The sequence below is a fragment of the Ammospiza nelsoni genome, chromosome 26 (assembly GCF_027579445.1).
Source record: "Ammospiza nelsoni isolate bAmmNel1 chromosome 26, bAmmNel1.pri, whole genome shotgun sequence".
Lineage (NCBI taxonomy): Eukaryota > Metazoa > Chordata > Aves > Passeriformes > Passerellidae > Ammospiza > Ammospiza nelsoni.
This window is the reverse complement of record NC_080658.1, coordinates 1994024-2197500: the sequence shown is the minus strand read 5'-3', so window position 1 is coordinate 2197500 and position 203477 is coordinate 1994024. Positions and strand designations below refer to the sequence as shown.

Sequence of the window (203477 nt, the reverse complement as noted above, 5' to 3'; positions counted from 1 at the left end):
GGGTGAACACACCAGGTGACAAAGGAGTTTGGGGCACGGGGCACAAATCCTCAGTGTCCCCACCCCAAATCCCCGTGTCCCCACCCCAAATCCCCATGTCCCCACCCCAAATCCCCGTGTCCCCACCCCGTGATCATCTGTCCCCAGCCCCTGTGGAGCCGCAGGTTCCCGCTGGGCAATTCCCAGGTGTCACTTTCCTAATTAACAACGGGTGGCTTAAAAGGCACCTGGCAGGTCCTTGGTGTGTGTGTGACTGTGGGGGACAGGCTGGGGGGACACAGGTTGGGGACACAGGCTGGGGACACAGATTAAGGGCACATACTGGGGACACAGGTGGGGGATATGAGCAGGAATTTGGATGCCCTGGGAGCAGCGGGTGAAGCAGCCCCAGCTCAGCCCCAAGGCTGCCACAGCACCTCCTCATCCTCCTCTGGAGCAGATGAAGGAGTTCCCCAAAGCCTCCTGATGCCAGCCCAGCCAGAGCCCCCCTCTGTTTCCTCCTCCCCTGACCCCTGCACTGTCACCACTGCGGGGACATTTGGGGACACGGGGACAGGCAGGGCACCACCCACCCCTCCCCATCCCCTGCTCACCCTCGGCCTGGAATCTGCCCCAGTTTGGCTCCTCAGAGGGTGGAGCTGCTGCAGGGACCCGGGACAGGGATGGGGACAGGGATGGGGGACAGGGATGGGGATGGGGACAGGGATGGGGACAGGGATGGGGACAGAGATGGGGATGGGGACAGGGATGGGGACAGGGATGGGGACAGGGATGGGGACAGGGATGGGGACAGGGATAGGGACAGAGATGGGGACAGGAGCAGGGACAGGGATGGGGACAAGGCTGGGAACAGGGATGGGGACAGGAACAGGGACAGGGACGGGGACAGGGATGGGGGACAGGGACGGGCTCAGCTCCTGCTCTCCTCCCCTCAGTGACATTCCCGGCTCACGTTAGCGCATCCATCTCTCCCCAGCCTTCACCTCCCAGAAATATTGCAGCGCGGAGCCGGCTCCATCTGGCAGCGGCCCCCGCCTCCCCCCCGCCGCCGCTCGCGGGGAGATGCCGGAGCCGGATCCATCGCCCGGGCCTCGCCGAGGGCCGGCAGGGACCCTAGCGGTGACAGGGGACAGCTGGCATCACCCCCGGTGCCACACCGCCAGGGGACAGCGCGGCCCGGCCCGCGGTGACATCGGCACGCCGGGGCTGGGAACTCGCTCCGGGCGGGTCCCTCCGGAGCCACCCGGGCCCAGCTGGCACCCAGCCGTGTCCTGGCACCACCCAGCACCCGGCTGTGCCAGTGCCGACCTGCTCCTGTGTCCCCTCCCCGTGTCCCGTGTCCCCTGAGCCATCGCTGGGTCCCCCCCTGCAGCCAGCGCTGCCTGAGGGAGGGAGGGAAGGGACGTGGAGGGTGGAATTTGGGGAGGAAATAGCTTCGTGTTTCGGCCAAACTCCTCAGTGTGGCAGCGAGGCCGCATGTGGGGTCATTGTCACCAGCAGGGAGCAGAGGTGGCAGCGCTGGGACAGCGGGTCCCTGCACACGGGGACGTCAGTGGGGTGAGGAGCAGAGCCCTGGGGTCACTGCGCCATCCTTCCCAGCCTCCACACCCAAAACCACCCAAAATGCAGCACCAGCCCTGCCCCTGCTCCCCAAACCCTGCCTGGCCTGGGTTCAGCTCAGCCCCAGCTGCGCTCCCAGCCCGAACCCTGCGGGTGCACCCTGCTCACCCAGCCCCAAACCAGCCCCAAACCCTGCGGGTGCGCCCTGCTCACCCAGCCCCAAACCAGCCCCAAACCCTGCGGGTGCGCCCTGCTCACCCAGCCCCAAACCAGCCCCAAACCCCGAGGGTGCACCCTGCTCACCCAGCCCCAAACCAGCCCCAAACCCTGTCGGTGCACCCTGCTCACCCAGCCCCAAACCCTGCGGGTGCACCCTGCTCACCCAACCCCAAACCAGCCCCAAACCCTGCGGGTGTGCCCTGCTCACCCAGCCCCAAACCCTGTCTGTGCACCCTGCTCGGGTGAGCCTTGGCTGCCACATCCCTGCTCACCCCCGTGGGTGAATCCCCTCCCCAAAGCCTCCCCAGGAGCAGGATGGGGCTGGCCCTGCCACCACAGGCCACGGTGGAGGGGACAGCACGGGGACGGCGCTGGGATGCCACTGCTGCCCTCTGTGTGGCACAGTGCTGGCACTGCCCGCTGCACCCGCCGAGGCAGAGCTTTGGGTTTTCATCTCCCTGCTCCCCTTTCATCTCCTCTCCCCGTTTCATGTCGCCACTTTCTTCTCCCTCCCAGCACTGCGCATGCTGATGAGCCCACCCTGCCCTCACGGGCTGCTAATGAGGCTGTGATGGGCACCCTGGGCAGGGGCTTGTGCCACATCCTTGTCCCCATCATTGTCCCCACACTGGGCCAGGAGCGTGTGCCTCATCCGTGTCACCATCCCTGTCCCCGTCCTTGTCCCCACCCTGGGCAGGGGCTTGTGCCTCATCCCTGTCCTTACACGGACCGGGGGTTTGTGCCTCATCCCTGTCCCCACCCTTGTCCCCATCCCTGTCCCCATCCTGGGTCAAGGTTTTGTGCTCATCCCTGTCCCCATCCCTGTCCCCATCATTGTCCCCACCCTGGACCAGGGTTTTGTGCTCATCCCTGTCCCCATCCCTGTCCCCACCCTGGGCAGGGGCTTGTGCCACATCCCTGTCCCCATCCTTGTCCCCATCATTGTCCCCATCCTGGACCAGGGTTTTGTGCTCATCCCTGTCCCCATCCTTGTCCCCATCCCAGCCACCTCAGCCACTCACTCTGTGTCACCCCCTCGTCCCCATTTGTCCCCCCACGTGCCGTAATTCTGATGCCAGAAACCGGGGCACCGATGGCTTCCCTGCCCTGGCACCAGGGCTGTGCCACCCTCCGAGGGCTGGGGACCATGGCAGGGCAGAGGGGACACGCCCAGAGGTGGCTCTGCAGTGCCACAGGCGCCAGGTGAGGGCGGGCTCCCCGCAGGTCAGCACCGGGGGTGGCAGCAGCCCAGGGAGCGCATCGGTGCCACAGGAAAAGGATGCCTGGTGCCAGGAGGATGCCCGGGAGTCGGTGCCACGCCTGGCAGGGTGGGGTGGGCCCTGCCATCTGCTGGGCCACAGCCGTGAGTGACAATCAGAGGGCTCCTGCTGGGGGACACTGACCCCTCTGTCACATCCAGCCCTGGCACCTGCACCGGGGCAATGGGCACTGCTGATGGCCCTGGCGGCCGGGCACGGCCAGCCCTTTGTCTGGGTGTGGGCACTGCCATTGCTGTCGCCGTGTCCACGTCACGGCCGTGCCACCCTCGCCTGGCACGTGCTGGTGTGTGGCACCCTGTCCCTGTCCCCAGCCCTCAAACCAGGCAGGTCCTGACCCCCGAGTTTGTGGGCACAGAGGAGATCCAGGACATGGCATTGGCACCGGGTTTGTGGGCACAGAGGAGATCCAGGACATGGCATTGGCACTGGGTTTGTGGGCACAGAGGGGATCCAGGACACGGCATTGGCAGCGGGTTTGTGGGCACGGAGGGATCCAGGACATGGCATTGGCACTGGGTTTGTGGGCACAGAGGGATCCAGGACGTGGCATTGGCACCACGTTTGTGGGCACAGAGGAGATCCAGGACATGGCATCGGCACTGGGTTTGTGGGCACAGAGGAGATCCAGGACATGGCATTGGCACTGAGTTTGTGGGCACAGAGGGATCCAGGACATGGCATTGGCACCGGGTTTGTGGGCACGGAGGGATCCAGGACATGGCATTGGCACCGGGTTTGTGGGCACAGAGGGATCCAGGACATGGCATTGGCAGCGGGTTTGTGGGCACAGAGGAGATCCAGGACATGGCATTGGCACCGGGTTTGTGGGCACAGAGGAGATCCAGGACATGGCATTGGCACCGGGTTTGTGGGCACAGAGGGGATCCAGGGCACGGCATTGGCACCGGGTTTGTGGGCACAGAGGGATCCAGGACATGGCATTGGCAGCGGATTTGTGGGCACAGAGGAGATCCAGGACATGGCATTGGGCCACTGGGTGATGGGAGGTGGCTCTGGGGACACTGCAGTTCGTGGCCCTGCTGGTGCCTACCAAAAGGGCAGCAGCGATTTCTGGGTGCCCAGTGCCTGTGCCGGGGACAGATCTGGAGGCCGCAGGGTGGCACAGCAGTGAGGAGGTGCCAGGCAGACAAAGGCCTCGTTGGCAGCACCGTGGCATGGCCGGGCCTCGGCCTCCGGCACCGTGGGGTTGGCACCCATGAGGGCTCAGGCCAGGGTGTATCACTGAGTGTGTGAGCGTGCAAGGGCTGCGTGTGTGCCCAGACGGTGCCAAGGCCCGTGTGGGGCCGTGCCACAGGCTGGAGGGCCCTTGGCATGGCTGTGTGGCCATGGGGACACGCCTGCAGCCCCCTGGCAGCGCCGGCGCGGCCAAAGCGGGCACTGCCAGCACCTCTGCCGTGCCCAGCCCGTGCCAGGCCCTCGCCATCGCCTCTCGGCTGCCGGCTGAGGGTGGGGACGGACCCGGGCGGCCGCGGCAGCGTTCTGCAGGAGCCGCAGATGCCAGCTCGCAGCCAGGGTCCCCGTGGCATCGCCCCCCTCACCCCGGCGCCCGCCTGTGCCCGTGCCACGCTCGGCCCTGCCGGGATGGCCGCTTTTCCCGCCGGCTCCATTGTTCCTCCCGGCCCCGCCATCGCCTGCATCTCGCCCGGGTCCCATTTTCCCATTTTGCAGCGTGTAGGCAGAGCTGGAGATTTGGAAGAGGTTTTTTTTTTTTTTTTCTTTTTTTTTTTTTCTTTTTTTTTTTTTTTTTTTTTTTTTTTAGAGTACAGAGTGACAGATGGCGAGTCCTCCTTCCCCAGAGAGACAAATCTCCCTGAATGCAAGCGCATGTCAATCATTAGCTCTCATGTGATAGCTCTCGCGCATGACGTGCCAACCATATGGCACTGGCAGCAGAGCTGGTACCCCCTTTGCTGGGTAGAGATGCCACTCTCGCCTCCTTTTGGATAGAGGACTGCAGGAGGCTGGAGCACCTCAAGGAGCCGCGTCCCGCTCCCAGAAGATGCTGGGAACAATGAAATAAGAATTCCTGCGGTCCGCCCGAAGGTGAGTTATGTAAGAAGTGGAGGGTTGGGAGGGCAGCGGAGGAAACTTGAATGGAGAAAAGGCAACTTCCATGTTGATTTTGTTTCTCCGCCACGTCTCGCCCTTTTTTCCCCCCATCTTTCGTTGTCCCCCGGCCCTCGCTTCTCCCGCTCCCCGCGGGCCCCGCTGATGGGGTTTTCTCCCCCCGCCGAAGTCTCCCCCAAGGGGGGTTCTCGGGGTTTCGCCGCCCCCGTTCCCCCCTCCCCAAGCCTGGGCGCGCCCGGGGCTCCGCGGTCCCGGTGGGACGGAGCGGGCAGCGGCGGCCGAGCGGCATCAACGAAATCAGCGCGGAGCCGCCTCGCCGCCGCCCCGGGGGGGCCCGACCTGGCGGAGCCGCCCCCCCGCTGCCCCCCGGCGCCCCCGGCCCTCGCCCCGGGCGGCGCCCCCGCCCCGGCCCCGCCGCGCCCACCGGCCCCGGGGGCGCCCCCGGCAGCGCCGCCGCCCGCGGCCACCGCGCACCCCCGGGGGGGCCCGGCCGCCCCCGCCGCCCCCCGCCGCCCCCCGGTTGGTGCCGCCGCGTTTTACCGGGCCGCGCTCCGGCGGCCGCGGGGAGCCCCGGGGCGGGGAGGGGGAGGCGGGCGCGGCTGACCGGGCCGGAGCGGGTACGGGGGGTACCTGGGTATGGGGGGGGGGCGGCGGTGTCGCCTCGACCCCCCCCGGCCACGGGAAGGCGGTGGCGGAGCCGCCACCGGGGCCGCTCCGCGCCCGCGGCGGGGAAAAGTTGGAGGCGTCAAAGAGGGACCGGCGACACCGGGCCCGGCCCTCGGGGCATCGACGGGGGGACACCGGGCGGGCCGGGAGCGGGGGGGGGCGCGGGGCAGCGGGAGAGGGGCGCGGGCGGCGGCCGCGGGGACCCCGGCGGTGGGGCCGGCGGGGGTCGGGCCGGGGCGGAATCGCCGCGCCCCGAGAGAGCCCCGGTGGCCCCGGGGTCGGGCGGCGGGGGCGGGGGGCGGCGGTCGGAGGCCCCGCGCCCAATTCGTTTTCGCCGGTCCCTGCGGGTGGGAGCGGGGCGGGGAGGGGGCTGCGGGCGGCGGGGCCGCCGGTAACGCCTGGCTCTTTGCCCCCCGCTGCAGCCACCATGTTGACGCGACTTTTCAGCGAGCCCAGCCTGGTCCCCGAAGTCCCGAAATTCCCCGGTTGGGCCGAGGAGTGCGAGGAGGATGCCCGGAGCGAGAAGGAGGAGCGGGCGGCGAAGGGCTGCGCCCTCCCCGAGGAGCCGCCCGAGGGTTCGCTGGGAGAAAGCAAAGAGGAAGGGGAGCTAGGAGGGGACGAGGAGGAGGAGGAGGAGGAGGAGGAAGGCCTGGAGGAGGCGGAGGGCGAGCGGCCCAAGAAGCGCGGCCCCAAGAAGAGGAAGATGACGAAGGCGCGGCTGGAGCGCTCCAAGCTGCGGCGGCAGAAGGCGAACGCCCGCGAGAGGAACCGGATGCACGACCTGAACGCGGCCCTGGACAACCTGCGCAAGGTGGTGCCCTGCTACTCCAAAACGCAAAAACTCTCCAAAATCGAGACCCTCCGCTTGGCCAAGAACTACATCTGGGCTCTCTCCGAGATCCTGCGCTCGGGCAAGCGGCCCGACCTGGTCTCCTACGTGCAGACTCTGTGCAAGGGGCTGTCCCAGCCCACCACCAACCTGGTGGCCGGCTGCCTCCAGCTCAACTCCCGCAACTTCCTGACGGAGCAGGGCCAGGACGGGGGTCGTTTCCACGGCCCCAACGCCGCCTCCTTCGCCGTGCACCCCTACCCCTACCCCTGCTCGCGGCTGGCCGCGGCGCCCTGCCCGCCCGCCGCCGGCCCCGGGCCGCACGGGCTGAGGACACACGGCTACTGCGCCTCCGCCTACGAGAGCCTCTACGGCAACACCTCCCCCGACTACAACAGCTCGGAGTACGACGGGGGGCTCAGCCCCCCGCTCTGCATCAACGGCAACTTCTCCCTCAAGCAGGACTCTTCATCCCCCGACCACGAGAAAAGCTACCACTACTCTATGCACTACTCGGCGCTGCCCGGCTCCCGCCCCGCCGCTCACAACCTGGTCTTCGGGTCGGCGGGGATGCGCGGGGGGGTCCACTCCGAGAACATCTTCCCCTACGACATGCACCTCCCGCACGAGCGGGGCCCCATGTACGAGGAGCTCAACGCCTTCTTCCACAACTGACCCCCCTCCTTCCCCTCGCCGAGACCCCCTCCCCATCGCCGAGGTGGCGGGGAGGGGGGGGAGACTCCCCCAAACCCCCCCACCCCACCCGCGGACCGGCCCCCGGGGCTCCGCCGTGGGCTTTGGTGCAATATGGGGACCCGGCCCCGGCGGCGGGTCCCCGCGCCCCGTGGGGACAAAGTGCTTTTTTGGGAGGATTTTCCCTTTCCCTTAATTTTTTTATTCCGGTCGATTTCGTTGTTTTTAAAATTTTCGTTATTTATTGCTACTTCTTTATTATTTCACGTAGTTTATTGACTTATTTTATTATCATCGCTGTTAACGTCGCTGTTATTATAGTAACTATCACAGCTATGATAACTATTATTATTATTATTATTATTATTATTATTATTATTATTATTAATTTATTTTACAAGGGGAGACGCCCCACACGGGCCGACCCCCCCACCCATCCCACCGAAGCCCCCCCCGCTCCCCAGCCCGACCCTTTGGGTCGAGCCGCTTCGTTTCACTTTTAATTCGTTTTAATTCCATTTTCTACATTTCTTTTTTTGAATTTTTTTCCCCTACCTCCCACCCCCATTTTGGGCCGTTTCTCCCCCTCCCCAGCCCTGATCCCGACCCCCCCGGACCCCCCCGGCATTGGACACCCGCTGCCCCGGCCCGTGGGAGCGAGAGGAGCCCGCGCTCGGCGCGGAGCGAAACTTTCCGAAGCAATAAAGAGGCGCAGGGAGGAACGAACCCCAATTTCTATCTATGCAAGAGGCCCGGCCCGGCGGACGCTCCGAGATGCACTTTGCTTTGGGGGGGCCCCGGCCCCGCTCCCCGCCCCGGGAGCTCCTCGCAGCGCGTGTGTCAGGACGTTTTTTACCTGTTTTAAAAAAAAAAAAAAAACTTGAAACGGAAAAGAAAAGACAAAAAAAAAAAGAAAAAAAAAAAAAAAGGGGAAAAAAAAAGAAAAAAAAAAAAAAAAAGGAAAAAATAATGATAATAATTAAAAAAAAAAAAAAGACACCCCCCCACCTCCCCAGCGGAGCCGCCCCGGTTTTCCCGAGCTGGCGGAGCCCGCAGCTATGCAAGCGGGGCTCCGGGGGGGCTGGCGGGGCTGCGCCCGGCCCCGGGGGTCTCCGGCCCGGTTTGCCGCATTCCTTCAGCCGGGACACACCGGGAAGCCGATAATGCTTTTTTTTTTTTTTTTTTTTTTTTTTTTTTTTGGTTGGGTTTTCTTTGGTTTTTTTTGGGATTTTTTTTTTTTTTTTTTTTTTTTTTGTCGGAACCTGCCCGCACCACCTTCGAGAAACCAGCATTTTTAAGAGACCAGGGAGGAGGAGACGAGGAGGATTTCTGAGAAATGTTTTGAAAACGAAAAAAAAAAAAAAAAAAACCAAAAAGCAAAAAAAGGGAAAAAAAAAAAAAAAAAGAAAAAATGGGGGGGAAAATGAAAGAAAAAAGTTACGGGAAAAAAGAAAAAACTAAAACGGAAAAAAAAAAAAAAAAGGGAAAAAGAAACAAAAACCCACAAACCGTTGTAGCAAAGGGGACCCGCTGCCCGACACCAGAAGTGCTTTCGTGTTTCCGTTCCGTTTCATTTCGATTAATAAATATTTATGGCCAACGATATGCAAGACCCCCCCGCGCCGGGCGCCGATCCCGCTCCCCGGTCCCGGTTCCCGGTCCCCGTCGCCGCCGCCCGGAGCCCGCTCGGCGGCGGCGGCGCTCGGGGCGCGGGGCCGGGGGCCCGGCCGTTCTGCATGCACCGGCCCCCTCCCCTCCCTGCCGGGGCCGCCCCCCCCCGGCCCCGCCGGACGCTCCCGCCGCCCGGTCCCGGTCCCGGCCCCGCCAGGACTCGTCGGCCGTGACGAGCCGCCGCCGGTGCGATCGCGGCGAGGCTGTAATTACCGAGCGTCCTTCGACGGCGATTAATAAATATTCAATGTTGACTCCGCCGCCTTCGCCGCTTTCCTTCCGCCCCCGGGGGCACCGGGGGGCACCGGGCCGAGCCCCCCCCCGTCCCGCCCCCGGCGGTGCCGGCGCCGCTCCCGCCGCCCGAATGCGCGGCCCGCGGGGCGGCGGCGCTGATATAACGCGGCTGTGCCCCACGGGTGTCCCCCCCGGGACCGGGGAGGCGGTGTCCCCCCCTCACCAATAAAGGCACCGGGATCCGGTGCGGCGGGCCCGGCTCGGTCCACCGGCGGTGACACCGCTGCGCTCCCCTGGGAGCGGGAGCTCGGGGCTCGGTGCCCGGGGCTGGCACCGGGCCGCGGTGCCGGTGGGCTCGGCAAGGCTGCGAGGCGGCGGCGGCCAAGGCCGGTTCCTCGGCGGCGGCCCCGGGAAGCCGGTCAGCTCCCGGGACTGGTGCCGGTTCCCGGTGCTGCTTCCCGATGGAGCCTCGGCTCGGTGCCCGGTGCCAGCGCGGGTGCCAGCGCCGATGTTTGTGCCGGTTGCTGGCGCCCGTTGGAGCCCCGGAAGCTCCCGCACCGGTTGAAGGAGCCGGTGCCCATGGGAGCCCCGGGATCCGCGGTGTCCGGTGCCGTTCTCGGTACCCGGTGCCGGTAGCGCTGCCCGGTGCCCGGTGCAGCCCTGGCAGCGCGGTGCCCGTGCCCGGAGCGGAGCTGTCCGCTGCGGCGGTGCTGAACGGGCGCCCGGGCTTCTTAACGGCCGTCGGTCCATTTACCGACAGCACCACCGGGGCTCACCGCCGACCGACGGCCGCTGGCACCGGGCAGCACCGGGCACTGCGCTCCCGATCGTGCGGGCTGGTTCTCCCCGGGATCACCGAGCGCCGGGGCCGCACCGGGGCTGCGGGGACGGAGGCACCGGTTTCCTCCCGTTATGTGTGTCCGGTACCCGCGCCCCGCAGCCCCGCGGCTTTTGGGGATAAACCGGGCCGGTTTAGGGTCGGGCCGCGGCTGTAAACTGGGGCGGGATCCAGCGCTGCCCCGACGTGCTGGGCCCGGTGGCAGAGCCGCCGGTGTCGGGCCCGAGCGGGGGAACGGATCCGCAGCGGCCCCCGAGCCCCCGGTCGGGTCCCGGTGCTCGCCGCTCTCCCCAGAGCCGCGGATCCTCTTCCGACGGCTCCGGCCCCACCATCCTCCCGGGACTCGTTTCTCGGGGGGAAAAGCCCGGGAGGACCCGGGGACAACCGATGGGGCCGGGCGGAGGCTCCGCGGGGCCGAGGCCGGTGATGTGCGGCCCTTCCGCCGCCGTCCGCCACCGGCGGCACCGGGGCCGCGGCCGGAGCGGCGGCGGCGAAGGGCGGATGGCCCCGCGGAGGGGAGGAGGGGACGCGGGGCTGCGGGGGGGCCGCCGACATCTGCTCCGGGACCGGCTGTGCCGGGGGTGCCGGTCCCGGTGCCGGGGCTGCGCTTTCCGTTCAATTGTCGGGATTTTTGTTTCCCCGGTGCCCCGCCGAAAATGCGGGAACCGGCAAGGCCCGGCCCCGCAATGCGGCCCCGCACTCCCTGCACGGTCCCGGTGTAAAGCTCCGGAGAACGGCTCCGGTGCGAAGCTCCGGTGGAAGGTTTTGGTGCACGGTTCCCGTGAACGGTTTCGTTGCAATGCGCCGGTGCCCGGTCCCGGTACGAGGTTCCGGTGCCCGGTGCTTGTGCCAGGCTCTGAAACACAGGCGCGGTATAAGGCTCCGGTGCCCGGCCCGCTGCCCGGCGGCTCCCGGGGAAGGCAGCGGGAGGTCGGGAGCCGCCGCCCCGCCGGGCTCTGCGAGTGTTTCGTGCCACCGTGGCATCAAACCCACCTCGGGGGGTTTTGGGGGGTCCGGGGAGCCACCGGGACCCCGCGGCCGCCCGGGGCTCAGCGGAGTTCGGTCAGCACCGGGGGGACCGGCGGGGCGGCTCGCCGGGACTGAGCCCCGCTGTTTCAGAGCTGGGGGTGGGTGTCTGCCCCCCTGAGCACCCCCGGTGCCCGCGGTGCCCGCGGTGCCCCCGGGCCGGCCCCTCCCGGGCCCTGCGGAGCGCGGCGGGGGCGCGGGGCCAGCGCCAGCTCCGGGTCGCCGCTGCCACCGGCGAGTGCCAGCCGTGGGGGGGGGGGGAGGAGGAGTCATTGCTTCAGTTTAAATTTCATGGCATCTGTTCATTATTATACAGTGCGGATTTTTATATGGACAGCTAAATTAAAGACAGATTTCTGCCAAAATTGCAGATACCATAAAAAACCGGAGGCTCCCGGCGCCCTGCGCTCGCCGCGCTGCGGAGGCGGCCCCGCTCCGGGGGCTGCCCGGGGGTCGGGAGGGATGTGGGGGACACGGAGGGATGTGGGGGTCAGGCCGGGGGGGGCCGTCCCCGTTTTTGTGCCGTGGGGAGCCCAGGACGCCGAACCCCGTGGAGGAACGGGGGGTCCCGGCGGTCCCCGGAGCCGCGGCCGGGGCGGGCCGGGCTGGCAGCGATCCCCGGCGCCCCGGGGGCTGCAGAGCCGCCCCCTCCCCCGCCCGGTCTGCCAGGCTCCATCGCAGAGGAGTTAAAACAAGGACATCTGTGCCTGGAATCGCTGCGAAGCTCCGAACCTGCCAGCGCCTGCTGGCACCGGCCGCCGGCGGAGGCGGCTTCTCCGGAATGCGGCACCGCCGGCAGCTCCGCCCGGAGCCCCGGCCCGGCCCCGGGGGCTGCGGGGCCAGGAGGGCCTTGGCCCGGCTGGGCAGCGTCCCCGCCTGTGTCTGCCCCCTTCGTGGCGGTCGCAGCCCCGAGGGGGTCGCGTTTCCTCGTCCCCATTCAGCCCCTGCCCCACTGAGCCCTGTCCCCATCCCCACACTGGGTACGGGGGTGTTGGGGACAGCGAGGGGATGAGGAGGGAGCCCTGCCCTCCAATGGGGAGGGCACAGAGCAGTGGTGGTGCCAAGGGAAGGACAAAGCTGGGGGCACCTGGGGGCCGGGGCTGTGGGAGCAACCCGGGGTCTGCAGCCGAGGTTTGTGGGAAGGTGGGAACCTGCCCTCAGCCCTTCCTGGGATTGAAGGGGAGAAAATGAACAAAACCCCCAAGCAGGGGCAGAGCGAGAGGTTGGATCCAGCAGACACCAGGCCAGCTCTGGCTGGGAGCACTGGAGAGCAGGTGGTGCCCACCTGAGCACCCCCAGCAGCCCAGCCCCCTTCCCTTCCCTTCCCTTCCCTTCCCTTCCCTTCCCTTCCCTTCCCTTCCCTTCCCTTCCCTTCCCTTCCCTTCCCTTCCCTTCCCTTCCCTTCCCTTCCCTTCCCTTCCCTTCCCTTCCCTTCCCTTCCCTTCCCTTCCCTTCCCTTCCCTTCCCTTCCCTTCCCTTCCCTTCCCTTCCCTTCCCTTCCCTTCCCTTCCCTTCCCTTCCCTTCCCTTCCCTTCCCTTCCCTTCCCTTCCCCATTTTGGGCTCCAGCCCATCCCCACAGCCCCTCCGGACCCCCGGGCAGGGGTTCCCGCCCTGTCCCGGTGCCCCGGGGCCGGGGTCCTGCTCCCCGCTCCCGGTGGCAGCCGGTGCCTCATTTCATATGGGAAATGTCCATTTTGTTGCTACTTAAAAGCTGATTTACGGCGGCTGCATCCCAGCCCTGCCTTGGCCCGTGTTCCTCCCATAATCTGCCCATTTCTCTTGGCAGCTCCGGCTCACCAGAGTCAGTGCCGGGCTCCGGGAGCCCCCGGTCCCTTCCCGTGGCCCCCGAGCCCCGGCCACGCTCCCTGGTGCTGCTGGATCCCGCCTGGAGCACAGCCCGGTGCCCTCCAGATGGCAGCGCCAACACCCCCAAAATGCCATTCCTGGGGCTGCAGGGATGGAGGGGACACGGGAGGAGGTTGGGGACAGCACATGGGTGGTGTCACATCGCGCTGGACCCCCCTTCCATCCACCTGCGCTCTGGCAGCACGGACAGGGTGGGCACACCTGGGCACGGCGGCACAGCAGGGCCTGAGCCGAGCTCCTGCCCCCGGTGCTGAGCGCTGTCCCGCACGCTCCTAATTCACTTTTCCCCCATTAGGAACCTTTTTTTTTTGTTGTTGTTGTTAAATAGAATGGAAAAGCACACCTTTGGAATCATCACATTACCGCGGCACGGCGTTATCGGGGCGATTAAAGCCTCACCCGAATTCCAGGGCGGGCAGGATTGCGCCGTAATCCCGGCAAAGCAAACAACTTCTGAGCAAAACTAATTACATTTAGAGCAGCTGTGATAATAATCCTAATTCAACCCCATTCCGTGCCTAAAATCCGGCGATCCGGCAGCGAAAGCCGGGCCCGGGGAGGGGGTGGCTGCGGCCCAGGTTGTCCTTTCACCACAGAGGTGACAAAAAAAGGCGATTTTTGGAGGAGTCACGGCATCTTTTGACCCCTCGTGGCTCCGAGGGGACATCCCCGCCCTCGGCCACCAAACCGGCGCTGCCCATCACCCTGCGTGACCCCGCGGTGGCGGTGCCCCGGTGCCCGGGCGGTGGGCACGGTGCCCAAACCCCTCCTCGGCGTCCCCGGGGACGGGGGGATCGCAGCTGGCGCACGGAGCCGTAATGGCCACGGCTGGGCTGGCACGGCGGCCCCGCGCCTGCGGGCACACGGGCAGCAGCAGCTTGTGCTCCGATTGTCCTTGACGAGTCCCCCGCGCTGCCACCCCCGGCACAAAGCCCCCTGTCGCCATCGTCACCGTCACCGCGACCCCCGGTTCCTCACGGGGGTGGCACCGGCGGCAGCTCCCCGAGCCCCGTGCGTGGCTCCGGTTGGAAGCAAAACCTCTGTTGGCATCTGCGGTGGCACTGCCACCACCGTGGTCACCGCTGTGGCACGCAGTGACATCCCCACCCCGCCCGTTACCTTGGGGAACGCTCGCTACAAAAACTCTACCCTGGAGCTTTAATTCTTTCTCTTTTTTTTTTTTTTTTTTTTAATTTTTTTTTCTTTTTTTTTTATTAAAGTTGCCAAAAATTTGTGTTAGCTAATGGCTTCTTAATTCCGCCGAAACCCAGGGAAGGAAAATGATGCCATTCATCTTGTATTGGTTTGAAATCACGTCTGACAACTAATCGATCATACTGTGGGACATTAACTCCTTTGGATGGGGGCCCAAGCGCTCTCGCAGCTCCTCGCTCCCGCGCTGGATCCATTTAACTACTTTACTGCTGGTATTTTGGCACGTGGCTCCGCGGGCTGCTTCCTCTCCGGTTGGTGCCGCTGAATTATTTGCCTTTCTCCGGATACAGCTGGCACGGAGCTCCCGCAGCTTCCCCCGCCCCTTCCCCGCCGCCCTTCACCCGACCTTGGCCCCCCGAGGGCTCCACGCCCCCCCCTCGTCCATGGATCCCCCCCCCTTTTTGGGGTTTTTTCCCAGCTTGCGGGGTCCTAGGGGGTGGCTTTGTTCCCTCACCTTGTGGTGACCCCAGGTGACCCGTGCCTCAGTTTCCCCGTTTCTCCACGGGGGTGTCCCTCAGCGTGGTCGCAGGGACAGGCTGGTGGCACCTCGCAGCCATGAGCAAACTTGGGGTGGTGGCCCCATCCCTGATGTCCCCCCCCCCCCCCCACCCCAGTGTCAGGTGACCCACCAGCCCTGGTGACACCAGGGGGACAGGGATGGTGGCACTAGGCTGTGTCCCCCCGGGTTTGGGGACCCCGAGGCACAGCTGAGGGTGTTGGGGGCACCCCCAGGACAAGGGGGGTTGGATCCTGTCCCTGTCCATCCACTGCTGTGGGGCAGGAGGGATGTGGACATTGTCATGGGGAAGGTCCTGGAAGGACAACAAGGGACCCAGGGTGACCCAAAGGGACTCGGGACACCCTAAGGACCGCCAGGCACGGCAGTCTTTATATGGCCAGGGTGGGCGGGACCAAATCCAGGGCAGGCTGTGATTGGTCAGCAGCACCAGCCCTGGATGGGGATTGGCTGCCAGCAGAAACCCTGCATGGGGATTGGCTGAGGCCTGTGCCCATCCCAGGGGTCTGGGTGGTCCTTGGTGGCCCCCCCAGTGATGAGGGGACACATGGGTGTCCCACGGACCCCCCTCACTGTCCCACGGACCCCCCTCAGTGTCCCAGCGCTGTCCCAGGGACACACCTGAGCCAGGGTCACAGCCCCACGTCCCCCTCCAGGCCCTGGGTGCCACCAAGGGGTCACAGGAGGGGCTGTCCCCTCTCAGGGGGCAACACAGGGGCAGGGTCCCCTCACTGATGGCCCCTGCTTGAGGAAAGCCATCATGTCCGTCTGTCTGTCTGTCTGTCCAGGCCTGTATGCTGGTCTGTCCAGTCACCCTCTCCCCACCCAGTCACCTTTCTGTCTGTCCCCCTCCTGTATGCCACCTGTCCATTCATCTGCCCATCCCATGTGTCCATCCATCCATCCATCCATCATCCATCCATCCATCCATCCATCCATGGATTCCATCCATCCATCCATGGATCCATGGATCCATCCATGGATCCATCCATGGATCCATCCATCCATCCATCCATGGATCCATCCATCCATCCATCATCCATCCATCCATCCATCCATCCATCCATCCATCCATCCATCCATCCATCCATCCATCCATCATTCCTTTCATTGTCTTCATCCCTGTGACCTCCATCATCTGCTTCATCATCCCCTTTATCCTCATCCTCCCCACCTCCCTCTTCACTCCCACCCTCTCCATCACCCCTATCATCCCCTTCATCCCCATCACCCTTATCATCACCTTCAACCCCATCACCCCATCACAACCTTCACCCCACCATCACCTTCATCTTCATCCTCACCTTCAACTGTCACCACTTTCGTCTTCATCATTCCCATCTTCATCTTCATTGCCTCCACCACACCCATCACCCCCATCATCCTCACCATCCCCTTCATCCCCATCATCCCCTTCATCCCCATCATCCCCTTCATCCTCACCATCCCCTTCATCCCCATCATCCCCTTCATCCTCACCATCCCCATTTTCCCCACAACCCCCATCTCCATTATTCCCTTCATCCTCGTCACCTCCTCACTTCTGTCATCCCCTCCATCCCCACCCTCATCATCATCCCTATCATTCCTTTCACTCCACCACTGCAATCATCCACTTCATCCCCTTCATCCCCATCACTCCCATCAGCCCCATCCTCCTCCTCATCCCCTTCATCCCACACCTCCATCATTCCCATTGTCCCCTTCATCCCCATTCCCCCTCACTTCCACCATTCCTTTCATCCCCATCACTCCATCATCCCCGTCATCCTCATCACCCCCATCATCTCAATCATCCCGGTGACCCCCAACTCCTCAATCATCCCCCTCACCCCATCACCCCATCATCATCCTCATCACCCCATCATCATCCTCATCACCCCATCATCATCCTCATCACCCCCACTACCCCAATCATCCCCTTCATCCCCAACATCGCCTTCACCCCATCACTCCTATCATCCTCCCATCCATTCTCCTCCTCACCCCCATCATCCTCATCACTCCCATCACCCCATCATCCCCTTCATCCCCATCATCCTCATCATCCCCTTCATCCCTATCATCCCCATCACCCCAATCATCCCTGTCATTCCTACCATCCCCTTCATCCTCATCATCCCTATCATCCCCATCAACCCATCACACCCAACATTCCCATTATCCCCTTCATCCCAATTCCTCCCTCACTTCCACCATTCCCTTCATCCTCATCATCCTCATCACCCCCATAATCCCTGTTATTCCTATCATCCCAATCATCCCTGTCATTCCCATGATCCCCTTCACCCCATTCTGCCCTCACTTCCACCATTCCCTTCACCCTCATCACCCCCATCATCCCCATCACCCCATCATCATCCCCATCACCCCATCATCATCCCCATCACTCCCATCATCTCCATCGTCCCCATCATCCCCATCTTCCTCATCACCCCAATCATCCCTGTCACCCCCAACATCTCAACCATCCCTGTCACCACCACCACCCCAACCATCCCCATCATCTCCATCATCCCTGTCATTCCTACCATCCCCTTCATCCCCATCATCCCCATCACCCCATCCTCCTCCTCACCACCATCATCCTCATCATCCCCATCATCCTCATCAACCCTGTCATGCCTGTCATCCCCTTCACCCCATCACTCCCACCACCCCAACCATCCCTGTCATTCCCATTATCCCCTTCACTCCATTCTGCCCTTGCTTCCACCATTCCCCTCATCCCCATCACCCCATCATCATCCCCATCACCCCATCCTCCTCCTCACCCCCATCATCCCTGTCATTCCTACCATCGTCATCATCCCCATCATCCCCATTACCCCTTCCTCCTCCTCACTCCCATCATCCCCATCATCCTCATCATCCCCATCATCCTCATCATCCTCATCATCCCCATCACCCCATCATCTCCATCACCTCCATCATCACCATCATCTCCATCACCTCCATCATCCCCATCCTCCTCCTCACCCCCATCATCCCCATCACCCCATCATCATCCCAATCATCCCCATCCTCGTCCTCACCCCCATCATCCCTGTCATTCCTACCATCCCCATCATCTCCATCATCCCCATCATCTCCATCATCCCCATCACCCCCATCATCCCCATCCTCCTCCTCACCCCCATCATCCCTGTCATTCCTACCATTGTCATCATCCCCATCATCCCCATTACCCCTTCCTCCTCCTCACTCCCATCATCCCCATCATCCCCATCATCCTTATCATCCCCATCACCCCATCATCTCCATCACCTCCATCATCCCCATCCTCCTCCTCATCTCCATCATCCCCATCCTCCTCCTCACCCCCATCATCCCCATCACCCCATTATCATCCCCATCATCCCCATCCTCGTCCTCACCCCCATCATCCCTGTCATTCCTACCATCCCCATCATCCCCATCATCCCCATCATCTCCATCATCCCCATCACCCCCATCATCCCCATCCTCCTCCTCACCTCCATCACCCCCTTCACCCCCATCCTCCCCACCACCCCCACCCTCCCCAGCACCCTCCTCCCCCTCCCTCCTCCACTCTCCACCGATGAAGACGCAGACCCCGAGCGTATGTCAGGAATCAGAGCCTGTCGCAGGCGCCTAATCTGTTTTTCTAAGCCGCCCACGAGCAGCACGTTTGCCGAATTAGGCCGACAGCTGCTACGGGTCCTTCTCCCCCTCCGCGCCCGCTCCGCGCCGCCTGCCGCAGATGCCGGGGCCGGGAGCGGCGGGTACCGGCACGGCGGCCTCGCGCCTCCCTCCCGCCGCTCCCCGGCACGCGGACCCCGGCACACGAGGCCCGGAGCCTCCCCGGGACACACACCCCACCCACCAGCCCTCCCTCCCCCGGGAGCGCAGCACATCCTGTGCATCCTCCTCTTTTTTATTTTTTTATTTTTTTCCCCCTCTTTTTTTTTTTTTTTTTTTTTTTTTGGATAGCAGTAGAATGCAATATGCAAATGAGATGGTTATTACCGCAATGTTCGTCAAGCTGAGCTGAGAAGACATTAATAGCCTGATGAATATGCATGTGAATTTGTTAATTAAGTTAATTATTCTGCTGAAAATGCATTCGTCTTCCAAGGACATTTTCCCAATGATTTTTACATGCTTCAGTCATTAGTCATGCTGTATTTTATCAGGGAAATGAGTTTGCTTAAGTTGCACAAAAAAAAAAAAAAAAAAAAAAGCCAAAACAACAAAACGGGAAAAGGGGTGAAAGAATGCAGGAAAACAGGAAAAAAGGGGGGAAATGAAAAAGGAACAACAAATAAAGGGGGAAAATGGAAAAGAAAGAAAAAAGCAGGAAACAAAGCAGGAACTGCAGCTCTGGGGGAAACTTAGCAGGGCTGCAGGTGGGTGCAGGTGGGTGCATCCTCCCCATCTCCCCCTTCTCCCCCCCTCTGATGACAAACTTTTTTTTTTTTCTTTTCTCTCTCTCTCTTTTTTTTTTTTTCCAGTGCCAAATTTCCAACACATTAATTAATTGTTGTAGCCAATTAACTGTAGTTGTGCAAATGAGTTTAGCACTAATTACCATGCAGTGCCTGTAATCACATAAAAAACTTGCTGAGAGGTGGAGGGAGCGGAGCTGGGGGGGGAGCGGGCGCTGTGGCAGGGGGGACACGGCGGGGTCCCGGTGGCTCCCCCGGTGTCGCGGTGCTCGGCTGGGGGCAGGTGACGGCGACAGCGGTGTCACCGGGGCTGGCCGGGCACACGCGGGGGCAGATGGCAGCTCCTGCGCCGTTCCGTGCCGTGCCGTTCCGTGCCGTGCCGTTCCGTGCGGCGCGGCAGGAAGGGGGAGGGCACGGATGCCCTCAATGCCCCCCATCCCCCTGCTCAATGCCCCGGCTGTGCCACCTCTGCCCAGCCGGTGACACTCTGAGCGGGGCTGGCACGGCACGGCACTGCCCGGGACAGGGGGTAGCCGCGGCTGTGCCCTCTCCATCAGCCGGGCTGGCAGCCGGCGGGCACCGCGGACGGGCTGGCTCCGTGCCCGGCCGGAGGATTAGCCGTGCCATGGATACGGACTCCGCAGGGACCGCCGTGCTGCAGGCCTGGGGCTCCGCTGGCACGGCACGGCACGGCGCGGTGGCACGGCACGACAACGGTGTGACACGGCACGGTGCAGCCTGGCATGGCCCGGCGTGCCAGCCCCGGCCGTGCCCATCCCGGGGGGCTCCCGCGGCTCCCCCCGCCCGGGAGGCAGAGAGTTAACGCGGGACCCGCCGCGCTATAAATTTTGCATCGTGCGGGGCTGGGGGGAGCTGGGCGGGAGCCAGGGGCGTCTCTAGGTAACAATAAACACCCGGGCAGGAGCAGCTGGTGCCCCGACCGCCTCTGCATCACAATGCCGGAATCACGCTAATCAAGCGCCCGCACCGCGCCCGCACCGCCCGGGCACCGCTGGGGCACTGCCCGGGCACCACCGAGAGGCTCCGGCCGGGGAGGGGCCGGGCACGGGCAGGGCATGGCCGTGGTGAGGGCCCGGGTCCGGCCGTGGGGAGGGTTTGGGCATGGGGAGGGTGTGGGAGAGGGGAGGGTTTGGCCGTGGTGAGGGTCCAGCTGTGGCAAGGGGCTGGGCAGGGTGAGGGGCTGGGCAGGGTGAGGGGCTGGGCAGGGTGAGAGTCTGGTCTGGGCAGGGTGAGGGGCTGGGCAGGGTGAGGGTCTGGCCACAGTGAGGGTCCAGCCATGGTGAGGGTCTGGCTGTGGTGATGGTCCAGCCATGCTGAGGGCTCTGGCATGGCAAAGGTCTGGCCATGGTGAGGGTCTGGCCACGGTGAGGGTCTGGCCATGCTGAGGGCTCTGGTGTGGCAAAGGTCTGGCCATGGTGAGGGTCTGGGTAGGATGAGAGTCTGGTCTGGGCAGGGTGAGGGGCTGGCCATGGTGAGGGTCTGGCCACAGTGAGGGTCCAGCCATGCTGAGGGCTCTGGCATGGCAAAGGTTTGGCCATGGTGAGGGTCTGGCCATGCTGAGGGCTCTGGTGTGGCAAAGGTCTGGCTGTGGTGATGGTCCAGCCATGCTGAGGGCTCTGGTGTGGCAAAGATCTGGCCATGGTCAGGGTCTGACCACAGCGAGGGTCTGGCCATGGTGACGGCCACCCCAGGGCTCACATGCCACCACCATCCGTCACCAGGGAGAAGGGCCGGTGGCACAGACCCCTCCTGCTCCTGGCAGAGCATCCAGACAGGATGGGTCTGACCCCTCCAGCCATGGCCGCTGTCACCGGTGTCACAGGGCACAGGGCCAGGCTCTGGTGACACCTGACTATGTGCCACCATCACCCTGGCACCACGGTGGCACTGTGGCTGGTTGTGCCAGCACTGGGGAGCCAGCCCAGGACCCCCAACACCTTCCTCTCCCCAGCACCTTCCTCTCCCCCTGATGTCCCCGCTGGCTCCAAGGGCCTGGGGTTTGGCCACCACCTCTCCACCTCCCATGTGCCAAGAGTTGGGATCTGTGGGGGCTGTGCCCACCTTGTGATGTGCCCCCCGTTTCTCTGGGCAGGCTGGGGGTGCATGGGGCTGTGGGGACCATGGTGGCAGCAGCGGTGGCTGAGGTGGTGTGGTGGCAGCAGTGGCCAAGGAGGTGTGGTGGCAGTGGTGGCAGAGGGGATTTGGTGGCAGTGGTGGCTCAGGGGGTGTGGTGGCAGTGGTGGCTGGGGGGGTTTGGTGGCAGTGGTGGCAGTGGTGACAGTGGTGGCGGCAGAGGGGGTGTGGTGGCAGTGGTGGCAGAGGGGGTGTGGTGGCAGTGGTGGCAGTGGTGGCAGTGGTGGCAGAGGGGGTGTGGTGGCAGTGGTGGCAGTGGTGGCAGTGGTGGCAGAGGGGGTGTGGTGGCAGTGGTGGCCGCCGTCCCCGCTGGCTGCCGTCTGCATTCCAGCGCAGGAGGCAGCTGTGCCACCCCCCAGTGTCGCTAAATATTAATGCTGCCCTACATTGCGCCTCGGCACCTGCCACGGGCGAGCCCCGCCGGCCCTGGGGGCTGGGCAGCTGCCCCGGCACCACCGCCCGGCCGGGCCCCCCCGGGCTGTGCCAGAGGGTGCGGGGGACACGCCAGACCCAGCTGTGTCCCCTCCCCAGAGCCAGGAGGGACAAAACAACCATGGTGGCACTCGCGGCGGGGAGGGCAGAGAGGGGTTGGGAGCCCCCCGTGACCCCTCAGGGATGGTCCCAAGAGCAGATTTGGGGCAGGATTTGCTGGCAAAAGGGAAAAACATCCTCGGCTGAGGACGTGCCGCTCGTCACACGAGTGCCAGGCGGCAGCGGGGGTGGCCCCGGCGCCCGCCTTGAGCCCCAGCCAAAAGTCCAGAGCCGAAAGTAGGGGGTGATTGATGGCAGCGTTTGGCTCGTAAGGGCACCCGGCGGCCCAATCCTCCCGCGGCCCCAATTCCTCCCCTGCCCCTATTCAGAGATCATGTTGTCTCATGTTGGTCCCAGAGGCGCCATTAATTAAAAATACATCCAATTAAATGGCAGGTGAAAGCGTGCAGCCGCGGCCCCCCCGCGCCTTGGCTCAGCTGCGCCCGTGGCAGCGGGGAGGGCGATGTGCCCGCCCGGAGCGCGGTGCCAGCTCCTGCCAGGGCCCTGTCCCCATCCCGGTGCCCGCTGTCACCCCGCCTGTCCTCCCTCCCACAGGCCGGGCGTGGCAGGTGGCATCTGGTGGCAGGAATGTCCCCAAAATCGAGGCGCGCTCAGCGGCACAGGAGCGTTGGCACTGCGGGGACCGGGACAGGGGGTGGGCGATGCCCTCGGAGGTGGCACCGGGGGGCACCCGGGGCTGGGGACCCCCCCCGGGCCGCGGTGGCTCCGCGTTGTCGCTAATTGGAGCCGCTAATGGCGGGCGCTTCCCGCTCCGGGTGCTGCTGGCAGGAGGCACCAGCTGTGCCACCGCCCGCGCCGCCGCTTTAATCAAGCTACCGGTGCGAGGGGACAGGGCCAGGTGGCCCCGTGGCACGGGGACTGTGTCACCTCCCCCCTGTGCCCAAGGAATCTGCACCCCATTCGTGCCCACCAAACCCCATCTGTGCCCGACAAACCCCATCCGTGCCCACCAAACCCCATCCATACCCACCAAACTCCGTCCATGCCCATCAAAACTCATCTGTGCCCATCAAACCCCATCCGTGCCCGCCAAACCCCATCCGTGCCCGTCAAACTCCATCCATGCCCATCAAACCCCATCCGTGCCCACCAAACCCCATCCATACCCACCAAACTCCATCCATGCCCATCAAACTCCATCCATGCCCACCAAACTCCATCCATACCCACCAAACTCCATCCGTGCCCGTCAAACCCCATCCATGCCCATCAAACCCCATCCGTGCCCACCAAACCCCATCCATACCCACCAAACTCCATCCATACCCACCAAACCCCATCCATGCCCATCAAACTCCATCCACGCCCACCAAACTCCATCCGTGCCCGTCAAACCCCATCCATGCCACCAAACCTCATCCGTGCCCGCCAAACCCCATCCATACCCACCAAACCCCACCCGTGCCCATCAAACTCCATCCATGCCCACCAAACTCCATCCGTGCCCGCCAAACCCCATCCATACCCACCAAACCCCATCCATGCCCATCAAACTCCATCCATGCCCATCAAACCCCATCTGTGCCCACCAAACCCCATCTGTGCCCACCAAACTCCATCCATACCCACCAAACCCCATCCATGCCCATCAAACTACATCCATGCCCACCAAACTCCATCCGTGCCCACCAAACCCCATCCATGCCCACCAAACTCCATCCATGCTCACCAAACCCCATCCATGCCCCTGCTGCCACCCAAAATCCACCCGTGCACTCAAAATGTGGCATCTTGATGCCAAGGGATGGGAAATGCCAAGGGATGAGGGTGCCCCCATTCTTCCCCCCCAAACTGAACCCCAACACCTCATCCATCCCCCACCCGCGGCCTCCAACACCTCCAAGGGATTTTTGGTTTGTGTTTTTTTTTTTCTTTTTTTTTTTTTTTGGTGGTTTTATCCTTCTCAGTCCTTTTCTTCTCTCCCCTTTCCAAATGCCAGCGAAAGGTGTGAACGGGTTTTTGGAAGGAAACGTCTAAATTGGATGAAAAACCTTTAATGCCGACAGCCGGAGCAGCTGGAAGGACAAATATAGCCGGAGAGGAGGAGGAGGAGGAGGACGGGGACGCGGTGGGAGGTGGTGGCCGTGCCGAGAGCGACACCTGGTGACAGTCACCCCCCCCCTCACCCCGGACACACGTGTGAACACGCGTGTGCCAGCGCAGGTGTGCGCGCACCTTGTCACACGCGTGTGCCCGCCCGGGAGGTGCGAGGCCTTCTCCAGGTGGGAATCCCGCCAGGATCCCGTGGGATGCGGGTGGCCCGCGGGGATCTGCTCCATGGGAAGGCCCCATCTTCCTCCTCTTCCTCCTCTTCCTCCTCACATTCCATCTCCATCCCCGCTCCGAGGATGCTCCGGAATGCGATGGACGCTGCCACCACCGCAACCCCAGCGCCGTGAGGGCATGGCGAGGATGAGGAGGAAGAAGAGCGGTGCCAGATGCCACATTTCGATCCGACGGAGCCGGGAAGGGTGGGATGGAGCAGGCACGGGAATAATCCAAGCGGGGAAGAGCCGAACGCCGGAGAGATTTACAGCGGGCAGCCCCCCGGCCATTTGGCACGGCAGCTGCTGCCGAGGAAGTTCAATGCCAAAATAAATTAAACGGGATAAAACGGCCCTGGTCACCTTTGCATCGGGATGCCGCAGGAGCCGGGGCCACGTGGGGGCTTTGTCTGGCGCCAGCGGGAAGGGAAAGTGGGATCGGGATGGGATTGGGATGGGATGGAGCTCAGGGTGGCATCGCGTCCTTTCTGAGGCCTCGGAGCCCCGAGAAGCCACGGGCAGGGAGCAGGAGGGCTGGGTTAGGGATGCAGCCGAGTGCAGGGGCCCAGCTGCCCCTCCATAAATCAGGGGAGCCTCTGGGTGGGCGCCGGGGGCTCGCTCCTGCCTTGCCAGGCACCGGGGAGCGCCCGGCGCCGCCGCCGCCCCCCCGCCATCTGCACAGGGATTTTATTTTAAGACGTGTCAGCGCAGGGATCGGAAGCAGGCGAAAGGAGAGCGAGAAAGCCGGGGCTGGAACGGGAAAGGGGCGGCAAAGCCGGGGCTGGAACGGGAGAGGGCGGGGATGGAGGCACGGACACGGAGCCACGGCCCCTCCAGCTCCCCCCTCGCCTCGGAGGGGCTGTGCCACCCTCAAGCGAGCAGGAAGGAGATCCTAGGACGGCTCCCACCATCCCAAATTCCTGCTTGGCTCAGGAGGGATGGGAAAAACAGTCCTGAGTCCTCCAGGAGCCACGGTGGGGTTGGGAGCAGCACAGGGAAAGGGCATGGAGGGGGTGCTGTGGAGGAAGGCACAGCTCCCTCCTCCTGCCCTCAGAACAATCCATCCCCTCCAGGTGCCCTCTCCAGCACCCAGAGGCTGCCAGGAGCTGGGAGAGGGTTTGGGGCCAAATCTCACCCTCAATCCTTCCCTCTCCCACCAGGGCTGTCAGGAGTTGGGAAAGGGTTTGGGGCCAAATCTCAACATCAATCCTTCCCCTTCCCACCTCCCCACCAGCTCTGGGTTTCCTGTTCTCACCTGAACCAAACCATCCCCTGCTCCAGCTCGGGCATCTCCCTTTGAGCAGGAGGAAACCCTGGGCTAATGATGGCTCAGAGCTTAATTAGAGAGTGGAATTTGGGGGCTTGCAGAGGCTGGCAATGCCAAATCCCACCCCTCTCTCCAGGAGGGAATAAAAGGCTTTCCAAGGAAAACACAAGTTACCGTGGGATTCCAAAGGCTACGGGGGAAGCAACGGAGCAAAAGGCAACCAAGATATACAGTAACAGGAAATATTTAATTTTCCAATCTCCACTTCTCCATTTTTATAAACTGAAAAGAAAAAAAATTTTTTTTTAATATATTACAAAATATCTGTACAGAGACAAAGGTACAACCGAAAAAAGGCGCGCTCGGTCTCCGAAGGAAACTCGGGAGAGGTACAGCAAGAATCTGACCAGAGGCTTCTCTGCTGGGAACTGCTACAGGGGGGAGAATTTGGGATTGAACCCAGAGCCAGGATGGGGGGGAAGGAGGGGGGAGCTGCCCTCACTCCCTTGTCTGTAACTGCACCAGTTCAAATCCTCTCAAACGCACAAATCCCACCCGACACCGCGAATCCTTTTGTCTTCCTCGTGCAGAGCATCGGGGAAAAAGGTAAAATTAAACAAAAATAAAATAAAAGGGTGGGGGGAAATAGATGAAAAAAGGTGATGGAAGCCAGGAGCGGCCCCACAGGACCTGGCCAGGCTGGTTTCCCCCAGACCCCCTGGAAAGGCTCGTGCTGGGACCAGTTCGGAAAAGCCACTGGAAGCGGAATAAGGAGGGGGGCTCAGAGAAAGGAATGATGGAATCACCTTCCACAGGAGCCCCGGCCCTGGGGACAGCTGGCAGCTGCCACGGAGCAGGGAACAGATGCCCGGAATGTCCATCCCTGGCTGGGGCTGGGACAGGGGACAGGAGGCACCGCCAGCCCCTTCCCAGCCCTGCTGCAGGAGATGGAGCTGGGCCAGGGGGGGCTTGGGGACACCCAGCTGGGAAAGGCCACCCTAAACTGGGACTGATGACCCCCAAACTGGGATTGATGACCCCACACTGGGGCTCCAAAGCCACTGTGACACCAGCATGGGGAGCAGGAGGTCGAGAAGGGCTCGGCTCGTTCCCAGCAGCTTTGCTGGGAATGTGCCAGTTTGGAGAGACAATAAATAGGCAGCAGCTTCCTAAGAGGATTCAGCACAGGAACGAGACTTTTCCTTCCAAAGAGGATGGGATTGGGAAGAAAAAGCAAAAAAAAAAGCAGCAGCAGCTCCATGGCAGCCTGGAGCTGGTGCCAGGAAAATGGGAAATAGAGAAATTAAACCCCCCCTCCTAAAGTCCCTCGGTGGGTTTAGTGCACTCTGTGTCTCACAGAACTTCTCTTTTTTTCTCTCTGCACATCAGGCATGAGCTAAGTTAAAAAAAAAAAAAAAAAATCATCAAGCCAAAAAAAAAAAAATCCCAAACCCTACAAATTTCCAGTGGGAATTCTGCAAACAGCATCGCTCCTCAGTGCTGGGAGCCACCGGTCCCTGCATATCACCAGCAAATAAAAAATATATCTATATATTGAATTTCTCTCCCTTCCTTCCTCCCATGGCAAAGCTGGGTAAGGCAGGATCTCCCCAGGTGGAGAAGCATCACCTATTCAGATGCATTTATTTAAATTTATCTCTCTGTATAAAAAAGAAATTAAATCCTGTTAGTAGCAAGAAGGTCTCTTGGCCCACCCCAAAATTCCCCTCCCCTTTAACACTCCAGAACTGTCGGCTCTAAAATTAAATGTTTTCCATAGGAAAGGCCTATTTGGGGAAAAAAAAAAAAAAAGCTGATAAATAGGTACCTTTGTTTTATTCATCTCTTTTTAAGTCTCATTGAAATGAACAGCGCAAGGGTCTGTGGGAGGAGAAAATCTATCGTAAATACTTCCTTGACAACAACAAAAATAGAAATATGCTCACGGAAACGACACAGGAACACCTGGAAAACCTCAAAGGGCTGAGATGTGACCGACCTCGGCAGGATGGGCAGCACTGGCCCAGGATTCCGGGGACAAATCACTCCCATCTGCTGGCAAATCCCACCAGATGTTGGGATTTTTGCTTCCTCTTTTTTAATTCTTGAAGGGTTCTGAAAGTTACAAATGGCAGAAATCCCTGGTTTTCAGGGAGGTGTTCTCCTTGGTTCTTAAAAAAATAAAAATTAAAACAAAAGACACAAAAAAAAAAAAAAAGGAAAAAGACAATTCCCACTGCCAAGTTACAGCAGGAGGGATCCAACACCCAGAGACCCTTCCCAAAAATCAATGTACTAAGGCTGCTGTCCCAGAGGACAGGACTGGCCCTGGAGCAGAGGGAAAACTGGATGCTTTATGGAAAAAAAAAGCAACATCAGATAAATCAAACACAACCAGTGTCACATCCCAGGTCCCCATGCTGGGATAACCCATCCAGGTGCCTCTGCATCGATAAATTCCCCTTTTCACTTGTTCTTTCAATTTTTTTTTCTTAAGAAAACGGGGAAAACAAACAAAACAAAACAACAACAAAAATAAAACCGCTTTGGGGAGCAGCCTCTCCCCAGCCCTCCCTGACCCACTGGCAAACTCCAGTGCCCAGCTTGGGGTAACAGCATTTTTTAAATTCCTTCTTCCTTCCATTCCTACTTTTCCATCAATCCCCCCCTTCTCCTGGCTCAGTTTGCTGCAGGGTTGGGATTATTTTTGTCACTAACCAAGCAGGGGAGGCCAGTGGGGACCCTCTGGCATCTCCTGAGCGAGGGAGGGACGCAGCAGCTGAAATGCGGACGAGACCTTGCTCTGGCCAAAAAAAAAAAAAAAAAAAAAATTAAAAAATTAAAAATAAAAAACAAAAAAAATCAAGTCCTGTGGCTAAAGGAGAGGAGAGGCAAGGGGGGGATCCCAGGAATGTCAGTAGGGAACCCCCCGGCCCCGGCCTCCCCGTGGAGGCACTCGGCCAGGCCCTCGGAATGCCTTCCCGTAGGAAGACGGCGGCGCCTGGGTTGGGGCACCCCAGCTGTGCCCCGTTCCTGCCCCGCTGGCAGCGCCCGTGCCCGGCCCCAGCTCGCCGTAACTCTGCATTTTGGCCTCTGGATGTAGCAGCGCGGTGCTGTCGCTCCCCTCGGCTTTGCCGAAGGCGTGGATGCCGCTGACGGGCGCTCTGGCGAAGCGCAGGTCCTGGTCCCCGGGGAACTGCAGCGAGCCCGTGCCCTGGTAGCCGCTGCTCTCCCCGAGGTGGCTCACGGAGCCCAAGAAGGTCCTGCTCTTCCCCAGGGCTTGGGCAGGAGAAGGTTCTAGCAGAGTCTGGCCCGCGTTACTGAGCTCCTCGGCACCGAATCCCCCCTCGGAGCTGTCGGTGCTGTAAGTCCTGCCGGGCTGCGAGCGGCCGTAGTGCGGCGGCTCCTGCGGGGCGAGGCCGAGCGGCTCCGGGTCGGGCTGCGACAGGAGCTGGAGCAGCGCAGCCGTCACGGCCGGGTTCAACTCCTGGGCTGCTCCGGACAGATCCCCTTCGGCCACGGGAGGAGGCGGCGGCGGTCCGGGGGGCTCGGGGGGTCTCTTCTCTGCTGGGACAATGGCAGGAGGACACGCTGTGGAAGGGTGACTTCTTTTAAACACCGTTTCAAACAGACACAAAGACATTTTTCTAAGCAAATCAAAACCGAGCCCTGCCGTAGGCCGCCCGCTCGGGGATGCTCTGGGAAGAGGCGGAGGGAAGAGTTTGAACTGGCTGCCTGGGAGATCAACGTTCATTAACAATGTTCATTAACGCTTTCGCCCCGGCCCCCGCGCACCCAACAGCTGTCCTAACACCTGGGCAGCCGCGCAGGGAATTCCCTGCCGGATCAAAGGCTGATTCCGAGCAGGAGGCACATGTGGAGCCACACGCCAGCCCCGCGCTCCCCCCGGGCAGCGGCTCCGGCGCCAGGGGCAGCGAGGCCGGGATGTGCAGCCTGGCACAAACACAAACCCGAGCCCAGCACACAGCTGGCAGCTCCTGAGTGCCCCCTCGGCACCCGATCCTGACCCTCCCACGCACCCACGCCAGCCCTGCTGCCAACAGAGTCCAAAACAAGTTCATTCCCCGAATATTTCATGAGCACGAGAAAAGCCTTCTGCTTCCTCCCCCCTGCTCCTTCGCCCCTGATTTCCTCCCAAATCAGGGTTTGTTTCCCTCCTGCAAGAAGAAAGCTCCGTCACCCCCAGCCCACCCTGCTCTGTGAGGCCGAGGAAGCACAAAGGAGGTGGGAGATGGAGCAGAGCCCTACCCTGAGGCAGTGCCACCACGGCTGCAGGTGACACCAGGGCAGGTGACACCAGGGCAGGGAGGGGACACGATCTGCTCCACTCCCTGCCTCCTTCTGGAGCAACACACCTGAGCTGCCTCCTCTCCCTCGCCCACGGGGGAAGGAATTACTGGCGATGGCAGAGCCCACAGACACCTTTGTTGGAATCACATCCTCAAATCATTGGCAAAACTGGTTATTAAAAAGGTCAAACTTTATTGTGAAAACCAGTAGTCTTCCAGGACCACCCCTCCACCCGTATCCGTCAGTCCACTTTGAAAACTAGATTGTATTGAAATCCAGAAAAATAAAACAACAACTGGGGAAAAAAAAAAACAAAACGAAACAAAACAAAAAAATAAACAAACCCCAAAAACAATCTTCAGGTAAAATTTGTAAAGCCAAGCTGATCTGGGGGACAGCAAATCATTCCAAAGAATTATCAACAGAGAACAACGGCATCGAATTCCATCTGCTCTACAGTAACCTAGTTATCTTCCAGGACTAGGGCAACAACAACAACAACAACAAAAAAAAAAAAAAAAAAAAAAAAAAAAAAAAAAGAGGAGAAAAAAAAAAAGAAAAATAAAAAAGCACGATCACAACTGGCTCGTGGTGGGCGGGTGTTGAAGGCACGAGAACACAGCACGTTCAGCTACATTGCAGGAGGTGGGATCGGGCCAAAACAGGCTCCCCGGAGAGTCTGAGACAAACTCAGGAGGCGCTTCTACAATTTGGTGAGGTCGTCACAGGCTGTTGCTAATAAATTCAAAAAATCAACAGAAACAAAAAAAAAAAAAAGACATGGAGACATTTACACTCACCTTTGGAAAGGAAATCCGAGAGCTCACTGACACAAGCAGGGGGTTTTAAACTCGTTTGGTTCAGTTTCAGGGCTCAAAAATCAGCTCCAGGTAGAACCAGGCACTTGTGGATGCTCAGGTTTTACCCACACAGCTGCCACTATCCCTCCCTTCAGCACTCACCACTATTTCAGCTCTTTAAAATCATCTCTGCAGGTTTATTTATTTAAGAGGGCAAGGAGGGGATGGTGAAAAAGAGCTGGGAAAAATGCAGAGGTGCAGCAGCATCCTGTGCAAAAAACCTCCCTGGACGTGCAAACTGATTGCTAGGGGCGTTTGAGGAACAACTGACCCTCCAAACTTCCCTTGCACTTTTGGGCAAACCCCAAAACCTCCAATTCACCTGCACTGGCCCACTCCCAGTGGAGCACTCATGGATTTTGGGGTAATATTTGCCTGTTTGGGCTGTTTAGAGCTGTTCAACCTCCTGAGCTGTCCAGCACTTACCGCAGGGAGGGGAGTCAGGGTCTTTCCTCCTGATGTCCAACCACATCCTACCCCCTTCCCTCCTCCCATCCACACCCCTGCTGCCTCTCTCCCATCGCTCCAAGCCCTCATTCCTGGCTGCAGCACTCTCTGGGATGCTCCCACCAGGTGTGTTGCTTCTCATATTACCTGTGCTCTCCTCGGCGTGCCTCGTCGGGCTTTTCCTGGAGCCCCGCTGCTGCTCGCTGCTCTTCTCCCCGTTGCTCTCCTCCAGGGTTATCCCAGGCTCCTGGCTCTTCATCAGCTGACTCAGCAGAACTGCCAGCACGTTCTGCATGTCTCCCTGAGCGCTGGCTGCCTCCGGAGTCTGCTGCTCCTCCTGCACCTCTGCGGGCGGCTCCTCCGCCGCCTCCTCCGCTGCCGCCGCTGGGGGCTCGTGGTGCTGCGCCGTGGCCTCGGTCAGGGCCGTGATGGACTGGTTGAGAGCCTCCAGCTGCTGCTGCATCTCGGGGTTGGAGTGCACGTTGAGCAGCTGGGCCATCTGGGGCACGCTCAGGTCGGTCTGGCTCTGCAGCAGGTTCAGCAGCACGGCCAGCTCGCTCTGGTTCAGCTGCTGGGTGATGTCGCCCAGGCCTGCGGGACACACGGGGAGGGGGCGGTGGGGAGGTGAGGGGTGGGATTTTGGTATTGCACAAAGGTGATGAACAGCCCTTCCCCATAGCCAGGAATCGCCCTTCCCATATCCCCTAGCCAGGAACAGCTCTTACCCACATCCCATTGTCAGGAACAGCCCTTACCCAATCCCATTGTCAGGAACAGCCCTTACCCACATCCCATAGCCAGGAACAGCCCTTACCCACATCCCATAGCCAGGAACAGCCCTTACCCACATCCCATTGTCAGGAACAGCCCTTACCCACACCCCACAGCCAGGAAGAGCCCTTCCTCACATCCCAGGGCCATAATCCACATCCCACAGCCATGAAAAGCCTCTCCCCACGTCCCAGAGCCATGAACAGCCCTTACCCACACCCCACAGCCATGATCCACATCGCACAGCAATGAACAGCCCTTACCCACAGCCAGGAAGAGCCCTTCCTCACATCCCAGGGCCATAATCCACATGCCACAGCAATGAACAGCCTTTCCCCACATCCCAGAGCCTTGATATACATCCCTCAGCAATCAACACCCCTTCTGCATGTCCCACAGCAAGGAACATCCCTTTTCCACGTCCTACAGCACTGACCACCCCTTTTCCATGTCCCATAGCAAGGGACATGCCCTCTCCACACCCCACAGCACCGAACATGCCGCAGCACCCAATGCCTCTTTTCTACATCCCATAGTCCCGAACTTTCCTTCTCTCCACATCCCCCAGCACTGCAGACCCCTTCTCCACACCCCACAGCCCCTGACCAGCCCCTGTTTGTGTCCCCAGGCTGGGAGGGGAAGGCAGGGATGCTCCATGAGGAGGATTTTGGGATGCGGTGCCAGCCCCAGCTCCGGTGGCACGGCAGCAGCACCCCGTGGCACTGCACACACACTGCACCCACAGAGCTGCTGCTGCACGGCCCCCAGCCCTGCCCAGAACCTCAGCACATCTGGCTGCTGCTCAAAGCACCTCAGCCAGGCCTAACTGCCCCATTCCTGGCTTTGGGAAGTGAGGTATCCCAAGGATACCAGGCTATGGCAGGGGGGTGAGGATGGCAATGGAAGTCCAGACCCCACAGCAGGGCAATCACAGCCTGGCCCCTCCTGAGACCCCCACAGACCCAAATCACTCCCTCCCGCACTGGGAAGGCTTCCCAGGATGCAGCTGAGCTGCTCTTTGGGATGCAGGAAGGGCGTGTGCCCTGACACAGCACAAGGAATTAGGTCAAGCAGAAGGCAATGCCTTGCTGGGAGCTGGCCTGGGATCACAGGACTCTGTCCTGACCTGCAAGGATCCAGGTTATCCTAAAATACATCCTGGGAGTGGCATCACCTCCCTTCACAGCCCAATGACAAGTGACAAAGGTGTCCCTTCACGCTGACAGTGATGCTGGAACTTTCTGGGAATAAGGGTGGCAAGGCTTTGGTTTCAGCAGCTTAAAATGGAGCTTCTCTTGCTGGTAGGCAATGGAGAAGGGGACATTCTTCTCCCAGCTGTTTGTTAATCCAAGCACCACCTTTTGTCCATCTGCCATGTTTCACTGAACACATGGATTGTGCATTCCCTGGAGCAAGAACTGTCTTCCTCGTTACTTGTCAGCACAGCATTGGGCACAAAGGAAGCCTTAGCCCATATCTGGGTTTTTTCTAAGGCTTCTACAGAACAATCAGGGCAGCTTTGTGTAAATCCACATTCCTCCCCTCCAACTATTTGCTGGGCACAGGGGGTTTGGTCACTGTTTGGAACAGTGCACAAGTCCAGGTCCTGCCAGTCTAGGTGACCTTTTCTGCAGCAAAGTGCAATAATTTTCATTTTTGCCCATCGGCCTGACACTTCCCACCCCTAATCTTCACATAATTTATCAACAAGATCAAACTTCAGATCATTGCACACCCTGGACATGGCTCCACCTTCCAGCCTATGATTCCTATGATTTGTTTCTCCACTGGCTGAAGTGACTCAATGACTCCTTTCATCATGCAGCCTCTTTTAGAACTAATAACACAGCTCAGAACAAATTCACAGTCAGCTCATCAGTGACTTCTGAGGACCAGACAGAACCTTCTGCCTCTTCACAGCAGAGAGAGGAGAAAAAAAAAAACAAAACTAAAAGAAATGAGGACAGGAAGAGCCTGGAATGCCCTTTCTGCAGAGAGTTAGAGGTGAAAGAACCAAACTGGCTAAAAAACAAACCCAAACCTCCCACACCCATGGAAGGAACACACCAGGAGCCTTTCCCACACCCAGGTGGGCACTGACCTACTGCATCTGCAGCACCAGGCTCTGCTTTGAGCTGGGCAGGCTGGGGGGGCACAGGACTGCTGTTGTTTTTCACAGTGTCTGTGCTTGGAACAGAGGTAGTTTCTTTCCGAGAAACTTTTGATACCGGAGGCTCCTCCACGGCCATCCCGCTCTGCCGCTGCCGCCGCCGCTTCTTGCTCCACAGCTCGTGGCAATCCTGCCAGTGGGGGAGGCTGCAAGAGAGGGGGAAACATGGCAGGGAAAACAAGGCAATCCTCAGAACCTACAGAAGCCCCCAGCACAGATGGTGTTGCCCCTGGATCGCTGGAAGTAGCCAAGGGTAGCTTGGATGGGGTTTGGAGCCACCCTGGCATGGTGGGAGCTGTCCCTGCCCAAGGCCCCTTCCCACCTAAACCATTGCAGGATGGAATTTTGTAGATCCATGTAATGCTGTTCCATTTTTAGTGATGGAAAAATGTCCAGAAGCCAGCAGGGAAACCAAGGGAATCCTCAAAACCCACAGGAAGCCCTTAGTGCAGATGGTGTTGCCCCTATGGCTGCCCCTGGATGCCTGGAAGTGGCCAAGGGCAGCTTGGATGGGGTTTGGAGCCACCCTGGCATGGTGGGAGGTGTCCCTTCCCACCCAAACCATTGCAGGATGGAATTTTGTAGATGCATGTAATGTTGTTCCACTTTTACAGATGAAGAAATGGACTCAGGAAGGGATTTTAGGAAGAAATTCCTCCCTGTGAAGGTGCTGAAGGGCTGGAATGGATTTCCCAGAGAAGCCAGCAGGGAAACCAAGGGAATCCTCAAAACCCACAGGAAGCCCTTAGTGCAGATGGTGTTGCTCCTGGATCCCTGAAAGTGGCCAAGGGCAGCTTGGATGGGGTTTGGAGCCACGCTGGCATGGTGGGAGATGTCCCTGCCCATGGCAGGGGTGGCACTGGGTGGGATTTAAGGTCCCTTCCAACCAAACCACTGCAGGATGTAATTTTGTAGATCCATGTAATGTTGTTCTGCTTTTACAGATGGAGAAATGGATTGATGAAGGGATTTTGGGAAGAAATTCCTCCCTGGGATAGTGAAAGATGTCCCTGCCCATGGCAGGGGTGGCACTGGATGAGTTTTAAGGTCCCTTCCAACCAAACCATCCTGGGATTCCAGGATCCCTGACTGCAGCCAGACCTCCACAGGAAGGGGCAGGTCCTAGAGCCAGCAAAGGCAGCGTAAAAATAATTTAATTTGCACATCTCTGAATGTGCTGGGATCTCACAAACCCAGTGGTTGCACCAAGCTCTGGCAGGGTCAGGAAAGGCCCTTCCTTGAGAAGCACAGAAGGAAAGAGGGATCTCCAGAGCTGTGGCTGCATTTTCACACAAACCACTCACAGTTTTATCATCTGCTTCATTGGAATGGGAGAAAATTGAGTGATGCTGCTCAACCCTGGCAGTCAATTAACACACAGCCTTAATTAGGCCTGAGCAGCTCTCCATGGCAGAGACAGGGCTGTGCTACATCTCCTCCTGCACATCTTCCAGCACAGCTTTAGAGCATCTTACAAACATTAAACTGGGCTTTATAAACCCAGCCTGTCATCAGGCAGAAAATCAACAGCACAGGAAAAGCCATTTGCTCAACCACACGACCAAATACAAGGGCAGAGTTGAGAGAATAACCCAGAAATCATAATTTTGACTGAAAAGAACACCGTGTCTCCATCCCAAAGCTCATGGTGGGAGGGTAGGAACTGGCACTTACTCTGGAGGTGCCATTTTGCTGAGGTCAACGTCCTTCAGGAAGTCACTGTGCAGGGCCTGCTCTGCTGTGCAGCGTTTGCCAGGGTCCAGCGTCAGCATGTGGTCCAGCAGGTCCAGGGCAGAGGAGGGAATGCTGTGGGGAGATGGGAAACATGGATGAGATCATGGAAAATGTGTGGAAAAGCTCAGTGGAAGGAGGACACCTCAGGCCTGAGGGGAATCCACAGAGCCAGAGCAGCTCAAAGGCAGCAGCAGGGCAGGCATCAGGTGTGGGGAGGGGCTGGAGCTGTGCCTGAAGGTTCAGGCTGGGTTTGGGGAAAGGTTTTTGCCCCCAGAGGGTGCTCAGGGAATGGGGGTGGCCCTGAGGCTGCCAGAGCTCCAGGAGGGCTTGGACAGGGTGAGATTTTTGGGGTGTCTGTGCAAGGCCAGGAGCTGCACTAGATGATCCCTTTGGGTCCCCTCATAAATGGCTAAACACAGAGTGGAAATATCATGGAATATATGATAGAAAATATCATATTTCATATGATATGAAACATCATATATTTCCACTCTGTATTTTGCCATTTATGAGAAGCACCTCTGCCACAACTCCCACAGGATTATCCCACAGCCAGACCCTAGAGAACATCCCCCTGAAGCTGCCACAGTGCCAGCAGAGCTGTCCCCAGCCCCAGGGAAGCTCTCTGGAGGAGGATGAGGTGCTGGGACAGGGCACAGGGAGCCCAGGCCGACTCACAAGGAGAACTCCTCGCGCAGGCGCCGCCGGTATTGCTTCTTGGGCTTCATAGTGTTGAAGTAGGGCAGCTTGATCACATCTGGCCACACAGCTGGGCAGGGGCTCCCACAGAGCCGGCTGGGGAGCAGGGAAGCACAGTCAGCCAGGTGGGACTCACAGAATAACACAATTCACTGAGCCACAGGGTTGGAAGAGACTGCCAAGCATTGAGTCCAACCCAGCTCCAATACCTCAACTCAACCTTGGCACTCAGTGCCACATTCAGGCTTTTTTAAACACATCCAGAGATGGTGATTCCACCATCTTCCCAGTCCCAAAATTCCCAGAATTCACAGAATGACCAGGTTGGAAAAGACCTTCAAGATCATTGAGTCCAACCCAGCTCCAACATCTCAACTCAACCCTGGCACTCAGTGCCACATCCAGCCTGGTTTAAACACATCTAGGGATGGTTACTCCAATCCCAAAATTCACAGAATTCACAGAATGACCAGGTTGGAAAAGACCTTCAAGATCATCAAATCCAACCCAGCTCCAAGACCTCAACCAAACCCTGGCACCCAGTGCCAATCCAGCCTTGTTTAAACACACCCAGGGATGGCGACTCCACCACCTCCCCAGTCCCTGGTCCCAAAATTCCCAGAATTCAGAGTCACAGGGTTGGAAAAGACCCTCAAGATCAAGTCCAACCCAACCCAAACACCTCAACTCAGCCCTGGCACTCAGTGCCAATCCAGCCTTGTTTAAACACACCCAGGGCAGTGCCCACCTCCCTGGCAGCACATTCCAGTGCCCACTCCCTCTTTCTGTGAGGGATTTTTTCCTCATGTTCAGCCTAAACTCCCCCTGGCACAGCTGGAGGCTGTGTCCTCCTGTCCTGGTGACCACTCCAGACCTTGTGGGAATGGTGTGAGCACAAAGGACAGAACAGAATGACCAGGTTGGAAGAGACCTCCAAGATCATCGAGTCCAACCCAGATCCAAGCCCTCAACTCAACCTTGGCACCCAGTGCCAATCCAGGCTTTGTTAAACACCCCGAGGGATGGTGACTCCACCATCTCCCCAGTCCCAAAATTCCCAGAATTCCCAAAATTCCCAGAATGACCAGGTTAGAAGAGACCTCCAAGATCATCGAGTCCAACCCAGATCCAAGCCCTCAACTCAACCTTGGCACCCAGTGCCAATCCAGGCTTTGTTAAACACCCCCAGGGATGGCGACTCCACCACCTCCATTCCAGAACTTTATCACCTTTCTGTAAATCACTCTTCCCTGATATCCAACCCAAATTTCCCTTGGTGCAGCTCGAGGCTGTGTGCTCTGGCTGTGTCAGTGCCTGCAGACAGAGCCCAGCCCCAGCTGAGCACGGGCACCCTTCAGGAGCTGTGCAGGGTGATGGGGGCACCCCCGAGTCCCCTTTCTCCAGGCTGAGCACCCCCAGCTCCCTCAGGGCTTCCTCACAGGGTTTGTGCTCCAGACCCCTCACCAGCCTCGTTGCTTCATCTGGACACTCTCCAGCCCCTCCTAAATGGGGGGGTCAGAACTGGACACAGCACTGGAAGAACCCAGAGCTGGGCACAGCTCAGATGAGGTGTTGAAAAAGGAGGTGTCATGAAGAGGAAAATGTTGAGCTTGAGTTTATAAATCATTCAAAACACTGACAATTTATTTTTCTTACTAAAAATTTTAAAACCTTAATGTTTCTTACTTTAAACCTCCCAAACTCACTAAATTTTAGTATTTTTACAATGGTGAGGCTGTGGAAGAGGTTGTCTAGAGAAGCTGTGGACTTGATACCCCTGGAGGTGTCCAAGGCCAGGCTGGACAGGGCTTGGAGCACCCTGGGACAGGGGAAGGTGTCCCTGCCATGGCAGGGGTGGCACTGGGTGGGACTGAAGGTCTCTTCCACCCCAAACCATTTCAAGATTACAACTTCCAGTGTGAGAATTAATTCGGGTCGGTCATTTTTGCACTCAGCAAACAGCACGGTTTACTAAGGTTACATAAATCAGCAACCTCACACCTGATGTAGGTGTGGACACCTGATTATTCCCATTTTTTATTCCTGGCCTTGTTTTCCAGGCAGGTTAGAGAACAAGAGCTCCTCTAACTCACTGCCTGTGTGCACGAGCAGCACCTCCCCTCCCAGACATGAGTGTGCAAAGCTTTACCTGATTAATTCAAGCTGAGCCAGTTCCAGATTGGCTTGAAATATAGGCTTCTTTGTAAACAGTTCCCCGAGGATACAGCTGGAAGGAGGAAAAGCAAGAGGTCACGACAGCAAACCCTGGGGACGAGCGGCTGAACACGGCAGCGCTTGTGCCTTGCCTGAGGAGAGGGATTTGCATCAGGGCTTGTAGTGACAAAGTGACCTGTGTGTACAGAGTCCCCAGCTCTGGGCTCCTGGGAATCACCTCCTGCAAGTGGCTGCTCCTGCAGGAAGCCCCTGACACATTAACTCTTTGCAGGAAAGGAGGAGGTGTCAGTGTGACAAGAGAAAAGAGCCCGGAGCTCTCATCTCCTCCAGGTTCAGCTTTTGTTTGGATTTTCAATTTCTCTCTGCTGGTCCAAGCTATCAGGGCAAGCAGAGGAGATGGATTTGTGCACACAGAGCTCCTGTATAGCTGGAAGGGAACACAGAGGACAGAGGGAGCACCTCTGACTCCTGCAGCCCTCAGCATCTCTCCTTCAGTCAGGATTCAGTGCCAGAAGAAGCTGGGGGGATGCTGAAATGGGACCTGAGCAGCAACTGGGCCTCACAGTCAGCAATTATAATTAATTATTAGTTTTCTCTTGTAGTGACAAAGTGACCTGTGTGTACAGAGTCCCCAGCCCTGGGAATCACCTCCTGCAAGTGGCTGCTCCTGCAGGAAGCCCCTGACACGTTAACTCTTTGCAGGAAAGGAGGAGGTGTCAGTGTGACAAGAGAAAAGAGCCCAGAGCTCTCATCTCCTCCAGGTTCAGCTTTTGTTTTGGTTTTCAACTTCCCTCTGCTGGTCCAAGCTATCAGGGCAAGCAGAGGAGATGGATTTGTGCACACAGAGGACAGAGGCAGCACCTCTGACTCCTGCAGCCCTCAGCATCTCTCCTTCAGTCAGGATTCAGTGCCAGAAGAAGCTGGGGGGATGCTGAAATGGGACCTGAGCAGCAACTGGGCCTCACAGTCAGCAATTATAATTAATTATTAGTTTTCCCAAGATGTCTTTGTATTATAAACCATGCTGAAGTTTAGCTGGAACATCCCAGTGGGAAGTGCACACTGTGGGGAATCCAGCCTTGGTTCTGCTGGTGAATTCTCCAGTCTTTGCTACTGAATCATTTGGAAAAATGTTCCATCTTTGTGGCTGAACTGCCCAGAGTCCTGCTCCCCAGGCTTTCTGAAACTTCCTGAAACCTGAAATATCTACTTAAAACATTTTACCTGAAAAAAAAAATAGTGGCAAACTGCAATTTAAAGAGTTTAGAGAAAAATTCTCTAAAAAAACACAATGAAGGAGTGAGCAGCACAAATGTGTCACCCATCTTGATCTCAAGGGTATATCAATATCATTATAAATAGGGTTAAGAACAGAATTTTCACTTTCTCATTTCAAACCCAATGAGGAAAACCTCATTCCAGGAGTTTTTCCTAAGTGGTTTTAATGAAGGGACACAACCCTGTCCTACAGCACAGCACTGTGAAATATTCCTGTCTCATCTCATGGATGGGGCAGATCCAGCTATGGGAACTGGCACAAATCAAGGAGGAGCTGCCATGGATTTTAAATAGGGTAAAGAACAGAATTTTCACTTTCTCATTTCAAACCCAATGAGGAAAACCTCATTCCAGGAGTTTTTCCTAAGTGGTTTTAATGAGGAGGTACAACCCTGTCCCTCACTGTGAAATATTCCTGTCTCCTCCTAACACCCTGCAAGGATGGGACAGATCCAGCTGTGGGAACTGGCACAAATCAAGGAGGAGCTGCCATGGCTTTTAAATAGTGAAAATTCAGTTTTTTACCCTTCTCATTTCAAACCCAATGAGGAAAACCTAGTTCTAGGAGTTTTTCCTAAGCGGTTTTAATGAGGGGACACAACCCTGTCCCTCACAGCACTGTGAAATATTCCTGTCTCATCTCATGGATGGGACAGATCCAGCTGCAGGAACTGGCACAAATCAAGGAGGAGCTGCCATGGATTTTAAACAGTGAAAATTCAGTTTTTTACCCTTCTCATTTCAGACCCGATGAGGAAAACCTCATTCCAGGAGTTTTTCCTAAGTGGCTTTAACAACGACAGCCCGGTACTGTGAAATATTCCTGTCTCCTCCTAACACCCTGCATGGATGGGGCAGATCCAGCTGTGGGAACTGGCCCAAATGAAGGAGCAGCTGCCCTGGGAGTGCTCAGGAGCTGGCAGCAGAGGCAGCAGGACTCACCCACAGCTCCACACATCAATGGCAGGGGTGTAACGCTCCTCCCCGAGCAGCAGTTCTGGGGGTCGGTACCACAACGTGATGACTTTGTTGGTGTAGGGACGGCTGAAAAGCAAAAAAAAACACAAATAAAAACTCATCCCAAGAGCCACAAAAGCCTGAAAACTGCTTGATTTTACTTCCCAGCTGCACTGACACCTGTTGGTGGCAGCAGGGGGGTTTTAAGTGTCTGCACTTCTGAGTTAGAAACAGCTGAGGGAGGCCATGGATTTTACAGCAATCGGGACTTGTTGTAGGTACCCAAGACTGAAAATCCCTGACCCTCAGCAGGCTGCCATCACTGAATGGTGACTGAGCTTGGAGCAAAACTCACTCCAGGGTAGGTCAAAGCAAGCAGAGAAGAAGTTTTGGCTCCTTCTGAGCTGTTCTTCTAATGACAAGTTATTAACACCAGCCAGGAGTGTATCTGTCCAACAGCTGGAGCTGGATGCTTCCACCAAAAATGATTTCTCAGGACTTCCAAGTGAGGGATTGTGTGGATAACTGAGAAGGAAGAAGCTCATCCCACCCAGATAAACCCTTTCCCTTTCCTCACCTCTCCTCCGAGCTGTAGAGTCGGGCGAGCCCAAAATCTGCAAGTTTGATCTGCCCACTGAAAGACAAAAAAACCAGTCCCTGGTTTAAATCAAAGTTAAAACACAGAATTATGGAATGCATTGAGCTGTCAGGGACCCATCAGAACACAACTCCTACTTAAATCCCAGTTAAAGGGTGAGGAAACTCCCCAATGCAGCAGAAAAGCCTCACAAAGCCACATGTGCAGGAATTACTGCTGGACACGCCAGGCTTAATTCTCCACTTCAAAGAAATACAAATTAAAAAAAAAAACAAAAAAAAATCCACCAATAATTCAGTGTCATCTTATCACAAACAGGACAATGCCCCAGAGATTTTTTTAGGTGGATATTGAGACTTTTGGTTGTAATTATGGACAAGATCCTTGTACCTGTTGTTCAGTAAGATGTTGGAGCACTTGATGTCTCGATGAAGGAAATTCTTTTTGTGACAGTAATCCAGACCCTCCATTAACTGTTTCATGAAAGACTTGATATGGTCCTCTGAGAAATGTACCAAGCCAGATTCTAGCAGCCCCATTAGGTCATGGTCCATGTACTCAAACACAAGGTAAAAGGCACCTGGGAAAATAAACACAGAAATGAGTGAAAACAAAGGAGAGACACAAAAAAGAGGAGGAATGAAAGGAGATTAAATTATTGAATGAGTCTTTATTGTGTACAATTCTGATGAAGTTGGGTTTTTTTTAACAGTCCTTTGCTGTTTTGGACTTACTGGGTGTCCTGTTCCCTCAAGGGGTAAAAAAGCCCCAGAACAACAAAGCAGCCCCACCAAGCTGAGATCTGAAAGTAAACAACACTCCAAACAAATTCCTCTGAAGTTCTGGCCACATTTTCCTTCATCCTTTGGTTATTTTCTTACAAGAGTTTGCTGAAGGATTACCATGCATGGTTTGAACTTGTGTTTGGGTTGTTCCCTTCTCTCTCCTGGAAGAGAAGGTCCCAAACAAGAGCCAGGGGCATGCTAAAACTCTTTTTCCACAGTGACTGAGGACAAAGAACTTTTCATACTACTAGTAAGTTTGTTGCCACTAATCATTGTTAAAAGGCTTTTTTTTAAGGCTGCTCTCCTGTGACTCTGCAGGAATTCAATCAACTCCCTCCAACTGGAACCTGTCCTTTGAGGCGAGGCCAGAGCCAGATCCAACCTCGCTGGACCCGCAGGAGAAACACAAAGAAACAAACCCACCCCAGAGCAGAGTTAACACCACACCACGGAGCTGCATCACATCTGTGGTGAACAGAAACCACCCCAGCAGCCAGCTGTACCTTTGTCCTTCTTGAAATCCAGTGCATCTTGTTTGTCTGTGACGATCTCCTTCATGTTGACCACGCTGCGGTGGATGAGCTGCCGCAGGATTTTGATCTCGCGGATGGCCGTGATGGGGAACCCTTCCTTCTCGTTGTCCAGGCGCACCTTCTTCAGAGCCACCAGCTCACCTGCAGGCCAAGAGGGGCACAGCCTGCTCACCTGCAGCCCCAAGGGAGCTGGGAGCAGCTCCAAGCAGGGAAAATGCCCACCAAGAGACCTCCCTGCTCATTTTAGTTCAATCGCTCCTATAGGAGCTCTCACCTATAACAGAGCTGGGCTTCTCCTACAGAAATGGATTTGTAGAGCCTTATAAATAACCCTAGATACTTTGGAGAAACAGAACTATGAAAGATGCACTGTAGTAGGAGCCACAAAGAGTAATTTTAGATGATTGGCTTTAAGATATTTGCAGTATGGTGTGGAAAAGCTGATAAACCAAGAAACACTTATAATATATTGTAATACACTTCTACTACTAGGTTGCAATGCATTTCTACTAGTGGATTGTAATCCACATCTACTCCTGGATTGTAATCCACCTCTACTCCTGGATTGTAATCCACCTCTACTCCTGGACTGTAATCCACCTCTACTCCTGGACTGTAATCCACCTCTACTCCTGGACTGTAATCCACCTCTACTCCTGGACTGTAATCCACCTCTACTCCTGGACTGTAATCCACCTCTACTCCTGGACTGTAATCCACCTCTACTCCTGGATTGTAATCCACCTCTACTCCTGGATTGTAATCCACCTCTACTCCTGGACTGTAATCCACCTCTACTCCTGGACTGTAATCCACCTCTACTCCTGGACTGTAATCCACCTCTACTCCTGGACTGTAATCCACCTCTACTCCTGGACTGTAATCCACCTCTACTCCTGGACTGTAATCCACCTCTACTCCTGGACTGTAATCCACCTCTACTCCTGGACTGTAATCCACCTCTACTCCTGGACTGTAATCCACCTCTACTCCTGGATTGTAATCCACCTCTACTCCTAGACTGTAATCCACCTCTACTCCTGGACTGTAATCCACCTCTACTCCTGGATTGTAATCCACCTCTACTCCTGGATTGTAATCCACCTCTACTCCTGGATTGTAATCCACCTCTACTCCTGGACTGTAATCCACTTCTACTCCTAGACTGCAATCCACCACTACTATACTGTAATACACTTCTACTATACTGTAATTAAGAAATATCTGGCTTCTGATTGTGATGGTGTGAATCGTAACATGTGACTGAAAATAGAATAAAAGTTTTTAAAACACCTCTCAGTTGCTCCATCTCTGGGTCAGAAAATCCAACATTGCTCCACCACAAAGGAGGAACAGAAGTTTACACTAGAATTTCCCAATAAAATCTGACAATTTAAAAAGCAGGGGTTCAGCTGGCACCTGTGGGCACCACAATCATCAAACCACACCCCAGGGCACGGGATCTCACCAGCAGAGCAGGAACCTGGGCACTAAACTCAACATTCCAGAGCTGCTGCTCTCCTGAAAACACTCAATGGAAAAGTCACTCTTGGCCCAGCAGGAATTTCTCCCTGTGGAGCAGCCCTGCAGGGAGCTGGGCACAAACCCAGAGTGGGTTTAGCTGGAGCCACGCTCACCTGTGTCCTTGTCCTTGGCTTTGTAGACCTGCCCGTAGGTGCCCTCTCCGATGATGCCGATGATGTCGAACTTGTCCACGCAGCGCTTGCCCCAGTCGCTCTCCGTCTGCCTCCTCTCCCCATAGCGAGGACAACAGATTCTGCAGGGGGGAAGAGCTCTGTGAGACACCTGAGGGCTCCAGCTCAGTGCCACCCCACCAAAAAACACCTGCTTGATTGGGTTAATCCATAAAACACAACAGCAAAGCTCAGGCATGTTGGCGTCACATTCCTAAAATTAGAATTTCCATTTTAATGGATTTTTGGTGTATAATTCCAACTACACCCAATACAGAAATATTATCCTGGAGGGCTTCAGCTCAGTGCCACCCCACCAAAAAATCACTTGCTTGATTGGGTTAATCCATAAAATACAACAGCAAAGCTCAGTCATGTTGGTGTTGCACTCCCAGAATTGGAATTTTTATTTTAATGGATCTTTGGTGTATAATCCCAACTACACCCAATATAGAAATATCCTGGAGGGCTCCAGCTCAGTGCCATCCCACCAAAAAACACCTGCTTGATTGTGGCAATTTCTAAAATATGACAGCAAAGCTCAGGCATGTTGGCATTGCACTCCCTGAATTGGAATTTTTATTTTAATGGATTTTTGGTGTATAGTCCCAACTATACCCAATCCAAAAATATTATCCTGGAGGGCTCCAACTCAGTGCCATCCCACCAAAAAATCACTTGCTTGATTGGGTTAATCCATAAAATACAACAGCAAAGCTCAGGCATGTTGGCGTCGCATTCCTAAAATTGGAATTTTTATTTTAATGGATTTTTGGTGTATAATCCCAACTACACCCAATCCAGAATTATCCTGGAGGGCATTATCACACTACAGCAGGGCAAAAATGAATATCTGGGATATTTTGCAGGATGCTGGATGTTTGGTTTTTATTTAAAACACTCTGTATAAAACATCAGGGCATTTTGCTCTCTCAATAACTGATTACATTTGTGATCAGGGGAAGTTCTCTATGCCTTGAATGTGGAATTGTGGAATGGTTTGGGTTGGAAGGGACATGAAATATGATCCAGTCATGGGCAGGGACACTTTTCACCATCCCAGGGTGCTCCAAGCCCTGGCCTTGGACAATTCCAGGGATCCAGGAGCAGCCACAGCTCCTCTGGACACCAGTGAAAAATCCAAATTTCCCATTTGGAACAACCAACTTTTAAAAGCAACAAGAGTTTTTATACAGAAATGTTCACCCAGAGGTTTCTTCTGGCTAAATCAAAGAGAAAAGAGCTTTTGGGGTAGATGTGGCTGAAGATTTGGATGTGAACTTCGACCATTAATTCTCAAATAAATGGGACAAGCTGCATTTATCTGAGGGCTCAAATGTGAAACAACCCACAGGAAACAGAATAATTCAGAAACAGGAACCTGTTTTCTCACTTCCCTCAATAAAAACCTCCCAAATCTGTCAAGGAGACTTGAAACTCAAAAAGGATTAAAACTCAAAAAGATGAAATAAAAACAAAATAATAAAAACATCAGAAGTCAGCCTTACTTTGGTCTCTTTTTGAAGGGTTGCTGAGGTGGTGTGGCTGCCTTTGGTTCTGGGGAGTCAGGAGGAGAGGGGTCCCCCCCAGGGAGCTCTGGGGGGAGCGGGAGGTCCGTGAGTAAGTGTCGTGGTCTCTGCTCTCTGTCCTTCTTCACAGGTTTTGGAGGAAGAATCTCTTTTGGACTAAACTCCGAAAAGTTAATACGACACAAAAGTCAGACTCAACACACAAACAAACACAAAAAAAGAAGCTACTGCAGGGTAACAGCTCTGGTTGAGGTTAAAGTGTCAAAATCAGCACGTCAAAATGTAAAATAAACCAGCTTCAATTTATAATGTTAACACACCAGGAGAGAAAAGTGTCAGGGTGGAACACATCATGAAATGAACATACAGGTCTGCACTAGAACTTGCTCATTTTGCACAAATCAGTACCAGTAACTCAGAATTTCCTGTGTTAGCTCAGGGGATCAGCCAGCACCCATTTCTGACCTTTACTTCCTCTATTTTCTCCATTTATCACCATGAATTAACTGCTTGACTTGGTGAGGACCACTATAAACACAGAGCCAGGGCTAAACCTTCCTCCATGAGAAACTTTTAACCTTTTAGCAAGGACTGAAATGTGGCTTTAACTCCCAAATGCTGCAAGTTGATTTTTAAAATCCAATTATCAGGAGTTTGGTTTAGACTGGCAGGAGCAGAACCTGCTTTCTCTTTCATGTGAGGAGAATTCCTGGGTTTGAGTAGTCACAAATTCTCCATGCAAATCTCTGTTTCACCAGAAAAAGGAGAAAATTCAGAGATCCAAAGAGCCTTCCCAGGTCTGTTTTTAGGGCAGGGAGCAGATTTGGTGTTTGAACCACCAGGTCTAACACTTGAGAATAAATGAACTGATGGAAGTAGGTCGTTTTCCCAATTATTTTATTAGACACTGCCTAATAATCTGCACAAGAATCTCTTGTGAAATCTGTTTAAGGAAGGAGGAAGATAAAAAACCACCAGAAATGGGAGAGGTAGATGGGCTGAAACTCCCTTCATTGATAGCAAAATCCTTAAAAGCAGAATAATCATGTTCAAATAGCCACAGAGAATTGTTAAGGCTGGAGAAGATCAAGTGCAACCATGAACAGTCACATTCACCACTAAACCACAAAAAAACTCCGCTTTTGTCCAGAATTAAAAACAACTTTTTTGTAAGACCATGATGGGAAGGGTGAAGGTGTGTCTGGAGAGTGAACCTGCAGTGCCCAGGCTCCAAATGACCAATTACCACTTCTCAATTACCAAAAAAATTCCCATTTTCTTGCTTTTTATCTGTTCCCTTCTCTATTTGCATACCAGCACTTGGTTCCTCTAAGCTCAGTTCCCCCAGGACACCTGGGTTGGTCACCAGGGGGAGAAAACCAAACAGAGCCTTCAGAGCTGCCCAAGTAGAGGAAAAAACCAAGGATAAACACCAAGAACACAACAAAAGCTCCTTGGAGCTCCTTGCCTCTGAACCAGCAGGGATGGAACCCCAAAACCAGCAGGGAGAGCACCCAAAAATCAGCAGGGATTTCAGCAGCCAGGTGAGTTCTGTGTTCCCAAGAAGCTGCACAAGCTCTGCATCAAATCAGGACTAAATCTGTACCAATTCCTCCTTTCCTGGTGAACCAAACCTAAAAGGTAATTCTGGAGAGGTTAAAGAGTCTCCACCTCAAAAAATTCTGTCCTTGGGCACTGCAAAACTCAATTTTCAACCCTGGATTTGCCACTGAGCTTGGAGCTGGAACATTCCCCAGGCTCAGCAAGGACAAAAGTCCAGCTCAAAGAGTTTTGCTCATAAAAATGAAGGTCATTGGTGAAGGGTGAGATTCTGCACAGTCAGGGCCACATGGAACTGCCAGCAAAACAAGTGGGATTTCCCATCCTTTTATTGGGAAAAAGTCACACAGAGGCATTTAGTGAGCCCCAGCCCTGAGGTCAGGGGTAAAACACTTTTACAGAGCTAAGTCACACCTGGGTGGTAAAAAAAAACAGAGTTCTAGGTGTGAGGGGTTGAAAAAATAAAATAGAAATTTGCAGACAACTTGTGGGATTGGAAATGAGGGGAAATCAGCAGGAAGCTCAAAGCTCCTGCTCAGCACAGAATTTTAAAATCATTAATATTTACTGAACATCATCACACAGGGAGGCAAACAAACACACCCCAGCCTCACTTTTGGGTTGGAGGCAATGGGAACATTGCCCTGCTTATCAATACCAGAATCATCCATGAGAATAAATCCAATTATTCAGAGTATGTAACACTTCACCACAGTGATTGTATTGGGTTAGGACTGTGGGACAGCACACTGGTCACTGAAAATGTGCTTTACTCCCCAGTCCCAGCACATCTTTAGTGATGGGAGGATAGAGGAGGTTTTAGGAATTACAGGCTAAGCAGATCAAATAAAAAAATATATCACTGATGATATTAATGGCACTGCAACACACTAACAGCTAGAAAAGGAGAGAAAAAACAACTATTTGGGGTTTTTTTTGCCTTTTCCACTCCATTCTGGATATTCTGCTCCTTTCTTCCCAGCAAAAGAAACCCCCTGAGTGGGGTTTTCAGATAAATTCATCACAGAAGCCACAGCCACCCCCAGCCCAGCCAGAGGTGCAATCACAGGACAGAGCCAAGGCTGCATGTTTGGATCAGAAATAATCAGGAAATAAAGTTAAAGCAGGTGCAGTTTCACTCATTTTTAAACTTTTCAAACAAACCATACCTACTTCTCAAGCAATAAACTGCTTGCATCAATTACTCAAGAATTAAGACAACAGTCAAGTTAAACCAATGCTGGTTTTACACATGGGCATGGCCTGTGAATCTGGGACAGAAAAAGCTCTGCTTTGTGTATGTGTTAAGGATTTTTTAGCTTTTTCCTGTTCCTTGAGTACAAGTTTCTAAAGAATTAAACAAATAAAAAAAGGAATTTTCAAGTAAGTGTGCAAGAGAGAGGCAAATCCCCAGCTCCCTGTAATAACCATGAGCAAGGAGTGATGTGAAACCTTTACCAAACAGCAGCCAAACCTCTTGTTTCCCACAGAGATAAAGAGACAACAACCTGCAGGAGACCATAAAACCTGGGATAACTCCTTTAAACCAACACCACAGTTACACTCTGCAGGATACGCTCAAAACTGTAAAACCAACCCCAAAAAAAAAAACCCCAAAAGCCTTTTTTATGTAAGGCTTTGCTGTTAAATTCTGTTAAATTCTAAAGGGGATGCTCTGGTGTGACCTTACCTATCCAAGTCACATAAAACCTGGGATAACTCCTTTAAACCAACACCACAGTTACACTCTGCAGGATACGCTCAAAACCGTAAAACCAACCCCAAAAAAAAACCCCCAAAAGCCTTTTTAATGTAAGGCTTTGCTGTTAAATTCTGTTAAATTCTAAAGGGGATGCTCTGGTGTGACCTTACCTATCCAAGTCATCTTCCCCAACTAAAATAGGGGGGAGCGGAAGCGGAGGCAGGGTGGAAGTTTTCAGGTGTGGGATAGCAGCCGTCACAGACACTTGGGTTTTTGGAGCCACCTGCACAGAGGACTGGGAGTTCACCTGAGAGGATAAAGTAGACGTCCTTGGGTGGGAAGAAGATGGCAAAGACGTTGGGGCTGGAGGAGGAGGGGCCTGCACAGGAGTCACCGGAGGAAGAGGAGGGACAGCGGGCGATGGAGGCAGCGGCGGCAGCGGCGGCGTGGGAGGCGGAGGGGTGGTGGTGGGCAGAGGGGGAGGAGGGGATTTGATGGCGGGGAGGGGAGGTGGAATCTCCTTCTCTGCTGTTTCTGTCTCCTTTGGAGATACCAGGTCCTCTGCCACTGCTACAGGCTTCGTGTCCTTTGTTCCCGTGGCTTTGGAATCCCTCAGTGGAACCGGGTGTTTCCTCTCCGAGTTCTCCTCCGCCTTGGATTTTGTTGTCTCCGCAGGGGCTTTGGGCTCTGCGTTGGTGTACAGCGAATGAACCGAGTCTGTGTCGGGAGCTTTCTCAGATTTAACAGTTTTGGTGACCTTTTTAGCCTCTGTCCCAGCCTCCTTCAGCTCAGCCAAGCTGTTCTCCTTCCTAGCCAGGAAAACAGGGGAGCCTTTTGCATCCTTGCCATCCACCTTGGCTGCAGCTGCTGCAGCGGCCGCTCTCTCCTTCTTCTTCCTGCTGAGCTCTGCTCCCAGGCTGGAGTTGAGTGGGAGCCTGCTGGGGGAGATGCTGGAATGGCGACTGCGGGAGCCAGACCTCTGCTTCTTGCTGTGAGATGAGTGCCTGGAGTAGCCAGGGCTGCGGCTCCGGGATTTCACCGATTTCCTACGGAGAGAAAGGAAAACGGAGCTTCTCTCACCCTCTGAGCTGCTCACCAACGGCTGAGTGTGCTGTTGGTCAGCTCAGAGAGGCCACAACACCTGTGAGGAGAAGCTGGAAGGAGTTTTTGAGTCAATCAGGAGCAGTTTTGTACCATCATGATCCACCCTTCCTGTGCCAGACCCACCACGAGGGAAGGATCAAAGCTGGACAACCCCAAGGGAGAGAGGAGATCACAGCTCACACACCCAACAGAGACTCTTGAAACATTTCAAGAATATTTAGGAATATTGCACAGGAATTATGTGTAAATTTAAAGGAAACCATGGATAAAACACCACTGCCCTCATGGGAATGCTGCCTCAGGGAATCGGGCACCTCAAATGCTCCTTTCACCCTCTGAGCTGCTCACCAACAGCTGAGTGTGCTGTTGGTCAGCTCAGAGAGGCCACAACACCTGTGAGGAGGAAGCTGGAAGGAGTTTTTGAGTCAATCAGGAGTTTTGTACCATCAGCACCCACCCTTCCTGTGCCAGACCCACAGCCAAGCCCCAAGAGAAAGAGCTCACACACCCAACAGAGACTCTGGGAATATCCAAAGAATATTTGGGAATATTTCACTGGAATTATGTGTAACTTTAAAGGAAACCATGGATAAAACATGACTGCCCTCATGGGAATGCTGCCTCAGGAATTTGGGCAGGAGGAAGGAGTTTTGAGTCAATCAGGAGCAGTTTTGTACCATCATGATCCACCCTCCCTGTGCAGGACCCGCTGTCCAAAGCTGGACTATCCCAAGGGAGAGATCACAGCTCACACACCCAACAGGAGACTCTTGGAACATTCCAAGATTATTCAGGAATATTTCACAGGAATTATGTGCAACTTTAAAGAAATCATGGATAAAACACGACTGCCCTCATGGGAATGCTGCCTCAGGGAATCGGGCACCTCAAATGCTCCTTTCACCCTCTGAGCTGCTCACCAACAGCTGAGTGTGCTGTTGGTCAGCTCAGAGAGGCCACAACACCTGTGAGGAGAAGCTGGAAGGAGTTTTTGAGTCAATCAGGAGCAGTTTTGTACCATCAGCACCCACCCTTCCTGCACCAGACCCACAGCCAAGCCCCAAGAGAAAGAGCTCACACACCCAACAGAGACTCTGGGAATATCCAAAGAATATTTGGGAATATTTCACTGGAATTATGTGTAACTTTAAAGGAAACCATGGATAAAACATGACTGCCCTCATGGGAATGCTGCCTCAGGAATTTGGGCAGGAGGAAGGAGTTTTTGAGTTGATCAGGAGCAGTTTTATACCATCATGATCCACCCTCCCTGTGCCAGACCCACCATGAGGGAAGGATCAAAGCTGGACAACCCCAAGGGAGAGAGGAGATCACAGCTCACACACCCAACAGAGACTCTTGGAACACTCCAAGAATATTTAGGAATATTGCACAGGAACTATATGTAACTTTAAAGGAAATAATGGATAAAACACCACTGCCCTCATGGGAATGCTGCCTCAGGAATTTGGGCACTTCAAGCTCCTTTCACCCCTCTGGTTCTTTTGCTGCTATCAGAACTCAAATTCGCATAATGTGATTTGGAAGAAGGAAAAATAGACCCCAGGAATTTAAACTCTATTGGTCAAGGTCTTCCCATACAAAGTATGGGCTCTAAATCAGGTGTGTGTGCAGAAATAATCAGAGAAAATCTGTGGTGGGAGAGAAGCAAGGCAGGGAACACCTCACACCATCAGGGCTCTCCCCACTGAGGGGAAACTGATGGGAAACCAGATAAACACTAAAATGGAAGTGGAAACTGGAATTTCCAGTGCTTATATCAAATTCCTGATAAGCCAGAACTGTTTCCTCCACCCCAGGAGGAACAAGGATTGGGCAGGGTGAGGCAGGAGGCTCTAATGCTGTGGTGGGCTCTGATGCCAACAGGACAACCAAAAATTCTGAGTTCAAATACTGAACAACAGACACAGCACTCCACTTAGGACACATCTAACTTGGAAAACACAAAATTCTCCCAAAACAGTCCCACAGCAGTAATAAAACACATTTAACAGCAGCAGTTCAAACACAGGTGACACTAGCTCCATACCCAGAACATAATTAACAACGCCAATTAGTTTCATCCCCAGACAATAAACATTTGGAAAATAAACTGCAGCAGTGAGACAACAGGAAATTCCTGTCCCAACAGCAGCAGCACCTTGCAGGAGGGGCAGCTGTGAGTGTGGGAGGTGAAGGGGATCAGAATTCCTCTCTCCCACCTGGAAGCACAAGCCCAAGGCTGGTGCTGAACAGCAGGGCTGTAGGGGAGTCCTTACCTTTAAATTTGCAATAAATATAAATATACAACCAGAAGGAGAGAAAAGCAGGGTCTGCAGTGCCACAGGCGTTTCCCTCCTCTTTTCCCAAGGTTTCTGCTCAGGGACTGACAGTCTGGGCTGCTTTTGTCTGGCACCTTTCCAGCAGCTCCAAAACATTTGCAGGTTATGGAAAACATTCCTAAGGAATCCTGTAGGATGTCACTGACTGCAAGCACAAAGTTTTGGGGTTACCATTCCCTGCTGCAATTCATGCAGGATGGATTCAAGATGCTGCAGTGCCCCTTTTTCTGCTCCTTGTATTCCATCCTGCCCCATGAGAACCCCCAAGAGTTCCAATCCATGGAATTATGGAAAGGTTTGGGTTGGAAGAACCTCAAAGCTCATCCAGTGGGGCAGGGACAGCTTCCACTGTCCCAGGGTGCTCCCACAGCCTGGCACTGGGCACTGCCAGGGATGCAGGAGCTTCTCTGGGAACCTGTGCCATAGAACCTCCTCACCCTCACCAGAATTAACCCAGCTGGATGCACAGCAATCAAACCAGATCAAGTCACCAGATCCAAAATAAACATCTCCAAAAGTCCACTTTTACCTTTTTTATGGTGCCAATTTACAAACAGCCACCAGGGGCACCAGCCTGGAGCAGGAGAGGTGAGGGTGGGGAAGTCTGGAATGCTCAGAACCTCTCACAGAAGCAGCTGGAATGACTCCCTGACTTTCCAGCAGCAAACATCCACACTCCAGGAACAAATCCATCCATTCCCTCCCATTCCTCTTCACCCTTCACTAACAAGAATTCCCTCCAGTTACCACACAAATAATTGCTGTTTCCAAGCCTCTTTTCCAGGCTGGTGTTCACAGCTGCTTTGTGAGACCTGAAAAAGGCTCCACATGCAGCAAACCTCACCTCCCATCCTCAGAGCATCAGCAGCCCCCAAAATTCCAGCCCAGCACCTGCTGAGGGGCCTTTTATCACTGCAGATCTCAAAAAATAAACAGGCAATAAAGTGCAGAAGATGCACAGGCAGGTTTTGCTTCTGGAAGAAAATAATTTCCATCCTCTGGAATTATTTTTTTTGTAACTTTTACCCCTTTCTCCTTTAATTTGTGAAGCCTTGGTGTCACATTCCACACCCAGCTTGCTTTGTCAAGGTTATCCAGGATGGATGAGGGGCAATTCAGCCTCACATTCCTTCCTCCTTGTTTTGGGATTAAAACCCACCCTGCTGGAAAACAGAAATAAAAGATACCAACCATAACAGCTGTGAATTAAAGAAATGATGGCTTCATCTAAAAATCCAAATTAAAAAGGACTATGAAATTTATTTAATCACACAATCAGAAGATTGGGATGAGGGGAATGCCAGAACCTTCCATGCTGAGATGGCCAAGGTTAACATCCACATAACTCCATATCATCCACTCAAAATCACCTACAAATATTTCAATATTTAACTGCTCTAAACAACACAGAGTTAAGGATAAAGCAGAAAACACTACCTGGGAAGCCTGACTGCTCCAATTTCTCAGCTTTAATTCTTGTTTTTGACCAGCATGTGCACACCCCACCTCCAGCAAGCTGAGGGGCTCTGGAATTCCATCCCCTTGTTTAAGCTGCAGTTGCCACACAGAATGGCAAAGCACATCTGTTATTTTCCCCACTGACCAAACCATCCTGGTGGGGAAGTGAGTTGTTTTCCACAGCCCCTGGAAATGCAAACAGCTCTGGATTTTCTCCAACCAGCACAGCACATGGGTGCAGCTCCCTAATGATGTGTTTTGGACGTGGAGATGAAAGAAAACACTAAAAATAAAAACCAACCCAATATTGTCAGGCAGTGGAAATAATGGAGTGTCCCAGAAAAGCCTGAGGAACACAAACTGTGCTCAGGTGTTCCCTGCCTGAGTGTGCCAGTTAAAGAGGTTTTTTTCTCCCTCCAAAAAAAAGAGGTTTTCTCTCTTCCTGCCCCTCCACAGGAAGCACAGAAGGGATCAAAGTCAGCTGCCTCCTTTCACACTCATCTGCAGCACAGCAAGGTGAGGAAGGCTCTGCTCATCCTCTTCCTCAGGTGAGCCCTGAGCCCCCCCCTGAACACACCTGACCAAGAATTTCCCCCTTTCAGTCTCACCTCACAGCCTGGCAGCTCCACAAAGCAAAATTAACACAAGAATTACAACCTAAACTTCACCTGACACATGGGAAACAGGTGAAATTCCCTCTACAGCCACTGCAGGTGTTTTCCAAAGGGAATGGAACACCTCACACAGTCACAGAGTTATCTGCCCAGGAAAGAGAGAGGAGTAAGTAAACAGTGAGTAACCTTTGGAACTCATCTGGTTTGGGGTCCTGCATTTAGTCAAGAATCAAAAATATCCTCAGAAACCAGCTCTGGAAGTTTAAGGAAGCAGCACAAAGTGCTCTCAAGTTGCTGCCATAAATCAGGGAAATGGAACTTTCAGCTGATGGATTTCTCACCTTAGATAGAAGCTGCCAGCCACTCACACAGAGAGGTTCTGCTGGGAAGAAAACTCTCAAACTCTCAGGAAACCTCTGATGTTGCTTCTCCCTGCTCAGGGCTGGCCACTGCCCCAGTGCCACAGCTCAGAGCTGCACCACTCACTCTTCAAAGGTCAGTGAATGATGTGTCAGAGCAGCACCAACAGGCAAAAAGGATTGAAGGGAAGGAGGAGAAACCCACCCAGGCCTAGCCCTGAGAAGCTCCCAGGTGTACACAGAGAAAACAGGCCAGAGGAGGAGCAGCCTGCAGATTTGCACTGTAAAATCACAGTGGAATACAGAGATTTTATGTCAGAAAGCAACACAGAAATGCCAGCAAGGACAAAGGCAAGTTCTCCATGGCAGACAGAACTCCTCAAGTTCAAGGTTGTGGTAACAAAGACCAAATTCCAACAGGCCTGGGTGCTTTGGGAAGTGCTGAGCTGGAGGATGCAGCCCAGCATTCCTATGGCCATTGCATTCCAGGTCACATCTGAATTGCCATGGAGCTCCAAGCAAAGCTCCACAGCAGCCATGGAGACAGCTGGAAACTCACTGAATGCAAGGGAAAGAAAAGATCAACGTTAGGCTGTGTCACAGGGTGATTAATCAACACCTGAAATAAAACACACACAGCTACCTTGAAAGAATTGTTTCCTTCTGGAGAAAAGTTAGAGAGAAAGGGGAAAAGAGAGAAAATTAGAGGTAAGCCAAAATCCAGCTGGTTGCTCCTCATCTTTCCAGACTGCCCAGATTTCAGAAGGGAAGGGAAGAAAAGAAAGTTTAGGCTGAGAGATGGAGTTTGCACGTGGTTGTTGCTAATCCAAGGGGAAAGAAAAGACAAAACAGTTCAGAAAGAGCAAAATCCACCCCAAAGGAGCCCTCCTGAAAAGCAAGATCATGTTCCCACATGCAGCAAACAGATAAAAACATGAGAACCAGGTGAAAACTTTCCCCATGGCCGAACTTCCCAACTTGGACAACTCCAGGGATGGAGCATCCACAACTGTGCCAGGCCCTCAGCACCTCACAGGGATGAATTATTTTCTTAATTTAGTGAGAAGCAGGTGAAAACTTTCCCCATGGCTGAACTTCCCAACCTTGGACAACTCCAGGGATGGAGCATCCACAACTGTGCCAGGCCCTCAGCACCTCACAGGGATGAATTATTTTCTTAATTTAGTGAGAAGCAGGTGAAAACTTTCCCCATGGCTGAACTTCCCAACCTTGGACAACTCCAGGGATGGAGCATCCACAACTGTGCCAGGCCCTCAGCACCTCACAGGGATGAATTTTTTCTTAATTTAGTGAGAACCAGGTGAAAACATTCCCCATGGCTGAGCTTCCCACCAGGTAAGCACCTTAAATCCTGCTCAGGGAGCCTCCCCATGCAGGAGCCACTCCAGAGGTGGCTGGAATTAATCCCAGAGCTGCCCCAGCCTCCCTCCCAACATGGACGCTGCCTCCTGCCGCACACTGAGGCGTTTCCCAAAGTGTCAGCTCCACTTCCAAGGGAATTGTCAGGGCCCCGACCACAGCAACTCCACACAGATCACTGCAGGGCCAAACTGGGCACCAGTGGGGAGGAAAGGAACCACAGAATTGGGAATGGTTTGGGTTGGGAAGGTCCTCAACACCATTCACTATCCCAGCTTGCTCCAAGCCCTGTCCAACCTTGGACAATTCCTTGGACAACTGTGCCAGGCCCTCATCACCTCACAGGGAAGGATTTTTTCTTAATTTAGTGAGAACCAGGTGAAAACTTTCCCCACGGCTGAACTTCCCAACCTTGGACAACTCCAGGGATGGAGCATCCACAACTGTGCCAGGCCCTCAGCACCTCACAGGGATGAATTTTTTCTTAATTTAGTGAGAACCAGGTGAAAACTTTCCCCATGGCTGAGCTTCTCAACCCTGGACAACTCCAGGGATGGAGCATCCACAGCTGTGCCAGGCTCTCAGCACCCTCACAGGGATGAATTTTTTCTTAATTTAGTGAGAACCAGGTAAAAACATTCCCCATGGCTGAGCTTCCCACCAGGTAAGCACCTTAAATCCTGCTCAGGGAGCCTCCCCATGCAGGAGCCACTCCAGAGGTGGCTGGAATTAATCCCAGAGCTGCCCCAGCCTCCCTCCCAACATGGACGCTGCCTCCTGCCGCACACTGAGGCGTTTCCCAAAGTGTCAGCTCCACTTCCAAGGGAATTGTCAGGGCCCCGACCACAGCAACTCCACACAGATCACTGCAGGGCCAAACTGGGCACCGGTGGGGAGGAAAGGAACCACAGAATTGGGAATGGTTTGGGTTGGAAAGGTCCTCAACACCATTCACTATCCCAGCTTGCTCCAAGCCCTGTCCAACCTTGGACAATTCCTTGGACAACTGTGCCAGGCCCTCATCACCGCACAGGGAAGGATTTTTTCTTAATTTAGTGAGAAGCAGGTGAAAACTTTCCCCACGGCTGAACTTCCCAACCTTGGACAACTCCAGGGATGGAGCATCCACAACTGTGCCAGGCCCTCATCACCTCACAGGGATGAATTATTTTCTTAATTTAGTGAGAACCAGGTGAAAACTTTCCCCATGGCTGAGCTTCCCACCAGGTAAGCACCTTAAATCCTGCTCAGGGAGCCTCCCCATGCAGGAGCCACTCCAGAGGTGGCTGGAATTAATCCCAGAGCTAACACGGATATATCCCACCTAAACCCACTCCCCCTTTATCCCACCACTCCAAACCCTCCTAACCATCCTCCCAGCTCCACCCCAGCTCCCAGCACACGCACCTGGCGATGGGGCTCCGGCTCACGGAGCGCTTGGAGGCGAAGGGGCTGCTGGAGCGGCGGCGGCCGTAGGGGCTCGGGGATCTCCCGCTGTACGAGCCGCTGCCCCGCTCGTAGCTGGACGAGCGCCTCCGGCCGTAGGGGCTCACGGATCGCTGCCGCCGGCCGTAGGGGCTGGGCGAGCGGGCGTTCTGGTAAGCCACGGGTTCCTTGTAGGGTGGGCTGAGGGACTGGCGGCGTGAGGAGCCGCCGGGGCTCTTCCTGTAGGGGTCGTAGGTGCTGGAGGTGTGCGAGCGGGGCGGGCTGAGGTCGTACTCCTGCACGTAGGAGGCTCCCGAGGGGCTGTCGTCCAGTTTGGGGCTGTCCGACCATTTCCTGTGAGGGCTCCTGGATTTCCTCTTGGGGCTGTCGATGGTTTTGTAACTTTTGGGAGCGTCCCTTTTGCGATGGCTTTTGCTGCGCTCTTTGTGGCTGGATTTGAGCTCCCGCTCCTTCCTGGATTTCTCCTTGTGCGCCTTGGCCGAGCGCGATTCCTTGGTGCTGCTCTTGGACGAGGAGAGAGCCTTGGGGTGCTCGTCGCTCTCCAGGAGCCTCTTGGAGGATCCCGAGATCCTCTCCTTGGCGGACCTGCTGGAAGCATCCAGGCTCTTTTCCAGCTTCCTGTCCTTCTCCGCCTGTTTGCTCTTCATCAGCTCGCGGAGCCGCTTGTGCTGGTGGTGCCGGTGCTTCTGGGCCCTCTCGCTCCTCTCCGCCCTCCTCTCCTCGTTGTCCCTCCTGTCCAGCTTGAGGGCCACATCGTCCGAGAAGGTGTCCGAGTCCGAGCTGATGTCATCGTACTCCACCAGCGGCTTGATCACCGCTCCCAGGGGCGCCGCCGCTTCCTGGGCCGCCAGCGGGGACTCCTTGGAGTGCCTGGACTTGTGCCTCTTGTGCCTGGAGCCCGCCCGGTGCCTCTCCTTGCTGTTGGAGCTCCCGCTGCCCGGCTGCGAGGCCCCCCCGCTGCCGTCCTTCTTGCCCCCATGTCTCTCCGGATTTGGCATTCCTCCCCCGCTGCGCTCGGGAACGGCGAGGGGGGGACTCCGCGCAAGCCCCGAACTTCAAACTCCCTCCGCGCCCGCCCCTCGCACCATCCACGCCGGCCTCGGGGCTCCCTCCTACATGGGGAGCGGGGCGCGAGGCCCCGGAGGAGGCGGCAGGGACGGGGAGGGGAGGGGGGAAGGTGCCGGGAGGGGAGGGGGAAGCGCCGCGGCCTCACCGCCTCATCCGAGGGGCCCAGGCCCGGCGGGCAGCGCGGCCGCGGGGGCGCCCCGGGAAGGCGGGGCCCGGGCCCGGAGCGCTGCCCGCGGCCTCAGCGGCGGTGGCGGGGCCTGGGCGCGGAGGATCCCCGGCCGAAGGGGCCCCGGAGCCGCCGCCGCCCCCGGCCCGGCCCCCGCGCTCTGCCCGAACCGGAGCGGCGCCGTCCGGGGGCACCGCCAACTCTCGCGAGACCCGCCCGCAACTCTCGCGATAACAACGCCGCCGCCGCCACCCCTCCCTGGGCTCCGGCGCGAGTCCTCCTCGTCCGCGAGACCTCTCGGAGATGGGCGGGGCCGCGCGCTCGTCCTCTCGCGAGAGCCGCGAAATCGCGCGGCTGGCGGCGCCTTCCCGGCCAACTTTATTGGGGCGCGGGGCGGGGACAGCGCCCCCTAGCGCCCGGCCCGCAACAAAGCTCCATGGCGGCGTCGCCGCCGCCTCGGCCTCCCGCCGCTCTCCCGCTCCGCCGCGCTGCGCTCTAAAGCCGCCGGCGGGTCGCTGTGGAGCCTGCCCCGGCGCACCGCCGGCTAACGGGCGGTTAATGCTCCGTTAGGGCTGCACAGCGGCCGCCGCCGCGCTTCCAGCAGGCTGAGGGGGCGGGGCGTGCTGGCCCCCGAGCCACGCCCTCCCCTGCGGGCGCGGCGAAGTCTCGCGAGAGCGCGGGAGCGCGGCCGCGGGCGCAGCGATGGCGGCGGCCGCTGCCGTGTGAGGGCGAGGGCGGCCCGGCCCGGCCGCCGCCCCCGCTCCCCGCCCGCTCCCTCTCCCTCTCCGTTCCCTCTCCCTCTCTTCATCCCGGCCCCGGACCTGCAATATGAAGGCAGCGCCGGGCAGCGCCGAGGGTGAGTGCGGCGCGGGACGCGGGGGTTCCCGCTGGCCCCGTGAGGGAGCGAGGGGCTCCTGTGGGGGCTCCTGGGCTGGGGATGAGGTGGCGCCCAGGAAAGTGAAACGGGCGAGGGTTTCAAAGGTGATTTGAGGTCTGGGGCATCTCTGTGATGAGGAGGGAGCGAGGAGTCGGGCCTGGTTACCGTGGGGAAGAGAAGGTTGGGAGGGGATCCCATAAATCCCTACAGAAATCTCCAGGGGTGTCAGAGCTTGGTGCCACACTCTGTTCAGTCAGCGACAGGACGAGGAGCAATGGCCGGAAACTGAAACACAACAAATTCCACCTCGATATGAGGTTTCATTCCAGGAGGGTGAGGCTGCTTTCCAGGAGGGTGTCAGAGCCCTGGAGCAGCTGCCCAGGGAGGGTGTGGGGTCTCCCTGTCTGCAGAAATTCCACACCCAGCTGGCACATTCCAGGTGATCCTGCCTGGCCAGGGAGGTTGGGCTGGGATATTCCATAACATTTCCCTCACCCTGGCATATTCCATAACATTTCCCTCACCTCGAGGTCTGGTGTTAAACCAGCAGGAAGAAAATTCTTTGAAATCATCTCCAGCTTAAAGGTGGGATGTTTTCTGAACTGTAAAGCTTCCAAAAGTGGCTCATGGTGTTTCCTGAACATTCCTGTGTGCCAGAGGCAGAGAAGCTGAACAAGATGAGCTCCCTGCTGGAGAGGCTGCATGCCAAGTACAGCCAGAACCGGCCCTGGACAGAAACCATGAAGTTGGTGCGGCAGGTCATGGTGAGCACTGCTGGGCTCTGGGCAGGACCTGCCTGCAGCTTCTGCTCAGAGCTCTGGGTTGGGTTTTACATCTCTTCCAGCTGTCTTTGCTTTGCTTTGCTTTGCTTTGGTTTCACTCTCTCCTGAGGGATGTCCAAACCCTCCCTGCCTGATGTGCCATTCCCTCCCCTAATTCCAGCTCAGTGCCAGGAAAAGGCTCAAACTTGTATTTTCACCCTTCCAGGATATTGTTTTTTTGGAGCAATGACTTGCTTTATGAATATTGTTTTTGTTCAGTGACACTCAGCCCTGGCTTAGTCAAAAATGAGTTTAAAATACTGGCGTGGGTGAGGGAAGGAGGAGCAGGAGGCTGAGGGGATCTCAGCAAAGCCTCCTGCCCATACTCAAGGGTTAAAAGTTTGCCCAACTCTTTATTTTTCTGTCTTTTTTTCTAAAACTCTCAGCTCAGACCTATTTAGACCAAGTTGCTAAAAAGAAAAGAACTCAATTCCAGGCCTGCTTGCAAGAACTCAATTTGTAACCTGCTTGCAAAGAGCTACTGTTCACCTAGAGCAATCAGGATGTTGTAATTTGGGGATGAAGTCTAATCTGCTTTTAATTATCTAAATAAATCTCATTTGGCTGCCCAAAAGCTGCCATAATTCCCTCCTATTGAGGAACAAGGAAAAATGATATTTTTTTTCTTCTGTCTGCCCAAGGAAAAGCGTGTGGTGCTGAACTCAGGGGGACACCAGCACCTGGTGAGCTGCTTGGAGACCCTGCAGAAGGCCCTGAAAGGTTGGTGTGTTCTCCAAAGGGTGGAAAATCCCATGGAAATGCTCCATAAAAACCACACTGGGTGTTGCTGCTGTGTTCCTGGTGCTCAGGGGTTCATCACACACTCAGCTCAGTGCCAGGCAGGCTGTGCTGCTTTTATTGGGAAAATAAAATCATCTCTTTGTCCAGAGAAGCTGTGGCTGCTCCATCCCTGGAAATACCCAGAGTTGGACAGGATTTGGAGAACCTGGGATGGTGAGAAGTGTCCTGCTCATAGCAGGGGTGGCTTTAAGGTCCCTCCCAAACCATTCCAGGATTCTGTGAGTGCCCATACCTGGATTCCACTTGCAGAAATCCCATTCTCTCCGTGCAGTTTGGGAATATTTGGGTTTCTCTGTGCACACCCTCTGTATTTAAGGACAGATCCTGCGTAGTGCACATGGGACAGTGTGAGCAGACATGGGAGGGAGTACCCAGCTGAGATTTGGTTTATTTTTGGTGGGAATTCCTTAGGGGATGTTGGATCTTTTCCCTAAAAGTTTGGTTTTTGTTCCTCCCTCAGTGTCGTCTCTGCCTGCCATGACCGATCGCCTGGAGTCCATCGCCCGGCAGAGCGGGTGGGTCTGCTGCTCTGCATGGCACAGACTGCTCACCCCAGAGCCTTGTGGGGCTTGGATTTGTGGGGTTTTGTGTGTTGGATTGTGGGGTTTTGTGTGGGTTTTGTGTGCTTGGATTTGTGGGGTTTTGTGTGCTTGGATTGGGGTGATTCTGTGTGCTTGGATTGGGGAGTTTTGTGTGGGTTTTGTGTGCTTGGATTGTGGGGTTTTGTGTGTTGGATTGTGGGGTTTTGTGTGGGTTTTGTGTGCTTGGATTTGTGGGGTTTTGTGTGCTTGGGTTGTGGGGTTTTGTGTGCTTGGATTGTGGGGTTTGTGTGCTTGGATTGTGGGGTTTTGTGTGCTTGGATTGTGGGGTTTTGTGTGCTTGGATTGTGGGGTTTGTGTGCTTGGATTGTGGGGTTTTGTGTGCTTGGATTGTGGGGTTTTGTGTGGGTTTTGTGTGCTTGGATTTGTGGGGTTTTGTGTGATGGATTGTGGGGTTTGTGTGATGGATTGTGGGGTTTTGTGTGCTTGGATTGGGGGGTTTTATGTGGGTTTTGCGTGTTTGGATTGTGGGGTTTTGTGTGTTTGGATTGGGGGGTTTTGTGTGGGTTTTGTGTGCTTGGATTTGTGGGGTTTTGTGTGATGGATTGTGGGGTTTGTGTGATGGATTGTGGGGTTTTGTGTGCTTCGATTGTGGGGTTTTGTGTGCTTCGATTGTGGGGTTTTGTATGCTTGGAGTGGGGTGATTCTGTGTGCTTGGATTGGGGAGTTTTGTGTGGGTTTTGTGTGTTGGATTGTGGGGTTTTGTGTGCTTGTATTGGGGAGTTTTGTGTGCTTGGATTTGTGGGGTTTTGTGTGATGGATTGGGGGGTTTTGTGTGCTTGGATTGGGGGGTTTTATGTGGGGTTTGTGTGTTGGATTGTGGGGTTTTATGTGCTTGGATTTGTGGGGTTTGTGTGATGGATTAGGGGGTTTTGTGTGCTTGGAGTGGGGTGATTCTGTGTGCTTGGATTGGGGAGTTTTGTGTGGGTTTTTTGTGCTTGGATTTGTGGGGGTTGTGTGATGGATTGGGGGGTTTTGTGTGCTTGGATTTGGGGGGTTTTGTGTGGGTTTTGTGTGGGTTTTGTGTGGGTTTTGTGTGCTTGGATTGGGGGTTTTGTGTGTTCTTGGATTGGGGACTTTGTGTTGTAGGGTTTGTGTTGGATTGTGGGATTTTGCGTGCTTGAATTGGAGTGATTTTTTTGTGCTTGGATTGGAGGGTTTTGTGTGTTTGGATTGTGGGGTTTATGTGCTTGGACTGCGGGGATTTTGTGTGGGTTTGTGTGCTTGGATTGGGGGGTTTGTTTTGTGGGGTTTGTGTTGGATTGGGGGGTTTTGTGGGCTTGGATTTGGGGGTTTTGTGGGTTTTGTGTGGGTTTATATGCTTGGATTGGGGTGATTTTGTGTGCTTGGATTGTGGGGTTTTGTGTGCTTGGATTGGGGATTTTGTGAGCTTGGATTGGGGGGTTTGTGTTGGATTGTGGGATTTTGTGTGCTTGAATTGGAGTGATTTTGTGTACTTGGACTGGGGAGTTTGGTGTGCTTGGATTGGGGGCTTTTGGATGAGTTTTGAGTGAGTTTTGTGTGCTTGTATTGGGGGGTTTTGGGTGGGTTTTGTGTGCTTGGATTGGGGAGTTTTGTGGGGTTTTGTGTGCTCGGATTTGTGGGGTTTTGTGTGTTGGATTGGGGGGTTTTGTGTGCTTGGATTGGGGGGTTTTGTGTGCTTGGATTTGTGGGGTTTTGTGTGCTTGGATTTGTGGGGTTTTGTGTGCTTGGATTGGGGGGTTTTGTGTGGGTTTTGTGTGGGTTTGTGTGCTTGGATTGGGGTGATTGTGCTTGGATTGGGGGTTTTGTGTGTTCTTGGATTGGGGGCTTTGTGTTGTGGGGTTTGTGTTGGATTGTGGGATTTTGTGTGCTTGAATTGATTTTGTGTACTTGGACTGGGGAGTTTGGTGTGCTTGGATTGGGGGCTTTTGGATGAGTTTTGAGTGAGTTTTGTGTGCTTATATTAGGGGGTTTTGGGTGGGTTTTGTGTGCTTGGATTGGGGAGTTTTGTGGGGGTTTGTGTGCTTGGATTTGTGGGGTTTTGTGTGTTGGATTGTGGGGTTTTGTGTGCTTGGATTGGGGGGTTTTGTGTGCTTAGATTGGGGGGTTTTGTGTGCTTGGATTGTGGGGTTTTGTGTGCTTGGATTTGTGGGGTTTTGTGTGCTTGGATTGGGGAGTTTTGTGGGGTTTTGTGTGCTCGGATTTGTGGGGTTTTGTGTGTTGGATTGGGGGGTTTTGTGTGCTTGGATTGGGGGGTTTTGTGTGCTTGGATTGGGGGGTTTTGTGTGCTTGGATTGGGGGGTTTTGTGTGGGTTTTGTGTGGGTCTGTGTGCTTGGATTGGGGTGATTGTGCTTGGATTGGGGGTTTTGTGTGTTCTTGGATTGGGGGCTTTGTGTTGTGGGGTTTGTGTTGGATTGTGGGATTTTGTGTGCTTGAATTGATTTTGTGTACTTGGACTGGGGAGTTTGGTGTGCTTGGATTGGGGGCTTTTGGATGAGTTTTGAGTGAGTTTTGTGTGCTTATATTGGGGGGTTTTGGGTGGGTTTTGTGTGCTTGGATTGGGGAGTTTTGTGGGGGTTTGTGTGCTTGGATTTGTGGGGTTTTGTGTGTTGGATTGGGGGGTTTTGTGTGCTTGGATTGGGGGGTTTTGTGTGCTTGGATTGGGGGGTTTTGTGTGCTTGGATTGTGGGGTTTTGTGTGCTTGGATTGGGGAGTTTTGTGGGGTTTTGTGTGCTCGGATTTGTGGGGTTTTGTGTGTTGGATTGGGGGGTTTTGTGTGCTTGGATTGGGGGGTTTTGTGTGTTGGATTGGGGGGTTTTGTGTGTTGGATTGGGGGGTTTTGTGTGTTGGATTGTGGGGTTTTGTGTGCTTGGATTGGGGGGTTTTGTGTGCTTGGATTGGGGGGTTTTGTGTGCTTGGATTGTGGGGTTTTGTGTGCTTGGATTTGTGGGGTTTTGTGTGCTTGGATTGGGGAGTTTTGTGGGGTTTTGTGTGCTCGGATTTGTGGGGTTTTGTGTGTTGGATTGGGGGGTTTTGTGTGCTTGGATTGGGGGGTTTTGTGTGCTTGGATTGGGGGGTTTTGTGTGCTTGGATTGGGGGGTTTTGTGTGGGTTTTGTGTGGGTTTGTGTGCTTGGATTGGGGTGATTGTGCTTGGATTGGGGGTTTTGTGTGTTCTTGGATTGGGGGCTTTGTGTTGTGGGGTTTGTGTTGGATTGTGGGATTTTGTGTGCTTGAATTGATTTTGTGTACTTGGACTGGGGAGTTTGGTGTGCTTGGATTGGGGGCTTTTGGATGAGTTTTGGGTGAGTTTTGTGTGCTTGGATTGGGGGGTTCTGTGGGGTTTTTCTGTGCATCTCACAGCCATCCCTGTCCTGTTCCCTCCGGCAGCCTCGGCTCCCACCTGAGCGCCAACGGCACCGAGTGTTACATCACCTCTGACATGTTCTATGTGGAGGTGCAGCTGGACCCCACAGGGCTGCTCTGTGATGTCAAGGTGGCTCACCATGGAGAAAACCCTGTGGTGTGTATTCCTGGCAAAGAGGAACCCTTGTGCTTTTAGGATTCCCTTTATTTTCAGCAGAGAAAATGGGTTTATTTAACATTCCCTTAGACCCAGAGTTACACCCTTGCTGCTCATTCTAGTGGGAAGTAAAATCCTCCATGGAGTAGTTTGCTCCAGTGGGATTTGCTAATCAATGGAATCACAACTTGCAAAATCATTTGGGGAAATTACCTTAATTTTTCTGAGAATTTTATGGAAGTTTTTGCTGTGTTTCCAAGGGAAGTTATTCCCAAAGCTCAGATCTGGGAATGGAAAGTTAAATTGGGAGAAAATGCCTTTCTGCACGTGGAGGAGAGTTTGAGCTTAGTGTGTGTTTGGCCTCTCCTCAAAACAACCCATCTTTAATATCCCTTTGTAAGCTCATAAATTTTCAACCTAAATCTTGCCAGCTTGAGAAGTTTATTTCAAATTAATAATTTAATAAGAAATATTATTACCTGGACTTGAGGAGCAGAAGTAGAACCACAGCAAGTGGTTGTGAGCATTGTGAAGCTGATGTTTGGGAATTTCCCTGCTCTGATATTTCCCAGCTGCAGAGCTGCACAAAGCCTGGAGTGGCTGCATCCCACACTGACATCCTTGTGTGTTCCTTCCTTTTCAGAGCTGTCCAGAGCTGGTGCAACATCTCAGGTGAGTTACAGGGGTGGGTTGTTGTGTTTTCTCTTTGCTGTAATGATCTGATGCTATTTGAAGTCTGGAAACACAAAATTCTTCTCAATTGCTCTTTCCCCACAAAGTATCTTCACTTCTCCAGGGGATTTTCCTGGCTTTGGCTCAGATCTTGTGATTCTGGCTGTTGTGCAAGGTGTCTTCAAAGCCCACAGCACATTAAAGCTGGATCATGTAAAGAACACATTTCCATGTAGCAAAATTATTTTTTTTTTAAGTGACTCAGCATCTTTATTAATATCACTTAAAATGAAAGCTATCTGTTACTCATTTGAATGCTTGGTAATTTCCACCTTTTTCCTTTCAGAGAGAAAAATTTTGATGAGTTTTCAAAACATCTGAGGGGACTTGTGAACCTCTATAAGCTGCCAGGGGACAAGTAAGTCCAGGATATATTTATATCCACATATTTAAAATCAAATAACAAGTCTAGAATACATTTATTTGTACACACATATAAAATTAAAAACCCCCTCCAAGCTTGTAGGTTTGCACTGCACAGTTCTTTCAAGTTTTCTTATATTTTTTATTGTTTTTTGTTTTTTTTTCCCTAAGCAAACTTAAAACTAAAATGTACTTGGCTCTGCAGTCCTTGGAGTTGGATCTCCAAAAGATGGCTGGGATGTATTGGTAAGTGTTGTGGTGTCTGTGTGGTTTTCTAAATATCTATAAATGCTTAGAGCTCTGAGAAATTCCTTTTTAACTGCAGGATTTGATTGGAGGAGAGTCTAAAAGGCAAAATAAAAGTTTGTAACAGGTGGATTCAGTGATAATGTGGTTTAAATTCAGAAAGCTTTGGCCTTGTTTCACTGCTGTAGGTTCAGTGATACACCAGCCACGCTGCAGCTTTTGTTTTGCCTGTGCAGTTTGGATAAACTCCTCTTTGGGTCCCAGAAATGGGAATTTTGAGTTGAAATCAGTCTCAGCACATGAATTTTGGCCTCAGGTGTGGCTGTGGCTTGTTTCACACTGTGACTGCCTCTCTTGCAGGCAAGCCACCAATGCAAACCCCCTGGACAAGATCCTCCATGGCAGTGTTGGCTATCTCACCCCCAGGAGTGGAGGTACCTGTGATTCACCCTTAAAAAAATGAATTAATTTAAAGAAATTTTAAAAAATTATTTGTTCCTGGCCTCACGTATGCCTCACAGTTCCACATTAAGTGATGAAAAAGAACAAAATAAAAGAGGGACAAAGTCTTTGGGTGTTTGTGTGGCTTTGTGGGGTGGGGATGATCAGGATGACTTCTCAGGATGCCTCATGAGGAATTTCTCTCCCCAGGTCTCCTGATGAACCTCAAATATTACGTCTCCCCCTATGATTTATTTGAGGATGGCACTGGAGCCCCTGTGGTTTTACATGAGAACAATGGTAGGTGAGCTGGGGAGCTGCTGGGGCACAGAGCCTTTTTCCTTGCAGTGAATCTCATTTTAACATAGCATTTGTTTTGTTATCTGAATAAAAACATAAAATCCCAGAATGGTTTGAATTTAAACCAAGCTCATCCTCTTCCAACTCCCTGCCATGGCCAGGGACACCTTCCTCTATCCCCCATCCAGCCTTGTGCCTGTCCCATCATGAAAGTTTGTTTTTATGCATGGACATCTGGCTCTTGTTAAAATCCCAAAACCAAGCTCTAGTTGTTAAGGAAAAAAAAGAGAGGGAAATGATCCAAAATCATAATTTGTTTTGCTTTGCAAAGAGCAAAGTATGAACTCGCAAATGCATTTGGAAAATATTTTGAGGATGATGCAGTTGGTCCATCTGGCAAGAGGGAAATGGGGATTTGGGTAGAACTGTCAGTTTGGCTGTTATCCCTTTGGTCCTGAAGGTGAGCAGTGAGCTCTGTGCCTTGTGGGGAAAGCCAGAGTAATATTTTATGGAATCACAGAATATTTTGTGGTGGAAGAGAACCCAAGGCTCATCCAGTTCCATGGGCAGGGAAACCTTCCACTATCCCAGCTTGCTCCAAGCCCCAACTTGGCCTTGAGCACTTCCAGGGATGGAGAATATATTTAATTCATATTTAATCCACAAAACTTGCCACTGGTTGATTTTTTTTCCTATCTTCTCCTGCTTCCCCCTGCAGTTCCTCGCTCGCTGGGCATGAACGTGTCGGTGACAGTGGAGGGAACCATGGCAATGCACAAACTTCCAATTGCTCCTCTGATCATGGGCTCCCATCCTGTGGACAGCAAAGGGTAAGGGCAGGACAGCAGGCCAGCACTCAGCTGGGGGAGTGTCACAGCACTGCAGGCATTGCACAGGAAATGTCTGGTTCAATGTGGTGATTGCTGAGACCCCAGTGTTGGAAGGATGATGAGTCTGACTCCGTGTTCTTAGAAGGCTAATTTAATATCATAAGATATGATGTGATATAATATAATATGATAGTATATGACATCATGATATATGGTATGATATAACATAATGATATATTATATAATATAATATATTATATTATATCATGACATATGATATAACATCATGATATATGATATGATATAATACGATATTATATGATATCATGATATATGATATAACATGATATATGATATAATATAATATGATATTATGATATAATATAATATAATATAATATAATATAATATAATATAATATAATATAATATAATATAATATAATATAATATAATATAATATAATATAATATAATATAATATAATGGAATAGAATATGATGTAATATGACATGACATGATATAATATATAATATCATTATATATGTTATAATATAATATGGTATAACATAATAATATAACATAATATATTATATCATATTATATTGCATCATATTATATTATATCATAATGATATAACATAATGCATTATATTGCATTGCATTATATTGCAGTGCATTATATTGCAGTGCATTATATTGCATTATATTATATTGCATTATATTATATTGCATTATATTGTATTGCATTATATTGTATTGCATTATATTATATTGCATTATATTGTATTGCATTATATTGTATTGCATTATATTGTATTGCATTATATTATATTATATTATATTATATTATATTATATTATATTATATTATATTATATTATATTATATTATATTATATTATATTATATTATATTATATTATATTATATTATATTATATATGCTAGACTAAAATTATACTAAAAAAATACAGAAAGGTTACTTACAGAAGGCTCAACAAAATACTAATAAAAAACCAGTGACTCTCTCTTCCTGAGTCCTGACACAGCTGGCTGTGATTGGTCATTAAGTTAAAACAATTCACATTCTGGATTAACAATCTCCAACCACATTGCAAAGCAGCAAAACACAGGAGATGCAGATGAGATAATATTGCTTTCCTTTTTCTCTGGGGCTTCTCAACTTCCCAGGAGAAAATATTTCAGAAAATATGACAGTGACATTTCAGGGCTGTCAGGTGCTTCTGAGCAGTGCCTTCCTTTTTGAGGTGTATTTGAGCAAAGATAAATGTTGTGTCAGGTGAGAGCAGAAGCCCTGCAACTCACAGAAACTTTTGTCCCCCCATTCTTCCAGAACTCCATCTTTCTCCTCCATCACCAGTGCCAACAGTGTGGACTTACCTGCTTGTTTCTTCCTGAAGTTCCCACGTCCCATTCCAGTGTCTCGAGCTTTCATCCAGAAACTGCAGAGCTGCACAGGTGGGTTGCAGACCTGTCAGACACATCTCTGGGTTTAATTCATGTTCCCTTGTGTCTAGCAGTAAATGCTGCTGATTTTTAACACGTGCTCAGGGTTTTGTGCTGTTCTCAGTAACACCTGGACAGGTTTTCATTGTATTTGCTGGGTCCCCAGATGAAGGAAGGAATGATGAATCCGACTCCGTGTTCTCAGAAGGCTAATTTATTATTTTATGATAAAATATTTATTATTTTATTATATTTTTGATATTTTGTGATACTATATTATATTAAAGAATACTAAACTAAACTCTACTAAAGAATACAGAAAGGATACTTAAAGAAGGTTAAAAAAAATAATAATGAAAACTCATTACTCTTTCCAGAGTCACAGCTTGACCCTTGATTAGCCAGTAAGTCCAAACAATTCACAGAAACCCAATGAAACAACCACCTGTTGGTAAACAATCTCCAAACGCATTCCAAAGCAGCAAACCACAGGAGAAGCAAATCAGATAATTCTTGTTTTCATTTTTCTCTGAAGCTTCTCAGCTTCCCAGCAGCAAAATCTTAGGCGAAGTGATTTTTCCAGAAAATCTGACCAGGTTTTCCATTGGATTCAGCTGCCATCAGTCCCTGCTGTCTTTTCCTCTCAGGTATCCCCCTGTTTGACACAGCACCCACATTTGTGCCCCTGTATGAGCTGATCACCCAGTTTGAGCTGTCCAAGGAGGCCGATCCGCTGCCCCTGAACCACAACATGCGATTCTACGCCGTAAGTGTGCGCTGCCAGCCAGCCTGGGCCACCCCCAGCACCAGCTCAGGGCCTTCAGCTGCTCCAAGTGGGATAACAGAATGGGTTCCTTGTGCTCCCAGTCACACAGATGATTTTTGTGTTTATCCAGCGTTTCTGGAGCTGTTCTGTGATTGTTTGGAGGAAATAACTCAGAGCCGTGCTGAAAATTCAATTCCATATATTGAACTGTAGCTACTTTTTTTTGAGTTTATTGGTTACACAGGGCTTTTATCACCTCAGTCACGTTCAGAACAGAGCAGGACATTTATTCATGGACAAAACTTGTTCTTCAAGCATTAGGATTCATGTACAGGGTCCTGGCACAGGTTTCCCAGAGAAGCTGTGGCTGCCCCATCCTTGGCAGTGTCCAGTGCCAGGCTGGGCAGGGCTTGGGGTAATCTGGGATAGTAGGAAGTGTCACTGGATGGGATTTAAGGTCCTCATGATTCTGTGATGAGCATTTTAGGAAAATGAGGTATTGAAAGATGCTTTGCTGTTGGAGTGCAGCTGCAGGCAGGAGAACAGAGGGGCTGAGCCTGTCCCTTCCTTTTGTCCAGTGATGTGTGGCTGAATGAATTGCAGCATTTTGGGAGAGAAATCCTTAAATTTGTGGATGAGTGTTAACCCCAGAGGGGATGCCATTCAGTGTGAAACCGTTTTAGTGAGAACATTGAATGCTGTTGGCATTATTACTTCTGAGAGTGGAAGGAAAACATTAGTTCAGAGTGGAAGGAAAACATCCTCAGTGTTTGTCCAAAGGTGACACGGTGTCAGTGGCCTCTGAGCACTGCTGGGTGTCCATGGTCCCCTCCTGAAGCAGGGATTGTTGTCAGGCTCTTCCAGGACAGCAGCACTGTTACTTCCTGAACAAGGACGCTCCTCTCCCGGACGGACGGAGCCTCCAGGGGACTCTGCTCAGCAAAATCGCGTTCCAGCACCCTGGCAGGGTGCCCCTCATCCTCAGCCTCATCCGGCACCAGGTGGCCTACAACACCCTCATTGGCAGCTGTGTCAAGAGGACAGTCCTGAAGGAAGGTGGGTGCCACCTCCAGAGGGATATGAAATGAGAATGGTGAACTCTGGAGAGTTTTCCTCATTGGAAACGAGGCCTCTGCTGTTTATTGTATTTGTGGGGTCTCCCATTGCAGGAAGGAATGATGAATCTAACTCCATGTTTTCAGAAGGCTAATTTATTATTTTATGATAGTGTATTATATTAAGGAATACTATACTAAAGAATATAGAAAGGATACTTAGAGAAGGTTAGATCAGGCACCAGGTGGCCTACAACACCCTCATTGGCAGCTGTGTCAAGAGGACAGTCCTGAAGGAAGGTGGGTGCCACCTCCAGAGCAATATGAAATGAGAATGATGAACTCTGGAGAGTTTTCCTCATCAGAAATGAAGCTTCCCTTGGTTTTTTCCCCATCTCTGGGGGGGTTTCAAGGCTCTGGTTTATATTTGTGGCAGGAAGGAATGATGAATCTAACTCCATGTTTTCAGAAGGCTCATTTATTATTTTATGATAGTATATTATATTAAGGAATACTATACTAAAGAATACAGAAAGGATACTTAGAGAAGGTTAGATCAGGCACCAGGTGGCCTACAACACCCTCATTGGCATTATATTATATTATACTGTACTATATTATATTATACTATACTACTATAACTATACTATACTATTAATATATTATACTATATTATTAATATATTATACTATACTAATAATATATTATAATAAATTAACACTGTATTAATGATGTATTATAACATATTAATAATATATTAATGATATTAACATATTAATTAATATTAATGATATATTAATATATAATATATACAAGATATATTAATATATCAAGAATGCTGTACTAAACTATACTAAAGAGTACAGAAAGGATACTTACAGAAGGTTAAAAAGATAATAATGAAAACTTGGGCCCAACACAGCCTGGCCCCAATTGGCCAATGAGTGAAAAAACCTCACAGCAGAAACCAATGAAACAATCTCCAAACACATTCTAAATGAGTAAAACACAGGGGAAACAAATCAGATAATTCTTGTTTTCCTTTTTCTCTGAGGCTGCTCAGCTTCCCAGGAGAAAAATCCTGGGGGAAGAGATTTTTCTAGAAAATGTGAATGCCACACTGGTTCATCTCCACCATTCCCTCGGTTTAAAGTTCTTGTGTCTTTCAGATTCTCCTGGGATCCTGCAGTTTGAAGTTTGTCCTCTCTCTGACTCCTGTTTCAGTGTGTCCTTCCAGCACCCTGTGAACGACTCCCTGGTGTGTGGTAAGTGGCCTCAGGGGCAGCAGGAGCAGCATTTCTGGGAGGGCTGGCAGGATTTCCTCCCCCTGTGTGCAGGATTTTGATCTCTCCCTGCTCTCCTGCAGTGGTGATGGATGTGCAGGACTCCAGCCACGTGAACTGTAAGCTGTACAAAGGATTGTCTGATGCCCTCATCTGTACAGATGATTTCATTGCCAAGGTTGTTCAAAGGTAAGCTGGGATTTTGTCCCACCTTATGCTCCCAGTCACACAGATGAGCTCTGCTCCATCTTGTGTTTATCCAGCAGCTCTGGAGCTGTTCTGTGATTGTTTGCAGGAGAGAACAACTCAGAGCCATGCTGAAAATTCAGTGCCAGATATTGAACTAGCTACTTATTTTTGAGTTTGTTGTTTACACAGAGCTTTTATCACCTCAGTCACATTCAGAACAGAGCAGGACATTCCCAGGGTACAACACTCCTGTCACCTTTTGGGTGGGAACCACTGGTTTTGCTTCTAGCATGTTATAGACTCATTATCCCTGAGGAGAATGTGCTGTTATCTCTGATTTTTGAGCTCAAAAAGCTGCCCCTGCCCATGGCAGAGGGGATGAACTGGATGAGCTTTAAGCTCCTGGGATTTTTATAAGGTTTAGGAAATCAGGTTTACCAAGGTGTTCTCTGCCAGAATTGGAGGAACAACCCAGATTCCTTCATGAAGACAGGACAAGGGGAATGGCTTTAAACTGAAGCAATAGTTCTAGGTGGGATATTGGGAAGAAATCCCTCCCTGTGAGGGTGGGCAGGCCCTGGCACAGGGTGCCCAGAGCAGCTGGGGCTGCACCTGGATCCCTGGCAGTGCCCAAGGCCAGGCTGGACAGGGTTTGGAGCAGCCTGGGACAGTGGCAGGTGTCCCTGCATGGCAGAGAGTGGGACTGGATGGGCTTTAAGGCCCCTTCCAAACCAAAGCCTTCCATGATTCTGTGCTCTTTAACTAGCTGATAATGATCTGTCAACTATCAGTTATTAGAGATAATTGATTAATCCTCCCTCTGGGATTGCAAGTGCAGGTGTCTCTCTGAATTCAAGCAGAACAGCAGGACATGAACCTGGACCTGCTGCTCTCCTGTGCAAGCCCCTGAGTGCTCATTTTATACCTGCTGGAGGTGTAAAACCTCCCCAGTGAGCTTTGCTGAGGGCAGCCAGCCCCAGCTGAGCCTGTGCTGTGTCTTGCAGGTGCATGTCCATCCCTGTCACCATGAGAGCCATCCGTAGGAAAGCAGAAACCATCCAAGCTGACACGCCAGCCCTGTCCCTCATTGCAGAGACAGTTGAAGACATGGTGAAGAAAAACCTGCCCCCAGCCAGCAGCCCAGGGTATGGCATGACCACAGGCAGCAACCCAATGAGCGGGACCACCACCCCAACCAACACTTTTCCTGGGGGGCCCATCACTACTTTGTTTAACATGAGCATAAGCATGAAAGAGAGGCATGACTCGGTGGGCCATGGGGAGGACTTCAGCAAAGTGTCTCAGAACCCTATTCTCACTAGTTTGTTACAGATCACAGGCAATGTGGGCTCTACCATTGGCTCAAGTCCAACCCCTCCCCACCACACACCACCACCAGTATCCTCACCAGCCAGCAACACCAAGAACCACCCCATGCTCATGAACCTTCTTAAGGAGAATCCTCCTCAGGATTTCTCCACTCTTTATGGGAGCAGCCCTCTGGAAAGGCAGAACTCTTCCTCTGGCTCCCCCAGAATGGAAATGGGCCCTGGGGGGAATAAACAAAAGAAAAAAAAATCCCGCGTGCCGGCCGACAAGCCCAAGCACCAGACTGAGGACGATTTCCAGAGGGAGCTCTTTTCCATGGATGTTGACTCCCAGAACCCCATTTTTGATGTCAACATGACTGCAGACACCCTGGACACCCCTCATATTACTCCAGCACCCAGCCAGTGCAGCACTCCTCCTACCACGTACCCCCAGGCCCTGCCCCACGCCCAGCCCAGCATCCAGAGGATGGTTCGCCTGTCCAGCTCGGACAGCATCGGGGCCGATGTCACCGACATCCTCTCGGACATAGCTGAGGAGGCTTCCAAGCTGCCCACCAGTACTGAGGACTGCCCACCCATTGGGACTCCAGTCAGAGATTCTTCTAGTTCAGGACATTCACAAAGTGCCCTCTTTGACCCCGATGTTTTTCAGACCAACAGTAGTGAGAACCCCTACACAGACCCCGCGGACCTGATCGCGGACGCCGCTGTGAGCCCCAACAGCGACTCCTCCAACCATTTTTTTCCAGACGGGGTAGATTTCAACCCTGACTTGCTGAACAGTCAGAGCCAGAGTGGTTTTGGGGAGGAATACTTTGATGAGAGCAGTCAGAGTGGAGACACTGATGATTTCAAGGGCTATGCCCCCCAGGCTCTAACTAATTTGGGGGTGCAAGTCTTGGGGGGTGATGGGGGAGAAAATAAATTTAAGGGGAGCGCTCCGTCCGACACGGTGGATTTTAGTATTATTGCAGCTGCCAGCAAAGCACTGGGGTCCTCTGACATCATGGAGCACCACAGTGGAGGTCAGAGCCCTTTGCTGAACACGGGGGATTTAGGAAAAGAGAAGTCTCAGAAACGGGTAAAGGAAGGCAATGGGTCTGGAGGTGCCATGGCAGCTGCTGGCATGGATGGGAAGCCGGGGAAGCGCAGCCGGACGCCGTCCAGTGATGGCAAAAGCAAAGAGAAACTCCCAAAGAGGAAGAAGCAGGAGACAGATGGGAAATCTCCATCGCACAGTTCATCCAACAGGCCCTTCACGCCACCAGCAAGCACAGGTGGGTCCAAATCTCCGGGGAGTTCGGGCAGATCCCAGACTCCTCCCGGGGTAGCTACTCCTCCTATTCCAAAAATAACCATTCAGATCCCAAAAGGAACAGTGACTGTTGGCAAACCGTCTTCACACGGCCAGTACACGAGTAGTGGTTCTGTCACCTCCTCCAGCAGCAAAAGCCATCATAGCCATTCTTCCTCCTCCTCCTCTTCTTCCTCCTCTTCAACCTCAGGCAAAATTAAGAGCAAATCAGAAGGCTCTTCTGGCTCCAAGATGAGCGGCAGCCTCTACTCCAGCCAAGGTGGCTCCGGCTCGGGTCAGTCCAAGGGCTCGGCGCAGTCGGTGGGAAAGCCGGGATCCTCCCCCATCACCAAGCACGGCCTCAGCGCCGGCTCTGGCAGCACCAAGATGAAACCTCAAGGAAAGCCATCATCCCTCATGAACCCTTCCATGAGCAAACCAAACATCTCCCCGTCCCACTCGAGGCCCTCAGGGGGCTCTGACAAACTCGCCTCTCCCATGAAGCCTGTCCCGGGTACTCCCCCGTCATCTAAAGCGAAGTCACCCATCAGCTCAGGTTCTGGTGGGTCCCACATGTCTGGGACTGGGTCAAGCTCGAGCATGAAATCCTCTTCAGGAATGGGATCCTCCGGGTCTATGTCACAGAAACCGCCTCCCTCGTCCAATTCCTCCACGGCATCTTCATCTTCCTTTTCATCCAGCGGGTCTTCCATGTCTTCATCCCAGAACCAGCATGGAAGTTCCAAAGGGAAGTCCCCCAGCAGAAACAAGAAGCCATCTCTGACTGCAGTCATAGACAAGCTGAAGCACGGGGTGGTCACGAGCGGGCCTGGCGGAGACGACCCCATGGATGGGCAGATGGGGCCGAGTTCCAATTCCTCAAGCCATACGATGTCCTCCAAACACAACATGTCTGGAGGGGAGTTCCAGGGAAAGCGGGAGAAGAGCGACAAGGAGAAATCAAAGGTCTCCGTTTCTGGAGGATCCGTCGACTCTTCCAAGAAGAACTCGGATTCCAAAAACGTCGGAAGCACCGGAGTGGCCAAAATTATCATCAGCAAACACGACGGCGGCTCCCCCAGCATCAAAGCCAAAGTGACTCTGCAGAAACCTGGAGAAGGAGGCGGGGACGGGCTGAGACCTCAGATGGCTTCTTCCAAAAGCTACGGATCGCCCCTGATCAGCGGCTCCACCCCCAAACACGAGCGCTGCTCCCCCAGCCACAGCAAATCCCCGGCCTACACCCCCCAGAACATCGACAGCGAGAGCGAGTCGGGCTCGTCCATCGCCGAGAAATCCTACCAGAACAGCCCCAGCTCCGACGATGGCATCCGGCCCCTGCCCGAGTACAGCGCCGAGAAACACAAGAAGCACAAAAAGGAGAAGAAAAAAGTCAAGGACAAGGACAGGGACAGAGAGAGGGAGCGGGATAAGGACAGGGATAAGAAGAAATCCCATGGGATGAAGCCTGAGAGCTGGTCCAAGTCTCCCATCTCAGCAGATCAGTCTCTGGCCATGGCCAGCAACGCAATCCTCTCAGCTGAGCGGCCGAGCCGGGCCAGCCCCGAGTTCCTCATCGGGGAGGAAGATGATGATCTCATGGATGTTGCTCTAATTGGCAATTAATTCTCTCAGATGAGCTGTGTGCAAGTCCTGGAGGGAAGGAAGGAAGGATTCATCTCAAACCTGCCACACGGATCTGTTTGGAGAGGGGAAAATAAGTATTTCTAAAGTATTTCCAAGATTTTCAGACCAGCAAGGTCTGTGCAGAAGGATGTGAGTGCCAGCAGCCAGGTCCCTGCCTGTGGCCTTCATCCTGTGGGCACTTCCATTCTTCCTGAATTGATGAGTATTATCATCCCTGTGGGAATTCCAGGGATGGAGCAGAGTGTGGGAATGTGGCAGCAGCTCCCAAATGGGGCAAACAGACATAGGCTGGGCTGGGAGATCCCAGGCCCTCTGCCCTCTTCCCATTCAGGATAAGCTCCTTTTGGATGTAGGAAGTTTTCAAGTAATTATTTTAGGAAATGTTTTAAGGCTGGGTTTTAATTCTTTGGAAGAAGGAAAACCACGAGGTTTTTTAATTTATTTTATTCCCATGGCATTCCTTCATTCAATGCCCAGCTCAACTGGGCACTGTTTCCTCATGGAAATCAGGATTTTATCCCAGGTCACAGCTCTGAGGGATTGCTGCTGCCTTGGCTTTGCCTTCCCATTTATTTTAGCTATTTATTCACCTCCATGTGGCAACACCTCGTGCTCCTTGTTTCCCCCAGTGGGAATTTGGGTGGCTCTGCAGCTTTGGTGACATTGCAGCACAGTGAAATTCCAGCAAATCTCAATGGAAAAGGGATTCCTGCCTGCACCAACAAACTTCCCTGGAACCTCCTCATGCTGCTGTGCTGGGAATTGTGCTCACAATCCTGGGAAGGATTCTCCAGCTTGGAAAACAATCCCAGAGTGGCTCAGCTGGGATCGGAGCTGCAGCAGAAGTGTTGATTTCCTTCAAAGATGGATTTTCCCCTTTTGGCTGGAATTAGGAGCATGACTCAGGCATCCTCTCCGGGCTGATCCTGTGGTCCCTGAAAAGGAAAAGAGACTCAGGAGAGGGTTTTATTTTTAAAAGCAGTTTCATCTGATTCATTTAAGTGGAATGTGGGAAATCAGGAGCTCTGCAGACACATCTCCTGGGGAATTATGGACCGAGCAGGATCCTGCTCCCACTGGGTTTTGCTGGTGGTGTTGGTGGCCAGGATTTCCCTGTGGGAATCGAGGTTGTGCTTCACCTTTGGGGATGCAGCGCGAAAAGTTGGCAAAGATTTGAGTTTTTCTTTTAAACCACTGAAATTTCCCATCCTGGGCCGACCCCCAGGAAAGCTGTTTGGTTTCCAGCTTGTTTGGAAAGTGTTTTTAGCAGGTTCATTGTAGGGATTTTTCACCCCTTCCTCCTGCCTCCACAGGAGCCTGAATGTCTCCCAAACTTCCCCCAATTCTGGAGAACTTTTCCCTCCTTACATTTTCCAGTATTTATCCTTTGCTCCCGGTGTCCTGCACGCCACAACCAGAGCTTGAAATGATAGGAAAATGGGAATTAAATGGGAATTAAATGCAAACCTGGAGCAAATGCTGATACCTGGCACAGTGTTGGAATTTTGGGGTGCTGCAAAGAGGATGTCAGGAGCACAATCCCAGAGGAATTCAGCTGGACACCCTGCTCCATTCAGCTCAGCCTCTGGAGCCCCATCTCCTGCTTTTATTTAATCCATTTTTTTTGGACAAAATCCCTTGGATCCAAGTTGTGTGAGGGGGCACAAGCAGCCTTCCAAAAGAAGCACTTTCAAGTGGAATCCAGGCTGGGAATGCCCCAGGATGGATCCCTGGACTCATCCTCAGCCAGAGCCGTGTTTTCCTGCTGTGCTGCACACTAAAACTTGGAAAGGAAAGCAGCAAAATCGCCACAAAAACCTGTTTGAAAAGGAACAAGCTGCCCTCGTTTCCTCTCCCCTCACCCAGACCAAAGCTCAGTATCCAAAATTCCCCCTGTGGAAGGTGGGAACAGAGGGAACAACGTCTCCTCCAGCCCAAATTTTGAGCTTTTCACCCCATTTTGGTGCCCTGTCCCCTTCCAATGACATCAGTCCTGGGAGAGCTGAGGTGCATGACCACGCTGAGGTTTTGGGGTGTCAGTGCTCGGGCTCTGAGAAATGGTTTATTTTTGGAATATATTTGCTTATATTCTCAAGAATTTTACATCTTTCAGTATTCAGAAAGATAAAAATAAAGTGAAAATTAAATATAAGCCAAACCTTTTAATCTCAGGTGGTGAAGTGAACACGGAGATTAAAAGAAACTGGTTCTTTTCCTCGATTATCATGATGTACATAAATCCCTGGCTGGAAAACCGCTGGAATTTGTAAATATCCCGGCTGTTTTTTGGGGCGGAAAGCGGAATTTCAACTTTTTTGGAGATATCGCAGAGAACGTCTTTATTTACATGCAAATAAACCCCTTTGGTACAAACCGGGTGTCGCTGTTGCTGTGGGGAAGGATCACAAACCCGTCCGCGCCATGCTTGATTTTCCCGCCAGAATGACATCACCATGACGTCACCCCCACGCCGCGCGCTGATTGGTTGAACTCGCTGCTCCCGGAAGAGACCGGAGGGGCGGGGGATCCCCCCCCCCCCCCTCCCGGGACCCCCGATCCCCGCAGCCCCCCGGACACCGGGGGAGCGTCCTGCGGGCCGGGGGGGCCCCGGTACCGGGGGCAGGGGGCGGGCGGGCCCCGCGGCGGCGCGATGGGGGCGGCGGCTTGCGGGGTAGGTGGGGGGAGCCTCGGTGGTGTGTGTGTCCCCGGTCATGTATGTCCCCCCGGTCATGTATGTCCTCCCGGTCGTGTGTGTGTCCTCCCGGTCATGTATGTCCTCCCGGTCATGTGTGTGTGTCGGTCCCCCTCCTCATCCTTTCACCGTCCCCGGGGCAACCCCGGACTCGCATCCTCAGGGCAGCCCCGGTCTCGTCCCCCCGGCTCCGGGATCCCCTCCGCTGCCTCTCTTTTCCGCACCCCGCTTTTCTCCCCGGGGTTCTCCCGTCCTCTCCCAAAGCTCTCATTCCCCACCTCGCTGTTCGCCCCTCTCCCTTCCCTATCCTCTCCCTCTCCCCGTCCCCTTCTTTTCCGCACCCCCCTTTTCTCCCCGGGGCCGCTCCCGTTTTCCCCCCTTCTCTCCCAAAGCCCTCCTTCCTCACCTCGTTGTGCTCCTCTCTCCCGCTTCCGTCCCCCTCTTTTCCGCATCCCCCTTTTTCTCCCGCTTCCCCTCTCCTCTCCCAAACCCCCCATTCCCCACCCCGCTGTTCACCCCTCTCCCTTCTCTCCCTTCTCTCCCTTTCCCTCCCCCCGATCCCGTCCCCCCCACTCCGGGACCCTCTCCCTTTGCCAGCCCCGCTCCCGTCCCCCTCTTTTCCGCAGCCCCCTTTTCTCCTGCTTCAACCCCTCCTCTCCCAAAGCCTTCATTCCCCGCTGTGCGCCCTTCTCCCTTTTCCCTTCCCTTCCCTTCCCTTCCCTTCCCTTCCCTTCCCTTCCCTTCCCTTCCCTTCCCTTCCCTTCCCTTCCCTTCCCTTCCCTTCCCTTCCCTTCCCTTCCCTTCCCTTCCCTTCCTCTCCCGTTCCCGTCCTCCCCCCTCACGGCCGCGCTGTCCAATCAGCGCTGCCGTTGCTGGCAGGTGCGCAGTGTTTTTGTTTTGGGTCGAAGTTGAGCGGACGCGGCGGCGGCGCCGGGCGGAGGCCGCGGCTCCGGCACCCGCGATCGCCCCGGGCCCCGCGCCCCCCGCCGCCCCCGCGCCGGCCCCGCCATGCGCAGGGAGATGAACGGGGTCACTAAGAGCCGCTTTGAGGTGAGGCCCCGGCCGGTCCCGCGGGGAGAGGCCCGGCCTGGCCCGACCGAGGAGGAGCGGGGGGAGCCGGGCCGCGCTGTCAGCGACCCCCCCTGAGGGCTCTGGGGACAGCGCGGGCCTGGGGGGGCACGGGGGGAATGGGGCTGGGATGGGGGGTGGAGATTGAGGGCGGCCCGGGGGGCTCAGAGCTGTGCCCCCCGGGTTTGGGGTGCCTTTGGTGTGACATTTCTCCTCTCCACCTCCCCATTTTTGGGGGGATTTTCTGCTGACGGATGCGAACTCCCTGTGAATGGGTCTGGGATGGGGGGCTCAGGGCTGTACCCTCTCGGTTTGGGGGTTGGTTGGTGACATTTCTCCCTTGCACCCCCCATTTTTGGGGGGCGGGTGTTCTATTGACGGATATAAACTCCCTGTAAATGGGACTGGGGTGGGAGGCTCGGGATGAGGGGCTCAGGGCTGTGCCCCCCGGATTTGGGGGTTGGTTGGTGACATTTCTCCCCTGCACCCCCCATTTTTGAGGGATGTTCTGTTGACGGATATAAACTCCCTGTAAATGGGGCTGGGATGGGGAGGTGGTCGAGAGCTGTGTCCCCCGAGTTTGGGGGGTCATTGATGTGACATTTCTCCCCTGCACCCCCCATTTTCGGGGGGATTTTCTGCTGACGGATGTGAACTCCCGCGGGAGAGTCTTTGAAAGGGGCTGGGGGTCGGTGGGGTCGAGATGAGGGGCTCAGGATTGTGTCCCCCGGGTTTGGGGGGGGTCATTGATGTGACATTTTTCCCCTGCACCCCCCCCCACTTTCAGGGGGATATTCTGTTGATGGATGTGAACCCCCCCCCCCGGGGTTCTGTAAATGGGGCTGGGGGTGAATTTGGGGACACAGAGATGCTCAGGGCTGTGAACCCCAGGTTTGGGGGTGCTGGTGTTAAACTCCTCCCTGCCCAGTTTTTGGGGGGCTCAGTGTGAATGCGGCTGGGGAGGGTCTGTGGGTATAAAGGAGGTTGGGGAGCTCAGACCTGGCCTCCCCGATTTGGGGGGGCTCAGTGTGAAACCTCCTCCCCTTCCATCCATTTTGGGGAGGGGGGTTCCCCCATCTGATTCCCTGCTCTGAATGGGGCTGGGGAGAACAGGTGGGTGCGAGTTTGGGGGGTGAAACTTCTCTTCCACCCCATTCTGGGGGTCCCCCCGTCTGTTACAAAATCCCTGTGGGATTTTTGGGGGTCACAGCTGCTGCCAACGTGTTGCTGCGGGTTCGAGCGCTGCCAGCCAAGTTGAGCAGGAGCTGTGGGGAAAACGCGCCTGGAAAACACCACAGAACCTTTGGGGGAGGGAAAAAAAAGGAGCCCCCAGCGCCGCTTTTTTAAAATTTTATTTTATTTTATTTTATTTTTTTTTTTTATTTTTAGTTGGGGGGAAAAATAAAAAATTTGCTTACGGGGAGGTGGGGGATGGAGAGGACGGAAGGAGAGGAGGGTAAACAATGAGATCTATTCAAAAGCCGTGGCACAAAGCGGAGTGTGGAGCCAGGGCCATTCCAGCCGCATTGTTGTCCCAGCTGTCTTCCCGTGGGAGGAGGAGGAGGAGGAGGGCGTAGGGAGGAAGGGCAGCGGCGGGGATTGACTTCCCATCGCTGCCAGAGGAGGATGATGGAAATCCCTGCTCGCTGCTTCTCCGCACTGCCCGGCCCCTCTAGGGGACAAAAAAAGAGCCTGGAATGGTAAAAACGTGGCAGTAGGATGGCAGGGCAGGGAAAATTCTGGTTAGGGTGAGCTAGAGAGGCTCTGGGGAGATTCCTCAGGCCTGGAGGTGAGAAAGGAGCAGGGAAAATTCTGGTTAGTGATGAACTGGAGAGGCTCTGGGGAGGATTCTCAGCCCTGGAGGTGAGAAAGGAGCAGAGAAAATTCTGGTTAGTGATGAACTGGAGAGGCTCTGGGGAGATTCCTCAGGCCTGGAGGTGAGAAAGGAGCAGGGAAAATTCTGGTTAATGTGAACTGGAGAGGTTCTGAGGAGGATTCTCAGGCCTGGAGGTGATGAAAGGAGCAGGGAAAATTCTGGTTAGTGATGAACTGGAGAGGCTCTGGGGGAAATCTCAGGCCTGGAGGTGAGGAAGGGGCAGGGAAAATTCTGGTTAGGGTGAGCTGGAGAGGCTCTGGGGAGGATTCTCAGCCCTGGAGGTGAGAAAGGAGCAGAGAAAATTCTGGTTAGTGATGAACTGGAGAGGCTCTGGGGAGATTCCTCAGGCCTGGAGGTGAGAAAGGAGCAGAGAAAATTCTGGTTAATGTGAACTGGAGAGGCTCTGGGGAGGATTCTCAGGCCTGGAGGTGAGAAAGGAGCAGGGAAAATTCTGGTTAGTGATGAACTGGAGAGGTTCTGAGGAGGATTCTCAGGCCTGGAGGTGATGAAAGGAGCAGGGAAAATTCTGGTTAGTGATGAACTGGAGAGGCTCTGAGGGGATTCCTCAGCCCTGGAGGTGACAAAGGAGCAGGGAAAATTCTGGTTAGGGTGAGCTGGAGAGGCTCTGGGGGCATTCTCAGCCCTGGAGGTGAGAAAGGAGCAGGGAAAATTCTGGTTAGTGATGAACTGGAGAGGTTCTTAGGAGGATTCTCAGCCCTGGAGGTGAGAAAGGAGCAGGGAATGTTGGTGGTCCCACCCTGCACGTGGGGTTGTTTTCTTCCTCCTCCATCAGATCCGTGTGGGAGCTGCGAGTTTGGGGTGGGCTCAGGTGATTTAAATGTAATACTGTAATAATATCTATAATATAATGTGTAATAAAATGTAATTTTGGTGTTTCTGTGGCACTGAAAGCGCCGGGCTCACCCTGGGAGCTCCACAGAGGAGCCTGCACGTGCGCCCTGCATTATCCACACTTATTGTATTTACTCTTCTGGGCTCTTCTTGCCTGCACTGATTTTTTTAATTTATTTTTTTTTTAACCCCCTGAGAGCTTTATTTTATTATTTTGCACTGCTGCAGCGTGGCTGAATACAGAGTAAAATCAGGTTGGTGACACATTTTGGGGGGAAATGTCTCCTAGGGAATCAACAATCAACATCCTTTGCTTCCTCAGCCTCGCAGTGCTGGAGTTCATTCCAATTTTGGGAGGGTTTTCATCAGGGTTGCACCAGGACACGATGAACCCAATCCATTGGGGAAAAAGAGTGGGGAAAGGCTTTGTTTGGCCTCTTTTGGGTGGGGTTTATTTCTTCGCTGTGGAATGTTATTTTCTTCTCATAGTAAAAAAAAAAAAACCAGACAAGTTGAAAAAGCAGCAAAACGCTCGAGGAGCCTTTGAGGCCTAAAATTAATTTTTTTAAAACCTATATTTATACAGGAAGAGTTGGTGTGGTATAGAAAGGATTATTTTGGGCTGCAAGAAGTGCCTTTAAACGTCCTCCTGTTTCTTGGCTGTTTTGGTTGCTGTGTTCTGGAAGGGTTTGGAGAGGGACAATGTGGGACAGTGGGAAATGTCCCTGCCATGGCAGAGGTGGCACTGGATGAATTTGAAGGTTCCTTCCATCCCAAACCACTCCATAATTATAAATCCTTCATTTCCCCAGCATGGATTACCTCTGACCCACTCACCTGCATAACCTGGAAAGTTTTAGAGCTGTTTTCCCTTAAAATCTGTCATTTTCCACTGAGGTTAAGTTGGTCAGAAGAGTTTCCAAAATGCGTGTTCACACTTAGATTTATTTTCCAGAGGGGCAGAATGGCTGGAAATTCCTGTGTGCTTCCTAGAAACCAGTTAGTGATGGTTGTGGAGAGTTCACATTTCATGGGACAGGGGGAAAATGGGCAGAAATTTGGAATAAATACTGTAAGGTCATGGAGGCAGTGGGTGTTGAATTCTCCTCTTCCTCCTCACCTTTGGGTCCTGCCAGTTCCCCTGGCTGAGCAAGGGGAATCAAGAGTTTGCAATGTTATTTTGGGGTAAAAATAACCAAATTTGGGGCTGTGACTAAAATATTGTGTCTGTCTCAGGCTTGAAATAACGGGTGAGTTGCAGAGGGGGAGGCTGGGCTGGGTTTGCACTTCATTTATTGTCTTTTGTGGGGCCACGGCAACAAATTCCTGAGCTGTTGTTGTTGGGGAATTCACAAATCCACTGGTGAGGGGGGTTAGTAATAATAATAATAATAACAATAACAATAATAATAATTATTATTATTATTATTATTACAATAATACATTAATTATTATAATAATATTAATAATAACTATAATATAACTATAATATAATTATAACTATAATATAATGATAGTAATAATAATAGATTAATAAGAAAATTTTATTATATTGTAATAACATTATCAAAATCATTTTAATAATATTATTAATTATTATAACATAATGATAATAGTAATAATGGTAATAATAGTTATTTATTATATTATAATAATATTATCATAATGATTATAATAATATCAATAATAATTATAATATAATAATAGTAATGATATTAACAACAATAAAATGATTAATAACATTTTATTATATTGTAATAATATTATCCTAATAATTATAATAATATCAATAATAATTATAATATAATAATAGTAATGATAGTAACAACGATAAAATGTTTAATAATATTTTATTATATTGTAATAATACTATCCTAATAATTATAATAACATTAGTAACATTTATAATATAATAATAATGATAATAGTAATAATAGTAGTAATAGTGATAATAATAAAATAATAATAATAAAATAAACTAGTATAATAATAATAATGAACTACTACTACTACTACTACTACTAATAATAATAATAATAATAATAATAATTCCTTACTGTAGGAATAAAATATGGGCAAAGCTCCTTAAATTGGATTTGCATGTGGGTTTCTGATCCCAGGCAGAGTGGAATTCTCTTTTTCCTGGGAATGCCATGGAGCAGATTTGGATTAGTCCCTTTTACAGGAGGTGTGGCCACCACAGAGAAAATCAGCAGTTACAAAGCAAACAAAAAGGGAAAACATGACCCAGATTGACTCCTCATTCTCTGTGCTCTTGGTTTCATGTGGAACATGCCCCAGCAAATCCCAATCCTTCTTTTATTTGGGATTTCTCAGCTTCCTGCCTGATGAAGAGCAGCCAAATAACAGCAGAGAGGAGAGGAAACATCTCCTGGTGCTCTGGAGGACTCATCCACCAAACCCAAATTCTCTTCTCCATCTTCCCGTGCCCTGGGATGTCACCTGGAGCTCTCCTGGGTTTATTTATTTAATCCTTGTCGGGATTAAATAATTCCAGATTTATTTTTTTTCTTCCTCTGGCTGTGAACCATCCGTGCAGTCTCCTCCACATCCTCAAAACACAAAAAGCTCCATCCTCTCCAGCTTCCTCTGGGAGCTGCAAAGCCTGCAGTGAGCAGGAGCTGCTCCTGGGCTGTCCATGGAGCACTTTGTCCTGGTAAAAATGAAATTTTGGCCACTCCAGGGATGTCTCTGAGGAGTGAGAGTCTGTGGTGAGCTTTGGGAGCACCTTCAGCCTGAGAAATGGCATTTCTGTGCTGGATTCAGTCCTCAGGGTGAGGGAATCCTGACCTTTCTGGACCTCTGGGCTTCCCAGGTCTTGTTTGACTCTAAAAATGTGAAATGAGCTGAGCTGGATGCTAAATAAGAAACTCCAAATGCTCCAAAATCGAGTTGCCTTCTAATAATGAATCCTGTGTTCAGCAATTGAACAATCTCACTGCCCCTAATCCCATTTTGGAATCTGCTGCATTCCTGCCTCTGTTGTTGTATTTTCAGGGGGGTTTGGCTCTTTTAGGGCTGATCCTCTTGGGGTTTTCCTGGGCTGCTCCTTGTGCTCCTGGCTTTGCTGTTCCAAGGAATGGAGGTTGTGCAAACAGAGGGACACAAACAGGGCAGAACTTTGCTCTGACTCTCCTTGCAAAAACTGATGTAACACCATGGAATCTGATTTATATGGGAAGAGAAACTCCTGCTGACATAACCCAGGGAGCACCTGAGCTTGCACAGCTGAAACAGGTTTATTTTTTGATGCTATCTAACAACGTGGCTTATAGATAATGAGAAAAACTATAAAAAATAAAAATTTGGGAAAGGGAGATGTCCAAGCTGATGGATTTTCCTTATTCCTGTTCACTCCTCCACCCTCTTTTATTTTGAATTTTGCTGTCGTGCCACATCACACATAACACTTTTAAACCAGGGCTTCATTTGGGCAGGTGAATAATAAATAACAAACTGTTCATTTATTTGCTTCAAAGTGGTGCTTGGAACAATGAGATGGGGAGAGATGTAACCACAAGTTGTGTTTCACACCCCCATGTGCTGCTGCTGTAGAGAGAAGAGAGATTTGGGGAGATTTGGAGCAAAAATTGGTTGTGCAAAAGGGCCAGGGAGACTGGGGAGGGTCCAGCAAGAAAATGGCTTTTAACCTCAACCTGTGTGACCCCAGAGACAGCTCTGGTGTCCCAAATTTTTATTCCTATTTTTGCCCCAAATAAGATTCACTTCTTCCTTCTCCCTCTGCCAGGAGTTGTGTGAATGGGTTGGGTCACCCAGCTCTGGTGTCCCAATATTATTTTTATTTTTATTGCTATTTTTGCCCCAAATAGGATTCACTTCCTCCTCCCTCTGGCAGGGTCGGGTGACAATGGGAATGTTGGCCAAAGTGATTTTACAGAATCCCAGCACATTTTGGGTTGGAAGGGCCTTAAAAACTCATCCAGCTCCACCCCCACCAGGGGTACAGGACTTTTTCCACGGTAAGGAAAAATGAGAGGGTTTTAAACTAAAAAAAGGAGAGATTTGGATATTGGGAGGAAATTCCTCCCTGGCACAGGTTCCCAGAGCAGCTGTGGCTGCCCCTGGCAGGGGACAGGGGACAGTGGGAGGTGTCCCTGCCATGGCAGGGGTGGCACTGGGTGACCTTCAAAGTTCCCCCAACCCAAACCATGCCAGGATTTCGTGTCTGACCCCAGTGAGGATTTCCTGCCTGATTCTAGGGTTAAACAGCCCAGGGTGACTTCACAGCAGCTCCTCCAAGGGACATTTTGGGGGTCCCAGGTGGCCCTGGGGACAGGGGTTGTGCAGGAGAGGGACTCAGGGCTGGCACATCCCATTTCTTTGGGACACCAGCACTAATTGGGGCCTGGCACACTGGGAGGTGTCCCTGCCATGGCAGGGGTGGCACTGGGTGACCTTCAAAGTTCCCCCAACCCAAACCATGCCAGGATTTCATGTCTGACCCCAGTGAGGATTTCCTGGCATGAACAGCCCAGGGTGACTTCACAGCAGCTCCTACAGGGGACATTTTGGGGGTCCCAGGTGGCCCTGGGGACAGGGGCTGTGCAGGAGAGGGACTCAGGGCTGGCACATCCCATTTCTTTGGGACACCATCATTAATTGGGGCCTGGCACACTGGGAGGTGTCCCTGCCATGGCAGGGGTGGCACTGGGTGACCTTTAAGCTCCCCCCAACCCAAACCATGCCAGGATTTCGTGTCTGACCCCAGTGAGGATTTCCTGGCATGAACAGCCCAGGGTGACTTCACAGCAGCTCCTCCAGGGGACATTTTGGGGATCCCAGGTGGCCCTGGGGACAGGGGCTGTGCAGGAAAGGGACTCAGGGCTGGCCCATCCCATTTCTTTGGGACACCAGCACTAATTGGGGTCTGGCACACTGCACTAATTACTGTTTTCGCTGCCTGGGAGCTTCCTTTGAGTCACAGCATTGGGAAAGTCAGGCCTGGCAGGGTTTGATCCTCCCTGATTGGGGTGAAACCTGGATGTGCTCAGCCCTGAGGAGGAGCCAGCACCCCTTTATTGGGGTTTGGGCATCCACAGTTCTCCTTTGGGACAAACTGCCCTTCACACCTCAGCTCTGGTGGATTTTTTTTATTTAATTCACCATAATTCCCTTTATTTCCCAATATTTATGCCAATGATCCCAGCATCTTCTTACATAATAGCAGGATACAAAGGCAGCAGTGAAAAAAACACCTTATTACCAATAATAATCATAGTAATAATGACAATATTACCAGCAATAATAACAGAATTGCAGGTGTTGGGGAGGGGCAGAACTATAATTTATCAAAGCAGCTTATTTGAATTGTGCTGAGCCTCAGAGAGCTGGGTGAGTCTTGGGTTTAGGCTGAAAATTCTGAATCATGTCTCAGTTTTTGGATTTGATTTTTATTTTTTTAATCCATTCTAAGTGTATTTGTAGTAAATTGTTGCCCTGCTAAAATGAGCTCCTAAAAAAATAAAAATAAATGCTGGTAGTGGGTGTTTAATGGCCAGGGACCGTCCTGAGAAAGTCAGGAAGTTTTTGTCTTATTTATACTCTTCCTTTTTGGGTCTGGATGTTGTTCTTGTGGGCAGAGCTGTGAATTTAAAACCTTGGCAGGTGTGTGTGAGAAACCAGCACCATGAAAAAATCTTTTTCTATCAGAAATCAGTTCTGGGCCACCTCAGGTGTCACCTGTGGGCTTGGAGCAGCCTGGGCAGCAGGGACGGGGTTGGTGCTGCCCAACCTCTCCTTGGCTGTGTCTGGTGTTGGGGAGGGGTTTCCTCATTCAGCTGGTGAGGAATTAAAGCTGAATTAGAGCTGAATTAGAGCTGAATTAAAGCTGAATTAAAGTGAGAGCTGCTGCTGCTCCTGAGCTGCTCCAGGTCCTGCCAGGGCCGCCCGGAGGAGCCGCTCGGATGCCGCCGGTGACCCTCGGGTAACTCAGGCTGGGATTGGGATTGGGGCTGGAATTGGGATTGGGATTGGGATTGGGATTTTAAAACCTTGGGAATTTAAAACTTTGGCAGGTGTGTGTGAGAAACCAGCATCGTTTTCTATCAGAAATCTGTTCTAGGCCAGCTCAGGTGTCACCTGTGGCAGCAGGGACGGGGTTGGTGCTGCCCAACCTCTCCCTGCCTGTGTCTGATGCTGGGAGGGGTTTCCTCATTCAGCTGGTGAGGAATTAAAGCTGAATTAAAGCTGAATTAAAGCTGAATTAAAGCTGATTAAGTGCGAGCTGCTGCTGCTCCCTGAGCTGCTCCAGGTCCTGTCAGGGCCACCCAGGAGGAGCCGCTCGGATGCTGCCGGTGACCCTCGGGTAACTCAGGCTGGGATTGGGGCTGGGGCTGGGATTGGGATTGGGATTTTAAAACCTTGGGAATTTAAAACTTTAGCAGGTGTGTGTGAGAAACCAGCATCGTTTTCTATCAGAAATCTGTTCTGGGCCACCTCAGGTGTCACCTGTGGCAGCAGGGACGGGGTTGGTGCTGCCCAACCTCTCCCTGCCTGTGTCTGGTGTTGGGGAGGGGTTTCCTCATTCAGCTGGTGAGGAATTAAATCTGAATTAAAGCTGAATTAAAGCTGAATTAAAGCTGAATTAAAGCTGAATTAAAGTGAGAGCTGCTGCTGCTCCCTGAGCTGCTCCAGGTCCTGTCAGGGCCACCCGGAGGAGCCGCTCGGATGCCGCCGGTGACCCTCGGGTAACTCAGGCTGGGATTGGGGCTGGAATTGGGATTGAAATTGGGATTTCAGCTGGGCACAGCGAGGGGTCAGGGCTGTTTTTGGGAGAACTGTCTGGCAGCCAGGACTGGGGGAGGAGAACAAAACAGGTGAATAAAAGAGGCTGAATGTACCTGGCAGCAGGTTCTGGAGGGAAACCCTTTCAGTGGGATATGGACACGTGGGAGTTGTGTTTCACACCCTCACTGTGCTGCTGCTGTGGCCTGAGCAGAGGGAACAGGGATTTGGGGAGATTTGGAAGCAAAAATCAGTTGGGGCTTGGCCCAGGCCACCAGGAAAATGGGTTTTGGCCTCAGCCTGTGTGACCCCAGAGACAGCGCTGCTGTCCCAAAGTTTTATTGCTGTTTTTGCCCCAAATTCACTTCTTCTTGCTCCCTCTGCCAGGAGCTGTGTGAATGGGTTGTGTGACAGTGTTGGCCCTGGCAAGGTGCTTTTACAGAATCCCAGCATATTTTGGGTTGGGGTTTTGGTGTCTCACCTGTGCCTGTGGAGTTTTCCCTTCTGGAGGCAGCAGCACAACCTTGTCCCTTTGCCCATCCAGCCCTGAGGGATTTCCCTGAGGGGTGTGCAGCAGGAAAAGCTTCATCCTGGGCCCCATTCCTGTAGGGTTTAATCTGGATCATTGCTGCTTCAAAACACCTCAAAAAATGCTCTTTATTTAATGTATCCCAAATGCAGCCTGGGCTCAGGCAGCTCCTCCATCCCAGCAGCAATTTCAGCTTTCCCAAGCAAGCAGCCCATCCAGCCCCCTGCCTGTCCAGCTATTTTTAGGAATATTAAGCCTGTAATAAGCCCTTTGGGCTGGCCTCTATTTCTGTTTGTCCTGCTTAGTCAGGATTTGGCCTGACAGAGCTCTGGTTGGGAGCCAGAGGGGCAGGAGGGCAGCACCCACATTCCCATCCTGCTCCTGCTCCTGCTCCTGCTCCTGCTCCTGCTCCTGATCCTTTCAGAGCATCCCCACAGCCACTCTGACAGCCTGGCCTCACCCAGCAGCCAGCCATTCCCTTGGAGACTTCGTGCAGATTAAACTGGATGGGTTTTTAAATGAAATTCCCTGTGTAAGTACAGGCTGGAGGGAAAATTCCCTGCTCAGAGCTGCTTGTTGGATGTAAACAACTCCATTCTTTGCATGGAGCCCTTGCATTTCTGTGTCACTTCATTGGGACTTATCTCTGCAGTGCAATATTTGCTTTGCCTCCAGGAAGGCAGCTCAGTTTTTTAGGTTGGGGCAGGTGGGGGATCGAGCACTGATGGCAGAAATGAAGCATTACATCCACAGCCTGAATATTTTGGATTTACAGCCCACCCAGTCTGGATCAAGACACTTTGGAGATGAAACTTCCAAGCTCCAAAAGTCTTTTCTGTTCTGAAAGCTCTGGGTGAATCTTTGGAGTTTAAACTCCAAACCAGCTTTCTGTTCTGAAAGCTCTGTGTGAATTTTTGGATTTTAAACTCCAAACCAGTTTTCTGTTCTAAAAGCTCTGTGTGAATTTTTGGAGTTTAAACTCCATAAGTCTTTTCTGTTCTGAGAGCTCTGTGTGAATTTTTGGAGTTTAAACTCCAAACCAGTTTTCTGTTCTGAAAGCTCAGGTTGAATTTTTGGATTTTAAACTCCATAAGTCTTTTATGTTCTGAAAGCTCTGGGTGAATTTTTGGAGTTTAAACTCCAAACCAGCTTTCTGTTGTGAAAGCTCTGTGTGAATTTTTGGAGTTTAAACTCCAAAAGTCTTTTCTGTTCTAAAAGCTCTGTGTGAATTTTTGGAGTTTAAACTCCAAACCAGTTTTCTGTTCTGGAAGCTCTGGGTGAATTTTTGGAGTTTAAACTCCATAAGTCTTTTTTGTTCTAAAAGCTCTGGGTGAATTTTTGGAGTTTAAATTCCAAACCAGCTTTCTGTTCTGAAAGCTCTGGGTGAATTTTTGGAGTTTAAACTCCAAAAGTCTTTTCTGTTCTGAAAGCTCTGTGTGAATTTTTGGAGTTTAAACTCCAAACCAGTTTTCTGTTCTGAAAGCTCAGGTTGAATTTTTGGATTTTAAACTCCATAAGTCTTTTATGTTCTGAAAGCTCTGGGTGAATTTTTGGAGTTTAAACTCCAAAAGTCTTTTCTGTTCTAAAAGCTCTGTGTGAATTTTTGGAGTTTAAACTCCAAACCAGTTTTCTGTTCTGGAAGCTCTGGGTGAATTTTTGGAGTTTAAACTCCATAAGTCTTTTTTGTTCTGAAAGCTCTGTGTGAATTTTTGGATTTTAAACTCCAAACCAGCTTTCTGTTGTGAAAGCTCTGTGTGAATTTTTGGAGTTTAAACTCCAAAAGTCTTTTCTGTTCTAAAAGCTCTGTGTGAATTTTTGGAGTTTAAACTCCAAACCAGTTTTCTGTTCTGGAAGCTCTGGGTGAATTTTTGGAGTTTAAACTCTGCCTCTGAGATGCACTGGGAGGTTTCTCCAGCTGTAAGGCTGCTGGCTGCCAGCCCAAATCCCAGGATTTTCTGGTAGAATTTGTACCAATTTTATCTGTCATGCTCCACATGGAGATGAACAATCCCAGCACAGTCACTGACACAAGGCAAGAGTCACAGCAAAGCTCACCCAGTGAAAACAGCTGAGCAGGAAGCACAAAACAACAGGAAAAATGTGGAATTCCCTTCAGAAAAGCTCAGTGAAGCTCTTGTCCTGGGAATGGAGCTGATGTCTCTCATGTCTCTGTTGTTTGAATTTTCTCCCCAGATGAGCAGAACTCGAGGCAATGTGTCAGTCCATGTTGAACACGTTTGTAAGGAGTTGTCTCAAAGCTTCACTGAGCTTTTCTGAAGGGAATTCCACATTTTTCCTGTTGTTTTGTGCTTCATGCTCAGCTGTTTTCACTGGGTGAGCTTTGCTGTGACTCTTGCCTTGTGTCAGTGACTGTGCTGGGATTGTTCATCTCCATGTGGAGCATGACAGATAAAATTGGTACAAATTCTACCAGAAAATCCTGGGATTTGGGCTGGCAGCCAGCAGCCTTACAGCTGGAGGAACCTCCCAGTGCATCTCAGAGGCAGAGTTTAAACTCCAAAAATTCACCCAGAGCTTTCAGAACAGAAAACACTTACGGAGTTTAAACTCCAAAAATTCACACAGAGCTTTCAGAACAGAAAACACTTATGGAGTTTAAAATCCAAAAATTCATAAAGAGCTTTTAGAACAGAAAGCTGGTTTGGAGTTTAAACTCCAAAAATTCACCCAGAGCTTTCAGAACAGAAAAGACTTTTGGAGTTTAAACTCTGAAAATTCACCCAGAGCTTTCAGAACAGAAAACTGGTTTGGAGTTTAAACTCCAAAAATTCACACAGAGCTTTTAGAACAGAAAAGACTTTTGGAGTTTAAACTCCAAAAATTCACCCAGAGCTTTCACAACAGAAAGCTGGTTTGGAGTTTAAACTCCAAAATTTCACCCAGAGCTTTCAGAACAGAAAAGACTTTTGGAGCTTGGAAGTTTCATCTCCAAAGTGTCTTGATCCAGACTGGGTGGGCTGTAAATCCAAAATATTCAAGCTGTGGATGTAATGCTTCATTTCTGCCATCAGTGCTCGATCCCCCACCTGTCCCAACCTAAAACTCATTTCCAGAGCACATTATTTGCTCTCTAATAATTAATAATTGCAGCCTGTTTTCTGCCTGGGTTTGAATTGCTTCATTCCCTGTGCTTGTGTGCAGTTGTGGAGGGTCTGACCAGCATTTCCTGGTGGATCAGAGCTCCCAGAACCCTGGAATATCCTGAATTAGAGGGGCCCATGAGGGCAGGGAGCTCCAGGCCTCACAGCAGCTTCATCCTCATCATCACCCACAAATTTGTCACCTCACACAGTTTCTATCCCCAAAATAAACAAGTTAGAGCCGTTAAAAATCAAAATATTTACTAATATTGGTTTTAAATTCTGCATTGATTCCTTGGCATTAGCTTTGAGACATGACAGCATTTTATTGCTTGTGTTTTGGGGAATATTTTTTGCTTTTATTTCCTGCCCACCTCTTGGTGGGTTTTGTATAGAAATGGGTGTCACCTTGTCCCTTGGTGTCCTTCCCCTCTCTGTGGTGCCCTTGGTGCTGTGTTGGTGCTTCCCAGGCTCTCCAGAGGTTCCACATCTGGGTGGATAATTCTGGTTTTTTTCCCTGAATATCAGGGTGGATAATTCTGGTTCTTTTCCCCTGAACATCCAGGTGGATAGTTCTGGTTCTTTTTCCTTGGAGTGAACATCAGGATGGATAATTCTGGTTCTTTTCCCTGGAATGAACATCCAGGTGGATAATTCTGGTTCTTTTCCCTGGACATCAAGGTGGATAATTCTGGTTCTTTTCCCTGGAATGAACATCCAGGTGGATAATTCTGGTTCTTTTCCCTGGACATCAAGGTGGATAATTCTGGTTCTTTTCCCTGGAATGAACATCCAGGTGGATAATTCTGGTTCTTTTCCCTGAATATCAAGGTGGATAATTCTAGTTCTTTTTCCTGGAGTGAACATCCAGGTGGATAATTCTGGTTCTTTTCCCCTGAACATCCAGGTGGATAATTCTGGTTCTTTTCCCTGGACATCAAGGTGGATAATTTTGGTTCTTTTTCCTTGGATTGACCATCAAGGTGGATAATTCTGGTTCTTTTCCCTGGATATCAAGGTGGATAATTCTGGTTCTTTTTCCTTGGAGTGAACATCAGAGTGGATAATTCTGGTTCTTTTCCCTGAACATCCAGGTGGATAATTCTGGTTCTTTTCCCTGAACATCCAGGTGGATAATTCTGGTTCTTTTCCCTGAACATCCAGGTGGATAATTCTGTCTCTTGCTGACCCAGGTGCCTCCTGTAACCCTGCAGCCACTAATTCCCTAAAGCTCTGAATTATCTTCATCCCTTTTTCTCCACTGAGCTTTGAATTTTGTGCTTTCAGGTGTTTGGGGTCAGAGTGGGCATCAGGAGGAGTTTTTAAAGGAAATTAACAGTTTCAAGTTGTGCTGAGTGCGAGCTCTGCCTTGTGGTCACTTTTGCCCCATCTGTTTTCATAAATTTCCTTAATTCCATAGAATTTCAGCCTGGTTTGGGTTTGGGTTGGACCTTAAATCCCCTCCCACTGTCCCAGGGGGCTCCAAACCCTTCCAGCCTGGCCTTGGACACTGCCAGAGCTCCAGGGACAGCCCCAGCTGCTCTGGGAATTCCATCCCAGCCTCTCCCCACCCTCACAGGGAGGAATTTCTTCCCAAAATCCCCTGTGGCTTCACACTGCTGCTCCTTGGTGGAGGATTCTGTGTTTGGAACAGAACTGTAAATTTACACACAAGAAAAATGTGATTTTTTTAATGTCATTTCGATCATTTCTTCTTTTGGACAACACCAAAGAGATGTTAGAAGAAGAAAATTTGAAGCATTTCGTTTTTATCCCTTGAAGCATTTTGAAAGCCTGGCAGTCTAGAATAGCCACTGACATTTTTTCAGAGCTTTATTTTTGTATGGACTTGCCAGAAGGTCCCCATGGCCGTGGTATATTTAGCTGTACGTGCTGCCATGACTTAGCAAAATCCCAATTCCAGCCTGATTTCTGCTTTTTTCACTCAGGCTTTGAAGGAATTCTGGAGAAAACAGGTCTGGAGATGCATCCAGAGTTCCAGGGATGGGAATTCCATGCTGAGGTTCTCCCCTGGAGCCCATCCTGCCTGGGGCCCATCAGGGTTTAAGTCCAAGGACTATTTTTAGTGAGCCAAAAAACAAACATTCCTTTAGATTAGTGCTGGTCAAAGGGAAACTCCTGCAGAAAGCTCTGGGGATGGGATTTGTGCTGGGGCTGAGGGCTTTGATAGGCACAGGAGGTTCCTGGCTGCTTCTGAATCTCTGGTTTAACCCTCCCTGCCCTTGTGCTGTTCTGGTTCCTTTCTGGAGGTCTGATTGCTCCTGGTTCTTTTATTTTATTTGGTCTGATTGTTCTGGTTCCTTTCTGGAGTTCTGATTGCTCCTGGTTCCTTTATTTGATTTGGTCTGATTGTTCTGGTTCCTTTCTGGAGGTCTGATTGTTCTGGTCCCTTTCTGGAAGTCTGATTGCTCCTTTAATTTTTCTGATCCTTTTTTTTGGGGAGGAGAGTCCTGATTTAAGGTCTGGGCAGTGCTGGGAAAGGCAAAGTCCTGCAGAAAGCTCTGGGGATGGGATTTGTGCTGGGGCTGAGGTGAGATTTTCCTGCTGAGGGCTTTGATAGGCACAGGAGGTTCCTGGCTGCTTCTGAATCTCTGTTTTAACCCTCCCTGCCCTTGTGCTGTTCTGGTTCCTTTCTGGAATTCTGATTGCTCCTGGTTCTTTTATTTAATTTGGTCTGATTGTTCTGGTTCCTTTCTGGAATTCTGATTGCTCCTGGTTCTTTTATTTGATTTGGTCTGATTGTTCTGGTTCCTTTCTGGAGGTCTGTTCTTGCTCTCTGATTGCTCCTTTAATTTCTCTGATCCTTTTTTTTTTTTTTGGATCGGAGAATTTGATTGAATTCTCCTGATTCAAGGTCTGGGAAAAGGCTTTGGGTCTGGAACTGTGGGAAAAGGAATCACATCTCTTTTTTCCCCATAAATCATTCCTCTGTATTCCTCCTCCATCATTTCCTCCATCTCCTAATCAATCAATTAATCACTTTAATTAGCTGGTGCTGTCCCAAATGTGCGGGTGCTGCTCTCCCAGCCTTGGGAATGTCTGTCCCCACCCAGAGTCACCTGGAGATGGGAGGGGACAGCCCTGGGAGAGCTGGGAATGGCAAAAGCTCAGTTTAATTAGCAGCTAATTGGGCTGAGAGCTGCCAGGGGCTGCTTTCTGCTCAGGATTTGTGATATTCCTGCTGGGAAGTGATTAAAGGGTCTGGGGGGGAGCAGCACTTGTGTTGGATTTCATTTTGGGGTGGGAGTTTGAGAGTTGCCACCTCAGCACCCTGCTCTGGTGTCTGGGATAATTCAGAAGGAAACTGGGATTTGGGAGCACAGCCTGTGACTCTGAAATCCTTGGTGTTCCTCAATCCCCAGATTTCCATCAGCAAACGGAGCATTCAAAGGGACATTCAGTGGCAGCACATTGGATTTTCTCTCTGGATTTCATGTTAAGTTGTGGTGGGATTGGATTCATGCTCAGGGACAGGACATTTGGGGTGTGATGGATCCTTTCTCAGGTACAGGATATTTGGGATTGGGTCCATGCTCAGGGACAGGATATTTGGGATGTGATGGATCCATGCTCAGGTACAGGATATTTGGGATGTATTGGGGTTGGATCCATGCTCAGGGACAGGATATTTAGGATTGGATCCATGCTGAGGTACAGGACATTTGGGATGGGATTGGATCCATGCTCAGGTACAGGACATTTGGGATATTATGGGGTTGGATCCATGCTGACGGACAGGATATTTGGGATTGGATCCATGCTCAGGGACAGGATATTTGGGGTATCATGGATCCATGCTCAGGGACAGGATATTTGGGATATTATGGGGATGGATCCATGCTCAGGGACAGGACATTTGGGATGGGATTGGATCCATGCTCAGGTACAGGATATTTGGGATATTATGGGGTTGGATCCATGCTCAGGTACAGGATATTTGGGGTTTGATGGATCCATGCTCGGGGACAGGATATTTGGGATGGGATTGGATTCATACTCAAGGACAGGATATTTGGAATGTGGTGGGGTTGGATCCATGCTGAGGTACAGGATATTTGGGATGGGACTGGATCCTTGCTCAGGGACAGGATATTTGCGATGGGGTTGGATCCATGCTGAGGGACAGGATATTTGGGATATTATGGGGTTGGATCCATGCTCAGGTACAGGATATTTGGGATGAGATGGATTCATACTCAAGGACAGGATATTTGGGATGTGGTGGGGTTGGATCCATGCTCAGGTACAGGACATTTGGGGTGTGATGGATCCTTTCTCAGGTACAGGATATTTGGGATATTATGGGGTTGGATCCATGCTCAGGGACAGGATATTTGGGATGGGATTGGATTCATGCTCAGGTACAGGACATTTGGGATATTATGGGATTGAATCCATGCTCAGGTACAGGACATTTGGGATATCATGGATCCATGCTCAGGGACAGGTTATTTGGGAGGTGCTGGATTTTCCCCATGGCAAGACAATACTAAATCTGGCAAGACCATACCAAATCTTAGAGCTGTTTTTATTTCTATTTTTCATGTGAGCCTTTTCTCCCTGTTTGCCTTGGGACTCCTTGGTGCACCAGGTGTTGTCCCTGGATTTGGGGGGATCCCAGACCCAGCTCTGCCCTCATTGCTTGGCACAGCACTGAGCTTTCCCAGCATTATCCCTCCTCCCTGTGCAGCACCAAACATCTCAACTCCCTTTAATCCATTCTTGGTGGTTTAAAAATCAGCCCTGTTTGTCCCAGAGCTCCTGAGGGCTGGGAGAACATTCTGGGGCACCTTTTCCATCACAGCAACCAACCCTGCTGCACCTTCCAGCTCTGTTTGGTGAATATTTGGGCTTCTGGATCTTTCTGCCTCTCCTTGGCCAGATGTTTGGTCTGTGAAACCTCCCAGTTTTGATGTGTGCTGAGGGAGCCTCTCCAGTCAGTGCCAGCTCACAAGCACATCCTGATTATCATTTACTTCCCTGCAACAGCTGCAAATCTCAGTTTCTATTTCATCTCTCAATTTACAGACCATCCTCGCACCGTGCTCTAAAATATTTTGATTTTCTGTGATGCAGAAACTGGAAAGCTGCAGCACAAAGTTTATCAGCTAGGAATTTCCTGGGATATCTGGAAACATCCTCATGAACCAACCACTTTTTCCCTGAGGTAAATCAGGGTTTGTTGCCTTGATTTGGGGCTAAATTTTGCCTTTTTTTTTTTTTTGTGTTTGCAGATGTTCTCAAACAACGATGAAGCTGCAATCAACAAGAAACTGCCCAAAGAGCTGCTGCTTCGGTGAGTCCTCCCTGGACACCGGTGGGTTGGTATTTCCATCCAGGATTTTGCTGCTCTGCTCCCAAATCATGAGTTTGGATCAGGTCACTCCCAAAGCCAGAGCCAAACAGAGGCAGGTCAAAGGTCTGTGTCAGCAGTTTGGGCTAAATCTGGGAATTCTGGGTCCTTCTCTTGTCCTGATGGGAGGGAAAATTCCCAAATTAAACCCCTGGGGAGTGGTGGGGGGGAAAGGGTGAAAAGATCCAGGGAAGGTGGGAAAGTATGGAGGGAAAAATCTGGAGGATGGAGGGAAGGTGGGAAAGGATTTTGGGAAAAGGTGGGAAAGGATCCAGGGTAAATCCTGGAGGATGGAGGAAAAGGATTTTGGGAAAGGGTGGGAAAAGATTCAGGGTAAATCCTGGAGGATGGAGGAAAAGTGGGAAAGGATTTTGGGAAAAGATTGGAAAGGATCCAGGGAATGTGGGAAAGGATGGATGGAAAAATCTGGAGGATGAAGGGAAAGTGGGAAGGGATTTTGGGAAAAGGTGGGAAAGGATTCAGGGTAAATCCTGGAGGGTGGAGGGAAAGCAGGAGGAAATTTAAGGAAGTTGGTTGGAAGAGGATGTGGGAAAAACAGGAAAGGGTTTTGGGAAAGTGGGAAAAGATCCAGGGAATGTGGGAAAGGATGGAGGGAAAAATCTGGAGGATGGAGGGAAGGTGGGAAAGGATTTTGGGAAAAGATTGGAAAGGATCCAGGGAATGTGGGAAAGGATGGATGGAAAAATCTGGAGGATGGAGGGAAGGTGGGAAGGGATTTTGGGAAAAGGTGAGAAAAGATCCAAGCTAAATCCTGGAGGATGGAGGGAAAGCAGGAGAAAATTTAAGGAAGTTGGGAGAGGATGTGGAAAAAGTGGGAAAAGATCCAGGGAATGTGGGAAAAGCTTTAGGGAAATGGGAGAGGATGGTAAAAGGTGGGAATGATGGAGGGAAAGGGTTGGAAGAGGCAAGAAAAATGGGGAAAGGGTTTTGGGAAAGTGGGAAAAAATCCAGGAAATTCCAAGAGCTTTCCCCCATTCCTGAGAAAATTCAGTTGTGGGGTTTTCAATGCTGGGTTGATTTGCTTGGTTGTCTGTTTGGTGAATGGAGGAGTGAGGGATCCTCTCATAAATGCTCCTGGTGGGGATGGGCTGATGTGGAGAACAGGATTCTGCTTCTCTGAGGGCTTCAGTTGAAAATAAAAGTGAATCCCTCTGTTCCAGTTCCACTCAAGTGGAATTTGCCCTGTCCCTTGTCAACAGGAGCCACATGTTCAGCTCCTGGCAGGGTGGCAAACACCAAATAGATCAGACTTGGTGGGATTTTAGGGTTTGAAAATCCTTTAAGGTCTCTGTGGATGATTCTGCCCTGTGGGAAGCAGGAGGGGAGTGTGGGGTGATTGTCCCTCATTTTGGGCTCTGGAAGCAGAGCTGAGTTTCAGTGCTTTGAGCTCAGGTGTTGGGCTGGAAATGGGGAAAGCAGAGGCAGGAGAAGTTTGAATTATTAACAACAACAACATTTCTTACACTGCAAGAAGCTGGTTCTGTCAACACTCAGTGACAGTGAAGTGTGTGGGGAGGGGAGTGTGACCCAGGGAAATGCTGCTGGCTCACTTCTGCAATGAAAGGAGCAGGGAGAAGGGATGACTCTTTAATTTTCACTGCTTCACCTGGAAGGGCATTTCCCACCTGGTTCCATTGGCATTTCCCACCCGATCCCATTGGCATTTCCCACCTGGTTCCATTGGCATTTCCCACCTGGTTCCATGGGCATTTCCCACCCGATCCCATGGGCATTTCCCACCCGATCCCATGGGCATTTCCCACCTGATCCCATTGGCATTTCCCACCCGATCCCATGGGCATTTCCCATCTGGTTCCATGGACATTTCCCATCCAATCCCATGGGCATTTCCCACCTGGTTCCATGGGCATTTCCAACCTGGTTCCATTGGCATTTCCCACCTGATCCCATGGGTATTTCCCACCCGATCCCATGGGCATTTCCCACCTGGTTCCATGGGCATTTCCCACCCGATCCTGTGGGCATTTCCCACCTGGTTCCATGGGCATTTCCCACCCGATCCCATGGGCATTTCCCACCCAATCCCATGGGCATTTCCCACCCAATCCCATGGGCATTTCCCACCTGGTTCCATGGGCATTTCCAACCTGGTTCCATGGGCATTTCCCACTTGGTTCCATTGGCATTTCCCACCTGGTTCCATTGGCATTTCCCACCCAATCCCATGGGCATTTCCCACCTGGTTCCATGGGCATTTCCCACCTGGTTCCATGGGCATTTCCCACCCGATCCCATGGGCATTTCCCACCTGGTTCCATTGGCATTTCCCACCCAATCCCATGGGCATTTCCCACCTGGTTCCATTGGCATTTCCCACCTGGTTCCATGGGCATTTCCCACCTGGTTCCATGGGCATTTCCCACCTGGTTCCATTGGCATTTCCCACCTGGTTCCATTGGCATTTCCCACCCGATCCCATGGGCATTTCCCACCTGGTTCCATGGGCATTTCCCACCTGGTTCCATGGGCATTTCCCACCCGATCCCATGGGCATTTCCCACCTGGTTCCATGGGCATTTCCCACCCGATCCTGTGGGCATTTCCCACCTGATCCTGTGGGCATTTCCCACCCGATCCCACTGTGTCCTGGAAATGTCTGTGCCTGTTGTGTCCTGCTGTCCCTGGTCATCCCAACCTGCTGGAGAGCAGGGAATTGTTCAGGATGTGGTGGAACCAAGGGGAAATCAGGAGTTGATAAATGTTTAAAGCTCATAAGTGATGGTTTGGAGAGCTGCAATTCACTGTTAGCATACTGTGCTAATTAATTACTGTGCATTGACAGTGCAGCCTTTGAAAGAGAAGCTTGGATGGGTTTTGTGCAGGGATCTCCTGTAAATGGGTGGCACTGTGTGCAGGACAAAGGCTGGTGTGTTTGGGCACTGCTCTGAAGTGCTGTCCCTGCTCTGGCCACTCTCAGCCAGCCTCAGGGTCCCCTGGGTGTGGAGTGAAAGCTGCACTTAGGCACAATAAAGAGGAGGAGGATGTGAAAGAGGAGAAGAGCAGCTTTTGTTATCCCTAAAAATCAGGGGTGGACCAGGAGGGTGGTGCTCTGATGTGTCTGGGGTCAGCAGTGACCATCCTGTTGTGTCCCACCTGCAGTGGGGACATTGTCCTGCATGTTCAGAGAGCATGGCAGGATGGGCAGGTCACAGAATCCTGGGATGGTTTGGGTTGGAAGGGACCTTAGGGATTGTCTGGTTCCACCTGCCATGGGCAGGGACACCTCCCACTGTCCCAGGGTGCTCCAAACCCTGCCCAGCCTGGCACTGGGCACTGCCAGGGATGGGACAGCCCCAGCATGGTGACCAGTCCATGTCCTGGCACTGCTGCACCTGCAGTGGTGACACCTCTGGAAGTGGCTGGACCTTCACACACACACAGCAATGAGCCAAAGCAGCAAAAAGCAGAATTCCCTGGGAAATGAATCCGTGCTCCCTGCTGGCTCCAGCTGTGGATGTGTCCCCAGAGTGACATCCTGTGATGGTGTTCACAGGGGTCTGAGGATGAGGGAAGAGATGAGGATCTCACTCCATGTTTCAGAAGGTTTGATTTATTATTTTATCATACATATGATATTAAAACTGTAGTGAAACAATAGAAGAAAGGATTTCATCAGAAGGCTGGCTAAGAATAGAATAGGGAAGAATGATAACAAAGGTTTGTGGCTCAGACAGAGAGTCTGAGCCAGCTGACTGTGATTGGCCATTAATTAGAAACAACCACATGAGACCAATCCCAGATGCACCTGTTGCATCCCACAGCAGCAGATAATCAATGTTTGCATTTTGTTCCTGAGGCCTCTCAGCTTCTCAGGAGGAAAAATCCCAAGGAAAGGATTTTTCATAAAACATGTTTACGACAACATCCCGTCCCTTTTCCCTGCATTCCCACTGCTGTTGGAGAGCTGCTTTCCCTCCCTGAGCCTGGCAGCCACCCCCAGCCCCAATTTCCCTGGCACAGGTGTCTGTGCTGCCCTCCTGGAGCAGCTGGCACTGCCAGTGTGACATGGGGCTGCTGCCTGGCCCCAGCAGGATCATCCTGCAGGAATTCAGCTCTTCCTGCTGGCTCACAGGCAGGGCAGGCACTTTGCAGCTCTCTCCTGGCCTAAGCAGCTTTAACTCCGTGCCCAGCCCATGCCCAGGCCTGGCACTGCCATGCCCACATTCTGATTTATCCCTGGGGAGCTGCCCTTGTGCCCATGGGCAGCTCTGAGCTGGCAGCAGAGCCGTGGTGTCCGTGCCCCTGCCCAGCCCGCGGGAGCAGGGCTGAACTGGGAATGAACTGGGATTGAACTGGGATGGTGGGAGGGGTTTGCTGGCACAAATTGCTGCTGGTAATTTTAGAAAGCTGAAGGTCTAAGCTGGCTCACCTCAGAGCATGCAGGGATTTCAGGAGAGTCCTGACCCTAATCTAATTAGAGCAGCAGTGGGAAAGTGAGGAGTCCTAGAAACCCCTGAGTGGATTAAGAGGTTGAAACCTGCAGATTGCTCAAAGTGAGTGTGTTTTACCCAAATTGTGCAGAGCTGAGCTGTTCAGACAAAATCAAACACATAGGGAGTCCCTTTGCAGTGAGGCAGTTTAATCTGCTGCAATTCCAGATTTAATTCCTGTTTGGGAAGCTCAGTCTGCCTTCATCTGTGAGCAGTGTTTGGTGATAAAGTTAATTTTGGGGATTATTTTCTCCACTGTGGACTCTGAAGAATAAAAATATGTCAAAGGGCTCACCAGGCAGCTGTGAGCAGGACAGGAATCCTGTTTGGGTGGAAAAATAAATGTTCCAAACCTGCAAATTGCTCAAAGTGAGTGTTTTACCCAAATTGTGCAGAGCTGAGCTGTTCAGACAAAATCAAACATATAGGGAGTCCCTTTGTAGTGAGGCAGTTTAATTTGCTGCAATTCCAGATTTAATTCCTGTTTGGGAAGCTCAGTCTTTTCCCCCAATATTGGTGTTTCTGAAGGGTTTTTCCATCCCTGCTTCTCAGCATGCTCGTGGCTGGCATCATTTGTCTTCTCTTTTGGGTGGCCTTCAAGTTGAAAATATTAAATGAAAATATTCAAGCACATTGTGGTTGAACTCTTGTATTATCTTTGCAAAAACTCCAGATTTATAATTGTTCCTAAAGGGAACGAGACCTTGATGTCCTCCCACCCTCCCGTTGACCTCGTCTGTTTTGGGACACCATTGTTTGAATGACCAGAACCCATCAAAAGCCATTGAAACCCCATTGAATTTTATCCATTATTGATGGCTTGGTGCAGACTGGGAGCTCTCCATGGGCTGGAGTTTCCTGCATGCCCAGCTGTGGGGTGTGATGGACAACCCTGTGTCATTCCTTTGTCCCAAAAATAGCCCAGCAGTCCTGGGGTGTGCCCTGGCCCAGGGTGGCACTCAGGAGTGACCGCAGTGTCATTGTCATTGTCCCTCCTGGCTGAGCACAGCTGGCTCTGCCACTTGTGAGAGTGTAAAATGCCTTTAGCACCCATGTTCTCATAAATAATCTGCATTTACCCTCCATCCTTTTCCCTCAGTTTTGGTGTTTCTGAAGGGTTTTTCATACCTGCTTCTCAGGATTCTTGTGGCTGACATTTGCCTTCTCTTTCAGGTGGTCTTCGATTTGAAGATATTAAATTAAAATATTAAAGCCCAGTGTCATTGTCCCTCCTGGCCGAGCACAGCTGGCTCTGCCCTTGTGTGAGTGCTGTGGGGCAGAACCCACTCCATGCTGGGAGGTTTCTGTCCCATTGCTGTGGGGCAAAACCCACTCCAGGCTGGGGGGTTTCTGTCCCCATTGCTGTGGGGCAAAACCCACTCCAGGCTGGGGGGTTTCTGTCCCATTGCTGTGGGACAAAACCCACTCCAGGCTGGGGGGTTTCTGTCCCCAATGCTGTGGGACAAAACCCACTCCAGGCTGGGGGGTTTCTGTCCCCATTGCTGTGGGACAAAACCCACTCCAGGCTGGGGGGTTTTTGTCCCCAGTGCTGTGGGGCAGAACCCACTCCAGGCTGGGGGGTTTCTGTCCCCACTGCTGTGGGGCAGGAGCCACTCCAGGCTGGGACATTTCTGTCCCCAGTGCTGTGGGGCAGGAGCCACTCCAGGCTGGGGGGTTTCTGTCCCATTGCTGTGGGGCAGGAGCCACTCCAGGCTGGGGGGTTTCTGTCCCAGTGCTGTGGGGCAGGAGCCACTCCAGGCTGGGAGGTTTCTGTCCCCAGTGCCTCCATGGCCGTGTTTTGTTTCCATTTGGGAACTGCTGCCTCTGCACTTCCTTTCACAGTTCAGCTTTCAGCCAAATCACAAAGAACTTTTGCTGTCCCAGTCCTTTTTTTTTTTTTTTTTTTCCCTCTTTTGTTTTCCACGTCCCTTTATGTTTTAAATATCAATAACCTATAAAGTATCTCTTATTTCTATTCCAGAATTTTCTCTTTCCTGGATGTGGTCACTCTGTGTCGTTGTGCTCAAGTTTCCAGGGTAAGAACCTTCCTCCTTCCTGGTGGATTTTAACAGGATGTTGCATTTGGGTGACAATCCTCCCTGCCCAGGGAGCTTTGTGCCACTCAGCTGAGGTTATTTAGTGTCCCCTGGAAGTCCTGGAAAATTCCCATAGCACCAGTGAGGGGGAATTCCAAGCTGGAGCAGCATTTTCCAGTGTCCCAGGTACAAAGGGCAGGGCCTGATGTTTTGCCCAGAACTCTCCCCTCATTCTGGGTTTTACTCCCTGCAACATGGGATGAGCCCAAAATGCCATCCTGTGGGTTTTGGTGGAAATTTGAATTCACAGAGATGCTGCACAGTCAATGAAAGTTCATTTTCTCCTTGGATGTAGTTGGAGTAAGAATGGAAATAAAGTGAGGGGTTGGAATTGGATTAATCCAGCTTGGATTATTTGCTTGGGAGGGGAATTCCTCCAGCTGGACTGGAAGGTTCAATTTTCTGGAGCTGCCAGATTTATTCAGATTTATTTCTTTTCCCTGCCAGTGTCTGGTGACTGCCAGGGTGGTGATCCAGGGAAGGTGTTGGGGTGCTGTCACCATCCTGCCTGGGTGACACCTGCACAAACCCATCAGTCCTGGCTCCAAACCTCAGCCACCACTGATTTCATTCTCTAAGCACATTGGAATTAAAAAAAAAAAAAAAAAAAAAAGGCTTAAACATTGTTATTTGTATTTAAAAATTACTCTGCGTGGTGTCTGGGCATTGCAGTTGTCACTGGGTTGTGCAGGGAAGGAGCTCCCAGCTGAAACCCAGCAGAGCAGTGTTGGCAGAATGGGCTCTCAGGGATCCTTTGCCAATGTCAGGGTGTTCTCCTGGCCCGTCCCAGCCCCTGTTCCATGGCACAGCACGGGCAGTTCCTGCAGGGATGTGCAGGAAGGTTCTGGAACGTTCCCTGCACTGCCCATGGAATGATGCAGCCACTGGGGCATTCCCCCACTGCTTTTCTCTGGCCATACCCAGACCTTCAAACAAACATCAGCAGTGAGGTTTAAACCCCGAAAAAATCAATTTATGCTCAGTTTTGTCATCTGTTGTAACTCTGCACTAACTCCTGCCCAAAAACTGCTGCTGTGTGGGATTTGGGGTGGAAAATCCCCCCGTGTTTACCCCTGGCTCTTGCACAGTGCTGTCTCCTGGTTATTAAAAACTCCCCTTGTTTACCTTGGTGATGTAACTGAAACTTTAAATTCACCTGAGGACACAGCAACCAACTCTGAGTTCCTGCCTCTCCTTTGGAGCAGGAACCACGGGAGATTTTGGTGATTTAAACCAAACCCAAACCCTGTGGGGGGACTCACCTGTGCCCAGGTGTCCTCTGGAGGAAATTCCAGCCAGGAATGTGAAATTCCTGCACCTCCCAAGGGAATAGAAGCAGCCAGGGCACCTCTTCCCTGGCTGGGGGCTCAAAATTCTGAATTTTGAGGGCACCAAGCTCCAGGTGCCTGCAATTACCTGTAGCTTCCCCACCTGGGACAGAATGTTATTTCTCAAAGGAACAAATTGTGATTAGGTCCCCACTGACCTTTTTGAAATTTTTTTTCCATATTAACCACACATTTACATTTTTTTCCCCTGATAAAGGCATGGAATGTTCTGGCCCTGGATGGCAGTAACTGGCAGCGAATTGACCTGTTTGATTTCCAGAGGGATATTGAGGTATAATTAAGTGACAACAAAACTCATTTTTTTTCTTGTTCAAATGTAATTACACTCTAGAATGGATTAATACTCCCAGTGTAACCCTTTCTACCTTCCCTGGAGATAGAAATCATTAATTTCAGTTCTTCAGCTTGAGGGAGTTTTTCAAGTCTTGGCAATCTATTCAGCTTTTGAAAATGGACAGAATTCTGTACCCCTAGCAAGACTTAAGGGTTGTAATGGAAGGAAAGTCGTTTTTGTCTGTTCTGAAAACAGAAATTAGTATAAAATGTACTTTTTGGGGGGAAAACTTCTGCTTGTATGGAAGAGAATTTAAGCTCTTGCTCCTTGCACTATGAGGGCTGAATGTGGGTTGAATCATGGCCTAAAATATTTATATCTTTAATATCAAAAATGGAAATTGAAGTGAAGGTGATTTGGGAAGGAGTTTCTGGTGCAAATATTCTCCAGTGGTTTTGCCCTTTGGTCCCAGGGGAAAGGTAAATCCTGGCTGTAATGGGGTCTTTGGGTCCAGATTTGAAATTCAAAATGTGTTTTTAATTTCTGGATCTCTGGAGGCACAAATGGTTGAATCTCTTTTCCTGCAGGGGCAGAACTCACGGGCTGGTTCTGCTCAGAAACTGGAGTTTATCTGTTGGCTGTGCTTGGAAATGTGGGGTGCAGCTCCTCTCCCTTGGGGAGTCTGTGAGCTTGGAGAGTCTTTCCAGGAGCTCCAAAACGGAGAAAACTCCTCAAAACGCTTTATCTGGTTTGCTTTAGGTGATTTCCCCTTGTCTCTCCATCTTCAGAAGCTGAATCATTCTCCCTCCCTCCCTTAGCCCACGTTTTTCTCCCCTCAGCACCTTTTTTTCCCCTCAATAACAAATTGTTGTCGATCTGCAGAAGGTTCAGGGGGTTCTCAGGGGCTGCTGTGTGTCCCCAGGGCCGGGTGGTGGAGAACATCTCCAAGAGGTGTGGGGGATTCCTGCGGAAGCTGAGCCTGCGCGGCTGCCAGGGAGTGGGGGACAACGCCCTGAGGTACCGCTGAAAAATGGCAATTTCCACATTTCTCTCCCAGTTATTTTGAGTTCTCTCGAACGTAAAATAAGTTGAATTTATAAATATGGGAATTAAATATTTCTGTATAGATATATCAAGATGTCAATATATCAATATATCAATATATCAATATATCAATATATCAACATATCAATATATCAATATATAAATGCATCAATATATAAATATATTTATATATAAATATATAAATTTATAAATATATTAATTTATCATTTCTATATAGATATATAAATATATCAATATATCAATATATCAATATATCAACATATCAATATATCAATATATAAATGCATCAATATATAAATATATTTATATATAAATATATAAATTTATAAATATATCAATTTATCATTTCTATATAGATATATAAATATATCAATATATCAATATATCAACATCAACATATCAATATATCAATATATCAATATATCAATATATAAATGCATCAATATATCAATATATAAATGCATCAATATATAAATATATTCATATATAAATATATAAATTTATAAATATATCAATTTATCATTTCTATATAGATATATAAATATATCAATATATCAATATATCATCATATCAACATATCAACATATCAATATATCAGTATATAAATGCATCAATATATCAATATATCAACATCAACATATCAATATATCAATATATCAATATATCAATATATAAATGCATCAATATATCAATATATTCATATATAAATATATAAATTTATAAATATATCAATTTATCATTTCTATATAGATATATAAATATATCAATATATCAATATATCAATATACCAATATATAAATGCCTCAATATATAAATATATTTATATATAAATTTATAAATTTATAAATATATCAATTTAACATTTCTATATAGATATATCAATATATAAATATATCAATATATCAATATATCAATATATCAATATATCAATATATCAATATATCAATATATAAATGCATCAATACATAAATATATTTATATATAAATATATAAATTTATAAATATATCAATTTAACATTACTATACATCAATATATCAATATATAAATGCATCAATATATAAATATATTTATATATAAATTTATAAATTTATAAATATATAAATTTAACATTTCTATATAGATATATCAATATATAAATATATCAATATATAAATATATCAATATATCAATGCATCAATATATAAATATATTTATATATAAATTTATAAATATATAAATTTAACATTACTATACATCAATATATCAATATATAAATGCATCAATATATAAATAAATTTATATATAAATATATAAATTTATAAATATATAAATTTAACATTTCTATATATCAATATATCAATATATAAATGCATCAATATATAAATATATTTATATATAAATTTATAAATTTATAAATATATAAATGTAACATTTCTATATAGATATATCAATATATCAATATATCAGTATATCAATGGATCAATATATAAATATATTTATATATAAATATATAAATTTATAAATATATCAATTTAACATTACTATACATCAATATATCAATATATAAATGCATCAATATATAAATACATTTATATGTAAATATATAAATTTATAAATATATCAATTTAACATTTCTATATATCAATATATCAATATATCAATGCATCAATATATAAATATATTTATATATAAATATATAAATATGGGGCTGAAAATCCTATTCATTTCTCATTTAATTATTTTTTTATTATTTTATTAATATTTTTAGCATTTAATTTGTCATTTTTAAGCATTTAATTTGTTGGAGTTTTATCTAAAAGTTAAATTGTAAATATATAAAAATAAAATTAAATTAAGTTAAATTTATAAAAATATCACTACATTTCTATATAAATATATAAATATGTACATATATAAATATATAAATAAATATGAGCACATATAAATATATAAATATACCAATATATAAATATCCAAATATATAATATATAAATATACAAATATACAAATATACAAATATATAAACATTAACATAAAACTAGAATGAAATAATATATTGATATGTAAATATATCAACATTAATATAATAGAAATGAACTAGAATAAAATAATATATTGGATAATAAATATAATGAATTAATATAAATACTATAGATACCTCAAAATATAAATATATTAATTGCTGTAAGTATATAAGTATATATAAGTATATATAAATATATAAGTATATATTTTATATATGTAAAATATAAAAACTTTTATATAAGTATATATTTATATTTGTGTATATATAAATATATATTTATATAGGTATGCATAAATATAAATATTTTAATTACTATAAAGTAAATAAAAATAGACTACATGAATAAACTACCACATATAATTAAATAATAGAAATATTATAAATATTTCACTAATTTTAAATATATAAGTGTATACCTATAAATATATAAATATTTATTAATAAAGATAAACACTATTAGCATAAATTACTAAATTAAATAATGAATATAATTAATTAATAGAAATGTTATAAATATGTCGCAAAATTTGTTTTTAACATTTTCTGTCGCAAAATTTGTTTTTAACATTTTCTTCCAGATTTTCTTCTTTCTTGATTCTTTTCTTGATCTTAATTCTGATTTCCATCCTGATTTACTTCTTGATTTTCTTGATTCCTTTCATCTTCCTTGACTCTTTTGATTTCCTTGGTTTTCCTCTTGATTTCCTTCTTGATTTTCTGTGTCCTCCTTGAATCAGGTTTGTAAACCTTTATCCTGGCGTGTTACAAACCACCAGGAATTCCCAATATTCTCCCTTTCCCTCACCCCAGGACCTTTGCCCAGAACTGCAGGAACATTGAAGTGTTGAACCTCAACGGTTGCACCAAGATCACGGACGCGTGAGTCCAACTCTTCCTTGGCTGCCAAAATCCCAGGCCTGGCAGTGGGGCAGCTTTTCCATGGAATCATGGAATGGTTTGGGTTGGGAGGACCTTAAATCCCATTAATTCCCCTGTCAGGACCCCTGTCAGGGGGTCATTAATCCCATTAACGACCCCTGCCATGGCATGGACGCCTTCCACCATCCCAGGCTGCTCCAAACCCCTGTCAGGGGGTCATTAATCCCATTAACGACCCCTGCCATGGCATGGACACCTTCCACCATCCCAGGCTGCTCCAAACCCCTGTCAGGGGGTCATTAATCCCATTAACGACCCCTGCCATGGCATGGACGCCTTCCACCATCCCAGGCTGCTCCAAACCCCTGTCAGGGGGTCATTAATCCCATTAACGACCCCTGCCATGGCATGGACGCCTTCCACCATCCCAGGCTGCTCCAAACCCCTGTCAGGGGGTCATTAATCCCATTAATGAGCCCTGCCATGGCATGGACGCCTTCCACCATCCCAGGCTGCTCCAAACCCCTGTCAGGGGGTCATTAATCCCATTAACGACCCCTGCCATGGCATGGACGCCTTCCACCATCCCAGGCTGCTCCAAACCCCTGTCAGGGGGTCATTAATCCCATTAACGACCCCTGCCATGGCATGGACGCCTCCCACCATCCCAGGCTGCTCCAAACCCCTGTCAGGGGGTCATTAATCCCATTAACGACCCCTGCCATGGCATGGACGCCTTCCACCATCCCAGGCTGCTCCAAACCCCGTCCAGCCTGGCCTTGGCACTGCCAGGGATCCAGGGGCAGCCCCAGCTGCTCTGGGCACCTGTGCTGGGTTCCATCCTCACCCACCCTGCCCATCCCATGGGAATTCTGTGCCCTGGCATGAATCCATTGCAGGAGTTGTCCCCCTGTGTCTCTTCCAGCACCTGCACCAGCCTCAGCAAGTTCTGCTCCAAACTCAGGCACCTGGATTTGGCTTCTTGCACCTCCATCACCAACATGTCCCTGAAAGCACTCAGGTAGGAGCTGGCAGCAGGGATTTTTCCCATGGAATTTTGGAACCATTAAGGCTGGAAAAGACCTCGGAGATCCTCCAGCATTCCCTGCAGAGCCTCCCTGTGGAGCTGGGCTTTGCCTGGTGTCCCCTGCTGGCTCCCAGAAATGGGATCAGCAGAGCTTCTGGCTCGGAGCAGGATTTCTCCTGAGGCTTTCCCTGTGTGTCCCTGTGTCCCCAGCGAGGGATGCCCGCTGCTGGAACAGCTCATCATCTCCTGGTGTGACCAAGTGACCAAGGACGGGATCCAGGCGCTGGTGCGGGGCTGCGGGGGGCTCCGGGCCCTGTCCCTCAAGGGCTGCACCCAGGTACAGCTGGAAAGGTGACAATGGGCACAAATGGGGTGTCCTGCTGCTCCTCAGGGTGTGGGCATGGAAATTTAGGGGTTTGGGTTATTCCCTTCTCCAAAATCCCCGTGATGTTGGAGATCAGGTGCTGGGGTGGAAGTTTTTCAGTAGCCCTGAAGAGTGGGACAGGGAATAAATCACTTGTGGAGCTGGAGAATCTTTTTATCCCAATTTTCCTTTTGCCACTGATCCTTTGGAGGGGGTCACTGTGGTCCATGGGCAGATCTGGGCTCAGGGGGTTTCGTGGCAGTCCTTTGCTCTGGCTGCTCTGCTCCTCACGGGGTAAAAAGCAGGAGCACTCCTGGTGCTGCTGCTCCTGTGCTGCATTTCCCTCCTCCCCAGAGGAAATCCCCATTCCCTGCTGTCCCAGCTTTAATTCCTGGATCCCAGTGCTCCCAGTTCCCATCCCTGTGCTTTCTTTGCCAGCTGGAGGACGAGGCCCTCAAGTTCATTGGTGCCCACTGTCCTGAGCTGGTGACCCTGAACCTGCAGACCTGCCTGGTGAGTGGCACTGCCCAGGATTCCCTCATGGAATGTTCTCCATCCCCTGCCCACGGGGCACTGGGCACCAGCAGCTCCTCGCTGGCACTTCAGGGGCACTGAGCCCCACACCTTTGCTGTCTCAGGGGTGTTTCTCTCTTCCCTCTGAGCTTCTCTGTGGGATGTGCTGGAAAAATCCTTCCCATCAGGCTGGGCTGGTTCTGCCAGGCCTCTCCTCTGGTCCCTCTGCAGAGCTGAGCCTACAAAGGCACTTCTCCTGTGCACAGAATGGCCCTCAAGCAGCTCTGCAGTGCCAAAAATGTGTGTTTATGCCAAAAAATAGGTTTATTTTTTGTCATAAACACACATTTTCGGCGTGGGCTCTCTGTCTGTGCCGTTACAGTCCGACAGAGGGAGAGGCATGGATGGACTCACTGTGTCCAGGGGTGGGATTGAATGGATTCCCCATGTTCAGGGTGGGATTGAATGGACCCCCATGTCCAGGAGCACAGATGGACAGACCCCCTGTGCTCAGGGACAGGGATGTACAGACCCCCTGTATCTTTCCAAGCAGGAATTAGAAAGCCTTACAAGACTCCCAGCACCTTCCCCCATCCCTCACTGGCTCCAGCTCCAAATCATTTCCCTCCAAATCCCTTCCCTGAAATTCCCAAATCCAGCAAGGTTTATCCTCTTTCTGCTGTTTCTCCATAACAATTTTGGGGTCAAAACATTCCCATAACAATTTTGGGGCGAAACATTCCCATAACAATTTTGGGGTGAAAGATTTCCATAACATCTTTTGGGCCAAAACGAGCCGGAATTTGGAATTGGGAGAGGCAAATCCAACCTGGATTGAGGCAGCTGTGCTTTCCCTGGCAGCAAATCACAGATGATGGGCTCATCACCATCTGCAGGGGCTGCCACAAGCTGCAGTCCCTGTGTGCTTCTGGCTGCTCCAACATCACTGATGCCATCCTCAACGCCCTGGGACAGAACTGCCCACGCCTCCGGTGAGTTCTAACACCACTTCCCCCATGGAACACTCTCAGCAGAGGCTCCAGGTGGTCCCTGAGCCATTTCACCCCCAAAAGTTTTCCCATTCTGAGCTTTTTTCCATGTGGTTGTGATTTTTTGGGTTGTCCCCAAATTCTTGGGGTTTAAAAGAGCTCCCAGCGTGGTGCCCACAGGCTCCGTGTGTGTCCATGAAGGAAGTTTGGGATTGGGTGAAGCTTTCCAGGGGTGCAGAAACTCAACCAGGACAAATCCTACCCCAAATTCCAGAGGAGGAATTTCAGTTTTCAGCTTTTGTTTTCTACCGCTGCTGGTCAGGATTGAAGGCACTTGGGATGATATTTCAGGTTCAAACTCAGGTGTTTATTAATTATTATCAATGTCACAGTCTCACAGCAGTGAGTTCTGCAGTCTTTCATTAGCAAGGCACAAAATGGCCAACAATCTCTGGTTACAAGGCCTTTTAAGGCTAAAATATCCAATTAAGAAACACCTAAATTATTTTCCCTTTTAACCCAATAACTGATCACTCAAAGTCTGCAACGTGGAGTTTTCTCTCCGATTACAAAATACCACCCAAACCCATGGAGAGGAAGGAAGAAGAAGGTAAAGAGGAACAACCTGCCTCCTCCCTAAAACCTCCATCTTGCTTCATATTTATTTCAAATTAAGAACTGACACCTAGATTATTTTCCCTTTTAACCCAGTAACTGATCACTCAAAGTCTGCACTGTGGATTTTTCTGTCCACTTACAAAATACCGCCCAAACCCATGGAGAAGAAGGAAGAAGAACAACCTGTCTCCACCCTAAAACCTCCATCTTGCTTCATATTTATTACTATATTCTAAACTCCAAACTCTATTTTTACACCCTGTGCTGTTACACCCTTCTTACCAACTCCACACCACCATCCCAGTGCTATCAATGAATTTTGGCAGCTTCTCCACAACCTCAGGTCAAATGCAGTGTTCTGTGTGTTTGTCAGCACAGAAAACCTAAAATTCTCAGCATCCAGAACTCCAGAGCAGAGCTTCTGCCTTGGAGCAGGATTTCCCCTGAGGCAGATGAGCTTTCCATGTGTGTCCAGCATGGAGAGAGCTCCAACATCAGAATTCCTTCCCATGGAGGTGTCAGACCCCAGAGCAGCTCCATGGGGACGTGGGGTGTCCCTGACACATCCCTGTGTCCCCTGGGCATGGGGTGGGACTTGGGGGGGGTCTCCTGAGGTCATTCCCAGCCCTCTCCTGGCCTCTGGGGGCTCCCCCATGGTTCTTTCCTTGTGTCCTGCAGAATATTGGAAGTGGCGCGGTGTTCGCAGCTGACCGACGTGGGCTTCACCACCCTGGCCAGGGTAAGGGCCCTGCTCCTCCTCCTCCTCCTTCCCCTCCTGCTTTTCCTTCCTTTTCATGGCAAAAAAAAAAAACCACCCCAGCAGGTTTGGGGAAACTTTGAATTCAGTTGGAAGCTTAAGGTCCAAAAATTCAGTTTTACGGGATCTTTGGCTTCGTCCTGGCTCGCACGCCTGGGAGGGTTTGTATCCAAACAAGAGGAAATGTTAAATATTTTAGTTATAAACTTTACTGGTTTGTCTAAATTTAACTCCCTTTACTCTCCATGATTAAAAAATTCCTTAAATGAGTGAAATTTCCTTTATTATCCTTCAGAAACTTTGTAAACTTTCCTTCCAGTTGTGCTTTTTCATGAAGAGACACTTTCTTTAATTTTTAAAGCAAACTATCTTTGTGGTAGTTAATCTATATTTGTATTTATAATTATAATTTATAGTTGTATTTATATTTTATATTTTATATAATTTATATATTTTTATTTCATACTGTATATATTTATATATTTATATTTAATTTTGATTTTTATATTTGATTGTGTGCTTATATTTCTATTTATTGTTTGTCTATATTTGTATTTATAATATTACATTTAATTATACTATTTATATTTACAACATAATGTATTTCTATTATTTATATCTCTATTATTTATAATTTTTATATATTTTTATTTTCTGTCTGGGCTTTACACTCACCATGGGTGTTTGGAATTCTCTTTATTCCTAGAATTGCCATGAGCTTGAAAAAATGGATCTGGAAGAGTGTGTCCAGGTAGGAATGCCACCTCAGGCTGTTTCTCTTGCTGCAGTGTTGAAAATTGGTGGAAAATTAAAGAGATTTTCTCCAAATCAGGATTTAATGTGGAATCCTGAGCAGGAAGAGTGGCTGGATTTGGAGAGGAAAATGATGGGAATGAGGTTTTATCCTTAGTTTGGAATCCATGGGAATACTGCTGTAAATAAGAAATATTTAATACTGAGAGATCCTGGGTGAAAAAATGGATTTGTGAGAGAAAAATCCCAGATTTTTGAGGGAAATCCCCAGAGAAAAATCTTGTCTTGCTAAAAATAATGGAAAACTATGGGGGAAATTGTGAAACAGCAATGATTGAAATGAAACTGGGCTGAAGCATTTTTAGGGAAAAGGGTGGAATTGACTCAAAATTCCATGAAAAAAACCTCCAAGCCCAAGGGTGGGTTGGAAATTGTTGAGCTTGAGAAAAAGGGAATGGGATTGGGATTCTGGCAACAGCTGGACCCCTGTCCTGGGCAGAAATTTGGGATATAAAGATGGAATGACACCAGCCCAGGCAGGAAGGGATTGGGAATGAACCCTAAAAAGGGAGAAGCAAAGCTGAGCCAGGGCACAAATCCATCCTAGGCAACTCCTGTGGGGTTGGGACTGGGAATCTTTGTGGGAATTCCTTCTTCCTGAAGAAAATCAGGAACTGGGCAGGGCACAAATCCATCCCAGGCAGCTCCTGTGGGGGTTTGGGACTGGGAATCTTTGTGGGAATTCCTTCTTCCTGAAGAAAATCAGGAATTGGACAGAGCACAAATCCATCCCAGGCAGCTCCTGTGGGGGTTTGGGATTGGGAATCTTTGTGGGAATTCCTTCTTCCTGAAGAAAACCAAGACTGGACAGAGCACAAATCCATCCCAGGCAGCTCCTGTGGGGGTTTGGGATTGGGAATCTTTGTGGGAATTCCTTCTTCCTGAAGAAAATCAGGAATTGGACAGAGCACAAATCCATCCCAGACAGCTCCTGTGAGGGTTTGGGATTTGGAATCTTTGTGGGAATTCCTTCTTCCTAAAGAAAACCAAGACTGGACAGAGCACAAATCCATCCCAGGCAGCTCCTGTGGGGGTTTGGGATTTGGGAATCTTTGTAGGAATTCCTTCTTCCTGAAGAAAACCAAGACTGGACAGAGCACAAATCCATCCCATACAGCTCCTGTGGGGTTGGGACTGGGAATCTTTGTGGGAATTCCTTCTTCCTGAAGAAAATCAGGAACTGGGCAGGGCACAAATCCATCCCAGACAGCTCCTGTGGGGGTTTGGGACTGGGAATCTTTGTGGGAATTCCTTCTTCCTAAAGAAAACCAAGACTGGACAGAGCACAAATCCATCCCAGGCAGCTCCTGTGGGGGTTTGGGATTTGGAGTCTTTGTGGGAATTCCTTCTTCCTAAAGAAAACCAGGAGGTGGGCAATCTGTAGGGTGTTCAGAGGGAATCTGAGCCCTCCTTGTCCTTCCAGAGGAGCATTTGGGACACATTTGGGAGCTGATTTCAGCTCCTTAAGGAAGTTAAAAACAATCCAGTGATGCCTCTGCACCCCAGTTCTCCAGGGGCGGGAGGAGATTTCCATGAGGGGCTGTGGGGAAATCTTAAGGATTAGGGAAAATCCTGCAGTTTTGCTTTGGTAGAAAGGAAAAATAAACCAAATCCTTGTGCCCAGCACCAAAATGAAAGGGTTTTTCCTTCTTTTCCAGATTACAGACAGCACACTAATCCAGCTTTCCATACACTGTCCACGGCTGCAGGTCCTGGTGAGTATCCCAGGGGACACTTCCAGCATTTCCTTCCTCCAAACAAAGGGATTTCAAACACTCCCTGACTTCACAGTTGGAAGAATTCTGCTGCAGACCTGACCCTGAGGAACCTCTTACCCCATCCCTGCTGCTTGCAGGAATCCCACCCACAGGAAAGGGGTTGTGGGGGTTGTCCCAGGAGCAGAATTCCAGGTGGGATCTGCCTGCTCAGGAGCTGTCAGTCTGTCTGTGGGACAGGAACCTGCTCAGTGCCCCTGGGAAGCCTTTGGGGCTGAATCTCTGGGAATTTGGAGTGCTCAGTGCCTTTGGGAAGCCTTTGGGGCTGAATCTCTGGGGGTTTGGAGTGCTCAGTGCCCCTGGGAAGGCTTTGGAGCTGAAACTCTGGGGGTTTGGAGTGCTCAGTGCCTTTGGGAAGCCTTTGGGGCTGAAACTCTGGGAGTTGGGAGTGCTCAGTGCCTTGGGAAGCCTTTGGGGATGAATCTCTGGGAATTTGGGCTCTGTCCCCCCAGGGGTTGTGCCCTGAGGGATGCTGTCCTGGGGGGTGTGGGCTCTGCAGTGCAGTCAGCCCTCAGCAGAGGCAGCTCCAGCTCCTGCCTCAGGCCCTGCTTCCTCCTCGAGGACTTTGCAGGTGAATCCCCCTGAAAATCCACACCCCTCTGTGTGGGGACAGAGTTTAACCCTTCTGGGGACAGAGTTAACCCTTCTGTCTCAGGACAGAGTTTAACCCCTCTCTTTAGGGACAGAGTTTAACCCTTCTGGGGACAGAGTTTAACCCCTCTGTCTGGGAACAGAGTTTAATCCCTCTGGGGACAGAGTTTAACCCCTTTGTGTGGGCACAGAGTTTAACCCTTCTGTCTCAGGGCAGAGTTTAACCCCTCTGTCTGGGGACAAAGTTAAACCCCTCTGTTTGGGGACAGAGTTTAACCCCTGTGTTTGGGGACAGAGTTTAACCCTTCTGTCTCAGGACAGAGTTTAACCCTTCTGTCTCAGGACAGAGTGTAACCCCTGTGTTTGGGGACAGAATTTAACCCTTCTGTCTCAGGACAGAGTTTAACCCCTCTGTCTCAGGACAGAGTGTAACCCCTGTGTTTGGAGACAGAATTTAACCCCTCTGTCTCAGGACAGAGTGTAACCCCTGTGTTTGGGGACAGAATTTAACCCTTCTGTCTCAGGACAGAGTGTAACCCCTCTGTCTCAGGACAGAGTTTAACCCCTCTGTCTCAGGACAGAGTTTAACCCCTCTGTCTCAGGACAGAGTTTAACCCCTCTGTCTCAGGGCAGAGTGTAACCCCTGTGTTTGGGGACAGAGTTTATCCCACTGCGAGCTGATCACGGACGATGGCATCCGTCACCTGGGCAACGGCGCCTGCGCCCACGACCGGCTGGAGGTGATCGAGCTGGACAACTGCCCCCTGATCACCGACGCCTCCCTGGAGCACCTCAAGAGCTGCCACAGCCTCGAGAGGATAGAACTGTACGACTGCCAGCAGATCACGCGGGCCGGGATCAAGAGACTCAGGGTGAGCTGGGGCGGGGAGGAGCTGGGATGGAGAGGGGCTGGGATGGGGAGGGTTCAGCCATGGGGAGGAGCTGGGATTGGGGAGGGTTTATCCACAGGGAGGAGCTGGGATGGGGAGGGGCTGGGATGGGGAGGGTTCAGCCATGGGGAGGAGCTGGGATTGGGGAGGGTTTATCCATGGGGAGGAGCTGGGATTGGGGAGGGTTTATCCACAGGGAGGAGCTAGGATGGGGAGGGGCTGGGATGGGGAGGGTTTATCCATGGGGAGGAGCTGGGATTGAGGACGGTTTATTCACAGGGAGGAGCTGGGATGGGGAGGGTTTATCCACGGGGAGGGTTTATCCACAGGGAGGAGCTGGGATGGAGAGGGGCTGGGATGGGGAGGGTTTATCCATGGGGAGGGTTTATCCATGGGGAGGGTTTATCTATGGGGAGGGTTTATCCATGGGGAGGGTTTATCCATGGGGAGGGTTTATCCATGGGGAGGAGCTGGGATGGGGAGGATCTGGGATGAGGAGGGTTCATCCAAAAGGAGGAGCTGAGATCGGGAGGGTTTATCCACAAGGAGAAGCTGGGATAGGGTGGATTCATCCATGGGGAGGAGCTGGGATTGGGAGGGTTCATCCATAGGGAGGAGAAAGGGAAGGAAGGGAGGGAGGAACTGGGATGGGGAGGAGCTGGGATGGGGAGGGTTCATCCATAAGGAGGAGCTGGGATTGTGGGGGTTTATCTGCAGGCAGGAGTTGGGATGGGGAGGGTTTATCCATAGGATAGGGAGGAGCTATCATGCCTATCCATAGGGATAGGGAGGGTTCATCCATGAGGAGGGTTTATCCATGGGGAAGGTTTATCCATGGGGAGGGTTTATCCACAGGGAGGAGCTGGGATGGGGAGGGTTCATCCATAGGGAAGGTTTATCTAGAGGGAGAAGCTGGGATGGGGAGGGTTTCAGCCACGGGGAGGAGCTGGGATGGAGGAGGAGCTGGGATGGGGAGGGTTTACCCACAAGGAGAAGCTGGGATAGGGGAGATTCAGCCATGGGGAGGAGCTGGGACCTAGAGGGTTTATCCACAGGGAGGAGCTGGGATGGGGAGGGTTTATCCCCAGGGAGGAGCTGGGATTCTGGGGGTTTATCCATTGGGAGAAGCTGGGGTGGGGAGGATTCAGCCATGGGGAGGAGCTGGGACCTAGAGGGTTTATCCACAGGGAGGAGCTGGGATGGGGAGGATTCAGCTGTGGGGAGGAGCTGGGATCTGGAGGGTTTATCCATAGGGATGGGGAGGAGCTGGGATGGGGAGGGTTTACCCACAAGGAGAAGCTGGGATAGGGGAGATTGAGCCATGGGGAGGAGCTGGGATCTGGAGGGTTTATCCATAGGGATGGGGAGGAGCTGGGATAGGGAGGGTTTATCCATAGGGAGGAGCTGGAATGTGGAGGGTTTATGCATAGGGAGGAGCTGGGATGAGGAGGAGCTGGGATGGGGAGGGTTTACCCACAAGGAGAAGCTGGGATAGGGGAGATTGAGCCATGGGGAGGAGCTGGGATCTGGAGGGTTTATCCATAGGGATGGGGAGGAGCTGGGATAGGGAGGGTTTATCCATAGGGAGGAGCTGGAATGTGGAGGGTTTATGCATAGGGAGGAGCTGGGATGAGGAGGAGCTGGGATGGGGAGGGTTTACCCACAAGGAGAAGCTGGGATAGGGGAGATTGAGCCATGGGGAGGAGCTGGGATCTGGAGGGTTTATCCATAGGGATGAGGAGGAGCTGGGATGGGGAGGGTTTATCCCCAGGGAGGAGCTGGGATTGTGGGGGTTTATCCATGAGGAGGATCTGGAATGGGGGGGGGGGGGTTCATCCACAGGGAGGGCTGAGCTCCCATCCCCTGGTTCTCCTCCTCAGAAGAGTTGTGAGAACCATCAGCTCCCTCATCCTGGGCCCCCTGTGAGCACCAGCAGGGGAGGGAGCCGCGGTTCCGGGGCAAGCCCTGCCATCCCCACGTTCCCCTGCAGACCCACCTGCCCAACATCAAAGTCCACGCCTACTTCGCCCCGGTGACCCCCCCGCCGTCGGTGGGCGGCAGCCGGCAGCGCTTCTGCAGATGCTGCATCATCCTATGACCCTGGAGCCTCCTGCCGGCCTGCTGGGGCTGGAAGCACGCCTGGGAACCCCCAGATCTCCAGAACCTCGGAGGAAAAGCGCCCCCAGCGAGCAGGGCTGGGCTGCCACCCGCACACCCCGGCGGGATGAGGGAGCAGGGCTGGTCCGAGCCCTTCCTGCTGGAATAGCCCTGGCCAGCTGGGGAGGGCTCCCAGCCTGCAGGGACCGGGGCTGCTGCTGCTGCTGAGGGAGGAAAAGGAACCGGGAGATGCTTGGAGTGGGGAGAGGGGAGAGGAGAGGAACACGCTGAACCCCCTTGTGCAGGAGGAAAAACGCCAACAAACGTGAAGACTCAAACAAAATCTAAAAACCCCAACGAAGCTGAGAGCCCCAACAAAACCTGAGAACCACAACAAAACCTGGAAACTCAAACAAAACCTGGAAAGCCAAACAAAGCAGGAAAACTTAAACAAAACCTGAAAACCCGAACAAAACCTGAAAACTCAAACAAAACCCGAGAACCCCAACAAATCTGAAAACCCCAACAAGCCTGAAAACCCAAACAAAACCTGAGAACCCCAACAAAACCTGGAAACCCAAACAAAACCTGAAAACTCAAACAAAACATGAAAATCCCAACAAACCTGAAAACCCCAACAAAACCTGAGAACCCCAACAAATCTGAAAACCCCAACGAGTTCCATGTCCGTTTGTCAGTAAGGGAATGAAACAGCAGCTGCTGAGCCAGGATTTCCCTGGGATCCAGAATTTCCCTCTGGGATCCAGAATTTCCCTCTGGGATCCAGGATCTCCCTCTGGGATCCAGGATTTCCCTGGGATCCAGGATTTCCCTGGGATTCAGATTTTCCTGGGATCCAGGATTTCCCTCTGGGATTCAGGATTTCTCTGGGATCCAGGATTTCCCTGGGATTCAGGATCTCCCTCTGGGATCCAGAATTTCCCTCTGGGATTCAGGATTTCCCTGGGATCCAGAATTTCCCTGGGATCCAGGATTTCCCTGGGATCCAGAATTTCCCTCTGGGATCCAGGATTTCTCTGGGATCCAGGATTTCCCTCTGGGATTCAGGATTTCCCTGGGATCCAGAATTTCCCTCTGGGATCCAGGATTTCTCTGGGATCCAGGATTTCCCTCTGGGATCCAGGATTTCCCTGGGATCCAGGATTTCCCTGGGATCCAGAATTTACCTCTGGGATCCAGGATTTCCCTCTTGGATCCAGGATTTCCCTGGGATCCAGGATTTCCCTGGGATCCAGGATTTCCCTGTGGTTCAGGATTTTCCCTGTGCTTCCCTGCTCCCACCTGAGCACGCTCACATGAAGGCTCATCTTCCCTGTGTCAGATTCTTCCCAGATTGTTGTGATGGACCTTGGAATTTCTAATTCCACATATTTTACCCTCCCCAAATCCTGCCTCTTTTTTTTTTTTTTTTTTTTTTTTGAAGGTTTTTTCCCAAATTTTTCTTCCAAATTCAGTCATTTATTGAGATTTCCCAGCAAACCCATTAGGAATTTTTTCCCAGGAGAAGCCTGAGCCTGTGATGAGCTGTCAGGAAGATTTGAAAGGAGCACAGGGAGCTGCACCCCAGGCTGGATAATCAGGGATTGGGTGTCCAAACTCATCCCAAATCCAGGTTTTATCCCAATGACAAGGATAGAATCCTCCACACAGGGAATAATATATATACAAATATATAATTCTCAGCACAGGGAGAAAGTCCCAGCCCGTGTTCCAAGGACTGTGAGTTCCCTCCTCCTGTCCCATCCCTCCATCCTCCCCCAAGGAAAAGCCAAGTAGAGCTTTTTGCTTGTTGCCCTGATGAAGAATTAATTAAGGATTCCCTGTTGGAGCAGGGCTGGGATCCTCCCTCAGTGCCTGTGGGGGCCCTTCCTGCCCTCCCCACCTGCCCAGGTAAGTGTGGAGCCCTGGATGGGCTCTGGATGTGCCAGGCCCAGCTCTGGGGGGACAGGGAGGCTTTGCTGGCTGCTTTTTTGGGGTGTCCCAGGCTCCAGGGGAGCCCAGAGGGATGAAATCCCAGGCTGGAACTGCTGGGCAGATCCCAAGGGTTGAAGGGACGGGTCTGCGGCTCCGTGTCCGTCGTTCCTGCTGTCCGTGCGGGGAGCTCGGCGCCGCATCGAAGGGTTTGGCTTCCCCTGGGTGCTGAGGAATCTCCTGGTGGGGCAGGAGCAGCTGCAGCAGCAGGAGTGGCTGTGTAGGGGCTGGGCATGGCGGGGGATTTTCCCATTTTCCCACCAGGAATTCCAAAAGGACAATGAGCTGTTCCCAGCAGGAGCTGCGCCCCTTCATGTCCCCCAGCCTGGGAGCTCCTCCAGGCTGCTGTGGTTAAAAGGACACTGTCAATGCCCTCCTGTAGGTGGCTTTTAATCCCTTATATTTATTCAAATCCTCTTTAGCGCTGTGGATTCTCCCCCTCTCCTCGGGCGCCTTCATTTCCAGAACTTTCTCCAGGTTTCAGGGTGGCAGAAGATGCTGGTGACAGACTGGACGGGCAGAGGGGTCACCCAGCAATCACAGGATTTGCACAACTCTGGGAAAATAAAATAAAAACAAAACACTTTTTGTTTAGTTCCTACTGTGGCAGGGGAGAGAGAAGAGCGGGATTTTGGCTGGCTGATCCCTTTGGAACAGAGCAGAGTTTTCCAGGGAAAACTCCAGAACACAGAACCCAAAGCAATTTTATTTTCTGTTTGCAGACCAGGGTGACAGCATTAAGGTAGCTCAAACTTCTTGACAGTGTCCTTTTAAGTCAATTATCCGTCTTCAAATGGACTCTTCCTGATGTTTATATTTATAAATACCAATAAACACCATTTTCCAAGCTGTGTCTCGCTGGGGGAATCACTGGGTGGGGGAAAAATCCAATTCCTGCATGGGGCAGCTCCTGAGGGGGAGTGTTTGGGTGGGGGTCTCGGGGCACACAGGATGTACTGGAATGGTGGCAGTGATGTGGAGATGCCACCATTGGGCTCCTCCTGCTTCATGCAGGGCAGGACTGGGGTGTCCCTGCAGGAAAACGCCCCTGGGAAGGGTGGGAGCTCGGCCGTGCCTCAGTTTCCCCGAGCCCAGCAGAATTGGGGGGTACCTGAGCACCCCCGAGGCGGGCAGGGGGTACATGTGGCCGGGGCTGGCTGTGCCAGGAGAGCATGGTGGGACAGGGTGGGGACAGGGGGGGACACCCCGCGAGCAGAGGTGACAGCACAGAGGGACAGAGGGACAGGGGGCTGGGCCCGGGTGGGGGGGGTTGACATGAACAGCGCGGAGGGAGGGGCTCCGATTGCTGTCAATACAAGGGGGGGGGACACCAGGGGGCTCCCCCAGCCCCTTTGTCCCAGCCAAGACCCCTCCCCCGTGCGTGTCCTGTCACCACCCCCCTTTAACCCTTTAATTCCTGCCAGATTTGGCTCTTTTTGGGTAAAAAGGGGCATTTGCAGAGCCCCAGGGTGTGGGGGGGGGGGTCAGTGGGTGCTGTGTCCTCTCCTGGTGACACTGGGACAGGACACGGGGTGTCACACACACACTGGGGGTGTCACACACGGACCCATCACTGTAATGAGCTGGGTGGGGGTCTCAGCTCCATTTCAGGGGTGGGGGGGACCCTCCCCAGCTCACTGGGACCCTCCCCAGCTCACTGAACCCCCCCCCAGGTGGGCCCAGAGCTCATCCAGGCCGTGTCTGTCTGTCTGTCCAGCCATTCCCCGTGTGGCAAGGAGCTCCTGGGGCAGTTTGGGGGGTCTGCACCCAGCTCTGGGGGTCCCTAATGTGAGCTCCAGCCCCTCAGCTCCTCCCTGAGCCTTTGGGGGGTTCAGGGGGTCCCACTCAGGGATCCCCAGCAGTTCCCAGATCCCTCCCTGCTGCAGACACTGAGACTCGGTGGGAAGAGTCCAGGATGTTTTATTGGGGGCCTGGGGATGGGACAGGCTCGGGGACAGCCCCCGGTCACTTCTTGGCCTCCTCCTCCTTGGACAGGGTTTTGATGATCTCCTCCTTCTTGGCCTGCAGCCGCTCCTCCCTGCGCTTCCGCGCCTCCTTGGTCTTGGAGCGCCGCGCCTCCGCCTGGTCCCTGCGGGGTTGGGGACGTGAGGAACCCACAGCAAACCCACAACAGCCCCACAACAGCCAAAACATCCCCAGGACGGCCCCAGAACAACCCCACAACACCCAGAACAGCCCCAGAACGTCACCAGAACAACCCCACAACACCCAGAACAGCCCCAGAACAACCCCACCCTGCCCCCTGCCCCAAACACCCAGAACAACCCCACAGCACCCAGAACAGCTCCAGAACGTCCAGAATGGCCCCAAACACCCAGAACAACCCCTCAGCACCCCGGCCCTGTCCCCAGGCCCTCCTGTCCCACAGCACCCCGCTGGATCCTGGGGATTTCCATTCACTCCATCCAGGAGCAGGTGTTTGGAGTCTCTGCTGAACCCCAGAGTGCTCAGATTCAGCTTTTCCCCCCCAGGACACCGCAAGATTTTGCAATCCCTCCCCTCCCCTGGTGAAACCCCAAACCCCACAGAGCCCACATTTCTCAGTTTTGCCCCATTTGGGATGGAATCCCCCCCCAGAAATGCCCCACAGGGGGGGTTTATCCCTGCCAATCCCTCCTGCCAGGGCAGCACTTACGCCAGGAGCTTCTTGCGGGCCTTGTCGGCCTTCAGCTTGTGGATGTGCTCCATGAGGATGCGCTTGTTCTTGAACACGTTGCCCTTGACCTTCAGGTACAGGCTGTGGTACCTGGGGGGCACAGGGGGGGGACATCAGCTCCTGCTGGGAGCACTGGGATGGACTGGGATAGGATGGGAGCACTGGGATGGACTGGGAGCACTGGGATGGGATGGACTGGGATGGGATGGACTGGGATGGGATGGACTGGGATGGGATGAGAGCACTGGGATGGGCTACGATGGGATGGACTGGGATGGGAGCACTGGGATGGACTGGGATAGGATGGGAGCACTGGGATGGACTGGGAGCACTGGGATGGGATGGACTGGGATGGGAGCACTGGGATGGGATGGACTGGGATGGGAGCACTGGGATGGGCTACAATGGGATGGACTAGGATGGGATGGGAGCACTGGGATGGGAGCACTGGGATGGACTGGGATGGGAGCACTGAGGTGGGCTAGGATGGGATGGGAGCACTGGGATGGGATAGACTGGGATGGACTGGGAGCACTGGGATTAAGGGATGTCCCCGCCCTGCTGGTGGTGTGGGAAGGGCAGGGCCAAGGATTCAGGGCTCATCCCAGCCCTTTCCGGCAGAACTGAACCTGTCCAGGGACTGGTCTGGCCCATACTGGGAGGACTGGGAATGGCCAGGGTTGCCCAGGGAATGGCTAGGGTTGCCCTGGGAGGGCTGAGAATGGCCTGGGAATGGCCAGGGAGGGACGGGAATGGTTGGAGTGTCCCAGGGAATGGCTGAGGTTGCTCTGAGGATGGCTGGGGAATGGCCAGGGAGGGATGGAGTTGCCCAGAGAATGACTGAGGTCGCCCAGGAAGGGCTGGAGTTACCCAGGGAGGGATGGAATTGGCCAGGGTTGCAGGGAATGCCCGTGGCAGTGGAACTCGGGGCTCTGGGGGCACCCAGCCCAGCCCAGCCCAGCCCAGCCCAGCACTCACATGTGGCGGTCAATCTTCTTGGACTCGCGGTAGCGCCGCAGCAGCCGCCGCAGGATCCGCATGCGCCGCATCCAGGTGACCTTCTCGGGCATGCGGGCGTTGGCCGTGCCCTTCCTCTTGCCTGCAGCGGGGAAAGGGGTCAGGAGGAGCCCAAACTCCTGCCAGCAAAACCCCACAGGCACCCCAAAGCTCTCCATCCTCCCCTTCCCCTCAAAGAAACCATCAGTAACACAGCCAGGGTTTCCTGTGTCCCCAAACCCAGGGCGGGATTGCCAAGGGTGAGGGAGCAGCAGCTGTGTGAGATGGGGAACTTCCCCCATTCCCAGGGGGACTGGGCACTCAATTCCCCCATTCCCAGGGACATGCAGCCCTCAATTCCCCATTCCCAAGGGGATTGGGCACTCCCTGATGTGGATTTCCCTATTCCCAAGGGGACTGGGCATTCAATTCCCCCATTCCCAGAGGGTTGGGGCATTCAATTCCTCATTTCCAGGGGGTTGGGGCACTCCCAGATGTGGATTTGCCCCACTCCCAGGTGAACTGGGCACTCAGTTCCCCACTCAGGGCACTCCCAGATGTGGATTCCCCCACTCCCAGGGGAATTGGGCACTCAGTTCCCCCTCCCAGGGCCACTCAATTCCCCCATTCCCAGGGGCACGGGGTCCCTGATGTGGATTTGCCCCATTCCCAGGGGGTTGGGGCACTCAATTCCCCACTCCAAGGGCCATGGGGCACTCCCTGATACGAATTCCTCCATTCCCAAGGGGATTGGGCATTCAATTCCCCCATTCCCAGGGGGTTGGGGCACTCAATTCCCCCATTCCCAGGGGTTGGGGCACTCAATTCCCCATTCCTGGGGTTGGGGCACTCAATTCCCCATTCCCAGGGGTTGGGGCACTCAATTCCCCCATTCCTGGGGTTGGGGCACTCAATTCCCCCATTCCTGGGGTTGGGGCACTCAATTCCCCATTCCTGGGGTTGGGGCACTCAATTCCCCCATTCCTGGGGTTGGGGCACTCAATTCCCCATTCCTGGGGTTGGGGCACTCAATTCCCCATTCCCAGGGGTTGGGGCACTCAATTCCCCCATTCCCAGGGGTTGGGGCACTCAATTCCCCCATTCCCAGGGGTTGGGGCACTCAATTCCCCCATTCCTGGGGTTGGGGCACTCAATTCCCCCATTCCTGGGGTTGGGGCACTCAATTCCCCCATTCCCAGGGGTTGGGGCACTCAATCCCCCATTCCCAGAGGGTTGGGGCACTCAATTCCCCCATTCCTGGGGTTGGGGCACTCAATTCCCCCATTCCCATGGACATGGGGCACTCAGTTCCCCACTCCCAGGGGAATTGGGCACTCAATTCCCCACTGCCATGCCCACGGGGCACTCACCGATGTGGATTTGCCCCATTCCCATGGACATGGGGCACTCAATTCCCCATTCCCATGCCCACGGGGCACTCCCAGATGTGGATTTGCCCCGTTCCCAGGGGAACTGGGCACTCAGTTCCCCAGTGCCATGCCCACGGGGCACTCACCGATGTGGATTTGCCCCGCTCCCAGGGGCATGGGGCACTCAGTTCCCCAGTGCCATGCCCACGGGGCACTCACCGATGCCCATGTGCCGGCCCTTCCTGCGGGCCAGCGTGTTCTTCCTGCAGCGGGCGCGCGAGTGCACGGTCACGGGCTTGCGGATGATCAGCCCGTCCTTGATCAGCTTGCGGATCTGCTGCCCTGCAAAGGCACCGGCACCTCCTGGGGGCTGCAGGGACCCCAGCCCGGGGCAGGGAGAGCACCGGGGACAGGGCAGTGCCCCCCTCAGAGCCCTGTGCCCCCTTTTCAGAGCCCTGTGCTCCCCCCTTCTCACAGAGCTGTTTTCCCTTCTCTCAGAGTTGTGTTCCCCCTCCTCACAGCCCTGCTCCCCCCCATCTCAGGATCCTGTTCTCCCCCTCCTCAAATCCCTGCTTTCCCTCTCCTCAGGGCTGTGTGTTCCCCCTCCTCAAAGCCCTGTTCTCCCCCTTCAGAGCTCTGTGTTCCCCCTCCTCACAGAGCTGTTTTCCCTTCTCTCAGAGTTGTTTTCCCCCTCCTCAAAGCCCTGCTCCCCCCCATCTCAGGATCCTGTTTCTCCCCCTCCTCAAAGCCCTGTTCTCCCCATCTCAGGATCCTGTTCTCCCCCTCCTAAAATCCCTGCTTTCCCTCTCTTCCGAGCCCTGTTCTCCCCCTCCTCAAAGCCCTGTTTTCCCTCTCCTCAGGGCTCTGTGTTCCCCCTCCTCACAGCCCTGTTCTCCCCTTCTCAGGATCCCTTTCTCCCCCTCCTCAAATCTCTGTTCTCCCCCTCCTCAGAGCCCTGTCCTTCCCCCTTGACAGTCCTGTTCTCCCCCTCTCAGGACTCCATTTTTCCCCTCCCTCACAGCTCTGATCCCTCCCACGCCCCCAGCCCTGTTCTTCCTCTCCTCAAATCCCTGTTCTCCCTTTCCTCCAATCCCTATTCCCTCTCTCCTCGCAGCCCTGTGTTCCCCCTCCTCTCAGAGTCCTGTTCTCCCCCTCCCAACCCCTGTCATCCTCCCCCTCACAGCCCTGTCTGTTTTCCCTCCTGTTTCTCCCACCGAACCTCCAACAATCCCAATTCCCTCACTCATTATCTCAGAGCACACCACCAGGCACCTCCTCAGTGCAAATCCTGAAAACCCCCACTTTAACCTGCAAAGAACCTGCTGAATTCCACCTAAGCCAAATCTTGAACTTTTGGGAGACCTTTCCCACACTCGCTGACTTTACCAACCTAAACTCAGTGACATCACCGAGCTCCCCCAAACCTCTGCTCCCTGCTGGATCCCACAGATCCCCTCACGTACGGGAGTTGGCATTGGCGATCTCGTTGGTCTCGTTGGGATCAAGCCACACCTTCTTCTTCCCGCAGCGCAGCACGCTGGAGGCCAGCCTCTTCTGGAGCCGGAGCATACTGCGAGGGAATGGGCACGGATCAGGGGGGTCTGCACCCTTCAGGGACCCCTAACCCCCCTTTAGGGACCCTACAGCCCCTCCGACCCCCACTTTAGGGACCCTCGACTCCGCCTTTAGGGACCCTACAGCCCCCTCAGGGACCCCTGACCCACCTTTAGGGACCCTCACCCCACTGGGAGGGTCCCCAACTCCATCAAGGGCCCCTCACCACCCTCAGGGTCCCGCATCGCCCCTCACGGGACCCTCACCCCGCTCTGAGACCCCTCAGGACCCTCACTCCCCTCAGGGACTCATCCCCCCCCCCGGCCCTCAGACCCCTCCTCACCCCCCTCAGGTTCTCAAACGCCCCGCGCTGCTCCAAGGGGCGCATCCAAGGTCCGCAGTGCCCCAGAGCAGCGCCCCCAGACCCCCCTCATGCCCCTCACGCCCCTCCGCCATCTTCCCGCCAGGCCGCAGGAGGCCGCGGCCGCCTCACAGCGCCCGGGGCCGCCACCCAGCCCTGCCCGGACGCCGCCCCGGTTCTGAGGACACTCTCCCGCTCCCCTCCAGCCCTCCCCGGTGCCTCCCGACCGCCGTTATCCCCCGAGCAGCGGCCGCGGCCCCGCTCCCACCTCATGGCGGCGGCGGCGCCGGGGCCGGAGAGACGCAGCGGCAGCGCTGACCCCGCCCTCTGCCTGCGGGATGTACCACCCCACCCCCGCCTCCGCGCCCATCCCCGCGGCCTCGCCGCAACCCGAAACGCGCTAAAAGAACAAACGCGATAAAATCACGCGTGACCGCTTATCTAAAAGACCGAGACCCACTCGGGATGCGTGCGAGAGGAGTGGGTCCTGCCCGGCTCCCCCCTCGGTTGTTGTAGGATGGTACAGCCCGCGCGTGCGTGGCGGGAAGGGCTGGGCGGGGGCTGCGCATGCGCGCTGGGGATGTGGGCGGCACGTGGAGGGAGCACTGGGATGGACTGGGAGCACTGGGATAAACTGGGATGGCATTAGGATGGCATTAGGATGGCATTAGGGGATGTCTCTGCCCTGCTGGCGGTGTGGGAAGCTCAGGGCAGAGGGTTCAGGCTTGTCCCAGTCCTTGCTGGTAGAACTGGACCTGTCCAGGCACCGCTCTGGCCCATACTGGGAGCACTGGGATAAACTGGGATGGCATTAGGATGGCATTAGGATGGCATTAGGGTGGCATTAGGGGATGTCTCTGCCCTGCTGGCGGTGTGGGAAGCTCAGGGCAGAGGGTTCAGGCTCGTCCCAGTCCTTGCTGGTAGAACTGGACCTGTCCAGGCACCGCTCTGGCCCATACTGGGAGCACTGGGATGGACTGGGATGGGATTAAAACGGGATTAAAACGGGATTAGGGGGTGTCCCTGCCCCGCTGGCAGCGCAGGGCGGGGGGCTCAGGGTTCGTCCCAGCCCTTGCTGGCAGAACCGAACATGTCCAGGCAGGTCTGGACGTGTCCATGGGAGCACTGGTGCTGTGCTGTGCCCAAACTGGTCTGTACTGGGAGGGCTGAGTCTGCTTTGGGATCGTGCTGTGAGCCCCGAAAATCACCTGGTTACGTCTGAAATCGCCTTATGAACCCCCGAAATCACCTGATTATACCTCAAACTCACCTGAAGAACCCCTGAAATCACCCGATTACCCCCCAAAATCACCTGGTTACCCCCGAATTGGCCTGGTTATCCCCCCAAATCCCCTGATTATCCCCCCAAAAATCACCCCGTTATCCCATAAAACCACCTGGTGAGCCCCAAAAATCACCCCGTTATACCCCAATATCACCTGGTTACCCCCCGAAACCGCCTGGTGAACCCCTGAAATCACCTGGTTACCCCCCAAAAGCACCTGATGAACCCTCAAAATCACCTTGTTATCATCTGGTTACCCCCTGAATTCTCCTGGTTGCCCTCAAAAATCACCTGGTTGTCCCCAAAATCACCTGGTTATCCCCTGAATTCACCTAGTTATCCCCCAAAATCACCTGGTTATCTCCAAAATCACATGGTTACCCCAAAAACCACCTGGTTACCCCTGAAATCACCTGATTATTCCCCAAAATCACCCGATGAACCCCCAAAATCACGTGGTTATCACCCAAAATCCACTGATTATACCTGAAATCACCTGATTACTCCCAAAATCGCCCCATTGTACCCCAAAATCACGTGGTTACCCCTGAAATCACCTGATTATCCCCCAAAATCACCCAATGAACCCCCAAAATCCCCTGATTACCCCCTGACATCACCAGGTGAACCCCTAAAATCACCTGATTATACCTGAAATCACCTGGTTATCCCCCAAAATCACCCCCTTGTACCCCAAAATCACCAGGTTACCTCTGAAATCGCATGATTCTCCCCCAAAGTCACCCAATGAACCCCCAAAATCCCCTGATTACCCCCAAAATCAACAGATTACCCCCCGAAATCACCTGATTACCCCCAAAAATCAAGTGATTACCCCCCAAAATCACCTGATTACCCCCAAAAATCAACTTATTACCCCCCAAAATCAACTGATTACCCCCCAAAATCCCGATTACCCCCCAAAATCAACTGATATCCCCCCAAAATCCTGATTACCCCCCAAAATCAACTGATATCCCCCCAAAATCACCTGATTACCCCCAAAAATCAACTGATTACCCCAAAAATCAACTGATTACCTCCCAAAATCCCCTGATTACCCCAAAAATGAACTGATTACCCCCCAAAATCAACTGATTACCCCCCAAAATCCTGATTACCCCCCAAAATCAACTGATATCCCCCCAAAATCACCTGATTACCCCCAAAAATCAACTGATTACCCCAAAAATCAACTGATTACCCCCCAAAATCACCTGATTACCCCAAAAATCAACTGATTACCCCCCAAAATCACCTGATTACCCCCCAAAATCCCGATTACCCCCCAAAATCAACTGATATCCCCCCAAAATCACCTGATTACCCCCCAAAATCAACTGATTACCCCCCAAAATCACCTGATTACCCCAAAAATCAACTGATTACCCCCCAAAATCACCTGATTACCCCCCAAATCCCCCGATTTTCCCCAAAATCCCCCGAATTTCCCCCAAACCTCCCCCCCCCCGGGTCGGGTTCGCCGCCGCCTCCCGGCGCTGAGGCGTCGCCGCCATCTGGAGCTGCTGCCGCCGCCAGATTTTGGGTGGATTTCCCAGAAAATCAGGGATAAACACAGAATCCCTCTGTTTCCCAACTGCCTCAGCCTCTTCCTTCAACAAACGGCCCCAAAAACGGGGCGGGAATGGCTGGGATGGGAACGGGACAGTGCCGGGGACAGCGGTGCCACCAAAGCCTCTGGAAATGTCACCAAACCCTCGGGAAGTGCCACCAAAACCTCTGAAAATTTCATTGAACCCTCGGGAAGTGCCACCAAACCCTCTGGAAAAGTCACTGAAGCTTCGGGAAGTGTCACCAAGCCCTCAGAAAGTGTCACCAAACCCTCTGAAGTGTCACTGAGTGCCCTGAAGTGTCACCAAACCTCTGGAAGTGTCACCAAACCCTCTGGAAAAGTCATTGAACCCTCGGGAAGTGTCACCAAACCCTCTGGAAGTGCCACCAAACCCTCAGAAAGTGCCACCAAGCCCTCTGGAAGTGCCACCAAACCCTCGGGAAGTGCCACTAAACCCTCAGAAAGTGCCACCAAACCCCCTGAAGTGTCACCAAACCCTGTGGAAGTGCCACCAAACCCTCTGGAAGTGCCACCAAACCCCCTGGAAGTGGCACCAAACCATTGGAAGTGCCACCAAACCCCCTGGAAGTGGCACCAAACCTTTGGAAGTGCCACCAAACCCCCTGGAAGTGTCACCAAACCCTCTGGAAGTGCCACTGAACCCTCTGGAAGTGGCACCAAACCTTTGGAAGTGCCACCAAACTCTCTGGAAGTGTCACTGAACCCTCGGGAAGTGTCACCAAACCCTCAGAAAGTGCCACCAAACCTCAGGAAGTGGCACCAAACCCCCTGAAGTGTCACCAAACCCTGTGGAAGTGCCACTGAACCCTCTGGAAGTGGCACCAAACCCTTTAGAAGTGTCACTGAGCCCTCTGGAAGTGCCACCAAACCCTCTGGAAGTGCCACCTTGTGCTCCCCAAGGATCCCAGCAGGATGAAAAGCAGCTGAGCCCGAATTTGAGGAGTTTCGGGTGAGGCTGCTGCTGTTCTCGGGGGGTTCTGAGGCGTTTTCCCGTCCCTTTTTTTGGATTCCCAGGAATTTCCGTGGCTCCAGGTTCCTGCAGCTCCTCCCGGGAGCAGAGGGGGTGCCCGGGGAGCTGGCAGGGAGGAGGAGGAGGAGGAGGAGGAGGAGGAGATGCCGTGATTGTGCCAATCTCCCCACGCAGTGCCAGGTGACGGTGCCCGCCTCCACCATCACCCCGGGCACGATCCTGGCTGGAAGGGAACCCCAAAAATCAACCCCAGAGCCCCTCCAGGGGTTTAAATTCTCTCCAGGAGAGCAGAATTGGCTTTTCCATGTATGGGGGGTCCGAGTTGGGGTCCCTGGGGTGACCCAGAGCCCCCCAAAAACACCCCCAGAGGTTCAATCTCCATCCAGGAGAGCAGCGCACGGGCAGGGTCTGGGTTGGGGTCTCTGGGATAACCCCAAAATCAACCCCAGAGCCCCTCCAGGGGTTTTATTTCTATTCAGGAGAGCAGGGTTGGCTTTTCTGGGTATGGGGGGTCCAGGTTGGGGTCCCTGTGGTGACCTGGAGCCCCCCAAAAACCACCCAGAGACCCCTCCAGGGGTTTCATCTCCATCCAGGAGAGCAGGGTCCGGGTTGGGGTCTCTGGGATAACCCCAAAAATCACTCCCAGAGACCTTCCAGGGGTTTAAATTATATCCAGGAGAGCAGAATTGGCTTTTCCAGATATGGGGGGTCCAAGTTGGGGTCCCTGTGGTGACCCAGAGACCCCTCCAGGGGTTTCATCTTCATCCCATTGGAGCAGGGTCCGGGTTGGGGTCCTTGGGGTGACCCGGAGCCCCCCAAAACCACCCCGAGACCCCTCCAGAGGTTCAATCTCCATCCAGGAGAGCAGGGTTGGCTTTTCCATGTATGGGGGGTCCGAGTTGGGGTCCCTGGGGTGACCCGGAGCCCCCCAAAAACACCCCCAGAGATTTCATCTCCATCCAGGAGAGCAGGGCACGGGCAGGGTCTGGGTTGGGGTCCCTGGGGTGACCCCAAAATCACTCCCAGAGACCTTCCAGGGGTTTTATTTCTATTCAGGAGAGCAGGGTTGGCTTTTCCAGGTATGAGGGGGTCCAAGTTGGGGTCTCTGGGGTGACCCCAAAAACACACCCAGATCCTCCAGGGGTTTTATCTCCATCCAAGAGAGCAGAATTGGCTTTTCCAGGCATGGGGGGGTCCAGGTTGGGGTCCCTGGGGTGACCCGGAGCCCCCCAAAAACCACCCAGAGCCCTCCAGAGGTTCAATCTCCATCCAGGAGAGCAGGGTTGGCTTTTCCAGGTATGGGGGGTCCAATTTGGGGTCTCTGGGGTGACCCGGAGCCCCCCAAAAACACCCCCAGAGATTTCATCTCCATCCAGGAGAGCAGGGTTGGCTTTTCCATGTATGGGGGGTCCAATTTGGGGTCCCTGGGGTGACCCGGAGCCCCCCAAAAACCACCCCCAGAGCCCTCCAGAGGTTCAATCTCCATCCAGGAGAGCAGGGTTGGCTTTTCCAGGTATGGGGGGTCCAATTTGGGGTCTCTGGGGTGACCCGGAGCCCCCCAAAAACACCCCCAGAGATTTCATCTCCATCCAGGAGAGCAGGGTTGGCTTTTCCATGTATGGGGGGTCCGAGTTGGGGTCCTTGGGGTGACCCAGAGCCCCCCAAAACCACCCAGAGACCCCTCCAGGGGTTCAATCTCCATCCAGGAGAGCAGGGTTGGCTTTTCCATGTATGGGGGGTCCAATTTGGGGTCTCTGGGGTGACCCGGAGCCCCCCCAGCTGCTGCTGGAGGGTGGAGAATTCTCTGCAGCTGTCCCTGGGCTGGGGACAGGAAAATCCCGTCCTGGGGGAGGAGGGGGGAGGAAGAATCGAGAACTTTCCGACAGCCGGAGGGAGGTGACACGGGGGGGGAGGTGACACGGGGGGGGGGGATTGTCCCACAGGGACAGGGGACACTGCCAGGACACCCAGCAGGGTGTGGGGGCTCTCCCCGTGGTGGTTTTTGGGGGGAAAATGAGGATTTTTTGAGGGGAAAATGAGGATTTTTTGGGGGAAAATGAGGATTTTTTGGGGGGGAAAATGAGGATTTTTGAGGGGAAAATGAGGATTTTTTGAGGGGAAAATGAGGATTTTTTGAGGGGAAAATGAGGATTTTTTGGGGGGAAAATGAGGATTTTTTGAGGGGAAAATGAGGATTTTTGTGGGGAAAATGAGGATTTTTTGGGGGAAAATGAGGATTTTTGAGGGGAAAATGAGGATTTTTGAGGGAAAATGAGGATTTTTTTGGGGGAAAATGAGGATTTTTGAGGGGAAAATGAGGATTTTTTGAGGGGAAAATGAGGATTTTTTGAGGGGAAAATGAGGATTTTTTGGGGGAAAATGAGGATTTTTTGAGGGGAAAATGAGGATTTTTGAGGGGAAAATGAGGATTTTTTGAGGGGAAAATGAGGATTTTTGAGGGGAAAATGAGGATTTTTTGAGGGGAAAATGAGGATTTTTTGGGGGAAAATGAGGAATTTTTGGGGGAAAATGAGGATTTTTGAGGGGAAAATGAGGATTTTTTGGGGGGAAAATGAGGATTTTTAGGGCAGCCTTGTCCCAGCAGAGTATGGGGGCCTCTCCCTGTGCTCACCCTATGGAGGTTTTGGGGGAAAAAAATCGGATTTTTAGGGCAACCTTGTCCCAGCAGGGTATGAGGGGCTCTTCCTGTGCTCACCCTGGGGTGGTTTTGGGGGGGAAAAAAGCGAATTTTTGGGGCAGCTTTGTCCCATCAGGATGTGGGGGGCTCTCCCTGCGGTGGTTTTTGGGGGGAAAATGAGGAATTTTGTGGGAAAAGGAGGATTTTCGGGGGGAAAAAAGCGGATTTTTGAGGCAGTCATGTCCCATCAGAGTATGGCGGGAGCTCTTCCTGTGCTACCCTGTAGAGGTTTTTGGGGGAAAAAATCGGATTTTTGGGGCAGCCTTGTCCCATCGGGGTGTGGGGGGCTCTCCCTGAGGAGGTTTTGGGGGGAAAATGAGCAATTTTAGGGCAAGCTTGTCCCATCGGGGTGTGGGGGTCTCTCCCTGGGGTGGCTTTGGGGGTACAATGAGGATTTTTGGGGTTGAAGAAGCGGATTTTTGTCCCGAGAGAGCGCTGGATCCGGGATGGGGACGGGGGCTGCTCCTGCCTGGGGCTCTCCGTCCTTTCCCTCCGGTGTTTTTTTTTTGGGGTCCCCCCCCCCCACCCCCAGCCCTAAAACCGCGCTGGGCACCAATTTGGGGACGAGAGGGGGAGCGCTGGACCCCCCCCCCAAAAAAAAACCCCCCTCCAAAATTCGGGGATGCTCCGACCCCCTCCACCCCCGCCCGGCGAAGGGGGCGGGGATTGGGGGGCACCCCCTTTATGGGGTGGGGGGCGCATTCCCGCACCCCCCATCCCCCCGGCAAAGCGGTGCGGGAGCGGCCGCCCATCCCTCTCCTCCTTCCTCCTCCTCCTCCTCCTCCGTCACCGCGGGGGCCAGGCCTGAGCTTCATCGTCATCATCTTCCTCCGTGTGTGTGCCGTGTGCGCGCTTCCCTCCCCTCCTTCCCTCCTTCCCTCCTTCCCTCCTTCCCTTCCCTCCCACCCATCCCCAAAAAAAACACCCCCCAAAAAAATCCCCCCCCACCTCCCCAAAAAATAAAAAATAAAAAATAAATCGCGGCCAGCGCGGCGCTCCCATGGTGCGGGAAGGCGGCATGGCCCGGACCCCTTACAGCTCCACGCAGGACATCCAGATGGACGTCTTGGACAACGCCGCCCTCCAGGTGACACCCCCGGGGCTTTTTTTGGGGTGACAGCATCGCCCACACCCCCCACACCCCCGCCATGGCACGGTGGGGGCGGGAGCATCCCGTGGAATTGCGCCCCCTTGGAATTTGGGGGGGGGGTGGGAGATGGGGTTCAGTCCTTCCCCCCGAATCCCTACGTTGGTTATGGGGTGCTAGCACCCCAAAATAAAAGGGGAGACCCCAAATTCACGGTACCCCCGTAATTTGAGAGGTTTGGGGGTGTTTTTGGGCACGGTGGGGGCGGGAGCATCCCGTGGAATTTGGGGGGTGGGAGATGGGGTTTAGTTCAATCCCCCAAATCCCTACATTGGTTATGGGGTGCTAGCACCCTGTTTGGGGTCCTAGCACCCCAAAATAAAAGGGGAGACCCCAAATTCACGGCGCCCCCGTAATTTGAGAGGTTTGGGGGTGTTTTTGGGCACGGTGGGGGCGGGAGCATCCCGTGGAATTTCGCCCTCTTGGAATTCGGGGTTCAGGCCTTTCCCCCTAAATTCCTGCGTTGGTTATGGGGTGCTAGCACCCTGTTTGGGGTCCCAGCACCCAAAAATAAAGGGGGAGACCCCAAATCCATGGCGCCTCAGTAATTTAAGAGGTTCGGGGGTGTTTTGGGCACGGTGGGGGCGGCAGCATCCCGTGGAATTTGGGGGGGTGGGAGATGGGGTTCAGTCCTTGCCCCCTAAATTCCTGCGTTGGTTATGGGGTGCTAGCACCCTGTTTGGGGTCCTAGCACCCAAAAATAAAGGGGGAGACCCCAGATCCATGGTGCCCCCGTAATTTGACAGGTTTGGGTTTATGTTTTTGGGGAGGGGGCGGGGTGTTGGGAAAAAGGGAAAGTTTTGGGAATTAGGAAAACTCTTGGGGTGCTCCCCCCCCCTCCCCCGCCCCATCCCCTTCCCTCCGTTTGTCCCCTCTGGTTTTGGGGTGGGGGGGACAGGGACAGTCCCCTCGGTGGGGCCAGAGGGGTGGGGGGCGCTGGGGAGAGACCCCCACTCTCTGTGTGCTTTTGGGGGTGACAGATTTTGGGGGGATGTGATAGATTTTGGGGTAAGGTGACAGTTTTTGGGGTAAGGCGACATTTTTTGGGGTGGTGGGGGGGGGGTCCTGTCCCCACAAATACCAACCATGGGGACCCCCCCAGCACCCCCAGGGGTGGCAGCAGCTGGGCCCAGTTGTCCCTTGGGGACATTGTGGGATGGGGGGGGTGACACCCCAATATCTCCCCCAGCATTTTACCCCCCCCCCCCAAAAGGCGTGGGGGGGACACCCCCAGATTGAGGGGGGGTCCCGTGGGGGTGGGTGTCCATACTGGGGGGGGGGGGGAAACTGGAATTTGGGGGGGGGGGGGGGGGCAGCTGGAATCTGGGGGGGGGGGGGGCTGCGACCCCAACCCCAACACGGCGGGGCCTGAGCGGGTTTGGGGTCACAGCCCCCCCCCCCCCCCCAAAAAAAAAAAATAAAGGGGAATGGGCGCCCCCATCCCCTTCCCGAGCCCCCCAATGGGGTCCAGCTGCAGAGCGGGGGTGGAAGGGATTGGAGCGGCTGGGGGGGTGCAGAGCTGCCCCCCGAATTTTGGGGGGATTTTTTTTTTTGGGGAGGGGTCCAGCCCTCCCGTGTCGCCCCCTCCGCTGTCCCCAGGGCAAGTACAGCAGGCGCAAGAGCCGCTTCAAGCGCTCGGACGGCAGCACCTCCTCGGACACCACCTCCAACAGCTTCGTGCGGCAGGTGCGGGGGGCTCTTGCTGCTTTTTGGGGGGTCCCGGGGCTTTTTTTTGGGGTCCCGGAGCTTTTCTTGGGGGGTCCCGGTGCTTTTTTGGGCGGTCCCAGCTCTCCTTTGTACCCCGAGAAGTGAGGGGGGCTCGCACCAAGCCAGGCCCTCCGCTCCCCTCAATTCCGTCCCCCCCTCAAATCGCAGCCCCTTTATTTTTGGGGGGTGGGGTGGGCACAGCCCAAAATTGGGGCTTGGCCGGGCCCCCCCCCCCCCCGTTTGAGCCCCCACCCTCTGGCCCGGGCTAAATTTACCCGGGTGAAACCTGAGCCCCCCTGGCCAGCCCTGCCCGGCCCCGCCACCATGGAGGTCCCCGGCAAAGACCCCCCGGCTGTCCCGGTGAGCGACCCCCGCCCCAAAACTGCGGCCCCCAGCACCCCCCGAGCCCCCCCTCAGCTCCTCTGAGAGTTTTGGGGGGGCTGTGAGGCGCGGTGACCCCCCCAGTGTCCCCTCTGTGGGGCAGGGGTGTCCCCAGTGTGGGGTTTGGGGAGGGGTGCCCCACCCTGGGCAGGGCAAAGGGGTGACCCCCAAATCCCCCAAAGGGACAAATCAGGGTTTGGGGGGGGGGGGGGGTCCCATGTGTCACCCACCACGTCCCTGGGGTGTCCCCGCTGTCGCAGTGAGCGACCCCCTCCCTCCTCAGGACCCCCCGAGCCCCCCCCTCAGCTCCTCTGCGAGTTTTGGGGGGGTCTGTGTGGCGGGGTGACCCCCCCAGTGTCCCCTCTGTGGGGCAGGAGGGTGGGGGGTGTCCCCAATGTGGCTTTTGGGGAGGGGTGCCCCACCCCGAGGTGACCCCCAAATTTGGGGTGACCCCCAAAGGGATAAATCAGGCTTGGGGGGGGATGGGGGGTCCCAAGGGGGGTGTAGGGATGGTATGGGGGGTCCCATGTGTCACCCACCGCGTCCCCGGGGTGTCCCTGTGGGGCTGGGGGGGAGCAGGGGGTCCCCGATACCCACAGAGCGCTCAGTCCCACACCTGGGGACAGCGCTGGGGACATTGAGGGGGACATTCTGGGGGGGACATTGAGGGGGACATTCTGGGGGGACATTCTGGGGGGGACATTCTGGGGGGACATTCTGGGGGGGACATTCTGGGGGGACATTCTGGGGGGACATTCTGGGGGGATATTCTGGGGGGACATTCTGGGGGGACATTCTGGGGGGGACATTGAGGGGGACATTCTGGGGGGGACATTCTGGGGGGGACATTCTGGGGGGATATTCTGGGGGGACATTCTGGGGGGGACATTCTGGGGGGGACATTCTGGGGGGATATTCTGGGGGGACATTCTGGGGGGACATTCTGGGGGGGACATTCTGGGGGGGACATTCTGGGGGGGACATTCTGGGGGGACATTGAGGGGGACATTCTGGGGGGGATATTCTGGGGGGATATTCTGGGGGGGACATTCTGGGGGGACATTCTGGGGGGGACATTCTGGGGGGGACATTCTGGGGGGACATTCTGGGGGGGACATTCTGGGGGGATATTCTGGGGGGACATTCTGGGGGGATATTCTGGGGGGACATTCTGGGGGGACATTCTGGGGGGACATTCTGGGGGGACATTGGGGGGGACATTCTGGGGGGACATTCTGGGGGGGACATTCTGGGGGGGACATTCTGGGGGGGACATTCTGGGGGGATATTCTGGGGGGACATTCTGGGGGGGACATTCTGGGGGGGACATTCTGGGGGGACATTCTGGGGGGGACATTCTGGGGGGACATTCTGGGGGGGACATTCTGGGGGGGACATTCTGGGGGGACATTCTGGGGAGGGGGGGGGGTCCCCTCGTCCCCTCCCGGCTCTGCAGAGGCCCCGGGCAGCGGGACGGGAGCGGGGCCGGTGTCGGTGTCACATTCCCGGAGCGGTGGTGACAGCTGCCATGTGTGTGTGTGTGTGTGTGTGTCCCTCTCCTGCCGTGACCCTGCCACTGTGGTGGCACCGGGGTGGCACCGGAGTGGCACTGGGGGGGCTACGGGATGGCTCTAAGCAGGATCAAGGTGGTACCAGGGTGGCTTTGGGCAGGACCAGGTGACTCTGAGGTGGCTCCAGGCAGCCCTGGGGTGGCACCAGGTGGCACTGAGCAGGACCAGGGCAGCACCGGGTGGCACCGAGCAGGACCAGGGTGGCACCAGAGTGGCACCAGGCAGCCCTGGGGTGGCACCAGGTGGCACTGAGCAGGACCAGGGCAGCACCAGGTGGCACAAGCAGGACCAGGATGGCACCAGGCAGCACTGGGGTGGCTCCAGGCAGGACCTGGTGGCTCTGAGGTGGCTCCAGGCAGCCCCGGGGTGGCTCCAGGTGGCACCAGGTGGCACTGAGCAAGACCAGGGCAGCACTGGGGTGGCACCGAGCAGGACCAGGGTGGCACCAGAGTGGCACCAGGCAGCACTGGGGTGGCTCCAGGTGGCACCAGGTGGCACTGAGCAGGACCAGGGCAGCACTGGGGTGGCACTGAGCAGGACCAGGGTGGCACCGGGTGGCACCGAGCAGGACCAGGGTGGCACCAGAGTGGCACCAGGCAGCCCTGGGGTGGCACCAGGTGGCACTGAGCAGGACCAGGGCAGCACCAGGTGGCACAAGCAGGACCAGGATGGCACCAGGCAGCACTGGGGTGGCTCCAGGCAGGACCTGGTGGCTCTGAGGTGGCTCCAGGCAGCCCCGGGGTGGCTCCAGGTGGCACCAGGTGGCACTGAGCAAGACCAGGGCAGCACTGGGGTGGCACCGAGCAGGACCAGGGTGGCACCAGAGTGGCACCAGGCAGCACTGGGGTGGCTCCAGGTGGCACCAGGTGGCACTGAGCAGGACCAGGGCAGCACTGGGGTGGCACTGAGCAGGACCAGGGTGGCACCAGGATGGCACCAGGCAGCACTAGGGTGGCTCCAGGCAGGACCTGGTGGCTCTGAGGTGGCTCCAGGCAGCCCTGGGGTGGCTCCAGGTGGCACCAGGTGGCACTGAGCAGGACCAGGGCAGCACTGGGTGGCACCGAGCAGGACCAGGGTGGCACCAGGATGGCACCAGGCAGCACTAGGGTGGCTCTAAGCAGGACCAGGTGGCTCCAGGCAGGACCAGGTGGCACCAGGATGGCACCAGGCAGCACTGGGGTGGCTCCAGGCAGGACCCGGTGGCTCTGGGCAGCACTGGGGTGGCACTGGGGGCTATGGGCAGCACCGGGTGGCACCAAGCAGGACCAGGGTGGCACCGGGGTGGCTCTAGGCAGGATCAGGGTGGTACCAAGGTGGCACCGGGCAGCCCCGGGGGTGGCCCCAGGTGGCACGGGGTGGCTCCGGGCAGGACCACGGTAGTTCTGAGATGGCCCCAGGCAGGACAGGGTGGCTCCCAGTGCCCGCAGCGCTGGGCACCGGCACAGTGAGAGCGTGCAGCACCGTCAGAGGGCCGCCATGGGGGCCGGGCTCTCTGCCCTGGGGGGCACAGGCCGGGCTGAGCCCCCTCCCCACCGCGCAGGGCTCGGCCGAGTCCTACACCAGCCGCCCCTCGGACTCGGATGTGTCGCTGGAGGAGGACAGGGAGGCGCTGCGCAGGGAGGCCGAGCGCCAGGCCATGGCCCAGCTGGAGAAAGCCAAGGTGGGAGAGCCGGGATGGACCCCCAGCCCTGGCACAGGGACCCCCTGGTACCCCCAGCCCTGGCACAGGGACCCCCAGTGCCCCCCAGTTCAGGCACAGGGACCCCCAGTGCTCCCCTAGCCCTGGCACAGGGACCCCCTGGTACCCCCAGCCCTGGCACAGGGACCCCCAGTGCCCCCCAGCCCTGGCACAGGGACCCCCTGGTACCCCCAGTTCAGGCACAGGGACCCCCTGGTACCCCCAGCCCTGGCACAGGGTCCCCCTGGTACCCCCAGTTCAGGCACAGGGACCCCCTGGTACCCCCAGCCCTGGCACAGGGACCCCCAGTGCCCCCCCAGCCCTGGCACAGGGACCCCCAGTGCCCCCCAGTTCAGGCACAGGGACCCCCTGGTACCCCCAGCCCTGGCACAGGGACCCCCAGTGCCCCCCAGTTCAGGCACAGGGACCCCCAGTGCCCCCCAGTTCAGGCACAGGGACCCCCTGGTACCCCCAGCCCTGGCACAGGGACCCCCAGTGCCCCCCAGCCCTGGCACCTGGACCCCCGGTGCCCCCCAGTTCAGGCACAGGGACCCCCAGTGCCCCCCAGCCCTGGCACAGGGACCCCCTGGTACCCCCAGCCCTGTTTGGGTGGCAGAAGTTGGAATCTCCCCTTTTTGGGGTGGCTTCTTCCCATTGTGGGGTGGCAGAGGGTGGGATCTCCCCATTTTGGGCTGGAATCTCCCCATTTTGGGCTGGAATCTCCCCATTTTGGGCTGGAATCTCGCCGTTTTGGGCTGGAATCTCCCCATTTTGGGCTGGAATCTCTCCCCATTTTAGGCTGGAATCTCGCCGTTTTGGGCTGGAATCTCCCCGTTTTGGGCTGGAATCTCCCCGTTTTGGGGTGAAATCTCCCCATTTTGGGCTGGAATCTCCCCATTTTGGGCTGGAATCTCCCCATTTTGGGCTGGAATCTCCCCATTTTAGGCTGGAATCTCCCCATTTTGGGCTGGAATCTCGCCGTTTTGGGCTGGAATCTCTCCCCATTTTGGGCTGGAATCTCCCCATTTTGGGCTGGAATCTCGCCGTTTTGGGGTGGAATCTCCCCATTTTGGGCTGGAATCTCCCCATTTTGGGCTGGAATCTCCCCGTTTTGGGCTGGAATCTCGCCGTTTTGGGCTGGAATCTCCCCGTTTTGGGCTGGAATCTCGCCGTTTTGGGCTGGAATCTCCCCATTTTAGGCTGGAATCTCCCCATTTTGGGCTGGAATCTCCCCGTTTTGGGGTGAAATCTCCCCATTTTGGGGTTCCATCTCCCCGTTTTGAGCCGGGAGGAGCTGCCCATCCCTCTCCATCCATCTCCCACGCAGACCAAGCCGGTGGCGTTCGCCGTGCGCACCAACGTGGGCTACAACCCCTCGGCCGGGGACGACGTGCCCGTGCAGGGCATGGCCATCTGCTTCGAGCCCAAGGACTTCCTGCACATCAAGGAGGTGGGACACCCCAGAGGGGAGCGGGGACAGCACTGGGGTGGGCCTTTGTGGGGTTTTTAAGGCGTTTTTGTGGTTTTTTTCCTCCCCCCCCCCCCGCGCTGTGTGCAGAAATACAACAATGACTGGTGGATCGGGCGGCTGGTGAAGGAGGGCTGCGAGGTTGGCTTCATCCCCAGCCCCGTCAAGCTGGAGAACATGAGGCTGCTGCAGGAGCAGAAGATGAGGCAGAGCCGCCTGAGCTCCAGGTGGGGGCTCACGCCGATGTTTCCCCCCCACACACGCACATCTCTCCCTGTACCTTCCCCATCCCGCCCTCAGCGTTCTCTCTCCCTCTCCCCGTGCTTCTCCCACGCAGCAAATCGGGTGACAACTCCAGCTCCAGCCTGGGCGATGTGGTGACAGGGACACGCCGCCCCACGCCCCCCGCCAGCGGTAAGAGTGTCCTGGGGGTCCCCCCACATCCCCCCCAAAGGCAGCTCCAGCCTGGGGGTCCCTCCCCAGCTCCCCACGGGTGCAGGCAGGGCGCCCCCATCTCCTCTCGCAGCATCCCCATCTCCATTTCCTGCGTTCTCCATGGCCATTGTCGCTCTTCTTCTCTCCCCCCGCGCCGTCCCCGCGGCCCCCAGGTGGCCTGGACACGGCCAGCTTTGCCTTTGAGGCCGATGAGTTAGAGGAGGAGGAGGAGGAGGCCCTGGAGGCGCAGCGCTCCCCTAAGAGTAGCGTGAGCAGTGTCACCACCCCCCCCGCCCACAGCAAGCGCATCCCCTTCTTTAGGAAGGTAACGGAGCCCGCGGGTCCCGCCTGCCGCACCCGCTGCCTGCCCTAACACTGCCGGGGGGCTGGGGGCACCCCGAGGGGCTGGGGGCACCCCAAGGGGCTGGGGGGCCCCAGGGCTGCAGCACGGGGTGAGCCCTGCAGCGGGGACAGTGCGGGGCTGGCTCCTCCTGCTGACACTGGGATGGATCAGTCCGTGGCTGTGTTCCCCCCCCCGTGGTCCATAGCATGGATCAGTCCATGGCTGACCCCCCCCCATGTTGTCAATAAGATGGATCAGTCCATGGCTGACCCTCCCCCTGCATTGTCAATGGGATGGATCAGTCCATGGCTGACCCCCCCCCCATGTTGTCAATGGGATGGATCAGTCCATGGCTGACCCCCCCCCCCCCGCATTGTCAATGGGATGGATCAGTCCATGGCTGACCCTCCCCTGCATTGTCAATGGGATGGATCAGTCCATGGCTGACCCCCCCCCTCCCCATCCATGGAATGGATCAATCCATGGCTGCCCCCCCCCCATGGACTGTGGAATGGACCAGCCCGTGGCTGTGATCCCCCCCGTCCATGGAATGGACCAGCCCGTGCCCCCCCCTCCCGGTTGCCCCCCCCGCAGTGTGCGCATGGTGTGTTCCAGCACGGCCGGTGTGTTACCCCCCCGCGGCTGAGAATGGACCATTCCTCCCCCCCCCAAACCGGCCATAACCTGGAGGGTTTGGGCGCTACCACTACACGGGATGGGGGGGTCTGCAGGCCTGCAGAGCCCCCCTGGCACCCAGAGCTACCCCAGAGGGGACAATGCTGCTGTGTCAACTGTCCCCAGGGCCCCCCGGTCACACACGTGTCACCAGAGCACCCCTTGGGTCACACACGTGTCACCTGGGCACCTCTGGGTCACACACGTGTCACTGGGTCACCCTTGGTGGGGGGTCACACAGGTGTCCCTGGGTCACACAGGTGTCCCTGGTCACACAGGTGTCACTAGGTCACTCTCCAGGTCACACATGTGTCACTGGCTCACCCCTGGGGGTCACACACGTGTCACTGGGTCACCCCTGGAAGGTCACAGACGTGTCCTTGTGTCACACAGGTGTCCCTGGGTCACACAGGTGTCACTAGGTCACTCTCCAGGTCACACATGTGTCACTGGCTCACCCCTGGGGGTCACACACGTGTCACTGGGTCACCCCTGGAAGGTCACAGACGTGTCCTTGTGTCACACAGGTGTCCCTGGGTCACCCTGCAGGTCACACGTGTGTGTCCCTGAGTCATCCTGGGCGGTCACACTTGTGTCCCTGGCTCACCCCAGAGGTCACACATGTGTCCTGGGTCACCGTGCAGGTCACACGTGTCACTGGGTCACCCTGAAGGGTCACAGCCATGTCCCTGTGTCACGCATGTGTTCCTGGGTCACCCCCAAGGGTGTGACGGCCAGGTCCCTGGGTCATACACCTGTCACTAGGTCACCCTGCAGGTCACACGCGTGTCCCTGCCTCACCCCTGGAGGGTCACACACGTGTCCCTGGCCGTCCCCCCGTGTCCCCACGTCCCCAATAACACGCATGCCTTTGCCTTTGCCTTTGCTGTGTGTCTCTGCCCCCGGACCGCAGCCAAGCAGAAGCAGAAGTCGGTGAGTGGCACCAGGGAGGGGGGGGATGGAGGGAGGCCCCCCCTGCTTGCAGCCCCCCCAAACACCCCGGAGCCGCCGCCGGGGGTGTCCCTGTCCCCTCGCGCCCCGGTGACCGCCGGCTGTGTCCCCAGACCGAGCACGTGCCCCCGTACGACGTGGTGCCCTCCATGCGCCCCATCGTCCTCGTGGGGCCCTCCCTGAAGGGCTACGAGGTGAGCAGGGGCTGGGGGGCGCTCGGGGGGCTCGGGGGGACCCCAGCCCTGCATTGTCCCTGTGTCCCTGCTGTCCCTGCCGTCCCTGTGTCCCTCCCCAGGTGACGGACATGATGCAGAAGGCGCTGTTCGACTTCCTCAAGCATCGCTTCGATGGCCGGTGAGGGGGGCATGGGACCCCGAAATCCCTGAGGGGACCCCCAAAATCCCTGAGGCAACCCCTGAATCCACCCCTGAACCCACAGAGGGACCCCTAAACCCACGAGGGGACCCCTGAACCCATAGAGGGACCCATGAACCCATAGAGGGACCCCTAAATCCATGTGGGGGCACCTAAACCCACAAAGGGACCCCTGAACCCCTGAGGGAGCCCCTAAACCCATAGAGGAACTCCTGAACCCATAGAGGGGACCCTTAAACCCACGAGGGGACCCCTGAACCCATCGAGGGACCCCTAAATCCATGTGGGGGGCACCTAAACCCACAAAGGGACCCCTGAACCCCTGAGGGAGCCCCTAAACCCATAGAAGGACCCCTAAATCCAGGTGGGGCACTTAAACCCATAGGGGACCCCTGAACCCTGAGGGACCCCAAAATCCCTGAGGCAACCCCTAAATCCACCCCTGAACCCACAGAGGGACCCCTAAATCCACGAGGGGACCCCAAAACCCATAGAGGAACTCCTGAACCCATAGAGGGGACCCTGAACCCATAGAGGGACCCCTAAATCCAAGTGGGGACCCATAACCCCATAGAGTAACCCTAACCCCATAAAGGGACCCCTAAATCCATGTGGGGGCCCCTAAAACCACAAGGGAACCCCTAAACCCATGGAGGGACCCCTAACACCATAGAGGGACCCCTAAATTCGTGGGAGGGAGACCTCTAAACCCATGAAGAACCCATAGTGGAACCCCTAAATCCATGTGGGGGCACCTAAACCCACAAAGGGACCCCTGAAGGAGCCCCTAAACCCATACAAGGACCCCTAAATCCATCTGGGGGCACTTAAACCCATAGAGGGACCCCTGAACCCACAAGGGAACCCCAAAACCCATAGAGGGACCTCTAAACTCATGTGAGGGAGACCCATAAACCCATGAAGAACCCACAGAGGAACCCCTAAATCCATGTGGGGAACTCGAACCCACCCCTAAATCCACAAGGGGACCCCTAAACCCATAGAGGAGCCAGGTGTGGGGTGACAGTGGGGTCTGGGGGTGGCACTGGGGTCCCAGGGCTGGCTGTGGGATGACATTGGGGTCCTGGGGGTGTCTGTGGGGTGTCATTGGTGACATTGAGGTCCCAGGGGTGGCTGTGGGGTGTCATTGGTGACATTGGGGTCCCAGGGGTGGCTGTGGGGTGTCATTGGTGGCATTGGGGTCATGGGGGTGGCTGTGGGGTGACAGTGGGGTCATGGGGGTGGCTATGGGGTGTCATTGGTGACATTGGAATCCCGGGGCTGGCTGTGGGGTGTCATTGGTGACATTGGGGTCCCAGGGGTGGCTGTGGGGTGTCATTGGTGGCATTGGGGTCATGGGGGTGGCTGTGGGGTGACAGTGGGGTCATGGGGGTGGCTATGGGGTGTCATTGGTGACATTGGAATCCCGGGGCTGGCTGTGGGGTGTCATTGGTGACATTGGGGTCCCGGGGGTGGCTGTGGGGTGTCATTGGTGACATTGGGGTCATGGGGGTGGCTGTGGGGGTGACAGTGGGGTCATGGGGGTGGCTATGGGGTGTCATTGGTGACATTGGGGACCCAGGGGTGTCTGTGGGGTGTCATTGGTGACATTGGAATCCCGGGGCTGGCTGTGGGGTGTCATTGGTGACATTGGGGTCATGGGGGTGTCTGTTGTTGGGGGGGGTGCCATTGGTGGCACTGGGGTCCCAGGGGTGTCTGTGGGGTGTCATTGGTGGCACTGGGGTCCCAGGGGTGTCATTGGTGGCATTGGGGTCCCGGGGGTGGCTGTGGGGTGGCATTGGTGACACTGGGGTCCCAGGGGTGTCATTGGTGGCATTGGGGTCATGGGGGTGGCTCTGGGGTGCCATTGGTGGCACTGGGGTCCCAGGGGTGTCATTGGTGGCACTGGGGTCCCGGGGGTGGCTGTGGGGTGACATTGGGGTCCCAGGGGTGTCTGTGGGGTGTCATTGGTGGCATTGGGATCCCGGGGTGGCTCTGGGGTGTCATTGGTGGCACTGGGGTCCCAGGGGTGTCATTGGTGACATTGGGGTCCTGGGTGTGTCTGTGGGGTGTCATTGGTGGCATTGGGGTCCCGGGGGTGGCTGTGGGATGACAGTGGGGTCCCGGGGGTGTCTGTGGGGTGACCGTGGCTGCGGGCTGTCCCCTCTGTGTCCCCAGGATCTCCATCACGCGGGTCACAGCCGACATCTCCCTGGCCAAGCGCTCCGTGCTCAACAACCCCAGCAAGCACACCATCATCGAGCGCTCCAGCACCCGCTCCAGCCTGGGTACCGCCCCCCGTGGCACCCCAAAACCACCCCCTGGAACCCCCAAAACCACCCCCTGGAACCCCTAAAATCCCCTGGAACCCCTAAAATCCCCTGGAACCCCAAAAACACCCCCTGGAACCCCCAAAACCACCCCCTGGAACCCCCAGAAACACCCCCTGGAACCCCTAAAATCCCCTGGAACCCCCCAAAACACCCCCTGGAACCCCTAAAATCCCCTGGAACCCCTAAAATCCCCCCCAATCCGCGGGACCCCCCCACCTCCAAGCCTCCATCTGTATCACCCCAACCCAACTCGGGGGGCTCATCCCGCTCCTGGGGGTGGGGGTGACTGACCCTGTGCTCCTCCTCCTCCTCCCCATCATCATCATCATCATCTTCCTCCTCGCCATCCTCTACCTCCTCCTCCTTCTCTTCCTTCTTCCCATTCTCCCCATCCTCCTCCTCCTCATCCTCTTCCTCCTCCTTCCTCCTTCTCCTCCTCTAGTGAGGGGGGACATGGCCAAGAACCCCTGACCCCATCTCCTTCTTCTCTTCCTCCTCCTTCCTCCCTCTCCTTCTCCTCCTCCTCCTCCTCCTCCCCATCCTCCTTCCTCCTCCTCCTTTTCTTCCTCCTCCTTCCTCCTCCTCCAGTGAGGAGGGGACATGGCCAAGGACCCCTGAGCCCCCTCCTTCTCCTTCTCCTTCTCCTTCTCCTTCTCCTTCTCCTTCTCCTTCTCCTTCTCCTTCTCCTTCTCCTTCTCCTTCTCCTTCTCCTTCTCCTTCTCCTTCTCCTTCTCCTTCTCCTTCTCCTTCTCCTTCTCCTTCTCCTTCTCCTTCTCCTTCTCCTTCTCCTTCTCCTTCTCCTTCTCCTTCTCCTTCTCCTTCTCTTCCTCCCCATCCTCCTCCTCCCCATGATCATCCTCCTCCTCCTCATCATCATCATCCTCCTCCTCCATCATCTCCATTGTGTTTTTCTGTTCCCATTTATTTCTCTTTTCTCTGGGCTCCTCCTCCCTCCGTGCTGCCTCCTTCCTCCCCTGCTCCCGACACAGATGTCTTGGGTACGTACAGGGACCCCCCTGTCCCCCCCCAAGGTGGCCTCAGGGACACAACCTGAGGGTTGGGGACACCTTGGTGGCATCTGTGTGTGTGTGTGTGTGTGGTTTGGGGGCTGTGCTGGTGACACCGAGGTGGCCGAGCCATGGGACAGACCCTGTCCTGCTGCTGTCCCCATGCTGTGGCACTTAGGAGGTGGCCTTAGAAAAAGAATAGATACTGCTGAGAAATATGAATATATATAAATATATCTGTATTAAATATATCTATATATAGATATGCATATCTATCTATATCTATATATATCTATATATATTTTAAATATATATCTCTCTCTCTATATTTATATATAAATATATATTTTTATATATTCATCTATATATTTACTTTTATATATTGTTATATATCTATATCTATAGAGAGTATATACATATAATATATATAGATATATAGATATATATAGATTTTATGTATAGTATATCTATATATAGATATGTATATATCAATATCAATATCAATATCTATATCTATATCTATATCTATATCTATATCTATTTTTAAATATATATCTATATTTATATATTTATATATAACTATATATTATATATAGTTATATATCTATACCTTCACAGAATATATACATATAATATATAGATATATAGATAGATTTTATTTATATATATCTATATTGAATATATATTCAATATAGATCAGTATGTATCTAGATATATAAATAGATTGATATTTATATATATATTTGTATATATAAATATACAATATATAATATATAATATTATATAAATATATAAGTATAATATATACTTATATAAATATATATATTTATATAAGTATATATAAATATATAATATATAATATATATAATATATTTATATATTGATATATATAAATATATATCAATATATAGATATATATGGATATATATAGACACTATATATAGTTATATTTATATATAGGTATATAGATATATAATTAATATATATTCATATATATATGCTTATATCTATATGAATATATAGTTATATATTGATATATTTATATTTATATATATTGATATATACTGATATCTATATATATAGGATATATATTAATATATCTATATATCTCTATATATCTCTATATGTCTATATCTCTATATATTTTTAATGAATATATATCTATATGTATCTATATTGAATATATATCAATATATAGACATGAATATATTTTTATATATATGTGTATATATATTCTAATATATATATATATTTCTATATGAATATACATTTATATGAATATATAGGTATAAATATGAATAAATGTATATGTATTCTATATATCTTTAGAATTTTTCCCTGGCTCACCCCCAGGTGAATATATATATTTTGTATATCTTTAGAGATATATAGAATGTACGTATTTTAATGAAAGATATTTTATATTAGAACCCACAAATGGTAATTCTAAATTATTGCCTTTAAGACATTTGCAGCAAAATGTGGCAAAAATTAATAGGCCAAGCAACACTTATAGTGTATTGTAATTAAGAAATCGTTAATAAATTAGGAAACAGTTAATACATTTCCTAATATTAGGAATTAGTTAATAAATATTAGGAAATAGTTAACAAATTTCCTAAATATTAGGAAATAGTTAATAAACAGCTAAATAATTTAACTTCTAACTGTGCTAACATCAGTTATAGCGCTTGTATTGTCCCACCTTTCACATGAGGCTGAATATAAAATTTTTCAACTGCCTCGAAGTCAGAACAAAGCTCAACCTGCGCTGTCCCTGTGTCCCCTGCCCCTCCCCACATTGTCCCCGCGTGTCCCTGCCCTCGCTCACTGTCCCCTGTCCCCTGCCAGCCGAGGTGCAGAGTGAGACCGAGCGCATTTTCGAGCTGGCGCGGACGCTGCAGTTGGTGGCCCTGGACGCCGACACCATCAACCACCCAGCGCAGCTGGCCAAGACCTCGCTGGCCCCCATCATCGTCTACATCAAAATCACCTCCCCCAAGGTGGGTGTGGGCGCTGGGGGCAGTGCCAGCCCCTCCCTGCCATGCCTGGGACGCCTGGCAGTGTCCCCACGGCCACCCTGTGCTGTCCCCTCGTGCCCAGGTGCTGCAGAGGTTGGTCAAGTCCAGGGGGAAGTCCCAGGCCAAGCACCTCAACGTGCAGATGGTGGCCTCGGACAAGCTGGCACAGTGCCCACCTGTGAGTGTGCCCTGGTCACCGCGGTGCCACACAGACTGACCCCACCCTGAGCTGCCCCGCCCTGTCCGTCCTGTCCCGTTGTCCCTGACCTGTCCCATAGGCTCAGCCCCATGTCCAGCTGTCCCTCCTGTCCCATTGTCCTCTCTCTATCCCATAGGTTCTGCCCCGTGTCCAGGTACCCCTCCCTGTCCCATTGTCCCCATCCTGTCCCATTGTCCCCACCCTGTCCCATAGGTTCTGCCCCATGTCCAGGTACCCCTCCCTGTCCCATTGTCCCCATCCTGTCCCATTGTCCCCACCCTGTCCCATAGGCTCTGCCCCATGTCCAGGTACCCCTCCCTGTCCCATTGTCCCCATCCTGTCCCATAAGGCTCCATCCACCTTGTCCCATTATTCCCACCCCATATCCACCTGCCCCACTCTGTCCCATTGTCCCCTCCCTGTCCCATTGTCCCCACCCTGTCCCATAGGTTCTGCCCCATATCCACCTGCCCTTCCCTGTCCCATTGTCCCCACCCTGTCCCATAAGGTTCCACCCTGTCCCACAGGTTCTGCCCCACATCCAGGTACCACTCCCTGTGCCATTGTCCCCTCCCTGTCCCATAGGCTCTGTCCTATTGTCCCCACCCTGTCCCATTGTCCCCTCCCTGTACCATTGTCCCCACCTTGTCCCATTGTCCCCGCTCTGTCCCATTGTCCCCATCCTGTCTCATGGGGTCTGCCCCATATCCAGCTGCCCTTCCTTGTCCCACTGTCCCACCGTGTCCTGTAGGCTCTGTCCCACTGTCCCCACCCTGTCCTGTAGGCTCTACCCCATTGCCAGGTACCCCTTCTTGTCCCACTGTCCCCCCCTGTCCCATAGGCTCTGTCCCACAGGTTCTGCCCCACATCTAGGTACCCGCCCCCATCCCATTGTCCCCACCCTGTCCCATAGGCTCTGTCCCACTGTCCCCGCCCTGCCCGCTGTCCCCGCCCCGCCCCAGCCGGCACGGGTCCCTCCCGCAGGAGATGTTCGACATCGTTCTGGACGAGAACCAGCTGGAGGAGGCGTGCGAGCACCTGGCCGAGTACCTGGAGGCCTACTGGAAGGCCACGCACCCGCCCAGCAGCAACCCCCCGAACCCGCTGCTGAGCCGCACCATGGCCACGGCCTGCGCTGGCCGCGCAGCCCCGCGCCCGTCTCCAACCTCCAGGTACAGGTGCTCACCTCCCTGCGCAGGAACCTCAACCTCCTTGGGCCGCCAGGCCACCCCCAGCCCCCCCCGGAGCCCCCCTGGAGGAGCACGCGCTGTGAGGCGGCGGCAGGGACGCTGGGGGACATCGGGGGACGTTGGGGGCGCGGGACAGCGGGGACACCCAGAGGCATCGGGAGATGCCTGGGATTGGGGACGGCCTGGGGAGTGACAGTGCCCCGCAGGTGTGGGATTGTCCCTGGGGTCACCTGTCCTGGGATCCTAGTCACCTCAGGGGACTGTGGTCCTCTCCAGGTGTGGGATTGTCCCTGGGGTCACCTGGGATCAGGGTGACTTCATGGGACTATGGTCCTCCCCAGGTGTGGGATTGTCCCTGAGGTCACCTGTCCTGGAATCAAGGTCACCTCAGGGAAATGTGACCCTTTCCAGGTGTGGGACCATCCCTGGGGTCACCTGTCCTGGGATCCTAGTCACCTCAGGGGACTGTGGTCCTCTCCAGGTGTGGGATTGTCCCTGAGGTCACCTGTCCTGGGATCAGGACAGCCCAGGGAGTCACAGCCTCCCCAGAGGTGTGGGATTGTCCCTGAGGGTCACATGTCCTGGGATCAAGGTCACCTCAGGAGAATGTGGGCCCCCACAACTGTGGGATTGTCCCTGAGGTCACCTGGGATCAGGCTGACTCCATGGGACTATGGTCCTCCCCAGGTGTGGGATTGTCCCTGAAGTCACCTGTCCTGGGATCAAGGTCACCTCAGGGAAATTTGACCCTTTCCAGGTGTGGGACCATCCCTGGGGTTACCTGTCCTGGGATCAGGGTCACCTCAGGGGACTGTGGTCCTCCCCAGGTGTGGGATTGTCCCTGGTTCTGGGATTAGGGTGACCTCAGGGGAATGTGACCATTTCCAGGTGTGGGATTGTCCCTGAGGTCACCTGGGATCAGGGTGACCTGAGGGGAATGTGGCCCCCCCACAACTGTGGGATTGTCCCTGATGTCACCTGTCCTGGGATCAGGGTGACTCCATGGGACTCCCAGGTGTGGGGTTGTCCCTGGTCCTGGGATCAGGGTGACCTCAGGGACTGTGGCCCTTTCCAGCTGTGGGACCATCCCTGGGGTCACCTGTCCTGGGATCAGGGGAATGTGGCCCCCCACAACTGTGGGATTGTCCCTGGGGTCACCTGTCCTGGGGTCAGGCTCTCCACCCTGGCATTGAGGCCACCCCAGGGTTAGGGTCACCCCATCGAGATGGGACCGTGATCCCAAGGTGTGGGGTCACCCGCCCTGGGCACCCTGGGATGTGGCAGCCCATGGCATTGGGGTCCCCATGGGGAAGCAGAGCCCCCCAGGAGTGGGACCAGCCCTGGGATTGTTCCTTTGGGAACCTGTGCCCACCCAGGGCTACTGCAGGGGACTGTTCTGGGATTGGGGTCACCCCAGGGAGCTGCTCCTGTTCCTGGATGGATTGGGGCCATCCTGGGCATCTCTCCCTGCCTGGGATTGCTGCCAGCCCCACATCTGGGGGCTGCTGGGAATCTGTGTCTCCTCCTGGAGCTGCCCAGGGGATTGGGATCCCCAGGATCTGCCCCTTTCGAGACCCACCCTGTGCCTTCCTGGGGCTGCCAGACCCCATTCCCACACCTCTGGGTGGGGGTGACAGTTTGGGGGTGTCCTGGGTGGGTTGGCTGGGGGGCACAGCCCCATCCCAGGGCTGGGGACAGAGAGGGGACAGAGAGGGGACACGTGTCCTGTGTTTTGTGTCGCTAAATCTCCCCGGCGCGCCTGCCTTGCTGGTGCCGCTCCCCCTCCCCATCCCCAGCCCCGCTGCCACCGTGTCACCCACCAGAGGCTGGCCAGGAGCGTGTGTCCCCCCACTAACCCCCCACTAACCCGGAGCGCCCCCAGCCCGTCCATCCCCGCATGGTGTGCTCGCTTCTCGCACCCAGGCTCCGCACCCGGAGGGGGAGCACGGCCGCGCCCCCGGCAGGAGTCGGGGGGCCGCGGGCAGGGCAGGGTCCCCCCGCCGCCCTCCCGGCCGGGTCCCCGCGGCCTGGCCCGCCAGGACACCTTCGACACGGAGGGCTCCGGGCAGCCGGGACTTCGGAGCCCGGCGATTCGTGCTGCATGGACATCGAGATGGATCCCGTCGAGGAGGAGCCGCCGGGCACCCCCGGGGCCGGCCCGCAGCCCCCGCCCGGCTCCTGGGACCGAGCCAAGGGCCAGGAGCCGCTGGGCCAGAGCGACGGAGAGGGCTGGGGCCGGGACGTTTACGTGCGTTAGGATGAGGGGGTGCGGGCGGCGCTGGTTTTGGGGTGCGGGCCCTTTGTGCCCCCCCCCTTTGTGCCCCGGCCAGCCGTGCCCTGGGGGTCTCCCCCTGCCGCAGCCCCCCAGCATCTCCAGCAGGGACAGCGAGTGACCAAAGGGGACCCGGCGTGTCCCCGTGCCCCCGGCGCGGGGTTGGGGCCGTGCCCCCCTCCCCAGCCCTGCCCCCCGCTTCTCCATGGTGCTCTTCGGCTGCGGGGTGCCCGGAGCTGGCCGTGCCCGTGGGGGGGGTCCCCGCCAGCTGCCCCCCCAGCCTGGCAGTGCCTGGCACTGCCCCCCAGCCCCCTGCCCTGCCCGGGGGGTGCATGCGTGTGTCTGCAGGGCTCTGGGGGGGGTCCCCGCTGCGCCCCCCCGAGGTGTGGGGATGTGGGGGTCTGCATGTGTTTGCCTTGGAGGGGCTCTGCCCTGAATTGGGGGGTGGGGGGGTGAATCTGATGCCAGTTTTGGGGGTCTAACCTGTGCTAACAGCTGCCCAGCCCTGGCCTGTGGGGGGGTCCCGCTGTCCTGGCACTGCCAGGCCCCGACCCCCCTCCCTTCCCGTTCATACCCCCCTCCCCGCCGTGCCTGTCCACGCTCGCCCTGTCCAGCCGTGTCCGTCTGTCCGTCTGTCCGTGAGCCTCTGTCCGTGTCCCCGCACCCCGGGGCACTGCCTTGTCCTGTGCCCGCCCCGGGGCATCCCCTGTGCCCCCCCCCCCCCCCAGCTCTTCGGGGTGACCACACCAGGGTGGCCCTGGGGACACCCCCGTGTCCGGCCCTCACCGCGGGGACGGGGCTTGTCCCACTTTGGGGGCAGCCCCTTGCCCCCCACCCCCATTTTTGGGGGTCCCCGGGGTCACTGCCTTCACCAGACCACCAGCCCGGGTCCGGGGGGCTTGGGGGCACCCAGCTCTGCCGCTGCCAAGCCGCCACCCACGTGTGCCTCAGTTTCCCCCTTATTTTCGAGGGGGTGGGGGGACTCGGTGTCACTGCCTGCCAAGTGCTTTGAGCCCCCCCTGCCCCAGCGGCCAAAAACCCGGGCGGCGGGGCAGAGGGACGTCCCGTAATTTATGTCACTCCACCAACTTTTAATTTAAAAGACCCGACAAAAAAAAAAATGTATTTTATTTATTTATTCTCGTTGATTTGTGTGTGTGTGTGTGTGTGTGTGGGTCGGGGGGACTCGCCCCGCTCGCTTGGTTCTTTGTAATAAACATTTCGGTGAGACCTGTCCCCCCTGCCTGAGCCTGCTGGGGACACGAGGGGACACTGGGGGACACGAGGGGACACTGGGGGATACAGAGGGACACAGGGGGACAGAGAGGGACACAGGGGGACATGAAGGGGCTGCGGTCGCCGCGGCTGGACCGGGCACAGCTCTGCAGTGAGGATGGAGCCAGGACCCGCCCGGCTCTGAGGAAGAGGAAGGAGCGAGGATCACGCGGGGGTCGGGGGCTCCAGCCCCCCCCCCTCCTGGGGATGGGTTTATCGGCGCTGGGCCGGCTCGGGACACGCTGTGGTCGCGATATTTACAGATAATAAATTACACCGCGGGCGCTCAGGCTGCCGGCACCGCCACTCGCTCTTCTCCGGCCGGTACTCGAACGCTCTCCTGCGACAGAGCACACATCAGTGACATCGGTGACACCTCGGACATCGGTGACACCCCAGCCCTGTCACCCCCACGCCCCCCGCCCGGCCCGGCACGCCCCGTACTCACTCTCTGGAGGGCACCGAGGGTCGGCACACCAGCCCGGCCTGGCATGGGCACACCTGGTTGATGCTGAAGGCCAGACCCCCGGGGGGGGACGTGGCAGCTCTGGGCCAGTGCCGAGGCGCCGTTGGCACACCCGCTCCCCGTGCTGGCGGGCACAGCAGCCGCCGGGCCCCGCACTCCTCGTCCCGCTGGCACCGCGCTCCTGGTGGCACAGAAAGTGGCATTAGGGGGACCCGCATCACCCCCTGGTTTAGCACCGCATCCCCCCAAGCTCTCAGAGCGTGTCCCCCCGTGCCAGCCCCCCACTCACCGTCCTGCCCGGGGGCCGCGGGCTGCTGGCACTTGCCGAACATGCAGACCAGCCCGGGGGCGCAGTGGGGGTCGTGGCGACAGTAGTGGCCCTCGGGCCGCGTGGGCAGGCACAGCCCGAAGTGCTCGTCACAGAAATGCCCCTGGGCGCAGGGGGTGGCGGGGCTGCACGGGGTCACCTGCGGAGGAGAGGGGACATGGTACATCAGGGTGGGCGCACCTCATCCCCCACCCCATTCACTGCCTGACCCGAGACGGGAAACGGCGCAAAACCCCGTCTGTTTAAGGTGTGGGGAGATTTTAGTGGGCCAAGCGCTCTGATAGCCTGGAAGCTCCATCCTCAGCGCTTTCCAAGATTTTTATCTCGGGAAAAGGAAACCCAGCGGCGGGGCGGGGGGGGGGGGGGGGGGCAATACAGGGCGCGAAGCCCCTACAAAAGTCCTGCTCCAGGTGAGGCTCGAACTCACAACCTCGGCATCGCTCGTGTACCGCCCTATAAGTACCGCGCGCTGACCGATTGCGCCACTGGAGCGCCCCGCGCCGCCCGCCGCCACCGCGCCCCCTGGCGGCCCCGCGCCGCACCCCCGGGGGACCCCGCGATGGAGATGGAACCCCCAGTGTGACCCCCGGATGGAGATGGACCCCCCCCCCGGATGGAGATGGACCCCACAGTGTGACCCCCGGATGGAGATGGACCCCCCAGGATGGAGATGGACACCCCGGGATGGAGATGGACACCCCCTGTGACCCCGGGATGGAGATGGACCCCCCAGTGTGACCCCGGGATGGAGATGGACCCCCCAGTGTGACCCCCGGATGGACATGGATCCCCCCAGTGTGACCCCCGGATGGAGATGGACCCCTCCCGGATGGAGATGGACCCCCCAGTGTGACCCCCGGATGGAGATGGACACCCCCTGTGACCCCGGGATGGAGATGGACACCCCCAGTGTGACCCCCGGATGGAGATGGACACCCCCAGTGTGACCCCCGGATGGAGAAGGACACCCCGTTTCCACCCCTGACTGAACATGGACACCCCGTGTCCACTCCTGGTTTCAAAGGGACCTCCCCGCGTGCCCCCCCGGATGGAGATGGACCCCCTCCGCGTCCACTCCTGGGTGGACCATGGACCCTCCCCGTGTCCACTCCCGGACAGAGACGGATTCCTGGTGTCCACTCTGGCTGGACATGGACCCCCCTGTCCACTCCTGGCTTCAAACAGAGCCCCCCTGTCCATTCCCGGTTGGAACCAAGCCCCGTGTCCCCGTCCCCGGCAGAACCCTGTGGTGACACCCGCTGCAAACCTGCCCTGTGCCCGCTCGGTGCCCACCCTGCCGCAAATCCTGGCTCCAAACCACCCCGAGCCCACCCTGAGCCCACTCTGGCTGTAAATTCTGCCCTCACCCACCTCAGTTCCCATCCTGGCTGCAAACGCAGCTCTGTGCCCACCCTGAGCCCACCCTGGTTCTCTCCCATCCCTGCTCCCACCCTGGCTGCAAACCCCGCTCTGTGCCCACCCTGGCTGCAAATCCTGGCTCCAAACCACCCTCGCACCCCTGAGCCCACTCTGGCTGTAAATTCTGCCCTCATTCACCCCCGTGCCCACCCTGCTGCCACCCAGGCTACAAACCCAGCTCTGTGACCACCCTGAGCTCACCCTGTGCCCACCCTGAGCCCACCCTGGCTACAAACCCCGCTCTGTGCCCACCCTGAGCCCACCCTGGCTACAAACCCCGCTCTGTGCCCACCCTGCTGCCAATCCTGGCTCCAAACCGCCCTGAGCCCACCCTGGCTGTAAATTCTGCCCTCACCCACCTCAGTTCCCCTCCTGCTCCCATCCTGGCTGCAAACCCAGCTCTGTGCCCACCCTGCTGCAAATTCTGAGCCCACCCTGGCTCCAAACCACCCTCGTAACGCTGAACCCACCCTGAGGTCACCCTGAGCCCGCTCTGGCTGTAAATTCTGCCCTCACCCACCCCCGTGCCCACCCTGCTGCCACCCCGGGTGCAAACGCCGCTCTGTGCCCACCCTGGCTCTCTGCCACCCCTGCTGCCACCCTGGCTGTCCCCTGCTGTCCCCTGCTGTCCCCAGGACCCCTCACTCTGCTGTCCCCCCCCTTCCTCACCTCCTCCATCTCCGTCCCGGGGCTCCTGCCCAGCGCGGCGGCATCGGGCGGGTTTTGCGGCAGGGAGAACATCCATGCCCAGAGGTGCCCGGCGGCGGGTGGCATGAGCCAGGCGACGAGGCAGAGGACGGCGGGCGGTGTCACCATGGCGCTGGCGGTGGCGGTGCCAGCCCGGCCGGCCCGCGGGGTTTTTGTAGCCGCGGGCGAGCTGGCACCCCGCTGCTAAAAGTGTTTGCCCGGCTAATGGGGTGGGAGGAGGCAATCAGGGCTTAAGGGATTTCCATAATTGCCAGCCTTCCCCCCGGGGGGGGCACCGGCCCCACGGCAAACAGCCCCCCCCGGGGCCAGTCTGGCTCCGGCGCCAGCCCTGGGCACAGCCTGGGGTGCCCTGTGTGCCCCCATAGCTCGGGGAGGGGCGATTTGGGGTGCCCTGGGTGCCCCCATAGCTCGGGGTGGCAATTTGGGGTGCCCTGGGTGCCCCCATAGCTCGGGGTGGCAATTTGGGGTGCCCTGAGTGCCCCCATAGCTCGGGGAGGGGCGGTTTGAGGTGCTCTGGGTGCCCCCATAGCTCGGGGAGGGGCGGTTTGGGGTGCCCTGAGTGCCCCCATAGCTCGGGGAGGGGGGATTTGGGGTGCTCTGGGTGCCCCCATAGCTCGGGGTGGCAATTTGGGGTGCCCTGTGTGCCCCCATAGCTCGGGGTGGCAATTTGGGGTGCCCTGTGTGCCCCCATAGCTCGGGGAGGGGCGGTTTGGGGTGCCCTGAGTGCCCCCATAGCTCGGGGTGGCAATTTGGGGCACAGCCTGGGGTGCCCTGGGTGCCCCCATGGCTGGGGTGGTGATTTTGGGGGCGGTTTGGGGTATCCCGTGTGCCCCCGCACCCCGCAATGATGATTTTGGGGGCCATTTGGGGTGTCCTGGGTGCCCCCGCAGCTCGGGGGAGGGGAAATTTGGGGTGCCCTGAGTGCCCCCATAGCTCGGGGTGGCAATTTGGGGTACAGTTTGGGGTGTCCTGTGTGCCCCCATGACTCGGGGTGATGATTTGGGGTGTAATTTGGGGTGTCCTGTGTGCCCCCATAGCTCAGAATAATGATTTGGGGGGCAGTTTGGGGTGCCCTGTGTGCCCCCACAATCGGAGTGGTGATTTGGGGTTCCCTGTGTGCCCCCACAGCTCGGAATGATGATTATGTGGGGATAGTTTGGGGTGTCCTGTGTGCCCCCACACCTCGGGGTGGTGATTTTTGGTGTAATTTGGGGTTCCCTGTGTGCCCCCACAGCTCGGAATGATGATTTTGGGGATAGTTTGGGGTGTCCTGTGTGCCCCCACACCTCGGGGTGGTGACTTTGGGTGTAATTTGGGGTTCCCTGTCTGCCCCCACAGATTGGAATGATGATTTTGGGCACAGCCTGGGGTGCTCTGTGTGCCCCCACGGCTCGAGGTGATGATTTGGGGCGCATTTTGGAGTGCCCTGTGTGCCCCCAAGGCTCGGGGTGCTGGTTTGGGGTGCCCTGTGTGCTCCCACACCTCGGAATGATGATTTTGGGTGCAGTTTGGGGTTCCCTGTGTCCCCCCATAGCTCAGGGTGGTGATTTTGGGTCCAGTTCGGGATTCTCTGTGTCCCCCCCTTAGCTCAGAGTGATTTTGGGCACAGTTTGGGGTTCCCTGTGTGCCCCCTTAACTCAGGGGGTGCAGTTTGTGGCGTCCCGCGTCTTCCTCATAGCTCAGTGAGATTTCGGGAGCACTTTGGGGGTACCCTGTACCCCCCCAACCTCACAGGACACCTCAAACTGCACCCAAAATCATTCCAAACTATGGGGGCACACAGAGAACCCCAAACTGCACCCAAAATCGTCATTCCGAGGTGTGGGGGCACACAGGGCACCCCAAACTGCACCTAAAAATAATTCCAAGCTATGGGGGCACACAGAGAACCCCGAACTGTCCCCAAAATCGTCATTCCATGGTGTGGGGTCACACAGGACACCCCAAACTGCACCCAAAACCATTCCAAGCTATGGGGGCACACAGGGCACCCCAAACTGCACCCAAAATCGTCATTCCATGGTGTGGGGACACTCAGGACACCCCAAACTGCACCCAAAACCATTCCAAGCTATGGGGGCACACAGGGCACCCCAAAATCGCCACCCCGAGACTTGGGGGCACACAGGACACCCCAAACTGCACCCAAAACCATTCCAAGCTATGGGGGCACACAGGGCACCCCAAACTGTCCCCAAAATCATCATTCCGAGCTGTGGGGACACACAGGCCACCCCAAAATCGCCACCCCGAGACTTGGGGGCACACAGGACACCCCAAACTGCACCTAAAGCCTTTTCTTTCTCCTTTGCCAGAGCGGGCACAGCGGGAACGAGAGGAAAAACTGGGGGGGGGGCAAAGGCTGCGACCCCCAAAACGGGCACGGAGGTGGGCACAGGGCTGGCACCGGCCCCGCGTTTGGGTGCCCCCCGTGTCGCCCCCTCCCCACGGGGGTGACGGGATTGGCACCTTGGCTAACGCGGCCGCGAATGGGCTGCGAGCCCGGCCCTTATCGCCCTGCCCTTATCGCAGCCCGCGGTGTCCCCCCGAGCGCGTCCCCCAGACGGTGCCACCTCCGCGTCCCCCAGACGGTGCCACCTCCGCGTCCCCCAGACGGTGCCACCTCCGCGTCCCCAAACGCGCGGGGGGCTCAGCGCCAGCGCCCCCCCCCCCCCAGAGCCCTGCAATGCACTTCGGGTTCATCCGGGCGCACTTTGGGGTGCCCTGTGTGCCCCCAAGTCTCGGGGTGGTGATTTGGGGTGCAGTTTGGGGTGCCCTGTGTGCCCCCAAGTCTCGGGGTGGCGATTTTGGGGTGGCCTGTGTGTCCCTACAGGTCGGAATGATGATTTTGGGGACAGTTTGGGGTGTCCTATGTGCCCCCAAGGGTAGGGGTGGCATTTTGGGGTGCCCTGTGTGACCCCACACCATGGAATGACGATTTTGGGGACAGTTTGGGGTTCTCTGTGTGCCCCCATAGTTTGGAATGTTTTTGGGTGCAGTTTGGGGTGTCCTGTGTGCCCCCAAGTCTCGGGGTGGCGATTTTGGGGTGGCCTGTGTGTCCCCATAGGTCGGAATGACGATTTTGGGGACAGTTTGGGGTTCTCTGTGTGCTCCCATAGCTTGGAATGATTTGGGGTGCAGTTTGGGGTGCCCTGTGTGACCCCACACCATGGAAAGATGATTTTGGGTGCAGTTTGGGGTTCTCTGTGTGCCCCCATAGCTTGGAATTATTTTAGGTGCAGTTTGGGGTGCCCTGTGTGCCCCCAAGTCTCGGGGTGGCGATTTTGGGGTGGCCTCTGTGTCCCCACACGGTGGAATGATGATTTTGGGGACAGTTTGGGGTTCTCTGTGTGCCCCCATAGTTTGGAATGTTTTGGGTGCAGTTTGGGGTGCCCTGTGTGCCCCCAAGTCTCGGGGTGGCGATTTTGGGGTGCCCTGTGTGTCCCCACAGCTCGGAATGATGATTTTGGGGACAGTTTGGGGTTCTCTGTGTGCCCCCATAGTTTGGAATGTTTTGGGTGCAGTTTGGGGTTCTCTGTGTGCCCCTATAGCTTGGAATGATTTGGGGTGCAGTTTGGGGTGCCCTGTGTGCCCCCACACCATGGAATGATGATTTTGGGGACAGTTTGGGGTGTCCTGTGTGTCCCCACAGGTCGGAATGATGATTTTGGGCATGGTTTGGGGTTCGCTGTGTGCCCCCATAGTTTGGAATGTTTTGGGTGCAGTTTGGGGTGTCCTGTGTGCCCCCAAGTCTCGGGGTGGCATTTTGGGGTGCCCTGTGTGCCCCCACACCATGGAATGACGATTTTGGGGACAGTTTGGGGTGCCTTGTGTGCCCCCATAGCTCCGGGTTGCAGTTTGGGGTGTCCTGTGTGCCCCAATAGCTCGGGGTGATGATTTTGGGGCGTCCTGTGTGCCCCCAGACCTCAGGGTGATGATTTTGGGTGCAATTTGGGGGTGTCCTTTGTGCCCCCATGGCTTGTAATGACGATTTTGGGGTGTCCTGTGTGCCCCCACACCCCGAGGTGACAATTTGGAGACCCCCCCTCCCTTACGTTCACCCTTCCCGGGCCACTCCCGCTCTCTCCGTGCCTCAGTTTCCCCAGCCGTGAATCAGGACGCTCTGGGGGTGACACACCCACAATGGGGTGACCCCAAATTTTCCTCCCGGTGCTCGGGGACCGGCGGGGCCGCCAGGATCTGCTCCCCCTCCTCTCTCCCCCCGTGTTTGCCCGGCGGATTTGGGAACAAATATTGACCCCGCTCCGGGACACCATCACTGTCCCCATCCGTCCCCCGCTGCGCGACATGTCGCGATAATCCCCCCCAGCGCCACCACGGGGGTGCCGGACGGCGGCTCTGCCACCCCAAAATACCCGTCTGGCGGTTTTGGGGGGGTCCCACGAACCCCCAAAATCCTGGAGGGGCTGGAGGTGCCGGGGGTTTTGGGGGTTTGGGGTTTGGTATTGGGGTTTGGGGGTTTTGGGGTTTGGGGTTTTGGGGGTTTGGGGGTTTGGGGGTTTGGAGTTTGGGGTTTTGGGGTTTTGGCGTTTGTGGGTTTGGGAGTTTGGGGCGTTTTGGGGGGTTTGGAGTTTGGGGGTTTAGGGGGTTTGGGGTTTTGGGGTTTTGAGGTTTGGGAGTTTTGGGGTTTGGGGGTTTTGGGGTTTGGGGTTTTGGGGTTTGGAGTTTGGGGGTTTAGGGGGTTTGGGGTTTGGTATTGGGGTTTGGGGTTTTGGGGTTTGGGGTTTTGGGGGTTTGTGGGTTTGGAGTTTGGGGTTTGGCGGGTTTGGCGGGTTTGGGGGGTTTTGGGGGGTTTGGAGTTTGGGGGTTTAGGCGGTTTGGGGTTTTGGGGTTTGGGGTTTTGGAGTTTGGGGGTTTTGGGGTTTGTGGGTTTGGGGTTTGGGGTTTTGGGGTTTGGGGTTTTGGGGTTTGGGGAGTTTGGGGGTTTTGGGGTTTGGGGTTTGGGGGTTTTTGGGTTTGGGTTTTGGGGTTTGGGGGGTTTGGGGGTTGGGGTTTTGGGGTTTGTGGGTTTGTGGGTTTTGCCAGTTTTGGGGGTTTGAGGTTTTGGGGTTTGGGGTTTTGGGAGTTTGGGGGTTTTGAGGGTTTTGGGGTCTGCGGTTTTGGGGTTTGGGGTTTTGGGAGTTTGGGGGTTTGGGAGTTTTGGGGGTTTGTGGATTTGTGGGTTTTGCGAGTTTTGGGGGTTTGAGGTTTTGGAGTTTGGGGGTTTAGGGGGTTTGGGGTTTTGGGGTTTGGGGGCTTGGAGTTTGGGGTTTTGGGGTTTGGGGGTTTGGGAGTTTTGGGGGTTTGTGGATTTGTGGGTTTTGCGAGTTTTGGGGGTTTGAGGTTTTGGAGTTTGGGGGTTTAGGGGGTTTGAGGTTTTGGAGTTTGGGGCGTTTTGGGGGGTTTGGAGTTTGGGCGTTTAGGGGGTTTGGGGTTTTGGGGTTTGGGGAGTTTGGGGGTTTAGGGGGTTTGGGGTTTGGTATTGGGGTTTGGGGTTTTGGGGTTTGGGGTTTTGGGGGTTTGTGGGTTTGGAGTTTGGGGTTTTGGGGTTTGGGGGTTTGGAGTTTGGGGCGTTTTGGGGGGTTTGGGAGTTTGGGGGTTTAGGGGGTTTGGGGTTTTGGGGTTTGGGGAGTTTGCGGGTTTTGGGGTTTGGGGGTTTGGGGGTTGGGGTTTGGGAAGTTTGGGGGTTTGGGAATTTTGGGGGTTTGTGGGTTTGTGGGTTTTGTGAGTTTTAGGGGTTTGGGGTTTTGAGGGTTTGAGGTTTGGGGTTTGGGATTGGGGGGTTTGGGGTTTGTGGGTTTGGGGTTTGGGGGTTTGGGAGTTTGGGGCGTTTTGGGGGGTTTGGAGTTTGGGGGTTTAGGGGGTTTGGGGTTTTGGAGTTTGGGGTTTTGAAGGTTGGGGGTTTTGGGAGTTTGGGGGTTTTGAGGGTTTTGGGGTTTGAGGGTTTGGCGAGTTTGGGGGGTTTTGGGGTTTGGGGATTTTGGGGTTTTGAGGTTTCGGGTTTGGGGGTTTGGGGATTTTGGGGTTTTGAGGTTTTGGAGGGTTTGGGGTTTTGGGGGGCTGTGTCTACCCAGGGGTACGCGGGGGGAGTCGGGGAGGGACATGGGGGTGTGGGGTGGGGGGTGGGGGTGTCAGTGTGGGGGTGTCCCTGAGTGGGGGGGGGCTCAGCCCACAGGCCCCCCGCAGCCCAAAGCGGGGTCACCCCAGCGCTGCCCGCAGTGGGGACAGTCCGGGGATCCCCAAATTTCCAAATTTCACTTCGGCATCCCAAGTGGTCCCCAAACCCCAAAAAGCAGCCGTGAGTGGGGGTGTCCCTGGGGGATGTCCGTGGGTGTGGGGTGCTTGGATTGAGGGGTGTCTGTGGTTTGGGGGTGTCCGCGGGTGTGTTTTGGTGTGTGGGGGGGTGTCCGTAGCCAGGGGGTATTCATGGCTGAGGGGTGTCCATGTTTGTGGGGTGTCTTGGATTGGGGGTGTCGGTGATTAAAGGGTGTCGTGTTTGTGGGGTGTCCATGTTTGTGGGGTGTCTTGGATTGGGAGTGTCGGTGGTTGGGGGCGTCCGTGTTTGTGGGGTGTCTTGTTTTGGGGGTATCCATGGGTGTGGGGTGTCTTGGATTAAGGGGTGTCTGTGGCTGGGGGTTATCTGTGGGTGAGGGATGCTCGTGTTTGTGGGGTGTCTTGAATTGGGGGTGTCCGTGGTTGGGGGTATCTTGGATTGAGAGGTGTCTTGGATTAAGGGGTGTCCGTGATTCGGGGTATCCGTGGGTGTGGGGTGTCAGTGATTTAGGGGTGTCCGTGATTAAGGGGTGTCCTTGACTGTGGGTATCAATGGGTGGGGGATGTTCGTGTTTGTGGGGTGTTTTGGATTGGGGGTGTCCGTAGTTGGGGGTATCCGGGGGTTGAAGGGTGTCCGTATTTTTGGGGTGTTTTGGCTCACTAACAGTCCAATTCCCCGCGGCGAGCCAAGCCGTGCAGCGGGGGTATAGCTCAGTGGTAGAGCATTTGACTGCAGATCAAGAGGTCCCCGGTTCAAATCCGGGTGCCCCCTTGTTTTCCTCCCCCTTTCGAGGGAATCCCACTCTTTTTCTCACCCTTTCATTTCCCCCCCAAACACCCCAGCAGCGAGGGGACGGGGATGGACGAACATTCCCGAAGCCCCTGAAGGCACGGGGGTCCTGCTGCCGCCTCTGGCTCCATCCCTTCCTTTCCCTTCCCAATCCCATCCCATCCCAGCCCTTCCCAGTTCCATCCCCACCCCCGGGCCCGCCCCCGGCCCCGCCCGGCTCCGGCTCCGGCTCCGCTCGGTGCGCGGCTCGCGGGGGTCCCGGCCCATGGCGGGGCGCTGAGCCCCCCGACCCCCACCATGCTCTGGGGGGGCTTCCTCCTGCTCTGCCTGCTCCAAGGGGCGCTGGCCGCAGGTACGGGGGGTGCACGGGGGGCTGGGGGGTCCCCGCAATGCCCTGGGGGTCTGTGTGTCCGTCCTCCCTCTGCTGAGCTTTGGGGGTGTCTCCGTGCTCCCCCCACCCCCCGCCCCAAAATCTCCGCAGCCAAATTGGGGTGCCCGGACCCCCCAATCTGTGCTGGGCAGCGCTGGGATAAAGCGGGGGGCTGTTCTCGCTGCTGAGGGGGGGTCCCCATGTAGGATTCTTCCCCCGACCGTGGCACGGTTGGGGCTGAGATTTTGGGGGAGTTTTTTTGGGGGGGGGGGTCTCTGCTCTGTGGGACACCCCACACCTCCCCGCACTGTCCCCCCTGTGCCCCCCAGGCACAGAACCCCCCTTTGTCCCGCCCAGCCCTGCTCCCCCCACCCTGTGCCTCAGTTTCCCCTCCCGTAGACCTGGCAGCAGAACGCAGCCCCGGGAGCTCATTAAGCAGCAATTAGCAATTAACTCCCATGGGGGGGCGGAGAGACCCCGCTCCCCCGGGCTGGGGGGGCTGTGCAGTGTCCCCGTTTGGGGACAGACGTCCCGGCTGTGTCCCCGCCGTGGGCGAGCTGCCGTCCCCACCGCCCCCGCCCGCGCCGCGCTGCCAGGAACCTCCTGATTCTCGGCAGATTTGGTCCCAAATGCCTTTTTTATCCTCCCCCCCCCCACTCCCCAGCCGTGTTCCGGCCTCCGCGGGGCTCAGGAGATGCGTGAAGGGGGGGAGGGAGGCGATTTTGGGCTCCTTGGCACCTGCCCGGACACCTGGAGCCCGTCCCAGCTTGGGATGCTTGGGGACATCGAGGACACGACCACATTGGTGCCACGCTGGTGTCGCGCCGGTGTCACTTCAGTTGGGGTGGCTGCCACTGCCATTTGTGGGTGCTGTCCCCAGCTGTCCCCCCCTGGCCGCTGTCGCTGTCACCTGTCCCTGTCCCTTCCCCGCCTCTCCCCCCCTGCTCACCGAGGTCAGACCCCTCAAACTCCTGTCCCAGCCTTGCTGCCCCCTCCCCGTGTGTCCCCAGGACGCCCCCCCGGCAGCGAGGGACGGAGGGCTCGGGACGCGGCCGAGGGGACCCGCATCAGCCAGGACCTGGGCGGCGGCAGCGTGGCCATCGACACCCTGCCCGCCAACGAGACCCGCATCGTGGTGAGTGTGCCCGTGTCCGGATCCATGCCCGGACCCCCGCCCCGAGCTGTGCCCCGACCCCCAGAGCTGTCCCCAGTCCGGCTCCGGTTCCGTATGGGGCTGGATCCCGGATCCCACATGGGATAATTACACCCCAGAGAGGATAATTACAGCCCCAGGATCGCCCCGACCCCCGCCCAGATCTGTACCCCAATCCCCGTCCTGATCCGTGCCCCGGACCCCAGAGCTGTCCCCAGTCCGGCTCCGGTTCCGTGTGGGGCTGGATCCCGGATCCCACATCCCACAGGGGATAATTACACCCCAGAGAGGATAATTACCCCCAGAGTGGCTAATTACAACCCCGGCATCCCTCCCAGCCCTGCCCGCTCCATCCCTGGGTGCTTCGGTGACACGCGGGGACAACGCCACTCGTTGTCCCCTGGTGTCGAGGGGGGGTCCTCTGTTCGGTGTCACCTTGTGGGACACCTCCCCCGGCTCTCCCAGCCTAATTAACCGCCCTCAATTAGCTCCGGGTTATTTGTGGCGGCCGCGGGAGTTCCCTGCGCTCTCAGTGGGGGATGGGAGGCGGTTTTTGGAGGACGGTGACATGTCCCGCTGGTTTTGGTGGCACTCAGGGGGACAAAGTGGCTTCTTTCACTCTGCTCCAGCTCATCCTTCAGGGATGGAGAGCAACCATGAAAAATCCCAGCGTGGAAATGTTTAAAAATACCCCAAAACCACCGGTGACGTTTTGGGGATGTTGGGGAACCGCAGGGAGGGTGTGATGGTGCTTGAGGAGGGAAAAGCAGCAATTTCCTGGGGAATTTTTGGGATCTGCCCCTGGATTGGGGCCACGGACAAGGTCACAGGTGCATCTCACCCTGTGCAAGGCCTAGAGGGGTTTTTCCCCTGTCTCCTCCCAAAATACCCCAAGTTTGGGGGTTTTTGAATAATGTTAAATAATAAAATAAATAATGAAATCCCACCAAAATTGGGGTATTTTTATTATTTATTTTATTATTTATTTTATTATTTATTTTATTATTTATTATTTGTTTTATGGTTTATTATTTAATATTATTGAAATTTTATTATTTAATAAACAAATTTTTCCGCTTTTCTCCCAAAAATATTTTTTTGCCCAAACCAATTAAAAAAACCCCAAACAATTAAACCTACTTTCTAAAAATCCCTTCAAAAATTCTCTCCCAAATTTCCCCTAAACTAAAACAAATACATTGTCCTGGATTTATCTGGGATTTATCTCGGATTTTTCCTGGGTCTATCCTGGATATTTTCTGGGTTTATCCTGGATTTACCCTGGGTTTTTCCTGGGTTTATCCTGGATTTTTCTGGGATATTTCCCAGATTTTTTTCTGTATTTATCCTGGATTTTTCCTGGATTTATCCTGAATTTTCCCCTGGATTTATCCCATGTTTTTCCTGGATTTATCCCAGATTTTTTCTGGATTTATGCCAAGTTTTTCCTGGATTTATCCCAGGTTTTTCCCTGGGTTTGTCCCAGGATTTTCCCTGGATTTATCTCAGGTTTTTCCTGGATTTATCCCTACTTTCCTATGCTGGATTTATCCTGAATTTATCCCAGATTTATCCACGCTATCCGGGATTTTTACAGGATTTTTCCTTGATCTTTCCTGGATTTATCCCTACTTTTCCACGCTGGATTTATCCTGAATTTATCCCAGATTTATCCACGCTATCCGGGATTTTTACAGGATTTTTCCTTGATTTTTCCTGGATTTATCCCTACTTTTCCACGCTGGATTTATCCTGAATTTATCCCAGATTTATCCATACTATCCTGGATTTATCCTGGATTTTCCCTGGATTTATCCTGTGTTTATCGCAGGTTTTTCCCGGATTTTTCCGGGATTTTTCCCCAATTTTCTCTGGATTCATCCCTGCTTTGTGTCGGGCGCCCTCCCGCCCCGCGGGTCACCCCGTGCCACCGTGTCCCCTGTCCCCGCAGGAGGACAACCACAGCTACTACGTGTCGCGGTTCTACGGCCCGGGGGACGCGCGGCGCCGCCAGCTCTGGGTGGACCTGGCAGCCGCCAACGGGAGCCACGTCAGGGTGCACGGGATCCTCTCCAACACGCACCGGCAGGCCTCGGTGAGCCCTGGGTGTCCTGTGTCCCCTGGGTGAGCCCCATGGTGTCCCTGTGTCCCCAGGGTCATTGGGACCCTGTGAGAGGCTTGGGAAGTTCCAGGGTTTGGGAAGTGTTTGAGGCCTCCTGCTCGTCCCAGGGATGAAGGAACTCGCAGGGTCCCTCTCTCCCACTCTTTTCTCTCCGTGCCTCTCTCCCATCCTTCTCTCTCCCATCGCTTTCCCCATCCCTCTCCCCATCCCTTCCTACCCATCCCTCTCTTCTCCCAAACCTCTCCCATCCCTCTCTCTCCCATCCCATCTCTCTCCCATCCCTCTCTCCCATCCCTTTCCCCATCCTTCCTCCCCATTCCTCTCTCTCCCATCCCTCTCTCCCATCCCTCTCTCCCCATTCCCAGAGTTTTCCCGAGGGCTGATTGTGTCCCTCCCTCTCTCCACCCCACAGAGGATTGTCCTGTCCTTTGACTTCCCCTTCTACGGCCACCTCCTGCGGCAGGTCACCATCGCCACCGGCGGTGAGCGGGGCGGGACACGGGATCTGTGGGATGGGATGGACGTGATGGCATCCATGGGATCCACGGGATGGGACGGGATCCATGGGATGGGATGGAGGTGATGGGATGGGATCCATGAGATGGTCAGGATGGGATCCATGGGATGGGATCCATGAGATGGACAGGATGGGATCCATGGGATGGGATCCATGAGATGGACAGGATGGGATCCATGGGATAGGGTCCATGAGATGGTCAGGATGGGATCCATGGGACGGGATGGGATCTGTGGGATCTGTGGGATGGGATGGAATGGGATCCATGGGATGGGATCCATGAGATGGTCAGGATGGGATCTATGAGGTGGACAGGATGGGATCCATGAGATGGACAGGATGGGATCCATGGGATGGGATCCATGAGATGGACAGGATGGGATCCATGGGATGGTCAGGATGGGATCCATGAGATGGACAGGATGGGATCCATGGGATGGGATCCATGAGATGGTCAGGATGGGATCCATGAGGTGGACAGGATGGAATCCATGAGATGGGACAGGATGGGATCCATGGGATGGGATCCATGAGATGGGACAGGATGGGATGGTCAGGATGGGATCCATGGGATCTGTGGGATGGGATGGAATGGGATCCATGGGATCTGTGGGATGGGATGGGATCCATGGGATGGGATCCATGAGATGGACAGGATGGGATCCATGGGATGGGATCCATGAGATGGTCAGGATGGGATCCATGGGATGGGATCCATGGGATGGGATCCATGAGATGGACAGGATGGGATCCATGGGATGGGATCCATGAGATGGGACAGGATGGGATGGTCAGGATGGGATCCATGGGACGGGATGGGATCCATAGGACAGGACGGGATCTGTGGGATGGGATCCATGGGATCTGTGGGATGGGATGGAATGGGATCGATGGGATGGGATCCATGGGATTCATGGGATGGGATGAGGTCCATGGGATCGATGGGATGGGACAGGATGGGATTGATGGGATCCATGGGACAGGATGGCATCCATAGGACGGGATGGAATCTATGGGGTGGGATCCATGGGATGGGATGGAATTGTTGGGATGGGACAGGATGGGATCCATGGGATGGGATGGAATTGTTGGGATGGGACAGGATGGGATCCATGGGATGGGATGGTACAGGACGGAATCCATGGGATGGGATCAATGGGATGGGATGGGATCCATGGGATGGGATCTATGGGATCCATGAGATGGGATGGAATGGAATGGATTTGGATCCATGGGATCCATGGGATGGGATGGACAGGATGGGATCCATGGCATGGGGTGGGTTGCATGAGATGGGATGGAGGCCATGGGATGGACAGGATGGGGTTGATGGGATCTGTGGGATGGGATCCATGGAATCGATGGGATGGGATGAGATGAACAGGATAGGACTGGACAGGATGGGGTGCAATGCCCACAGCAGGGCCTGGACATGGCTCTGGCACTGGCTCTACCCTCACCCCCCATCCCTGAGCCCCAGTGAGCTCAGAGATCGGGGTCCAGCCCTTCCAACCCCTCCCTGCACCCCAAATCTCCTCGGGCAGTCGGCAGCTGCTGCTCCCTCTGCTCCTGCAGGGACCGGGGCGACACAGCGGGGTCAGAGGGGCAAAAAAAGGGATGGGTGAGGCAGGAAGGAGGAAGGTGACCTTCATCCTCTGCCCACCCAGGTTTCATCTTCACGGGGGACGTCATCCACCGCATGCTCACGGCCACCCAGTACATCGCCCCCCTCATGGCCAACTTCAACCCCAGCTTCTCCCGAAATTCCACCGTGCAGTACCTGGACAATGGTGAGAGCAGCTCCCCTGGCTGGAGACCCTCCTGTGTCAGCTCTGTCACCTGTGACCGTGCTCACAGGGGTCTGAGGATGAGGGAAGAGACGAAGATTTGACTCTGTGTTTCAGAAGGCTCGATTTATTATTTTATTATATATATTACATTAATATACACTATGTATTATATACATTATTATTACATTAATATACATAATTATTACATTACATTAATATATAATATATAATATATAATATATAATATATAATATATAATATATAATATATAATATATAATATATATTATATGTAATGTGTAATATGTAATGTGTAATGTATAATATATTATATATTATATATTATATATTATATATTATATATTATATATTATATATTATATATTATATATTATATATTATATATTATATATATTAATGATATACATTATTATTACATTAATATATGCCATACTATACTAAAGAATAGAAGAAAATATTTCATCTGAAAGCTAGCTAAGAATAGAATAAAAAGGAATGATAACAAAGGCTTGTGGCTTAGACTCTCTGCCTGAGCCAGCTGACTGTGATCGGCCATTAATTAGAAACAACTAACATGGGCCAATCAGAGATGCACCTGCTGCATTCCACAGCAGCAGATAATCAATGTTTGCATTTTGCTCCTGAGGCCTCTCAGCTTCTCAAGAGGAAAAATCTTAAAAACAAAAAATTCATGAAAGATGTCTGCGACAGTCACCCTTGAGGCAGGAACGGATCAGAAGATCCCTCTGTGTCCCCACCCCTCTCTGTCCTCATCCCTTCTCTGTTCCCATCCCTCTCTTCCCATCCCTCTCTTTCCATCCCTCTGTGTCCCCATCCCTCTCTTTCCATCCCTCTCTTTCCATCCCTCTCTCTCCCATCCCTCTGTGTCCCCATCCCTTCTCTGTTCCCATCCCTCTCTCCCCACCCCGTTTTGCCCCGCTCCCAGTGGCTGCTGCAGGTTGTGGGGTGGAGGTTGGATGGAGCAGGGGGAGAGGGAAGGCCTGAGCAGCTCTGCTCGCCCCCAGGGACGGTGTTTGTGGTGCAGTGGGACAAGGTTTACCTGCAGGGCAAGGAGGACATGGGCAGCTTCACCTTCCAGGCCGCCCTGCACCGCAGCGGGAGGATCGTGTTCGGCTACAAGGAGGTGAGGGGACGGGGCAGGAGGGTTTTCCCGTGGGGTTGGACATCCCTGGGATGTGTGCCAGCCTCTGTGGGGTTGGACATCCCTGGGATGTGTGCCAGCCTCTGTGCCACCCTGCGTCCCTGCAGATCCCGGTGCCAGTGCTGCAGATCAGCGCCAGCCAGCACCCGGTCAAGGCCGGGCTCTCCGACGCCTTCATGGTGCTCAACCCCTCTCCCGACGTGCCTGGTGAGTGCCTGGGGAGCTGGGCCTGTAGGGAGAGGGGTGGGATCCTCGTCTGGGGGCGTTTGGGGTGGGATCCTCGTCTGGGGGGTTTGGGGTGGGATCCTCGTCTGGGGGGTTTGGGGTGGGAGGATGCCCTGCTTGGATTCCCAGTGAGTGTGAGGAGGGCTGTGGGGTTTGCCTGCCCCTCATGTTCCCTGGGACCCTTTTTGGGATCCCTTTTTTGGGATTCCTTATTGGGATCCCCTATTTGGGATTCCTTTTTGGGACCCCTTTCTGGGACTCCTTTTTGGGACCCCTTTCTGGGATCTCCTTTTTGGGACCCCTTTCTGGGATCTCCTTTTTTGGGATCTCCTTTTTTGGGATCTCATCTTTTGGGCTCCCCTTTTTTGGGCTCCCTTTTTGGGACCCCCTTTTGGGACCCCCTTTTGGGACCCCATTTCGGGATCCCATTTCGGGATCCCATTTCGGGACCCCATTTCGGGACCCCTTTTTGCGTTCCCCCTTTTTGGGTTCCCCCTTTTGGGACGCCATTTCAGGACCTCTTTCTGGGACCCCTTTTTGGGATTCCATTTTGGGATCCCTTTTTGGGGTGCATCTCCCCATGGCCTCACGCTCTGGCTGGAGCTTTGCCCAGTCCACAACCTCCAGGAGCTTTTCCCCGATTCCCAGCTGATGAGGATGAGGAAGAGGAGGGAAATCCAGCCCTTCCTCAGTTCCAAAGGGGTGGGGCAGGAGGAGATTTTTGGGGGGGAGAAGCTGCAGGAGCCCTGGGAGGTGCTTTGAGAAGGCTGAGCTGGAACTGAGGCCAGAATTCCAGAATAAAGCAGGGATTTGTTGAAAGCATCTCCTCCACGGATCCTCCTTGAGCAGCACAAGAGCCCAGCCAGGGCTGCACCCAAGGTGAACCAAAATGGTCACAAAATGAACCCAAAATGAACCCAAATAGTCCCAAAATGCATGACTGCTCACGAGGTCTCACTTTTATTCTGCTCTTTTTGCATGTTGGAGTTAATTGTCCAATTCCACCTTCAGCCCATGCAGTCCCATCCTTGTTTTTCTCTCTCCAGCCCACGGTGTTTGTGCTCCTGGGCTGAGATTTGGATCATTTGTCCTTGGTGCCCAGCTGGAGCAGGAATTGTTTTGTCTCCCTGCTCTGTGCACAGAGCTCACCATCCCGTAATATAAAGCCCAGACCCACACACTAAAGCAGCACAGAATCTAAAAAAAATATAAAAATTAAAACCTGAGGCATCAGGGCGAGTGAGTCAGAGCCCAGTGATGTTTGTTTGGAGCTGTTTGGGAGCAGCTCAGGGCTGGAGCCCTGCCCAGGCTGGGCTGGGCTGAACTGGGCTGAACTGGGCTGGGCAGGCTCAGCTCCCAGCCCGTTGGATGAAGATTTTTCTGACCCAGAGATAGGACAACTGAGAGGATTTTTAAAAAATTTATTCTATTTTCACTCTCATGTCAAGGGTGGGACAATACAGGTGTTATAAGTCACACCATCACAATCAGAAGGCAATTATTTCCTAATTACAACACCCTATAAGTGGTTTTTTGGCTTTTTTTTTCAGTTTTCCCCTTAATGGACAGGTGACACAAACCCCAACCCATCCTCACTCCTGGCAGCTTTGGAGAATTTGGATTTTGAGGATGGAATTGGGAATTGAGAATGGGTTTCCTACAAATCCATTTCCCAGCCCAGCCCTCCTGCCAGGGCACAACCCCACACCTGGGGCCACCTTTGCCTTTCAGCAGCTGCCCCAGAGCCTGGCCCAGCCCTGGGCAGGGGGATTTAAGCCTGGCCCAGCCCTGGGCAGGGAGTTTAAGCCTTGCAGGGGGGTTTAAACCCGGTTTAAAGCTCAAACTCTGTTGCAGAGTCCCGGCGCCGCACGATCTACGAGTACCACCGAGTGGAGCTGGACACCAGCAGGATCAGCAGCCTGTCAGCTGTGGAGTTCACCCCGCTGCCCAGTGAGTGCCACTGCCCCCTGGGCACCCCAAGTGGCACCCACAAACCCCAGCAGGCCCTGGATGCCAGCAGGAGGAGGCAGCCAAGGCAGGGCTGGGGGTGATGGTGCCCATCTCCCGGGGTTTGGCGTCTGTGGGGTGGTGGAGGGAGGGGGTGATGGCAGCTGGGAGCAGCTCAGCACCACCCTGGGGTCCCCGGAGAGGAGCTCACCCCCACCCTGGGGTCTCCAGCCCGTCCTGGGGTCCCTGGAGAGAAGCTCAGCTTGTCCTGGAGTGCATCTCACTCCACCCTGGGGTCCCCAGCTCAGCCTGCCCTGGGGTCTCCAGTCTGCCCTGGGGTCTCCAGCCCATCCTGGGGTCCCCAGGGAGGAGCTCACCCCCACCCTGGGGTCTCCAGCCCGTCCTGGGGTCTCTGTGGAGCAGCTCATCCCCACCCTGGGGTCCCTGGAGAGAAGCTCAGCTTGTCCTGGAGTGAATCTCACTCCACCCTGGGGTCCCCAGCTCAGCCTGCCCTGGGGTCTCCAGCTTGTCCTTGGGTCCCCAGAGAGGACAACCCTGTCCTGGGGGTCCCTGGGGTGCAGCTCAGCCCCACCCTGGGGTCTCCAGCCCATTCTGGGGTCCCCAGAGAGCAGCTCACTCCATCATGGGCTCCTCAGGGAGCAACTTAGCCCCACCCTGGGGTCTCTGGAGAGCTGCTCAGCCTGTCCTAGGGTCCCCATGGAGGAACTCACCTCCATCCTGGGGTCTCCAGCCCATCCTGGGGTTCCTGGGGAGCAGCTCACTGCATCCTGGAGTCCTCAGGGAGCAGTTCACCCCATCCTGGGATCCCCAGCTCAGCCTGTCCTGGGGTCTCTCAGGAGCAGCTCAGTCCCATCCTGGGGTCTCCAGCCCATCCTGGGGTCCCCAGAGAGCAGCTCACTCCATCATGGGGTCCTCAGGGAGCAACTTGGCCCCACCCTGGGGTCTCCAGCCCATCCTGGGGTCTCTCAGGAGCAGCTCAGTCCCACCCGGGGGTCTCCAGCCCACCCTGGGGTCCTCAGGGAGCAGCTGACCCTGTCCTGAGCAGTGCTTGGGACATTTGTGTTTCTCTCTGTGGCCAGGTTGCTGTCCCAGCCTGGCTGGAGCCTCTCCCCTCTCTCCCCTCTCTGTTTTTGCAGCCTGCCTGCAGCACCAGAGCTGTGAAACGTGCCTGAGCTCGGAGCTGACCTTCAACTGCAGCTGGTGCCACGTCCTGCAGAGGTGCTGCCCCCATCCCCTCCCCTTTTTTTGGGGGATAATTTCCCCTTTTTTCTTGTTTTTCGGGGGTGCTGAGCGCTGCTCTCGGCCCCGCAGCTGTGTTCAGCCGTGACCTGATCTCCAATTCCAAGCCACTCCAAAGTTGCATTTCCTGGGGTTTTTTTTTTTTTAGTCCTGGAACAAGCTGGGGACCTGAGGCAGGACTCACATTTTTGTCAGCGAGCTTAAAAATGAGGGAAATTTGTCCAGATTTGGGTTGGGATCAGTGGAAGGGCAGGGAGGGGAAGGACAGCAGGGAGGGGACAGCGCTGGGGACAGCCCCTGCTCATCAGGAATGGGGCCAGCAGAGGTTTGGGGTGGAATTTTCTGATTTTTTTTTTTGGACGTGGAGCCGTCCCTGCTCTCCCCCAGCTCGGGCAGGGCTGTGCAGAGCAGATCTGACGAGATGGAGCTGCAGGGCTGATTGAGAGCTGGCGCCAGGGGAGGGGACCCACTAACACAGATCCCGTGCCGTGCCAGCCCCGCTCTGCTCTCCTGCCACCCCCTCCCTTTGGGGCGTCCCCTGAGCCACCCCAAAGCAGCTCTGGGTCCCTGGGACACCCTGGTGGCACTTGGCGGTGGCTCTGTGGCAAGGGGACGTTGTGGTGCTGGCGTGGCTTTGGTGACAGAACTCGAGGCTGGGTCTGGTTTGGGCTGAGCTTTGTTTCCAAACCCTTCCTCGTCCTGCTGGTTCCCCGATTCCGGGGTTTGGGAAATGGGGTTTTGTGAGAGCCTGGAATGGTTTGGGCTGGGGAGAGACCTCAAATCCCATCCAGGGCCACCCCAGTGCCACCCCAGTGCCACCAGGGCCACCTCCCACTGTCACAGGGTGACACTGCCAGGGATCCAGGGCCAGCCACAGCTCCTCTGGGAATCCCATCCCAGCCCTTTTCCACCCTCCTTTAACCCTTTTCCTCCCGCCTTTAACCCTTCCTCACCCTCCTTTAACCCGTTTCCACCATCTTTGACCCCTTTCCACCCTCCTTTAACCCTTTTCACGATCTTTAACTCTTTTCCACCCTCCTTTAAGCCTTTCTCGCCCTCCTCTAACCCTTTCTCACCCTCTTTAATCCCTTTTCATCCTTTTTAACCCTATTTCACCCCCTTTAACCCTTTTCCACCCTCCTTAACTCTTTTCCTCCTGCCTTTAACCCTATTTCACCCCCTTTAACCCTTTCTCACTCCTTTGATCCTTTTCCACCCTCCTCTAACCCTATTTCTCCCTCTTTTACCCTTTTCCACCTCCTTTACCCCTATTTCCCCTTCTTTAACTGCTTGTCACCCTCTTTAACCCTTTCCCATCCTCTTTAACCCTTTCTCACCTTCTTTAACCCCTTTTCCACCCTTTTAAACCCTTTTCCACCCTCCTCTATCCCTTTCTCACCCTCTTTAACCCCTTTCCCTCCTCCTCTCTTTTCCATCTCCTTTAACCCCTTTTCACCCTCTTTAACCCCTTGTCACCCGTTTTTAACCCTTTCCCACCCTCCTCTAACCCTTTCTCACCCCCTTTAACCCTTTTCAGCCCCCTTTAACCCTTTCTCACCCTCTTTAACCCTTTCTCACCCAGCTGCTGCTGTTCCCTCCTGTCCCCTGGCTGCCAGCCCGGTGTCCCTGGGGACATCTCAGCTTCCCAGTGGGTGATTCCAGCCGGCAGGAACCTTCTGGAAACGCAGCTCTGGAGCAGGAGGGGCCACTGTTACCCCTGGCTTCTGCAGATCCTCCCCAGTGAGCCTCAGCCTTGGAGCCGGCATCCCAACCTCGTGATTCCAACCCCCTAAATAATAAAAAAAAATCTGTACATTTTTTTTTTAACCTCTGCTGAGCCCCATGATTGTGACAGGAGCCGGAGATCTCAGAATTTTCTTTGTGGCTTCTCCATGCCGCTGGTGGGTAAATGGATTTTTTTGCAGGGGTTGTTTTTGGGGTTTGGGCCTTTGCAAAGGTCAGAGCTCTGTTCCTGCGGGGAATTCTCGGGCTGGCGTTTGCCTGATGTCAGCTGGAGCTCCTGCAGTGTTTTTCCTGTGCAGATGTTGCTGGAAGGAGCCCAGGGAGCCTCGTGGGTCTCACGGCCTTGCCCTGGCACCGAGTGCGGGGAGCGGAAACTCAAACTCAGCCCGGGCCTCTCTCCTCGTTTTCCCTCTCCTTTTCTGCTCATTTCCCCTCTCCTCTTCTCCCAACTTTTCCCTCTCCTTTTCTCCTGATATTTCCCTCTCCTTTTCTCCCAACTTTTCCCTCTCCTTTTCTCCTCATTTTCCCTCTCCTTTTCTCCTGATATTTCCCTCTCCTTTTCCCCTGATTTCCTTCTCCTTTTCTCCTCATTTCCCCTCTCCTTTTCTCCTGATTTTTCCCTCTCCTTTTCTCCTGATTTTCCCTCTCCTTTTCTCCCAACTTTTCCCTCTCTTTTTCTCCTGATATTTCCCTCTCCTTTTCTCCTCATTTCCCCTCTCCTTTTCTGCTCATTTCCCCTCTCCTTTTCTCCTCATTTCCTCTCTCCTTTTCTCCCAACTTTTCCCTCTCCTTTTCTCCTGATATTTCCCTCTCCTTTTCTCCTCATTTCCCTCTCCTTTTCCCCTGATTTCCCCTCTCCTTTTCTCCTCATTTCCTATCTCCTTTTCCCCTGATTTCCCCTCTCCTTTTATCCTATTTTTTTTTCTCTTTTTCTCCTGTTTTCCCTCTCCCTTTTCCTGATCTTCCCTCTCTTTTTTTTTTCTGTTTTCCCCTCTCCTTTTCTCTCATTTCTCTCTCCTTTTCTCCTCATTTCCCCTCTCTCCTTTTCTCCTGATTTTCCCTCTCCTTTTCTCCTGATTTTCTTCTCCTTTTCTCCTCATTTCCCCTTTTCCTTTGGCTATCAGTTTTAGCCCCACCATGTTGTAAATGCCTTAAAGATAATAATCTAAAATTACCCCTCATGGTTCCTACTACAATACAACTTCTATTTCATTTTTATATATATATATATATATATATATATATATATATATATATATATATATATATATATATATATATAATATTTTATTATTATATGATATTGTTCTCTTTTTATTGTTTCTTGAAACTATCCAGTTTTATTTGCCAGGCCACCTTTTGAAACTTGTTTCTAATTTCATTTTTCTCTCAACAATGTCTGCCCTATTCAATACAATTTCTAAATCAACATTTCTTATCTCAGAGTTTATTTATAAATGTACATTCTGTGAACCTTCTGTCGAGTTTTAAACTTTTCATTTAAATCCGTTTCCCACAACCTGGCCCTGGATAATCCTGATTTTCCCCACAGGTGCTCCAGTGGCTTCGACCGGTACCGGGAGGAGTGGCTGAGCTACGGCTGCGGTCAGGTGGGCACAGAGAGTCCCAAAAATCCCAATAAATCCAAATGAATCCAAATAAATCCCAATGAATCCCAGTCCCAATCCCAATAAATCCCAATGAATCCCAATGAATCCCAGTCCCAATCCCAATAAATCCCAGTAAATCCCAATGAATCCAAATGAATCCCAATCCCAATGAATCCCAATGAATCCCAATCCAAATAAATCCCAATGAATCCCAATCCAAATAAATCCCAGCCCCAATCCCAATAAATCCCAATGAATCCCAGTCCCAGTCCCAATGAGTCCCAATGAATCCCAATCCCAATAAATCCCAATCCAAATAAATCCCAGCCCAAATCCCAATAAATCCCAATAAATCCCAGTCCTAGTCCCAGTTCCAGTTCCAGTTCCAGTCCCAGTCCCAATCAATCCTAATCCCAATCAATCCCAATCCCAATGAATCCCAGCCCCAATCCCAATAAATCCCAATGAATCCCAATGAATCCCAATGAATCCCAATGAATCCCAATGAATCCCAGTCCCAATCCCAATAAATCCCAATAAATCCCAATCCACATAAATCCCAGCCCCAATCCCAATAAATCCCAATAAATCCCAATGAATCCAAATGAATCCCAATAAATCCCAATGAATCCCAGTCCCAATCCCAAAAAATCCCAATAAATCCCAATCCACATAAATCCCAGCCCCAATCCCAATGAATCCCAATGAATCCCAATGAATCCCAATGAATCCCAATAAATCCCAGTCCCAATCAATCCCACTCCCAGTGCCAATAAATCCCAGTCCCAATCCAAATAAATCCCAGTCCCAATCCCAATAAATCCCAGTCCCTTCCTGATTTCAAACTCAAAAATTTCAAACTCCTGATTTCAAGCTCAAAAAATGGATGTGTGCCCCACGGTGTTCTGGATTAGACTGAGCATCCCTTAGGATTTCCCTTTGTTCCTTTAAGGCATCCCTTGGGATTTCCCCTTCTTCCCTTTAGGTATCCCTTGGGATTTCCCTTTGGATTTCCCTTTTTTCCCTTTGGATTTCCCTTTTTTCCCTTTGGATTTCCCTTTTTTCCCTTTACATACACCTGTATTCCCTTTGGATATCCATTTAAACATCCTTTTATTCCCTTTAGATAACCCTTTGGATATCCCTTTATTCCCTTTACATCCCATTTCCCCCTTTATTCCCTTTTCCCATTATTCCTGTTATTCCCGTTATTCCCCATTTTCCGCTCTATTCCCATTTCCCCCATTATTCCCATTTCCCCCTTTACTCCCATTTTTCTTATTATTCCCCTTTATTCCTATTATCCCCTTTATTCCCATTTTCCCTTTATTCCCATTTTTTTTTTCTTTTAGTCCCGTTATTCCCATTTTCCCCTTTATTCCCATTTTTCCATTTTTCCCTTATTCCCATTATTCCATTTTTTCCCTTATTCCCGTTATTCCTCCTCCTCCTGGAGCGTGACTCTTACTCACTGCAGGCAGGAAGGAACGAGCCCTGTTTGTGTCCCTGGGAGCAAAAACTCCCAAGGATCAGCTCTGACCAAACATCTGCTTCTGCTTTGGCCTTTTCTCTTCTTTTTTTTTTTTCCTTTTCTTTCTTTTTTTTTTTTTTTTCCTTATTTTTGTTTGCTTTTCATGGCTTTTGTTTGTTCGCTTTGATTTTGATGGGCGTTCTTTTATTTGGGTTTTTAGTTTAGTTTTGTTGTGTTTTTCTCTGGTTTGGTTTGGAGCATTTTTGGTTTTGGGGTTTTTTTTGGGGGGGGGGGGCTTGTGGGGTTTTTTTGGGTTTTTTTGGGGGGTTTTTTTGGGTGATTTTTTAGTGATTTTATTCTACTTTCCTACCGAAAATTCAGATTTATTTCACCAGACCCTTTGAGGTCACTGGACCCACATGGGGTCACCCTGAGGCGCACAAAGGATTTGCCCCAGGATTTGCCCCACAGCTTGTCCCAGGATTTGTCACTTGTCCTGCTGAAATATTTAACAAATTTTCCTCCCTCTGGGTCACTTCTGTGTTTGAACTTCGGTGTTTGACTCTGCAGAGCCCTCCTGGAATTCCTGCTGGGCAAAAGCTCCAGATTCCCTTTTTAACCCAAATTCTCCTTTTAACCCAAATTCGCCTTTTAACCCAAATTCTCCTTTTAACCCAAATTCTCCTGTTTTTCCCCACCAGTCGGACGAGCAGAGCTGTGAGGATCTGGCGGAGGGTGATCATTACTCGGCGCCCCCGGGCAGCTCCGTGTCGGTGTCACCCGGCGCTGTCACCTCCCCCACGGCCTCGCTCTTCCTCGACAGCCTCACCACCGAAGGTGGGACCTGGACAGGTGACCCTGACACTGGGGGTGTCCCTGGACAGGTGACCCTGAACCCTGGGGTGTCCCTGGACAGGTGACCCTGACACTGGGGGTGGCCCTGGACAGGTGACCCTGAACCCTGGGGTGTCCCTGGACAGGTGACCCTGACACTGGGGGTGGCCCTGGATAGGTGACCCCAGCCCTGGGGGTGTCCCTGGATAGGTGACCCTGAACCCTGGGGTGTCCCTGGATAGGTGACCCTGGCCCTGGACAGGTGACGCCAGCCCTAGGGGTGCCCCCAGACCTGTGACCCCAACCCTGGGGGTGTCCCTGGACAGGTGACCCTGGCCCTGGACAGGTGACCTTGACACTGGGGGTGTCCCTGGATAGGTGATTCCAGCTCTGGGAGTGTTCCTGGACAGGTGACCCTGACACTGGAGGTGGCTCTGGACAGGTGACCCTGGCTCTGGGGGTGTCCCTGGACAGGTGACCCCGGCCCTGAGAGTGTCCCTGGACAGATGACACCAACCCTAGAGGTGTCCCTGGACAGGTGATCCCAGCCCTGGGGGTGTCCCTGGACAGGTGACCCCAGCCCTGTACAGGTGATCCCAGCCCTGGGGGTGTCCCTGGACAGGTGACCCCAGCTCTGGACAGGTGACCCCAGCTCTGGACAGGTGATCCCAGCTCTGGGGGTGTCCCTGGACAGATGACACCAACCCTAGAGGTGTCCCTGGACAGGTGATCCCAGCCCTGGGGGTGTCCCTGGACAGGTGATCCTGCACAACTGAGCCCTGGGAAGGAGATCCCTGAGCCCTGGACAGGTGATCCCCCACCCCTGATCCATGGCAAGGTGATCCCCCATCCCAGAACTCAATCCCTGAAGGGAAGATCCCCCCATCCATGATCCTCTTCCTTGTGACAGGTGATCCCATCCTTGATCCTGACCCCTGCACAGGTGACTCCCTGATCCCTGGAACAAGTGATCCCCATCCCTGACCCCTGGATGGGTCCTTCACCTCCTCAAAAAGCAAATCCAAATCCAAGTAAACACCAGATGGGTTTTGGAGCAGAATTCTGGAATGGTTTGGGTGGGAAGGGACCTTAAATCCCATCCAGTCCCACGGGCAGGGACACCTCCCACCATCCCAGGTGGCTCCAAGCCCCGTCCAGCCTGGTCTGGGACACTTCCAGGGATCCCACGGCTGCTCTGGGAATTCCATCCCAGCTCGTCCCACCCAAAATCTTCCCAAAATCCCCTCCCAAGTTCATTTGTCCACCTGGATTTGTGAAGTTCTGCAATCCCAGGAGGATCTGGGTTGGAAGGGACCTCAATGCTCACCCCATCCCCAGGGCAGGGACACGTCCCACCATCCCAGGGCACCCAAACCCCGTCCTTGGGGTGGATGAGGACAGGAGATGATGGGAAGGGCAGCCAAGAGGTGACACTTGGGGCATTGAGACACACTAGGAAGATTTTTGGGGGTTTTCCAGCTTTTTTTATTCATTTGTGAAAGTCAGAGAGCAACCAAACCCTGGTGGGGAGAATCTCAGGATCCTAAAGGGGTCAATCCCAGAGAGAGGGGTTTGGGATTTCACTGGTGCCGGGACTCTCAGCCTGGAATTCCCGCGGTGATCGCTCATTTCTTGGCGTTGCTGCTCCACAAAAAGCCCCGATGTCCCCTGGAGACCCCCGACCTCCATAATCCCATTAACGCGGGGCCGGCTCCGCAGAGCCTGGCGCAGGTAGCGCCGCAATTTGGCTGCTTAATAGTCCCTAACGCCAAGTGCTAATTAGGATAAATAGAAAGGAGCCGTGGTAATTGTCCTGCAGAGCTGGGTGGGGGAACGAGCTCCTGCCTGGCAGGGCTGACTCTGAAAGGAGCGATTAAAGGCAAGGAGGGAGGGGAGGGTTGGAACTCGGCCACGAGATTGTTTTCCAGCCCATCGCTGGTTCTTGGAAAAAAGGAACAAGAGGCTCCGTGTGTGACAAAGCGTGGAGTTAATTTGTGATCTTGGAAGGGAGCAAACGGCAGCTGCAGCGGGAGGAGGGTGGGGAGCAGCAGAGGAGCAGCTCCAGCAGAGAGGGGAGCTGGCCCTTGGTGTCCTCTCCACCTGCACAGATCCCTGGATCTGTGTCCTGTCCAACCAGCCCAGATCCCTGGATCTGTGTCCTCTTCAACCAGCCAGGATCCCTGGATGCACATCCTGTCCAACCAGCCCAGATCTGTGAATCCATCTCCTCATTATCCCAGATCCCTGGATCTGTTGTCTTCTCCAACCAGCCCAGATCCCTGGTTCTGTGTCCTGTCCAACCAGCCCAAATCCCTGAATCTGTGTCCTCTTCAACCAGCCCAGATCCCTGGATCTGTTGTCTTCTCCAGCCAGCCGAGATCCCTGGATCCACATCCTTCCCTCCAGCCCAGATCCATGAATCCATCTCCTCATTATCCCAGATCCCTGGATCTGTGTCCTCTTCAACCAGCCCAGATCCCTGGATCTGTGTCCTCTTCAACCAGCCCAGATCCCTGGATCTGTGTCTTCTCCAACCAGCCCAGATCCCTGGATCTGTGTCCTGTCCAACCAGCCAGGATCCCTGGATCCACATCCTGTCCAACCAGCCCAGATCTGTGAATCCATCTCCTCATTATTCCAGATCCCTGGATCTGTGTCCTCTTCAACCAGCCCAGATCCCTGGATCTGTGTCCTCTTCAACCAGCCCAGATCCCTGGATCCACATCCTTCCCTCCAGCCCAGATCCATGAATCCATCTCCTCATTATTCCAGATCCCTGGATTTGTTGTCTTCTCCAACCAGCCCAAATCCCTGGATCCGTGTCTTCTCCAACCAGCCCAGATCCCTGGATCCGTGTCCTTCTCAGCCAGTCAGATTCTGTGGATCCACATCCTCCACCAGCCCAGATCCAGATCCCTGTGTCCTTCCCAGTCAGCCCAGACTGGTGGATCTGCATCTGTCCCAGCAGCCCAGGTCCCTGGATCCACCTCCTCGTTATCCCAGATCCCTGGATCCATGACCTCCCCATCAGCTGAATTTTCTGGATCTGTCTCTTCTCCATCCAGGCCAGATCCCCGGATCCTCATCTTCCCCACCATCCCAGATCCCTGGATCCCTGTCCTCCCCATCCAGCCCTGTTTTTGGATCCACATCCTCCCCAGCCCTTGCAGCCCCCTGGTTCTGCTCCTGGAGCTCTGGTGCACAGCCAAGCCCTGGGAATTCTGGATCAGGGTTTGGAATCCAAACTCTGGGAATTCTGGGTCAGGGTTTGGAATCCAAGCCAAGCCCTGGGAATTCTGGATCAGGGTTTGGAATCCAAGCCAAGCCCAGGAATTCTGGATCAGGGTTTGGAATCCAAACCCTGGGAATTCTGGATCAGGATTTGGAGACCAAGCCAAGCCCTGGGAATTCTGGATCAGGGTTTGGAGACCAAGCCAAGCCCTGGGAATTCTGGATCAGGGTTTTGAATCCAAACTCTGGGAATTCTGGATCAGGGTTTGGAATCCCAGCCCTGGGAATTCTGGATTGGGCTTTGGAATCCAAGCCAAGCCCCAGGAATTCAGGACAGGGTTTGGAGGCCAAGCCCTGGGAATTCTGGATTGGGATTTGGAATGCAAACCCTGGGAATTCTGGATCAGGGTTTGGAATCCAAACTCTGGTAATTCTGGATTGGGATTTGGAGGCTGAGGCCTCAAAATTCTGGATTGGGATTTGGAATCCCAGCCCTGGGAATTCTGGATCAGGATTTCACCCTGGTGAGGGCGATCATGTGGAGCCTGTTGAGGGACGAAGCCTTGTCTGGTAGATCCAGGTCCTTCCAGAATGAGCCAAGGGGTGGAAGTGGATTTTGAGCATCCTGTGGGTTTATTTGGGATTTGGGAAGCGGATTTTGATCATCCCGTGGGTTTATTTGGGATTTGGGAAGTGGATTTTGATCATCCCATGGGTTTATTTGGGATTTGGGAAGCGGATTTTGATCATCCCATGGGTTTATTTGGGAAGTGGATTTTGATCATCCCGTGGGTTTATTTGGGATTTGGGAAGTGGATTTTGATCATCCCGTGGGTTTATTTGGGATTTGGGAAGTGGATTTTGATCATCCCATGGGTTTATTTGGGAAGTGGATTTTGATCATCCCATGGGTTTATTTGGGATTTGGGAAGCGGATTTTGAGCATCCCGTGGGTTTATTTGGGATTTGGGAAGCGGATTTTGATCATCCTGTGGGTTTTTTTGGGATGCAAATTCCACAGGCTGAGCAGGGACACCCAGTGATGGATCAAAGCTCCACGGGGAGCAGTGAACAACCCCTCGACCCCAGAAATTCGATTTCCCCAGAAATCCCATCCTGGGGGGAGGAATTGGGTGGGAAACACGAGGATATCACTGAAAACTCCTGATTTTCTGTTTTGCTGTGTTTTCTCCTTTCAGATGACACCAAACTCAACCAGTTTGCAGGAGGAGAGGGTAAAAAAGGCCTTTTTTTTTTTTTTGGTAATAATTTGTGATTTGGACAAGGAATAGAACAATGCTTGGATAATTTATTAATGTAATTTTGTATTTTTTAAAATTTGTAAATTTTAAAAACTTGTGCATTTTTTAATTTTAAATTTTTAATTTTATAAATGTTGAGAATTTTTAATTTTAAATGTAAATATTTTTACATTTTAAATTTTATACATTTTAAGAATTTTTAACTTTACATTTTGTAAATAATTTTGAATTTTAAATTTTTAAATTTTTAAATTTTTTAAAATTTTCATTTTAAGTGTCGTAAATATTTTTACATTTTAAATTTTGCCTTTTATACCTTTTAAGAATTGTTGATTTTAATTTTTTGTAAATCGTTTAGGATTTTAAATTTTGTAAATATTTTTAGATTTTTAAAATTTTGTAAATTAAAAAAAAAAAATATATTAATTAAACAGTTTTCTGAAAGCCTCCCGACCTTTTCCATTTCCCTGCAGGGAGCAGCCTGCCCTCACAGAGCGCGGGTGCCCCAATCCCCACGGGCACCGTGGTTGGCATCGTGGTGGCCGTGCTGGTGCTGGCCGGGGCCATCCTGGCCGGGATCTACATCAGCGGCCACCCCACGTCCAGCGCCGCCCTCTTCTTCATCGAGGTGAGGCAGCAGCTCAGCCCTGCCCGGGGAATCATCCCATCCTCATCCTCCTCATCCTCCCCTCTCCTGGATCGGGGTCCTCACCAGCCTGCCCAGATCCCTCAGTCCGTGATCCTGGATCTGTGTCCTTCCCATCATCTCAGATTTCCTTCCCATCCAGTGAGATCCAGGCATTCCAAATAACCCTTTTGAAATATGAAACAACATTTAAAATTCACTTTTATCATTCAAAATGCTCCTACCAATGACACCCTTTGTGCCCAGGACTCTTTTCCCCCATTATTTTCCTCCCTTTATTTTCCCCCCCATTGTTTCCCCCCATTATTTTTGCCCCCCGTTATTTTCCCCCAATATTTTCCCCCATCATTTTCCCCCAATATTTCCCCCCATAATTTTCCCCCAATATTTCCCCCCCATCTTTCTCCCTCATCATCTCCCCCCATCATTTTCCCCCCATCTTTCTCCACCATTACTTTTCCCCATTTTCCCTCCATTTTTCCCCCCATTTTTTCCCCATTTTCCCCCATTATTTTTCCCCCATTTCCCCCCATTATTTTCCCCCATTTTTCTCCCCCGTTCCCCCCATTTTCCCAGCAGGAATTGTGGCTCGGGGCCCTGTCCCAGCTGCTCACCTGCCCCCGTTTCTGTCCCCAGCGGAGGCCGCACCGCTGGCCCGCCATGAAATTCCGGAACCACGGCAACCACGGCTCGTACGCCGAGGTGGAGGCGGCCAGCCAGGAGAAGGAGGGGTTTGTGGAGGCCGAGCAGTGCTGAGCGCTTCTCCTGGGGGATCCGTCCCGAGGGATCCGTCCCGAGGGATCTGTCCTGAGGGATCCGTCCTGAGGGATCCGTCCCAAGGAATCCATCCTGAGGGATCCTGACAAATCCTGAGGGATCCATCCCAAGGGATCCGTTCTGAGGGATCCTGAGGAATCCATCCTGAGGGATCCTGACAAATCCTGAGGGATCCATCCCAAGGGATCCGTTCTGAGGGATCCTGAGGAATCCATCGTGAGGGATCCATCCCGAGGAATCCATCCTAAGGAATCCTGACAAATCTTGAGGAATCCATCCCAAGGAATCCTGACAAATCCCGAGGAGTCCATCCCGAGGAGTCCATCCCAAGGAGTCCATCCCAAGGAGTCCATCCTAAGGAATCCTGACAAATCCCGAGGAATCCATCCCAAGGAATCTGTCCCGAGGAATCCATCCCAAGGAGTCCATCCTGAGGGATCCTGACAAATCCTGAGGGATCCATCCCAAGGAATCCTGACAAATCCTGAGGAATCCATCCCAAGGAATCCTGAGAAATCCTGAGGGATCCATCCCAAGGAATCCTGACAAATCCTGAGGGATCCATCACAAGGAATCCTGACAAATCCTGAGGAATCCATCCCAAGGAATCCATCCCAAAGACTCCCAAAGAATCCTGAGGGATCCATCCCAAGGAATCCTGACAGATCCCGAGGAATCCATCCTGAGGAATCCAGAGGAATCCATCCCAAGGAATCCTGAGGAATCCATCCCGAGGAATCCATCCTGAGGAATCCATCCCAAGGAATCCATCCTAAGAAATCCTGACAAATCCCGAGGAATCCATCCCAAGGAATGCCAAAGAATCCATCCCAAGGAATCCTGACAAATCCTGAGGAATTAATCCTGAAGAATCCTGACAAATCCTGAGGGATCCATCCCAAGGAATCCTGACAAATCCTGAGGGATTCATCCCAAGGAATCTCAAGAAATCCATCCTGAGGAATCCCAAGGAATCCCAAATAATCCATCCTCAGGAATCCAGAGGAATCCATCCCAAATAATCCCAAGGAATCCTGAGGAATCCATCCCAAGGAATCCATCCCAAGGAATCCTGACAAATCCTGAGGAATTAATCCTGAAGAATCCTGACAAATCCTGAGGGATCCATCCCAAGGAATCCTGACAAATCCTGAGGGATCCATCCCAAGGAATCCCAAGGAATCCCAAGCCTTCCATGTCCCAAAGCGCTGGAATCACTTAATTAATTGCTATATTGTTAATTGTGGCCTTTGGCCCTGAAGGAGACAGAGAGGGGGAAAATAAATCTGAAATTCCACCAAAATTCGTCTTCTGATGGCCAGTGGGAACAGAGAGGGATTTAGGGACAAAACTCTGGGATAAATCCTGGGCTAAATCCAGGATCCAGATCCGTCAGGAGCGCCTGGACATCGCAGGAAACCTCAAAATCACCCCCTTAACCTCATCATTTTTAGGTTTTTTTCTAATTTTGCTTCCATTTCCCCCTGTCTGGGACGATCCCCTGACCCCAAGGGAGGCTTTGACTTGAGACCTCTCAGCATTTTCTACTCCTCCTGTGCCACCAAAATTCAGCATTCACCTGCAAAATAATCCCTAAACTGAGGGGGAAAAAACAAAACCAGAATCCCAAATCCAGCAGGAGGTAAATTTTCATCCCCCCACCACAAAATGCTGTTGCGTTATGGATTTTTCGCCCCTCTTTATTTTTAATTTTCTCCCGCTCCTCAGCTATTTATTCTGATAATCAAATTTTGGGTGTATTTTATCCCCTGGCTGGCTCAGCTGTCACTGCTGGTGATTAGTGCCACAGGCAGGGTCTGTCTAATTAATATTTTCCTTCTCATCTGCTGAATTTATGGAACAATTACAGATAAAGATGGATGTTTGGTGGCACTCAGACCCCGAATTCGACTTTCTTGCAGCCCCTGGGGAGATTTTTGCTGCATTTTATGATATAAAAACACCAAAATACTCCAGCTGAGTCATGATCATGCCCCATTTTTGGAAGTTTTATTCCCAAATCAAGAATTTCCCTAAAAATTTGTTCTTTCCCCAAAGTGGGAAGGAAAAGGGAATTCATCACCCATTTTTTTTACCCCAAATCTGATCTCCTTTGTCATGGTGATGAGTTAATGTGGGGTTTTTTCTCTCTGAATTTCACTTTTTTCCAATGGTTAAATTTTGAATTATTAATTCCAACAGTTTCAGGCCTGGTTTTTCCTGTTTTTCTGCACTTGGGAACAGCAAGATTTTGGGTTCTTCTCTTCCCCCGCAGCCCCTGGAACTGCTGGGAAACATCCAAGAGTTCTGAAATGCCACACATTTGAAGAAAAACAGATTTTAAAGAGCAAGAATTGTACCAGACCCTGGGTGTTTGTGCTGCAGCTGGGATTTTGGGAGAAAATCTGGATTTAGGGTGAGGAATCCTTCAAATATTAAAAAAAAAAAAAAAAAATCACTTCAAGGTCATTCAGAACCTGGGCATAATTTCACATCCAGGCTTCCTTTTTTAAAAATATGTTTATTCCCATTAGAAAAATAAATAATAAATCTATTTTTTCCCCAATTTTCCCTTTTACCCTCTTTTCCTTGAGGCTGGGAGAAGCTGTGCTAACAATGCAAACAGGTAGGAGTTAATTTAATTTAATCAGGATTAAAGAATTCTCCCATCCTGGTATCTTGTTCTATTTCTCTTGAGTGGAGAAGCAGCAGATCTGCAATTAGAGATAGAAATATTCCATTTTTATATCAATATTCCAATTTTTTACAATAAATTCCATTCATATACGCACACATAAATCACCAATTTTAATAGAAAATAAAGAAAAATTTTAAAATCTTGTCAAAAGATGATTTCCACACCTAACAAACCCCCCAAAATAGAGGGAAAATCACCTCAGCCATGCAAATAAACACAGATTTTTAGCCTGGAAATGCAACCCCAGGTCCAAAGCAGCATCTTGAGCCATAATTAACAGCACTGACAGCAAGGAGGGAGCAGATTGCTCCAGCAGGGCCCGTGGGTGGAGGAATAAAACCTCAAATAGATGCTCTGAATCTGCATTTTCCAGGCAGAATTCAGCTCTGGGTGCGAGTGGGAGCGGGGAATTTGGGTATTAAATGGATTTATTGTGCCTCACTCAGCAGGGAGGGATGGGAATGGTTTCATTTCTAGCAAAGAACCTGGGGATTTGATGGGTTTTTTTTGGGGATATTTGAAGGGGAAATGTGTTTTTAAGGCTGGATGGAATCACCTGGAGCTGCTTTTTCCCCTCCCAAAATGCAGGAATGGGATGGGGAGAGGGCAGAATCCCAGGGTGGGATAATTGCCACCACAATCCCCCCAAAAATGCAAAAAATGGATTTAAAGGAGCAGGAAACATCTGCACATTTCCCTTCAGCTGCCACCAGAGGATCCTGAAATCACCTTCCACAATTTTCCTGTTAAAAAAGATGAGGGAAAACCCAATTCTGAACATTTTTCATTTATTTTTCTTCCATTTCCCCCTTTATTTTTCTCCCCTTTCCTCTTTTTCACCCATTGTTTAGCAAGGAGTTTTTCCCCATTTCCAGGAAAACCCAGCTAAATTTTCCTGATTCCCGCCTCGATTTCAGCCATCAAACATTGTCAGGAGCTTTTGCTAAATTTTTTAAAAAAGCTGACAAAACCTCCAGCCTGTGCTGGCAGAACTCATGTAAACCCTTTTTTATTATTTTTTTTTCCCTGCAAAGAGGTGACATCACTGAGGAAAAAGGAGGAAAAAAACCTTTGAAATTTGCTTTTTTTAAGGGCTGCAAGGAGCAAATTTGGAAGGATAATTGTGGGTTTGGTGCTCTGTGAGGAGCTGCAGGCAGGTTCCTCCCTGGTGCTGCCCTTGAGGGTTTTTTTCCATGATTCCTCCTGGTTGATGGAGGGTTTTTGACTCCTCCAGGTGAGGAGGGACTTCCAGAATAATGAGAAAACCCGGAATAATGAGAAAACCCAGAATTCCAGAATAAAGAGAAAATCCAGAATAGTGAGAAAACCCAGAATAATTAGAAAATCCAGAATAAAGAGAAAACCCAGAATTCCAGAATAAAGAGAAAACCCAAAATAAAGAGAAAACCAGAATTCCAGAATAAAGAGAAAACCCAGAATAAAGAGAAACCCCAGAATCCCAGAATAATGAGAAAATCCAGAATTACAAAATAACGAGAAAACCCAGAATTCCAGAATAAAGAGAAAACCCAGAATAAAGAGAAAACTCGGAATAATGAGAAAACCCAGAATTCCAGAATAAAGAGAAAGCTCAGAATAAAGAGAAAACTCAGAATAATGAGAAAACCCAGAATCCCAGAATAATGAGAAAATCCAGAATTACAAAATAATGAGAAAACCCAGAATTCCAGAATAAAGAGAAAATCCAGAATCATGAGAAAACTCAGAATAATGAGAAAACCCAGAATTCCAGAATAATGAGAAAATCCAGAATTACAAAATAATGAGAAAACCCAGAATTCCAGAATAAAGAGAAAATCCAGAATCATGAGAAAACTCAGAATAATGAGAAAACCCAGAATTCCAGAATAATGAGAAAATCCAGAATTACAAAATAATGAGAAAACCCAGGATTCCAGAATAATGAGAAAACCCAGAATAAAGAGAAACCCCAGAATTCCAGAATGAAGAGAAAACCCAGGATAAAGAGAAAACCCAGAATTCCAGAATAAAGAGAAAACCCAGAATCATGAGAAAACCCAGAATTCCAGAATAAAGAGAAAACCCAGAATAAAGAGAAACCCCAGAATTCCAGAATAATAAGAAAACCCAAAATTCCACAATAATTGAAGGTGACGATTTCTGAGCTCCTTCACCTTTCCCAGCTGGAGCAGGTGGAGAAAACTCAGACCGTCCATGAGAAAATGAGGATCTGAGATGGCTCCTGGAAGGGTCTGACAGGAAAAGAGACACACGTTTGGGTGGGATCCGTGAAAAACAGAGGATTTGGCACTGGGAATTTGGGATTGCTGAGCAGGCAGCAGCAGGAGTGGGACCTTCATGACCTGGAGGGGTTTGGAGCACCAAAAATGGAGCTGGGAAGGGTTTGGAGTGGTGGGAATGGATCTAGGAAGGGTTTGGAGCACCAAAAATGGAGCTGAGAAGGGCTTGGAGTGGTGGGAATGGAAATGGGAAGGGTTTGGAGCACCAGGAATAGATCTGGAACGGTTTGGAGCACCAAGAATGGATTTGGGAAGGGTTTGGACCACCAAGAATGGATTTGGGAAGGGTTTGGACCATGAGGAATGGAGCTGGGAAGGGTTTGGAGTGGTGGGAATGGATCTAGGAAGGGTTTGGAGCACCAAAAATGGAGCTGAGAAGGGTTTGGAGTGGTGGGAATGGATCTGGGAAGGGTTTGGAGCACCAAAAATGGAGCTGAGAAGGGTTTGGAGTGGTGGGAATGGATCTGGGAAGGGTTTGGAGCACCAGGAATAGATCTGGAACGGTTTGGAGCACCAGGAATGGATTTGGGAAGGGTTTGGACCACCAAGAATGGATTTGGGAAGGGTTTGGACCATGAGGAATGGAGCTGGGAAGGGTTTGGAGTGGTGGGAATGGATCTAGGAAGGGTTTGGAGCACCAAAAATGGAGCTGAGAAGGGTTTGGAGTGGTGGGAATAGATCTGGGAAGGGTTTGGAGCACCGGGAATAGATCTGGAACAGTTTGGAGCACCAGGAATGGATTTGGGAAGGGTTTGGAGCGGTGGGAATGGATTCGGGAAGGGTTTGGAGTGGTGGGAATGGAGTTGGGAAGGATTTGGAGTGGTGGGAATTATGCTGGGAAGGGTTTGGAGCACCAAAAATGGATTTGGGAAATGTTTGGAGTGGTGGGAATAGATCTGGAAGGGTTTGGACCATGAGGAATGGATCTGGGAAGGGTTTGGATCACTAGGATTGGAGCTGGGAAGGGTTTGGAGCACCAGGAATGGATTTGGGAAGGGTTTGGAGCAGTGGGAATGGAGTTGGGAAGGATTTGGAGTGGTGGGAATTATGCTGGGAAGGGTTTGGAGCACCAAAAATGGATTTGGGAAAGGTTTGGAGCACCAGGAATGGATCTGGGAAAGGTTTGGAGCACCAGGAATAGATCTGGAAGGGTTTGGAGCAACAGGAATGGAGTTGGGAAGGGTTTGGAGCACCAAAAATGGATCTGGGAAGGGTTTGGAGTGGTGGGAATAGATCTGGAAGGGTTTGGACCATGAGGAATGGATCTGGGAAGGGTTTGGATCACTAGGATTGGAGCTGGGAAGGGTTTGGATCACCAGGAATAGATCTGGAAGGGTTTGGAGCAGCAGGAATGGAGTTGGGAAGGGTTTGGAGTGGTGGGAATGGATCTGGGAAGGGTTTGGAGCACCAGGAATGGATCTGGGAAAGGTTTGGAGCAGCAGGAATGGATCTGGGAAAGGTTTGGAGCAACAGGAATGGAGTTGGGAACGGTTTGGAGCACCAAAAATTGAGCTGGGAGGGGTTTGGACCATGAGGAATGGATCTGGGAAGGGTTTGGAGCACCAGGAATAGATCTGGAAGGGTTTGGAGCACCAAAAATTGAGCTGGGAGGGGTTTGGAGCAGCAGGAATGGATCTGGGAAGTGTTTGGAACACCAGAGATGAGGCCATCAGTGAGTGCTGGACATCAGCACTGGTTTGACCTGGATTTGTTGATTTAAAACTCTTTTTCCAGCCCAAAAAATTCCATGATTCAACAACTCCACGATTCCAACCCGAAACCTTGAATCAATTATCACGTTAATTCAATTTTTGTTTGTTTTTTTTTTTGCTTTTTTGGCATTTCCATAGCACAGCCCAGGCTGTTTTCCCTCCTTCACCAGCAGCTTTGGGAAGAATTTAAGAATTTAATCCCTACCCAAACCAGAATTTCCTGAGTGTTTTTTTTTTTTTTTCCCAAAGGAAAAAAATCTTTTCCAGGGGAGCTGAGAAGATCATCAAGCCGAGCTTCCCATCTGCTTGGGGCTGGATGCTGCATCCTAAAGAGCAGGAGGAGGGAAAAGCAGCAATTCCAGCAGGAGGAGACGGGCTTGGGATGCTCGTGGATTATCGGCAATAAACTGGTTTGGGGGGGGGGTTGGTTTCTGTTTGTGTGCAGAGCTGGAATTCGCAGGAATACACTGATTTTTGGGGGGGCTGTTTATGTGCAGAGCTGGAATTTGCTGATTTTTGGGGCTGATCTCTGTGTTCAGAGCTGGAATTTCCAGGAATACACTGATTTTTGGGGCTGATTTCTGCAGAGCTGGAATTCTCAGGAATGCACTGGGTTTTTTGAGGCTGATCTCTGTGTTCAGAGCTGGAATTTTCAGGAATACACTGATTTTTTGGGGGGCTGTTTATGTGCAGAGCTGGAATTTTCAGGAATACACTGATTTTTCGGGGAGTTGGTCTCTGTTTATGTGCAGAGCTGGAATTTGCTGATTTTTGGGGCTGATCTCTGTGTTCAGAGCTGGAATTTGCAGGAATACACTGATTTTTGGGGCTGATTCCTGCAGAGCTGGAAGTGTCCAATGCTGTCACCCCATTAACGCAATTAACTCATTGTGTTAATTACCCCAAGCACTGCAGTGTTTGTGTAGGTCCAGCTCTGGGGCGAAAACTCAGGAAATCCTTAAAATTCTCTCAGCTGTCCCAGGATCCTCCAGGGTAATATATAAAATAAAATAAAATAAAATAAAATAAAATAAAATAAAATAAAATAAAATAAAATATAAAATAAAATAAAATAAAATAAAATAAAATAAAATAAAATAAAAGAAAATAAAATAAAAGAAAATAAAAGAAAATAAACACATAATAATAAAATAAAATACAAATAAGAATAAATACATATTAAAATAATAACAAATATATAACGATGAAACAAATATAATATAATACAATATAATATAATATAATATAATACAATGTAATATAATACAATGTAATATATAATATAATATAATATAATATAATATAATATAATATAATATAATATAATATAATATAATACAATATAATGTAATATAATACAATATAATATAATATAATACAATATAATCTATAAACACCTCTGTTTATTTTATTTTTTTCCCCCCAATGGAATTTCTGGTAATTTCTAGAAAATTGCAGAATTTCTAGAAATTTCTATCATTGTAAATAAGGAATCTGGAATTTTCTGGGGGTTTTTTTGGGGGTGGAATGCAGGGCTGCAATGACCCCAATAGGATTTATGGAGGCAAGATGCAATTCCATGGAAATATTCAGTCCAATCCAAGATTAAATCCAATTTCAGGGAAATATTCAGTCCAATTTCCTCCTCCCAGGAGGGAAAAAAAACCAGGAACAGCCTCATTTGAGGTTCTGCTGCTCTGCTCCAAAGCACATTATTTTTGTACATTTATCTAATTTAAACTTTTCAGCACAAATGTTGCAGTCATGGTGATGTCATCATCTCGTTAATTTAAGGAGCTGTTCTCAGACGGTGCCACTTGAGGGTGATTTTTGCTTTGTTTCTATTTCAGCTTCTCCGGAGAGAGTTCTTTTGGTGAAATTACAGGGGGGAAAAAAGGAAAATTAAAAAAAAAAAAAAAACAATCCAAGAAGGAAAACAAACCTTGGAGGAAAAAATAAAAATACAGGAGAAAAAATTAAAAATACTGGGAAAAAATACTGGGGAAAACGTTAAAATACTGGGGGAAAAATAAAAAATACTGGGGAGAAAATTAAAAATACTGTGGAAAAAATAAAAAATACTGGGGAAAAAATAAAAAGTACTGGGGAGAAAATGAAAAATACTGGGGGAAAAATAAAAAATACTGAGGAAAAAATAAAAATACTGGGCAAAAAAATCCTTCAGAGCAGCTGCAGGCCTCTGCTGCCATCGTATGGGAGCTGCCTTTGGAGCAGCAAGGAAGGAAAATTCTCCCAGGAGCTCCAGCTGCTGATTTTGTCCTGGGAGACAAAAATCTCTGCAGTTACTCAGAGTGAGCTGCTCCTGAAACAGAATTGATAAAAAAATTGATAAAAAAATAAATTTTAGAGTTGTTTAAAGGTTGGAGATAAAGGTTGGAGATGAGGGATGGAGATAAAATTGGAGATGAGGGTTGGAGATGAAGGATGAAGATGAAGGTTGGAGATGAGGGATGGAGATGAAGGTTGGAGATGAGGGATGGAGATGAAGGCTGAAGATGAAGGTTGGAGATGAGGGATGGAGATGAGGGATGGAGATGAAGGTTGGAGATGAAGGCTGAAGATGAAGGTTGGAGATGAGGGATGGAGAGAAAGATTGGAGATAAAGGTTGGAGATGAGGGATGGAGATGAGGGATGGAGGTGAAGGCTGAGGATGAAGGTTGGAATGAGGGATGGACATGAAAACTGAAGATGAAGGTTGGAGATGAGGGATGGAGATGAAGGTTGGAGATGAGGGATGGAGATAAGGGATGGAGATGAGGGATGGAGATGAGGGATGGAGATGAAGGTTGGAGATGAAGGCTGAAGATAAAATTGGAGATGAGGGTTGGAGATGAAGGATGAAGATGAAGGATGGAGATGAGGGATGGAGATGAAGGCTGAAGATGAAGGTTGGAGATGAGGGATGGAGATGAAGGTTGGAGATGAGGGATGGAGATGAAGGCTGAAGATGAAGGATGGAGATGAGGGATGGAGATGAAGGATGGAGATGAAGGTTGGAGATGAGGGATGGAGAGAAAGATTGGAGATAAAGGTTGGAAATGAGGGATGGAGATGAGGGATGGAGGTGAAGGCTGAGGATGAAGGTTGGAGATGAGGGTTGGAGATAAGGGATGGAGATGAGGGATGGAGATGAAGGATGGAGATGAAGGATGGAGATGAAGGATGGAGATAGGTTTGGTGACACTCCTGTGGGATCACACCTGTGATACCCCAAAACCCAGTGACACCCAACACACCTGTGGAAACCCATTCTAGCAGCACCCACACCTGTGGCACCCCATCCCTTCTGAACCCCACGTCCAAGGCACACCACACCTGTGACACCCCATCCTTGCTGTACCCCACACCTGTGACACCCCATCCTTGCTGTACCCCACACCTGTGGCGCCCCACACATCTGATCCTCCCCGCCCCAGGACGCGCCCACACCTGCCCCACCACACCCCACGTACCCGAGGACACCGGGTCACCCCTGAGGAGCCCCGATGTCCCCTTGCCCCGCCGGACCCTCCCGCCAAATCACATCAGCTCCCTCATTGATTATTCATTAAGGGGCGTGGCCGAACGAGCGCGAAAGGTCTCGTTATGGCGGAGGGGGCGTGGCTAAATTTTTTAATATTCATGAAGGGGCGGGAACAGCGTGGGCGGGAAAAGCCGCTCGCGCCCCCCCCCCCCCCCCCCCCCGCGCGCCTAAAGGGGCCGCAGGCAAAAAGGCGGGAAAATCATTATTAGACAAAATTCGCATAAATTCACCTAAAAAGGGCAAAAAAGTTGCCAATAACACGAACGAAACACGGCTGGAGAGGCGTGCTGTTGTTGTCTGTGATAATTTCCTCCCTCCAACGCGTCTGTGGTTGCATTGGCAGCTATCAAAGAGAAACTTGCTGTGTTGGTTTTAATATTTGCCAACATTTCTGAGGCTCCCAAACACAGCTGTGCTGCCTGTACACACCCGCCTCTGCTCCTAGGACCACAACCCCTTTTAACCCAAATAGCTAGCAACATTTGACTGGAATAAGGCTTTGAAGAGTTGAATTTTAATAATAATAATTTAAAAAATGGTGGTTGTGGGGTTTCTTTCCCCCTCAGGGACACAGAGTTCGGTGACCCCCACACCCCCATCCCCTGCTGCTCCCTCAGAGTCGCTGTGGGCGCCCGGCCGGGGGTGTTTGTGGAGAGGGGGTTTCCGTGAGGTAAAAAACGGCTGATAAAGTGTTTTGTGTGAGTATCATCAACTGTGAGACATCCTCTGTTAATTTTCTGTAGGTTTTGGGGTGCAGATCCCCCACTTCAGCCCTTTAGCCATGAAGTTTGGTAGCTTGGGGGAGAGGGGTCATGGCGGAGGCCACAGCCTGGCCCATCCTTTGGCCTAAAGGTCGTAGCCCATCCAGATCTGATCTAAAACCACAGGCAAAAGGCCAAAAATAACCCAAAATAACACATGTCATCAAATATTGAAGCTTGAGGAGCAAATCCAGGCTGAAGTGAGAGAAAAAGGGACCATTTTTAGGGTTTTCCTCCTCTTTTGGGAACCAGCTCCCTCACACCCCAACCCGGCCACCATCAACAACAAGGCCAGGAACCCTCAGCTCTGCTTTGTACTCACATTATTCTCCAATTTAGGAGGTTTTGGGACCAATTTGCACCATGAGTCTTACATAGAGCCTTTATCGTGAATAAAACCACTCTTTTTTAACAAAAATTTTCAGTGTTGGTTAAGGGTAACAAGGTAACTCCATGGGTGAACACAGTGTTCTAAGGTTTGTCATCCCCCACTTCAGCTTCAGCTTGAAAATGGTTATTTTATTTACTTCTATTTTCTTCCACTCTATTTTATTTCCTTTTTATACCACAAAAGACGAGAGAAAATCGGGAAAAACAAATACAAACCCCCATGGGGTTAATATTCAAAGCCACTGGGTTTATATTCCTGGTGATGAGGAAGGGAAAGGGAAACATCCCAAACCAATCTCCAGAGTAAACACCTTTTTTGCAATAAATGTTTGCCAAATGCTTAACACAGGGCTCCGAGAAATATCAGGACTAAAATGCATCCATTAGCAGGAGTTTAGCAACTGCTTAAGACCAACAGGGGTGGAAGTTGATGCTTTCTGCCTTGTAAACAAATTAGTTTATAGCCACAAATAAGATGACCCCTCTTAGCTAATATTATGAGTTTAGCTTGTTAAATATTTAACGTTTACCTTTCAATTTCCAGTGTGGATTAAGCAGCTCTCCAAACACTGGTGTCCCAGCAGCAGATGGAGATGCACAGTCCATTGCCCCGCTCTGCCTCAACTCCCTAAGAAATAAAAAACTTCACATTAAGTCAAAGAGGAAGCAAACGGGATCTTTCAGAAAATGCTTTAAAACTGACTGTTTGCACTCATTTTTATTTACATTAATTTTATCTAGCTCTGCTCTGCATGAAAACAGTGATAATCAATTTAACTTTGACCAGATTGGACAGAAATAAACAAATATTAGACAAATCCTTGCCAAAAACCTCGCTGGTGGCAAAGTATTTTTTCCTTCCACAACTGGAAAGCCAAAGTAAGATTAAAAAAAAAAAAAAAAAAGAAAGATCCCACAAATCCTAACAGCTCCAAACAGAAAGAAGAGTGGGAAGAGAAGAAACTATCTCAGGATTGCA

The 203477-nt window shown here is 52.9% G+C and overlaps 8 protein-coding genes and 2 non-coding genes across 12 annotated transcripts; 6 read left to right on the top strand and 4 right to left on the bottom strand.

Moving 5' to 3' along the window:
- The first annotated feature begins 4999 nt into the window (after positions 1–4999).
- On the top strand, positions 5000–8497 carry NEUROD2 (neuronal differentiation 2). Its single transcript, XM_059489388.1, has 2 exons — positions 5000–5123; positions 6236–8497. The coding sequence occupies exon 2, from the start codon at positions 6241–6243 to the stop codon at positions 7315–7317; it is 1077 nt and encodes a 358-aa protein (XP_059345371.1). The 5' UTR covers positions 5000–5123; positions 6236–6240; the 3' UTR covers positions 7318–8497.
- Positions 8498–11193: 2696 nt separating this feature from the next.
- Positions 11194–12073, bottom strand: LOC132084015 (collagen alpha-1(I) chain-like). The gene is made up of 2 exons (XM_059489009.1): positions 11490–12073; positions 11194–11329 (listed from the first exon to the last, which is right to left on the bottom strand). Exons 1-2 carry the CDS (start codon positions 12071–12073, stop codon positions 11194–11196), a joined length of 720 nt encoding a protein of 239 aa, XP_059344992.1.
- A 14726-nt stretch (positions 12074–26799) lies between these two features.
- CDK12 (cyclin dependent kinase 12) lies at positions 26800–58869 on the bottom strand. Of its 2 annotated transcripts, none has more exons than XM_059489107.1 (14): positions 57817–58869; positions 49323–50198; positions 45870–46046; positions 44305–44444; positions 42638–42808; positions 41740–41929; positions 41329–41385; positions 40737–40838; positions 38491–38568; positions 36321–36437; positions 35583–35714; positions 33840–34054; positions 31115–31558; positions 26800–28940 (listed from the first exon to the last, which is right to left on the bottom strand). In XM_059489107.1, exons 1-14 carry the CDS (start codon positions 58851–58853, stop codon positions 28264–28266), a joined length of 4413 nt encoding a protein of 1470 aa, XP_059345090.1. In that variant the 5' UTR covers positions 58854–58869; the 3' UTR covers positions 26800–28263. The 2 variants fall into 2 exon arrangements, with proteins under 2 accessions (XP_059345090.1, XP_059345091.1); XM_059489108.1 differs by lacking the exon at positions 26800–28940 and adding an exon at positions 29833–30395.
- Positions 58870–59786: 917 nt separating this feature from the next.
- MED1 (mediator complex subunit 1) lies at positions 59787–80002 on the top strand. 2 transcript variants are annotated; one of them, XM_059489106.1, is made up of 17 exons: positions 59787–59945; positions 60624–60730; positions 61429–61507; positions 62049–62103; positions 65559–65691; positions 66335–66363; positions 66710–66781; positions 66958–67032; positions 67393–67466; positions 67684–67773; positions 68492–68603; positions 69952–70076; positions 70712–70830; positions 71685–71886; positions 73055–73150; positions 73252–73357; positions 74362–80002. In XM_059489106.1, the coding sequence occupies exons 1-17, from the start codon at positions 59918–59920 to the stop codon at positions 77606–77608; spliced, it is 4749 nt and encodes a 1582-aa protein (XP_059345089.1). In that variant the 5' UTR covers positions 59787–59917; the 3' UTR covers positions 77609–80002. The 2 variants fall into 2 exon arrangements, with proteins under 2 accessions (XP_059345089.1, XP_059345088.1); XM_059489105.1 differs by lacking the exon at positions 59787–59945 and having other exon boundaries at positions 60246–60730.
- A 1231-nt stretch (positions 80003–81233) lies between these two features.
- Positions 81234–123097, top strand: FBXL20 (F-box and leucine rich repeat protein 20). Its single transcript, XM_059489110.1, has 15 exons — positions 81234–81371; positions 99768–99829; positions 106340–106394; positions 108000–108074; positions 109000–109094; positions 111959–112027; positions 112953–113048; positions 113265–113391; positions 113857–113931; positions 114793–114923; positions 116217–116277; positions 117002–117046; positions 118767–118823; positions 120134–120346; positions 122355–123097. Exons 1-15 carry the CDS (start codon positions 81330–81332, stop codon positions 122460–122462), a joined length of 1311 nt encoding a protein of 436 aa, XP_059345093.1. The 5' UTR covers positions 81234–81329; the 3' UTR covers positions 122463–123097.
- A 3260-nt stretch (positions 123098–126357) lies between these two features.
- RPL19 (ribosomal protein L19) lies at positions 126358–131726 on the bottom strand. The gene is made up of 6 exons (XM_059489112.1): positions 131680–131726; positions 130960–131066; positions 129716–129838; positions 128109–128229; positions 127110–127220; positions 126358–126542 (listed from the first exon to the last, which is right to left on the bottom strand). The coding sequence occupies exons 1-6, from the start codon at positions 131682–131684 to the stop codon at positions 126419–126421; spliced, it is 591 nt and encodes a 196-aa protein (XP_059345095.1). The 5' UTR covers positions 131685–131726; the 3' UTR covers positions 126358–126418.
- Positions 131727–138852: 7126 nt separating this feature from the next.
- On the top strand, positions 138853–158841 carry CACNB1 (calcium voltage-gated channel auxiliary subunit beta 1). The gene is given in 17 exon segments (XM_059489109.1): positions 138853–139045; positions 140705–140791; positions 144305–144424; positions 145770–145892; positions 146001–146137; positions 146248–146324; positions 148277–148296; positions 148428–148508; positions 148610–148668; positions 150868–150977; positions 153881–154032; positions 154133–154228; positions 155234–155389; positions 155392–155421; positions 157363–157401; positions 157404–157503; positions 157506–158841. Coding segments are annotated over 17 exon segments (1665 nt in total). The 5' UTR covers positions 138853–138958; the 3' UTR covers positions 157697–158841.
- A 1341-nt stretch (positions 158842–160182) lies between these two features.
- TRNAI-UAU (transfer RNA isoleucine (anticodon UAU)) lies at positions 160183–160272 on the bottom strand. Its single transcript is given in 2 exon segments — positions 160183–160218; positions 160235–160272. It is a non-coding gene; the product is annotated as a tRNA-Ile (tRNA).
- Positions 160273–168880: 8608 nt separating this feature from the next.
- On the top strand, positions 168881–168952 carry TRNAC-GCA (transfer RNA cysteine (anticodon GCA)). The gene has a single exon. It is a non-coding gene; the product is annotated as a tRNA-Cys (tRNA).
- A 219-nt stretch (positions 168953–169171) lies between these two features.
- On the top strand, positions 169172–191807 carry PLXDC1 (plexin domain containing 1). The gene is made up of 14 exons (XM_059489385.1): positions 169172–169322; positions 170351–170475; positions 172445–172588; positions 173028–173097; positions 174800–174922; positions 175968–176086; positions 176212–176311; positions 178184–178279; positions 179434–179515; positions 182832–182889; positions 185062–185197; positions 189625–189660; positions 190161–190315; positions 190970–191807. Exons 1-14 carry the CDS (start codon positions 169268–169270, stop codon positions 191087–191089), a joined length of 1419 nt encoding a protein of 472 aa, XP_059345368.1. The 5' UTR covers positions 169172–169267; the 3' UTR covers positions 191090–191807.
- The last annotated feature ends 11670 nt before the right edge of the window (positions 191808–203477 follow it).

Bases quoted from the DNA above. Each gene is read 5' to 3' on its own strand.
- NEUROD2 (XM_059489388.1), top strand. From the start codon at position 6,241: ATGTTGACGCGACTTTTCAGCGAGCCCAGCCTGGTCCCCGAAGTCCCG.
- LOC132084015 (XM_059489009.1), bottom strand. From the start codon at position 12,073: ATGGGGACAGGGCTCAGTGGGGCAGGGGCTGAATGGGGACGAGGAAAC. The intron at 11,330-11,489 runs GTTTTTTATGGT...CGCCGGTGGCAG, and splicing joins CAGGGCGCCGGGAGCCTCCG to CGGCGACCCGGAGCTGGCGC.
- CDK12 (XM_059489107.1), bottom strand. From the start codon at position 58,853: ATGCCAAATCCGGAGAGACATGGGGGCAAGAAGGACGGCAGCGGGGGG. The intron at 41,930-42,637 runs GTACAGCTGGCT...TTATTTTCCCAG, and splicing joins GGATTTCAAGAAGGACAAAG to GTGCCTTTTACCTTGTGTTT. The intron at 31,559-33,839 runs GTCAGTGCCCAC...TGTGTCCCGCAG, and splicing joins TGGTGCTGCAGATGCAGTAG to GCCTGGGCGACATCACCCAG.
- MED1 (XM_059489105.1), top strand. From the start codon at position 60,593: ATGGTGTTTCCTGAACATTCCTGTGTGCCAGAGGCAGAGAAGCTGAAC. The intron at 67,467-67,683 runs GTACCTGTGATT...TTCTCTCCCCAG, and splicing joins TCTCACCCCCAGGAGTGGAG to GTCTCCTGATGAACCTCAAA. The intron at 68,604-69,951 runs GTAAGGGCAGGA...CCATTCTTCCAG, and splicing joins CATCCTGTGGACAGCAAAGG to AACTCCATCTTTCTCCTCCA.
- FBXL20 (XM_059489110.1), top strand. From the start codon at position 81,330: ATGCGCAGGGAGATGAACGGGGTCACTAAGAGCCGCTTTGAG. The intron at 113,392-113,856 runs GTACAGCTGGAA...TTTCTTTGCCAG, and splicing joins CCCTCAAGGGCTGCACCCAG to CTGGAGGACGAGGCCCTCAA. The intron at 116,278-117,001 runs GTAAGGGCCCTG...CTTTATTCCTAG, and splicing joins GCTTCACCACCCTGGCCAGG to AATTGCCATGAGCTTGAAAA.
- RPL19 (XM_059489112.1), bottom strand. The intron at 128,230-129,715 runs GTGAGTGCCCCG...TCCCCGCTGCAG, and splicing joins GGGCCGGCACATGGGCATCG to GCAAGAGGAAGGGCACGGCC. The intron at 126,543-127,109 runs GTAAGTGCTGCC...CCAACCCCGCAG, and splicing joins GCCCGCAAGAAGCTCCTGGC to GGACCAGGCGGAGGCGCGGC.
- PLXDC1 (XM_059489385.1), top strand. From the start codon at position 169,268: ATGCTCTGGGGGGGCTTCCTCCTGCTCTGCCTGCTCCAAGGGGCGCTG. The intron at 169,323-170,350 runs GTACGGGGGGTG...GTGTGTCCCCAG, and splicing joins CCAAGGGGCGCTGGCCGCAG to GACGCCCCCCCGGCAGCGAG. The intron at 173,098-174,799 runs GTGAGCGGGGCG...CTGCCCACCCAG, and splicing joins GGTCACCATCGCCACCGGCG to GTTTCATCTTCACGGGGGAC.